Source organism: Trichoplusia ni, chromosome 3 (assembly GCF_003590095.1).
Source record: "Trichoplusia ni isolate ovarian cell line Hi5 chromosome 3, tn1, whole genome shotgun sequence".
NCBI lineage: Eukaryota > Metazoa > Arthropoda > Insecta > Lepidoptera > Noctuidae > Trichoplusia > Trichoplusia ni.
In genome coordinates, this window is record NC_039480.1 from 13,188,199 (window position 1) to 13,467,282 (window position 279,084).

At 34.3% G+C, this 279,084-nt stretch overlaps 11 protein-coding genes and 1 long non-coding RNA gene across 21 annotated transcripts; 6 read left to right on the plus strand and 6 right to left on the minus strand.

Annotated features, from left to right (window-relative positions):
- Positions 1 to 12,256: 12,256 nt before the first annotated feature.
- Positions 12,257 to 17,005, minus strand: LOC113491995. 2 transcript variants are annotated; one of them, XM_026869249.1, is made up of 5 exons: positions 16,901 to 17,005; positions 16,225 to 16,775; positions 15,621 to 16,116; positions 15,456 to 15,540; positions 12,257 to 13,175 (listed from the first exon to the last, which is right to left on the minus strand). In XM_026869249.1, the coding sequence occupies exons 2-5, from the start codon at positions 16,747 to 16,749 to the stop codon at positions 12,599 to 12,601; spliced, it is 1,683 nt and encodes a 560-aa protein (XP_026725050.1). In that variant the 5' UTR covers positions 16,750 to 16,775; positions 16,901 to 17,005; the 3' UTR covers positions 12,257 to 12,598. The 2 variants fall into 2 exon arrangements, with proteins under 2 accessions (XP_026725050.1, XP_026725049.1); XM_026869248.1 differs by having other exon boundaries at positions 12,257 to 15,540.
- Positions 17,006 to 22,670: 5,665 nt separating this feature from the next.
- LOC113491997 (voltage-dependent calcium channel gamma-4 subunit) lies at positions 22,671 to 90,926 on the plus strand. 2 transcript variants are annotated; one of them, XM_026869250.1, is made up of 6 exons: positions 22,671 to 23,148; positions 87,582 to 87,705; positions 88,069 to 88,307; positions 89,103 to 89,195; positions 89,533 to 89,673; positions 89,922 to 90,926. In XM_026869250.1, the coding sequence occupies exons 1-6, from the start codon at positions 23,070 to 23,072 to the stop codon at positions 90,704 to 90,706; spliced, it is 1,461 nt and encodes a 486-aa protein (XP_026725051.1). In that variant the 5' UTR covers positions 22,671 to 23,069; the 3' UTR covers positions 90,707 to 90,926. The 2 variants fall into 2 exon arrangements, with proteins under 2 accessions (XP_026725051.1, XP_026725052.1); XM_026869251.1 differs by lacking the exon at positions 22,671 to 23,148 and adding an exon at positions 57,786 to 58,148.
- Positions 50,749 to 52,280, plus strand: LOC113491999. The gene is made up of 3 exons (XR_003400470.1): positions 50,749 to 50,762; positions 51,118 to 51,259; positions 51,707 to 52,280. It is a non-coding gene; the product is annotated as an uncharacterized LOC113491999 (long non-coding RNA).
- Positions 53,565 to 55,913, minus strand: LOC113491998. 3 transcript variants are annotated; one of them, XM_026869254.1, is made up of 4 exons: positions 55,537 to 55,913; positions 55,288 to 55,420; positions 55,031 to 55,213; positions 53,565 to 53,779 (listed from the first exon to the last, which is right to left on the minus strand). In XM_026869254.1, exons 1-4 carry the CDS (start codon positions 55,737 to 55,739, stop codon positions 53,678 to 53,680), a joined length of 621 nt encoding a protein of 206 aa, XP_026725055.1. In that variant the 5' UTR covers positions 55,740 to 55,913; the 3' UTR covers positions 53,565 to 53,677. The 3 variants fall into 3 exon arrangements, with proteins under 3 accessions (XP_026725055.1, XP_026725056.1, XP_026725053.1); XM_026869255.1 differs by lacking the exon at positions 53,565 to 53,779 and having other exon boundaries at positions 54,467 to 55,213; positions 55,537 to 55,618; positions 55,817 to 55,913; XM_026869252.1 differs by lacking the exon at positions 53,565 to 53,779 and having other exon boundaries at positions 54,467 to 55,213.
- Positions 90,927 to 91,200: 274 nt separating the features above from the next.
- LOC113492000 (protein I'm not dead yet-like) lies at positions 91,201 to 100,695 on the plus strand. 3 transcript variants are annotated; one of them, XM_026869256.1, is made up of 16 exons: positions 91,201 to 91,681; positions 92,143 to 92,169; positions 92,521 to 92,665; positions 93,310 to 93,462; positions 94,130 to 94,254; positions 94,758 to 94,869; positions 95,252 to 95,372; positions 95,665 to 95,725; positions 96,049 to 96,174; positions 96,332 to 96,434; positions 97,558 to 97,670; positions 98,256 to 98,347; positions 98,472 to 98,567; positions 98,867 to 99,063; positions 99,536 to 99,685; positions 100,060 to 100,695. In XM_026869256.1, the coding sequence occupies exons 1-16, from the start codon at positions 91,674 to 91,676 to the stop codon at positions 100,231 to 100,233; spliced, it is 1,803 nt and encodes a 600-aa protein (XP_026725057.1). In that variant the 5' UTR covers positions 91,201 to 91,673; the 3' UTR covers positions 100,234 to 100,695. The 3 variants fall into 3 exon arrangements, 2 of the variants coding, with proteins under 2 accessions (XP_026725057.1, XP_026725058.1); XR_003400471.1 differs by lacking the exon at positions 100,060 to 100,695 and having other exon boundaries at positions 98,472 to 98,523; positions 99,536 to 99,589; XM_026869257.1 differs by lacking the exons at positions 99,536 to 99,685; positions 100,060 to 100,695 and having other exon boundaries at positions 98,472 to 98,523; positions 98,867 to 99,082.
- Positions 100,696 to 101,060: 365 nt separating this feature from the next.
- LOC113492001 (protein I'm not dead yet-like) lies at positions 101,061 to 110,371 on the minus strand. Its single transcript, XM_026869258.1, has 15 exons — positions 110,236 to 110,371; positions 109,603 to 109,732; positions 109,129 to 109,281; positions 108,668 to 108,783; positions 108,170 to 108,284; positions 107,648 to 107,750; positions 107,048 to 107,108; positions 106,847 to 106,972; positions 106,317 to 106,431; positions 105,214 to 105,329; positions 103,161 to 103,252; positions 102,819 to 102,908; positions 102,215 to 102,414; positions 101,688 to 101,825; positions 101,061 to 101,343 (listed from the first exon to the last, which is right to left on the minus strand). The coding sequence occupies exons 1-15, from the start codon at positions 110,280 to 110,282 to the stop codon at positions 101,224 to 101,226; spliced, it is 1,722 nt and encodes a 573-aa protein (XP_026725059.1). The 5' UTR covers positions 110,283 to 110,371; the 3' UTR covers positions 101,061 to 101,223.
- A 2,466-nt stretch (positions 110,372 to 112,837) lies between these two features.
- On the minus strand, positions 112,838 to 141,784 carry LOC113492002 (protein I'm not dead yet-like). 2 transcript variants are annotated; one of them, XM_026869259.1, is made up of 15 exons: positions 123,280 to 124,023; positions 121,915 to 122,047; positions 120,824 to 120,976; positions 120,162 to 120,277; positions 119,625 to 119,739; positions 117,833 to 117,935; positions 117,460 to 117,520; positions 116,972 to 117,097; positions 116,508 to 116,622; positions 116,000 to 116,115; positions 115,365 to 115,456; positions 114,985 to 115,077; positions 113,993 to 114,186; positions 113,777 to 113,914; positions 112,838 to 113,287 (listed from the first exon to the last, which is right to left on the minus strand). In XM_026869259.1, the coding sequence occupies exons 1-15, from the start codon at positions 123,285 to 123,287 to the stop codon at positions 113,171 to 113,173; spliced, it is 1,680 nt and encodes a 559-aa protein (XP_026725060.1). In that variant the 5' UTR covers positions 123,288 to 124,023; the 3' UTR covers positions 112,838 to 113,170. The 2 variants fall into 2 exon arrangements, 1 of the variants encoding a protein (XP_026725060.1); XR_003400472.1 differs by lacking the exons at positions 112,838 to 113,287; positions 113,777 to 113,914; positions 113,993 to 114,186; ... (9 more) ...; positions 120,824 to 120,976; positions 123,280 to 124,023 and adding an exon at positions 134,400 to 141,784 and having other exon boundaries at positions 121,960 to 122,047.
- On the plus strand, positions 124,264 to 170,424 carry LOC113492005. Of its 2 annotated transcripts, none has more exons than XM_026869264.1 (7): positions 124,264 to 124,803; positions 144,284 to 144,478; positions 151,903 to 152,049; positions 166,059 to 166,136; positions 167,602 to 167,739; positions 168,231 to 168,327; positions 169,010 to 170,424. In XM_026869264.1, exons 2-7 carry the CDS (start codon positions 144,292 to 144,294, stop codon positions 169,161 to 169,163), a joined length of 801 nt encoding a protein of 266 aa, XP_026725065.1. In that variant the 5' UTR covers positions 124,264 to 124,803; positions 144,284 to 144,291; the 3' UTR covers positions 169,164 to 170,424. The 2 variants fall into 2 exon arrangements, with proteins under 2 accessions (XP_026725065.1, XP_026725066.1); XM_026869265.1 differs by lacking the exon at positions 124,264 to 124,803 and adding an exon at positions 142,184 to 142,510.
- A 1,246-nt stretch (positions 170,425 to 171,670) lies between these two features.
- LOC113492004 (coiled-coil domain-containing protein 96) lies at positions 171,671 to 179,466 on the plus strand. The gene is made up of 9 exons (XM_026869263.1): positions 171,671 to 171,905; positions 173,320 to 173,551; positions 174,012 to 174,189; positions 176,061 to 176,184; positions 176,747 to 176,893; positions 177,374 to 177,575; positions 177,893 to 178,068; positions 178,351 to 178,455; positions 178,664 to 179,466. Exons 1-9 carry the CDS (start codon positions 171,891 to 171,893, stop codon positions 178,838 to 178,840), a joined length of 1,356 nt encoding a protein of 451 aa, XP_026725064.1. The 5' UTR covers positions 171,671 to 171,890; the 3' UTR covers positions 178,841 to 179,466.
- A 906-nt stretch (positions 179,467 to 180,372) lies between these two features.
- LOC113492003 (putative inorganic phosphate cotransporter) lies at positions 180,373 to 208,223 on the minus strand. Of its 2 annotated transcripts, none has more exons than XM_026869262.1 (10): positions 207,981 to 208,223; positions 207,047 to 207,167; positions 198,702 to 198,904; positions 192,231 to 192,467; positions 190,373 to 190,582; positions 188,582 to 188,749; positions 183,855 to 184,071; positions 183,187 to 183,308; positions 182,477 to 182,593; positions 180,373 to 181,030 (listed from the first exon to the last, which is right to left on the minus strand). In XM_026869262.1, exons 2-10 carry the CDS (start codon positions 207,147 to 207,149, stop codon positions 180,809 to 180,811), a joined length of 1,599 nt encoding a protein of 532 aa, XP_026725063.1. In that variant the 5' UTR covers positions 207,150 to 207,167; positions 207,981 to 208,223; the 3' UTR covers positions 180,373 to 180,808. The 2 variants fall into 2 exon arrangements, with proteins under 2 accessions (XP_026725063.1, XP_026725062.1); XM_026869261.1 differs by having other exon boundaries at positions 207,047 to 207,189.
- A 12,981-nt stretch (positions 208,224 to 221,204) lies between these two features.
- Positions 221,205 to 263,418, minus strand: LOC113492006 (putative inorganic phosphate cotransporter). The gene is made up of 10 exons (XM_026869266.1): positions 263,256 to 263,418; positions 235,823 to 235,892; positions 234,559 to 234,758; positions 231,752 to 231,988; positions 229,925 to 230,134; positions 229,012 to 229,179; positions 228,052 to 228,268; positions 226,730 to 226,851; positions 224,689 to 224,805; positions 221,205 to 223,129 (listed from the first exon to the last, which is right to left on the minus strand). The coding sequence occupies exons 2-10, from the start codon at positions 235,857 to 235,859 to the stop codon at positions 222,911 to 222,913; spliced, it is 1,527 nt and encodes a 508-aa protein (XP_026725067.1). The 5' UTR covers positions 235,860 to 235,892; positions 263,256 to 263,418; the 3' UTR covers positions 221,205 to 222,910.
- Positions 263,419 to 270,915: 7,497 nt separating this feature from the next.
- Positions 270,916 to 277,328, plus strand: LOC113492007 (putative inorganic phosphate cotransporter). Its single transcript, XM_026869267.1, has 8 exons — positions 270,916 to 271,042; positions 273,415 to 273,626; positions 273,985 to 274,224; positions 274,467 to 274,676; positions 275,047 to 275,214; positions 275,783 to 275,999; positions 276,294 to 276,532; positions 277,056 to 277,328. The coding sequence occupies exons 1-8, from the start codon at positions 271,006 to 271,008 to the stop codon at positions 277,290 to 277,292; spliced, it is 1,560 nt and encodes a 519-aa protein (XP_026725068.1). The 5' UTR covers positions 270,916 to 271,005; the 3' UTR covers positions 277,293 to 277,328.
- The last annotated feature ends 1,756 nt before the right edge of the window (positions 277,329 to 279,084 follow it).

The window sequence follows — 279,084 nt, forward strand, 5'->3', positions numbered from 1 at the left end:
TTTATTACTAGTGACAATACTCCATTTCATTTTCGACTCCGATTTTAAAAGAGTACCTAAAAATCCATTTGCATCAGATGTCGAAAAGCTAGATGGATTCGTTGAGCAATACAATCTAATAGTCAAAGCTGCACTACTGAAAGCAAACACCAAATTGCTCGCTAACTTGAGATTACATGCCGTGTCGCCCCCCCTCTAGTAACCCCCACCCCTTCCCCTCCCAAACCATTCTCGTGTTACTAAAGCTACGGAAAAACTAACGACACTTCCCCGATTCGGGTGTTCTTTGCTTGTAATGTTGATCTTTTAAGATAGTTTTTTGTTGCGGTATACATTTATACGCCCATCGGAATGAGATTTGTAAGATATAAGATGTTTTGTTTAAGGGATTGATTTGATGCCTCAAGGCTGAAAAGAAAACCTGAGTACTGAAGACATCGCTGTCTGTCCCTTTGTCCGTCCATCACCTGGATGTAGCTCACGAACCGTGGTAGTTAGGCAGTTGTAATAAGCCGCAAAATCAAAGATGTTCTTGTATATAACGAGGTGCAGCCTAGGTAGGTGTTTTGTTAAAGATTGATTTCTTTGGGTTTTGGAAGCTAACATTGTCCTGTGTGCGAAAAGACTTACACTAAAGTATAGTAAATTACGTTTTGCTTACTTAATACTTTGGCACCAAAGACTCCAAATGTCACAAAGCAGTTTCGCCAGATGATTAAAAATAATTGAGAAAATTATAGCCTGAAATTTGCTGAAAAAAAGATTTAATTTAAATTGATACGCAATTAAACGGTTAATAAAAATTTGTACCAATCAAATTCAGTGAATTTAATAAATATCTCGCTTTAGATGCTACGGCGGATGAATATAAGTGGAGCATTTCGTTCCCGGACGATGCACTCTAAGAATTTTTCGAGTAATTTGGATTCTATTCACAACAGGCAGCGTCGAAAGGCAAGGCGCGCCAAATGAACCGACCTGCATTACGGCAGAATGTCTTATTGAAATTTTAGATGGCTGATCTTGAACTTTTGCAATTTAGTTAGACGAAATCATTTCAAACATTTTTGAAATACATTGTATATTGTCAAACATGCTAAGCACCCGTTTCGACAGGCTAGTACAATCTTCTGCCAAATCTATACAATTTTGTTTTTCACAAACATTCAATTAACTTGTACCAGAAACGTACACTCAGAACAAACTGGTACTCAGTCTGAAACTTCCAATAAAATTAGTCTTTTAGTTTTAAAACTATCGATCACTTGCTACTCTGTCACAGGTGTTCAGGTAGCAGCACAACAGAAAACTTGGAGGCTTAAATAGTTTTTTTTACTTTTCCTGAACTAAGGAGTACCATCCATGTATCGCTGGGAGTTTTACACATATTCAAACTCAGAAAAATCATTAGTGCATCACACAATATCTTTCTAGGCGAGGATCGAAACCGTGACACGTCGCGTTCTGTGGGTTTGGTGTGGTGAACTATACTCTCTAGCATTAATAGCAATACGGATAATTGCTATTAAACTGATTATAGCAATTTGGTCTAATCAGGTTTCGGGCTAGACGGATCTTATATGAAAACCATCCTCTGCTGATAAATGTATTAAAATTGTTATCTTGAGTGGTTTTGGAGCATTTTGTTAATAAGTATGAAAACAGTAGTTTGTTTGGACTTAAAAAAGCGATGACATGTAATTTTGCCTCGACTTTTCTTCTTAGGGTTGCCAAATGATCAACGACTAATCTAGCAAAAAAAAAACGTGTAAATGTAATAACATACATTCAATTTGAGGAATAAACTATTTTTCGTGTCACAAAACCCTCTCTTTTTAAAACACCAAGGTCCGTAATTAGCAGTAAATACAACAACCCTTATCTCACATTCCAGTGGCGTTAACTATCAAGGTTAATTAACTACAAATTGGTAGTAATAAAGTGTAACGAGACCCTTAATTAATGTCCGATAGCAATAACTGTTGCTCATTGGAGTATTGTTCGTATCGTAACAATTTGGAAAAAGGAAGATCATCGGCTTAGCTATATTTTGATAGTCTTTTTGCATTAATTAAGTGTTATGTTTGTTTGATTAACATTAATGGTGGTATAATTATAGCGGTCGTAATTATAATCGTGAGTAAATAACCGCCTTGTTAGGAGTGATAGTCTAGTGGTAAGGTCTTTGTATTGTTTAGTCAAAGACTGTAGGTTTGAATCCACGCCCTTTTCAATATATTTTAGAATTCTTGTGTATGTGTAATTAAGTGATGATTGCTTGCCTAAAGAAAACGGTGAAGAAACACATCATGAGGAAACCGCATCGTCTAAGATTGTTCAAGTTTGTGAGAATTTGGGTCCAGATTTAAGTTTTTGAAGTGATGTTCGGATAATTTAAATAATAATTTAATACATGTATCTGCATTTTTTACCTTCACATAAATACTACGTCCTATTCGTAGTTAAGTTAAAGTTTTTATTAACACTTTCAGCGTAGTCTATAAAATACTTAAGCTTTTAAACGTCGTTTAAGTAGTGTAAAAGTGAAATTTCTTTGCATAGTAGTCTGATGTCTCTTCAATCGATAAATACCTTCTATTGATTCAATATTGAGTCTCATGTGAAAGTATTCTTAAGATTCATCGCATTGTTCAATAAATGCCGTGCGTTCCTTGCCCTGAGGGTCCTTCATATAGCTGCGACGACGTACCAATTACGGTATTTGTTCAAAGAGTTTCAAACAGTATCTTACAATAACCTAGACATTATTTCATACATTCGTTTGTTCTGTAAGTAGAACGCGCAGTCAGAACATAATCAAGAACCGGCATTGTCCTATAAAACCACAGAGGTCGTTAAGTATACCGATATTAACAAAAATATAGCACGATTCTTTCGGGAGATAGTGGCAAAAGTCCTCGTGAAAATAGTATTAGTCACAACCAATAAATGAAGTAATAAAACCGTGTCGTAACAACGTATACGAAAAAAACATTACAGCGCCATTATAACTTGTGCCAAGCGATTATAAAAACAAACAAAGCGGTTACCCGGCTGTTATAAACAAATACTAAACGTAAAAGCAAGAAATAATTGTTAACAAAGCGGCGACAAAATGCAAAAATCCCCAGCAGTATTGCTTGGATAAATGTAAACAATCTGTATGCAAATCACGCGGGAATGTCGCGTGCGCACGATAATGTCACGTCGCCGCGTCGCGCGTTTCGGCGGTTTGCTACCTCCTTTTTTGCTGCTAGCGATTTCGGATTCTTTTGTTTATCGTTAAACGTTTCTGTACGAACATTAAATTTGACCTTTCTCAAGTTCGTGTTTCGCGGCGTTCGGTAGCGGAATTTTATTTCTGTGAGCCGTGTTTCTGCAAATTCTTCGGTCGTTCCGAGATAAGGGTGGCTTTCGGAATGTTTCTCCGTTTCAAGGACACTGTAGCCTTTTGTGAATCTAGGTTTTTGGAGTATTTTATGAGCGAATGAAATTGTGGCCAAACGGTAAATGAACACTCTTTGTGTTCTTTGTCGCTATTCTCATATTTTATCCTAAAAAATAAGATTTTCTCCATTAAAACGATCGTTCGAAAAACCGATACTACTCTGATGAACAAAAAAGGAACCTACACGGAATTTATTTGTCAAGTAATATTTCTTTGTAGGAAAAACCCGGATAATCGTTAATGCTCCGCCTCGAGCGAAATCCCTTGTATAGATTGCGGTATCACCATAAATAACTGCCTAACTGTTTTTATGGAGGAGAAAATTACTCTTTTCACTCACTGCCTTTATGTACAGTGAATTTTTGTTTACGACCCCCAAGTATTATGGATTGACGTGTAGTAAATCTCGTATGGAAGATAAAGATAGTTGTATGTGAGTGGTTGTGTTTGATAAGTTGCGGCAAAGAGATCACGGTGACTGACTTTTACGGCGTGTTTTGGTGAATATTTAAGTCTTCGTTTCAAATTTTTATTTTGAAAAATAAAGATTATCGTGAAATTAGTTCGAAATGTAACCCTCGTCAAACATTTGATGAACAAAACTTTTTTAGGTTATCAAGGCAGCTTTATTTTATGGAAATTGTTTAAAAATATAATTGTAGATACGATTTCTCGCCTTGACAGATTCTATAGAGATTTCTCACGCACTATAACGAAATCAAATCGTAATATCCTACAAAAACATTCCTGAAAAAATCGTTTCTGTTCCACACTTTTCTATAGAGGACAAAATACTCAGAAAGCTTTATTTAATAACGTTACTGGTACACCAATGTCAGTCGATATCTACAATCCCCACCTTTTCCGGCTCAAAATTGTCAGTCCGTCTTAAGCCTCTTTTGTGGACAATGTCTTAACAAGTGACGTCATTCGTGACCTTCTATTTCATCCCTTATTTTGTGCGAAAAGTTCAAATAGAAATCAATGTTTTGACCCGCAGAGATTTTGATAATTGTCCCTCAAATTTTATTATGATTGCGATGTAATTGATACGTTTGTAGATACTTCAAAGAGACTGCTCTGGGTGCTTAGAAACGAGTATATTAGTGCCTTTGGAGAAGCGGGATGGCATGATATCTAATGAATAGCTGTGTCTCACTATCGCAATGACAACAGTTCTGCTTTAAAAGCTCGTAGCAAACGCGTTGTAGAGCCTGTTTACGGATTCAGGGCTAAGAATATCATATCGACTTATACGTCGTTATGAAAGTATTGTTTTTGAATTTTATATTATAATGTTACTTGAATTTGATCAAAAAATTTCCTCCCCAATTGCCTCTCACTTTTACTTCAGAGGTCATCGCTTACTCTAGAAGTAATAATAATTAGGACAACGCCAATGCCTCTATATTTATATATGTAACGCATACAGCATGCGGTCTTTCTAAATCGATCGATATTTGTACCGTACCAAGTTACTAGAGAAGTTTGGTGATCTGTGGAACTAGAAGTAACTAATATTTATCCTATGGTACCCAATCAAGATCAATAACTATCTCGTGTGTGTAATTTTCTCGATCGTGCTACAGATAACGTGGAGTTACTCCGATTGCTACGGTTTGGAGTTTCGATTTGCATGCTACAGTTTAAACGGGATTTTGGTTCCGAAGCGAATTATTTCATGTTTGGCTGTGAGTGTATTTGTTTTGACTCTTTGGAAAGGTCTCTTAGGTTAGAAAGCTTAGAGGTTTCTCAATGAAAAATGTCACAGTTATATTTTTTCTAATAACTTTTGGGAAGACTTCGAATTTCATGATTACTAGAGCATAACACTCTATTTAATTTAAAATATCATTTTTAAGGTCAAAATTGTAACAAGTTTTTTTAATAAATGGCAAAACACTCAAAATGTATAATAAAAATACTTGTAGTATTAAGGTCAGCTTGCAGCAAGCAAATTTGAAACTAAAAAGTTCAGTGATTCGAGAGTTTCTCAAGAAACAAACAAGAATCACAACAGTGTTTACATTCCTAGTTCGGTACTTAGTTCTGGATTCATGCGTTAGGATTATACGCTGAGTGGCCGGGTCTATAGACGGGATTAGACCGGACTGATAGACATGCGGGCTATCCGAACTCTATTACGTATAGAGTCTGATAGTTCAGTTCCTGTACTATGAAGTGTAGACGTAAAACTTCTACTGTTGTGCAAGGGAGATGCCACTACGTGCAGAGCGCGTCGTCTCGTTCCCAGAGTTGCAGTTTTCTATTTTAAGAGTTCGTGGTAAGCTCTCAGTTTGAAATTCCCGATAGTTTGAATGTGTGGCGAAGCTTTGATAGTCAATTTAGATGGTACAATTAAAATTAGATTGTCCGCATACATTGAATATTTGACTTTAAATATACGGAAGATTTTCTTTGTACACCCACGGGTACAGATATTTTCCCTTTTGCTTCGAAGTGTATATTATTTTCTTGTTTACTCGTTTTGGCGTCTACAATTGATTTGATATTAGTCTGACTTTATTAATAGATGTGTTTCAATCGATTTCTGCCTTAATAAGAGCTTTACAATTTGATATTTTGTATAAAATAAACCAAAGGTTGGCTCATCTCATTCTATGTTATTACATTTATTAGCTTTTTGTTCATCAAATTGTTTAATGTTATTTATCATGGCATAACCGAAAACAGGAAACGAATAAAATGAGGAAATTGTAACTCTATACTCTACCTGCCATAATGTATTTACATATTTGAGCTTTAACCAAATTTTGTGAAAAGTTAAATGTGTTCTGTTTTATTTATATTTTATGCCTACTTTGTTTTTTATTTTAAGCATTTTGCTAAGAAGAGAAACCGGTCAAGTTTAAAAAATAATACTATCTAACTACCATCATCATATGGTTTAGTGCGTTCAGTAGTACCCTTTGGGTACGAAATCCTAAAAACAAAGAAGAATTGCCTTCTTCGTCTCAGGGCTAAGGGCTTCATCAAGAGTTGATGCCTCATTTCATGATTAAGGATGGACCCAAAGAGACTCGCCTGAAAAATGTCGGTCTATCCCGATGAAAGCCGTTAAATAAATAATTATCATGGTGCTATCTCGATCTTAAAATATGGTTTCCAATTATACGAACCAATAGGATCTAAAAATATATAACATTAATGAACTCGTTTGTTCATAAGAATATAATTTGAATGAAATGGAGCAAGATTGGCTGAATATTATGGTATGCGGAAACGTTGGTTACCGCGATAAATATTGGTCCAAGTTGAAATATGAACGATTTATTATGTCGAGCCAGTGTTCTTAGCAGCATCCAAGTATAATGTGTATTTTTAAAGTATATTTTTAAGAAGATGTCGAAAACGAGTGTTTACTTGGTATATTCTTAGTAGAACGTTGTGAATGGATTTTAAATAAGGGCGTTTTATCAATGTTATTGTAAATATAGTGGCTGTTTTTTCACTTTACTTCTTATTTTTCTTCTTTGATGATTTAATCTACAACAATACAAGAAAATAGTGTCTTAAAGGATACAAATATATTATCGATTCTAAAAAGATTGGTTATATATTCATTCTAATTAGTAAGCAAAGAAGCTATAACCGCATAAGTGATTCGATCACAGGTTACGCTATGCTTGACGCGGTTGGTCCGTAGATGGGTGACCATCTTTGTCATAGCGAGTTCCTCCGTGTTCCGGAAGGCTCGTTAAATTGTGGGTTCCGGCTGTTATTCCTACATCTTTGACAGTCGTTACAGAAGCTTGTAAAAGTCTGACAGCCAGTCTAACTGGGTTGAGGAGGTCAGATAGGCAGTCGCTCCTTGTAAAACACTGGTACTCAGCTGAAACCGGTTGGACTGGTAGCCGACCCCAACATAGTTGGGAAAAGGCTTTGCCGATGATAGTAAGCAAAGAAAATAATGAGGTTGGGAGTTATTCAGCAAAAATCTGACTCTCTGCCACTCAAGCCAAAGAGGAAGCAATCATTTGATAATTTTCTTTCCGGAAATAAGGTACCTATGTTTATTTATTTTCATAATTAATATCAGTAGTGGAGTATGACTGTTTTAGCTACTCAATCCAAGGCAAAAACATATTTTTAAAAGGTTAAAAAAATCTATCGACAACTTCAAAATTAGGCAGACAAAAAAAGCTTTCCTTGTTCAAGACTAATTTTTCAATAGCTATCAGTAACTGTGCACATTTCTATCTGTAATCGGGCCATTACAATGCATTTGGCTCTTCTAAGCATATTTGTGGCCCCATTATCCGTTAGCGACCACAAATTGAATCTGTTAACGTTTGAAGTTTAAGTACATACAGTAAACCAAACGTTACTGGAAACCAAAGTTCAATTCTCAACTTTATCGTCTTTAAAATAAAGTTCATGTTTGACTTTAAGTATCAGTAATGATACGCGGATTCCTGTACCCCGAAATGTCTTTTATAATAGCGGAATGTACGGTATAATTTCTAAGTACATCGTATTATTTAATTGTAATAGGCTAACAGGCATTTGGGTTTGCAGTTTTAGGTACAAGTTTTCATTTTTACTTTGTAGGGTAATTTTAAAGCGTGATAAAAACTACAAAACGATTTTATTTAACTTGAAATGAAATTTTAGATTATTTTTGTGACCTCTATGATTTACAATTAGTACAAAAACATAATTATATTACATGCTTAGCTTGACTTTCCAAAAGAAGGACAGCTTGGTGGTTGGTTTGATTTTTTTGTCAATATGTTTTACGGCTTAATAATAATATGTTACTTCACGATAGTAGTGGACCTAAAAAATATTCACACCCTTAAACCTTATAAGTACAGCCTTTCATAGAATTAGAAGGCTCAATAAAACAGACAATGAGAGAGAAGAATTGATTCCGGGAGTTCGTTAGCTCGATTTGAATGACCCGCTTTGGTCAGAACACAATATCATACTAATTCCCTTTGATTCATTAGTGTAAACGATCGTTCGATATCCATTCATGTTCATAATGGTGTGCCCTGAAAATGTTTACTTGACGTATTTGTATTTATACATCGAGCTTCGGTGAAGGCGGGTAAACATATTCTATTTGCATGGATATAAACAACTTTCTTTAGGTATCAATTGTTTTTGCCGAATAAAGCATCATACGGTGGCATGGATGAGTAGGTATAAGGTAGCTGGTCGGCTTGGTCTTAGTAGTTGATACTTAAATTTTATAGTGGTTAACATCGTCTTCGAATATTTGTCTAGCACGGCATATCTTTACACTAATATTGCTATTTTAAATTGTAAACAGACAGGATGACAGCGTGCTGCTGGGGAGTTTGTTGCACCGTTTCTTTATTCACAGCGTTTAGGAAACAGTAAAGGTTGGACGAAACTGGATGCTGTCCAATATATTATTTTGTCCCCAAAAAAAAGTGTTAAAGGTATTTAGGAAGACCAGATAAAAATAATCTACATTTTCTGTTAACTTGACCTTTTAAAAATAACTGACCTGAACAAATATCGGAAAAGTATTCTCTTTTATCAGTATTAGTAAATGAAAAGGTAGATTAAATAAACCAAAGCCAATTCCTATCCGGTCACGTTCAGACTTTGTCCATCTGTGTACCTTTAGTGACATAGGAGATTCGTAAAACACATAAATGGTACCAAGAAATAAACCTGGGATCTATACGTAAAAAAACAGATTGTATAGGTAGTTCTTTATCATAGTTCAGATAATTTACATAATTATGCTAACAAGAACAAATCTAAAAGATACCTACCAGAACACTATTTAAGCGACTCTCACTATGGCACTAAGGATTTGGATTCTTGCTTTTCCAGACACCTGGACTCATGACGAGCAGCCGCAGGTCACATAAAAGTTGATTCTACGCAGAGATCAAACCCGCGACACGTCGCGTTCATTGGGTTTGACGTAGTCACCTTAGCTACGTAACCTGTCTGTCCAGTCAATTGAACAGAGAGTTCAAAGAAACTCTGGTGATATTTTAAATATTGAGCTATGCTTGAAGACTCCCACAATATTTCTTATAAGGGATCAGTTTGGCTATTTAAGCTGTATCTGAAGATGAAGTATTTTTGTTGTCATTTTTACAAAAAATCAAAATCAAAGTGTATTCAACTGTTGTTTAGTTTGTAGCCCATTTATACGAAACCAGTTTTATCAAATTTTGGCTCTACAACCAAAGTCACATCCAAGGTGTGTTTACTTTACAGCTGATATCAACTTATGACTGTTTTAGTAAACGTCAAATGTTTGATGGATCGAGATCGATCGTTTCTCAAGTAGTCTGGGGAGCTGACTAACACATTTGCTGCTAATTTCGTTAGGTGAGATAAATGAATCGATTTTTGTCTTCACTCTAGGGGCCTCCTACGACGGGTCAAATACCTGCCCTAGGAGGCCGCACTAAAATAATTTTCTACTTTCCTTTTATCATATTTCAAAAATTACCCATGCATTTTTGTTAACAAGTAATTGTAGAGCCATTACGGGCGCTATAGTGATTTTTTTACAACTGCTAAAAACAGTGGAAAAGACAGTCTACTTTTACCAAAGTATTCACGGTTGGAACCAAAACTGGATATCAAGATCAATTCTCCACGCATGTAATCTGTGTTATAGTCCATTCGGCTTGTTTCCATCCATTAAATACTTGTAAAATGAACACAACCTTTATAACGCGCCATGAAATTAGCATGTCAATATAGTTAGGTCGCATAACGGTTTATTATTTTAGTTCATGTGCTAATCTAAAAATAGGAGCCATTAGCATCGCGGTTAATGTTCCCGTTTGAATATTATGTGTGCTTCTTTCACGGTAATTTTGGGAGTAGAGTTCTTGGAATGGTTTTCCAAATTTCCTGATAGAATCGGAGATTTTTGTTCTATAAAAGATTATTATTAGAACTTTTGTGAAGCGGATTGAATTTTATTAAACTAAAATTACACGTATTTGGGATAGCCAGAATAGTTTCATAGTTTCATGAACTGACTAAAAGTTGAAAATTTTGTAAAAGTAATTTTTGCACAAGTATGTTGTTGGAGGGAAAATATTTATTGATTCAGTATTTTTTTCCTTTTGGTTAATTCGTTCCCACCTAGTCCCTGTTACGGCTAAAGAAGAAGCACTTAAATTATTTAAGCTAGTTATAATGCAGGACAAAGTCATCGCCTGTTGCTAGAACAGATGAAGTTTTATTCAGGCCAAAAAAGGCCATGAATAATTATGTAATATATAATATTCCTACATATTGCTAAGGGTACACATTAACAACCTTCGTCCTAAACTTATCCCACGCGTTAACACAGGGCCACAGCCTCAACCTGGTTATTCTATCGTAAACGGTACTATTTAAAACTCAGTGCTATCTATAAATAGTCACAAAGGAGACAACGGTCTGCCGTTAATGAAGCTCGATGCCCATCCAGGACATGTTAGGACGAACACCTCTGCGCTTAATGAAATGAAAAATGATGATCGTCCGAGTGTGTTGACCTCTTTCGCACCCCTACCTCTGCTCATCCACTATAAATAACCGCTAGTACTTATCTCCATAATGTACGAACGCATTTTTTCGACATTTGACAGGTTTTATGAGCTATATTTTTTATTGCGAGCCAAAATTACTCGAGTGCAGTGTTATGAGCTAGCGATGTCGTAAGTCAAAGGCATCGGTTGAGAAATTGTTTTTGCTTATGTTCGAGAAGACACATTGTTTTCAGATCTCATGAATATTTTACTAACCAATACTTAGGTAATGTATTTTTGTCGTTTTTTCCCCAATTTACAAGCTATATAGGAAAAAAACGGAATGAGAAGCTCGTTGCGTCTGAAATTTCGTCGCGATACATACGAAATTAGGAGTTCTTTAAGTCTGACTTTGGCTCAAATCCAACAATAACTATCTAGCGTTACGGCATCAGGACAGACAGACTGACATCCAGATCCGATAAGGGTTTTATTCAATTTGTAAAACGAAAAGGGGTTTCCTCGGATATGTTTTGTAAATAATATTTCTTTGAGGAAAAAGGATGAAGAGATTATTCATGTACCGTTTTGTATTTATTCAAGCACACCAAAGAATAATAGCTATCATATATATATCAAAACTTTTAGTTCAGGATGTTTACAATCTTAGGATCAAAATCCATTCTCTTAATCTTTTCCCAAAGATTTAGACAAATACCTTGAAACATGCACTTAATTCACGCTATTTTAACCCTTATCTCATCAATATTTACTTACAAAGAACACATCAATTTCCCTCAAAACTAGAGGTAAACCTATAGGGTAGTAAATTCTAAAGCAAAGATTATAGAAATCAGTTTAGTACAGAAGTATGGGTGCATCTGTTGGTGTTTGGAAACAGATCCGGTCTAAGTTCCAGGTGCACAAGTTTGTATCATTTGCATTTAGCGAGGTCTCGCGATGCGGGACCTGCATGCACCAAATTGGCTTAAACACTAGAGATAATAAGCACGCTGCTTGGAAACTTTCGGGTTTTGGGTTGTAGTTACTTTAACTTTGGTTTGAAATGCAAAATATGTTTCAATTTTAGGTTTTAAGATTGAAATTTAAAATGACATATGAGTTTTTACATGAAAAAGGACGATTTGAATTTAGTTGTAAATTCCGAAACGTCAATGACGTTATTTATATAAAGAACTAGCGGCCCGGTACGTGCTTCGCTACGTATAAAGTGAAATAAAATAAACAAATCGGAACATCAAATTCATTTATTTAATCAAAAAAATATTTTATTTAAAATCGAAATCAATTGCTAGCTATTTACAACACACTTAATCCAAAACATTTGGATAAACAATATTTTTTGTTTTTCCATTTTGAGCATAAATAAACAAACGGCTGGGGGTACCGACTCTGGAACAGGCAACATATAACTGGCCATGTGAAAAACAATGTTCCTCCAAATTCACACCACAAACGTGAAGTGTTTGACCTTGGGCCTTGTTGATGGACATCGCAAATGATAAACGCACAGGATATTGTAAACGTTTGAACTCAAAAGGCATATCAGTTGGAATCATAGGTATACGCGGTATCAAAACAACTTCTCCTTTTGATTTACCAGTTAAGATCGTAGCTTCAATCAAATTTGGCAATAACTTTTTCACTGCCAATCTGGTTCCGTTACACAGTTTTGGTGGATTAATATTTCCGGCTCCAATGAATTTAAAAATTCAATTGGATAATTCATTGCCTCATCTTGATTCATAACACTGTCAATTGATTTATATTTCGTGACTACGCCTGGCAGTTTCGCTTGAATTTGAAAATTAATTGCATTGACATGAATGTTTTTCGGTGCTAAAATGGCGCGTTCTGTCAACCAATCATGATTTCTGTAATTCTGAACAATATTCGGAAAAACACATTCAATCAATTCATCTATCGATTGCGCAATTGTACAAAAATTGTTCGGTACAGCGATCAATCCGTTGGTTCTGTCGATTTGTATTTTGCCGTCACCAATTTCTAACAATTGTTTTGAGAACTCATGGGCAGCTGGATCATTTTGTAGGTGAACACGCATATTAATGTTTAGTGTCAATTTTTGTAGATATCTCCAAAGAACTGTTGACTTCAAGCAGGCATTTATTTCATCAGCAGGAGTTGATCGAGGAATGACAGGCAATGTTTGACGAAAATCCCCTGAAAGTAATATCAAAGCACCACCAAAAAGCTGTTGATTACCACGTAAATCTTGCATTGTTCGATTGAATGCTTCTAGTGATTTTTTATTCGCCATTGTACACTCATCCCATAAAATAATTGACGTTAATCGCAGAACTTTTGCCATAGCAGAATTTCTCGATATATTGCGAGTTGGAGTTTCAATCACCTGTACATTCAATGGCAATTTTAATGCAGAGTGTGCGGTCCGACCACCTTCTAATAATGTAGCAGCAATTCCCGAAGATGCAAGTGCTAGTGCAATTTTCTGATCTGATCGAATAGTCGCTAAAATCAATGATATAACGAACGTTTTACCTGTGCCACCAGGTGCATCCAAAAAATATAATCCACCTGCATTATTGGAAACGGCTTGCATGATTGTATCATATACATGTTTTTGCTGAATATTTAATTTGGTTATATTCGATTGTACAAATAAACGCAAATCATTACAGTTGAATTCCTGCTCACGTTGCAATTCACGATCAAACAAATCATGCATGGGACGATTTGGTGCGGTCATACCCAATTGTACTAATGCTTTATTTGCAATCGTTAGACATATATCTTCAATTATTATCAAAGCTTCGTTGCACATTTCCAAGGTAATCAACAAATCAGGATTTCTTGCATGATGACGCATACGAATTAAAATATCTTCTGCCATATAATTTTTATATTTGTTCCATAATTCAAGTGGATTTGATGGCATACATGTCGATAATATAATGGCAAATAGCATTCGTATTTGTTGTGGATGAGCTGACGTAGATGCATCATTAAGTGTTGAATCCCAATGTGCATCATCCTCCAACAAATGCAAGAGTTGACATGCTTCACGATATGTTTGACACAAATGACCGTCGACTGTTCTTAATTCTTGAAATGATTTTGGGCCATTGACGTTAACTAATAGCAATCGCAAATAAAAACACTCAGCATTGTTTGGATGTACTGTATACATTCTCCCAATTGCATCTGTTTTGAAAATGCCTGAATGCCCATCGACTGCTGTTCCTTGTTTACGTCTTTGAAAATGTTTTGAAGACACATTCCATGTATAGTACTGAGGCACTTCGGAATATAACAAATTTCTAGCAAATGTATCAGTTTCGCATAATTTGAAAAAAGCTGTCAACGTAGTCGCTGGTGGGTGTGCTGCTCTTTCCAATGCATTTGCTTCATTAAAATAAATACGTTGGCCATTCTCAAGATGCACAGCTAAGTGAACAACCACAGGATGTCTTTCGTGCATTGGAAACGACAGAATCCTCCAGACAGCTTCATTACTACTAATATAGCGCCCCAGTTGATACTGAGTAATTTCATCATTTCTATTATCACCAGCTACACCGAAAACAGCCATATCGCTCCCTTTATTTACATACTTGCAAATATATTTAATGGATTTGACTGAATTACAATACTCCACATTTATATGAGCCTTGAATATTTTCGATAATAATGGACAATACGGAACCACCCAACGATTATCAACTTCAACGTCCTGGTTACGCATTCTAATGTTTGCCGTTTTGCCATTATCATTAGGTGATCTACGTCTATACAACGGATATCCGTCATTGCCCGTTATTGTGTCTGAAGTCAATTGTCTTGGGTATCGTTTCGAACACTTTCCATCAATCATACATGGCGAATTCATATTTAGTTCACCGCACGGACCATGTATCATGTTTTTAACGACAACATCAAATAACTCAGGATCAACAGTTTGATCAGGAATTTCACCTGATATAACGTTATCGATTTGATCCGGAGTTATTTTATTTACCAGCCAAATTAATATATGTGCGTGCGGCAATCCCCTTTTTTGCCATTCGATTGAGTACATATGGCAACGCACCTCTCCAAATACACTTAATTTCACAATTAAATCCATAAGTGCTGTCAATTTTCGCCGAAAAACACGTGCTGTAATGTCATGACGATCAGTTGTCGACTGGCCTTCAAATAAATTGTTCTTGATGTCATCCCACTGCGGATTACATGTAAATGTAATGAACAGATCCGGTCGACCGTATTTTCGTACATAAGACATTGCGTCTTGTGCATATTCGTTCATATGCCGTGGGCTACCAATATACGAAGATGGCAATATAGTTAAACGTCCGATGTCATTAACATTAGCATCATTCGCTATCGCATCTTGCAAATGAATATATTCTTCGGATCTTAATTTTGCTTGGTTGAAACGAATAAAATTAAGACGTTCAGTCTCTATTTTGGCATACATATCAACGATGTACTGATGATATAGTTTACCACATTTTAAGATATAATTTTGTTCTTGTGGACGAATCATCAATCGATACGAATAAAAATTCATGGCACTAACTTTTTTCTGTATATGTAGACCTGATAATAATTACAAAATGTGACTTTAGAAAGTTGTAGAAATGAAATGTCAACACACTAAAAATAGGTCATTTATTTACCTGTTCGTGGATCAATCATTGGTATATTGATATGGTAACCATCGTCACCTTTCCAATGCAATATTGGGTACTGTAATGCATCGTAACTACGATGAAGTTCCGAAACACGTTGCAATTGCTCATTTCTACGATGAAGTACAATATCACGGGATTGAAACTGATCACCAAGAATTACAATTGCAACCTCATCAATTGTTGGTGCATTAAATCGCCTTGCATGCTCTCCAAAAGGTGTTCTATCAGCTCTTATTACGATTTTGTGATTATCAGTTGGCATACGATCGAGAGCAATTTTAAACAATTGAACTAATGCGTTATGCTGATGGAAAAACCTTTGTAGCTCACGAATAATTTCTCGTCTTGTATTCGAAACAATTGCACAACGTTGATCCAATTCACGATTTTCATCACCAATAAAATAAATTTGCAAAAATTGATGATCAGCGTCGGGGTATGGCAATAACGAACCAGCTTGATGATAAATCTGGCCCTGAATCTGTAACATGTATACAAGTTTAGGTAAATCTTATATCAGTTTTTTTTTTAAATATACTTTATGCTTCAGATTGATACAAACATGGAATAATCCTGTTGAAGTATTTACCTTAAACGTCGGCATAAAATTATCTCTAATAATTTTAGTTGCACCAAAAGAAGTCATTTGAAATGCCGAATTGTATTGTTGAATATGACTCAGAAAGTGCTTCGACGCTTGCGATGTCCCAAAAATAAATGAATACAATGGTTCGGGTGGAGTTTCTAATGCTGGCAATCTCACTTTGCCATTAGCACAACACATGCCGGGTGTTTCACCTCGAAAGTTAGCCGCATCACAATGTGGACATATTGCGTCCATCATTCCAATGTATCCATACATACTATAATCAATCTGACTGTTGTAATTAAAAGCAGCACGCATCATTTCAGCCAAAACAGCACGACGTATTCGTGATGGCCGTGCAAGATTCAGTACAGGTACTGGGTTAACAAATCTATTGCGTGCATTACGTTCACGCTGCGATGCATTAGCTTGTGCGCGTTCATCTGCAGTCTGTGATCGTCTTAGTAATGCCACATCATTTGCATTACGCGTTCGCCGACCTATATTTGCTCGTCTGGCTGGTGGCATTTTTCCCGTATGCACATATGTTTTCGCTTAAAAATCGAAAAAAAAAATTAGAACAAAAAAAAAAAACAAATTCCCAAGAAGCTGTCGCATATGATGCCATGTGAAATCATATACGGCAACTTAGAAAAGTATACATAAATTCAGGACTCACCGTTTGTATGAATGCACTGCAAATGCAATTATGTGAAAAGAAATTTATCGCTGATAATATGATTTAATCAAACCACGTCCAAAATGAATTGACGGCATGAATGACATAACAACGTGCTTGTCCTGTCAACAAAACTTCAAAAAAGTTTCTGTGAAAAAAGTTTCTATTGAATTCATTTATTACAAAAAATGTGACAAATGAGGAACCGCTCGACCGATTTTGAGCAAACTTCACATAAACCATCTACTAAATATGCCGACCAAATCCTAAGCATTTGGTTTGGATAGGTGAGCCCGTTCTTGAGTTATGGAATTACAACGAAAAGTGGCATTGATTTTTATATATATAGATAGATAAAAACTAGAATCTTTACAGTGTATGGAGTTTCTTCTTCGTAATTTCTTTCCAAAAATATAGAAATGGAATGAACGAAAGGATCTTCAGAAATACAAAATTTATGAACATGCTTAATCAATATTTACCCTTTTTTACAACAGTAAGTCATGTGACTAATACTCTAGTGGTGCATGTAATAGCTTTGTTTCGCTCATTGCCTCTGTCAAAGAAGTCTCTGGAGGGTACACCCGGGCTGCAGTGTGAGCCAACAAATATTGTAACTGGATCGATTCGGTTATGACGCGATTTGAAATGTTATGTTGTATTGTCTGTTTTTGCGACTTGATAATATTTTCTGCCATATAGCAAATCAAGCTCTGAGGATGTAGTTAATGCTACACCGCGGCACCGTAGTCATATTTATATGTAGAAAATTTTGAAAAAGTAACTTAGCTAGTGACCTTGGCAGTCAAAGGATCATACACATTGATAATTAATCAAGTAGACAAAGAGGTAGAGAGATACGCTTAACATCAACATGATAAGAGTATCCCAAATAAATGTACTTCTCACTTTTTATAATTTTAAACAAAATCTGACGTACCATGTGTTCTTACTGAATGCCGAATTTCGAACTTCCTCCTCTGCAATCCAAAGATCATATCACTAGGCTTTCACTGTTGTTGGCAAAATATAGCTGTTTAAATGGTCACTCAGTCAATAACTAGTCATTATACCAAAAAGCCGATACATTCTTACGATAATGGCAGGCGTTAATTGTAATCTAGATTAATATTTAACACTGGTTCACCAAATGGTCGCCGTTGGCCACACATGGCGTTTATAGCGGCTCTTAATGAGACGAGGATGAGGCGATCTGGGGCTAAGCCAAGCAACTGCTGAAAATGTGTTAATATACTCGATAATACACTTGCTATATGAAGGTTGAATTACGAACAAAATGTTATTGTGAGTGTTATTTAGAAAAATAGAAAAAATATTAAGTTCTTAGTTTTGATAGCTGATAATTATGCTAGGCATGATTTTGAACTTTCTTCTGAGTCTAGAAATAATTTTACTTTTCAAATGTTGCTGGTCCCCCTGCCTTCAATTTTAGTTAGCAAATCTGTCAGACATCAGTTTATTTACAAAACTTTATAAAAACAATAAAAAGGTACGAAACGGGACTGATTATTACCGTCAAAAGTCTAAAATAACATGTCATCATTATAGCTACTGGATGGATAATAAAAGTCCACAGTCACATAAACCTGCTTCAAGTACTAACAAAAGGTATGGAATATCCATCAAAACAAAACACGACCGGAGCTAAAACCAAGCAAGTAATATACATTACAAGCGGCTAACAATCAATATGCAGCAAGTACCAATATGTATCGGTTAGACACGAACTTCACACATGGAGTTCATTAATGTCCTTACAGTATGCCAAAGCAAATTTACTACTCCGACGGTATAACTAAACTATCAGCATTTTGCAAAGTTCCCCCTTGCTCATTCAAGAATTGATGCTCGTAATTTTATTAGCTTTGGAACAGGTATAAGCGAGAATAGTTTTCATGTTCGTATTGTGAATGTGCATTGTTATTGGGAGTATTTAGATCGTGACTTCGTATGTATGTGTGAGTTACTTCTGCTTGTTGCTGCAGTGCTACTTCTGTTTTTAATTTTGTCTGAAAATAATAATACCAGCTTATATACGTCCCACACCTAGTGTATTGCGGGTTGGTGATATCGGATTATTTTCTTGAAATCTTAGCTTCCTTCATTTGTTTTGTTACTTAAGAAAATATATTATAATATATTTAACTTTAAAAAGTCACAGTGATACTTTGCCTGCGTAAGGATCGAACCAGAGCCTCGTGCGTACCTATCCATCTTTATCTGCTTAAAAAGTTCATAGTACAGGTAGAGCTATTGTGTCTAAAAATATACATTCTGTTAAACCAGACTTAATAAATTAGTCGTGAGAATTTTGAGCTCAAAGAAATAATTGATGGAGAACCTCATAAGAAACTTGATGAATGAAAAATTCCTTCAACTCAACAATTTAATTCACAAACACCTATAATAAGCTTTCTCATTTAAATCGAAGTTATTTTCGTTTAGACCAAATATAATCTCAAGCTTTGCGTTAAGAATTTGTTGTATTTAGAAATTATTGGAAAGCATACAATGAATACATTCTAAATTTACTCCTTACAAAATATTTACCAAAGATCTTAGTTTCAATGAACTGTACATTTATTTAATTAATGTAAATAATTTTCGTTTTGCATGTATTTTCTTAGAATCTCTCACTTTCTACGTTTCAATGTGATGAGAACACTCGGGTTGGCTGTTTATTAATATCTCAGCGTTGTACTAAGAAATTCTTGTTAAATTAAGCTGAATAAATTAAATTAAAGCAAATTATTATTCATTATTAATTTGTTTGATGATATACCTATTTACACGTGCAACAAGAAGACGCAATTTTCTTGTTATGAATAATATAGCATTCTTTACTTGGGTGGTCGTCTGGCCATGATGGGAACTTCAAAGCGTTTTTGAGCAACGAATGAAAACTAATTCGATCTTGCCTCACGATTTTTTGTCTCTCTTACCCTTAGTTGCAATTGTTAATACTTCACAAAATGTTATTCTTGCCGTTTCTGTCGCACTGCAGAAGAAAAACCTCACTAATCTACCAGCCCTTTCTATCCAAGGCCAACATCTTTTAATTTTGTTAAAGAAGTAAATTGACTTCAGTTCTTGAAAAATGAGCATTAAGCACTTGTGTTAAGGATGAATTTACTGTATCATCCTTAAACGCTTCAATACAAATTGACCTGTTTACACATTTATTAATATGATAATAATGCATTAGTAAACTAATATGAGCGGCACCAACAGTTGGCTTTGATCTCAGTAATACGGATATTGAGTGTTCATCCATAATTGTAATTAATTTCAAATTAGTTTCGTGTCTGGTATCATTCTAAAGTACATGAATTGAATTATTGGGGACTATTGCTCATTGTATTGTTATAAATGAAAACAGTTATTAGGCAATCATTTTGTTTTTATCTAGTTTCATATTACATAGTGATATTTTATATGACTGTGTTCTAATCTAATTTCCATCTCTGATGACTTTTAGTTTAAGATTGCTTTTTCAGAAAGCCGTTTGCCGTTTATTTATTCATTTAATAACATTTTTTAAGAAGTTTTTATAATACTATATATTTTATGATTCAGTTTAACCACAGTAACACAAAAAATAAATAATTATAATGCCACAAACCCTGTAACGAAAATAAACTAGCAAAAAATGAAATATAAAATAAAATTCTCGGAATAATCTCATATCTGTACCTTCCAATTGTTTTCAGAACTTTGTTTGTTTAATAACCTTTTTTCTCCGTACTCACGTTTTGGCGATACAAAAACACATGCGGTTTGATTATCACATTGTTTGGAATGTAAGCATTCGAGCGAATAAGATTGATGATGTGTACAAGTAGGAAAAATACTTTTTGAAACACACTGATCGATATTCTACGATAGAGAAAATCTCGTAAACAAGGTGTAATCAGGGAATTGGTATTAAATCCCTTGAGAATTAGCAAAGATCCGATAACTATAGATTGACATTCGCACTTGAGATGCGGATTTGCTTTTTCCATTTTTCCACCACCAATTTCATAATCAAACTTAGCTAGGAACGCTTTTGAAAGTCATTAAGATCAATTTCGGTGCGCTTTCATTCGCATTAGATCTCAAGTATATTTACAGACACAAGAGGCAGAAAACTTGTATGTAATTCACCTTTAATTCTTGCGGGAGCTATGATGCCTCCGACCGACAGACAGACAGACCCGACAATCTATAACACCCCTCTTTTTGCGTCAGGGGTTGAAAACATTTTTGTTGCGAATCATGGGAGTGAGTTCAAAATTCTATCACTACAACATTCCTACTTTGAAAGGTGATGGTACGGCACTAGGTTATCGAAACTATAGCTTTTTACTCTTTTCGATATTCGTTTGGCTTTTATAGGCTCGTAAATATTAATAGCCTAAAACTGACACACATAATACTAAAAACCGTTTCGTGTTTGGAAAACTTTTGTCCGTAGTGTCCGTTCTAACAACATACTTGCTTTTTAACACAATTTAAATAACATTAAAGTATACGAACAAAATTCTTACAATAATCATTTTTATTGGAAGGTACAGTAATTAACTTTCATAAGATTTCTTTTAGGTACAACATTATTTTGTTAAATAAGTACCTAGTTCTCGAAATATCTAAGACAAAGAATCTGAATACCTATAGTAATATGAAAAACAAGAAATAATTTCACTCCTACATATTAAACATGAAATGAACATCATTATGCCAAACGAAAGCTCGCAGCCAGTTTTATGAAGAGGTAAAAAACGAAAAAATTTATACATTCCGAATTCACATACGGACGGGAGAAAACAAATTTTGATAAAACATAATTCAAGAGAATCACGAATGTCTAACTAGACAATTACAGCCCATTCTTTGTATAAGAAATGAAGCTTATTGTTTTACACTGTCTTTTATGTTGAAATTTCATTTATGTTCAACATATAAAAATATATATTTACGAATAGATTCACTTAGATTGGTACCTACATATTTTTTAAGAAACAGTTAAGAATATTTATTTCTGACCTCCTTCGCGAAATGTTAAAACGAAACACTCGGAGTGTAACAAAGTAAGTACAAAATTAACTGTATATATTTTTGTTCTATCAACAATTAATAATATTCAATGTAAAAATATATATCTTGTTATAATAACACACGAGGCGGAGGCGGATTTATAACTATTATTTACTTTGACGTTTCACACGCGAAAAAACTAAGAAGAACAGATGGAAAAAAAAAGTTGTCTACTCTTCATTTTTTACCACAAAGTTTTTAGTGTAGTTGACACTAGCAAGTCTAGATGTTCAATGTACGATAGGCGAGTTCGACTAGGTAAAACATCACAATTTAATTCCCACCGGATTTCGTGACCCACGACCGATGTTTGACGTTAGCGTACCAACCGACATGTTTGAAAGGTTTTGGTTGCTCTCCCATTTGGGAAACTAGCTGTGTACTACGGTAGGTATAGTCGATACGACCTAAGCTCAACTCGTACTAGAATATTTGTATTCTAAAGTCAAATTCAGACTGTTTGTCTAGTACAGGTTGTAGCTGACCTGTTACAAGATTAAATTGAACGTGCATTCGTTCCCAAAATTGTTTTAGGCATAAACACAACACATTTGTACCTAAACATGTATACACGACTTTTAAATAAGCGAATCCAGTAGTCAAAAGCATTTAAAAAATATTATCACGAACCGTTAGATAGACTTATGGTTTTATTGTAAATTATTGACACAACCGTGTGTACATTTTGCCAAAGCCAACTCTTACGTGGGCAGCAAGATAAACACCTGTTACATTTTATATACGCTTCATCTTCAAATCAGTTCAGCGGTGTAGCTTATGTTGCACGCCCACCCATTGCAAATGTACTCGAGTAATCATGTTAGAAAATATTTTTATTGAAATTAAATAAACAGAGCGCGAATGCTATTATAGAAACAAAAATAACGCGCTACTATCGAAGCGCCGCCAAATTCAGTTTCGGAACATACGTTTCGCGCGAACGCTGTCATCATATTAAAACTATTCGCGGGTAAAAAATATCAAACGAGTTTCCGTTGACGCGTTTAAAAGGATTTTTCACGCGCAAAATATCGAGTGAATATTTTCCCCCTGTGGAGTTTATGTGCTCAAAATGTTTAACAATACGACCAGTTACAAATCCAACTCCGGAACCAGTTATTTAAAGAAATCGGAAACAAAAATACCAAAAGGTAATGGAAATGTTGTTTTCTTAATATTCGAATTGGACTTGATATTCTGCGTGAAATTACACGGGCCAGTGAACGTCTACCCGCAGTAACCGCAATTCAATTGACTACTTTTACAATCAATTTGCTGGCTTGGAATTTTTGGGAACAAATAATTTGTTGGGAATATTGTCACTCGTTTACAAACCGGCTATTTCATTATAGAATATTTTTGTTAGGTATTCCAATTAAAATAAATGTAATATTGCCTTCTTTAAGGTAAATATTTGTGTGAAAATCTAATTTAAGAAGACGTAATTTCATGTTTAGAATTCTGAATTATTTAAAATCCCGATTCCATTTTGTTATTTTGAAACTGAGTTCTTGTAAAAGAGTAAATATACCCTACTATCTACTCATAATAGGTTATATACCTACTTAATTTAATAATACCCAAAATATTGTGATATTAAAAACATAATAACAGCAAGCTCCAGAACTTTGATCTGTCTATAAAATCAAACCAAAACGAATCCCCGGGATTGGTAAAACTTTAACAGAAAACAAGTTGAGTCGGATCAGCGGAATCGTTACGTCCTTTGAGAGATCGCCCTTACCATTATGGATCTAATTTGCTTGATCATTCCTATCTGAGTAAATGGAACTATGCGCGTTTAATTAAAACCGGATTAGTAATTTAGCTTCACTGACTATTATATTTGGCGCAAGATTATAAACGTCAGATAGGCATTCACGAATGAAGGTCCGTGCTTGTCGACAGAAGTTTGACGCTTCCTCACAGACTAGTTTACTATGTTAAGTTCCTGTTTCATTTTGTTGACAATTTTAACTCCTGCTTATATTCAAACACGTGACACTACTTTACACACCCTGATAAAAAAATTGTACGCCATAATTGTCACAATAGACACATTAGAATGAAAATAGTTCCCGAAAGTTAAAATTTGAAACTTCTATCAAATATCTTTACAATTACCTGTACCAGACAATACATGCTTCGCAATAGAACAAAAGATTTCATTTACCGGCAGTTACAATGCAGCAAATAGTTTGGATATTTGCTCAGTGCATGCATAGACGTAAACGAATTGTTGTTATTCTCAATCGAGAGGAATGTTAGGTGTTCTAAAAATCAAGTGTGTTTACTTTAGTCCGTGCAACGTGAATTGATTTGACTACTGAATTGATGGTAAACGATTCTCTGAAATTGCACACAAATGATTCAAGTATATGTGTCAGACGAAACACTATAAGTGCTACATCGGAAGACTTAAAAGTGTGCCATTAAAGAGCAATCAGCTTCGCTTTTCGACTGGCCAAATGTAATGAAAACAATCAACATAAAAAGGCAAAAAAGAAAACTGTAAGTGGAACAAATAGTTACAATTTGGACATTAACTGTTCCTCATTTATTTACCCAATCCAAGAGTTCAGCAGATTGACTATCGAATACACAATAAGGCATGATCAATAACTGTTATACCGATTTATACGATAGGGATCGGAATTCTGCTTACTAAGTAGTCCAATGTTTAGGGTTTCGGCCACAAACGAATGATGCCGTTAAAACACTGTTTCGTATATGGGTGAGCATTAACTTTGCGTTTACCCGTCCTTTACTGTTATTACACCAATTCCAATCTTCATAACAACTGAACCACTCTGATTTAGTGTATGGTGTTCTTCGGAAATTTCGGAACTTCCCCTTTTTGGATGAAATTGTGGAATCGTTTTGTGTTTTTGTGTGAAACCCGGTGAAGATGCTTTATTTATAGTGTTGAGCTCGAATAGCGAATCGAGTGTTTGAGGTGTTGGATTATACATTTACAGCTCCGTAAAATTAAAAGCGTCAGTGTGATTTATGAGTTCCGATGACGTCTGGTAAATATTATGCCAAAGGTGGCTTGAAGTGGATCAACATTATATTTAATGTATTCGATTTTCTATTCGATCTTTCCGAGCTGATTGCAGACACGTAGAAACTTACGAGTGTGTATCTTTTGAATGAAGTCTGGAAATTGAATACCTGAACACCTGCCTTTTAGCTATCGTATTTACTTGCTTATAAAGGAAAAAGTGTCAGAAGTAGTACATTCAGTTTTACAGATCCGTATCCTAAGGATAAAAACGAGCCCTATTACAAAAACGCCGTTGTCTGTCAATCCGTATGCCAAAAGGCTGCATGCTTAGAATTAATATTTCACATATTACTATAACAACAAATAAAAATTGCAATACCTTCAGTACTGCGCGTCTGTTCAAAACTTGACCGATTTTTTTTAATCTGCCCAATATGGATTCCAATCTGACCTTGAATGCAAACAAAAATACAAGGTCCCATGTTTTTAAAAACCTTCAGGGCGTAATTAGTACTGGGCAATATATTTGAAGACAGACAAACACAGAATAAATTATAGAAAAGAACATGTTCTCTTCGCATGTTAGGATAATCATGCCAATTATAGGATAATGTATCTTTTCAGCTGAAACATCAAAGCGAGCGTTTTATTTTGAGGGAGATTCATGGCGAACACACGTTTACGTACCGTTCCGGAGTATTAGGGTATAAAAATAATACTTTATGACTCACTTCAAAGTACTTTCGGTAGATATGAAGATTTTTAATTACAGTGTATAAAAGTGTTTTGAATAAAAATACCGTCAACGCAATATGTTTCTGGTATATGGCATATCCGTCAGTAAAGCGTTCAGAGTCAAACTGTTGTACCGGTACACATGGAATTTGGCATGGAAACCCATTATAAGAATGGGTCTGCACTTAAAGGTGGGTGATTCTGACCTAGGCATAATTTTGGTGAAGCTTAGATTCCAAAATAAGAATAGAAGGTCAATCTTATGGCAATAAAAACACAAAATTTATGACTTTATGGTTAAACATTCTTTTTTTTCTTTTTTAATATAATTTTATGTATATTTTTTTTTATAAGATTTATGCGAACAAATGAAATTAATCATTATACATAATCTTTTTGCGTATATTTGACACTAGTTCACAGATTAGGTTGTTCAACAATAATAGTGAAATTTAAAATTAACTAAATATAGTGAATTTAAATATTGTTATAGCAAGTAACCTGCCTTACTTGCTATATCAGTAGTTTTTGATATACCAACCTAGTTACAACAATAATATAGAATTAACTATTTGAAATGTACGATACAATGTTCTTGTATTTGTTGTTCGTTCAAATAACAGTGTAGTTCCCAGCAAAACGCAGACGCTATAAAATATTAAGGCGGGCTGTGTACATCGTCTGCATTTAAATAATATCGTCGAATGAACTTTTGCCCAGATTTTCTCCATGGTTTCCAACGCCAGAATTATCAGCGAAGCGAGAAATTAAAGTAACCGTGAACAGCATAAAATTAACTAAGTCTGTGAATTTTAAGAGTATGAATATGAGGAACTATGGATACATTCACGTACTATAAACTATTAATCCTCCACTGTGCAGTAGTGCGAGCAGGATGGCGCATTACGCCTTTTTGAGCGGTGTCTCGCTTCCACACTGAATGAACTCTTGCTATGAGTGATAATAGTACAGACACTGCAGCAACAGTATGAATAGATTCAAACTGTGACAAACTAATTAGTCGATGTAATCACGACATGAGCCGCAAATTTTGTTTTCCACTGTTCCTTTGAGGTTTATTCACGGAACTAAATCCTATGAATAAACATTCAATTTACCTACACATGAGTAAGAATGAAATATAATTTGTTAAATATAAATCGATGAAAAAGTCGATTAAGCAGTATTATTTTTTTAAATCGATTGTAATAATCAAATCGATTCACTAAGGATTTTGGTACTCATAAAATATGTACACATAGTTCTGATATTATAGTTACTCGTTTCCTCAATCATGGAAGAACTACTGGTTCATATAGTTTGGTATACATTTCCTAACTCTATGTATAAAACTATATTCACTTGAATATATTTCAGCTGTTTTTATTTTTACTCTGCGCTCGTGTAAGCTCACTGTTAAGGTTTAAGGTGCCGGCAGATTTTCGCAGCATTAAGACTCGCTACCATTCCGTACCATGCACTCGGATTTGAACACTTAATTAAATCAAAAGTTTATTAATTTAGCTCTTATAATTTGTAGGCTACTGGCTGCAAAGTTTGAGTTTTAATAACCTACTTTCAGTTGAATTAAGATGCAATAAAGAAGACACTATTTATTATTAATATACGTATTCAATTTTTAAAATGGCCGCGGGCTATGCATTTAACATTGCCGTTTATCAATCATGTTTGATCATTCGAATACCGTATACACATATTTGATTTGAAGCCACATTTTGAGCCATATAAATTCTTCACCTTCTATAAATAAAATACACACATAAAAATAGAACAGTAGGTACCTCCTGTTTGATATTCGCTAATCTGATAAATCCACAAAGATCTTATTTGAAATCGAATATCCGAACTATCTGTTAACGCGACCTTATTGAAATTCCTTACCGAGTTTCCGTACTAGGGGTAAGTTCATCGAATACTATTTTATAAGACGTTCCTTTACAAAACACGCACGAGCTTGTGTTGGCCGTTGCCCTTATAAATCTCCGCCGGTCCCAAATTATAACATGCATAACTCCTTAAGGCTACGTTGGTTTCTGATGTGCAAGGACGTCTAGCTAGGGATGTGTTTGTTAAGAGAAAGTTCAGAGTCGCATTTTGTTCATACAAAGCAATTAACAGATGATTTGAGGGTGGCCTGCAAATGGATGATCGTTAAAGATGTTAATGAGAAATTGCTGCCTTTCATAAGACGGTATTTCTCACACTACCGTCGCACCGCTCAGCTTACGAACACAGCCCTTTTGGAAAAACTGACAGTTTTACTCACTTACTGTTCAGCTGCGTCGCTCAGCTCGGATGGAAACGCAGCCTTATAGGAACTCGTGCGGGGATGTTTTCGTAATCCGCTTCCCGTTGGCTAAGCGGTCTCTTTGGTTAAAAACCCGCGTCCTCGGCCGAGTGACAGTTGGCTGTGCCTATAGATTGGGACCAACTTGCGCGGAACGACGAGATGGGCATACGACAAATGGGATGTCTATTCGTTCCATGTCAATTTGGATGGAAACCCTCTGTTTATCTTTTCTCCTTATTAAAAAGACACGGCAATCATGTTGCTATAAAAATACACGACGTGGATGTTAAAAAATACAAAAAAAGTTATCAATATTTTCTTCGTTTTTATATCGAAAAAGGGAGCTAGAAAGCGATGGGACATGATACATGTCTCCCGTTATATTGTTTCAAATATTCATAAAAGTATTTTAATGGATCATCATCATCATCATCATCTCAGCCTATAGCAGTCCACTGCTGGATATTTAAACGTATTCTGATATTCAAACCATTAGAGATATTTAGTATAAATAAACATGTCGGCAGTATTCAAATACCCAATTATGTGCATTTTACGGTAAAAATAAATCGTCGGTAATCCAGTTTCAGCGCCAATATTAACTGAATAACAACCCCAATAACTTTTAGGTAAACTGTTCATCCAAAAATATGTTGAAATAATATTGATTTACTGTTTGTAAATGAGAGGATTCCGGAATATTTATTCAGATGAGGATCGACGCGATGATTAAACAATGTTCGTACCGCGAGACGAAAATGTTTAAAAATGATACGCAAAATTATGAAATTTTGGAAAATGAAAAAATACGTCCTATAAACGTTCTGTAACCACAATCGATGAAAATACAGTTATAAAAATTGCATTGACGTGTTCAAAGCGAATTTAAATAGCCCACCAGTTTTCATTGGTAAACTATGGTAGCTAAGTATAACAAGTACAACTAAGTATGGTAGGTGTTGGCCGAATGGTGGCCTGTTCTGCTTTATTTATGTGATGAGCACAATCGTTTGTTCTTTGTCTAATACAAGCTGAGCATAATTTTGAAGCTAAATGATGTTGTGTGAAAGCTCCGGAATATTAATTTACATTTTTTCTTTCATCTCTAGCTGAATGGGGTTTAAAGACCAGTATAAGTGACATTATACTTTTGAGCGTTCAATCTTACATACTTATATGTTTCCTGCTGTCCGACATAGGCCTCTTATCGCTTAGACCCAGAGGAAGGATGAGCGTTTTTCACAGCGCTTTATTGCGACTCAGTTTTTAAATCATTTACTTTCGTTTGTTTTTCCTTATTGATAATATACGTATTTGAGAGTAAGATACTTATTTTAGTTTCCTATTTTTTTTTTCAGATTATTTTTGGCCTGTACTGTACTTATCCAAGAATTCTATACTAAGTGACTACTTTTAAAACGATTACAAAAAATCGAATGCGTGTTTTCTATAGAACCTAAAGCTTTAACTTACACAAGATTGTAGATCTATACAAAAGACGAAAAAAATACGTTCTCAAAAATTCAATTCCTTTGTCGCATAAATTCGCCTCATATAGCATTCTAAGCTATACAGCTGGCCTATTTTTAACAGAAGACGACTCGGTAAGCTACGAACCATGGTACAATATACGACGTACGTATAAAATAAGCTTCGGTTGGTGAAGCTAAATTCACTGGCTTGCCAACTTACATTATTATATTCTATAGCCGCTGTTTTCCTACATCCCTTACTTACGTAGACACTGAGATATGGCCGTGCATACCGAGCTGAAACTTCACGTATGATAAACTAGGGTGTGTTATGATTTTATATGGGAGTTTTTAGTAACCAGACAAGCTTTTAAATTTTGTTTTGTTAATGTGTTGGAGTTTTGTTTTACTGTTTTCCTTTTTTATTATGCTTTTAATTTGTAAAACCGGTCAAGTGCCGGAGTTGCGACCCTGAAGGTCCAAATAAAGGGTAAAGAAACACAAATAATATATGTTGATCCCCACTGGGTGACTCCCAAATTTGTTTCTTTACCCTTATTTGGGCACAAAAATCAACAAATTTATGACCGCAACAACTGTTGCTTAACCTCGACTTGTTATTAGAATTTTTTATTACAGCTGCAGAAAAATACATCACCCTCAGTTACTGGATTCCGTTTTTATCCTTTGGGTATATATCCTAAAAAGGCAGCCGAACTGCAGATTTTATAATAACCGGATATTTTTTACGTCTGTTACGGCTTACACCAAAATTTTGTTTGAAGCTTGCAGAGACTAATAACGATTTCCCGGAAACCAAAAGATCACATCAGGCCTAAGATGTCCAAATAACACAAAAGTATCAAAATCGAGATTAATAAGACTGAAATCAGGGATCCAAAACACAACCCTTATCAAGGAAGACAGTTGTTCCCAAATGTTGCAGAAAACAACAAAAAATACTGCTTTTATACAACTTCACCCCTGGAAGTAACTTAGAACTCATTTAAGATATACCTATTGTCTTTTTTTCAAGCGTATTATCTCGAGCAATTTGATGACGTGGTTCGTTCAGACAATATTGCCGTCTGTTGAAAGCGGTGTCTTAAAACAGCCGTCGTGGCAAGAACAAAATCTTATCTTGTAGCCACCCTTTCACTCAATGCTTCTTATTGCGACGAACCCCGAACACTTTGTATAAGATTGCAATTGTCTTTAAACCTGGAGTTTAGGCGTAAGTTATGGGAAGTTGGGTTGGCTTACAAGCTTGATGAAGTGGAAACTTTTCCCGTTTAAAAAGTAAATGAAGCTCATTCCTTTTTGGAACGACACACTTTTTTCTCCCTTTCCTTAAAATAGGTCTCAATTAGCAAGAAAACAGATTGGTTGCGATCACAAAAAAGCTTGTGATTCTAAACAGTTATTCAACTGTTTATCTAGGTGAATTCCAGGGAATTTAAATGGTTACTCATCGTTGTCCGTTTGGCTCATCAACGATCTGATTAGATGAGGTTTACCTGAATTTTGCAGTTCACTGACCCAATAGTTTCTGTTGGTTTAGGATCGTTCAACGTTTACATTCCGAATTAACTATCGTCTAATTTAAATGTACAAATAAGCCGCAGAAATCATTGAACGGAAGTTTTAATGACGAACTGTTGGTTCACGTTTACAGTGATTAGATAGACGACATATTTTAATGACGCAATCATGCGTGTTTTGTGTAAAGATAGGGTGGATTTTTGACCGTTTGGCTTTACTTCTTAATTTCTGTTTCAGATGTATTAGAAATGAAAATTTTCAGAGTTGCTATTATACTCTTGATTTTCTCGATTACAAGTCATGAAAACCATAAATTTATTTGAACCAAAAATTTGGCAATCTGTGATGTAGCTTAATTTCACTTTACTGTGTATTTCATGATAGTTATTTTACGATAGTAATTGATAAAGTATATTGCTTGCACCCCACCCTAAGGATTTATCACAGGCGTGCTAAGGTGTGCTTGTTATTACAGTTTGTTTGGCAGATAGGACTGCAATCGTTACTCGGCTTGAGAAGAGATTCTTCAAAGCCGTTTTGTCTATAACACTTATTGTGAAGCACTTTTTAGCTAGCAAATTAATCATGATAGGAAATATTTGTTTTATACCACTTTAAGTATTTTTTTGATATCTTTTAAGGTAATAATGTATTAGCTGCAGGTAGAAAATTATATTTTTAGGAGTTTTACTGACATGGGTCGATTCAAACTGTTTTCAATAAATCTGTGATTCTTTCTAGTAAAACACTAGAAACCAGGAACAAACCGATAAACATTTTTAATTTATTCAGGGTATTTCGTTTTATTTTTTAAGTGATTGTTCTTTTATTTTGGTATCCATTAAAAATAGAGAAAAAATAGCATTAAGAATATATCTACATCAAGAAAAAAATCATGTGAACATAAATGAATTTATCTTGAAATTTGTGCGATTTGATGAGTGAGTGTAAAAACGTCACTCACTACGCGAGCTTGTCCGAAGTTTTTAATCACCTCTGATTGATATCTTAAAAGGACTGGATTAATTGGTTTAAAACCTATATTTCTACCTCACATAAGATAATTACTTTTGACCATAGAGTGAAGTACTGAAATATGGAAATTTGTAACCAACATACACCTACATATTTATAAAACTCATTAAGGCTCGACTCAAATGTAATAAAATCCCGTTTTTCAATTAATTAACGCTCATAATTATATTGTATTTTTAAGGTAAAATATGTTGAAACGTCTTAGCTACAGGTTTAGGGTTCAGTTGAGGAACGTAAAACGTTTTAATGTTTTTAATTAGAGGTCAATTTTTTGTATAAAATTTCTTCAGCAGTCTTACATATTATTTCGCAACAGAAAACATCATTCAAAACAATTCATTTCGAATATAATAGAAAACATCACGATTTTTTCCCGTTAAAAGATAGTGTCACCTATTTAAGAAATTGCTGGATCTTTCTTTAATACTTGTTTTGAATTTATTAATTTTACGTTAATTGGAACGCTAGGTTATGTTTTCGTAATTTTCAACCTCAGCGAGTTTTAATTAACGACAACTAAATCAAAACTATTATGTTGACGGAATTAAAATTAGTTTTCATAAAATCAGTTCGTGCTTGCCCAGTTCTTCTTCAACAAGCTTCTTTGTTCGCTCATTACTAACGACATTTTGTTTCGCCCGCGGTTATCTGAAACTTTTTTGACATCATTATTGGGGCCGCACGTTTTCCCCAGAGGTTAAAGTGTTTAAGGTAGGTGCTTACAATTTTTTATTAGAATAAGTTTGGTGTTATAAAATGTTAAGATGTTACGCATTGTGTTATAAAACTGTTGTAAATAATTTTTCTTTTTTTTTCTTGGTTTGGTTTGATCTTTTCGGTCAGGATTTTGCTATTGGTTTGAAAAGTGGGATGTTATAAGTTTGACTGCCATCTGTTTGTGGGTAACACCGTAGAGACGAAGCAACTACATCCATTTTGGTGCGCTTTTTTTCTTTTAAAAACTTGTTTATTCGAGATGGATCATTGATGTGTTTCACGGATCACATATTTAAAAGATATAAAATGGGTTTAACGAACACTAGTCAGCCAGCACTTTAGCACACAGATTCGCACACGCTCCAGAATCTACTTGGTTACAATAAAGCTTCATTTCAATGAGCCCAACACGAATGTACTCATGTTTCTTGCGCCATTTCATGTCATATAGCATCTATAACAATGTTATACGAACATCAAGATCATAATTTATCTTAAGCACCAACCAGCAAATTTCGTGTCAGAAAAATACAATTGAGCGAGAATTGGTTCAACAATAAGGTTTGTAAAGCGTTATTAAACGGGGGATTTTATTACTGGAATTATTTTTAGAACCATTATCAAGGATTCCATTTCATCCACTGTTTATTCGATATGGTAATAATTGAATAATGTGTTTGAATGACCTTGCTTCTTGCTCTGTAGCTCGTACTGAGATGTTTTTGATGGTTTTCATTAATTTTCAGTCCTATTTCTAACTAAGAAAATTTATACCTGCTACAGATTCTACCAATACGGCAACAAGATTGTGATCCGATGTTTACGACAGGTATTGCATCTAATGTAACTTTGAGGTTACATCCTACCCTCCTTCAAAACTTGGTATAAAGGTTATCATTACCAGCGAAACAGAGATTCTTTAAATCATTGTTCAGAAAAGTCATGAAATTTCAATTCATTAATTAAACCTTTTATCGCGATATTTCTTATTCAAACCAATGTTATTTTAATTATTATTTCATTGGTTTTGAGTGAAATGACAGGCTGAGCGAACAAAACATGAACAGCTAATAGTTTGATGGAAACCTGCCAGACACGCTGTTCCTATAAATATATCGAAACGCAGAATGAATAGTATTCTCATAACTGCAGAAATATTTTTGTTTTTAGTAAAATTAATATGAAAATACTGGTCAAGTGCGAGCCAGACAAGCAATCTGAAGGTTTTCGTACATATACGACAAAGAAAAACTATTAAGGACATTGGTCATCCATCGAATGTGATCTTTTGGAAACTTTGGAAGAAAATGTAATCGGCCAATAAACATTATATGTCATTTATTTTCAGAACTATTATTAACTTTGATTAATCTTGTTATTTCCATTCACTACTAAACGCAGACTTCACTAAACTCTGTCGAAAAATGTAAACATTTATATAAGGCAAGGGCCCGATCCTTGTAATAAATAATGCACCCCGAAGCAATCTAAGACCTACTTATTATTGAATAATGTGAGAAAAAACGCAACCACTTACTTGAAGGTTAAAGAAGTAAACGTTCTCTCAAGATTTATTCCCAACATCTTTGTATGGAACATTTTGTGACGCACAATCAATTCACGCAAACATTTCACAGCCCCTACATACATTATTCGCGTCGTTTTAATAAAACGATATTGCATCATCACTGCGACAATCGATCCATCATTCATTTTCTTGATACCGATATATTTTATGTAATACGTCTTATTTTCAAGAAACGAGGAAATTATTTGTGACGCCTATAAATTATGAGCACTTCCTTAGTTCAAAATATTTTGGAGTCCTCTAATAATACTGTTATTTGTATAATTTAACAAGAGTATTGTCTGTATTGAACTACATTGTATTTTAATTAATTTAAAATGACGAAACAGTTTAATTTGCTGTTGCACCTGCGAGTCGAAAATGGGAATATGAAATTATATAAATCCTGGTAATAAACTATCTTTGAACCATTTTTCGTCAAAATTCGTTGAGTGGTTTTTGCGTGAAAGAGGAACAAACCCCCATACATACAAACTTACACGCTTATAATATTAGAAGGATGATTTATAATGTCGAAATTGTGTTGCGTGTTGTGTAGCGCGAAAATGCACTCACAAATTTAAAAATAACATATATTTTTTTTTCAAACTAGTACTGGGTGCCATGCTATTCATATGAGACATTTCCAGTTTATGAATAGATTACACCACACATCTGATTCATCTGATTGGCCACTCGAGTGGTTATAAAATATCAGTAGTTCGTGAATATTGGTAAACAACATTAATAATAGCTGAATGTGGATGTTTTATGATGTGGATTGATAGATAATACATATACCGTATGAACAGTTTCAATAAGACTTATTTTTGTAGCAGTAAAACGGCATAGCACATTACGCATAACGGTCTCCCACAACGCTAAAATTGCTAAGGATATTATTTGATTCCTAAAAGGTCTTCAACCCTCGGAAAAACCAGAAAAATCCTGGTAATTTCATTATTATTTCAAAGGCCTCCTACTAAACTAATATTACGCCTCAGTTGTTATTCGGTCCAACCGTTTCAAATACTAAAGGGATGTTAAAATTTATTAATACGTTTCAACCATAATTAGAAACGCTAGAAGCTGAAATGGGGACTCATAACACGATTTAAACACGGCATTAATTCGGACATTTAATTTAGCTATTCATTGCGAGATTCTGACAAATTTTAATCTATAAATTGTATGTAAGTGCGGCAATGGACTGTAAAGTGTCCGAAACTTCTGTACGTTTTGAACTTCAGTAGTGTAGCACCTGTTTCCTAATTAGACATTCCACAGTTAGTGGAGTTATTTGAGCGGGACGTTGAATAATACTAGTGCTGGTGTATTGTTATATGTCGGCTTTAGGATCGTAAAAAGTAATTTATTTGGTCAATGCGTCTTGGACAGAGCCGAGCAAACAATTATATTTATGTTGTAAACTTAATTAATATTAGTATGGATTCTGCACTGGTTTGTGAATTGCCCTTGAAATGGTCCCAAAAATAGGTAGTTATTTAAGTTTTGGGACAAACATGTTTGTTCGTCTAGTAGCCCCTTTACAGAGCTAATAAATTCTAAAATATAATTTAGCCATTATTTGTTTAATTTCCTGCCAACCGCTATCAAAAGCCCGGTCATTTTCAGCTATTTCAAAGGCTGTCATTCGCAATATTTCGTATTTCTTGTCGAATCAAAAAAACATTGAATATAAATTTATCATTCAACTAATGTATAATTTAAATTCCAATATACGACGGGTATGAATATTGTGATATTTATTGAGTCTGTCAATATTAAAGCATATCTTTGTTATATGCCAACCTTGGCTGAGCATGAATGTGAAGAACTTTATAAAATAAATCGAAGGTAAATTTTAAAAAGTCACATAATACAAATTTTGATTTTCGCATTTTGTTTTTCAAATTTAGTGATTTCAGTGGATGTTTATGCAAGGAAGAGAGATGAAAAAATATATAACCGGAGTTTCCTTAAACTAATCGCATGTGTTAAGTATATCCTTAGGAACCGCATCACTCATACAAAAGGTTATGACCTAGATACCTTCATCACAAGCACGCCAAAATTCAAATAAACTCGTGTCCGTACATTGGACAGAACATTAAAAGGCCATTTGAGACTTCAAATAAAGATTTAGATGCATAAAGATCTATCGAACGATCAATGCGAGTATGAGAGGCACATAAAATAAAATTGGATGTAATAAAACGGGTTATACCTGGTGGCACAGCCGCGGCATAGCGTATTCTTAGCTGTATCGGTGAGGCCATGAAACTAGAGGTATTGGGTTTTAGGTTGGCTTACAAAATTCTTCTTCTCAACGAAATTTCCATGTAGGTAGCTAATATAACCCCGATATAATTACAAAATTGGAAGTCTCAGATTGAGTTTGAATAAGGCTATATACGACCATACAAAATGGCACGAAAAATGGGAATCATATGCCAAGCCGTGGAAAGACAAAAGCTGTTGATGCTGCTGGTGAAAATTATGTTTCACTAAAAATAAAATGGTTTTTACTTGGAGTTAAGAAATAAAATCAATATGCCTCTCTTTTTTTCAACGAATGAAACGGTATGCCTATTCTTACTGTTTTTTTTCCAGCAGTGAGCTATTTATAATATTATATTATCATTTATTGGCGTACCCGATGAGTAAATCAGTACTGTTTTTGTTAAATTTTGCGTGTTCAATTCCAAAATCAAGTGAATTCTAAGTACCGTGAGCAAAATTCATAAATATCATTCATGATTTCGCATGTCTGCCCAATTTAAGACAAAGAGACTCAGAGAGACTTTACACGTGTAGCCAATTTGGAATGTTGTATTAAAATTTGTATTTCCTCATTCCTCGTATAATCTTAATTCCAAATCATATTTCCATCAAGCATTTTAAGTATTGGTACAAAGGCTTAATCGCCATCAAAAATCTTAATTACTTGAGTTTCTTAATGGGGGGAAATAGTGACAGTTTCACTGCCAATGTCATTATCGCGTTAATTAGTTCCAGATTGGTGCGATATTTCAAGCCCACCCCAACGTTTTCATTGACTTTGTTGGGACGCTTATAATTGATTAGAATCGGGGTGTTACGCAATCTTGATTTGGCATCGCTCACTCTCACGTCCTGTTCTCAATCAGGAAAGAGGAAAATGGTATGTTCAAATGTGACTCTACAAGATGTATGGAGATTTTCCGAAATTTAGTTTTACCATCCCTAGTTTTCGCATGCACGGCAAAGGAGCAATTCATAGGTACTTAACTTATTGCAACGCTATCTTTTTTTAAGATTTACTTAATTCTTTTAAAGAGTTTGCCATTATGGAGGTTTAATTATAAGATTTACAATTAAAAAAATGCATATTTGATCGTTAGCAGCAGGGATTGTCAGAAAGGGTTGCCGTGGCCCCAGTACAGAAAGAGCAAAGAAAGATGGGTGAGTTTTAGTCAGTAGAAGTCTGACACTAAATTCCGCTTAACCTTGATGATTTCTAGTCAGAAAAAAAGATCTTTAGCATCCGCTCTTTCCCTAGCCACATACAGTCAGTTAGATGTGCAGAAACGATGCCGACTATAACCATGGTCCCAGTTCCCAGGTTTATGCCGTTAGGTGCGCTCCAGAGTATCATGACCAATCCAAAACGAATCGTTTTATTATATGTATGCTCCCTTTTTTCTCCCAAAGTACTTTAAATATGCAAAACTCCCATGTTAACAGTAAAAAGTAGATTACAATAGACAGATTGTGTTTGTTTTTATATCTATTGATGGTGGTTTATTTAAGTGTTGGTTTAATTTTAGTTTCATTTTTATGGCGTCTGGCGGTTGTGTCTGCCTTAGTCTCTTCCCGTGAGAATATAATGTAGCTTATGCCTAATAAAAATCTAGAATATATTATAATATAACTAGTTGATGTACTTAATATTGACGTCTATCAATATACTTAAAAAAATGGTTTTAAACCATTGAGTTTTCTCTGAAAGCAAGACGTCTTGAAACCATAATTATAAAGTTAGATATTTAATAAAAAAAACAAGGCACAAAACAGATTTGACGTTACGGTTTATAAAAAAAGACATGTAACCCTATAAAAAATATATTATCCTTTTAAAAATATAATTTATGAACTGGCGGTAATTTTGCAATAGCAGTAAAATTCCAAATTAAATTACCTTACAGGTCGGCTCGTCGAAATTAAACCTATGAACTTTATTACACGTATTCATGGGGAAACCGTTAAAACGGGAAGTAATCATGATCCGGTTCCACATGACTACATGGCGAGTTCTATAATTAAGTGGAGGATCAAGGTTGTATCTACTTCAACTGACTATTGCTCCATTAATGTATTGGAAGCATTTTTGTAATGTTAAAAAAGTACAAGGGCTACCTAATACGTGTGTGTGATGATGATAATGATATAGTTTGTCAGGATTTTCACAATAGTCCACAAATGTATGGAAGTGATCCAACCAACTCAAGTTTTAAGTCAGGTACTCAAAGTAATTGTTATTTCCTCTTCTTTGGCTTTGTCTGCAACCAGCATTTTTCATGTTTTCTAAATCAACAAAGATGAACTAGTTACCCCACGATGTATTCCTTTGCCGTTTATACAAGGGGTAGTTTAGAAGCAACAAGTATTTAGTAATACGCACATGAAAAAATAAACACTGGAGCGTGCTATGATTTAGGACCTAAAATACTCTAGAAAAACGATTTGGCTAAAAAGGCTGCATTGAAAACTACCTATATTTCTCAATACAAAATACGCCAGCAAAGCCGAGATATATTATTAGGGCTGGTATAAAATCTTGTTTGTTTGACAACCTTAATGGCGAAGCTATCGAACGTCCGGGGGTAGAGTTTCCGCGGAGAAACAAACATTTTTGTAAGATAGAGATGTTTATTTAGTTCTAATATTAATATTGAAGCTTACATGAACTTATTGCAGAGGATAGAGGAGCTCGTGGCTAAGCTATAACCGCATAAGTTATTCGATCACAGGTTAAGCTATGCTTGACACGGTTGGTCCGTGGATGGGTGACCGTCTTTGTCATAACGAGTTCCTCCGTGTTTCGGAAGGCACGTTAAATTGTGGGTCCCGGCTGTTATTCCTACATCTTTGACAGTCGTTACAGATAGTCAGAAGCTGAAAAAGTCTGACAGCCAGTCTAACCAAGGGGTATCGTGTTGCCCAGGTAACTGGGTTGAGGAGGTCAGATAGGCAGTCGCTCCTTGTAAAACACTGGTACTTAGCTGAAATCGGTTGGACTGGTAGCCGACCCCAACATAGTTGGGAAAAGGCTAGGCAGATGATGACATGAACTTATTGCAAGTATATTTACATACTCTTAAGTCTTCTGCTAGATTTCTTAGGGATAAAAAAGTTTGCATATGATTCTCATCCGTGTAAGGGTAAAAAATTGGCCAATAGAGTTATTAAGTAACTACTCGTACGCGGTTAGTATATCGTGTACGGGAATTTCAGTATCGCGAGTGTGCACTTGACCGTTTTTTATTTAATTTGAAGCCTTCTGTCAACTGATTATAAATAAGAAACACTTTTTTGCAAGCTTTGCTGGATTTCCAATAAATCCAGCAAAGTTTTTTATCTGGTACATCCTATATAGGTATAGCTGCACACAGAGTCATAAAAAAATAATCGAAATTTACCCAAAATTAAAAAACCTACTAACACTCCGATAGCAATAGAAAAGCCTTTTACAATAAATATAAAAAACCTTTTCGTTTTCGGCGTAAATCCAATTACGAGAACATTTTTCAATTCACAGCAATATTTTCGGACATTACGACCAATCTATTGAAGACATTAATGTTGATTACGCTCGATAACTTCGAGGCCGTCTGGATTGAAGGACTGGAGGATTACCATCACGTCTTAAAGTAATATTATTGCAGTTGTGAAAGCGTGATAGAGCTATATACGGCATAGAGCGGCATCTCTCTTCCACAACTTTAATAATGTTACTTTATTAAAGTGATTGTAGGCACTTTATACACGGTGATTTTTTAGTCGTCTTACAAAAGTAGCCGAGTTCATGTATCTGACGTAAAATACCCTTAAGCGCGATTATTATTTTTTATCATCAAATAAGATAATAAGTACGAAGAAAAATTAAACAAGAGAAATCTGAAATATACTTCTTAAAAATGATAAAAACGCCGCCGCCCGCGCCCCTCACCATTGTTACAAGGTACGGACCGCGCTCGCAACAGAGCTATGTTACTTAAAAAGTACGTATTGCGTCATAATATTGAATAAAAAATTCATTTTAAATTTATTCAAATCTCGTAAATATCTATTTTTTATCATGAACGTGTTCTTAGTCATTGGATATATGAACAGGGCTGCTTTTGTAAGACGAATAAAAAATCACGGTGTATACTTGGATAGGTTTAGTCAGCAAGAGTCTGTCACTATCCATTCCTCTTCCCCGAGGAAGCGGTTGCTATAAGGAATCCCCAAAAACAAAACAAGGAAGGTATCTTATATATTTATTTTAATTTAATTTAAGTTTGAATTTTCGAGTTAAATATTGTGTACATTAAGGTATATTAGCTTTCGTTGTTTCTTCATATCGTATAATTGTAATATGAATGTAACTATAGGAGTCAGCGTTACCAAGGAAGGCAGGAACTTTGGCACTGGCAGGGTGTAATATTTGACCCTTCTTAGTGTTCTATATAAATTTGATAGGACACCTTTTTTTTAGGGTTCCATCAAACATAAAACGGCGACGAGGACGGCCTCGAATGATATGGCGCGACGAACTGGATGCGTACCACAAACAGTGGATGGCAAAAGCAATAGACCGGACAGAGTGGAAGAATCTAAGGGAGGCCTTTGCCCTGCAGTGGGAAAGTAACGGCTGAAAAACAAAATACCTTTTTTTAACCTTCAGTGTCGCTGACTCGCACTTGATCGGTTTTTTTATAGCTATGTAATCCTAAGCACTTATCGACTTAGCAACTTCCAAATTCTTCTATATACAAGGTTAGACTTTTGACTTCTTTGTATGATTCTAATCCTGATAGAATTATTTTATGTATGTATTTTATTTGATCTAATCCTCTTCTTCCTCGCTTTCTTCTCTCCAAAAGTATTCCTCTTATAATATGTTGTTGACTCTTCTAAGGATTAAAATTGTATCAAGTGCCGCATTGGGAGTTGCCAAATTGACTTCTACTCACCCATAGCTCATATTTACTATGTATACCGATATACCGTTCATAACAACGATTGATTGTGACCTTCTCTTTCTACATACTTGCACTTCCCTCCCTGTGTTCTGCTTCTATCACACCGCATTCAGGTAAAGATCGTTAAGACCGCGATAAACTATCCAACCGGCTACTACCAGATAATTAAAACAACGATCATAAAAACATAACCACACACTGCGTATCACTCTCATACATTATTAATACATGAACATTAAACCCAATTCCTAGTCCCAAACATAACCGAGATTACGAGCTACTAAAATATAATTGCATAAAACTATTCAAGCTGAAAATATAGAATAAAACGTACATACACGCGGCGAGAGGTTAAATGTCGCGCAAAACCATTCCACAGACCATTCTGCCTGGTCATAGCCATAGCCATTAGTGGACACTAACTAATGAACACAAACGAGCCGAATTTGTCGTTAAAGATGGCATAATATATCTACATGCATTATGGTAGGTCTCATTGATATTGTACACTTCCGAGCAAGAAAATTGGGGCAGCTTATAAATTTGTATGGTTGCAAAGAATTGTTTTTTTTTTTACTATTTAGGTTATGATACCTTAACTTTTGTCTTGAACACATCTGTAAAAGAAGTTTTGTACTGTACTGTACAGTTTTTTAATTCAAGTTCGATATTGGTTTTAGCTTAAATAGCGATATGTCAATTTAATTTATCGAACATGCACCACCTGTATTTACATATTTTTATAAGTCATCTGTGAAAATTTCATTAGATACAGTCCAGTGACAGACGGGCGGACGAGCGGATTGAAGGCGGTGCTTTAGAAATAGGGTTCCATTTTGAATCTACGTAACCCTCACATATTAAGTAAGTATTTTATGAAAAGTTAAAACGGATATATTCTATAATGGTGTGTCGCCTTTACTGTGTCCAGGTGTATATTCCATTATTCTATTGTTTTAAACACTTGGTGTGCCGCATACCGCATCGATTTAATGGATGCCATAACGCGCCGATAGATATTATGCCGAACATTGTGGTTGTGGGATGTTAGAAAAAGCATGGAACGAATATCTTTAATAACAAGTTTTCTCGATTGAAAAGAAGCATGAAATAATAATAAGTTTATTAAAATAAAAAATATTAAGATGCAGCTAACGAGATTGACAACACGTGGGAGGTAGAGTCGACAATACTTGCCCTGATAGTTGTGATTGCTAATGGCTTAATAGCCAAGAGCCTCGACCAACACCTGAGAATGCTCTCGTTTTGTCAAAGGCTTGGTTCAAAAAGCGGTCCTTCTTGAAACGTCGCGAATCATGAGGAGGTAATTCTCTCTGGACTCTTAACTTCTTTCATACCCCTGTTCTCGATGTCGGTTGGGCTGGTTTTTATATTTATATTTTTATTAAAGGGAAATATGATTAAATCAGATTATTACTAAAATCCTGATGCAAACTTCATACTTTTGTACTTTTTTTGTTTTTGTCTCACTATAGCAAAAACCCACACTTTAATACTATATTACCATTATAATGAGCTTTATAAACAGTCAATGTGAATCTCAATGCGGCAAAGTCAAAAAACTAAGTTTGGTAGCTAAAGAAAATTTAGTAATTCTAAATTAAGAAGTCTGGGACACTAAGTTTCTCAATATAATACATAAGTAATTGAATAAGCACGGTATAATTTTAAAAACTTTCGTCTGTTTTTAGGGCTTCATACTCGGAGGGTGAAAACGAAACCCAGTCACTGAGACACCTTTGTTTGTCACCAGACTTTATCTCATAAATGGTGATTACCGCTACAACAAAATCTAATAAAAGTAAAGATAGCAACGTTGGTACGATCATTTTGTTGGGTAATAAATAAAGTAAGTATTTCTAAATTTATTCGAAACGGAACCTATTGGTTTTTCTTTAGCCCATTTGAACGGATCCCTCAGTCGCGCGAGTTCAGCTCGTCTTAAACTTAGGATAAACTATGAATTTTTTTAGTACATCCTTCTAATCTTGATCTACGGCATACAACATTTCGTATCGAGAGATAAATCAGATTATTACTAAAATCCTGATGCAAACTTCATACTTTTGTACTTTTTTTGTTTTTGTCTCACTATAGCAAAAACCCACACTTTAATACTATATTACCATTATAATGAGCTTTATAAACAGTCAATGTGAATCTCAATGCGGCAAAGTCAAAAAACTAAGTTTGGTAGCTAAAGAAAATTTAGTAATTCTAAATTAAGAAGTCTGGGACACTAAGTTTCTCAATATAATACATAAGTAATTGAATAAGCACGGTATAATTTTAAAAACTTTCGTCTGTTTTTAGGGCTTCATACTCGGAGGGTGAAAACGAAACCCAGTCACTGAGACACCTTTGTTTGTCACCAGACTTTATCTCATAAATGGTGATTACCGCTACAACAAAATCTAATAAAAGTAAAGATAGCAACGTTGGTACGATCATTTTGTTGGGTAATAAATAAAGTAAGTATTTCTAAATTTATTCGAAACGGAACCTATTGGTTTTTCTTTAGCCCATTTGAACGGATCCCTCAGTCGCGCGAGTTCAGCTCGTCTTAAACTTAGGATAAACTATGAATTTTTTTATAGTACATCCTTCTAATTCTTGATCTACGGCATACAACATTTCGTATCGAGAGATAAATTTTTGATCATTAGATAAAAAACCAGACAGATGAAATGCTTACTTACAATATACTGTGCCGTACCTAAAAATGTTTGGCTGCTCCAAATTACTCAAAAAAGTAAAATAAAAGCAGAACAAGCACCGACCTACACACAAGCATTGTTATTAAGTAATCAGTCAGCTATTTCTTTCACTCACAAAATTCGCAATTAAAACAAAATGTTTGTGTTCAATTACTCGAAATTGAGGTCGAAAAACCTTCATTAAACAAGAGAAAATAAATACAGTACTTCGTGAAGTGTGTTAGTGTGTATAGTATGGTATAGTTGTGTAGTAATATCGTTAGGTGTCAATAAGTTTGTTCAAGGCGTCTGCGTCAATAGTTCGTAGTCGCCTCGGGCCACGAAGATGGAATTCTTGAAATTCCTTGCTACCTAAGTGGGATGGGATTGTCTTCGAAGGTTTAATCACTAAACCCTTCTAAGTGGATTCCATAATGATAATAAATTCAATATCCGCAAATCATGAGCTTGGGTTAACGCAATTTGCCGTTATTTACAAGCACTCCTTATGGGTTGTCGTTGAAATAATTTTCGTATATTGATGTAAGGATAAGATGGAGGGTTCAATGTTGTAAATTATGCTTATTTCAATATTCATAGCTAGCACCACAACAAACCGTTGTTGCATTTGGCAAGCTGTGTTTTAATATCGCGGAAAATGACTTTAGTACTCGTTTAAGTTGGAATGTTTAGTTTAATGTCAGAAATAATTAAAATAATAAAGTAGAGTTTATAAAACCTAGTCCCTTGGAGTTCTAACTTTGTCTTACCTATCAACTAGTCAAGGTTTATAATTTGATAATATTATTTAAAAACTAGTGAAAAATATGTACTGCGATACCTTATTTAATCTTGGACGCCTTTTCATCAAACATGGATTAGAAAGAACTCTTCTCTAATTTATTTACACAAAATTAAAATCGGTTTTCTGTTGCAACTTGAAAATCTCATGGTATTTGAATCAAACGGTTTGTTTGTCTCCAGGGCTCTGTAACATATCTTGTTATGTTTATGATATATCATCAACAATGACTATTTGATTTTTACATATCCCAACCTTTTATTTACGCCAAAAAACTATCTCTAAAACAATGTATCTACTCTCTACTTATTCCTCTAACCAATTTCGCAAGCACTTATCCTTACTCATTCCAAGCATTTGTTTTCAAATAAAACCTTATTTTATTTCCCACTTTGTCAGTAGTTTCTCCGTAAGTAGGTCCGTTTGGTACAAAGCGACATTCGTTCGCCGTCCGGATACTAATTACTTGCTGATACAAAAGCCATGCTGTGTACGCTACGTACGAAATAGGAATCGATTTGTAGTCGCAATGCGTACTAGAAGTGTCTTAGAAAATGAAACTATTCTAAAAGTAGTTTTAATAGAAAAAGTCAAGAGTTTTGTGCATTAAACACGTTGTTGACACATAACAGACACATTGTGTAGGATAGAGAGCCGTTAAAAAAAGGACTCACCCACTTAAAGATATAATATAATATTTGTGTTGCAGGGGTTTCACGATCATTCAAGTCAAATCCACAAAGATACCCAGACTCAGAACTGTCTAAGGCGGCCTGTACCCAGTAAGTTCAAAAGAGGCTTAAAGTAAGAAGAATGCTGCAATAATTAAACAATAAGATTTCTTAGGTTTACGCGAATGTTAGACATTGAAATGAAACTACCTTTACGGATTTTATCGCGGTTTAATTTTTGATTTTGAACCGCGGTCTTGCGTTTGATGGTCACGGTCAGACCATGATACCTGAGGGCCTAGCCAACAGACCCGTAGCGATCGCAAACGCCAAGAGAAACGTTACTAATTGTATGGAGACGAACGCTAAGTCACGTGGTCAAATCAATAGAATAGAAAAGTCGTAGCCAACAATACTACTTATCAAATCGTTCGAAACGATAGAATAGAAACTTAAGAGTTTGACAGATCCGATCGCTAAATCCCATACAAATTACACAAAACGGTAGCCAACCTGCAATTTGACAAGCGCTTACGAAACGTTAGGAATTGTATGGAGATAACAAAATCCGAACGCTAAGTCACGTGGTTAAATCAAACGAATAGAAAAGTCGTAGCCAAGTATGCTACTTGTCAACGCGTTTTGAAGGATAGAATAGAAACTTAAGCGTTTGACAGTTCCGATCGTTACATCCTGTACAAAACGGTAGCCAAATTACAATTTTGACAAGCGTTTACGAAACGGAATCGTAGCGTTCGATAGAAAACTAAACGATCGCCGAGACCCTAACGTTTACGACAGAAAATGGCGTCATTATACAATCAGCTGTTCGGCTGTTTTTTAGTGACCTGTTTTGTTTTGTAATATTCAGTTTTAATTGAACTATGCATTTATTTTATACGTTGTGGGGCGCTCAAAATGAAGAAAGGTGACTTAGACGGTGGTCAAGAGACCTTAATCGTCAGTGCATGCGAACGATTCAAGATATACTAGTATGCCAGACTGTATTTGTCAAACATTTTAGATTGAATAAGATTATGATTACAGAAGACCCTTTGGCTGAACTTTGGATTTAAAACATTACACGATACGTTACGACATTAACTTTGGAGATTCCGGATTTACTAAAAGAGGCGAGGTGTCTTTGTAGGTGTTGTGCTCTTAGCTACAGGATTCAAACATTACACTAGGTTTAATTAAACTTAATTAAATATAAGCATAATGTGTGTGATTGGGTGCCATAGTTTATTGATATTATAAAACCTAATGTTGAAGAACATCATATAATAGGAAAGGATATCAATATAAAATATTGTAATGGCAGATGCAACTAATCTTTATTTAAACTGTATACATTAAATTTTAATTATTCATAGTAATTAGTTCTTATTTATAATTATCAGATTTGTGATAGTAACCATACAATAATCAATATAAATGAGAGGTTTGGTGAACCCATGCAGAACTCACATACGGTCATTTAGTAAAGTTGGGCCGTACTTATATGACGATATACTCATAACCACATCATTCTTTCATTATTATCTCTACACACTTCTACCAATAAACAAGTGTGGTTATTAGGCATGTTTTACAATAGGAAACAAAAAGATCACCATATACACTATAAATATGCATAAAATATATTGTTTCTTTTTAGTAAACACAATTTACTTCTTTTGATTCTGGCTGTCCGCTACGTCCCCGGCTTATGCCCTGTATCCTCGTGCCCATGCTGGGCAAGGTTTAAGGGAAGAAAATTATACCCAAAGGCATGTGCAAGCCAGGAACTGTATTTAGTGTACCCACATGTAACAAGTAACACAACCAAGGCTTGTTGTGTGGTACACAATGTAGCACTGAAAGCTGGACTAGCTATCCATTTACCACTAGACCTTGCAGTGCATGATGATGACAATAACACTTTACCATCAGACCCTGCATCTACTTCTACTGTTGGCAACCAAACTGAATTACTGCAAGGAGGGGAGTCATGCTCAAATGATTGTTAAAAAGTATATAAGACTTCTTCAAGTGTACATTTGTATTTATGAAATATTTATTTTAAATTTTGGACATTAAAAAAAACTTGTTACCTAATCTAATTAAATAATTAAAATAATCTAAATAACAAAAACTGTATTTTATTGGTGTTACCTTTCTTTATCTTTTTAACAACTCATAACTTATATTTTCGACAAGTCTTATTGGGTAGCGATCTGGTAAACAAAAAAGATTTTTGTAATACAAGTAATGTATTATTTAAACAATAAAAAAGCATTGCTTAATGATAACACCCATATAAAGATACATCTTTATTTGTAAGATATGCTGATCTTCCTTTACTGGTGAATAAATATATGAGGCTATATCTAAAAGCTAAAAACTATAACAAAACAACAACAAATGAAAGTAAACATAAGAGACACACTAATAGATTTCCCATTTCAAAAATCAGTCATTGACTATAAAGAACTGAAATTGTTTAATTTAAAGAAAGTAATTAAAAAAAATACTTTGTATCAATGAAAGATTAATTATTATTTTGAAAATACTCTAATGAAACCTTATTCAATTACGAATCTGTCAATCTGACGTTCTTTTGACGTTCTTGAGAACGCTCACCATAGACAAAAGCGTATGTTTTTTCTACAGTTACTATAGAATAAGCGATTCTCTTCGTCGTGTAAAGATGGCTAGCTACTTATTCTATTCTACAGTTTCAAACGCTGTGGCGTAAACTTTTGTAGAAAGAAACTCTATACTAAACGTTGGTACTTTGTACTTAGCTAGTGTTAACAAAAGTAAATGGCGTCATTCTTCAATCAGCTGTGAGGATTCTGTTACCTGTTTTGCTTTATTTTGTATATTTTTTTATTATTTAGTTTCATTTTAATAATGCATTCCCTCAACATGTTGTGGTGCGCTCAAAACGAAGAAAGGTGGCTTAAAAAGCAGGAAAGAGATTTTAATCGTCAGTGCGTCGGCACGATCGAAGTTATGCCGGATAGTGAATTTGTGCAACACTTCAGGTTAAATAAATCTACGTTTTGGTCCTTTGTCAAGAACTAAGAGTAAAAACTTCCTTGAGGGGTTCTCAGGAAATTTCTCTAATAGTTAAGGTAATTCATAAAAAATTTTTGCAACGAATAAACTTACAAACTTAGCCGGTATGAACCTAATTTATTCAATATAACGGTTGTGTCTTTGTAGGTGTTGTGCGCTCTTAGCTTTTTGGCGACAGGCTCCTATCAAAGGATTGTTGGTGTTACCCAGCATGTTGCCCAACGAACAGTTAGCCGATGCATCAGACAAGTCGTCGATGCGTTAAACCACCCTGCTATCATGGCGAGATGGATAGTATTTCCGAAAACTCAGCAAGAAAGAGGTTTAATTAAACAAGAGTAAGTATGGAACAAAATGTTTTCACTCATTTAAGTGTTCCTATTCTTATGATAAGAATATATTTTTGTTCTTTCAGGTTTCAAAGAAGGTTGGCTTGCCTGGAGTAATTGGGTGCATAGATTGCACTCACATTGCTATAGTGAAACCCAATCAGGAAGAACATCTCTTTTATAACAGGAAGGGATATCATTCCTTAAATGTTCAAATGGTAGAATATATAAACTTATAAACTTTTTTTAAACTGTATTGAATTGTAATAATTGAGTATTTGAATCTCTTTTTCTCTTTGAAAATTGGAACAATCATGTAGGTAGGTTAAGTTTTATGAAAAACATATTTTTTTTTCGCAATATTTGAAAAGTTGTATCAAAATAAAAAACAACTTTTGAATCCACTACCGAAGACGCGCTGACAACTCCCGAACAAATCCGAGCGAGTGTGACCGGTGACGTCACACTGTAATTCGATGGCAGCAAAGTAGAAACGGACATCTACATTTTTATGAAAATGCTTTTTTTACAAAAATTAGCTTATATTAATCCTACCTACAAGTCAGTATTAATTTTTTTTCAAAATTCATTATAATAAAGAAAATTTGACACGTAAATGAAGACATCTACACTGGATTTTTAAAAAAACATCGCAGTAGAAAACGGACATTTGAATTTGTCCGCCTTTACTTCGGAGCTTTGACAGATGAATGAAACGTCAACAATGACATCAGTCAGTTGTCACATTCTAGCGCGTACCGGGTATGTTTTCGTGCGTTTTCGTGCGTACCTAATCGTTAACGTTTGATCTCGTTTTTCCTCCTATAAGTAAAAATAAGAACAGTAGTGTTTATGTTGCTAAATTTAAAATATTGTTCTGTGTTTCTTTTTTATTTTATTTCAGTTTGATATTTGCCTATCTGCCAATGATACCTTTGATAATAAATAAATCATAGTATTATATTGCGTTTTTATTTACAATAATATATTTTACGTGATTTGGTAACTAAATAAATGAGTTCAACTGATAGTAATAGATGGAGATAAGTTGTAGTTAACTCATTTATTGATAATGTATAAACTGTTAAATGCAAAGTAAATAAAGACATCTACAAAATTTGGTCAAAAAAAGGAGAATACTGTTTGCATGTTGCTTAGAAGATGTTCTATAAATATCCTTAAATGTATTACAGAAGATTATTATTTACTTTATTAGATATTTTAAATATTTTTCACACGTATAAACGGTTATCAGGCAGATGTCTTCTTCTACGTCAATGTTTTTTCAGAGTAAAAAAGACATCTACATTATTCAGTAAAACAACGATGTAGCGATAAAACCTATTACACAATTCATAAAGAAGGTTATTTAAAGCATCATAGAAAATTTCAGGTTAATCGGTTCATAAATCGCAAAATAACCACGCTTTTAAACTAAATCTGCTCTCCTGTAAAGTTGCGATTTTGTAGATGTCCGTTTCTACTTTGCTGCCATCGAATTGTCAAGCTACATCTAATTACTATAATATATCTCTATGTTACTATAGCATAATATATTTTAACATGTAGGTATAATTTTAAATTTTTGTATAGATATTATTGTTTCATCATGTTACTTTTACTGTCGCCTTTGATACTTACCGGTAAAGATAGTTTTAAGTTAGTGAAGTAAATAAATAAAAAAATAAAATAAACATTAAGACGTCACAAGTATGGTGGCCACTCGTGGTGCGTTCGCAGTCACCTGATGTATCATATAATTTTATAAATTTTTAATCGCTCGTAATTCAGTAAAAAACATTCTTACGTTTTTTCACGTTACACAATTATTAATAAATTTAATTCAGTTTAAAAAATGTGTATTTTTTTTTCCACAACCCCAATTATTATAGTAATTATTCGTTTTTTCGTGTTCTTCAGATATGTGATAGTAATCTCACAATAACTAATGTGAATGCAAAATTTGGTGGATCCACGCATGACTCACATATATGGTCATCCAGTATTGTTGAGTCATATATGCGTGAACTTCATGAAAATAATGAACAAGCATGGTTATTAGGTATGTTTTACAAAAGTATATAATAATATAATAATATAATAATAATAAAAATGTTTATTTTCTCATCATCACACAATGTTACAATACTTATTTTTGTACTAAAATGGAGACTGGTGTCTGAGATAGGTAAGACCTGTGTTACAGATCACCAGGCTACCCTCCGAGGAGACAATATCGTTTATATCAGTATGTATTATATTACATCTTATTTATAACAAAATGTGAAGTAGCTTAATTTATAACTTATAGTATTATGAGATCAAAATTTTAAAAATACAATAAAGTTATATTTTAAAACAATAGTAGAATTATAATAAAATATAAATCTAAAAGTAATTTACATTGGACTAAGTTACAATAGGTTTGTGTGTTGTTGTGATTGTCTGTGTGTGTATCACCGTTAACTATACATTTTATCCTTTTTAGTCAACACAATGTATTTCTCAGGTGATTCTGGCTATCCTCTACGTCCATGGCTAATGACTCCTATCCTCAATGCGGCCCAAGGTTCAAGAGAAGAAAATTATACCCAAAGACATGTGCAAGCCAGAAACTGTATAGAGCGGTGTTTCGGATTATTGAAAGCCCGCTGGCGATACCTTCTTAAGGACAGGGTTTTACATTATGACCCATTTGTGGCAAGCAAAATAACCATGGCTTGTTGTGTATTACACAATTTAATCTTAAAGGCTGGAATTCCTCAAGACCTCTCTGCAGTACATGATGATGGGGATCATTTTTCGCCACTAGATCCAGCATCTACTGCTTCTGTAGGCAGCCAAAGCCATAATGAGTTACTGCAAGGGAGAGCTGTACTCAATTGTTTGTTAAGCAGGATTTGATAATTTTTGACAATTTTTCTCATTATTTTTAGTAAATTATATAAATAACAAAACCTGTATTTTATTGCTGTCTTCTTTATTTATTTTTTACAACTTACAGCTGTGTGAGACATATTAGGCAGTAGTACGGTAAAGATAAAGAAAAAAAAAATTGTACAAGTAATGTAATATTTAGGCTATAAACTATTAAAAAACAACAAATTATACATATCAAAAATATAAAACTTAAAATCTCCAGTCTGGTTTCTCATTTAAAAAAACACTTATTACTACACTTATATTATGACTAGCTGTTACCCGCGACTTCGTCCGCGTGATTAGGAAATAAGATATTTTCTCGTAATAAAGCGTAGCCTATGTGTTAATCCAGGGTGTCAGCTAACTCTATACCAAAATTCATTCAAATCCATTCAGTAGTTTTTACGTGAAAGAGTAAGAAACATCCATACATCCATACTTACAAAGTTTCGTCTTTATAATAGTAGTAGGATAGAACTGAGATTGATGATGGATGATGATGAAATAGTATAAGAGATAGAATATTTCCTAGATGGCGGGCGTGGAACAAGGGTGGCAGCCCTACAAAATTGGTTTTAGCATTAAACTGACACCACTACACATAAAAATATATTTAAAAATATAATATTTCAATGGACTAAATGCCACTATTAAACATCAGAAATAATTTCAGTAGAAGGTAGTGACGACGATTAAAACAGACAAAAAAAAAATCTTAAAAAACAGTGAAAAAGAGTAAGCATCCAGTAGCTGGATCCAGTATTACAAATCCATCGTTCGTAATAGAGTAGCCCATACATGATACTACAGTTCTCTTATAATAGTAGAAAAATGATGATGGATGATGATGAAATAGATAAGAGATAGAATATTTCCTAGATGGCGGCTGGAACAAGGTGGCAGCCCTACAAAATTGGTTTAGCATTAAATGACACCACTACACATAAAAAATATTTAAAAATATAATATTCAATGGACTAAATGCCACTATTAAACATCAGAAATAATTTCAGTAGAAGGTAGTGACGACGACCTAGTAAGAAGTGGCAGTACATGGTTAAATGGTCACACTACTCGACAACTGCTTAAATATTGATCATGCTTTCCTGTATATCCAACCTCCTTGATTCCAACCGCAGCCTTTCCATCTCCCTGTGGTGATGCTTCTCCTCACGGGACTCTTCCAGTTGTAGCCGACGTTGTTCAATAGCCACAAACTCGCTTGTGGCTCGTTCGAACGGCGTTTGAATCCGGCGAGTGCGCGCCCGAAATACTCCACGGCGATGAGGAGTGGATGTTGCGAGAGATGATGCGGGAGAATGGCCGGCTGGACGTCTTCGACGCCGCGGGGCTCCACGGACGCAGTCACAGGAGGCGAAGTCGTAGGCGGTATAGAAGGCGCTGGTTCAGCCCGGGCTCCACTACCATTGGGTACTTGTGTTGGACCAAAGATAAATTCAAATGAGGGCTGAGGTAGCGACAAAGGGGCTACAGATGGAGATGAATCTGTAATTCATTATTTTTTTTATAATAAAGGTATTTAGGTATTTACCCTATCTTATATAAATATCTGATCAAAATAACCTGCACCTTGAGTGGACATATTATTTTGCACTGCTTCTCCAGTTGCTGGCATTAGAGTGTCAGTAGATGGTGGGGCCTAGAAAATATATAAAAATAATGAAAAGGATATAAGCAGTAGTACAGTCAGCAACAGATGTTCATGAATATAATTTGTTTCCATTAGTTCCTAATCATTAGAATAATAATAAATTTATTTGTCAGAATATTGTTAAAATTGGTTTTATATTGCTAAAACGTCCAAATATTCTGTCGTATCCGGCATGTTAATAGTTTCATATAACATAAATTAAGTTAAGGCATGCACCATTGAATATAATATACGCAGAAACAATGTCAAATCTATTTTAATTATATGACAGTTATAAAAAAAATTCAATCATAAATTCAATAAAATATTGCAACCATAAAATTAAATCACATCAAATTATTATTTACCATAAATTAATAATCAAAGTGAACTACAAAAATAACTTGTTATAACAGAACTACAGAAGTCAGTGAAAAGAGTTAAATCATTAACTGTTAAACATTAATATCATTGCTGAACATATTATAATCTTAATTATTAAATGTTGTGAATTGTAGAACAGTAAAAAACAAAATAAAATATTATTTTATTAATAATAATATTATACATACATACATATTGAAAATAAATAATTAATATTTTAAAATAAGTACCTAATATAATATTCATGATTTCTGAACGATTTATTTTTAAGTGATTAGTGGAAAATAAATAATTGATGGTAGAAGAAAAATAATGTTTCACAATCATTTATTATTTGTTTTATTTGTCATTTTATATAACTGATGATGAACATCACAAAGGTTTTGCATTATTTTGTTAACATGTTGTATAATTTAAGAAAAGTTATTTTTTTATCAAAAAGATATTTCAACCATGAGTTAGTTTAGTAGTAGCTAGGTTATAACTTGTAGTTCAAGTTGATATTAATTGTATGTGACAAGTAATTGTATGTGACAAAATAAAAAAAAAACCAAAATCAAAGTATACATATACTTCCCACAAAACTTTTTTGACTAATTTTCATAAGTTTATATGATTAACACACTCAACATTCAAAGTACATTTTTACTCAGTAACTTTAACAGTTATTAATGTTAAGGAATTATTGAAATAGCTATATTCGGCGACTTTTGTAAATGTCTCATGTCACACTTATTTTGTACTGTAGTCTTGACAGCTACTTATGGCAGATTTTGGTGTATTGTTAATTTGAATAATTTTGTTCAAGGACTTTTGTTGCAAATTACATTTAAAAATTAAGTTTTGAAATAAGCAAAGACCAAAGACTGAACTTACGTCAAATCCTCTCTCATCTATTCCTGGTTGACCAACAACAGCAGTTAACCCCATTATCCCTAGCACCCTATCCTCTAAAGGGGTAAGGGTTAGCCGGCTGCTGGGACCACCACCAGTACCAGAAGCCTCGCGTCTCATAGTCAACGCCTTTTTCTTAGTTTTGGTTTTCCAGTCCGCCCATACCTGCGTTGTATTTTTTAGTGAATTTTACTATTGTGTTTATTATATTCGATTTGAGTAAACTGGTTGTGTCTTACTTTTTTCCATTTGTCCAATGGCTTAACTACTCCTCCACCCATGGAGTTTAACGACTGAACAAGTTCATGCCACAAGCGGTCTGCCTTTATTCGGCCTTGAGGACCCTGTTGGGGCCATGATATGTCACCGTGGCTAGAATGGTTATTAAGAAATTAAGAGAAATAAGGGATCTTTTGATAGGTAAAAGGTCAAATTAAAGCAACAAATGAATATATATAACTACCTACATTTTTATAAAAAAAACGTACCTTTCCATAAATTCCAGGATCGCTGAAAACTGTTCAGGGCTTGCTCGAGCTCTGGACTCCATGTTACTGTTACGATAATAAACTAAAAGGAAAAACTCAAATAAAAATAATGTCTGTTCATAAAATACCCACGTATTACTATACTTTTTAAACCAATCGTGTCCTATAAGCATATTTTTCGTAAACATATTCTTCACTTTCATATTATAATAGTAAAATGAACTTGTAGCATACTTTTTTACCGAGTATAAAACTCAAACTGCAATATTCTTATACTTACATTCAAATAAGTTTCACCCGCTAAAAATTTTATTACGAACTAACGTCACGAACCTGCCTGACGTTCATTTGACGTTTTTGAAAACGCTGACCATAGACAAAAATTAAGTTTTTTCTACATTGATTATAGAATGAGCGATCGTCTTCGCCAATGTAATTTGGCTAGCTACTTATTCTATCTATCGTTTCAAACGCCGTGGCGTTAACGTTTGTAGAAATCTATTCTATACGAAAGGCATGTATGTTGGCTAGGCCCCTGCAAAGGTGTCGAAACGTCGGGAACTAAAATCAAAAATTAAATCCGTAAAGTAGTTTCATTTCAACAATAAGATTATTTTGATTGATAACCAACGGAACAGCAATTGATAAACAATCATTTTTGCAAGAATTAATTTCGTATTGGTATAAAATACTGGCACATACTTACTACCCTTATTGAACAATGCTTTTAGTGAGTACTGTTGTTATGGCTTCTAAGGATTATTTAAATTTGACTTGATTTTAAAAAAGACTGTTAACTCAACATTTTACTATGCGCCTGCTATGCGTCGTTCTTGCGGCTGTTAATTTATTTTATAAGCCTATATACATCGTCTTGTACGTACTTCTTTCAATCGACGTAATGGTTTACTTGTGTTCTAAATTCCATCTTAATCCGTTCAGCCACTAAAGCGTGATTGATTGACATACATTCAAGTTAAATTGCTTGTATTTTTTGTACAACACGCACTTAGGTGAATAGGAAGTGGTAGCCTTTCGCTGTTGTGGAAAAATATGTTTTGTTTTTTTCTGCTTCTTTGATTTCTAGGATTCTGTGGTAAAAGCAGAATCCTGAGGCACCGCTGTCTGTCTGTCCCTCTGTCAACAGGCTGCATCTCATGAACGGTGAAAACTAGATAGTTGGAGATTAATGTCCAAGTTAAGCAAGGGGTGTTATGATATTAAATTAGTTGAATGATAAATAAGTTAACGTCTGAGATATTGTCACAGCTGGTATTTAAATGAAGTAATTTGTAAACCAACTGATCTGCTTTTTTAAACCCTGTCTGACACCTTTAGTGACGCGAGTCCGACTCGCACTTGACCGGTTCAACACTTAATTCAATTACCAGCTTAGTCAACATCTCATGATGTAATTACAACAATAATAATTCTAGGAAATTACCACAAACTTTGAAATGAATCTGAAATCGTCGTATCATTGCCATCAAAATCGCATTACAATCAAACGAATGAGTCTGTAGTTACTGACTCATCAAGCGATATGAACACACGAACATTGTGTGTACAATCTGTAGCTTTTGAGTATATTAAGTAATATTTTTGTTAATTTAAAAAAAACGTTGAAATAGGCCCCATTCATTTTTTTCATATCTGTTCCAAGCACTCAAAAAGAAGTACCTACGCAGATTTGCATGGTCCGATAAAAATAAATTGCCTTTTACACAATCTTATTGCCTGATAGTAATTTTGTGGTTAGACCATTACTGTTTAGAACGTTTTTTCAAGAAAGTAGTTTTTATTTAAACGCGGAAGGTAATAAAAATCAAGCAAAGCTGTCTGTATGTCTCCAAGTTGGTCAAATAGCTCTTTTTCAAAGAGGAATCAAAAGCTATATATTATTAATAATAAATCATCATTAACCAAACAGCAATCAAATCTTAGTGATAATCCGGAATCACATGTGAATCTAATTACTTAACATGTTACAGAGATAATAATTAATCAAACCAAATTAATGTTAACCCCCTCTGAACATTTTTTAACGACCACTCTACAACACATATTTACAACAATATAAACAGATGAAAATATCGATTTTAAGTTTATGTGGAAATGAATTTATCACCTAAGTTATTTATTTTAAGTTAAATACTATATTTAATAATCATCTTTGTCGAGCACAAAAAAATATCATCGTAGTATAATAATATGAGGTAGTAGTGTCACCGCACGCCCGTAGGAGAAAGTGAAATCTTTAAAAACAAAGAGCCTCTCCAGAACTACTCATTCTTCACATTTCATTTGATATCAATCACGGCTTACAAAGTGTCGGTAACGCTCGGCGATACTCGGCAAACTTCGGAACTGTAGTTCGTAGCCACTGTACTCCAGTTTATCTACTCGGCTACGGGGATCGCACGTGTCGGCGTAGAGCGTCTCGTAGCGGCGTAGCGGAAGGTTTGAGCGTACTACGAATATTGAGGTTACATTGTGAAGTGACTTTAACTTTTGTGGTGAACACTTCAAGTGATAATTATGTACGTGAATTTGTGAATTAGTTTAAGGATTAACGCTAAGTTAATTTGGTTTACATCTGTGATTGTTACATGGTAAGTATAGTTTTTTTAACATTTTAAGCGCTTACCGGTCATTAATTAAAATTAATGGAATGGATTTTTTTTATGTTTTCCGATATAGTAAAATGCAAATATTGGATTATGTTTTATTTTACGACTACAGGAAGTCGTAATGAAAATATGTTTATGCTGATTTAAACAGTGCATTATACTTCGGTAGAAAACTACTCAAAACATTATTTTTTTGTAAATTTTCGGTTTAGTTTTCTGCCTTTCAACGTGTACCTTTAATTATATCAAAAATGAGAACGATTTTAAAGAAATTAGCGTAAATTTCGCATTTTTACTAGGTATCCTTAAACAATTTAAAATTGTCTTTAAAATAATATACGTATTTTCGTAATTTTTATGTTTTTTTAAGAAGTTTTTTCTTAACTTAGGGTTATGAAATAATACTACTTTTATATATATTACATAGCAATTACAATAAGGTATTCCTTTTTAATAAACAAAAACAATTTAAATATTTAATTTAAAAAACCAATTCAACTCTACAAAAAGAATGACTGTCTTTCACAATTTAGGTTGTTTTATCAAAGGCTTTAAACATGTAATGAATATTTGTCAGCAGGTAGGTTCTCTTGTTCTTGTTTTGAAGGTCTCTATCTTTCCCCTTGAGATAAGTAATTCGTTTGTTACGTCAGTGTTTGTTAACTTCAGCGCGACATTTGATGATATTTCGTGTCATTTTACTCTTTTGAGGTATTGGCTTTAGAAGTGCGTCAGTTGTTTGGTCCTCTATATTTTTTTACTCGTGAACTATCATATAAGTATATACGTCTAGTAATTATTCGCTTGAGTAGAGACTCTCTTTTAAGGGTTTCTTTGATCTTGTACCTGTCTCTAATATCATTATGGTCTAAAATTCAATCTTCTGGTCATCCCAATCCTGGACTTGACCTCTCTTGTTGTCTATTTGGTTTTATATTATTTTTGTACAGTTTTTTTATTTAGCTCACCAATTAAGAGATAGTCTGGATGAGTAATGGGTGACTAAAATCGTCAGGTTTTAGATAATTATGTTTCCTTATGTGTATGTTTATTCCTTTTGTTTATATCATATCTTAAGTAAGCATAGGAAAGGTCGAAAAAGGCCCTTTTTTCGACTCCATTAGTTTTTTTCGCTTCGTTTGTTTTAAGTGTGTGGTTTACTGATTATAGCCCAGTCAATTACATGCACTCAAACCTTCGGGCACTTTAGGAATGTTGAATGAGAGACATCTCACAATAACAATATCTTATGACAAAAATACTTTGTCTTTCATTTATTTCGGTTCATATCATCATATTATCGGCTTACACTATCTTTCAACAACATTTTCTCTAATAAATAGTATTAAGTACTTAATAACTAAGTTAATAACTAAGTTAAGATGTAATTTTCAGATCCGGATCAAAAATAACAATGTTTTTTTTTTAATATTACCAACCGTGTTTTACGAAAGGTTGATACAATGCTGAGTTTTCTAGAAGTATACTGTACCTACTGTAAATCTATTATACAAAACAATTATAAAATGTATGTTTTGTTAAAACTACTCATTACTTGCACTCCCGCTAGGAACAGATTTTTTTTTATAACTTACACAGATAGTTACAAGAAACATCATTTAACCATTACTATCTTAGAATTCCTATATCTTGGTAAAATGGTTCACGTTTCGCTACACCCCGATCAGTACTACTTACAATGTAATCAGAGATAATTAACTGACCTATCTGTGCCACATAAATCTTTAGCCGGCTTTATCTTAATTATCTTGCGTATGCGTTTTCCAGCAAGATTTAAGATAGAATGGGGAAAGTGTGACAATTTTCGGTGTACCAGCTTTCTGTTGGTAGAAAAAATTGGATGATACTTTTTTGTTACCTTGCATTTCTTGTACATATAGTTTTTAGTTTTGATAAAAAAAGAACAGAAGTTAATGACGTATTTTTAGAGTTAGTAGTTAAGGCAAACCGCACTCAATGGATAAATTAGTTGGACAGTTGAAATATTTATAGACGATGTTTTTGTTGCTAATTAGTATTAAAATTTTTGTTAAATATGGTTTGACCTTACCTAAAATTTGTTCGGAACTCTGATTGTTGGGAGTCGACTAGCACAAGGTCGGTTTTGTTCTTTTATTAAGGTTGACTAATACGCTACGCTACTTAGAAAAAATCAGCAATGTTGTACGAATTTGAACTCTTTCATAACGTGGGTACTAAATTGAATATAGATGGCCCATATTCCAAAAAAATACTTTAATTACAAATACACACTTAGCAAGTAGGTTATTTTTGAACATCAAGATCCTCAAAGCACTTGTCAGATTTCGACTCTACGTTTGCCTACGTAAATATAGAGTTGAAATCTTGCAAAGCTATGTAAAGTAAAAGGTAGCGGTGGTAAAGTTTGCGGTACATTTAAAAAGGGAATATCTAATAAGGCCACATGCACGTAAACCAGGTTAGTAGTTCGCACCACTGGCTCCCGGAAACCGATTTCCTCTGCCGACTGAAACATATGATGATAAGGAGTGCTAGACTAGGTTTTCAGCAGTTAGGTTTTAACAGTTTAGAAATTGAAGCGGTTTGTTATAGGTTTTTGACGGTTTTTTTTGTTTTTTGAGGTTTTGTTTAAGTTTAATTTTGTTTTCGGTACTCTACATTGATTGTCTTTGAACTTCACAATTACGAAGTACATACATGTATATTTTACACTGCCTTATTACAAACCGATAAATTTTAATTGACATTTTTGATGGTTGCATTTATTTTCCTAATACTTTTCATTTAGAATCAGTATGAAAAAAGTTTTTTTATTTAAGAAAGGTTAATGACCAACCATGCACCAGTAATCAACCAGCATAGCAACAATATAATAACATACCTGTATTAAAATTGATAAACTTATATAACTTCAGATAAACCTTTTAACTATATTACATCGGGAGACACGACAGCACATAATTCATTTTACTAACACCCTCTAGCTTCCCGATAAAACCAATATGTTACAAGACACATAACCTCCGTGCTCCGAAAACGTCAAACCTTACACCTTGTATGATAGGATGCTGATACGTACTATTTATCTTTACCACAGCTGCCTTTACCTCTCCTTACCTTTCTATTCCTTTTATCATTTCCTTGCGATCCTCCGAAGAGTGAAATAGTGTGCAAACTTGAGTTTACTAGACTCTATATGCGTCAACATTCTGAGTCACTTGCAGATGTCTTAGAAACACATTTTGTTTGAATAAACTTTGCACCTTTTAGAATGAATGTTGTGCCGGTTCTATATGCCAGGTACCTATTTTGAATTAAGTGCAGTTTATTCAGAATGCGGAAACTTTTGTTTCGTGTATCCGAAACTTTCATTAGTGGGATTTTAATAAATGTTTGTCTAAATAAATTTCTGAAACTACGATGACATTAACGTACGTAACGTTAACGTTTAAAATAAATTACTGACACAAAAACGTTTATTTATAATGCTATGAAGACGGGCATATACGTGTACCACTCCACAATTTCACTATGTGTTATATTAATTAAATTGCAATTTATTCTTTTCCAACACATTCTGGGGTTGGCAGATAGAGTCACTTGTATTTTAAAAACTAATATAAAATTCCAGCCTTTGCCCAAAAACTGTCACTAGATCAAAAAAAAACCGTCTAAAAAATTACTAACGTTTTAAGTTGGCTGCTTTCAACACATCCATGTTTATCTTACATCTCGCGTCATAATCTAAAGTGACACGACTAGCGCCATCTATTACGTTGAGTGGGAAACGTATAAACGCTGAACGCGAGTCCAAACATTTTGTAAATTGATTAAACTCGGATCTCTGTTTACACTGCAAGACATAGGATAATATAATAAACGCTTTGCAGCTACTCTCTCGAATTTTATGAAATGCAATTTGTGAGTTTTATATTAAATTGTAGAGTCGCCTTAAAGCAGTTTTTAATCATGGAACATTTAGTAACAAACTTTGATTATATTTTTTAAAGTAGTTTTTGAACATGGTTATTAAAACTCTTTATTTCTTAGACCTTTGCCTAACTTTGGGAGATTTACAAGCTAGTTTTGTTATTATTAAAAATATATATATTATCTTATTAAATACTTGCAGAAGCGACAGCCAATAAAATCGTTTCATTGATAGACATACGTATAAAGCCATGAAGGATACTTACTTATGAAAAAAATTGCCTGAGTCGTTACCGTTACAGGTAATAATTGAAAGAAAAACAACAGAACATCGTTGAACAATTTTATATAAAAAATACTTTCCTTTTATTGAACGCAAAGCCAGGTAATTCGAGTTCCATCACAAAGGTATTTTCAAGTTAAGGGGTCTTACATTGCTCCTTTAGTACAGAGAGGCACCTTTGCCTTACTGCCGTACAATGCCGTGTATGTTGAGCAATTCACTTGTTTTGTTTGACATGCACATAAAGGCTCTTCTATCTGATGTGATGGAAACGGCTGAGTCTGTGTGCGTTTTCTGTGTTCATTAGTTTCTGTTAGAAGGTCTTTGTTAGGATACTATTGTTTGTGCCATAGTAGCGAGTTATATCGGTATGTAATATGAAAAAGATATTATTGTGTTTCAAGAAAACTTAAAAAGTAAAAATGTTCAAAAGCATATTGTTTTTCACACTAATTTTTATTAACATCAAGTTACTCTACCTAGATCAAATATTCCGAAAAAAAAATGTAATAAAAATAGTAAAATATGTTGTGATGTTAAATAAAATAATCGTCACGTTAGTTGCATAAGTAAAAATATCAGTACGATATTTGCTACGTTCTGGTCTATAGAAAACCGCCCTCGGGCGTGTAATATCCATGAAATATGCGTTTGTCCGAGCACAAAGCAACAAGGCTGCTGGGGATCGCATTCACAGAGAAATTTCAAATATTTCAATAACATACAAGTAAACTGTGAAATTTTATTAAAACAGTACCCGCGTTACTGCATAATATTTTTAAAGCCGGAGAATTTTCTCATACACATTCGGCGTCAAAACTTGTAAAAAAAAACAATTTAAAAAGTTTTGAACGAAATTTGAGAAAATCGGTTATTTACAATAAAATTGTTATAAACTTGCTTTACGTAGGTATACGTTCTACTATCATAACAAGACAAACAAATTCTAAATTATTTAACCAAAATTCATTTGCTTATTGTCAGAATTTGTTCGTTGAGAGAGGTATAGACATTAGTTTTCATTTAACCAGTATGATTTAAAAAATACTTTAAATCCCAATTTAGATTAGGCAGTTGTTTTCGATAGCATCTTAACTCCGTAAAGATATTCTTCTAATCAATAAAAAAAGAATGACACATTAGTTTACGGACAGGTAATGAACTCATTAATATAAATACTTAATTATATACCAACATACTTCTACTCAACGTGTGTGTGTGTGTCGCCGAACTCCGCTTTAAAGAGATTTAAAGAGTGTTTCTTTTTTGTATTCTGTCTACTGACACCCTGGATAGTTCCGATTCACCCATCCGATGCATCCATCAGTTCGCTGGATCAGATTGTTTATTACAAAATTAAAGACTCCATAAAATGTGACAAAAACTTATAAAACACGGATAATTTCGCGGCACCGCTATCACAAATAATATGGGAATCGTTCACCGTGGCCCTCCAAAACTTTTCTCGCGATAACGGTCTCAATAACCTTTAAGAAACTTGAAATAAACAACATCTTACAATCTTGTAATGGGACTTTAAATTAGTATTGTTACTTTGAACTTCATGCGATTGTATCATGCGTAAGTTTTTAAGCGTCTATAGATACTTACGTTAAAGTTGTAACATTGCAATCTTGCTGCAGATTTGACTGTTATTCAATAATGTATCTTAAGGTTTTACACTATCAGTACAAATTTGAAAGGCATGTATGCATAATCTGGAATATGGTATATACGGTAAGCTTCTGTACGTAGGTCTTTGTCTGTAGCGTATAAACGGAACTCCATTACTACTACCGTCTTCCTGTCTATCTGGCGGTCTGTACCAGCCTGTATTTCAAGCACTGAATCTCAGGACATTTGAAATTTTTAACGCCGATGTATTGCAAACAATAAAAGCTAAAAAATAAAGGTAGATCTTCATCAAAGTGTTTACGGCCATAACTTTATTGGTGATGACAAACAAGTTTGACACTCAAATTTATTTGCTACTCATCGTTTTGCCTATCCGGAATCCTGAGTCATCGACTCCCACTTCACCAGTTTTTTTTTTATTTTTGGAGAGACTAATCAGGAAGTCCCAATCAAGTAATTGTCACCTCTTTAAGGAATATTTTTGCATGTTTGTAAGAGAGACGCCCCTTTACACCGTGTAGTGGACTTATCACGCATACTCGTACATAACTGCAATAATGTTACTAGCACAGTCGGGAGGTTTAATGAAGGGACAAATATTTATGTACGCCATAAATGTTCGTAAAAAATAACATTTAACAAAACGTGACTGCGTTATATCTCGTACATGCCCAGCATTATACAAGGATGCGGAAAAGGCTGGTAGATGCAAATTACCCTCATCAGGGGAGTAGGAAACAGGTGTCGGCTAAACGGTGCTATATTATAAGATTTTTATTTTATTTTGTTATTTTTTGCTATTATTGAAATCATTTAACTCCAATAATACTATTATCACAGAAACGGATTTTACCTCTGTTAGGGAAGGTTTCGTAGTTTCTGGTACAATCATACACAAAGCCGACGGCCATTGTGTTTTCTCTGAAAGAAAAAAAATATTTCCTACAAGAACTTTTTGTAAGAATTTTCTCCATTTAAACTGGAAATAAAGCCTTTTGCTTCCAAAACTTACATTTTAATGATTTCTACACTGTAATTCACTATTTCTGTCACGAAAAGCGCCTTCAAGATTTTCTCTAATCGTCGGAAGAGCGCCATCTCATTTCCTTTTTCCGGTACAAGCAGAAGCGTTTCACCCTGTCTTGGACTAAAGGCACCCTTCACACTGTCCCCTGTACCCTGTGTTACGTGCCAGAGTAATATGAGTAATGTGTCGGACGGCGCGCGATATTTACGATCAATAACTTTTGTGATGCTGTTAGCAGATTTTTAGATAGTATCAGGGTACAGGGGAGGAAGTGTTCTTAAAAAAACAACAGAGGGTGTTTGTTAGAAATATCATTGTGATGTATTTTTTATGTTCTGCTATGTCACCGGCATAAATAGTTCTCGATTAAAGTTTTAATATAGCAAAATTTTCTCATTTCAGAAAATGATGAATTTGCCCAAGAGAGTCAGATAAAAAAACACTATAATATAAACAAAATTAAAAATACAGTACTTGTTGTAACGTTAAAGTCATGAGTCTTAGGTAGGTCCGGTGTAACTATCAAAGCCTGTGTAAATTTTTACTACAGAGACCAAATCAGGAATAAAAAACTGGTCAAATAAAAACTTGCAGTACAGGGAGTTCCGTACAAGTAGGCTAAAGATAAATAAATCGGTGTCGTGACAGATAAATTTGTGGGTTAACATTCTCAAATTTATTGTACCACAGCTTCACCGTAAATCCATTTTAATCTTATGCGAATAGAATTCTTAAAATCACCACAAATATTTCACTGAAAGTATTTTTTAGTTATCCACTCCCTATTTAAAATTACACAAATACCTACGTATGTACTTACTTAAACATTACCGAGTTACAAAATTACCTAAGTCCTTAAAACCACGTTTAGAATTTATGTGCCCCGTAAAGATTATAACATTGTATAAATTGTTAGGAGCTTACAAGTAACATTTAGTAATACATTACCGCCGATTAATTGTCAGGGACCTTAAATACCTGACGCATGGAATAGTGATACATGTTTATGCAAATAAACGTGAATCTTTGGGAACTTACCGACCGGAACACACCTGTTTTTCATAGATAGTCGATGAGGAATTATGTGGGCAATTATTGATGCGCGGGTTGAAGTGTAATCGGCCAATATTTAAAATTTTGTTAAAAGTTCTGTCATAGGACGATAGACATATTTTTCATGAAATTTTGTAATTAAATTTTTTATCCTTTATTCTTTTCAAGTAGTGCTCACGAGGCTTATTAACTCTTAAATTTAAATAACTGCAGATTTCAAGGCGAACTGCCACTTTCCGATTTTATAAAGTTGTTTTTTTTTATAACTACAATCAATTTATTTAAAAACATCGTAGTAGACCCCTGGATTGACACGATCAAAGAAACATAATTTTTCGCTAACTAGGATAAAAAAAAATAGCATATAAGCATAACATATTATGGAAGTAAAACTAAAAATAGTTGAATCGCTATAGTCTAATACTTAAAATCATCACCTATACTTACTTATTTCATCCAATATTTCACGGAATAAAGGGCGCGAATACTGTCAGGTACTTGATTGCTTTGAACATGAATCTACCTGACGCCTGTACGACCTGCCTGTACTCCAGAGCTTGTTTGTGAGTGTAATATATTATCGCACATCTGAATAACCTTCCATGCACATAGCACACAGTCATCCTGTTAATATATTATATTTATCTACATAAGAACTGGTTGTACTATTAAATTGCAAGTGCTTTTTCCATCTATACGAGACTAAGGTAAAAGTCTTGTAAATCACGCATATTTTTGGAATTGAATTAAAATAAATAATGAGAAATCTGAAAAACTCTCAAAAATGATAAAAACGCCGCCGCCCGCGCCCCTCACCATTGTTACAAGGCTCGGACCGCGCTCGCAACAGTGCTGTGTTTCTAAAAAACTACGAATTGCATCATAATATTTATTCAAATCTCATAAATACTACCTATTTTTTTATCATGAACGTGTTCTAGTCATTAGATACATGAACTGGGCTGCTTTTGTAAGACGACAGGTACTCTTTGCTTGGTTTGAGGGTAAATGGCGTTGTCTGAAAGTTGTGGAATATTACCTACATTATTATTTTTACTTTATTATTACATTAACTTGCTCAAAATTCGAACCACATTCTTAATCACAATTTTAAATCAAGCCAAGATGATAAAATTTTATTTCGACGAAGCCTTCCCCTTATTAAAATATGAGCAGAAATGTTCATGTACTGAGATAATAAATTTCAATGATCGTGTGTAGACGTGGTTGTATTAACCACTACATGCTTTCACTCTCTATATCAGGGATATTCGCTTTTGCAAAATAATAAAAATGCTTGTTAAGTAAATTCATGATTCTTTTGATTAAAATTTGAGAAGTAGTGTTTTATACGTGAATGGTGTAGTTTTGCAGTAGTTTTTTTGCGTTAAAATATAATATGTATAGACGAACTTGAAATTAATTTGGCTGTTGCCACTAAAAAAAACAAATATTTTCAAAAAATCTAACGAAATAAAGTTAATGGCCACCCATAAAAGTTTAGAGTGTACCAGAAGCTTAATCTCGATTAACATTTTTTTTGTTGTTAGAGCAGCCACAGATATAAAAAAAAATAAAGTTATAACTCCAGCTATAACGGTTCCTGAGATTAGCCTAGTGAAAAAAGATCTAGACAGACAGACAACGGACCCTCAGAAATATGTCGCCGCAGGTACTATATTTCTGGTACATAATATTATCTTATTATAGTTGTACCTAAATGAAATAAGATTTTATAATCAAAAGTCCAATAAATCAGAGGGGTCTGGTCTGGTACGATTTCAATTTATAAATGAATGATGTTTTGAAATTTTGAAACATTTTAAAATTATGTCATTCCATATTTGTTCGGCCTATTGGAGCACCAATCGTTACGTCGTTAGTGTCATTTTTCAACGTTAAAAATGATAGAACTTTTTAGGGCATTTTCCATCGGCGTCTGAATTTTGATGGATGCGCGTGTAGGTCAAATGTGAAAATATTTTGCAATTTGTCGCGATCCTGACCATATTGAAAATGTTTCTTTGATTGATATTATTTGAATCTTTTGTAATGAATTATTAAAATTATCGAAATGAAGAACATGGTCGTATATTTAATGTTTCAAGGAATTTACACTTCCGAAACGGCTTGACTTATTTTTATGAAATTTTATGCACATTTAGTAGGTTTCAAAAGTGGCTGCTTATGTGAAGTAATTGGGTTATGGGGAAAGAATAAGGTTTTCCTACCCTACATATTTTTTCTGTTTTTTTTTGTTTTTTTTTTCTACACTAGGAATTCCCTAGCATTTGACTATTAAAGTCAGCGGTAAATGTGAAAATAAAATCGAATTTTTTTTTACATCGTTTCTAAGACCTAAGTCATTGGTACCAGATGATGTCTTAAAATTAACACAATATCAATTTTATCGCATTCAAAAAGAGTAAAAATTTCAAAGTTAAAATACTGCATCCCCTGCCTTTACCATTTTCAGCATACTGCGTTGGGATTCAAATGTCCTCACTATATATTCAGATATGTCATTCATAGTTATGAGTATAGCTCCACATAAAGAATACAAGGCTCTATAAAGTCCCCCTACTTGTAATCATATAGCGAGCAAATAACACCGGATGTATTTTTTATAGAACTTTTCTTGATGTTACATGTATATAGTATTGTAAGTTAAAATGGCATGTAGGCTGCTCCTATCTAACATGTTTTGTAAAATGATATATTTTGCACAAATAGTTTTTTTTTTTCTATACGGAAATCATTCAATCGATTACTTCAGAATACCAACTATCACCAATTGCGGCCCAGTACCCAGTCCTCTGCCTTCTGCATACAGTTCGAATCAGCTTTTAAGTATCGTTTTTTAGCAAATTTTGCAATACTGCACTGTACTACTGAGACATACTCCACAAAATAACTTAATTTTTAAGCTTTTTAAACAAAACCTTTTTTAAATCGCCTTGCCATCATTTTCCCTTACATTTTCTATATTCCCCGTTTTCAAGCACATTTGCTGATACAAACATACTGGCAGTACATTCTGGTGTGCTCGTAATACCTGCATCGGCTTATCAAACATGTCAGGCAGATGGGAGCATGTTACTGACTACGCTACAAACTGGCTTGTTACTTGAATATCAACGCTGACGTATTTGCTACACAATTACGTCAACCCACTCTGGAACTTTGTAAAATTTTGTTTGTATCAAATTCAAAAGTTGCTTTTTTATCTGTCAGTTGGATCCATTAAAAAAACATCAGTTTGGGTTAGTGGTTCTCGGTGGTATGTTTTCGTTGTTAAAATGATATTATCTTTCATGACATAAACTTGATAGAATATAGCATATCCTTCCGACACGGGATACAAGTTCCCTGCCTCGATTTTGGTTTCCCTTGATTTTTCATAGGGAAAACTCAAGTAACTCTCTCACAATAGCATAAAATAGAGCTGTATACGTTTAATAAATATCAAATCTTATGGCTGTCATGAGCAAAAGGATATTAAAAGAGATTGTCTTGTTCAGATTATTGCATCGCATTTGCCCGCAATATGCTGCTGTACGTAAACAGCGCAGAAATTTAATTTTGTTTAAATTTGGTAGTGATAAAGTGGGGTTATTGGATTTTTAGTATGAGTTAAATCATTATTTATAATGAGTCATATACACATACATATATACATCATATACATTAATAAGAAAAAAAACATTGAACTGTGTGCCGGATTAACAAAGTTCAGGGTCGCAAGGCAAAAAAAACTGCCTGGTGACATTATAGAAACAGAAACTTTGAACTGGTGAAATGTTGAAACAGAAAACTTTGTATCTCTGTTTGTTGCCCTTTTCACAGCTGAACCATCGGACAGATCTTGATGAAAACGTGATTTTATTAAATAATGAAATTCTTAAGGAATAAGTAATCTTGGATTAAAAACGGGCCTTGGTCACCATTTTAAAACCAATTTTCTCGCAGGGCTGCGAGCAAAAATAGTGCAAAAATAGCTATAGTGAGCGGTACTTAGCAAGGATACTTTTGTTTCAATCAAATTTTATTTATATCTTTATTTTGGCAAAAAACTTTGACCTTATCACGATGGCTACGAAAGGGCTTCGGTTTCCAATTGCGTCTATTTTTGATTTAAAGTCAATAAATGTCATGTTTGTTCGACGTCCCTTCATAAGTCGGAAAAGGGCAAAGTGCCTTTTGACAGATAATAACCAAGATATTAGTTATTCGTATATAAGGCCACTGGATAATAATTTATTACGTTTTAGCGGTCAATGGCAAACACTAGTTGAATCACATGGTTTCACCCGAGTTTTTCGTACTCTTTTTGGTCGTTGGTCATGTGTTATAGGCTGAAGCCATCATAAAGAAATAGACATTACATCATTTAATAATTTCCAGTATATAATATTTACGGATAAGCGTGTAGGTCACTCCAAACCCACTGCGTGGCATGAGCGGGTAGATCCCCAATTTTCTGAGAAGCATTTTGCGAATGCATCTGAGTGTGTTCAGTATCTGAGTATGCTTGCGCATGTGAGTTGAATATGACATGTGTAAAAATTCCCACGATACAAGAGTAAAATTCCTAAGGACGGAAGTTGTTGAAACAAAGAAAAAATGAGGTAGGTTAGTGTCTTGATTTGAATACTGCCATACGAGACGATAGTTAGAGACACTTAACAAGTTTAAATAATGGTTTAACAGGCATCAAGTGGCAAGTAACACCTTCTGACCGGGTCAACTGACCAACGCGTTGGGTTTAAACTTTGATAGTGTGAAGTTGTGACACTTTCCTAATCTCTTTCACGAAAGGGTCTCTAAAGGTACGTGGACCTTCGTCACTTCAAGTTTTGGTAGTAGTTATTATTATTAAACGAGTACTAAAAATATTTGAAAATTTTGGTACTTCAGTTTTGCAAGCAGCTTGGTCAAATCTTGGGGCAAATCTTTTAACATTACTTATCTATCCACTGAATATTTTTCCAACGACCAATGTCCTTGTAACATTCACATTCTTCTTTCTATTTCGCAAGTAATTTTTCACACTTCTAAACTTAATTTAATATCACAAAATCCATCCAAGAAATTTTCCAACACTTTTAATAAAGAACTATTCAAGCGTACAGCGTTTATCCTTGAGATAAAAATCAAGAAGCAGATCTCCTCGACTCTATAATCACACAATGAATAAATAAACGTGTTTATATTCCACACTGAAAGAACAATTTTAAAGAACGTGTTACGTCCTGAAATTCCCAAGGCACACATTCACTCTTGTATGAAACAAAAGAAACAAGGGGTAAACTCGAATGTTGTCACGCTTTATAAACAACATGCTGTATATATTTGTGTATTGTGCCTCGTTGAAGGTACGACTCATTGTCAACGAGTATACAAGTTGTATTTAGTGTTTCATTTATGCGAAATGTGACGTGCGGAAAATTTTGAAATTTACTGTAAAAATATGTTTTTAACGCCATCAGTTGGGCATCATCATCATTGGCCAAGCCTTTTCCCAACTGCGTTGGGGTCGGTATAATAATAATTATTATTTTTTGACAAAAAGTACAGATAAAAATATGAAAGATTTCTATAACTCCTGCACTAGTAAAAACTGTGTCTTGTGAAAAGTTTGACTATAATATATCCGGTTTGAAATCTGTGTTATTTGTGAAATACATATCAATATCATTGTTTGGGCCAAACATCCAAAACACACATCCATACAAAAATGTTTTAAAATAACTATTGCACTTGTGGAATTGAGACGAAGTAGTCGCCCTACACGCATACAAAACTACAACGGAATTCGTTTAAGACGTGGTGATATGCCTCTAGAGATAATGCTTCTTGGTCGTCGTAAGCATTATTTTACACAGCTTTAAAATTACTTGACCTTAGGACATTAAAAAGTTAAATTGTTCAAAAAATTATAAGAAACGTAGCAGTGATCTCGAATAAAAAATACTATGTGAGGTATAATAGTCATAATTAAGTCCATCAAAAGAAAAACAAAAATATTCCAATAAGAAAATTATCTGTGACGCTTTCACGAGCCTAACAAACGGACTACTTATTCATCTTCTATAAGACAATAAAACTTCAAGAAACAAATACTTTTTAAATTAAGATAACGTTCACACGAGCGGAGCCGCAGGCAGAAGCTTGTGATTATCTTCTAAAATAAAAACTGGGCAAAAAGAGACAAAGCGTGTGGAAATAACATTATGTCTCGAATTTTCACCCTCTCGCGCATAATTTACACATTAGCTGTGTGTGATTGAGGCGTTTTGAGACTTGCGAGTGTGCGACATTACTTTACTTGGTAGTAGGTAGCTCGTATATATTTCAAAGGTATTATAATAAAACGTCGTATTTATTACACGACCGCGTGCTGTTAAAAAAACCGGTCAAGTGCGAGTCGGAAAAACAAATTTGTTTCTATCAAATTGATGATCGCACCAGCTGTTGTTTTGCTATGTTTTTTTGTCTTATTTGACGACAAGAGAGATATTGTGTCTGTGTGTTTTTTAATAGACATGGTATATTAGTTCTTCATACTTATTTTTCACTTTCCACTTTCAGAATCCACTGCCATGTAAAGTAACTTTCTAAAATCTTGCAAAATATAACGAAAAATAATAATGTAAAAACAGAATTATTGTCAATGAAATGTATTTGAAAATGCTTAGCACACGAGATTAAATCGAAACGCCTAATTTAATTTATTGAGCAAATTAACCTTCCGTTCCGTGTGATCCTATTACGTCATTACATTCCCTGAATCTGAGTTTAATCACCTTGTCATTAATGGGTGAAACTAAATGGAATAGTAGTCGATAATGACTGGTATTTGTTGATTTTCACTCGACTGGGGCTCGAGCGTTGCTTTCAGGGTTTCAGCCCTGAGGGTATAAATTGAACATTGTGTGTCCGTTTGTCCATCTGTCTGCATCTTAGGATCCAGTATAGCTAGACTATTGAGAGATGTTGTATTTATATTGCCGATATAACATCAAATAATATTAAAGAGAAAATATAATACTTCACCCTATTTGAATAGAACCCGAAGTCGAAGATGCTGAATTCTTTATTTCAATGAAAGCGTGTATGAGTTTGTTTCATTGACTCGCTCTGTAGCTTAGACTGCTTGAAGGTTTTAGCTTGGAAAATGCAGATTTGTTTTGCCTGGGAAAGTGATCAGGTATGCAGGAAAATATAATATTTTATTCTTCAATTTTTTTATTGTTTACCGATACAAGTTTCAAGTGTAGACAAGTGTAGACGGTAAATATATTTTTATTTACGGTACCGAGGCCAGTTCCCAACTTACCTCGGGCTAAATTTATCAGGCTAAATGGTTAGAACTAAAGAAGAGTTAATAAACGCACTTTTTAAATGTTTGTATCTTCTTCGTCAATACGGACAAAAAAAAAAGATTTGTCTTTACCCCCTGTATTTTACTAATAGCCTGACTTCCACATCCTAAGGAGCTTTGTATCCCATAAGCGTGGTAATCCGGACTACCAAAGATCTTCGTATAAAAATATTAATAATAATGACTTGAATGACTATTTCTTTGGAATTTTCCTAAATGCCTACTATAACACGCTGTTGAGTTATGAATAAGATAAATTACAGACCACGACGGTAATATTTCTCTCGTGTATGTGTTGAATTTCTTTACAGTCCCACAGACGAAACGCGTGTACGCCCTTTATAACATTGTTAACTAAATTAAAATATCCCTGTATAATGTATGTAAATTCAGAACATAAAAACGACGGAACAAGGGTTCCATGTTTATACAGATTTGTGTACCTACCAATGTTTTTGATTTAAGAAATACCGTCTTTATTACATAATTTTGCATTGGGAGAGTAAAATAAAACCGGTCCTGAATAATGTTGTATTTCGTATGGATTATTTTATTTTTATTTTATATATTAAAAATGTGATGATCTTCATTTTCTTGTAAAGGTAAATTATAAACTCATCACATTACAATTTATCGTACTCAAAAATCTAGTCCTGTTTTATATTAATCAACATAAAATAAACCCTATCCAATTTTCATATTGTAACAAAATATTTTGATACTTTTAGAGTTTCATACCAAAAGGTAATGAAAGCAGTTACTGTTAAAAGTTCAAAGACCAAGCGACAGGTACCTAATATAAAATAAAAATGGTTTCATAATTACTTCGAAAATTCGTGCTGTGTTGATAAATTATAAGTAATTCGGAGCTAAGAAGGGTGGACCGGAAAAATCTTGTCACATCAATCATTTTTCTTTTGCTGTTTAAGCGTTTTTCGTTCTCAATAAGGTAGGCAAAATGCTTGCTCGTGTATTAAAAATTGACAGGCGATTTAAAATAATGAATACAGAATGAATACATTTTAAATAAGTAAATAAATATATAAATTTACTGTAGGTAAGGAGATGGGTGCAAGATGGTTAATTGTGACGAAATTTATGATAAAATTGGATAAGGGCAGGCACTATGCTGTAAATCGAATATTTCTGCAGCCGTTGTTCCCAGATATATCTACCTATATAGGTCACTGAACAAGTTTTAATATTTAATTAAATCATTTCCTTGACTTACCATTTACTCATAACCAACAAACCTAATCTTTTCGGGACTGCCTGATATTTTGTCGCATACTTATATAACCCGCATCCCATGTGTTGCGACAACAAAGAGAAATCTAATACAAAGAAGATTCTAACAAACTAAAGCCGTTCCTACGGACCTAATTAAGTAGTGTAAGTGCAGCGGTGTTTTGTTTTCTCATTTCTGTTAAGAGTGAGGAGTAGTTGGGCACTTTTCGCTGCGTCGCCGTCCAAATTGCCACTTGTGGGACGTCGCAAACTAACTGCGGGCTCCCAGGAACTCGAAATGTACCGTCTCAGTTAATTTTGTGCTAGATATGTTCGAGAAAATATTCTAGAAGCTGCCCAAGTTTCCTAACTTTTATGCTTTAGGTAGTTGCGGTTGAGCAAACATTCTATTTTACATTCCTATTTTCCTACTGTTTTGAATTTTAGGTTAGTGTTATTGAAAAGATATCTTTCGAGTCGTAAGTCCAAAAAGTTTTGCACTTTCCGTAGCTCACGAGCAAGTAAATGTTGTCATTTTAGTCAAATGTGGAACTTTAAATCCACTTTGCGGTTGCCAAGTTGATAAATTAACCTCAAGAATAAATTCAGAGATATAAAACAGGCCCGGTAAAGAGTTGTTCCGACGTTACGCATCACAGCAGAATAGGTATCCATTCTCACGTCGATTTCAACAATGTATGATAATGTGATGGAGACATATCGTATTCTCGCTTCACTATTACGACACTGAGTGCTCCATACTCCGTTTTGTATTCGCTCTGTTACTTATTCGATGCTTTTTGTGGAAGAAAACAATGGTCTCCATTTGGAACATTTCACATTAAGAAGATTCAGAGAGTAGTTCGAGAATCCAGTTAGGTTTGGTACTTGATACGAGTTACTTGGTGTATATGAAATGTATATTGTATATGGCATAAAAGTGTGTGGTATTATTTTAACGGATCTTATTTGGAACCAACGTTATACGTTACGTCCTCAGTTTTATGATGTCGCCAAGTTATTAACTTTTTTAGAAGCCCTACGCTGCGCTGTTAGCAGAAAAGTTTATGACTTTCTCCTTAAGGTGTAATCAAATATTATAGTATATTGTAAATAATACTTGCCGTCATCGGGGTGTAATAGGTACTTTGAAAAGATGTGCTCATACATTGCGGGTTCTAATATCAGAAGCTATGTTTTTTGTATAGTAAAGTATCCCTTCGTTTGTTTAAATTATTTGTATTATGAAAAATGATATTTATTCGTTCTTGTTAGCTTCTCCAAAAATTTCTATGCTTTTGTTCGTTTACTAAGGTCAAAGCAACATATCTATACTAATATATAAAGCTGAAGAGTTTGTTTGAACGTTCTAATCTCAGGAACTACTGGTTCAAATTGAAAAAATATTTTTGTGTTGAATAGACCATTAATCGAGGAAGGTTTTAAGCTATATATCATCACGCTGCAACTAATACGAGTGAAGATACAATGGAAAATGTGGATAAAAACAGAATTCTATACACTTAAATTTGTAGTTCAAAGCAGTTTTATTACCAAACAACATGACATTTCTGCAACCCTGTTCCGTTCTCAGTGGTAGATATTCAAGAAAAACTTTGAAAGCTGGAAACAAGGGTAGAGTTGAAAAGATTCCACAGATCCAAGAGGCATAAAGAAGCCAGAAAGTAGATATTATTTTCAGCCGAGACAAATAATTAACAGACCACAAAAACTCCAGTGATAACAAGCAACTTGAGTATTGCTAACATACCTTGCGTTCAAAATTCACCGAGAATAGTCCATATTTCATTTCCGTAAGCGGCTCGAATACACAATGAGTAAGGCCCCATGAATACTAACTAGACAACAGTTTATTTCGTTAATCGTGCAAACAAGAACTTTCGGTTTGTATTGCTTAATCTAACAAATTATTCGATTTGACTCCCTTATTTATCATTCGTCAACCTGATAACTTAGAGTAAATTACTAAGTATTTGAGTGCTGAGAAGATTAGAAATATAATGAATTGACTGCTAAAATCAAAAGGTTTTGTATAACAGTTTATAGTTAAGCACGCAGGAAGTCAAGTAGATGGCTTTTTTTTAGATATTAAAACAAAATATCACAATTTCGATTTCATACTAAAGCTAGCTAGCATTGCAATAACTTGACATTCAAAAAGTTTCGCGTTGTATGCGTTCCAGCCCACCATCATGAAAACACGTAGAGTGTTTTTGGGATTTTTACAAAGATTACAAGAAAGAAAACAAGGACTCTTAACTTCTTTACATATCTGAAGTCAAATCGAAAGAATTTCATAAGCCTTTTATCAAAACAAATCTTCAATAACAGTTAAAAGTTTTATGAGTGAGTACCGAACGTCGAAGAGGAATAAACTTTGCGTAATGTGCCAACCGATTTCGTGGTTTCTTTTTTGTTTTGTACTCTTGTTGTTTGGCGTGAAGACTCCAAATCTTCCCTCAGGGAGTGTCCTCAAGATATCAAAGTTATGCCAAACTCGTTGTACCGCTGATGATAGACTACGTAACGAGTGTGAAGAGTTTTGTCGGAGATGAAAGATTTGCGTGAAAATCGTCAGTTGGTAACTTAGAGCTGGAAAAAATTAGCAAGTCGACTGCGTAGCCTACAATTCATAAATAGATGTTTTATTCCGCTTTAAAATTGTAAGAATAATTTTTAGAGAAACAGAACAATTAAAAATATATCTTGTGCAGCAATGTCGTTGAAAAACTAGTCGAGGCAAGTCAGTGATAGTCTCGTACAAATTTGCAAAAAAATAACGATCACCATTAGCTCTGTTAGTATTCTTAAATTAATATGAATATCTTAATTAAAATATTTGCTGTATCTTCCAACAGAAAAATACATACACTAAAATCTTAGTAATGATGCAAAAAAAAGGCTTGTGGAAGCTGGGAAGTTCTGGCCAAACAATCAATGAGAAAGTTCCGCCTACAAAGCACTTATGTAAGTGGAGAACCAATTCGAAACTACATCAGTTCTTATCGTGCGTGACGTTGATCACGTTGCGAATGTGAACCAAATACTTCGGGAATACATTTGGGGTTTGACGTCTCGATACAGCTCTAGGTGTATTTGAACCTTTAGCTGTACCTAAGGTTGTGTAAGTTTTATAGAGTAATATTTGTTTGAAAGTTTTCCGATACCTGTAACAAATGTGTCTGGAACTACAGTTACTGAGTGTTAGCAGTAAGCTGATCTTCATTCTTTAATTCTTGACTGCTACGATTTTTTTTTGTTTTTATAATGGTTTATGTACATACATACAGAACAGTAAAGTAACAAAGCAATGAAGAAAACATGAACAATGGTGGTGTTGATTTCATGAAAAATTTCTACCAGCAAATTCGAATTTAAATTTAAGATAAAAAAGAAGATTTATTTAAACTTTCTAGGCAAAGAATAAATTTCAATCAAAAATATTTACAACATCATCTAGGTTTTTAATAAATTTACTTAGATACCCTTTTTTTACTATATTTTGATGTTAACATAATTTTAAAGTTTCTAAACGATTTAATTTATATTTTCATCAAAATTTTTAGACCGTGTAAGAGTCGAACGCGTCAGATGCTTACCTTGTTATTTATTTGATCAAACTTTATTAAAAACATTTTTTACAAGCGTTCAAAATTTTTCTAACGACCCACACCATCTAGGGACATTTGGCGGGATTAACTTTGTGAGGGGAACTTCGGGCCAAGTGGGTTGTAAGCTTCTTTTGTTTTGGGCACCACGTCATCTATGTATATACACCTACCCTGAAAAAGTGACTTAATTAAACTTCTGACGGGTTAAGACTAAGCAGGCATTTTGAGGTTAAAAAAAAAGGTTTACTTATACTTTTAAGTAGATATAAAAGAAAAATTATGAGATGAAGAGCATGCCTCAAAACCCCAAAAATGTCAGCCATTTTACGTATGTTTTTCATTAAACTCAAAAATATGCCAGACATACGTAGAAAGTGAATTCAATTTACCCTTCGTGATTACATCCTCATTTAAAACTAAAAAAAAAGTGTAATTAATTAACAATTCGTGGTTACAAATTCAGAGTAGGTAGCTAATTATAGGGTAGGTAACCCTATAATTAGTTCGTTTCTTTGGCCTTCCATACTAAGATACTGTATCAGGCCTATTTGTCCCTAATTGAATTTTAATTGTAGCTGCAGTTAGCATGATATGAATCGCATAAACTACTTTTTTTTCAAAGAAAACTCTTATATCCTTATCGGCTTCTGTTGTGGGCTCTTTGCCAAGAACAACTTTTAGGTTTTTGGATGAACTATCTGCTATGCCTTTGGAGACAACTCGTTAATGCGCTCTTGGAATTTTCGATGGCAGGAATCGCTTAAGTAGACCTGGATTTTAATGAATAGATGATGTATGTGATATAAAAACAACTCTATTTGTCATTTAAATTGATAAACACGAAGTTCTGGACAAAAATAATAAACATACATGTACAAGGTGCAATTGTGAAATAAAATTCTAGCTTACCAAAGGGCGCATATAGCGCAATAGCGCATTGGCAAAATCTCATACACGTGATATAACAATGGTATTCCAAAGAAGTAGTTTTGGAATCTCTCTATTCTCCTTTGCTAAATGTTTTTGTAATCATTCCACATTTCAGCCATTTGCTTGCATTTTGATGGGGATTACAGTCACTATAGCCCCGGCAGTTAAATCAAGCCGAGAAATCACAAGTCACGTTTTCTGAAGCTTTTAAGCTTAGATTAATCCAATTTGAGATAGCAGTTTAAGGTCTGAAATTTGATGATAAATTGAGTTGATTACAGATTCTGCCTGTTGTACTACCAACATAGGAAATTCTACTTGTTCCTACTACTGCATCACAAAATTCAGGTCCTTTAAGAAATATGAAAACAGGATTCACATTTCGATTGTTTCTTGTCTTTCTTTTTTCAAGATTGATTTAAGATACTACGTATTTGCGTAAGTAATCTAGCAAATTTTGGTTAAAGTCATCATTTTTGTGTATAAACTTAAGTGTTGTGCCCCACACTGGGGCAATGTTAAAAACTCTGGTTAGAATTCCAAAATACTCAAGCTGTTACTAGGAAACCATCTATACCTATCGTGTACTCATTTTTATACAATCTTTAGACGAAAATGGCGGGTATAAAAAGAAATCCGCAATACATCGTACAATTTCGGTGGACAGTAAAACCTACGTATAATCTGGGAGCTTCAACAGTTTACGTCTATTTATAATAAATCTATATAATTTATTGCGCAGTTTTTACGGCACGTGCTTCGTATCTTTTTTTCCTAACAGTCACTGTACATTGTCTGTCTTAAGTCTTCTATACGAGGTAATGCATGCGCCATGCATGTGGTTCGTACATAGGCAGTCGCTGTTGGAGTCTAAGGGTGTAATATATATATGAGCTAGTTTGCAAGTAAAACAATGTCAATAAGTATTTATTGTTAAAATGGTAATTTAATTGGTTAAGTTCAGTATCTGAATTTATCAATATAGTCATTCGACATTATTTGGGTTATAAATTTCTCATCCACAAGTCCTTTTTCAATCGTTTTTATGACAGTACGTTCACATAGACATAATATTTATTGTCATACTATCAATGGTTATAAAATGTACGATAATTATGACCTTTTTGCGTTTTATTGACCAAACTTCAAAGCAATTTTCTACACAATGAGCTTTTAAATAATGTGAAGCCATTAGCCTTAATTGTCACGGACTCCTATTTTTATAGTAAAAGCCTTATATTTTATTAGGGCGTCTTTTAGTTATCGCTGTCCGTGGGACGTTTTTTCAAGTCTAATTTAAGGAACTTTTAAATAAATAAAGTGTATTGAGAAGACTTTTTTTAAGTGACGCAGAATTTTTGATACATTAAGTGTCTGTTTTGGATTCTTTTTTTTATTTTTTAAAACGACTCTCTCTTTAAGGAATTTAATATTTAATTCGTATATCGCGGGGTTATACATCCATTTAAGTTACATGCACAAGGGCGCCCAGACTGTGGGCAAGCATTCGGAGATCACACAAATGTTTGTCCTGCGTGGGAAACGAAGCGTGATAAAGAATCGAAAGCATTTTTATCTATAAATATCAATTAACATTAAATTATATATTTTCTTCGACCGTATCAAGATATAAAAATAGTAGATTTTATACGGTTAGAATAACTTCGCCTACGCAAAATCTAAGCATTGAATAATTATGTAAGCACGCGTGTCATTCGGTGTCGATATCGGTAACGCATTAAATCTACATTTATTCCTCGCCGTCGTTCACTTTCGAGAAAATTTCTTGGTGAGTATGCTCGTCATTGTTATTGCTCGAGTTTGAACCGAGAGGTTGATTGATGACGCGCTCTACGGCGCCGTCGTCAATGGTGACGTAAAAATCGCTGTAATCCGAGCCCAATTGCTTGATTATAGCTGTTAATCTCGCACCAAGTCGGCAACTAACGTTCCCTTTTTACGACTCACTTTTATTTTGTACACAAAATTGTGGACATTCGCGACTACTTAGTAAATTGAAACGGTATTGTAAATTTACGTAATACGTCTTTGTTTCTTACTTTAACAGTCCGTTTTAATGACCCAGTGCTGGGAAGAGGCCTTTTCTTAAGCAGACATTTAAGTTGTAAAATACTTTCCTCCATTTGAAGGTAGGATCTTGGGAGAGATCTTTTCTCCTGAATGTTTTGCAGTTAGTATAATAAGATGACTTTGGATTTCAAATTCCAAGGTCTTAGGGATTTACTTTAACACACAAAGTGACAATAAGTGGGTTTATGATGTAACAAAGCTTTTTGGATAAATTTTCCAGCTGAAAATTGTATATTTTGTGGTTTCATTTACAAAAGCATTATATGCTGAACTATGATTATACGTATCGTTAATAGTTTATCCGGAATAGGAAAAACAGTCGGCACAGCAGAAAATATCATAATTAAATCGGTATGGCCCAATATGGTATTAAGTTACGAGGTCCGATGACGATTATGGCAAAGCACACACATTATACGAACAACGTCTTACCCAGCAATATAAAAGGGCCAATAACAGTTACTGCGATATCCTAAAAGGGTAGTATCGTTTGCTTAGGCCAGCATAGGTATATAACATCCATCAAACTTAATGTTTAATCGCCTTTTGGATATCCTGATAAGTTCATAACAGGATAGACCATTTTCCCCATCCATAGTCGTTTAATAACAAGGGATTATTGATTTTCAGCTAACTACCAAATGAATTTGTACTTACATTAAAATAATAATAACTCACTTAGTGTATCCTGATCTTTTAACAACTGTTCCCTGTTTAATAGAGGACATATCAGTTTATACTGTTAACATGCTGTAGGCCAACCCCTTTTAAAAATAAATTTATTGCATTTATGGAAGTAACCGCGGCTCTATGCTATTTAATGCCGCGTTTAATAATACAATAATTGCAACTGTCTTATTTGAGTTACTTCCCACTAGAAAATATCCCAAATACTTGGCTAAACAAAAGTCGAGAACGAGAAGATAAATGAAGCTACGTAAAAAAAACAGCAAGTATTTTTATTAAATATTCGGTGAAAGAGAGTTCAATTTTGAAATATTTAGACCTCAAAACACTCTCAGGTAGATATATTTTGGTAGATAAGATGTTTTTCGAACAAGATAACGTAATTTATGTCTCAACAAACAAACTTCGAAGTGCCGACCCTTCTTTTGAGCGGAATAATACGCCAAAACGGTGTTCATAACGAAACGTAAATACGAGTCGCGAATTTTAATATCAATCAATTAGCACTTTCTGTAAATCTTCATCATTCGTACCTTAAAAGTTTCGGAATAATTTAATATAAAGAAGCCAAGTTTATCTAACGGGAAAGTTATCGAGAAGTTAATCTTTGTGGCTATTACCTACCGAGAGTGTACCTTTACCCCGATTCGTGGGAAAGTAGAAGGGCAATGAATACCTCCCGGCTATTGTTTTGTTTGGTTCTTACGGTTCATATTGAGGTTGCTAGGCAAAGAGTCCTTTCATTTTGATCAATGTTCTTTAATTTTTTTGCATGCGGATGGCCCTTCGTACCTTGGAACGTTTACAGCTAGTTATGTACTGAAATGTTGTCTTGTAAGAAGATGAAGGAAGATGTTTGAAACGAAAATCAGCTCTCGAATATTGCTAACGAATATGATTGTTACATAATTAGATATACATAGATAGGTGAAATTCTTTGCTATACATCCTGTTCAAACAATGAAGAAATGATGAATGATCGTTGCAATATCTCCTACAGTTTCCCATTTTCTTTCATGCCTCAGAATGTTGACGTAGAAATGTGTAGTGCTCAATCTAAGCGTTCTCATTAGTCGTGCATAACAGGGGCGAGAGAGCTCGCTTGATTGATTGCTGTTCACCCGGACGACTCTCATCCATTTTTATACAAATCCTGAGATAATGGATATCATTTGTATCCAATTGCATTGTGAGGAAAAAGACGGGTTTTCCGAATTGTTTTTTCCTTTTTAGCGAAAATAAAAACGAAAATCGTGTTTCGGTGTTCTAAAGAAAATAGGTATGTACCATCACTTAGTGATTGTTAGATTGAAGAACATAAGTAAAAACGGTGAAATAGGATTATCGACCTTTTTCCATACAAAATACTCGAGAATACTGGTTTAAAAATAAAAAAGTGGAAGATACTTACGAACCTTTGAGGAGCTCGTGGCTGTGCTATAACCGCATAAGTGATTCGATCACAGGTTAAGCTATGCTTGACGCGGTTGGTCCGTAGATGGGTGACCATCTTTGTCATAGCGAGTTCCTCCGAGTTTCGGAAGGCACGTTAAATTGTGGGTCCCGGCTGTTATTCCTACATCTTTGACAGTCGTTCAAGGTAGTCAGAAGCTTGAAAAAGTCTGACAGCCAGTCTAACCAAGGGGTGTCGTGTTGCCTAGGTAACTGGGTTGAGGAGGTCAGATAGGCAGTCGCTCCTTGTAAAACACAGGTACTCAGCTGAAACCGGTTGGACTGGTAGCCGACCCCAAGATAGTTGGGAAAAGGCTAGGCCGATGATGATACTTACGAACCTTTGCTTAACCTTGAATAACATACACAACAGAAATAAATTATGTATAAAAAATCAAAAATTAAACTATTACGATTGGTCTGGTGACGAAAAGATCTATACGGAAAACTAAGAAACCCGACTGGCAATATGTTAGTATTTGCCAATTACAAACAAACCAAATTGAAGCTTATGATAACAATACAAACTAACAAAACACTTCCGCTCCTCTTACGTAGATTGACATTAACAAGATGAGCATTGTTCTCCAAGTACTGTTAACACAGGGAAGTATTAGACAACATCAAGAATCTTTATTTAATATTCGCTTTACCTGAAGGGGATGGGGTAACGCTCGATCAATCTCGTATTATAACGAGCCAACATAATCTTGGATTAAATATTGCAAAGTACGAAAGGGAAAATGTTATACCGAAGCTGCCTGAGGGTGTATGCGATAGAGTTTGAGTGATGATATCTTGAATGGGAGCTATTTGTTCTCTGACTAGTGATGTTATGTAGGTATCTGTATAAGGCTGTGTGTTCATGGAAAGCTTGATTTGATGGCCAATGGACAATATTCAGAAGCGTCGCAAGCCTATTTAGTAATGCAAGGAGACTTTAGCGTTTACATAATATAGTGTTTACATACAGATCCATAAGTCGCTTTCACTGTCGCTCGAATTGCTAGGAGCATTTAACCAAACAAAACAGCAAGGAAATTCCGTGGAATAACACCACAATAGTGTTGAAGCAATTAAACTGCTCTAAGTAGTCTCTAAAGTAAAAGTTTTTAGGTTATCACGTAATCGTAGCTTGAAACAGTAAATACTGACCGCTTCCATCGTGAAGAGTGTGTATTGTCGGCCTAATGTAACTTGCGAGTCAGTCAGTCGGCTACAAGTAATGTTTAATCATAACTTTTGGTCATTTTTCCCTACGACAGAATAACGTGGTTGGTTTAACCCACCTTCAGAAAATTAAAATCTGGATAAAGTATTTTATTCAGAAATTGGAATACGGATAATGTAAAAGCAAATTTATTACTATTTTACCTGTAAACCGCTGAACAGATTTTGATAAAACATAGTAGTGGTATAGATCTAGTACGAATCTGAAACAGGTCTCTGGGCCCCAATCTGCTATTTACTACGGCCGATGAATGTCAATGGCCGAAAAATTGTCATTTTAAGCGAAATTTCATTAAATTTCGCTTAAAATGACAATTTTCGTATTCTCTTAAACATTTTTCTACACAATAATTGGAAATTCAGTGCAGGACAGGTATATTCGAGGTCAATACAATTAACTTCCAATTATTGTATTGGCAAAATACCTAAGAGAATAGGAATAATTTCAAATTTAATACAATTGCCATTCATTCATCCTCCATTGTAAAATAGAAGAAACGGGGCCCAGGTATGTTTTGCCACTTTAACAGATACTCACGCTTCAAATACTCAGCTTCGGTAAAAGCTAGGTTATTATACTTAGTTGCTAAATACTTATGTTACTTCTTACTTGTATCGCATTGTGACCATAAACATTTAAGTACCACTTAAACTCTGCTTGTGTTAATGTAACGTCGTAAATTGCTTGGAACTATTAAATAACCTGCTGTCTATTGATGCCTGTACTAATACCATTACTATGGAAACGTAAATGGATTCCATGTTCTATGCCTATATGTGAAGAGTTACCAAAATGTATTACACTGATGGGGCGAATATTAGAAGTAAGTTTTGAGTTAGGAGTTGAGAGTGTCTGAGCAGATTGACTGAATTGGGTTCGGTATTAACTTTACTTATTATAGGTAGATAGCTGATCAGGCAAACGTTGTTTTGGTATATAAATTATTTTTAGGGGATATCTGATGCAGAAAACACATAAAATAGGAAAATAAATTGTTTGGAGTAGACAACACTTATCACTTACTAATAATGCATTTTATAAATGCGGTCGGGCCGTTTCGGAGCAGTATGGTAACTAACATCGTGACACGAGAATTTTATAGTGAAGAGCCTTTCGAGATGAGAGCGAACTTAAACTAAACACAAAATAACGAAACTTTACATTGCAAGATCACATAAATTTGGTCGGCATTCTCAAATACTCTTAAAGAAATAGCAATAGAGTAATGTAATAAAGCTCTTCATAAAAGCTGTTAAGCATCAGGCACTTAATAAAAGATCTCTCTCGGGACGAAGCAAACGGCTCAATAAGATAGACGGTATCATCATCTGCGAGTAAAAAAAATGTCGTAAAATGAAGGAGGGGCTACATTATATAAATTGCAGGCGCCTACCTCCCGCGGTGACATCTGTGTCAAGTCGCTAAACGCTAATGGTCTAAGATATAAGGAAGAACTTTTAATATTTTCCTGATGAATGCTTGTAATTAGGAGAAAAAATCGTGTCGATGTTATACATTTGGGTGTTTAATAATTTAGGATTTTTTATAGATATGAATACAGGATTTAAACAAAATGTTTTTTTTTTTTCAATTATATGACTCTTTAAGAAACTCATAAAAGGCTTTTTGGACAGGCTATTTGTTTGACAATAATTACTTTCTTTTAAACTACCTATTTGCTTTACTCTCAATATCAGTTCGTCTCGTGTTTGATCGTGTTCTTATTTAACAATTTAATTACATAATGAAAACCAACTTAACATCTCATCTTTAGTATTAATACGAGTAATCTTCTGCAACAAGTCTGCCCAAGAAAAACATAACGTGTTCCATAAGGCTTGTTGCTATTGACGTTTTAAGTATCGGAGGGGATCACCTCGGACGTGGCGGTTGTGCGTAATGAGACCGCACGTGGCAAAGGCACTTTAATTACTGTAAGTGCTTCTCATAACCTTTTCTCAGATTAAAAGAACTTTGCCATACATTTTTGACTGCCGAGTGTACTACACAGTAAATTCGCTAGGATATAAGTGAATTAGAGTACAATGAATGGAATATCTTGTTGCGACGAAGATGATCAAATCTGTTTTTTTTAAATCGTAACGTGTCGATTTTGGACCGTTTGACGGTCCTCGAAACCGAATTGTCCAGAATGCGATATGAAAAAATACGAAGATATACAATTGCGGAATCGTCAAACTTCACGAATACGTAATTAGTTATTGGAGTACACAATTAGCAAATAGAACGTCGTCTATCGTTGTAGAAATGAGAACGCACTATACCCACGTAAAGCTCTGTGCCTTTTCAACAACTGCAACAGTCTTTAAGAGCTGTTAGTATGCTTCCAAGATCACCAGTCGACCCGAGTCCGAAACGAGTTTCAAATAACTTTAGTAGGTTACCTCTTTCATAGGACTTTTGATTGCCTCTGATGAGGACATCGCACCCAAGGTAATTATATTAATGAAACCGTTCATTGCGGATGTTACTGAAAACTTTGTACTTTAGGTATAATTAAGAAACGTATAAATTTATTGCATGTTTAAAGGAATTTGAGAGGTACTGTTGGCTTTTAATATAATTATCATGTGCTCCAGGAAATGAATTAACTGCCTTGTTGATTTTGATCAACTATTAAGTGTTATATGTAAATACTTTATCAAACTTCTAAAAGAGCCTAATGAAGAAGAATAATATGTAGCTTCTTATATTTCTCATCAGTATGAAGAGTGTGAATATATTTAGCTCTTATCTCATTCGGTGTCAACCTTGACGCCGCTTTGTGTTAGACAGAACCCTGTAATCATTGAAATCATCATTAAAATGTTATGTATTTGTATATTTCAGTAAAGCGGAAGCAAGGAATGTGGGGCGGCGGTGCGCAGTGCGTGCACGCTTCGCTGCCGCGTGGCTCGCGCGCGCAGCCTGCGCCCACGCTCAGCGGGGCCATCGCCAGCCGCCGCCCGCCCAGGTACATAAATAATTTTTTTAAGTCCCCAAGATGAAAAGGAAAGTTGAAATTTTACTTGTCCGTAATCTGTAATAATCAAGTTTTTAACTCGACTAATAATAACCCTATTTGACACATGTATTATTAAGCCTGGTAGATCCTAAAAGTTGATGCTTTGGGACTATAGTGTAATATATGCGGCATCGTGTCAAGCAGCAGCGAGTGTGATATTATATTACACGAACCATTTGGATTATTAATCAGAATTTAACCTTGCAAAACCTTAAATCATGCACAACTTGACGGGTTTACACAACAACAAATATACGCAGCACCAAAATTCAAGTTTAAGTTAGTTAACATTTTCCATAAAAATGTTTTCAGGCCGTCACCACCATCTCCAACCCTAGTGGCCCAAATTGACTCTTCAGTTGCGTGCCTGTGGCTGCTGACGCCGCTGTCGGCCGGCACCGCAGTAGTAGCTGTCCTCGTCGCTGTATCCACAAACAACTGGCTCCACACACAGGAAAACATGCTGAACCCTTCGTATAATGGCACCGGGAAGCACGACCTCGTTGCCAAACAAACCGTGTCTGGGTTATGGAGAATTTGTCATACGGATCGTAAGTGTTTTTTGTTATGTGTATTTGTGCCATAAGATGAGGGATTTGAAAAGGGGAAGCATAAATGCTGTTATAAAAATTTTTTCGCCCTAGCTGACAATACAATACATAAAATTCGATTGACTGAGAGTGCTAACTTTTAAAAATATATTAACTACGTTTTACTGTTTAAAAGACCTAAAAAAAAATCACGCAAGAATAATTAAGACTTATATCGCAATGCCCTGGCGTCATAATTAGAATCTGCAAACGATAACTTGCCACAATGGCGTTAAAAGGCGAAAGGCGAGGCGGCAAGAATTCAATTTCTTGAATTCCCAATAAAGGCTTAGATGTAAACACAGATTTTTTCCGCTCAACTTATTCATTCCTAAACAACAGGTGTATAGTTAACGCCAACAGGCTTCTTCTAAATTTTCACTCATACATATATTATTGAATGTAAAAATATGCACACAGTATCGGCCTGGAATACAAAGCCTGGTACTTTTTAGCACAATAGGATACGTAACTTCCGCGTGTGTCGCCGGCCTACAATGCGTTCCGCTCGTTTCCGGCATGCGGAAAATGCATTGTCCTACCGTCCAAGCTGACCCACTTTCGTTCCTTTCAAAGTCTACTGATGCTTCTATAACTCTACCGCCATTTATGACTAATCCATTTCGTCCATTAAATAGGGGAATATATTCTGTTTACAAGCCTTTGACGTTTAAAGCCTTTGTCATGTTTATGTGTTGAAGTTTTTAGTTATTTTAGCAGAACTTGTTCTAATAATGTATGTTTACGGTGTTTCAGCTGGGAGCACGGTGTTTCGATGTTTGGATATACCGTATTTTCCACTATCGCAGTATCAGCCTGATCCAAGCGACTCCACAAATGCAATACCATGTAAGTTTTCTTAAATAATTCTAAGAAATAGAACCATTACATTGCACGTGCTGAAGTCACAACTAATCCCTTTGGCTCAAATACTGAATATCATCAAAAACGACAACACACTTCTGAATATACGTTAAAGATAAATTACATCTCATCACTAAACAAATAGTGCTCATCGTATAAACTTTGTCCGTTTTAAGAATCCAAAAATAGACATAATAGGACTATTATTTTAATGAACTTTTACTCCTTTTTATAAAACTATACTTCAATCATCGTCAAAAATGTCTGCGAAGTTATAATGGTCATTGGTCAGCTAATATGTGAACTTCTTTAACAATTTCAGATGTGGTGACGCGGTCTGCAGCCCCTTTGTTGCTTGCTGTGTTTACTCAGGCGGTCGGAGCACTTTGCTGCGTCCTAGGACACTGCGTAAAAGGACGGCGGCTGTGCACATTTATTGCTGGTGTTCTGTTCATTGTTTCTGGTAAGTTATACAAAAAAACTGTTTACCCAACTTTTATTGCTCTTTAATGCTGTATTTCGATGAATAAAGTTGGTTGCGTTTCTCTGAAAGTTTTTGACAATCTATTCAGAGATCCAGCATACATAATAACACACTTAAAATCAACAATCCAATTTTAACACAGACAACACTTTGTCTGCTGATTCTAACTTTCATATTTATTTATTTTTGTGTTAAAGAAGACTAATATATTTGTATTTTCGTTTCAGGACTTATAATGCTTACTGGGATCGTCATGTACATATCGGTATTTAAATCACAAGTTGGCCACAAGCTGCGGTATATGACCTTTTGGGATACTCCTAGAATGTCATACAGCTACGGATACTCTTTTGGGCTATACATTAGTGGGTTTGTCGCCGCTGAACTAGCAGGCACCTCAGCCATTTTTCTATTTCTACAATGGTACCAAAAAGACTGGATAACCGAGTTAACGGAAAAAGCCAAAGCTGATTGCCGTGCGTGGGATCGAGAATATGCCTTCACGGAATTCAGAGAAAGAGATTCTACATTACTGGAAAGAAGGATGATGAAAAGAGACACGTATCCTCCAACAGGGTCATCAGCAGCAACGCCTAGAGAACGAAGACGTTTCGTTTTCGACGGTGATGAAATGCCACACTGCTCAATACACAATAAAAATAGAAGAATAAATTTAAGTTCAGCTTCATTAAAGGATTTGTCTTCGTCAACCCTTTACGGGTTCCCAGCGGCGCCGCGGCCAACCGCCTGCGACAACTACTTTGAAGAATTCAAAGAGGTTCCTCAAAGTGCAAATACTTTAAGTGGTTTAAGAAGTGCGTCGATATTCCAGTCGCAGGCGTCCGTTGCAAGCGGTCGGTTCCTGGATACTTCGGCGGTAGAACCTCCGCCTTCGAGAGAAGAAGAAATGGTGACGTTTGGTGCCGGCGCGAGGGTTGTCGAGGATCAACATCCAGCGCGACACGATCGTGCTGTGGGCACTGATCCATACCGGAGAACAACACCAGTCTGATCCATGAACTTGGGTTTCCGACCCCGAATATAAAGCATATCGAGAAGTGATAAGTGACAATGCTAGTTAACGTACTATTTGTATAGTTAATGTTCGTACTTAGCCGGATACAGACAAGAAGTGTCTTTCGAATTTATGAACGTACATAGGTGCATACGTGACATGTGTTATAAAATTTTTAATTGTTAAAATTCCTTAAATAAACACTGCCATTTGTCTATTAAATCATTTTTATTTATCAACCAGTATATTTATAACTAGCTGTTGCCCGCGACTTCGTCCCCGTGGGTAGAAGATATAAGTTACCATTTAGACTTGCCCTGTTTTTTTCACATTTTCCATTGTATCTTCGCTCCTATTTGTCGCAGCGTGATGGTTTATAGCCTAAAGCCTTCCTCAGTGAATGGTCTATTCAACACAAAAAGATTTTTTCAATTTGGACCAGTAGTTCCTGAGATTAGCGCGTTCAAACAAACAAACAAACTCTTCAGCTTTATATATTAGTATAGAGTATAGATATTAAAAATGAACAAAACCTAAATTTATTTGTGCCAGGATAGCAAGTTTTTTTGAAGTAAGCATTTTTCTCAAAAAAGCTTGCGGGTTGTTGATCAGAAGTGTCATGTCCAAAATAGAATCTTTTAGAAGATATTTTGGTGTTTACATTTTTCTAATTGCTATGGTTGATGACTTTATGAGCTTGCTTTGCAAAACAGACTTCCGTAGTCCTTGAAGAATTCTGAACACCCAGAACGCAAACAAACAGTTCTTGAACAACGAGGCTTTAACTCTTTCAATTGAATCTTATCTTCTCGCTTTTTTAATATTCAATTTATTTTTTTATATTGATGATTTGACAGATTACTGTCAAGGTTGTAAGATTTTTCATGTTCCAGTTTGAAGTTTTTGAGATTTTGTTATAAATAATTGTAATTATTTTCTATGAAAGTAATTTAAAATCATCACAATGTTTGAGTAAGTTTTTATAATGCAAACTTTTATTCTCCAATTTCTTGTGTCTTATCAAATCTTTCAAGTAAATTGGATGATTCGATTGTGCTTAAATCTTGCAAGCAAATGCAATTTTATGAAGACATGGAGCTGTTTCCTTGCTGGAGCTGAGAGATGATTATTGATGCTCTGCAATTAGTCAACAGACCCAGCAAGTTCATTCACATCAGTTTCGTCTGGGCCAGCACGTTGATTCCAAAGTTTTCTTCCTCTGGAACCCTTAAATGCAGTTCTAATAAGTTTATTTTAACTCTTGCTATGAAAAATGATACAAAGTTTTATAACATTTTATCGACCGTGTAGGTCCTAGTGCCAATCGAGTTTTACTCACAACGAAGGGTCTCCTAAAAGTGGACAAAGAGTTACATTTTCTTTGCAACCACTTTTGTAACACAAATCAATTATATTTCTAAATCTATTTTCAGATATTTGAAGAATCTAGCTGATAGGTTGTAAGTTCAATTTAAAGTTTGTTTTTATAGCATTGTAACCTATTTTTAAATAATTTTCAATTTTCTCTTTATTATTTAGTGAAAAGTTTCCCGTATCATGTCATCTCCTTCTTTATCTTTAACATTAAAGCTTCCATTATCATCCCTCTTTTTCTTATGTATAAAAGTTGAAAGCACCGGCTAACCGATCTAAGGCTTGAACAAAGATTGTGTTTACTTTCCCATTTCACATCACTAGATGATAGTATTAATCACAACAATATAACAAAGAGGGAAATTTGTGGGTAAATACCCAGATCAGTTGGTCCTTAATGATAATATGTATATTAAAATCGAAAATGTTTTGTGCAGTATACTGGGTCGACCACCTAAAGAAAAACCACGTCCTCCAACTATGGCTCGGAGAATAACAAACTTGATGAGAAACAACTTCAAAGGATTAATAGGGACAATAGTACCTATTATAGTTTTGCCATGGGAATTTAAGCGCTATAGCGTAAGTTTTATAATACCTATTTTCGTGTGGATGGTACATGCTTAATGATACAACAGTTTGACAACGTCTTCTGAGTTATACGTTGCATCAATTTCTTTCGTAATTCAAAACCCTGTCTTAATATTTTTTTATCCTTGTGCCCCGGTGTCATTACAGTCGATAAAGTATATAAAGAAGACATCCCGAATCAGTTCATGTGTTCATTAATATTGGTGATTTCCCTTAGTTTTATTTGTAACTGGGACTTAGCTGTTTCATTTCCAATTAATTGAGAGCTATTACAACGGCAGATACATTCCTGTTAAACATTAAAATTAGTATCCAAGTGGTCATCACACCAAATCCACTATTCTCGACGTAGCATATGAGACGTAGTGATGTATTCGTTGTAGGAAAAGCATTTTTGTGACCCACAAATGTTAGTTCTGAGTTCAGATGTCTTTATGTCAGTGAAACCCTCGTGACACAAGGATTTTTTCAAGTGTGGGAGTGTTCTTTTTAAGAACGCTTGCAAGAAAAATGGGCTGCGGAGCTTTTATAATATGTCTTCCGTGGGTTTATTTGAAAGCGCCTATAGACTATGTAGATTGTTTACATTTTAATATTTATTTTATTGTACCTTATAAAGAACTTTATATTTACAGACGAGTGCAAAGACGGGGGTCATGTGGAAATTGATGTTTTGGTTTCTTTTAGTCCAACCTGTTAATATTCCTGTCTCTTCATTAATACCAATATTTTTCTTACCACTGATGGGCATAATGTCAAGCACGAAGACATGTCAATGCTATATGAATGTGAGTTTCAATTTAACTTAATAAATGAATTGTAGAAGAAAGGGCTTGCGGTTCTCATGTTCAGATTTTTGTGCACAAGGCAGGCAGGTATGATCCCGCGACGGGGGGTCGCATTTCGGTGTGACGGGTGCGACCCCAGTATGAGGCGAGGAGGCCGACGCTCTTTACACGTCGGTCTCCACAAACAACGCGAAAGCGAGCCGCCGGCCCTACTCAACGGCCGGCGGATCCCCGCGGCCGGCACTGTGTTGAAATGCTATGCAGCTCCACGTGCCGGCACAAAACGCGGCTGACGTCACCCGGCGGTTAGGTTTAGTCAGTAAGAGTCTGACACTACCCGTCCTCCCCCCCGGGGGGGCGGGTGTCCATGAGGATTCCCCCGCCTAAAAAAAAAAAAAAAAAAAAAAAAAAAGGCAGGTATGATCCCAATGCGCGCAAGTACCAATGTTTTGAAGTTATATGCACTTTCTAAATTACTTTAAAACGTCATTGATAATTATAATCGGTGAAGAAAAATACATTTAAGAATAAAATCCAACGTGGCTAACCTGCCAGCTAAATAGCGATGCAGATAACATTTTTAATTTTCCCTTAAATGTATTATAATTGCCTATATAAGTTTGTCAATATTAGACCTACAATTTTATAATACAATTTTTTTTTTCAGGAAAACATACTGCTGTATCTGCTATCGGGGATGCTGCTACTGTTGCTGTCCAACGCTGGATTTGATCGTCGTTTAGCTTTGTGGTTTTTAGCCTCAGGACGTGCTCGTCAATATTCCCCAAGAATGTATAAGACTTTTAAAAATATAACGAATGTATTATTACTACTTTAAATTTTAATATTTTACAAATAGGTAATATAAGTGTCATTAGCACCTGCTAGTAAGTTAGTGCTTCGAAATTCCTTTTTGGCTTTGTAAAGGTAACAAGTATTTAAAAAAAAAATGAATCTTTTTACAGACGCTGTTTTGGTTTTATAAAATTAACAAGTGTTCGCAAAAAAATATTAATCTTTTTACAGACTTCGATTACGATTAGGTATTTAACAAAAAACACCAAGAAAAAACATTGTTTCGAAATTTAAAACTGTTTATCCCATTTTGAACAGTTTCTTATTGGTTGTCGTGGTTGCTAAAATGGCTACATAAATACATTAAGGAGCGACATGATATGACATAAATATAATATTTTCTTTTTTTTAAGGTTGTGCAATTTTCGCCACATATACCCTTTTTACCAACCTAAAATGTATTGTTACTAATAAATTTTACTTTTCCTTATTTATTGCAGGCTGCTTTTTAAAGTATGTATGGCTGCTTTCATCATGTCAATGTTTTGTAACAGATTGTTAGTGACATCTATCCTCACTCAACATGTAAATTCAGCGATGGCGCATATGCAAGTGAGTGACTGATTATCTGCTATTACACAATTAAATCGGAGTTTAAAGGTGAATTGCTAGATATCGACTCAATTTTCAACGCGATGCGAAGTGCGATGCGAAGTCTGTGTGGATCTGACACTTAACGCTTTCTATGAAAACTAAACATGAAAACATGGAACATCGGTCCAAGAATCAGTTACAAAGTGTTTCGGATGTTTCCCAAATTTTTATTTATTCGTGTCTTAAAAATAAAGGGTGTTGCTGTTACAAAATTAAAATTAATGGTTCATTATCAAAAATATGTAGTCCTAACACATTTCGTTTGTCATCGTAGATTTCTCTTCCTTCGCTTCTTAGTCCTATTAATTAAACACTAATTACATACTTATTCTTATTTCAGCTCTACCTCAAAGTCAAACCTACACCCAAAACCAAACCCAAAGTCAAAGAGGTAATCCATGTCAATTTTGAAGAGTTACGTTACATACTTAACTGTGCAATTCAAACTTCAGCAGGAATTGGTACGCAATAAAACAATATTTTACTAGTTTTGATATACAATAAGACTAATGAAAAAGCCGGTTAAGTGCGCGTCAGACTAAGAAATCAACTGGGAGGCAAATTAAATAAATTTGCAACTCTTTTTAAGCGATCCCCAAACTAAGGAACTTAAATTGTCGAAGAGGGTTCCGCAAACATTCAAGTTTCATAAACAAACTTACCCAGATTTTGGGCTTATATTCGTAGATCAAATCTTCGTTCTTTGGGGATGGAACCCATAAATCATTTGTTAAATCATTGATATTGTTACAGGCAGTATAGCAATTATGCACTGCACATACACAACAGTGTATTTCCGTGCCATTTTTGCAGAGTGAGTATTAAATATTTTGAAAAAAAAAAACTAAACTTGAACGAAGACTTGGCTCAGCTGACTGTTAAATTTAAATAAAAGAATGTGTTGAGTGTTTTTGAATCACGACCTGCTCGGATTCAATTTTGTATGCGATTAGAGTTGTAACCAAATGTCGGTCGATGCTTTTACGTACCCCAAGTGGTAATGTTTTACAAAAAACAGAACCGATTCTTTTTTCGGCCTCAGTGTGTAGCTGGAACTATACCCACTGCGCCAAGTTTGCGTTCATCATAAACGCTGCTTGTACTCTTGTAAATAATATTTTTTTTATTTCATCGCAGGTCTTCAAGTAAATTTGAGGAATATCCCGATATTTTTAATTACCTACAATACTCGGCATTCGCCTACCCCGTGGCCTGCACAGCGATTGTTTTAAATTTAGCATATTTCATGGCGATATTGACAGTGTAAGTATCATCTAAAAATCAAGTGTACACAATTCTTGTTAGTAATGTAATGTAATAGTAATGTAATGATTATTTTAATAAAATAAAATACATTTTTATTCATTGTTTGAAATAGTGCGATTATTTTATGTTTGTTTTTCGATTTTTATTCTTACAGCGTGATAAAACCACAATTACCGCATCGGTTTTTAGAGGAATTGAGGAAAACATTTGAAAAATACAGATCGAAGATACCAAGGATATGCTCTAAGCATGAAAGGGTTAGCATTATATTGTAGTATCCTAGTCACCAGGAATACTAGGGTAGTGACATTGATCTATACAACCTAAGCTATGTTAGCTCTTATAGTCTGTTTGCTGTAGCATGGTGCGGGTGACAGTTGTCAGTCATGTTACGTTTCACTCTTGAAAATTCCCGCTATTTACAATTATGACTTTAGTATTTCAGGTGCACCATATTTGTAATTTATTAAATCATTAATCATTGTTATAAATTAAATTAAACCAACCAGAATGTTCTACTTTATAAATACAATTATATTTGAATTAAAAATAAACAAAGTGTTATGCGTATAACGTAACGCCGAAGACGTCTTTAGTGATGGGATGAACTGCTACGATGAAAAGTCAATATTTTTATTACATAAATTTTATTCATCTTAACTCATATCAAAGTCAGAAACATCCGAATTGTCACTCAATTCATCATCTGAATCTGTGACTGACATTATTACTGATGACTCATTTAAATTATCAATAGGGATAGCATGATCCCAATCACACATAATGTCTCTTTTTGTCTTATTCAGGAACTTCGATTTGATTTTAATATTACAATTATTTTTGTAACAATAAGGAAGGGAATGTGATTTCAGCTGTGAAAAACTTTATCGATAAAAATGACTTGCATAACGTTACATCCTTACGTCCTTACATCCTTACATCGTTACATCCTTACATCCTTACGTGATGCTGATAGATTTCAACGTCATATAGACAACTGTCATCCGCACCATGCTACAGCGAACAGACTATAGTTAAGGTGTCAATCTGAGATGTCACAACAACTTCACCCGTTTTAACAATAATTTAAAGGCATTTTTTGAAATGAAATATTTAAAAGAAATAACTTTTTTTTTCTCCGAAGCACAAAGCTCGTAAAAAGTTGCATTCGTTTATGATATGTTCTTATTTAAATTGTTTTTGAAAGCATTTATTGGGATTGCGCTACTGTGTCAATTCGTTCTTTAACATTTATTACGCCTCACGAAGTGTATAGCTTTTATATACTTACCATTGTGTAAATAGAAAAATGGGTTAATGCTTTCAATTCAATTTTATCATTCCTTTAACAATACTTACTGTTTTTTTTTTTCTTTTCAGCTTGCGATACTCTTCACAATGATATATCTCATATGTTTCTTCTGTCGATTTAGTTTTTTTCATACTGGATGGGCGGATTATAGAATGGATGAGTTTTCTCCAACTATAGCCAGGTGATTTAAAGTGAAAGTATTATTTGTATATCTTTTCTACGCGGGGTTATTTCAAGAGCCGTATGAAAGGTGTAAACGGGAACATAGGTCCGCTATGGTGCTTTATTGAGAATTTGAATGTAAAATGTGATGGAGTATCTACACAGGGTCATCCTTCTTCCATTCAAGAACAGACATGGACGGCCAAAGACAGCAACAAATGTGCTGTGTGTAACGCAACGGTTTACTCACACGTATTTATCGGGATTTCCCGACTAGTTTTGGACCCAGTCAAACACAATAAATACGTTTTATAATATCAGTAATAACAATATTCCACAACTGCCGCACAACGCCATCTAGTCCTAAACTATGCATAGCTTGTATTATGAGACCTAGACAACTGATACACATAATATATATATTCCTAAATATAAACATAATATAGATAGACAGAAAAAACGATCGTGCACATCACACAAACATTTGTTCTGGGTGGGAATCGGAGCCACGACCTCCGGTATCATTTTAACCACTCTATCAGATTATAGTAGTATGAATAAAACTAAACACAACAATTATTAATATGTAGTGTTTTTGTTACAGGATCAAAGATGCCACAACTGCTGCAATTTTCGTACTTTTATTACATACTATACCTAGGTCTTATGGATTTCTAACGTATATAGATGCTGATAGTAAGTTTTTTCCACCCAAGGATATTTTCCTCCGTATAAAATAATATCGAATAAAGTTAACGTCGCTAAATTCATAAAAAGATAATGGTCACGGCTACCATCAGTAAAGTGATACTCTTTTCAGGAAAAAGTGAATTGCCTCCTTGTAAACCAGAATCAGCTATTTTGTTTTGGAGGTATGTCGATACTAACACCAACTACGGCTACATGTTTCTATTCGGTTCGTATTAGTCTTTCCATTTAATTTTAATATTTCTTTTGAAAAAACCACTCTTTGTGTTTCTTAGCATTTTTATTGCCAACAAGTTTGGAATCGTCAAAAATTTTAGTTATGTAGCTAAATCACGCCGAGCACCTAACGCCATCTGTTGCTTATATAGGACTTTTATAAAAGACATTCGCTGTGTCATGCTTCCACAAGTTAAGCAGGCATAATTTGAAAGATGGCGGTACGCCACTGACACTGTAGAATTATAAGAACGATTTAAGATTGTGAATAAAATAATAATAAATCCACAGGTTCTGGAATTGCGCTACAGCATGCCATACGTGTAAGTGGGCTTCAAAGGGAATTGGGAGAAAATTTAGGCGCACTGATCACAAACCGACCGTGGTTTATAGGACTACTTATCGTTTGTGTGATATCAGGAGTACTATGTAATATAATGCCCGGAGTAGCAGCATGCACGTTGTTCTGTCCCTTCGTTCTTAATATGGTAATATTCTATTTCAATTTATAATATACTTACTTGAGCTGGACTTCCAGTTTTTCCTCAGATTATTTTTGCTGTAATGCTAAATCTTATATTTAAAATATTTAACAATAATAATTAATTACCGTCAATAGAAAATGTGTACGTGTGAAAAGTACGTGTATTTTAGAAACAATTGTCATACCCATTCATTTTAGCGTTATTGACTTGGCTCTGATGTCAAGTACAAGCAGGTAATGAATGCGTTGGGTATAGTCTGTGCTGGACGTACTAAATGTGTGTAAAGAAAGAAACGAGGTAGTGAGGAAAGGAACTTAGGTACTCGTACTATTGTTATTATAGATTAACTAGTATTGGACTCATACAGATTCCTTAACCTCCATCTGTGTTATTAAATATGCCTCACAAAATCTACTTTAATTTCAATACAGCGAGATAACTTGATACCTTTGTATATCCATAATCATTTTTGCAGAGCGTTGACGCCGTTCTTCCTTGGCCGATAAAGTCATACGTTGCAGCATTAGGTGTTGGGATCGGAACTGCTTTTGGGTTCTGCTTCCCATTTCGATACACCCCAGCTTACTTTTGTCACTATACTGGAAGAGTTCCAGTTCTCAAAATGGTTAGTAAGACGTTTATAGTTCAGGTGGTTTTTAGTGAGATTTAAGTTTTTTACAAGCTTTTATTCAGTCTCTTCTTGCAAGTAAAATTGATCCACTTTCCGGTTCCCGATTGAGCTGACAGTGCAATAGCTTGATAACGTAATACTCTGAACTTAACAAGCTCATCTGACGCTGTAGCTGGAAGTTGGTCACAGTAGCCCACCTTAAAACCACCATCGAGTTCAGATTCGTCTGAATTATCCTCTCGAGTACTTTCGAGATTTCAAAGCAAACTTTAATCAAATTATTAAAGAACTCTTTTGACAACACTACAGAATCTTGTTGTTTCACAATGGCGTGCCAGCTCTATAATTAATTCTATTTTAATTTTCAGTTCATTTATTCCTTTCCTAGTGTCTGGATATGTATCTTAACTCTATGGGCATATTTAGTTATATATGCTCCAGTTATATTCGATCCCGAACAGGAAGGTATTTTGCCAGCAAATGCCCCGTTGGACAGTGGTGGAACGACACCAAAGCCAGAGGAGCTAATGTTTCAAATGTAGAATTTTAATCAAGGATCAAGCATTAAGTGTATATAATATATTAGTGGTGATAAATTTTCTGTAGATATGTATTTAATTTTGACCTATTACACAAATAAAAAGTCCAAGGTATCTAAGTTTGGGCTGGTTAAGTCACTTATTAGAAAGGTGAACTGATAAGTGAGGATGGTCAAAGTCGTGATAAATGATAGAAACTGCCAAGCGTGACATATTTCACCCAGCATCGATAATGTTGATACGCTTTTGCTTCAATTTTCCTTTATTGAACTTAGCCTGTTCAATGTACATATGCCTATGCATTATTTTGATGCATACAAGAAAATAATAAAAATAATAAATCCCTGAAAGATTGATCTTTCGTCGGTTTCCTTTTCATTCGGCAATCCTAGTATCCCGTATCGCCTAGTTTGTCTTTGTATGTTATTCTTGTAGGTAGGTGTATTTTATAGATATTATTATTATATTTCTATTATTGCTATTACTACGACTATATTATAAATAAATGTTTAATTTAGGTAACATGAATATTGATTTTTCTTTAACTTAAATTAGGTTTCACCCTAGACACATCCTACTAAGACAGATGCACATCTTCTACTGTGCCACAGTCAGGACAGTTGGGCGACAAGACATTTTCCGTAAGATTTTCAAACGTTTCTCGATGGAACATGTCCATCATATAATTCGGAAGGGTGTAGACACACGATGTCTTTAATCTACAATTTAAAATACACTTACAATAATACGAATACTATATATCGATATATATACGAATATATAGAATCTAAATTGAATACTACACTTAATGAAAAAAAGAATAAAACAACATTTTTGATTGCATATACATTTATAAGGAAACTATTCAAGATACAATCAAATAACATATATCTCTAAACCTTAATTAAAACAACATTTTTGTTTGCATGTAAAATTATTACGGAAAAATCCAAGATAAATTATAATCAACATTGATCAGGATTGAAATTTATTTCAATGTATCCATTCATGGTCGGCAGAATGCAAATCAGGCCAAACGACAGGTGCCCAATAGTAGGTACATAGCCATGTTAATAGTACTGTGGTAATCGATGGAACAATGCCTGCTTTTATCTGAAAAGTTAAACCTTTTTAGTTTTTGGCCTCAAAGGATAGGACTAGGACTCACAGAAAAATCCTCTGAACCTTCATTGACCTTGGACTGATTACACAAATCAAGAATATTCAAGGTTACGTGGGTAAAAATGATTTGTTGTCTTTTAAGCCGTATGCCATAAGTAGCCTTCGACTCTCGTGAGGATTTGTAAGCCTCACCGCATTTTGGTGGCACCACCATTTTTGGTTGCATAGAAGGAAGGAAAAATCCGTTTACCGAAATGGAATGAAGCTATTAACATTTATCAGTTTTTTATAATTTTCGCTACCGCCTCTCAGTTTAGAATACGTCTGTAACTAACCATTTTTACTGTTGGAATACTAGCGGCGCTTTGTACAACTAAGTTTCCAGGCGTCCCCACTGGTAAACAGAAACAATATGAAGCAGCGAAACCAGCGGCAATATTGAACCACAGAGGGTGGAACTTTATTTCTTTAGCCTGGAAAAAATATATATAGGTATATTAAAATAAAATACAAATGGTAATACCTCAGACAGGACCTCGAGTGAGTCCTGCGCATTAAGTTGTAAAACTAAAAATATTATTTTGGAAGAAACTGTTACATCTTGTTAAGCTGGTAGCCAGTATTAAAAAGGCCACTGAAGTAGATTTTAAACATCATAAAAAACTCAAGTGTGCGTGTTTCCTCACGATGTGATTTTTCACATTTTTAAATTTTTAATTTAGGGACTGCATGAGTAGTAAACTAATTAAGGTCATCACGCCAAAACCATTGTGTTGGCCTTAAATAAATACCTCTAGGCCATTAAAGTTAAACTAATCTAAACAAAGTGACTCAAACCTATTCATAGTAAACAGATTCTTACTAATTGCATCGCTATCGGCGCAACAACATTGCAGACCGCCACATTAGAAGCAAAATTTGTCACAAATACTGTAAAAATTATGATAAGCAGTAAGATAAAAGCTACGGGCAATCCGTTGAGGTTTCGCAATATTTTTCCAATTTCGCCATTTAAGTCAGAATATTCTTTCTTAGCTGCCTCGGATAGAGCAATCCCACCTCCTGAAAGCATTACAAGAAACTTGTTTTTTGCCAATGTTACAAACATTTTCGTACCAAAAATGTATCTTTGTATTGCTAGTCCAAACTAAAGAATATAATAACACTTGTTCTATACAGGACGATTTTTGTTAATCTTTGAGAGTTATCTGCGCTATATAAGACGCTATTGAACATCTTAGGTGTTTCGAGAGTCGGATTTCCCTCTTTGCCTCATCTGATACTGATTAAGAACACATTATTTGCAGTATGCAGAATACTAATACTTAAACAGAATATTGTGTCATATAGAAGTTCACTTATGGAAATGCTTAGGCCGTCAAAGAAAGGATGGAAGCGATAAAAAGCTACCAAGTGTAAATTGTTTCTAATTACATATTTGAAATACGTTTAAATCCATACATTACCTAGGAGGAACATAAAGCTGTAAGGCATTTGTTCGTTCATCAAAGACCAGTTTAGAACAGATCGCACTGGCCTGTTGGGGAGTTCGTCAACTGAAAAAAAAATAGTAAATTATTTGTCAACAGAAAACAGAAGAATTACAAAATTGAAATATTTGGGATTTTCTTCCCTAATTTGAATTTGAGACAAAAAACGAGCCAAACTCGATGGTTTAGTGTTCTTCGTTAAATCTATGCCACAAATTGGTGTATCACCTATTTCCGATTTAAACCTCAAATTATTGACAAATATAGGAAACTGGGAGATTTCAATGTTGTTTAAGAAAATTTTGAGTGCATACACACCTTTGGCAGTGCAATTTTTGAAAATTTCCAAAGTGGATGGAAGGAGCATCATTAAAAATCCCACCAGCATGGCAGCCGCCGAGTCTCTTGCGCTAAAAAAATTAAACGAGATATTTAAAAAGTTGCTTAATTATATGAAGCTTAGTCAAAAACCAAACTTAAACGAAAGGTAATTCATCTGAGGGCACGGCAGTGCCCCTGCCAAGTCTCGAGCAAAACGGGCACGGCCGTACCATCTTTTCTCGAAGCGATTCGCGGCTGTTTCGCCCCCCCTGTATCTTCGACGTGGACAAAGCTAGGAGTTTAGCTTTTCGGGGAATAATAGTAGGCATTAGAACAAGCTTAAGTTCGAAATTACATGCCAATTGAATTAATGGTTTAGGAGTTACGGTCGATCAAAGTTACACCATTTTGTCACTCACTGACTCACTGACAGATCATCAAAAATCTAAGGTACTTCTAGCAGACTTAGAAACTTCAAATTTTGCACCAAGATAGGTCCTTAGCCACATATAAAGGAAAAATTATAAAAACATTAAAAAATAATATGCCATAGAAAACAATTTTATATTTGCGGTTTGGCAAGAACATTATGTATGGATTTTGACTGCATTGTTAACTTTGTTCGTTGTTTAAGTACCTATTCAATTGGATGAATACATACATAGAATAGAAAAGAATAATATAAATGTAATACACAGACTATCATTAATACAAATTAATACATAAAATTCATAATTCATTAAATTAATAAAGCTAAAACTCCATTGTATTGCGATAAATATTGTATGCGCGCTCGATAGATGGCGTTGTACGTGTCTGAATCGCGCTATGGTTTCGTTACAAAGCGCAGTCTAAGTAGTACTTCAGAATAATTCGATAATTTTCATTTGATAGCGCCACCTGTCTATGAAAAACCATTTCGAAACTAAAAAATATTGTAGTGATAATTGATATTCGGAGAACTTTACGTGTTATTTAGTTTAGTTTGGCTATAGTTTGTAAGTTAGTAGATATATATATGCATATATATATAAGTTTAAGCTTGTTTACATTAGAAGTAACGAAGTCTCAGAGAAGAAACAAAAGAGATAGAGATAGAGAATGGGTTCTAAGCAAAGCAGTAGCTGAAGTCCTAGAAATTATGACACCTAAAAAAAAAGAAAGAAATACACTTACAAAAAATAAATGAGATCCCACCAAAAACATTAAATGTAAAAAAATGCCAAGTCTCTCGATGCAGTCTTTCCATCGTAAAAAGTTTTGAGATCTCATAGAAGCCAAGTCCTATTCAAAATATTTTGTAGTTATAAATCAACATTTAGTAATTGTATCAATAGTTTTCTTTATATTATAATTATAGTGACTTGGCAATGAGCACAAATTAAAAGCTGCTTGATGCCTGGAATTATGTGCAAATGTTACTGACGAGACCAGTGATCAGATTATTTGTTATGTGTGAATCATGATGGTCACCACCGACTACATGCTCCAATACAATAATTAAGAATACCTTACAGGCCATCGCTTTATGAAAGTAAATGAATCGAGAGTACACTAAGACTGACTGCCGTTGCCGAAATTCGGTTGGGACGACACGGATAAACCAAAAGAAAATTAATTTTGTGATATTAATGTTTACGCATGCGGTGTGTGTAACTTTCAACTCCTACAAATATGCCGTTTTATTTGTTTCTTCTTGTGCTCATTGCCAAGTCACTATAATTATAATATAAAGAAAACTATTGATACAATTACTAAATGTTGATTTATAACTACAAAATATTTTGAATAGGACTTGGCTTCTATGAGATCTCAAAACTTTTTACGATGGAAAGACTGCATCGAGAGACTTGGCATTTTTTTACATTTAATGTTTTTGGTGGGATGTTATTTTCTTCAATGCTTAACATTAAAACTAATTAATATTTTTGCTTTTTACTTCAATAATTAAATTAAAATAATATTTCTTTTGTGTTTTCATGTACAGAATATTTAAAAAACAATGTTCAAAAAAATTACGATTTACAATAACATAATTTGTTAAACGTACTATCTATTATTGTGCAGTTCAAAATAATCTGAGATAATGTCACCCCATCCCACAAAAATTTGAGGAGAACGGCAGAAGAACATAACCATTGCACCACCGAACAATATTACAACCATCTGAAACATAATCAAAATACTTATACACCGTGATTTTTTAGTCGTTTTACAAAAGCAGCCCAGTTCATGTATCCAATGACTACAACACGTTCATGATAAAAAATAGGTTTTTATGAGATTTGAAAAAAAAATGCAATGTTTATTCAATATCATGATGCAATTCGTAGTTTTTTAGAAACACAGCTCTGTTGCGAGCGCGTCCGAGCCCTGTAACAATGGTGAAGGGCGCGGGCGGCGCCGTTTTTATCATTTTTAAGAGTATATTTCCGATTTTTCATCTTTAACTTCGTACTTATTATTTTAGTTGATGATAAAAAAATAATAATCGCGCCTAGGGGTATTTTACGTCGGATACATGAACTGGGCTACTTTTGTAAGACGACTAAAAAATCACCGTGTGGAAACGAGACGAAGCACTACACTGCGTATAACAGTGTATTCACAATACATTATAACAACAGTGTTTAGCGTAAACCACCATCATCAGCCAATATTCGTCCTCATAATACAAGCACTGCTTAGTTTGAGACTAGATGGTGCTGTGTGAAAGTTACAAGTATTATATTATAACTAGCTGACCCAGCAAACTTTGTTTTGCCGATTTTTTTCTAGTTGTACCTATTTTTTAATGCCACATTATAAAATAATAAAAACAAAAAATTTCGTCCAAAAAATAAATAAATAAATTTTAGTGTGAGCAACCCACTTTGGGGTATGAAAAATAGATGTTGTTCTATTCTCAAAGCTACCCAATATGCATACAAAATTTCATAAAAATCGCTCGAACCGTTTCGTAATAGTACGGTAACTAACATCGTGACACGGGAATTTTATATATTAGAAGATTAAATAATTTTATATTTATTAAAAAAAGCCATAAGGAATACAACAGTATAATATGTAAGAATTTTAACTAAACGCAGCTTTAAAACAGATATCCTCCACTCTAAAATTCAATCTGGCTACATTTAATAAACATTTCCTTACGATTTCCCAGAAGGTTATTCTGCCCAGGTTTCGCCAGTTTTCGTGAACAGCATTCTTTGCTGCCAACTTTCCAGACTCTGATATATTTGCCAGGATAGCATCTTTGCTTTTAGGTCTACAATAAAGTTCAGTTACATTTCATTATTATAAAAATCAGTTCCTTATAAATCATATCAAAAATTCAACTACAGTTAAGACTCGACAAGAAGTAACAAAAAAATCAGTCAAGTGGGAATTGGAATGCGACGCTGACCGTTCCGTACAAATAGGTAATAAAAAAAATATAATCACCCGTCATTGTACCGACCGTAACATATCTTCGTTTTATTTTGTTATTACCGCGAAAGGAATTAGAAATACAACATCTGTAAAAAAAATAACAGTCTATCTATAACAGTTAATGAAGGACTGATGGAGTAATAGGAACACATTTTGACACTTTAGCTACGTAACCCTAAACACGCCTCTAGAGTTTGTCATTTCTGTTTTTGGAGGTTCATTTCATATTTTTTATAAAATAAATACAATACCTTAAAAATCCCAAATATCCGATTACCAAGGCCAAATACAAGCATATTTCCATAGCAAACATATAAGGTATTGAAAATGCAGACAATTTGGGAAACGATAAATATTCTGGCGCGGCAGGAAAAGCTCTGAAATAATGGGAATTAATTGTATGGGGTTACTCGAAGTGTAAAAAGAAATAGAAAGATGGTTTCATATTATACTTTTGAAATAGTCCTTTAAATACCAAATTCGTTGCCGTTCCCACCAAAGTACCGATGCCACCTGTGAAAATACAATTTTTCCATGCTTAAAAACTTTTTGGTTAAACAAAGAGAATAAATTGATTATCTGTATCAGTATTGAAAGTGTTTTGTATTTTTTTTTGTTTTCTGACTTTTGACTCTCTGTCAGTTTGTTTCAGCAAATCTCTGAAATGGCTGAGCCAATTTTGCAGAAATAATGTAGCAGAAATAAAAAAAGAAGTAAACGAACCAACTTTTTTGGATGCTGCGAACGTAGTAATCGCGGGCTCAGGTAATAATAAAAATAAAATACGCATCATGTATAACCCCAAACCACTAAACCAATTGTAATAAAATTTTCATGTTTTATCCAACTTGAAAGATACATAACTTACATCTCAATTCACAGTTATTTCAATAAAATATGTTCCCTAATAATACTATCTTTATAGCAACGCGGATGGAGTCGCGAGCATCAGCTAGTAATTATTTAAAATTAAATGGGCTGGAAGTATACAACCAGTCTCTTGCAAAAATTGTGTTCCGTCAAGAGGCCTCTCACGTAGGCTTGGTACCAACCAATAGTGGCAGAAAAACTGACTGCACAAAAATAACATGTCGTTATATCCGAAGCAACCTGTTCACCAGTGTCATCTAGCTCGTAGATTTCAAGAAGGTTTTGCTGAAATAAAAATATATATCACATAAGGATAAATATAAAATAATTTATTTGCAAATTATACAACAATGAATTGAATGTTTGTGAAATCCCCGGCGCACAAGAATTAAATTCCTTACTGGGAGATAAGTTCTTTTTTTAATTGTAAGAAAAACTGCTTTATTAATCAGCCATATTTTGCCATGAAGCCATAATTTTTTTAAGGAACTAGGTATACAGAAATTTATTGAAAGCATTAAAATTATAATTTCATAAACTTTTCAGTATTATTGTCATCAAGCCTAATAAAACTACCGTTTCACGTTTTACTTTACAATACGTAAGGTGTCTTAAGATACGAATCGAAGCAAACATATTAAGTGGTTCAGGTTCGGACTGTGTGAAATAAAAATAAATATTTATTTCAGCCATGGATTACTTACTTCCTCAAAAACACTGAGCAAGGCGAAATTAATAGGAACCATCATGGTCGTCGCCGCGGTGTTGGTGATCCACATTGAGACAAACATAGTCGTAAACGACATCGCGAATAATAATCTGTATGATTTTGAAACTCATTAATAACATGAAAGCCAATAAATGGTGTCTTTGCCTATGTGTATGGATTTGTATGCAGTAGTTGCCGGTTCGATCCTCACACAGGCAACGTACTAATGCATAATAATACTTTTGAAAATTCGTGTATTTTTTTTTGATGATTCGCAGCTTCCAGTGACAAACAGTTTAGGAAAAAACGTCGTGTGAAAACCTGGACTCCAAATATTGGAATGTGAAGCTAATTGACAGTAAGTCAACGTGGTGATCATTTCTCGAACCTACCACAAATGGAAATTGGTCAGTGCCTCCTTGTGTGAGGTTTATAGGCTGATATGATGTATTCATATGTTATGTATCCAACATGAATCAGATATGTTACTTACCTGTAGTGAGAATATCCAATAAGTCTTATAGTGAATAGAGCTAATCTCTTATGCAGGCCAGACTGTTCGACGGCACATGCAAGAACCATACTTCCAAAAAACATGAAGACAGTGTCCTGTCAAGGATTTAAGAATTTTACGTGATTTTCTTTACTTAAAAACCTAGTGATAGCAGGCGCAATTGAAAACATAACATATTGCAGCTGCTACGCATGTGTTTGTTTTTTTTTTTGCCAAATATTATCCTACTACTGGCCTAAGGTCTCTCCATTGACTTTTAAATCTCACTCTATCGTTATATATACCCTGACCGACTAATTCACTAGGCCATAAATAAAGATAATTGAAATCGGTTCATCCAATGACAGAAAAACGCACAGACGTTACAAGCAGATACGTTAAGCTAATGATTACTAACAGCCCGACGTTTTTGCATCGGAGTTGAAAAAAGAGAAGCTCACATTGATATAGCATCTGCAGCAATGCCGGGTATCCATAACTCCAGCCATAGGAAAAACTATGACTGGAATAAATGAGGTAACGGGCAAAGGTATACATTCTGTTACCCAAAATATTGCCATCACTAACAGAGTATAGGCACACCACTGACTTTTCTGAAAGCAAAAACAAGTGCATATAAATATTTTCTTGTAAGGAATGTGGCTTAATCTGGGCTCAAATTTTAAAACCGTAGGCCGTACGTAACCTTAGGCCGTATCTTTGACGTAGCTTCAGAGGCCTACCGTACGCCTACAAACTTGTAGAGATTTCTTTGCTGTTTTAGCATGTGATAATTAATTTTCAATTCGCCCTTGAATTCAATGCCAGGCTTCGAGCCTGAGCTAAGAACTTTAAAATATGGACATAAGTACTCATAAGCTTATTATTGTAACTCTACAAAATTGATACTTATCAGTGATAATACCCTTGCGTACCTCAGGAGGAAAAGGCGATAGAACGGGTAACAATATTAGTGGACTAATTAGACATACTAAACCGCGCCAATGAATGCGTAGGAACAGTGTAAGTTTTCTTGTCCTTGTCACCTTTGGATCCTCGTCATTTCTAAAGAACAAAGGGGTTATGAGTAGAAGTATGTAAAGAATACCTTTGCAGCAGAGCTAGAGTAAGGACTTTAATATTATTGCACTTACTTGTACCCTGTGCTTGTAACCACCTCACAATTTCAAAAGCAGATACATGCAATAATGCCCCGATTCTGCTATTTACAAGTACCGATGAATGAATGGCAATTGGATTAAATTTGAAACTATTCCTCCTAACAAAAATTGTAAATTAAGTACTGGACGGATCACTCACGGTCAATAAAATGAATCCAACTGTTTGCTGAAAAATGCTTATATTTTGTGATTTGTGGCATTGTTCAAAACTTATGAATATTAGTGATTTACCTAATTAGGTCATATCCCAAATCACAGGTCTAATATTGTAAATCAGTGTTAACCCGAAAAGAAAAATACGAATAGTGCCAATCTAATCCAAATTAAATTAAATTCTTTACATATTGTCGCTATAGGTTTTAATAGTAGTCTAAGCATTAAATTTACCTATCTTCAAGATTTTCCTCTTTTTCATGTTCTTGCTCTTCTTCCATAATTTTAATTTCTTCGCGTAATTTCGCTAATATACTCCTAGTGCAGGTGCAATTTTGGTTTTGTTATGTTATTACCAAGCAACTGTATCAAGATGGTTATGATTAACTAAAGCAGGGGTCTACAATCCTTTTTGAAGTGAAACTTCTTTAGGTGCATGAGGGTAATTTCTTTACAGATGCAGCGTCATGCCGGTGTGCAATGGAAGTGTCAAAAAAGAGAGAGAGAGCGAGCGAGACCGATTTTGATTTGAGAAAGACAGGACGAACGAGCAAGTGAAAAAGATTGAGAGAAAAAGTGAGTCAGAGCGAACGTCGTATCACGCCCGGTGCTATGGATTGAGAGGTGGGAGAAAGCTATAGTGAGAAAGATTGAACGAGAAAGAGAATACGGGATATCGAGAAATAATACACGCCATTTTGGTTGCGTATTTGTTTACTATCGGCCGCTTTCTATATTCGATCTCAATCCCTAATTTACGGATCGAGATTGCATTTGAATCCATTTCCAACTTTTAGTGTTTCTATAACCGATCCATGGATCGTTTTCTCGATCTTTTTCTTCAATCTATCTTTGGGAGGGCGGATCGAGATTTTAGATAGGTATTTGTATGAAAGTGACGGTTATGCGTTTTCTATAACCGATCTTTGGTTTTGACAAATCGATTTTTGACGTTTTTGATCTATAATCGCGATCCCCAATTTTTTACGGATTGTACTGAGAAATCTGTGAAAATGGAAATATTTTCAAGTGATAGTGATAGCGATCTTGAAGTATTAGCTCAGCTATCGAACTAGGATAGTAGTGACAGCGAAGAAGAACTCTGTCCTCAAAATTTGTAATTGTGACTGTGGTGTATCGAGTGGTTGTTTTTTTTTCTGTACTTGTAAACGGGGGTCAAGGATTTAAGCTGAAGACCAGCGCTCAGTAATTCTTTTGGATTGCTAAGCATAAGCTGATGCTTAAATTTTTTGGCTTTCGGTATTATAGTTTTTGTGTACTAAGTATACTTTTACCAATATCTGTAATACTGGAATCAATAGATAACGATTATAATATCGCTGTAGGTGCGGGCTTCGCCGCCGCCACACGAAGGGGTCCGGTACACACGCTCAAGCGCTGCAATACTTCCGGGTGATTCTCCACTCCACGAATCACCTTCACCAAGTAGACGACCAGTGCAAACTCCCGTCTCATATACAGTTGATCATTGCCAACCATGCTCAGAACAAACAGAGTGGGATCCATGAGTAGGTAGAACGGATACACCCCATACAGTTTCTTGGACAGATGGCGCGTGAACTTATTCTGAACGCGCTCGAATATTGCCGCTGTATTCTATTCTATAATTGAGACATCGGAAACACAAACAACAAATAAACTTGGGATTTTAAAATATATTATGTTAATGTCAAACTGACTGACAACTTTTCGATTGACTGGCGTTCCGTTACTGATCAATAAACGTTTATTGTCGTTTATGCTTTTTCTAATCTTGAGGTAGAATTACAGAATTTTACCGCTACGACTTCCCAATCATTTATTTTTGTATTTTGTGCACTTTCTAGCGATTATACATAAAATAGATAAGCTTTAAGAAAAAAGTCACCATTTTACTCATTAATAATCGCTGAAGTACTTTTTCTGCACATGCGTAAAACAAAACGTTTAGCAGGGCGATCTATCCGTTTTTTTTCGATGGATTTCGAGACGAGATCGATTAATGAAATGCAGATTCAAGCTTAATCGAGGGATTGAGTAAAATCTGGATTGATCGGAATCTTAGATTCGGGATCGAATATAGAAAGTGGCCGTATATAAATTCCTAACCTATCTTCCTTTTCCCCTTCGTCTGTGTCGGAAATCTTAAGTTTGAGATTTGTATAAATATAAACAAGATTTATTCGCTTGTGGCGAGCTGACCACTCTCAGACTCCCAGCTCTTTGGTTACAGGGGTAGCTAGTGTGCTGTCTCAAGAGGTGAAATTGTCAGAACGACGACATCGCTCCGGATATGTGACCTACCATGGTTGATTGTAATGTGCGTGTGAACCGAGGGACCACACTGGAAATTCGCAAAATAAGAATCCTAGGATATAGACACTATTAGTTGTCACCTCTCTACACTTCTAGCCGATTCCATCTTTTTTCAGAAATATTTTTTTCAAAAGGTATCCGCATTTTAGTGGTCTTAACAGACGGACCGCATTTCAACTGTAATCAACTGCAAATTTGCAGTTCGGATGCAGTTTGAATGCAGTTGACACGACTGCAAACCAACCGTGCAGGCCAATTGCAGTCGGCATGCAGTCGTGTCAACTGCATTAAACTGCACCCGAAGTGCAAATTTACGGTTAAAATGCGGTCCGTCTGTTTAGACCTGGGTCTCCATGCTCAAATTTAAAAGGAACGGATCTCCAGTTTTAACGTTCTACCGTAACTGCATAGTGACAAAACAATTTGGAATAAAAATACCTAAAAGTGTAATACGTGGTTGCCGCTAGCGGCACATTTTTTGCAGGATTTTCTGGCAGTTAAGGGTTAAATAAAACAATAATTATAGGCATTTATTTTATTTAAAAAAGGCTACATTAGACTAATTACATTTTAATTGCCTACTTCTTTTGAAACATGATAGTCTAACACAAAACAAACAAAAACTCACCTTTTTATTGCAGTGCAATACAATCGGCTAACAAATTGCAGAATTCGTATGACTTTATGTAGTCATAATTAAAGTAAACATTTAAGGAGAAAACCAACTTTCTTTTCTCATAATTCTTATTGTTAATAATTAAAATGTTTGAACAATATTCAATATTAAAAAATGTATAAAATTATCCCACCAAAGTAAATGAGCAACATTGGCGAGTTCAACGATGGATCAAGTTTACTTAATCCACTCTGGCAGTATTTTTAGGTCTGGCCAAATTACGGGGGCCCAATAGTATATCATTAACCATGTTACTACAATACAGGAACATGTTGGACCGAAACCGGCCACAATCTGCGAAAACAATACGTAGTTTTAATTAGTACCTATGGACATCTCCCAACTAAAACGTGCTTTCACAAAGATATGCCAGCCAACGCATCGATAGTCAATAACACAAGTCAGTTCTTTCACCTTGAGGCAATTTGACATATCACTATGATTGTTTATTTATTAACGGAATTATTTAAAGCTAAGTATCATCATGTTTACTCTCATTTGTGACTCATCACGACCATCCGTGATACGATCATGACTATCGACATCGCAGGTGAAGATAAAGTATCATGCATGGTAAATTAAGTCAGTTGCAAATTGGATAAAAAATAGGATGGGTGGATAAAGGGCTTTTTTTTCCGCATAAGCTTACTTGTCTATTTAAGCACAGCGCGGCTTCAGAGTGCAGAAACGAGGGAAGACTTATCCCGTTTCATTTTGTGAACTCGCTCGCCTATTATGAACTGGCAACCTTAGATTATTGAGTAAACATGTAAATAATCATACCATTTTTGACGTCGGTACAGACGCAGCGCTCTGTACTATAAGGTTCCCAGGCGTACCGACGGGTATAAGGAAACAAAACGATGCAGCTATTCCTGAAGCTATACAGTACCATAGAGGATTTTGTCCGATTTCTCTTGCCTGAAAATACAGGAGTATTAAAAAATGGTACGCTAAACAAAAACCTATAACCAACGCAAATAATTTCGTAGGACTCACCAATTGCATAGCTATTGGCGTAAATACATTGCAGACAGCTACATTAGAAGCAAAGTTTGTGACTAAGACAACAACAAATACAACGATTAGCAAAACCAGCATATTTGGCAACCCTGCTAAGCTTTGCATTGACTCGCCAAGCTTTGCATTTAAGCCAGAACTTTTTGCAGCACCGGATAACGAAAACCCGCCGCCTGTCAAAAACAAAAAGAAAAAATTAGATTAACGAGACATTGCATTAACAATCGCTCGGGCTCCATACAATTTGTGGTTAAATCCATTTTTAAGTGTCATCAAAAACAAAATTACCGACAGAATCGGGAAATGACAAATTTGAAAATATTATCAGAAACGGATAAAAACGTGTTTTCAGTGTAAAACCAATTTTAGAAAAACCAGATATTTCTTTCGCTGGTTTTACATCTAAAAACATTGTTTTTTTGCATCTCCTGCAGTAGGGGATTTAATTTTAAAACCAGTCTCAATCAAGTCATGCACACAAAATCAGGAGAAGTATGAACGGATAGCACAAAGGCTTGTTCTACGCGAAGTTCGATGTCGCGACACGTCGCGTCATCCAATATATAAAACCAAACCCCAAAAGCAGGGATCGAACCTGTAGCTCCTGATTCAACGCTCCAGTTGTTGCATCTACTAAGCTAACAATGTCACTTTCTTTTTTAAATCATTATTCAAAGCTATATAATTTTACATTGTATCTACAAGTTTACTCGCCAAGCTATGTCGCTTGTTGCGAGATGCGCTCTGTAACAATATGCTTATTATTATTTTAACACTTATAACTATTATTTAAGATATATTTATAGTATAATAATATTATATCTATATATATATTACTTCATCTCACTATTACTAGAGTCAGCTTCGCTAAGCAAAAAACCCTTCAGCTTAACTTTCAACTTATATTTACTTATCTTAGGTTCAGTCCTTAGTAGTATTTTTGGTTTTATTAGTATTTCTTAAATACGTACCTAAAAGAAAACTGAATGCAAATGGCATCTGAGAATTCAGTAATCTCCAGTCCAGAAGACTTTTTTGCGATGAACGTGGAAGTTCTCTTTCGTCTGAAAAATAAGAACAATAAAAAAGAACTTGAACCGTATTCATTTTAAAAGATATATTTTTCAATTTCTAAAACAATTTCTATAGAAAAAAATAAAATAATAAGACTTAGGTTAACTCTGCCAAAAAATAACCTTTCTTGTTAAAAATTGTTGAAACTTTAGCAATCGGTAATAATTAGTATGAACGTGTGACGCTATCCTTTTTAAGGGCTATGTCTGCTGTTGCTGCACAATACTTATTCTTGATTATTAAACATTTTTAAAATATATATCATAAATATTGATACCTTTGGCTGTAAAGTTCTTAAACAATTCTAAGCTGCGTGGCAGGAGGAACATTAAAAAGCCTACACACATAGCTAAGGCTGAATCTCGAACACTGAAAACAAACATATATTGTAAGTATTGATGATTTATCATTTCAACCTAATTATTTTTATTGCTCAATACAATTCGACACCATTAACGTTCCTTCTCAGTAGGTATTGCAGCATTGTAGTTACAGAACAAGTCCAGATCCACCTCATTCAAACTACGAGCATACTACATTTTTTTTAAGGCTTTGATCTCACTTCCCTGTTGGCCACGTCTGATAAAAAAGTCAATATTTTTGTCAGGACAACCTTGACGACGATGTCGTTGACCGGAGTCAATCTTTTCTCATCGGTCAGGTTGCATTCGCATAAAGTAATCAGCCCACTGTCTGCCCGTTACGAAACGTTACGTGTTAGTACGCCCACTCTCGATTAAAATTACTCGAGGTGCTTTCTTAGGGAGAACAGAGTTCGACCGACATTTGTGAGTCATAGCTGAGAACACTTCCGATTAATTTTAATCGGGAGTTTTAACAAACGGTACAAAGAAAAAAAGAGCTACAATAATACAGACAAGGCAAATAAGAGATTGAAAAAAAAATACTTACAATTTTGTATCTTTTATGTCAAAGAATGCATGAATCGCGTCTCCCCAACCGAAGAACAGTTGTGGAGAGCGGCAGAAAAATAGGACCATGGCACCACCAAACAACAGGCACACCCACTGTAATTAAAATCAAGTACTTCATAATAAGAATCCAGAATAGTTTTGAGAAAACGCAACCCGTAAATTGATATTCCAAGTACGTCATTAAATATCTCTATTCTGAGAACTGAAAATACAATTACCTGAAAATCAGTATAAAATTTGATTTTAATATTGTTTTAAGCACCCTTTTCAAATATACCCCCATTTTTTTTACATTGTTCTAGTTAGTATGTCCAACAACAATGTTAATAAGATAAAGATGTACTTTCTAATCATATAAGAGGACAAATAGGGAAACCGAACTACGTTACCAAGATTTTCGTGGTACAAGGTGACTACAGATTCTGTACGATCTCTCATAGTCAACAGATGTGAAGGTCTAACCGTAAACATGCGGGTTACGTTACCGTTTCCCAAAATGAAATGGCGCCCCGTTTCTTGACATCAGCAGCAATTGCTGCTTTTGCCGCTAACTGTGCAGCTTCAGGCATTTTTGATTTCCTAGCAGCATCACTGCCGGGTCTGAAATAAAAATATGTATATTTAAAATCTATTTCTTTAAAAATAGTTACATTATAATATGGTGAGGTTAAAATCATAAAGTAAACTATGATTGTTTATTTTCATTGTTTACAGCTTGGTCTTTCTTAAAGGCTTCAAACCATATATAGCATCCCAGGCTACAGATTGGAATTATTTTTTTTTTTGCTTACAATAATACCAGTAAAGTCCTTTGAGCATGGGCAAAGGTAATGTATATTTTTGACATGAATTAAACGTTATGCTACTTCAAAAATGATTTGGAGAGGTAGTAAGATTTATCTACCCAGATGCTACTTTCGCATGTATAATATTAGTATGGATTATTTACCTTAGGAATCCAAAGTAGAGGACAACCATGTACATATAGACGCATAATTCCAAGAGAATCATCAAAGGTACTGTACAGGCCGAAAACTTTGGGAAAGACAAATATTCTGGAGCCTCATGGTATGACCTGTAATTAATGAGCGTGTGTTTTTATCAAACACTGTTAAAGTGCAAAATACATTTTCAACATACTCTGCAGCGTATCACGCGAAAACTGGCTAACCAGCGCCGAGTATAATATTACGAACCACTTGGTGCCCTTCCATAACTCAAAACCTCTTTAACGCAAACACATAAAACTTTTTGTGTTTAATATAACTTTTTGAATGTCTTGCCTTTTTATGCGTATAAAGCTGTAGCATTTTTTTATTACAATCGTATCATATAAAGTCCGATTGTAATCAGCAAAAAACACTATACTAGTTTCATTAACAGTTGCTTCTTTTATAATATAATGGAATCTCTATTAACCATCAAAATATAACTTACGACATAAAGAGTCCTTTGAATACCAGGTTCGTACCCGTGCCCACCAGCGTACCTATCCCTCCTGTTTAAATAAAAATCATTATTCAGTAAATTTGTATAAGGAGATTATTATTCCTTACTTTTAAACAGACAGCTGGTTTCACCCTGGTTTTACGTGTGCAAAACCGCACATAGGACCCAACCGCTCATAAGACCCTGGTATTCCCCTTTGAAGAGATCTCAGGCAGATTCGAGACCTTGATCAAAAAGGCCTTGGACTAGACTAGTACGTAATATAAATATTACTTAACTACGGATGGCAAAAATAGCCAAAAGATTTTTTTTTACACTTACAACGGGAAAAACAAAGCTTGTAAATTAATACGATACCTACCTACAGTTGCAGAGAACGTAGCAGCGCAGAAGTAACACACTGTAGTATCACTTGCAACCTTGTCACCGTCAGGAGTCTGCTCATAAACGACAATTACTTTTTGCTGAAAATAAATAAACTGCATTATAGAGATTTTTGCCTCTTGGAGTCATTTTTTTTTGGTAGTTTCGCAGAATAAACGCTTTTTGGTGTTGTATGAATGTAGTGTGATTTGATTATTATTTAATGTTCTTTTTAGCTACTAAAAAATTAAATTAAGTAAAGTAGTTGTCGAAGCCTTGTGGTTTTTTATTATGTTCGATTCCAACGCGGGCAAAGTACGAATGTGACATTTTGTGTGCTAACGTGGTCATCAATAATCCAAACCTTAATACGGAAATACGCCTGTTTTCTGCAGTGGGTTTTATATAGGCTGGTGTTATTATGTTGGCCAATATATTTAACTAGCTGTTACCCGCGGCTTCACCCGATACGAATAGAAAATTATCCATAAATTCAGAATAAAAACCTTCCTATGTAAGTTATTGCTATTTATTGAGTTATAGAGTATGTGTGTACCAAGTTTCGTCTAAATATTTTCAGTAGTTTTTTAGTGGAACAACATCCATACATTGATTACATCGATAAAATCATTGAGGTGACATATTCTCGACTTATAGAAAAACTATGAAAATTCAATAGAAGATAGATATTCAAAAAACAAGTTTCAATGAATATAAAAAATATTCACTCAATCAAAATCAAATTAGAATTTGTATAAAAGGCTTATTTAAGCGTAGCACTGTTGAACGTCGTGAGAAAAAAAACAAACATAGTCCGCACCCCTTATTGCCGACCAACAAACTCTAAAGGCCGCTCTACACTTAGCCCGCGGATCATGCATGTTCGCGTCGCGTTCCCGCTTCGCAATTTCTTTGACGCGGAACAATAAACTGACAAAATTTGGGGAACAAAGCGCGAAACCGCGAAGAATATGCGAAACTACTACACACTCTGCGGGCTAAGTGTAGAGCGGGCATAAAGCGTAGCATGCTGTCAACTACCCTGTACCCCGTAGCGTGTCGCTGTACGAAATCTCATGGTACACAGTTAGACTTAGACATGAATAGCAGCTTTATTTTATAAGCGGTAAGGTCGATTTTGAAATGGTAGTGATGTCATTTGAGTGTAATGGTCGATAAATTGAAAACTCCGCTCACAGGTCTCGTTAGCTCAGAGGGCGAGAGCGCCGATATCCAGGTTTAAACACCTGAGCATCGGAGGTCGGAGGTTCAAATCCTTCACGAGCCTAATTTGGACAGCCTTACATTTTGAAGTTTTTCTGTATGAAATATGACACGAGACAAAAATTTTGCTTTATTGAAATATCTTGCTGTTGCCCGCGACTCCGCCCGCATGGTCTTCTTTGCAGCGTTCGGTCATTTTATCACACACATTTTATCTCGGCGTTTCCATGGGAACGCCGAGATAAAATGTAGCCTTGACCCCCCTAACTATCCAAAAACCTTTCTGCACATATTTCATTACTTTTTAATGTTTTGTTATTCATATAAAGTTTCGATCGAGTCTACCGTAGCCCTGCACTAAAGAATTTAATCCTTGTATCGCGGGGGGTTTACAAACCTACAACTCACATGCACAAAGACACCCAACCAACCAAATTATTAATATGCCATTATTTGAGCGGGCGGCAAATTAAGTTCCAAGGTACGTGATGTGACGAAAGACTCAAAGGTAGCTATCGTATGAAGGATAGGTATTATATATGGGTTAATTTAACCAAAACACTCACATCTTCGAATACTCTGAGTAGAGCAAAGTTGATAGGGACCATCATCGTAGTAGCAGCAGTGTTCGTGATCCACATAGAGGCAAACGTTGTGACGCAACACATAGCCATCAAAAGTCTGAAAAATAAAGAGAAATTGTAAATCAACATAATAATAAACTAACAAAATCAACAACTTAACTAATAACATAGAAAGAAATATACATAGAAGATCGGGAATTTATTCATTACCCTTAGTTCATACGATATTATTATTATTTAGTAAATCTAAATTCGAATGTAGATTAAATACACAATAATTATTATGTTCAGGTTCGATCCTGAAGTAAAGAATTACTTACCTGCAAACATGAAAAAAAACCTAGCCATAGAACAGTAATTAAATAGGCATGGCAGTCTAGATGAGATAATATAGATGATGGTAATAAAAAACAAAGGTTTTCTTGGCGTTCAAACAATTTCAGGCACCAAATATTATTAAAATCGATCATTTTTATTAATCGTAACGGACAAAATTTATTTAAAAAAAACAATTCTTACTTTAAATGCGAATAGCCAATCAATCTTATAGAAAAATAGGCTAAGCGTTTATGAAGGCCAGACTGTTCAACAGAATATGCAAGAATTAAACTTCCATTAAACATCATAATTGAATCCTGTAACAATAAAATTAGAGTTTAATTTGCCATGACGTCATGTCTGTGCTGGTAAAGCTTTAAGCTGGTTGTAAGTAAAATCTTATGCGCGGCCCAACTGCGTGCCACCATGTCTTGGGACACACAGACAAAAAATCCTTGCTGTGGCATTCTTCGAAGAAACAAGTACCTGGGTGATTCTCCGGAGAAAAGTAACACAAATTAAAAACATCATTATCCTCACCACATTTTTCATACTGCAGATTGCTTGATTTAATATTATTTTTACCTAAGCTTGTAAAGTACTACGGCTATTATTAGATGAAGTAAGAATTAAAACATATAGGGCATCATAGTGAAGTGAACCAGTTGGTGAGAATAATGATATGACCCTAACTAGTGTATTTTTCCGAAGAATCACCCACCTACCTGAGGTACATTGCTTAAGCCAGTGGGCTCGAAGAACAGAGCGTTTTGAGAAAAGACTTAGAATGGCGCTTAAGCTTTGCTTGGTTACCTTAACTGTAACATGTTAGTGCCACTATTCCAATACATACTAATACTCACATTCATGTAGGACCTGCAACAGCCCCGAGTATCCGCAACGTCGGTTAATGGAAATATGATGACTGGTACAAATGACGTCACCGCCAAGGGAATACACTCAGATACCCAATAAATGGCCATTAATAGAAGGGTGTAGGCTGTCCATTGATGTTTCTAGAACAAAACAATTGTACAGCACCTTATAGATACCGTAATAACCAAATACTAGTATAACGCTGGCTGGCAATGGTATAAGCCAGGCAACAAAAAACTGTCTGAATACACCTAGTCGACTTAACCTAACACCGCTATTATGTAATAAAATTAATTTTTTTAAAAACAGGATGGTGACCGAAAATATTGAAATTCAAAATACTCTTTGTGCCTAAATTCTAAAATACAAACAAAGACATTGACATATGATAGTTACATTTTTCAATTAATTTCGAACGTGCTTAAGCGATATTAGTGCAAAAATACGAACAGGTCAAACTGCGGCGGAGCGGCCACACCAAGCAAATATTCCAAAAGGAAAACATGACGCATAATCTTGGTATTTAATAATTATAATAAAAGGTGAGCTCAAATCAATCAGAAATAAATATGTGGCATCATGTTGTCACGTATTTTTTTTTGTTATGGTTTGAATGTCACAAGTGCTTGACTTATAAATATACAGTGGCGATGTATGAGCCATCAAAGTCTAATATATAAAATTCCCGTGTCACGATGTTAGTTACCGTACTCCTCCGAAACGGCTTAACCGATTTTTACCAAATTTTATATGCGTATTCTGTAGGTCTGAGAATAGAACAACATCTATTTTTCATACCCCCAAGTGATAAGGGTTGCTCACACTAAAAAAAAATATTTTATTTCTTGGACGAAATTGTTTGATTTCATTTTTATTATAATGTGGCACTAAAAATACATACAACTAGAAAAAAAATCGGCAAAACAACGTTTGCTGGGTCAGCTAGTATAACATAAAAATTAGTTTTCAGACAAAGAGAACAACTTTTAAAATCATTCAAACTCATTTTAAAGGACAAACCAGACTAAGATCCCTTACAATTTGTTTATAAAAGAACTACTTCAAATGCGTTCTATACCTGAGGTGGAAATGGTGTCAGCATTAAAATCAGTATAATGGGTGCGAAAAGAGCTATCACACCCCGCCAATGTCCAACGAAAAATAGTTTTGCTTTCTCCGAACTGGTTAGATAAGGGTCTTCTGGCGGTTTTCTGTAAAAAAAAAAACGGAAGTTGAAGTCATAAATCTGAATGCACGAGTTACAAGTCTTGGTGCAATTGTATTCTTGGTGCAAGTTGACTCAGGAGAGCTGTTTCTTGATGATTATCAAAGAGGTGTGCCATGCCGCTAGCCATAAAACAATGAGCCAACGATCCCGGTTGGTACGTGTCCGACGTTGTCCTTACGGTGGAGTCATCGGATTTTGCCCAGAACAACAAAAAAATATTTACTATCACACTTCTGATAGTCACAACGACAAAAAATAATTAAAATATAGTAATATCCCCTTCTATTCACTATTATTACTGTAGAATGTGAGATAAGAAAACACAAAAAGGTGCCTTCCTTACAAAAAAGGATACAAATTCTATTGCAGCATATAAAAAAAATCATCTTTTAAAAAATATCTACTATATTATCTTATGCTACATATGAGTTTAAAAATATATAAGTACTAGCTGTGACCCTGCGGTGTTACCCGCGTTTAAACTTGATACTTTTATAATCAATGACCATGAATAATCTACTACCCAAATAATTTGTGTCGTAACTTCAAAATGGAATGACAATAACGGCATTCTGACAGTTACTATGGTTACAATTTTGTTTATTTCTTGTTGAAATCATGATGCCTGTAAGCCTGCCCGCTACATATCGAAACATTACCCCTTACAACCCTTTTCGGTTAAAAAGTAGCCTATATGCTTCTTCAGGCTCTAGACAAACATCTATGTACCAAATTTCATTGCAATCGGTTCAGTAGTTTTCGCATGAAAGCGAGACATACTTTCAATATTAGTATGGATGTTCACCAGTTGTTAGTACTCAACACAAAATTTGCTTGGTTTGAGACTAGATAGCGTAAAAGTTGTTTGGTATATTATTTTGTATTTCTTTTATTACAATAAGGAGCTAGTGGGTCTGCTATAACTTCACACATTGGCCGATCATGGTCGGTCCATGGATGGGTGATTGGGGTGGATGGTGAGGTCAACACGCCAAACCTACTTTTTAGCGCGACGTGCGTGCCTCAGGAGGCCCCCTTATGATACTGCCATGATAGGCAGCAGGTGGGCAACATCAATGCGACTGAGGGTTTCGCGAGGTGCGAAACCGATTTCCGAACAAAGAGCAGATTTCTTCGTTATTACGCCGTGAGACAACTCCAACCCGATTTTCCGAAAAAAAAATCGATTTTATAAATATTCCAATTAAAACTTACTTCATCATCTTGCTAACTGTTTCCTTTAACTTTTAAATAGAAAAAAGCAGCTTTTAAAAGCTTTTTTCAATACGCGAAAAAACAGTCTTCTTTATTTTGCTGTTTGTCTTCTACTGGTATTTCATTGTTGACAAACCGTCATTCGAAAATTAAAATTTAATTTCTGAAAGCTGAGATCCTGGTTGGTAATAATAATTACTAACCATGGTTTTGGCCTCTTATAGGTAGATACTTCTTTGTATGGATGTCCAGTTACGTAAAAAAATAATTATTTATTTATTTATGCAATATTTTATGTACACACCAAATAGTAGGCAAGAGACACATGACGAAGTATGACATACAAGGGTGCTGTTTATTTCTAAAGGACTCTCTACCAGCAGACCCGGAGTAGGAGAAATTATTGATATAGAATTATACATATTAATTCTCACAAAAAAGGATCTGAAAAAAACATCAGGAGGTCGATGAAAAGAAAAGCAGTAGAAGGAGCCTGGGGTGTTTTTAATCTGTGTAAATCCGACATATTCCCCGCCGTGCCCTCGACGTAGGTGAAGTCATTAGAGTTTCAACCCGGAAAAAAGCTATGAAGGATAAGATGGATTGTAAAGCACTTTTTAGAGGAGACATAAAATAGTGTGTAAGTGACGATCGTGGTCATACTTACGTGGGACAGTTACGAAGCGAATGCACAAGTTTTGTATTTATTATTTTTATGCAATTTTATGAAAAATATGTTACAAAATTGGTGAATGAAAATAAAAAAACATGTTACTTTAAAAATCTCCAAATATTTTTGAATATCAGATGTTAGCAGGATAGTGGATACGGAAATAGTATAAAAAAGAACTATGAATCGTGATTTTACTATTGTGAAGTCACTATATTCTGTGAACAAATCTCAATATCATTCATAAAGATAGGTTTTACTAGAAAACCTTCAGATTTTCGCAGTATGAGCTTTTTCAGAAAGCTTGAAACATACTCAGCTTTTTTGAAATACGGAAATCCCTTATTGAAATGCCGGTTTAAGAAAAGTAAGCAAGAGATTTAAAACGATAATTATCGATTAATAAGTGCTTTCTCCTCACTCAGTATCATCTTTATCAAATATTTCGAATAGATAAAAAATACATAGGCGACAAGTGTTCGGTTGGCGGCAAGCTGTTATTGGAGAATAGAAGTTCGGTACCCCGGCAACAAGCGGGCCGGCGCAGCTCACTCCACGGCCTCAGTACACATTTCGCCGCCCGCGTGCGAACACTTTTCCCAAACCCAGTTCCCGCCCGCACTTTGGCCGGCACGTACGAAACGAGTGTTTTAAATCCAACGTGATATAAAAAAAAACCTTATAAACATATTGTGTGGTCGTTTGTGACAATAATTGCGGAAATGTAATTTGATGTTACGTTCTATTGTTAAATGGGTAACATAATCACCGTGAAAGATGACCGGAGTCATTAAATATTCATGATTTCTCGTCAGTACTAGAGATCTGGCAACGTTACTTGTCTACATCAACAGGTTAGTTTTTATTCAAATACATTTGGTTATAGCGTTTCTGCCTTGTTCTATTTTTTTTTCTTTCTAGAAATACTTTGGAATGTGGGCACGTGTTTACAGTTGAAAATTGATTGTTACTTTGTATTTTTTAATTGGCTGTTTTTATTTAAACATTATTTATTCAAATTAGAAATCTATTATTTTTGGGTTGTGTACCCAAAGGGAAAAAACAGAACGTGTAATAACTTCTGTTTTTTCCCTTTGGGTCCGTTGTCTGTCTGTATGCTGTCACCAGGCTGTACTTCCTGAAATTGGAAGCTTGAATTTTTTTCAGGGCATGTTATTCTTTTGGCCATAACAACAAATTTAATGTTAAAAATAATCATTGAGCTTAAGCAACGCCTAGGGCAGTTATAAATTGGATGCATGAATATTTAATTTCGCAAATTTGTTGTTCTAAAGCTTGTTTGTACGGAAACTCGTCTTTAGGCGCTCAACTCACATGTCACGGTTTTTTTTTATACTAGTAGAAAAAAAAAATGTTATCAACTAACGTTCATTGAAAAGCCTTTCTGAACAAGTTAGATAATGATTTTGTCACAGTTTGGGCAAGTTCCATACATATTTTTCAATAGTGACTGACAGTTGTCGAAAATCTAAGATGGTTTAATATAAAGTCCTATAATAGGGCTTTTCGAAGAAACGTGAAAGAATCAATTACAAAACATTAAATCATATTAAGATGTCTGAACAAGTTTTCTTGAATAACTTAGCTTAGTTAATTACTCAAAAAAGGATAAAATTAAAACTTACAGAATATTTGCTACAGATAAACGCTTATAGTGTTATTGCTTTGTTTTTGAATACAGAGGGTAAAAAACAAATTTAACGATTGTAATTGTTACAAAGAAAACATTTCTAATATAATGGAAATGAACGTCATTAAATAAAAACTGAAATTCCTACTGCTTTTTTATATTGTGTTATCTTTGCTCTTTTGTTTAAAATCCTTTTTTTTAAGAGTGGATTAGATTTTAAACGCTAGAATAATATTTTTTTTGAGATAATCGAATAAAAACGAATAACTGAACTGCGAATTACACCAGGCAACATAAAATTTAACATTATTTATTTTCGTCTGAAATTGACAGCAGTCACTAAGTAAAAAGCTAGTCAAGAACGAGTTAAGGGCTAGAGAAAAACAAATTTGCAAAAAAAAATGGTCTGATAAAATACTTAATCCGTAAAAAATTTAACTGCCTTGCTATCATGGTTCATGAGATACAGTCTGGTATTAGACGGATACGTAGACGTGCAGAAAACAGAGGTTTACCTCTAAGGTTTCGTTTTTATCTCTTCATAAGAAAATGCTAAAAATTGCCACATGTATTTCAAATACCACTTTATTTAAATTTTAATTTCGGAATATTTAATGGTACCTTTTTCTTTGTAACTATTTGTTACTTTGTAACAAGGCGTAAAGCAGTGTCATGAATAAGATGTTTATGTGTATGTTTCAATTTTGTTACAATCACCAACTTTCAATTAGTCGAAGAAATAAATACTGCGGCCACTGAAACACGAAATAATTCGTTACAGTATCATGTGCCAAGTATTTAACTCGATGACTAACACAATTGCACATGTCATTCTAATTAAATACATCATTTGCCTTCGAACGGAGTTCGACTAGTCGTCTTTGTTCGACGACAAACGCCTACGGATAAACTTTCTCACTTATCTCAAATCGAAGAAGTACAAAGTTTTGTACAGGAACTGTGAACAACGAATATAAAAAAAGTTAAGAAAGACGACGTTAGTATTCTCAAAATAGGTATGTTGCTTAAATCCTTTATGGTAGCCATTACTGATTTGCGAAAAAAAACACACTGAAAAATAAATGTGTCATTGCATATTGACATTTGTATAATTATATTATTTTTATTTAAATTATTGTCAAATTTCTTGTTCTTTGTAGCTAGCTTTGTTACTTACTATGGAGGTCGGCTTATACTTTTACCAAATTCAGCCTAAGCCGATTTTTAATTCTACAAAATAAAGTCGTAGCGAGAAAAAAATACACGTGTTATGTTTTCTTACCGTACAAAACAAAGTATTTATTTTTGTAATTAACTAATAAATGCTTTTTTTTAATTTATTGAAAAATAAAACACAAAATATATAATGTAGGTGAAAAGAAAAACTAATTTTGAATTGATAGTACATTGTTTTATCTCTATTAAACCTTCTACCGACCGTCCTCACGGTATCACAAATTGACACAAGGGATGGAAATGGGCCGCTCCTGGCATTTAAACTATATTTATTCAGGGACCAATGTTTGCATCGGGCATGTGCTCTTCAAAGACTTCGATACCCGCTTAATTCGCTATTAGCATAAAGTCTACGTTTATAGTAGTCGTGCCTTTTGAAGTAAATATATTTGATATGAGGTAAAGTAGAGTAAAATAGTTATGCCGATAACAACCAAAAATCTTTAAATAGGTAGAGGAGGTTCTCAATCACTTGATGTTTTTTTTATTTTAATGTATTAATTTACTATTATTATTAGATATTTTTTGATAGCAATTCCAGTCACAAGATTGATGCAACCTTTAGATTGTCCTGGGTGTCAAACTGGTATATTTCAATTGCCAGTTTACCTGCAAATGCTTCTTATACCCAGAAAATGTAACTGTTTTATACATAAACTTTTAAAGTACAGTGAGCAATGGAATTCTATTATCAAAATCAGACATACAACGTAAAATTATAAACATGACAAAATGTATCAAAAATAGACAATTTGAGATAGAGAACTAAATAATCTCAATAGCGGTAAATTTTATGAATAAAAAGTACAAAAATAAATAAACGGTCCTGATTTTTCGTACATTTTCCTCTTTATTTTGGTCCCGGCTATCTAAAGGAAAGTATTTTCATTATCACCGATAACGCTCGTGACATTCTGATTAGTTATTAATTAGGTTTTGTTAGAACTTTTATACTACATATTTTTATCGGATAACACATATTATTGACACTAAACCTAAATTCTTTGTTACTTTTTCAATACTTATAAGAAGGACTACAACTTTAGGCGTAGTGCTGTCACACATCCACAAATGTCATAATATAACTTTGAAACGTCACGATAGACCCCAGAGATAATAATATATGTACATTTAAGTTAGCCTAAAAACGAATATAAAACAATATACCTATATACTTTTAATTACATATCTCTACATACATTTTATTTGGGCTACACATCAGCTACTATAAATACAACTGGGTATTCACGTACGCAAAAAAAATCCTAATAAGTAGGTATAAATGCTGGACTAAATAAAATCTACAAGTGAGGAGCCGCGATACATAATATATTTTTTCCTTTGATAGCGACTATTCTAAACGAGAACAAGACGTATATTTATACATGCGAAACTTTAACGAATTGTAAAAATATATTGAACTAACAAGTCAACGTCACGTCACTTGTCAAAAAAGTATTTCATTCCCATACATTCAACGTTTCCTATTAGTTTTCAATCAAAGGCGTAGTAACATTGCCCTCTTAATATACCACGAAATAACAAATATAACAGAAAAAACATCAGTTATATTAAAACCAGTGCACCTTTTCACAATGACGAGTGGATTGCCGATAGCTGGTATCTGATGTACTCGACGCGTATCGGGCGACAGCTGATCCTATTGATTGTGACAACTGATTTAAATGTATAAACGGGTATATTGTTATTTGGCTAGTAGACGATAAAGAAATCTAAAATCAAATTTTTCTTGCCTCGAATGGCCAATTAGCTCACGGCTCAGCGACAACTTGCACAAGTCTATCGATCACAGGTTAAGCTACGCTTGATACAATATGTTCGTATTAAGGAACACACGTTAAATTGTGGGTCCCGGCTGATATATATACTCGTACATCTTCAACAGTCGTCACGGATAGTCAGAAACTATATTGTGGATCGTGTTGACCTGATATCGTGGCGTAGAGGTCAGGGTTGCATAGTTTTTGTTTTAGTCGAATAAAACAAGAATATCAAACTTGAAAATTTACATACTCCTGGTGATAGGATCAAAGCTCCCCAATTAATTGGTACCTGATGAATACTAACTCGTGTTACTCACACAGTAGTTTGCGTGGCACCGGCTGAAATGTCAAGCCAGTAAACTGTGTGACTAATGTTGGATGCGGTATCACACATGCCTGTGTTGGCTAGACTCCATAACGGCTTGAAGATGGAGTATAATGAACTGGGTTATTTTCATAGCTGTGTGTATGTACGTGATTGAAAAGCATTCTGTTATCTACTGAAGCCTCAAGTACGGATGAGGAATCATCGTGATGCGGATTCACAATTATTTGATGTAACGGTTGAATTCAGTTTGTTGGACTAGTCGAACGATCTGAATAGACGGATTTTTTGATAGACCGTTTGGGTCGGAAACTCACGAGCAAATTAGAACATCGATTTCAAAATTATAGGATTAAGTTTTGAAGTTGCCGCCTTTGTAAAAAAAAATGTATCAAACATGGGACCTGCGTGTGGTTTTCCAAATAAATACACAAAAAAAACACTGCCAATAGTATCAGACTTCTAATAGGAATACAATTGACTAACGCTTACAATTTTGTGGCGCTAAAAGAGGAAAAAGAAATCTAAACAATAGCCCGAAGACATTTAAAGTTTTTCTTTGTTGAACAAATAGAAATACACCTTAAATACGGCCTCAATATATTTTATTTAAATGGTCCACTTCTTTGGCACATAAACAAATGATCTTGTCTCGCTAATTACGCGTTAAAAGAAATGTGTGAAGAACGCTTTAGCGTGAAATTTTAATAATTCTCGAGATTAAATATTACTGAGAATGAAACATTTCTGAAAACAGTATTATAACTTGTAAATGCGAACACCGTACATTGAACATCAAAAGTGAAAGATCAAACAGAGGTACAACAAGAGTTCTCAAGTTGTTCTTTGTTTCTTTTGTGAAGATATTTTTAAGAAATACAGGAGTGATACAATGTGATACTTAATTATTATGTGGTCTACAAATGTAGAAGCAATTTAGCATATTCAATAATCATATCCGTTTCTATAAAGGCTACAATGTTGAATATCAAAATTCAAAACGGTATTCTTTAAATACACATAAAAAAAAACAAAAGATATTCTTAATATCTGTCGATCTACTATATTAAGTTCCGCAAAGATTCACTGATCACTCACACAACTAACCAAGCCAATTATACTCTGCATGAAACATAAACTAACATGCACAAAAGTATAGTCGACCACTCCACCTTACAGTGAAGTTACCTGAGTTATTAGTCGCTGCAAACGTCATTAACTGGGCCACCAACAGCCTACGTTAACGTAAATTAAGCTCTAACGTAATTCTATGTTTACCAAGTATTACATTTTACATAATATCATGTTGCAGAAATGCCAGTGTTGGTACAAAAATGAATAAGTTTTTTTTAAGGTAATACAGACAGGATCGTTGCCTAATTTTTGACATGACTTGAATGTTTGGAATGGTCAAATTAAGTATGTTGAGATAATTTATTTTGAAAGAAAAAGTGGAATAAGGAAACAGACAAGAAAGCCTTTAATGAAAAATTGAAGTGATCACTTTTTATTCATTTTATATAGGTACTTTAATTCGTTTAAGACTACAGTCCGGGCCAGTACTCAAAATACGAGATAACATTTTCGTAACACGTGGTCACATAATGAAGGACAGTATAGTTTCTACGCCCACATACCATCCAATCTATTGTGAAGCGTCTAATATTACTCCGTTAATGGATGTTTACCCAACCTATTATGCTAAGAAATGCACGTCTTAGAGATACGTTACTAAGTAAACCTCGCCCTTAGGTGCAGATATCAGTTTATGGGCTTGTGACGTCAGCAAACGTTTTGCGGAGTCTGTAATGTACGACGCCGGACATCCCGACGCCTGTAGGCAAAGGCGATTAATTAAATCCTTCCTTTTAACGTTCAACACAAAACGGATTAAACCGTTTTGATCTGAACTCTTTTATCTCTCACGCGTTTCGTAAAGTTGGTTTGTAGCTTGTTAATAAAACTGGTCGAGTTGGAGTTAGATTTTCGTCGATTTTTATTTTTGATTTCGAATTTTTTGTCACTGTCGAACTGTTTCGATTGTGTAAATACTTTATTTTGAAATAACACAGTGGAGAAAATTAACCCATAAAAAGACTCACAGCTGCTAGTCCTGGCTAAACGCGCTTGCTAGTCGTATATTAAAAAATAATATAGATTTTTGCATTTGCATTGATAGGGTATTGTTATATTGCTTGAAGGTAAAATCCAATTTATAACAAAAAGCAAGTGGTATTAGTTACAGCAAAATAAAGAGATCAATCAAAGCGAATTCAAACTCTTTAATCCCTGAAAATATAGGTTAAGTACCTACTCAATGAATCACATAACAAGATAAAACGAAGCACGAATGTTTTCGTTCATCCTTACCTTGACATTCAGGGCAAACAAAGGCTTCAAGTTATTTCAAAACAGTTGGCCACGGTTCAACAAGCAAAGCCAGAATCTTTAAGCCAAGAAAATAAAATATTCTTTCCATTAAGCTACTTCACATGGAACGCAACTGGAAGTTTTAACTAATCTGAAGTTAATACCAACTTTTATAATATAGTATAGAATAGTTTATCGAGAGTAGTTTAATATCATCTCTTCTAAAATGAACAATATATCAAATTCATAAAAAATAAACTTTGAATATCCTATATATTTTGTTTTAAAAGAAATCTCCCGCACCAAGGCGGTTCACAAACATTTAAATTATATGTGCATAGTCACCCAGGATTAGAAAAACTTTTGTGATTAGATCACACAAGGCGTGTACTACGCGAGGATGAAAAATGCTATACATCGCGCGTCGGTTCTCCGTGCAGTCAAGTTCAAATGATGTGTCTTGCGTTGTATCCTACTAATGTTCTAATACATCAATTGTAAACTAAATAAATAGACCAAGAAAACAGCCAGAAAAATAAAAACAAAAAGTATGATTTGTTAAGTTAGAGTTTCGAACTCCTTACAAGATGTAATTTGTACTACGCATAAAGATTGCACATGAACTGCAAGTTCTTGGCAAGATGATCAAGGTCCCGTTTGTTTGATTGACCCAGTTATATCACACGCTTATTATTGGAAATTATTTGTAAATATTGATGCTGCACATGCTAATTGCTGATTACAGAGAATTCACGGTATTTATATGGCATTATCTGAGACCTACCACAATTTCTTGACAAGGCAAGATTGTTGCAGTCGTAAAAGAGACACGCAGCATTATGCCGTGCGGTTCATCGCTTTGCTTTCACAACTGTTTTAAATATGAAGTGGTAGCTAAACCACTTAATGCCTAGAGTGCTAAAAATACTGACGTAAATCTTATACCTTATGGTTAGAACCTAAACAAAAATAGATACAAAGTCAGAAAATTAAATTTAATTAAAAAATCCTACAATGTTGTCAAAAATAATAAAAGAATATTGCGATAAAAGAAATATCGTTACCAAATTATCACCAAACCAAAGAGAACCAAAAATATAAGACTAATAACTCATATTAATTACAAATTTCAAACGGTATAGAATAAAGTTAAGGAAACTCATCGCGTTAATCATTGATTAATGGTTTTAGGGGCTGATAGCAGCCACCTGTCGTAATAGCCAACATTTGCGAAGCTATCTAGTCTGTGCCAAGTATTATATTGATTAAATTAAATGGTTTGAGCCGTGAAAATTGATAGTTCAAAGTTATAGTCGGCGTAGCGTGACCGACATACGGATAGTTATAATGATGTAATTGTAATACTAGTTAACTGAAAAACACAATAAAAAACCCTATATTATAGTCGACTCCATAATTTTAATCTTTAGAAACACTTTAAAGGGTGTGTGTAGTTTTTTTTTATACATAGAAAAAAATATTCTATTCGATTCGGCGTACTTCTTTCAGCTGGACGGCAAAATGCAGACATAAAAAATAAATGCAAATCGATCCAGTTGTTTAAATGGGGTTTAGTGACATACACATGTACAATAAAATTAAAATCCCATATAAAAAGATGTTCCATTTTGAAATAGAAGGAAGGAAGACTTTGGCATAAAGATAACTAATTTCAATTATATTCGTTTGAGGCATGAGTTCTATCATTTTCCAAACCAAACAAAGTTTAACAATAGATTAGTTATTATTTATTGTTTTGGGTCGTCCAGCTGTATTTTGTTCGAAATAGAATAACATCTGATAATATGTAGTTATCGTACCTACACAAATAGGAACCTACCTACTAGGTTTTCGTATAAAATAATATTTCAGTTTTCAAATAAACGCTCGTCAATTTAGAATGTTTTTAAGGGGCAGGGGCATATATAAAATATGCAACGGGATTGCTTGACTAGTTTCAGGCTCAAGCAGTGGCCTCAATCATGAGCTGACGAATGAGTAAAACGTTCCATCATTTAAATAGTCTTCGTTGATATTGACAATAACTTTCTCGTATGTTTTAATTATTATGTTGCCGGAGCTCCATAAACATTCAAATCACTGAAAAAAAAACGGACTTAGAGCAAGCTTATGTGCATCGATCTAATGGTTGTTCTACTTGAAGATCGGACATTGTGACATTTATTCCGCTCGCTTATCTGAACAACGAGATAAGATAGATGAATGTATGTAGATTATGACGTTATATAAACAAAACATAAACTTTCATTGACTGACATCGAGAAAAGGAAATATTAAACACAACCAATTACATTTAGCTGCAATAGCTGCAATGTTGGCAATAAATCACTGGCACCGCTTTCATTTACAACAAAAACAACACATTTCTTCAAAAAGTGTAATTACGTAGTACGGAAACATGTATCCCGGGTTTGTCGAACTCTTATTTATATTTATCAACAAAACTTAGAATTATATACCGGGATGCCTTTGAAACGCCTACCATTAGTAACAAAATTGTTATAATAAAGGAAACGTACTCGTTCATAATAGAAGTTATTTTTGACATCTGTGTCAGTTTAGGAGTGGAAAGAAAGTTTTATACGATTGTTATTATGCACAACATTTTAATACGTATAGATATCTCCGATTTAATAAAATGCGGAGTCTTTTGTATTTATTAACGCAATAACTGCTGAACCAATTATGATCAGATCGTTACTGATAGACTAGAATTGCATTATTTAATAACTATTTACTTGCCAACTTTGCCCAACTTGCCTTCTCAGTTTCTGATTAAGGATTTTGTTTAGGTCACGATAAACACGTATGAACGTATGAAAAGGTTTTTAAATATTATAAATCAGCTTCTCATAAACACACAACGTAAGTTGCCGCATACAAGTTATAAGTTCTACTCCTGTATATTATGTGTAGCAACTCGCACCAGCCGAAATGAAATTGTGATGCGGATGCCACTCTGGGGAGACCAGAGGGTGGTCTTACGATAAAAAATACGTTAATTATTTGTTGTTCTGCGAGATCCTAGACAGGCTACAGTAAAGATACAATGCACGCACGTACCTCGTGAATCCTGGGCTGCGACCTGCACTAGTCGTTGAGCTTCCACTCCGTTGGTGATCCTGAGATGATGAAGGCTACTGGCTGCTGATTTCACACGGTTTTAATAGGAGGTGTAATCGGTTTTCGGTTTTAGTTGAGCCGCGATATCGTACCGTGCCGCGCGCGCGCTTCCTTTTTTGAAAACTGACGCTAGGAGGCGTTGGCGACTCTAACGAACTTCGCGCGAGTCATGCCGTCGAATTTGATTGGTTTGGTGCGTACATGAACAACCAACAGATTGGCGTTTCGATACTGCTGCCGCAGGATAGCAGAACAACGATAAAAAAAGAAACTAAATTGGTCTGATTAAATTACGTTTTGTTTTTTTTCTTTTATGGAAACGAAACATCCCGCCCACCAAAATGCCTATGGTATTTTCTGGTTAAAAGACAAAAAATTAGTTGACGAAAGGTTGAATACTAAAACTAAAGAGAATTAAATAAACAATTAAATAAAATTTTGGATAAGGGTTGAAAGTTCGGTTAATATGATTAGAACAGCTAAGCAGAGTCCTCTATAGGCAAGGGACACAGTTTAACTAAAGGTCGATTTATAATTTGTTTGTCAGCATTTTGAACCAATGCACTCCGAGCTATCCCATCAGCACCCACCTGGAGGTTTACAACTCGTGCAAGTGTCCAATGCAATGGTGCACGATTATCGTCCTTAATGATTACCATAGAACCTATCTGTAACGGTTTAGAGTGTTTCGTCCATTTGGCTCGTTGCGTTAAAGAATTTAAGTATTCTGATTTCCATCTGGACCAAAAACTCTGTTGAAAAGATTGGAGCAGCTGCCATCGGTGAAGCCGATTTAGGTTTACGTTAGAAAGATCTTCATCGGGAACGGCTGTCAAAGGTTCTAAAGTAAGAAAATGACCCGGAGTGAGACACGTCAGGTCGTTTGGATCGGAACTAATAGGGCAAAGTGGCCTTGAGTTTAAGATGGCTTCTATTTGAACAAAAAGAGTGGTTAGTTCCTCAAAAGTCAAAACCTGATCACCCACAACCCGAAGCAAATGAGATTTTGCGGCTTTAATCTGAATCTCCCAGACGCCGCCAAAGTGCGGTGCGCCGGGAGGGTTGAACTTAAATTCGATTTTTTCTGTATTCGTTGCCTGTTCCATTAAAATTGAGAGCTGGTTTTTTGCACCAACAAAATTAGTGCCACAATCCGCGTGAATTACGTTGCACCGACCGCGTCTTCCTACAAATCGGCGCAAAGCAGCAATAAACCCTTCAGTTGTTAACGTCGATACGACTTCTAAATGCACCGCCTTGGTCGCCAGGCAAACAAACAAGCACAAATACGCCTTATCCATTTTCGCGCCTCTATGTGAACCGAGTTTAATACGGAACGGCCCGCCTAGATCGACACCGACCACGGAAAATGGTTTAACTTGATTGACGCGATAAGAGGGAAGATCGCTCATAAAAGGTTGTAATGGCTGAGGATTTGTTCGAAAACATTGAATACACTTGGACAAGTGGCGACGAATAACGCGTTTTGCAGCTATGATCCAGAATTGTTGAAGTAGTAGAAAATGTGTAGTGTTAATACCTGGGTGTAAATAACTGCGATGAATAAAGTCGATGACCAAGTAAGTAAAAGGATGGTTAGAAGGTAAGAAGGCGGGGTGCTTTTGCTCATATTCGAGACCTGATCGCGAAATCCTACCGCCCACCCTGAGTACTCCCTGATCATCAAGGAACGGATTTAACTTGCGAAAAGGTTTTGATAAGGGTTTTTTTGATTGCAGATGAAAGATTTCTTCGAGAAAAGTGGTGTGTTGTACATGTTTGACTATTTTTATAAGAGTGTGATGACGTTCAACGTTATTAAGAAATCGTTTTCGATTCACCTGATTGGGATGTCGAGTATTATCGATAAAGCGATATACGTACGTGAGAACATTTACCAACTTAGACAATGAAGAGAAACGATTCAATAACATCTCGATGATGGATCCGTCAGGTAAGGTTTTATCAAGTTGATCGGTTAATAAGACTACACACTTGCGTTCTTCGGATTTAACGAGTACTTCATCCTCGTGAGAGGCAGTATCAGGGATAGAAGGCCAGCAACAGTGATCCCTACGTAGCCAATCAGGGCCCGTCCACCATAAGGAGTTGTTTACGATCTCACTGGGTAATTGACCACGAGAGCAAACGTCCGCAGGGTTATCTCCTGAAGGTACATGGCGCCAGCAAGCAGTTGCAGTAAGATCTTGGATTTGACTGACTCTGTTGGCGACGAATGTTACCCAGCGGGAAGAATGGGCTCGCAACCATGAAAGAACTACCGTCGAGTCTGACCACAGATAGACATCGTTAATCGTAATGCGATCAAGGTAAGTGTCACGAACAAATTTATAAAGTTCTGATAGAAGAACTGCGGCGCAGAGCTCCAGACGAGGCAATGAAATTCGTTTAAGAGGTGTTACACGAGCCTTAGAACAGACCAGATACGTTGTGACCTTGCCGCTGCCGTTAGTAACCCGAAAATATATTACCGCACCATACGCTACCTCGGAACTGTCACAAAACCCGTGAAGCTCGAACGATTTGACATCAGAACAAATTAACCTGCGAGGAATTCGAACTTGAGATAACTGTGATAATTGAACCTTGTAAGTATTCCACATACCAATGACCTCATCAGGCGGTGTTTGATCCCATCCGATACCAAGGATCCAAAGTTTCTGGATATAGGTTTTGATTTGAATTGTAATGGGAGACAAAAATCCTAGAGGGTCGAACACTCTAGCTAGTTCGCTGAGAATCGATCGTTTGGTACAAGGCCGGTCGAGAGGTTGGATTTCGAAAAGAAATGCATCTGTGTGAGGATCCCATTTTAGGCCGAGAATTTTTAAAATTTGAGTTTCATAGTTATCGAGAGAGACAGAACCAGTGAGACGATCTTGAATAGGGAGGTCAAGCAGAAGTTGCGCATTGTTAGACACCCACTTCCTAAGATGGAAGCCACCTAATTTGAACAAGGCGATTAGTTGGTCCTTTGCCTGTTGGGCATGTTCTAGCGTGTCGGAACCACTGGCCACGTCGTCGATATATACGTCAGACAGAATGATTCCCTTTGCTATGGGATACTGATTGCCCTCGTCCTCGGCAAGCTGTCGCAGAGTACGACACGCAAGAAAGGGTGAAGATGAAACGCCATATGTTACAGTATTCAAACGGTATTCTTGAAGACATTCTGTAGGAGTGGTTCTCCAAAAAATGCGCTGGTAGTCACGATCGGCTTGGGAAATAAGAATTTGACGGTACATTTGTCGAACGTCAGCCATAAAAACAATATTATGTACCCTAAATCGCAATAGAATTTCTAGAATGTTCGGTTGTAACTTGGGACCGATTAGTTGAGTGTCGTTTAAAGACCGAGAGTGGGCATCCTTGGCCGACGCGTCAAAGACAACGCGGAGACGGGTGGTAGCAGAGTCAGGACGCAAAACGCAATGATGTGGAATATAATATTTCCCCTGACTGAGTTCATTTCCGGGAACCAAAGACATATGACCGGCGTCCAAGTAATCTGTCATAAAATTCGCGTATTCCTTTTGTAAGTCAGGGTCACGAGACAGCCTACGTTCTATTGCATGAAATCGTCTAAGTGCAACGTCACGAGAACCTTCAAACTTCGGTTCGCTATCATCTTTGAATGGTAAGCGTACTGTGTATCGTCCAAACGTATCGCGGCAATGGTCGGATAAAAACTTTTGTTCGCAAAACACCTCCTCTGGAGTAAGAAGAGACGCCTTGGGTACGCAGTCTAACTCCCAGAAACGTTGAACTAACGAATTCAAGTCGATGTCGTTTTTTCCCGATGCGTGCACTAAGGTGTTTGAAGCTAGACGAGTTTTGCCCAAAAGAAGCCAACCGAAAACAGAGTTAAGAGCTATCGGTTGATTTGCATTGCCTTTGATATGTTGATTTAGAAGCGAGTCAGCAAACACCTCCGCGCCGAGCAATATGTCGATAGGTCCCGGGAGATCAAAACCAGGATCTGCTAAGGGTTTCGATTCAATGTGGGTCCACCCAGATGTATTAAGTTTTGCTATCGGTTGATCGCCACATATTGTTGATATGACGTGCAAGTTCAATTTAAATAAGATTTTATCCTTTGTGCCTATCAAACACGTGATGTCACCAAGAATCGGCGCTGAAGCATCTCCGATACCGCTGACGTTGTCGTTAGTTGGACTAAGTGGTAAGCTTAGACGTTTCACTGCCTTTTCCGTGATAAAATTGCTTTGACTTCCAGTATCAAAAAGAGCTCGGAACGATTGCATTGAGCCAAAGGCATCACGGACCTGAATCATTGCTGTGGCCAGTAGAACAGTGGTGTGTGTTAACGACCTTGACACTAATGTCGATGAAGACTGATTTGACTCACTAGACTTATCGCGATGGAGTGAGGTGTGGTGGTTTCTCTTGCATATGCGACACGAAAATATAGATTTACAATCTTTTAACTGATGAGATGGATTCAAACAGTTAAAGCACCAGTGTTTCTCAGTAGCGATCTGCAAACGTTCATCAAACGATTTTTTAAGAAACTCGGGACATGCGGCAATGGAATGGAAATCTGAACAAAACGTGCATTTTTTTGTGTATGGGACATTCGTTGGTACCCCTTCATTCAGTTGTTGTGTAGTAGCGGACTTAGCGGCAACGAGTGTGTGTGACGCAGAACTGCGCGGTTGGGGCTGCGGGTGAGCAGATTTAGACCTCGGTTGAGGTTTGTCCGATTCAACGAAATGTGTGTCTCGCAATAAAGCCTCACACTTGGATTGCAGGAAATTTCGCAATTGGTTATAAGTAGGAAGTTCTACATCGGAATGTTTTTCCTCAAAATCCCGACGAAGCCTCTGGTCGACCTTCGATAAGATATGATACACTAAAATGAAATCCCAATGGTTAACCGGCAAATTAATAGTCCTTAAAATGCTTAAGTTTTCATCGAATAAATCGAGTGACCTTCGAAATGCGTGCGCGTCAGAAACCTTAAATTCAATTTTCAAAATATCCCGCCAACACGTAAACGCAAGATCCCGCTTATTCTTATAGCGCGCGGTGAGTGCTTCGTATGCGTCGCGGTAGTGTTCGTGTGTCAGAGGGAAAGGCTTGATAACAAGCAGCGCATCGCCGCTCAGAGACGATACGAGATAATGAAGCTTCTCAGTGTCGGTTAACGATGTTGAGTTATGTATTAAGGTGTTAAACGTATCATAATACTCAGGCCATTTTTTAATGTCGCCGCTAAAGTTAGGAAGCACGATTTTCGGTAATCGAATATTCGACGAAACAGTGTCGCAAGACCGAGTTGATTCAGTTTTAGATAACGTTCGATGGATTGACAACAATCTGTAATACATTGCATCAAACCTTTCTTGAAGGTCATTGTCCTCATTTTCAGGGTCATCGAGAATCTCCTGGATCGTAAAATGCGCATCCTCAAAACTAGCGGCATGTTGCTTAATGTCTTGAAAATATGACAAAAACAAATTTAGTTGAGAAGAATCGTTTTCGGCTAAAATACCTATCTCCAGCGCTTTATTTAAACGGTTATAAGAAATGGTTCGTTTCCTACGCAAAGACGGTAAATCTTGAGTCGAATATTCTACTTCATTACATTTTGATTTCTTTAATGTACCCCTGCGGGTAGGTTTTCCGAGAAGCGGCATTTAAAAAAAGTTTATTAAGCAGGTACAAAACAAAGCTATGAGATATTATTTCTTGTAATGTGCGAAGAATTTCGATACAGAGTTAAGCTTACGGATTATAATTAAGCACTAAATAAATGTACCTACTTATGTGCAAGTATCATCCGCAATAAGTAGGTAGTGGTCGCTAAGACAGTGTATCCTACCCAAACGCGCCCCGAACTTCGGCGCGTATAATAGGTACGTTACAAGACGCGTGTACGGTGTAGGTATCCCTATTGTTACCAACTAGCAAATCTAGCTACTCGGATATTATATTATAAGCATACACAGATAATATGACAGGGTCGATTGATGACTGTCTAGAACTATAGACACAATGTACTGCAACAGCTGATTACCTCTGTGTTCAATTCGTGAAAATAAACGGTAAATTTAATCACCGACTCGTCGAGAAGTTTTATTTGTAGGTACCTAGGTAACTGATACGTTATTTTGATAGAACGGTTTACGATATTTCAATCTACCTACCTACAGTGAATAATAATACTCGTAGGTACGTTTAAACGACGTACGTTTTTTACGAATGAAAGTATTTAATGAACAAAATGTTACTACGAAAACCACTTTAATAAAAAACGGATAATCCACTTAGTATTACGTTATTTGTTTTGGTAGGTCACTTGCATTTTAATGAGCCGATGAGTTACTTATTGCGGGTTGTTAAAGTGTGCACCGATAAATTGATAAAAGTGATTGCACAATTTGACTTCACCACAATAATTGTTAAGTAACAAGCGAGAATACCCATGCAGGACGGTATTTGTAGTTAGATCGGCATAGGTACCCTCACAAGCTAATCGGAAGTTTTATTGTTATAGTTTTTTGTTCGATGGCGAATTTAGGATAAGTACCTACTTAGCTCGTTTACGTGACGTGTTTAGTTATGAATAATTACGAAATTATGGAATGGTTTGATAGTTCCGATGGGACAACTTAAAATGCGATATGGTTAAAACAATAGATCGATTGAGATTATTTTAAGTTACCTTTAACCAGAAAACCAATATGGCGATTCGATAAGAATTAAATGGAAGCTCCCGGGTTTCGGCACCAAAAAGATGTAGCAACTCGCACCAGCCGAAATGAAATTGTGATGCGGATGCCACTCTGGGGAGACCAGAGGGTGGTCTTACGATAAAAAATACGTTAATTATTTGTTGTTCTGCGAGATCCTAGACAGGCTACAGTAAAGATACAATGCACGCACGTACCTCGTGAATCCTGGGCTGCGACCTGCACTAGTCGTTGAGCTTCCACTCCGTTGGTGATCCTGAGATGATGAAGGCTACTGGCTGCTGATTTCACACGGTTTTAATAGGAGGTGTAATCGGTTTTCGGTTTTAGTTGAGCCGCGATATCGTACCGTGCCGCGCGCGCGCTTCCTTTTTTGAAAACTGACGCTAGGAGGCGTTGGCGACTCTAACGAACTTCGCGCGAGTCATGCCGTCGAATTTGATTGGTTTGGTGCGTACATGAACAACCAACAGATTGGCGTTTCGATACTGCTGCCGCAGGATAGCAGAACAACGATAAAAAAAGAAACTAAATTGGTCTGATTAAATTACGTTTTGTTTTTTTTCTTTTATGGAAACGAAACATTATGTTTACTTTCCAAGCTTTGTTAATAGGTAAGTACTGTATAGAGCAATAAACATGAAAAAAAGCAAGCATTAAGTTATTAAACAAAGACAATGTAATAGTCATTAAAGCGTCCACGCCCTGCTACTATAGTACTTAGTGGCTCATATACAAATATACCCTCTGACGTCACTGTCCAGTAACAAAAGAACTACCAACATAATTGACCGACTTTGTGTACTTTCATACCAAGTAGGGTGACCAATCATTACACTATAAAGGTAAACCTTGCTGGACCTAGTGGAATAATTTCTACCTAGTAGGTAGGTAAAGCAATTCAAAAGAAGCTACCATGGAAAACTAAAATATATCTGAAAAAATATTTGTGTGAGTAGTAGGTACTCGTAGTTTTTATTTTGATTCTGTACCTTAAAGGGCTTTTATACAGTATGCCTTTGCACAAGCTATAATATTTGTGTTTGTTAGGTTTTTTAAAAACAGTTCACAAAATATTGTCTTTAATCTTTATGTCGCGGTCGGGTTTTATAAACCTGGACGCCTAGAATCAACACAAGCATTCACGGATTCACGGAGGAATCCACAAATGATTGTAATAAGGGATCAAAACTGTGACAAGTCACGTATAGTGTGGTTTTGTGTGGTGACCTTAAAATTCGGCTATCCGTGCAACCAAGTTAGTGATCAACAGTAGTGACCAATGAAAATGAATGCATCGTGACGTGACGTAAGGTGATAAACAGGCATACCCATTCTCCATTTCTCACCTCCTTTTCATTGAAGTTAGGTTTTGAATTCTGTAGGTTACCTACACGTATTTGAACAAGTTTTATGATAGTGATGTTTAGCGGAGCCGGATGGCCTCCCGGCATGAGTATCAGATCATGCCATGCTATATTGCATTGTCACGTAATCGACAAAACCGTAAAAAAAATCATCTCAATCGGAAATTGGAAGAGGATCAAATTCAATTTGCAAGATTTAATTAGATACCATCAGACGAACAGACAATGGGACATGTGAAACTCAATAAAAGCTGATAATTACAATTTTGAAAAGGAATGTGCATACCACACATTTGAAATTTTTACATTCATAACTGAACCGCAGTGCTAATGCGATCATTGTCCAGACACTCAAAATTCCCTTCACCATTTATCTAAAAATTTGGCTACAAAATATGTAGAATACCAACAATTGTGCAATAAATATCTAACTCTTCTAGCCGCCAGACGACCATGACATTGAAAAGATTAAAATAGTTCAGAAGCGTTCGGCTAAAAAGCACAAAAAAAAATGTTTTCGCACTCAATAAATTAGTATCGCGCTGTCATTTTGTTCCTATTTTTGTTTAATTTATCCTACGTAATTAGCCTTTGATAAAACAATATTTGACTATTCAAAGTTCTGCTTTGTGTTAAAGAGGATACAACTAAAACATTGTCACATTATTGATGGCTGTTTTTTTTATAAAATTGCCAGTTATTAATCGGTATATTTGCACGTTTATTATTGCCACATTCTTTGCGTACATTTTCGAGTATAATGGGTGTCTAAAGATACTTTTTCTATAGTTTAAACTTTTGAAATAGCCGTTGTGGGAGCAAGATAGCGCTCTACACGCATACACGCTATTGTGCATCATGCTCACTCGTCACAATGCAGGACGCATTAAAAGCTTATAAGCGCGCCAATCTCGAAATACTTGTTACCTTCTTCAACAAAATAATGTTTTAAGAACTTTTTAGATATTTATCATGATCCCATTCACCGATAAAAATACTCTTTCGTTGACATGGACATATTATAAGCTGAGTGCGATTAAGATAGGGCACGGTTGTTGTTACATGAGGAGTACGATCGATAGACAGTAAACAGCCTTAATGCCCTTTGAAGATGAATCGTATTAATCTAAGTAGACCCTTTTGCTATTTGCAGAAACGAACTTACTTATATGTATTTATTTGTTTGAACACGGATTAGGAAAAGGTTCTATGGTACATTAATTATGTATAGGTTGAGAGTCCTAGCGAGCTTCATAAAGTTCTTATCGCAAAAATAAATATTTTGGTATTCTTTTTAAATTATATCATTTTTTTTTTGCCCTTTGTTTTCCAGGATGGGTCGTTACTTCAGTACCTACATAAGTAGATAAATCGGACTTCCAGGGACTAAAGCTCCCCAGACCCCTTTTACTGCCTAAGCCAGAGTTATGGGATCTCTTGCGCATGCTCTGCTTCACTCTGGCAGACATTAAAAACAGTATGGGTTATTGGTAACCCATGCTGTTTTTAATGGGTTACGGATGGGACTACGGGTTAATCGCGGCAGTCGCCAATTGACAATGAGTTTGGATTTGTGCATTTTTTTGCGACGCGTCTTCGAGCGGACGTTAAATTTCCTACAGAAGGAGGATTTCTAATTCATCAGTCACTTTCACAAGTTTCATAGTTTATTATAGCACAAATCTAGAACCATTTTTTTATCAGAAGTTTTTTGTTGCAGCTCTCAAAATGATGGAAACAGACAAGATGTCGACGGCGTCGTCCGTCGGGACCGCTGAACGCCGCCCCCTCCTCCAGGCTCTGGTCATTGAGAGGCGGATCCTCTTCGGCTGCACGTGTTTCGTGGGCCTCTGCACTTTCCTCTGGATCGCTGCCGTTTGCACCGAGAAATGGGTGCATATTGAAGGTGGAAGTGGTAAGCTATTATTTTGTTGATTTTATTTTAGTGTAAATTTCCAATACTGCATTTTTTGTTATTAATAAATAATTATATTCAAACTCTTATCGTATAATGTATGAGAGACCTCTCGAAACAAGATTCTTGTCTTTGTCGACGTGAAGCGTCACTACGCGCATTGCATGGTTCGTTACATTGCTGCTTTGGCGTCTAAGGGCCTGCACTTCCCTTTAAATTGAATAATATTGCCGTTGTAGACATAATCACCGTTCAACAATAGTCTTAGTTAGAATGCGTTAAACGATGGGTAGGCTCATAAAGCTGGCACAGTTTACTACGAATAGTTTTGCTCCCATGATTTTTGGCTTAAAAGCAAATTTCGCGGCTTGCCCTGGGCGAATCTGTCGAATTTCATAATTATAACATATCGAGTTCAGATAATAATATTACGCGGATTATTCCAGAGCCAAAACAGAATATTTACCGACTAATTGAATTCACATGGTGGAAAATAAAGACAGACAACAAGTAGCGACAGTCGTAATAGTTTTAACAACTGAAACAAGTTATTTTAGTTGTCCGTAACATGTGTTCGTGTAGACAATATATTATAGTTGGGAAGACAAAAATAAATGACACGTTTACACTTTTTTTCTTTTTTTACTGTAGAACAAGCTTCTCCTGAAGTAAATTTTGTGTGAGTATAGAGGGGTTGAAAAGCAATAATTATACAATTTCGCATAAAAGTTAAAGGAATCTTACAAATACTTTTCATCTTGAACAGGAATTTCGTAATGCGATATTTGGCTACAAAATCTGATTAATCCTTTTGTACAAAATATTGCATACGCAGTGAATTAACTGATTTAATTACGTTCAACACTGTTTTCAAGAATATCAATGACATACATATTCTTATTACCCTTTATATCAACCTCAGAACAAAATAAATCATCAAAATGGAGTACCATTCAGAAAATCAAAATCATCGCACAATGACGCAGACTATATATCGAATACATTAACGCTATGATTGATGAGATTGTATATTACGAGGGGTCTATTATTGCCTCTTAAGGTAGTAATACTCTGTTTCAATTTCGTGGGAGCAAGATGGCGTTCTACTGCGTGTAGCGCGGCATCTCTTTTCTACATCTTAAATTAGCTTACTTTAGCAATCTTGGTAGGAAGCTGGGGGAGCTTCATACATTGTTGCCTCTCGTTAGCTGGACTAATATAACTGTAGCAAGTTAATAAAGCAAAGTTACACTCGACTGGAATGTTCTATTCATATTAACAGGACTAAAATAGGTCACTGTCCCATTTTAAATCTACTTACATAAATGTATAATTTGCAAGTTTGTATTTAAGAATTAAAGGAATTATTGAAACTACGGCATCAATAAAAAAAAACTGTGATGTGCTTGTTGGCCTTCCGTACTAATGTTGATCACCCAGTTGGTTTATGACCGCACCAAGCATTGCTTAACCTTGATGTTAATTTTGTAAACTTGTTGTTATAATGGCAAATTACATTATATGTGAAGATTCTTACAGTTTTGCTCATAAGAAGGGCCCGTTGCTAGACGGACGGACAGGCTGACGAACAGATAGCTTAGCGTGAATCACTTGGTTCCGATTTTACCGTTTGGGTGCTGAAATTCTTTCTTTGTCTGAAGCCTTGTGTATTTTTGGATATTAAAAAAAAATACTTGGAAGCTCTTGCAAAAATTAGAAAAAAATCCGTTCTGATATAATTTCTTGATTGACAGAATCGGATAGTACGCTGTTGATTCCGTAGTATTTGCTAAGGATTAAATACGTCCATCATATATTTTTACGAAATAAATTACTGATACCATTGGTAAATTATACAACGCAGTTAAAACCATGGGGCGTTATGAGTACTTTTGTAATGTGGCACTTAGTTCTAAATAATTGGCAATCAACACTGAAAATGATTCATTGCAATTCTTGAAATGTTACATGGTACACTAACTGTTCACGATAAAATGTTTTCAAGTCCAATTGTCTGTTTTATGTCTTGGCTTACAGTGATGCACTATTGTTATGAACTAGCTCTTACTCCCGACATTACGCGCTTTTAAGGTGATCAATCCAGCACAACAAACTATGTACCTACATACACGTGAATGTATATTTTAGTTAACAATTATTTTGTTTTCAATCTATACTTTACAAAAAACCATAGATGCAGACGGATCCATCCCAACAACAGACCATCTGTCACAACATAGCTACTAAACGGCTTAACCGAATTCGGAAGCGTTTTTGTTTTTTTCTGGCGCCTAAATTGATATCAGCTGTAGAAGCTTAAAGTAGACAGATCTATTGGAATACCTACAAACTATATACCGACAGTTATAAAGACAATATATTCATAAACTGAATTTATGATTAATTGCATTTTTTTCCTTTCAATAATAGCCTAAGTCCAAGGCCATCGAAAATTATTGTATATCCGCATCTGTTTTGTTTCTATCTTAATGACGTACAGAGAATTCTCCGTTAGTACCTACAACAAGACATCAATCAATTAATGTTAAAAAAAAGCTAACAAATATGAGAACGGAGTAGATATCTCATTTTAATAGATATAGCGACTTTAAAACTACATCTCCGTTAAAAAGTTACAAGAAATATAACTCAACCACACGATTCTGTCGCCGTTTCGACTAGGCAATGACATTTTATTTCGTAGCCAAATAAAATAGGCAAACGGTGTCAGATGCACTACACAGGCGAACACAATAAATTATTATAAATATATTTCAAGTATCAGATCCAATATTTATTAAATTATTAGAAAACCAAAGACTACAACGCCAGCACTTGAAAAGAAAGAGATACTTTGATACAAAGAGAAAGGCGCTTATTGCATTTGCTGAAAAATACAAGAGAGATTGAAAAAGTCCAGTCGAAGGTATTTTGCTATGTATCACCAGATAAATTATAATGTATAAGAACAAAAGACAAATCAGTGACGTCATGAACGAAATCTTTCTGTCCGAATGGTTAATGTACGATCTGGTGTCAGAGTTTGATCTGCCCTTTATAAACTAACCTTTGAAAATCCACTAAGCGGACTGATTTCGTTACGATGTTTTATAATACACACATGAATTCGTATAGACATTGGTTCGTCAAAAAACATAGGATCTAAGGAAAATGACTTGGCAATCCAAGGGTAATAACCACTAGGCTGTGTCTTCTGCTACGTTTCAAATAAAAAAGGTGGAATAAAATAAAAGTGAACTTTACCATTTACCATAAATTCACGATTGTTTGGTTCCTCTCAACATTTGAGATTTTTTTTTAACTTCAACATTTAGTTTGATACAAAGAAGAATTTTATTTTTATTTATTTTGGATACTGAAATATTGTCTTTCTCCTCTTTTTCATACCTGTTTAACATTCTTGGCGCGAATGTATTGTTTAAGTGTGGAAACTGTTTTGGATTATGTGTAGTTTATTATGGTTGTAATTGTTTATATATAATACTAGCTTTTGCCCGCGACTTCGTTCGCGTGGAACAGTGACTTCCTGCAGATTTTTGGTTTTACTCACATAGTTCCCGATCTCGCGGGATTTTTGAGAAGTTCCCGCTCCCGCAGGATTTTTGGGATAAAAACTATCCTATGTCCAACCAAATGCGTGTAACGAAACCATAGCGCGATCTATTTCGATCCCAACGCCATCTATCGACCATAGTGACAACTCGGATTATTTATCTATACTCCGTTCGGGCATTTTCTTTGTACTAAAAGTAGTATTATATTTTTTATATGTTATTTTATTATTTTTTTCATACCTTTTTACTATTTATTTACTTTTTTCCGATGAATTAAAACAACATGAACCGAACTCGTGTAACGATCGACACCATTGCGCGTAGTACTAATAGAATTATCTATACTCCGTTAGAGCATTTTCTTTGTAGTAAAACTTTTATTATATTAATATTATTTTTTTACACCTTTTTACTGTTTATTTACATTTTTCTGATGGATTTTCCGATGAATTAAAACAATAACATGAACCGAACACGTGTAATGACACCATTGCGCGATTAACGCCATCTATCTACGGAGCATAGGAACAGCTCGACATTTGACCAATAGATGGCACTATTATATAGTATGTCCGTAATAAATTTTATTTTTTATTTTTATTTTTTGTAATAAAAACTATCCTATGTCCTTTCTTAAGTTTCAAACTATGTCTGTACCAAATTTCACACAAATCGGTTCAGTAGTTTAGGCGTGAAGAAAAGACAGACAGACAGACAGAAAGACAGACAGACAGACAGAGTTACTTTCGCATTTATAATATTAGTTTGGATGTGTTTGTTTCCCTAATAAAAAAATAAAAAAAAACATAATTAGTGATATTATCTATACACTACAACGGTAGCTCCATAAGCTAAAAGTGAATAATATATCTATACGTAGCTATATAAAGCTACTCTTAAACTATTAGGGTAACCATATACCATGCATCGAAACGTTTATTATTAATTACAAACGTATGGCGTCGGGGTCGATAGCCTTTCATCTATTTCTGTTCTCTGCGCACAACTTATAGAATATCGGATTGTTTTACTATTTGCAATTTCTGTTATAATACCATAACATTTCTCGTGGATATTGGCGAACGATTTTGGAGAGAATCTGTTGTAAAGAAAAGTTGGTTTCGTCATAAAAAACAATTTTATGTAGTTTAATTAATTCATGTATAAAAACTCAAGTTAGAGGTAATTGTTTATGCTTAAAATTTAATCAACATAAAATAATCCAATCATTTTAACATTATTCTTTTTTTTTTCAAAATAAATAGATAAGAATCCGGAATTGTTATAAAAAAACCTTTTAAAGCAAGCAAGAAATAAAACTCTATAAATTAGTAGAGATTAAGTTAAAAAAAGTTATTTTCTCTTTTAGAACTTTGAAAACCTAGTAACATAGTTTAGCAAAGTAGAGTTTGCCTTAATCTGAGGGCACGGCAGTGCCCCTGCCAAGTCTCGAGCAAAACGGGCACGGCCGTACCATCTTTTCTCGAAGCGATTCGCGGCTGTTTCGCCCCCCCTGTATCTTCGACGTGGACAAAGCTAGGAGTTTAGCTTTTCGGGGAATAATAGTAGGCATTAGAACAAGCTTAAGTTCGAAATTACATGCCAATTGAATTAATGGTTTAGGAGTTACGGTCGATCAAAGTTACACCATTTTGTCACTCACTGACTCACTGACTCACTGACTCACTGACAGATCATCAAAAATCTAAGGTACTTCTAGCAGACTTAGAAACTTCAAATTTTGCACCAAGATAGGTCCTTAGCCACATATAAAGGAAAAATTATAAAAACATTAAAAAATAATATGCCATAGAAAACAATTTTATATTTGCGGTTTGGCAAGAACATTATGTATGGATTTTGACTGCATTGTTAACTTTGTTCGTTGTTTAAGTACCTATTCAATTGGATGAATACATACATAGAATAGAAAAGAATAATATAAATGTAATACACAGACTATCATTAATACAAATTAATACATAAAATTCATAATTCATTAAATTAATAAAGCTAAAACTCCATTGTATTGCGATAAATATTGTATGCGCGCTCGATAGATGGCGTTGTACGTGTCTGAATCGCGCTATGGTTTCGTTACAAAGCGCAGTCTAAGTAGTACTTCAGAATAATTCGATAATTTTCATTTGATAGCGCCACCTGTCTATGAAAAACCATTTCGAAACTAAAAAATATTGTAGTGATAATTGATATTCGGAGAACTTTACGTGTTATTTAGTTTAGTTTAGCTATAGTTTGTAAGTTAGTAGATATATATATGCATATATATATAAGTTTAAGCTTGTTTACATTAGAAGTAACGAAGTCTCAGAGAAGAAACAAAAGAGATAGAGATAGAGAATGGGTTCTAAGCAAAGCAGTAGCTGAAGTCCTAGAAATTATGACACCTAAAAAAAAAGAAAGAAATACACTTACAAAAAATAAATGAGATCCCACCAAAAACATTAAATGTAAAAAAATGCCAAGTCTCTCGATGCAGTCTTTCCATCGTAAAAAGTTTTGAGATCTCATAGAAGCCAAGTCCTATTCAAAATATTTTGTAGTTATAAATCAACATTTAGTAATTGTATCAATAGTTTTCTTTATATTATAATTATAGTGACTTGGCAATGAGCACAAATTAAAAGCTGCTTGATGCCTGGAATTATGTGCAAATGTTACTGACGAGACCAGTGATCAGATTATTTGTTATGTGTGAGTCATGATGGTCACTACATGCTCCAATACAATAATTAAGAATACCTTACGGGCCATCGCTTTATGAAAGTAAATGAATCGAGAGTACACTAAGACTGACTGCCGTTGCCGAAATTCGGTTGGGACGACACGGATAAACCAAAAGAAAATTAATTTTGTGATATTAATGTTTACGCATGCGGTGTGTGTAACTTTCAACTCCTACAAATATGCCGTTTTATTTGTTTCTTCTTGTGCTCATTGCCAAGTCACTATAATTATAATATAAAGAAAACTATTGATACAATTACTAAATGTTGATTTATAACTACAAAATATTTTGAATAGGACTTGGCTTCTATGAGATCTCAAAACTTTTTACGATGGAAAGACTGCATCGAGAGACTTGGCATTTTTTTACATTTAATGTTTTTGGTGGGATCGGAAATTACCTGACGTTTCTAATGAAAGCCGTAATAACTGAAAAAAGTAACAGTAAAAAGTTTCAAATAAAAATAAAATGAGCTTCGTGCAGGAAAACCCTTGCATTCTGGTAGTAAGAACATTATGAGCATTTGGCTCGCACAGAATTGTGGGAATCTTAAACTTATCTCAGCCTTCAAAACACTGATATCGTCATATTTTTAAAGGTATCATAAGAGAAAAGATTGACTATCCAATATATTTTTTCATTAAATGTAGGTATTCATAACGTTAGCGCCGTAACGTGCAACAACCTACCAATATTAAAAAAGTTTGTAAAGTTTGTAAGTATGAACGGATGTTTATTACTATTTCACGCAAAAACCTCTATACAGATTTGGAAGAAATTTAGTACACAGATAGTTTATAACCTAAAGTGATACATATAAATTATTAACTGTTTATCCTGATTTTCCCGTCGGCTAATTTTCAATTTACAGTGGACGGAGCAATGCGTTAATATAAACAAAATAATGCATCACAAATCAATTATCCAACTCCAACAATCTTAAAAACCACTTAACAAATCGTCGCAGAACATTTTGGCAACTGCAAACATGAAATCATAGTTTTGATCCATATTAATTACGTTGGCTAACTGCTTGGATGTTTGCCAAACGATCGTGAGAGTCATTAACACTATATTGTTCCTCAATTTGTTTGCTACAGGTATTTACCTGCACACTGGCCGGTACTTCATGTGGAGCGATACTGGGGTGTGGGAGATGTGCCGGTACGTGTTCCAACCAAACAAGACCATGACCATTAAGGATGCTCCTCAGAACACGACGGGATTGACTGGACAGATTGTCACAAGTAAGTGGAAATATTTGCTTGAGTCTTTTTTCAGAGTATCGTTGACAAAGTTGTAGAAAATACCCATATTGTCCAGACTGACAACAGGCTGGATCTTAAGAACCGTAATAATTAGCGAATTAATGATATACAAATCGTGTATTTTTGTTGCCGACAAAAATTGTTTAAAGTGGACAGTTTATGGGATTTTTGGCAATTGCCACATCCGTAGTTTGGCTGTTTTCTTGCTCGCCTAGAAAATAGAATAGAAAACTTACTTTGGTTATCCAGGATAATTTCATTGTTTGGTAAATTATTGTAAGATCAGAAGACGATTTCAAGGTGTCTTTTTCCCTAGTGGTTTTTATTAGTAAAACAAAGATATGTACATCATAGAGATAATTACATTATCCTACAGCAACAAAGGCCTCTGCTCCTGTTCTATACCAAAGCATTAACGTAGTACACATGACAAAGAAGACCGGAACCAACCGCAACAGTTTAACATAGTTCAAATTCTCGTACAACTTTAACAAAGTTTCGGCCCAAACATGAAAAGCGGGCCATTCCCAAACAATAGCAGTCGGGACGTCGAAAACTCGAAAAAAAAACATTATAATCTGCGGTTGGCACACCGAATACATAAAAAATGTAGAATGTTCTAAAATCTCACGTGAGTTTTTCGCCGCTGAAAAGCAAAGGCGTGTTTATTTTTTTTCCGCCACCTTCTGTTTCACCTCACTCGGTTTGTCCATTAGCTGGTCCGTTTACCTTAGTATAACGTTGTTATTTCTGTCTTAGCTAAATACCACAAAACATTTAATCTCCAATTAATAGTGGTTGTCTGTCAGCGGGTGGAAGGTTAAGAAACTACATTGGGTAGGCTGCAATGATCAAGAATAGTTTTACGACGAATATTTACAAATAGTTTAAAAGTGGAGGGAATTAGTGTTCTAAAAATACAGAAGTTTAAACATCTAGACGTCACTATTTAGCTCTCACGATTCGGAGTACTTTTTCATGTAAATTTTTTCGTCTATGAAAAAAAATATTATGTTACAATGACGGACCAACATTTACTACATGATGGAGTTTCCGTTTAAAAAGCTGAAGTATTTTTATTAGCGCCACAAACACTGTCCCTAATGACTTTAAAATAATTTCTTCGTTTGCTAAATAAATAAAACAAAAGAAATGTGCCGTGTCTACAGTAGCTTTAAATACAATGAGACAGTCGTGAATGAAGAAGCTGGTAAATGAATAAGCATCTTCTTGCTACGCAACAGGGTTTATTTTTTTTAACTAAATTCTTGTACATATTACGTTTTAACTGCAGAATAGAAAATAAGCTGTCTGTTTTTATTTTAAACTAGCTGCACTAGGTTTGCTTGGCATTGCGAGATTGGAACGAGAATATTTGTTTTTTTTTCAATAGTTCTTTGTAGTTAGAGCTTTCATGGGACTTTTTGGAAAACTTTGATTTTCTAGCCTGATAAACAAAACTGTAGCTACATTTGTAAATTCATGGAGGTGAAGGTACCCTGGGGTGCTAGCTTACATTCAATGAACCATATTGTGTGCTTAAATATTTCTTAGCCGCTAACTATTTTTTGCTTCTGACCTAGCAAGGAGTGGTATCAGAGTCCTACGTTACGTTACGTTACGACTAATGTCGCGAAAAGTCGTTCTATAAAAGAGACGCCGCTAGACGCATTGCCTAGCTATCACGCTTCCATGACTATTAAAAGACTTCTAGAGAAAGCAGTGAGCAGTTTTTTTTTTAATGAACTTGTTACTTTATTTCGGTTTTTACGACTTCTTGCCGAATTTCTTTATACTATCTTGACATGACTGCTAAATGTATCTTACTTTTCCAAACCTTTTTTCTATCCTTCCTAAATTTCCCATTTTCTTGATACAGGTAGTTAACACACACATACAAAAGACAACATCCGTAATTTGCAGTCACCATGTGTTCAGCTAATATTATTACGCCACGCTATCAAACGTTGAATGGTGTGCAAAACTGTACGTCTAGCTAAAATGACGTCCGTGTACCATCGTAAATTCAACGCGTTGGCCCAGACGCAAGCAGTTAATCGCTCACAATGTGTTTACCTATTATTAACACCTACAAATCTGTCGTTATATCCACGGTTTCGCTTTACTGTTTATGTTGGATCAATCTCCTTGTTTAACTGACATTACCATAACTCTTAGATCGATTGCATCTGCAAACGTTTATAAAATGGAGCTCTTAAAAAACCAATTAGTTGCATCATTCATTTCTGGAAATTGGATGTCTAGGTTTAAAGAAAAACATTTCCTTCTTAGAAGCGACTATCCTTATCGGCTTTAGATGTTATTTTGCTTTGATACAAATTCAGTTGAGATGTAACAGGATCAATAAATTGAAATTATGTTTTGGTTAGGATCTTTGGATACATCTGTCCTTTATTACATGATATTAATATTAGGTACCTACTCATGTCATCACGTGATGACTCCCGACCTTTGGCACTTATTTGAGATAGGTAACTCACCTCCCGAACGGACCCAAGCAAGTGCCGGATTGAGCGTTCATGTAATACGCGCGCCACAAAGAGGTGTCAGCAAGCTCTGTGGAGCCCATTAAGGCCTGCCAAGCCAGCGGGACTGCCCGAAAGGGCTACCGCAACCCCAATTGCACAAAGAGCAAAGGGAGGTACAGGGTGTATGTAGTCAGTAAATGCCTGTCACTCCCTTCCGTTCAATCCAAAGCGGGAGAAACATTTAATGACAATTTAAGACACTTAAACGTTTTGCCATCCAGAAAAAAGGTATCCACGACATACGACGTAATAAACTATAAAGAGGAAATTTTTGCAACGATAAAACAATTACAATAAATAGAGAACAACGTAGTTGAGTACCGGAAACTTACATAACATCCTGTTCAAGGGGCTTTCAAGAACTTGCATTAAATATTGAACGTTTTTCTCAAGCACTTAAGCTGACCATTCACGGTCTGCTGCAAGCGGGCAACTGTAATACTATTGCACGGTGCACTCGTAGTAGAGATGATGACCAACTTTTGAACATTTCTTTTCGTATTTTAATAACGACAAAAGCCGGTAAAATTCTATTCGGACCCGCAGTGTTGAGGGTTTTGTATAGATAGAAGACTATTGAGACAATTTGGAAAGAAATTTGATGGTGACCAATAAAATTTATGATCGACTTATCGTAATTTTATTCATATTTTAGCTACCTTAGTCCATGGCATAAGCCTGGTGACTAATAGATAGATAGACAGACTAAGCAACATAAGTAAAAGTGTTCCGTTTTTAAACTGACAAGAATGAGGCAAAGACGAAGTATTAATAAGTTTGGTGCCGCTGGTTGCAATATTACGACAATGTAGGGAATTATCCCTGCTTCAGTTTTATATTAGGCCGACAAACTGGAACGGAACCACAAGCAAATATTGTAATTATTATATTTGTCATGCGCGTCACGTGAACGATATATTTCATACATATTCTGACCTCATTCAAAGGCATTATTATATCACTATTGAGTGAACGATCTCCATCTACGAAGAAATTATGATACAGGACAATATAGACCATAGGAATTTAATATCTCGTACTTGCATTCTTGGATATTCCGGAACATAAATATTGTTTTTTTTGCAGTAAATTAAACTTGTTGGAAGTGGAAAGTTTTTGCACGGTTTTCAGCTGTTGGTTTTTCTAAGCTGTCTGTATTTTTTTTTCTATTACAATTCTTATTAACAGTTAGGTAGAATATCTATAAAGTCTTGAAATACAATTTAAGAAGTGGTATAAAGCATCATGATGAACTATTATCGCAGATCAATTTCTGCTTGATAATTATCTAAATACTGATTAATTAGGTGTATTTATCGAGATCGCATTACTAGTTGCGGACCAACTCTCAGTAAATTCGTTATAAAGCTTTTGCTTGTCGCTTTTTTATATAAATTCTAGCTTATTTTGAAAACCCCAAATATCACAAAACCTTATCTGCTTAAACAAGGCACAAAAATCTGCATCTGTCACTAACAGGCCTAAAAAGCCCACAACAAAACCAATCCTCTTTGTTTTTAGATTAAAAAAGGAATCAATATTTGCTCTATGAATAACAATCGTTCAATTTTATTTAGTGGAAAAATCAAATACTTCGATCGTGTACGTGACTGCTACCACGATACGCAGCTTTCAAATAAAAAGTTTTGTTTGAAATAGTGCTATTAAAAACTTTCTGGTGATTTACTAACTGTTTTCAGACGTGTGTTATCTTGTGTAGTGAATAAACTCAGATTGATTTAGTATTAAACGCGAGAATCGAAGATTTTGAAAAGAATTGAAAACTGGTGGGAATGTGAAGGACTTTTAGTTTACAATTTGTATTGTTATAAATGTACAATATTTATCTTAATCATATGTCACTTTCGATTCTCAAACAATGTATTATATTTATGAGATTTGCAGTGGTCTGATGATGAAGTCAGAAGATGGTCTCATGAGACCCTAGTAATATGACCCACAAATATATTTTGATAATGACCTCACTCTAAATAGAACTTTATCCATAATTTAAAATTAATTTTACTTTCATAACTTTTAATATGGTTTAAGTCTTTATGAAGTCATTAAAATAATAAGAAACGCTCATTATTCGCGAATTGATTATCACAATCGATTTCATTACGGCACTTATGTAGAGTTTAGAATTTAGTCGGTACCATTTCAAAAATAGTCCCCTAACCCTCTACCCACGTCAATTTGAACGGATTAAAAAGCAACAGAAGCATTCATGTAACGAATTCCGTTTATTATTACATCCCTACTGCAGTTATATCATCCGGTATACAAAAATAACTTTTTTATTTTAGTATCTTTGATGTTTGTTATTTACGGCCTGTTATTTTTAGAATTTATTTCATGCACGTGCGTTGTACAATCATGTCTATTCACTTTCTAATATTATGAAGTATTCGTAATCGGAATTCCGTTGTCGAGAAGAAAAATATTCGTTTTCGGGCTGATTTATGCAAATGCCTGTACCTTGAGCTTCTAATACAGGATTGCTGTCATTGTGCAAGCAAGATAACGTTATACGCAGTTTAGTGTGGCGTCACGCTTCCACAATAGCAATCGTCCTGTTCAGAAGAACTTTCAAGGTTTCATGGTAAGGAGGCAAGCATGTAACAGGTGCTAGTAACGACGGGACTAGACTTACCTTAAAAATATTCAGCCAGGAATATTTATTGATATCGTGTTACAAATGCAGGAAGATCTGTTTGCTGAGCTCGTATCTTATGATCTGATCTTTAAAATTGCTTTCAGTAGCAAAATGTGAGTTTTTGTTAGGTTTTCATACTACTTAGTTCTGTAATTTAATGATTTTAATGCGCCGCGCCTGTTTTAGGCCTACTGTCAGTAAAAGCATTTCGATTTCGATTTTAAGGGGTCCGTTGTCTGTCCATGTGTCACCAGCCGTCTTCCAAAACCTGTTTTCTGGTCTAATCTAACAACTCACAAATAAATATTTCGCACGCTCTTTATATTTAAAGTCTACTTTTTTGTATTAATTACATAATGAACTTAACACATGGCACACAACAAAATCTTATTCAGTGGTTTTACAGGGTTCCATCACCATTTAATATTATTAAGGATTTAAAAAAGCTCGAGTTGTTTTGAGAGCTTAACACAATGAGTCAGTTTCGCAGCGGGGATGGCATCACGTCGCGCGGACATTGTAACTCTCATTATCGTCCATGTCGCTCTTATTACATTACCAAGTACACTGAGATTTTCATAAAATCTAATGGAAATAGAATTACTTTGTTTATTCTACTTTTTTTTGTTATTTCAAAAAAACCCGACATTGGACTTGATGATGACATATCAGGTACATTTTACACTCACTGTGATACAAGAGATAAATTAGTTGTACAAACACTAGGTTGGTAGTGCTACTCATTAAATGTCATATGTAACGTGAACAAATTCAGTAAGACTGGAGCTGTCTAAAATATCGCTAGGGAAATCGCTCTACAGAAAATTACTGTTTTATTATTATCAGCAATAACAAAACGGCATGGTTCGTTGTATTAATACATGTGGTCAAAGAATTAATACGCCTAATGTATTCCATCTGAATATTTGAAGATAATCTCTTTTTTATAATAAAGAAAAATCTCAACAACTTAAATACGTCAGCCATCATTCAATTACCAACACACCTGCGTAGCTAACGCGTTATTTCAGGAACGTTTTTGCATAACTCATTTGTTAGAGACTCTAAATTATCTACAACACCCAAACTCACCGAAACTGTTTATTTTTCCAGACCGGTATATTTTCTATAAAATATAGACGTTAACAGCCAAGTAACATGTGGCTATTAAATCATTAACCAGGTGCGCATGATAACGATCGATATTTTTACTAAGAAGCGCGCGGATGCCGATCTACGGAAACCGTCTAAATTTTCACGAAGAATAAACACTGGTTCTGTCTGCCCACACAATAAGATTTATAGTCACCGATAAAAATACCACATAGGTTCTTTCAAGTCGCCAACGGACCAAATCCTCGGTATCAACGCTACTGGTCATGTAAATAAATAAACAATGGTTGAGTTAACGTAAGTAAAGCTAATGTATTGCGGGAATAGGAGCGGTATGAAACTGAATCGTTGAAATTGTTGAAAACGACGCACTGCGCATCACAGAGATAGAACAAGCGAGCAATTGCGTAGTGAGGTACATAATTATCTTTCTTTACGAGACTGCCCGAGTTCCACTGGTCGTTAAACTGTGTATTTGTGTGCATCTCTTGCTAGTAGACAGACCAGGTACTTTTCATGAACAATATAAAGAGTTTCTTTGTTTTGAACACCGTTCGCTGTTCGAATAGTTTGTTTGGTTAGGCTTCGTAAAGTTCCTTGACAACTGTAATACGACTGATGAGATGAAAGAGAAATTTGTTAATCTATCATTATCAAAGTGATCAAAATGTGTGCTAAATGGCTAAAGTACTTGATAATGGAACCTCAAAGAATATCAAACGAAAATCCTCGTTTAAAATCAACATATTGGCATCTACTTACAGTCACTGATGAGTAAATACTATAGCGATGTGTCACAGCATTTTAATACTTGTATTGCACAAGCGAACTTTGGCATGAAGCCCTTTCATTTGTAATTCAACACATTGTTTACAAAAGCGTTACCTACATAGCCAAGAAATAAAATTTACGTAGGTACGTATGTTTGTAAATGCCAACATGACACTGGTACAATTTTCCGTTGTTTTAAAACGCGTTTCAGATTAGAATAATAAGGAAGCGATATGAATTTATTGTTTGAATTGACAACAGTCACCTTACCGTTTAAAATGATAATGATAACGAGTACGAAGGAATACTATCGACATTGTTAAAGCAGGATGGCAGATACTCTACCTACGCAGCGTTGTCTTACTTTTGCAATGACTATAATAACGTTTTTACAGGCCTTAGTAAGCGTCACTCCTATAAATAATTACAATTACCCATCAAATAATAATAAACTGAAGCATTTAATATAATATAAAAATCAAATTTAAAATAAATATTATACAGTACAGTACAGAAAATGTAACATTTTCGGAACTCATATGTCGCGTATGAAATGTTTTGTAAACATTTTATCAAAATAACATATGTTAGTGGCTCGAATGTTTATATTCCGTAATATTATAACAGCAACATGCCCAGACAAGTTTCTATTTAGATAGTGAGACTTCATACAGGTAGGTGAAGCTTTGAATATATCATGTCAGTGGTGTCTAGACTGGGAATAGACGGACTAGTTCATAGTCCGATATAGCTTTCTAAAAGATCATTTGTTATAGTTTTTTGGGGTTCCGTAACTAAAGAGTAAAATTGGAAACCTGTTACTGAAGCAATAAAGTCTGTCCGTTTAACAGTTTGTCTCCAAAAATTGTGAAAGTTTCGCAGATAATGTATTTAAAATTTTAGCCTAAAAACTAAAAATAAAGATGGAGGTTAAGCAACTGTTGCTAGCGTCACATGTTTTTACTCCTATTTACTCTTAGATTTTTCCTGTACCTGTTTGTAAGGAACCGTCGATATGGTAAGTCCGTATTGCACTAGCAGACACCAGTTGATTTAAAAAAAGCTGTCGTGAAGTCTACTGTACATTATTTAAAGCGTGGCAAAAAATTGTCTAGCTTTAAAAAACTTTCGTCATAATAATTTGGGTAATATAATTCTTAAAGACTTATTTCAATTAGGTATTGATTTCGTTATTGTTTACCACAGCATAATATGACTCATATTGTTTCTTAGCTCCATTCAACTTGTTCCATTTTTTACCCGGGAAGGCGAATACACAAATAAAAGTGTACCGTTCAAAGTAAAAACTGGTTAAGTGCGAGTCGGACGAGTACAACTCACGGTCCCGTATAAATAAACTATAGATAAACAAATCGCTGGATAAAGTTACAACCATTGTTTAAAATTTCTCTTCATTTTGAAATATTTCATCTGAGATTTTTTTAGCGTCTAGCTGTCACGGTTCATGAGATACAACCTGATGACGGACATACAGACAGACTGAGAGCTAGAGGAGCCTCAATAATAGAGGTTCTTTTTCAGCATTCAGGTACGGAACTCTTAAAAAACACAGTGACCAGACAATCTCAACGTAGAGGCACCTACAATACTCCTGTAAAACGGATATTAAACTTCTCTACAGTTTTCTTCGTTCGCCAATGAAATAACGAGACGATTTTCTAACAAAAATAGCGATGACGATAACTAATCTATGTGTAGTTACGTGAGTCATTAGAGTATTGTTTATGCTACTCATTCTACTGTATAACACTTTAAATGTGAGTTTGAGTTAGGGTTAAAATAGAGTAATTTGATAAGAAGTGTTTAATTAATGATATTTTTTATTGTTATTGTGCTGAATATTATTATTATAGTTCCTAAAAGTACCTTACCCAAATCTGCGATAGTAAATTATCTGTATAATGTCTTCATAATTTATTGAGTCTTAAAATACTTATTTTACTCGATCATATAACATTAATTTCAAATTTAAAATGCAATAAACGTCTTAATTGTGGCTCTTAACACGTTAATTAATATCTTGACAGAAATGACAAGAGCGTATAAATCTCACGAGCTTTGGATACAGTCACAGATTCATTTTTTAAAACAGTGATATAATAATCTTTTGACATTAGAATTTATGGCTGTATTAGCTTTTCGCCCGCGGCTTCGCCCGCGTCGATTTCGGTTATATCGCGTTTCCAAGAGAACTCCTCAAAAGTACGGGATGAAAACGATCCTATGATCTTTCTCAAGGTCAACTCTAACTCTGGACCAAATTTCATTAAAATCAGTTTAGTGGTTTTGACGTGAAAGCGTAACAGACAGACAGAGTTACTTTCGCACTTATAATATTAGTAGGGATGTCTTGTAATACGAGATAAGAATCGGAAACATGTAGTGAGCGTTTTGTTAAATGCAAATTACACTGAATCGATGGGTTTGGATGCCAATACGTGAGATATTTATACCAATCTATTTTCGTAGCATAATTATCTGGGGCTATAGCGTTAGTGGCTTAACGAGTGTAGCGAGAAACATAATAAAACTCTTTCGAGTTGGAAGTGTTGAAATCAAATATTTAAGACTGGTCTGAAATAACGTGAAATTGGCTGTAAAAATATACTTGTTATAGCCATTTCATTTGAAAGAAGAAGTTTTGGATCTGCAAGATACAGTACTAGAAAATGGAATGAGTATAATAGAATAATGTGTGTGTTAAATTATTTCCCCATTCTTCCTATTTTTATTTGCATGAAACTATAGGTACGTAGAGAATGCTTCAAGAATTGAGACAGTCATTATACATAGTAATTATAGCTGTAGTCATCACCAGCCAAGCGGTTGCCATCTGTGTTGGGGTGGGCTTCCAGTCTAACCGGGTATAGTAGATTTTTATAAGGAGCGACTGCCTATGTGACCTCCTCAACACAGTTACCAGGGCAACATGATACCCTTAGTCGGACGTTTTTATCAGACTTTCAAGCTTCTGTGTACTGTAACATGGAGGAACTCTATATGACATAGGTCACCTATCCACGAACCGACAGTTAACCTGTGATCGATCAACTCGTAAAGTTGCAACTTAATCATGATTATTGATTATGTATAGTGTGAATTAGTAATATCTAAGCACTTCATGTAATACGGATGTATATCATACTGAAATCTCTCTTTCAGATCATTTGTTATCTTTCAGCCGTACAAATCTTTTCACCTACTTGCGAGAGAACTTCTAAGTAACCGAGCCCATTGATCCCGTGTAAGAATCTATTATTACTTCTTGAACTTTGATTAGGATTGGGCGATACAAACTTTGAACATGGACTTAAGCTTCAATAAGTCCCGACTCGTCTCTAGGCTGAGAGTACACTAGGATTTTTTGAATTGGCAAATCTTTTACGAAGCGGTGTGATTTTGAAATGAATTATGGCGTTTTAAAATCATTTTTCATAATTACACAGTTCAACCGCTTTAATATGAAACTGGCCTACCTATTATGTAGAGCAGTTAAAAAAAATATATTTTATGAGTGGGACCTACATACCGCCATTATAATTGTATGACGTCACTAGCTAGCAAAATTCTTTCATTAAACATTACAGTACGATATTGAGGAGCGTGTGTTATCAGTGTTCGGTAGTGTGCAACCAGCCTTACTTTTCCTACGAAATCCAGATCACCGAAGTATCCTCAGTTGTATTTTATTGCTAAATGTATAGTTAACTCCTTTAGATTAGGACTGTATATGTCCCTTGGGTACGAACGAGGAATTTAAACTATCTCCGCATCGGATTAACTAGAATAGATAGTGGTGTTCTTGTAAAAACTTTACAGCAGCAGAAATACTGGTGCATTTAATATATAAGTTCCTATTTCGAAAATTATTTTCTGGACGAAGGTATAAACTGCGTCATAAATTCTGGTTTTACTGGGTTTTTATAGTTCTTAAGAAGATTAGGTTTTAAACAGAATGCACTGAAATATAAGGTCCATTTAGTTCATTTGTAGCACAGAACAATTTTCAGAGATCTCGGAATTACATATGTCACATCGTATTTGAATAGAAAACTTCAAATTTAGTACAACATTGCATTAATTACATAAATTTTCTACAAGAGACGTGTATAAAGAGGTATATTAATAGATGTAAATAAATAAAATACTTGTGAAGAATTCTACATGTCATATTGCTTTACAACGTGGCACTAGGACCCAGATTCCATTTGCCACCATGGATTATAAAAATGTTCCTTAAACAAAGGAACAATGTTCATTACATGTAAAAGATTCGTCAGCTTGTAAAAATGTAACCTACCATGCCTACAAGCCTAGTTCCTTAATTGATGTTTCAAAAATATTGTAAAGTTAGCATATAAATCATACATTGAAGTTATTTTTCCATATGCAGAAGCACTCATTATATACACACGGCGCCATCTGTTTAAAATTTTAAACGTTTAAATTATCTCTGTAACGATGATTCAGGCAATGCAGTGTGTTAGAAATTACTAGATATAATATTTAATTTAAGATCTATTTACATAATGTTAGCCTAATATTCAGAATTGCGAGTAAATACATGTACATTCTGGCTGTGTTTAATATACGAGCTAATAAAATATTATTATTTACAGCAGATTATTTTAGGTTATGTTGTATGAAGCTGTATAATATTGTGACAGTTGAACTCGTTAGTATATGGAATCGTGAGATAGAATTTATATTTATCTGACTTAGTTAGTTGCTTAGTTACATTATATTATTACTAAAATAATTCATGTGGTTTTCACCATTTTAGAATTAAATATATTTTATAACAGCTCAGACGCTAAAGAATTTAATCCATATGCGTGTACATTTGGAAAACTATAAAAAAATTGACCAAGTGCTATCAAAATGAAGGCGACAGGGCTCCGTATAAATAGTGGAACCTTAGCAATAGAGTTTATACTATTTCCTAAACAACTGGAGCACTAAAACCCGCACAAAAAAGAAAGAGATTTTACTAAAAGCGCAAAAATGAAAAATACATTTTCTCTCTTTATTTTCGCAGAAACATACCTATTTCTGCTATAAGACACAACTTTACCGTAGATACTAGCTTATCCGGTAACGCAGCATAACCCGGTGGCGATAAGCGACGAACGTCCGGTGGCCGACGTAAAACACCGAGTTCCGCACTAAAGGTTAACGACCTTGGATATTAAATAGCGCTACGGCGGTGTTTATGAACTATACAGGGTGTAATGAAAATGCACGGACGATTGGTCGTATTTCGAATAATAGTTCCGCCAAAAAAATGGGTAACTATCTCTGGAACAATGTTATGGAAATCCCGAAATAAAATGACCTACCGTCTGTACAAATTTTGTGCGATACAGACAATTTTCTTTTAGCAAGAGTTTCCTCTATTCATATTTCAGGTGCACGCATTTTACTGGACATTGATCACCGACGACATCGTAAAAGTTCTACCAGTAATTGTTATTGACTCTAAGAACATTGCCTTAGCTTCTAAAAAGAGTATTTTCCCATTAAATACATTGAACTCGTATTTTTTTTCTGGTCATTTTCCTCAAGAGAAACTTTAATGTTCAAATAGATCGCGATGTTATTTTTGGATTCGCAAGAGAACACATAATTAGAGGCGAATTTACCCTTTGTTTTCACCGATTTATCGTTTAGCTTAACCATTTGGATATAGCGGATATAGCCTTTTTCTAATTTGTAGCTTAGCACTTGATCCTTTTTTTTATAAGTCCAACAAAAAATCCAAAAATATCATGTAACAACGTCGAGTGTTCTTGACTCTTTAACAATAAATAAGGCAAGCTTTTAACCTCTTAAAACAAAAGATCTCCTGTTGTTGTCATTACAAAAGTGGATGCTGGCACGAAATTAAATTGTACACAAAAACGGCAACGACTCTCGTAATATTTTATAAACAAACGAATTTTAAAAGTAATGAAAAAGAACCGAAAATTGTCCAAATGGCGTAACAGATTCCCAAGTTCTTTTACAAATGAAGAATTTCATAAATCTTCAGGAACGTCTGGCTTGATATATTTTTGTTTTTGTTTTGTGTACGATCGACCGCAGTCGAATTAAAAATGGGAATAACGAAAACCAACCTTATTTTTATAAAAATAAAGTTGCTACGTGAAAAATGTGCGCTTGTACGATTCAAAATTATGCGTAAACATTAATTCATTTCATGGAACCCTCTCATATTAAGCGCTGTTTCACCATTGAGTTTAATCATAAAATCTTTAACAACTTTCAGCCATATTAAAATTTCCATTTTAAGAGTCCAGTTGTTCTTATAGTTTAATTTTAACTGCAACATTAAAAAAATAACAATGCTTGCCAAGTCTTAAGGAAAACTCTTGATATACCATTAAGAGTCTTCATAGCCCTTTTTACGAATCTTGAAATTATTTAATAATGGTCTGAATTGCTCTCCGTCTTACAAAGAAACGTACTTAAGGGCGCATAATGTCAACTACTAAATCTTGAGTCGTATAATGGGCTTTTAGGATGTTACGTTTTTGTTTTATATATCTACAATCAGAGCCCTGTACATTCTCTTAATGTTATTATTCCGAAATAATTTCTGACGCGGAAGCCAAAAAGAAGCTAGACGGTTTTTGATGCCATGGTTATTTCAGTTACTCGAAGAGTATTATAGAAAAAATCAGGTTTACGGTTGATTTCACATTTAAACTATTCAATATGATTCCTCATGTTCTACATAAATACCTATATTAATATTTCACTCTCTTACCTTCGATTTCTCGACTGTTTTTATTCATCACAGTCTCCAATTTAGAAGATTTTTATCTTTGACTGATTTTTACATTCTAAATAATTTTGTCTCTCTTTTGTTTCAGGATGTACAAATTACTTAGCCCAGCCGCCTATGGACAACGGGCGCCCAATAGACCCAGCTTACGATGTAAATATAGCGAGTAAGTCGATTCAAGTATTACAGTTTGACGTAGTCAATGGGCCGATTAAACATCATTTAATTTAAAATAGCCATTAAGTCCCATCTTCCAAAAGCCAAAACTCCCAATAAACACATTCGACTATCAATGAGATTTAAAGGCCAGACTTTGTAAACGCCATCTGATGGTCACTACTTTGAGAGAAAAATGTTGTCCATATTGTCCAAAAAAAAATCCGTCAAATGCCTCTTTTGGAACATCTGATTGGAAATGAGCACATTTCCAATAATAAATCTTTTAACCTCCTACACAACAAGAAGGATGTGATAAGTTTTACCGCTATGTATGACCGTGTCTGTGGCAGCGTAACTTCTAAACGGTGAATCGATTAGGATGCGGGTTTCTTTTTTGTAAAGCAAATAACATCAACACGAGACCGTATCAAAGTATGTTTGAAATTTACAAGCCTTAATAAAATAAAATCAAATCGGATCGGATATTCACAAAGTTTATGAATATGTTCATATACATAGTTTCAATTCGCTTCGCAAAGTAACAAACTAGTAAACAATGAAAATATTTGTATAACCCGACGTACGGGGAAATGGTTAATTAAGTGAATGAGCAAATAAATACCTGTTGAGTTCCGCACAAACAACGGCCTAATTGCTTTTGTTAAAAAGTAAACACCATTGCATGAAGAGTAAAACAAATGTAAGAATCTCTTTTGTTATTTGTGTAAAACAACCCTTGTCTACCATAACTTCTTAAAATAGGTTTATTGCAAGTGTGGAAGGGAGATGCCGCTCTACATTGTTTATTTCCGTCTCGCTTCCCCAACTGCAACAGCGTTACTTTAATACGTAGTTGGAGGCTGTGCTTCGAATCCGATATCACCTAACAAAGGCAATGCGAGGCACTAAGAAAAGGCTTTGTAACTGGAGATTATACGTACATGTTCCGCTTTTCTTACCGAGCACCGTACAAAGCATAGTTCTTTTCTGAGCCGACTACAGGCTCATGAAACGATCAATAGCTCATGTAATAGTGGCTTTATATTGTAGGTATTATGTGCAATGAATTAAAGTCTACTGCCGCAATTAGGTACGGCGTATTTACTTTAACTGTTTCCTATTTTTGTAAGTTATTGAACTTTTTTTAACTAATAATCAGCTCTGAGTTTTGCAGGGGAGATTTTTCATATAATTATGAATATTAAATAATATGCATAAAGGGTATTTCTTTCTCTAAAATTACGGATGCCCAGAAATGTTAGTTACTAATGTTACCAATGTATGATTGCTTAAAAATTTAGCTCGCTTATGCCGTTAGCTAAACGTCCAAAAGTCTTTATCCAAGACACGGTTTGAGCCAATATCCAGAATTACAGTCAATCAAAACCTGACTCAACTGAACCTACAACCAAAAAAGCAATGATTGCTTTTTACAACTACAAGTGTGTGAAATATATGTTTTCTTTGCACAGACTACGTGCGAACCATGATATCATTCGGTATCATCAGCCTGTTTGTGATGGCGATGGGGTGTGGGTTCTCGGCGTACACCTTCCACAACCCTCGGTACATGTTCAAGCGTCTCGCCGCAGGCATACACTTTATTAGCAGTGAGTATTTTCATAATACAGTGTAATTGGGGTAAAATTATAATTGATTTATTTTAGTTTACATTGGATCACAAAATAACATTAAATTAATAATTATAACGATTCGATTCGAACGCAAATTGTAAGCTATTCTGAAGCTTCACGTTATGGGATGAACTCATTTGATATTTATCGCTAGCTGTTGCCCGCGACTTCGTCCGCGTGGTTAGAAGATATAAGTTATGATTTATATCTGCCCTGTTTTTTCCACATTTTCCATTGTATCTTCGCTCCTATTAGTCGCAGCGTAATGGTATATAGCCTAAAACCTTCCTCGATGAATGGTCTATTTAATACAAAAAGAATTTCAATTTGAACCAGTAGTTCCTGAGATTAGCGCGTTCAAACAAACTCTTCAGCTTTATATATTAGTATAGATTACTTCAATAGTTATGAATATAATTAAATCAACAAAAGGTATAAACATAATTAAATTATTTATTTTTTTACAGCTTCGTGCACATTTGTAGTGGTGCAAGTAATGATGTCTTCGGTGGATCATATGAAAAAAAATGTACGATTCATCTATCCTGAACGTGCCTATCATTAGTAAGTATTCACTTTATAAAACTAAAAACAAAATTGTTTCCAGTTCTCTCTTCTGACCCCTTCTATGAAGTTTTCTAAAAGTGGTCAAAAGGGTATAGGACTGAATGTCATAAAGACACAATGTTATCGTTTGTCTATGAGAGGAGCACCCCACCAATGTACGTAATTTGCAAATGACATGTTTTTAAGAAACCCTGGAATTCTCAACACTGATCGAAATTGAATAAACCCTGTTTACTTTAAACTCTTTAAAATATACTTTCTTAACAATGAAAATTTTCTAAATAAACTATTAGTTTTGTGGGCAATAGAACTGCGATATAAAAGTCACTTTTATTTCACACCTCTCTTTACGATCGTTGCCAATCACACGTGCGTTTTAAGCTTCATTAAAATTTTGTGATGATATTATATTTTTTACAATCAATTCGTAAATACTAAATGCAATTTATTGACACATAAAACTCCACGATAGTTGCCACAATTAAAAAATAAATAAATCTTTTCTGTACCTCGCATCTGTGTTTCGCACACTTTTTGGCGAACCACATATTTACGGATAACGATTTATTTCAATTATAATTTAATTTTGTTCACTTCAAAATATCTGAAATGAGAGAGAGAAAGGTTCGAGTTAATTTGTCTTTCATTTAAGCAATTTAATATTTCTCTTTTGTTACAGTTATAACATCAGTTTCTTCCTAGCCTGGTTCGTAGTACTTGTCAACCTCTTTGCCGCAGCCTCCTTCCTCTGGTACTCACGTAAGAGGAAAGGTGACAAAGCGGCGACGGACGAGCTGGCGATGGCCGACGAACCCACAATCATCGGCCGATGACGCTTCCACCTCCACACTGTCACACGGCATCTCCAGTCGTGGGAAAGCTTCCTCAAATCTATACTGAACAGTGCTCAAATGACCAATAGCTGTAACTATGTTCAAGTCTTCCATGTAATGTATTCTACGAAAATAAGACTTAGTGATGCGGCCCAAATGACGTTTTGTCATTCGATATTGTTTGCGTAGTTGCGATCTATCGTGTCGGGTTCAGTTAAAATTTTATTTCGGTAGAAGAAACTGTTGAGCAAATGTTAAGCTCCCAATTTGAAAACTTTAAAACCATCTTCAGTTTCAATACAAAGTGAGATAAATCGTCAACGTGATCGAGTTGGGTTTGAAATGTCATTGATATTGGACGGAGTCAGCTCTTTCACTCGATTGGTTTCGAGCACGATCGCATTCGTAGCCAAAGAAATCGCATTCGATCAAACGCTGCAACGAACTTATCCAAATAACTCAAGCGGAAACTTCGCTAGAGTCGCATCACTAACATAATTACGCATCGTCAGTTTCAGCTTTTAGACAATTCTTGACTGATTCTGTTACCTTGAATGTAATTACTCCCTGAATGTAAATCGTGACGTTTATATCATAACGCCTTGTTAATCTTATAAGCGACGGAAAAAATAATCTTTATTGCGACATTTTTTATTACCGGCTTGCAATATTTTTATGTGAAACATGTATTTAAACTGTATGTATACGCCTCAGACTTATAGGATTAACGAAGTTTACGTGCATCAGTGTTTTAAATAGCGGTTTTTTTATTATAAAAATCTGCGTAATCTTTTGTGTTATTGTGTAAATATTTTGTACTGTTACTATGCTGCCATGAGACTACGTGTAACTTGATTCTAGTCATACTTATATTTATAATGCATATTATTTGTAAGAAGACTTCCGTAAATTGTTTTCTGAGTAGAGTTTGATATTGATTACACAAAATCAAAAAAATAACATTAAAAATAGTTTGTTTTAGAGGAATTCGTTGTCCATATAAGATCAGATCAAGTCGGGACCAACGAGACATAAAATGTATTATAGTCTAAACATCGGGGACTTATTTTTAGAAGTTGTGGGGCGAGGAACGCAGGAAACGGTATCTCAGGAACGAAGAGTGTGAGTTAAAACAGTTACGGAATGCATTCTGAAGAGTGGTATTGTTTATTCCATTGTACTTGCATTATCGTGTGTTATGTATGTTATGTACGTTCTTCTTGTATAATTCTTTTTTATTGAATAAAATCTTTAAACTAAACGTGTCAGAATTATTTGCTACAACCCAAAAGCAATTTGCCTGAAGAGATTTAACGCATGACACGCTGCTTTCAGACTTAATTAAATGTGTTTACGATAATTTGACAAAGTGTAATGGATGAAGCTGAAATGATTTTCATACGTTTTTGTGGATGTTTTAGCGACATCCCGGGCTGATGTAATGCAGTCTCAGTCTTTAACATTTTACAACAGAAAAAATGTCGTTTATACTTTTCGACGGCGGTTATTTTGGGATGAGCATTGTCGAATGTCTGGCAGCGGCCCAGGGTTGAGCGGTGACACTGCCAACGTCAACAGAGGTCAGTGTCCTAAAAAAAAGGCGCGAAGCAAAAGACCAGTTGTTCTGCTGGGCACAGAAGGGCCGTCTGCCGTCTTTTGTTTTCCTTGTTCGTGTCACAATGATGAATAACACGGTAGTGCCGCATGATCGTACAACATTTGTCGATGACAAGGCCCGACTTCATCACAAAAGTTGCGAGAAAACATCACTTGTTTATACCGTTTCAAATTAGATCGCTGTTTTGGCCTTGAAGGTTTTGGTTTAATTTTGTAGCTAGGTGAAGAATTTCTTTTTTTTTTTCGGAGTTTTGAATTGTAATAATAGGAATTTTCAGTAATGTGCTTTTCTGAGTTTTTAAGGAACAACTAAGTAGCGAGAGAAATTCTGATTTTCATACTTCAAAACGTATTAGGGAACATCTGTTACTTAAAAGGTTGGTTTGTTTACATTATTCAATATAATGTAAAACTATGAGCAAGGGAAGATCCAAATAAATATATATTGAATATGGAGGTAAATTAATGATAAGGTAAGAAAAACAGAGGAGGAAAGAAAAATTGTATGTGGTTCCCACATAAGCACACAACTTGTGTATTTGGCGCCTCATTTTCTTTGCCTGTTGTCTAGCGCGCATAGCGTGAAGGCAAAAAAACAAAACATGAACAATTAGACCATCATCCAGCTATTTAATTGAAATAATAAAAAAAAACAGATACTAAAATGTAAGGGTTCATGGCAATATAGCCTTGCAACAATTAACGATGCTTCCATAATTAATTTAAATTTCGTTCTATTTCATGCTTTACAAATTTGTAAAAAAGACTAAATTAATACCGACAGACATACATATTATTAATATCAAATTCATTTTGAGAGAGTATAAAAACTATTTATTAGAGTATTAAAATCTACTAAATGGCCAACAAAATCTAACGAAAGAGTTTTTACTCAAAAATGTTGTGAAAAATAAAACCTCGTTTTCCATCAACGTTAACAACTGCAACTGGCATTGAAGAACCGAAAACCGTTCGATACTCGTGTCCGCGTAACCATGGCAACCAATCAACAGTCTTTGCATGTTGTGCTGAGAAGAGAATGAAGTAAAATAATTTCGGGTTGTAACCTTAAACAGATCAATAAGTCGGGTAATTCAAACGGATCACGCGATGCCTCATACTCAGGTAATGCTGCTATGCTTTTGTCCCTTTTCCATTTAATTAAATTCGTTTGCGTGGCATGCAATCGAGTGGTTACGTCAACGTCTGCCTTTGGAGAAGTTTGCACGAAGGCAGCTCCCGAAGTCTTCATTATTAGCATTTATAATGTTCTTTGGCTTAGCCCGAACTACTTTTCCTGTGACGTTCTTTGCATATTTCATTTTACGACTTCGCTCAAAAATGACTTTCATTACGAAAGTATATAACCCGTGAGTGATCTCATTTTATGTTTTCATCGCCTTGTAATGTTTGGTTTGTGGAACGGTATTTTAGAGTCACGCCTTGATTTATTTTATTGTTAATTAACGTTTTATAAACATGATAATCCTATATCACTTTTGTAATTGTATTTAAGTGTTTAATAATGAATCAAAACTAGACAATTTTATATTCTTCATTTCTGTAATTGCTTTTATCCATTACATTATGTATATCTTATACTTTTGTTTATTTTTTTGGCTTTTGTTGTCTTGTGGGTTGCTTACCAGTTATTATTTTGAATTTCGGTATCACCAATATATGTTATTTTGCACTTTGGTTGTCAGTGACTTTGGTCATGATTTTAAAGTAATAGGAAAGATAAAGATAGATAATATTTAAAAAAAAACTCTTTGCTACTGGATTACTTTGAACAAAACTTCAACCATATGAAAATCTGTTCATAAAACCCCACACATTAGCCCATCACTAGACAAATATCATGCCACCCTTATATTCGCACAACATGAATGTGAACTATTTGCTTTTAACCCTGTGAAAACATTACCGTCCTTAAGTTCGTAACTGGGCTAATTGCTCAGGTGCTATGCGTCTCACAGGAAAGCTTATGCCATGAACCAAATGCAATCACTGAGCTTTTGTATTAAGATATGAAACAGTTCAAACACTATTGTCTTTTTATGTGTATTGATTTCTATAGGTACTGTCTTAATAGCGATCATATATTATTATATATAGGTAAATGTAGATGTATCCATTATAGATACATCGAGCAACAAACTTTGACGAACATACACACGAAATATAGGGAACACACGAAATAAGTTGATTTTTTAGAGTCAGTCAGGGCTAGAGTCCTGCTGTGAAATTTTTCAGCTGAGCCTAAAATTAAGCATTCGAAAGACTCGAGTTCTTAACATCTCTAGGCAACCAGGATTTAATAAAACTCCATAAGTTGACGCTGCATTAGAGCTAACACTCTCAGTGAAAATCAACTTTTAGAATATTATAGATATATCGTCTTGATGTATAGTAAACCTGTTTTGTAACTTTACTTTGTTGCGGACTTACACTTAGTACCGAAACGATTTTCAATGTTAACCCTGCATAAACAAACTAGTTTTTACAAAAAATATTTTTAATGGAAATATTTATACAGGAGCAATCCCAAGGGGATACGGCAAAGCATGATAGCACAGCTTCGAAGCCGGATTCGGAGAAAAAAGACAGTACTGCAACAGCAGCAGATGCAAAACCTGATGCACCAAAACCCAAGATTATCAAAACTACTAAAATAATAAAGAGGGTACTGAAGAAAAAGCTTAAAAGCAAACGGAAGTCGTCTGATGACAAGTCGGGTTCAGGCACTTCAAGTGTCACCTCAAGAAGTGGTAAGCAGACATATTAAATTTAAAACTAATTCAGTGTATGTACATCACTTTTGATAAGAAAAAGTAAATGACTGGTCTACGTCAGATGTCTTATCGAAAAGAAATATCATTTCCATGCTGTAAATAAAGGAAACTGATATCGGATTAAGGAATTTAAACCTTTGTTGCGGGAGGTTGCACACAAAATAATTAACATGCATAATGACACCCAGACTCTCAGATCTCACAAATACTTGTCCTACGCTGGCATCGAATCCGCGACACGTAGAGATTTGTGGGTTTAGCGTGGTGACCCATACATTTTGAGCTTTATTTATGGACGTTAACGATTGTAGAAATCACTTGGATAGTGGCGCAGTTTTTTTACATTCCAACATGCATCTTTATGCGTAATCCTGAAAAATATCATAAAAAACACGTTACTTTACAAAAATAATATACTTAAAATCATTTTGTATAGAAAGTGTCCACGGCGATGAAGACAATGAATCTGAAGGACTTGGAGGAGAGGTGGCGGCGACAGTACTGCATATAGACCGAGATGAGTTCTTACAGGCACATAGAGACTTAACCACCGAGAGGCATCACGCACAAATCCTAAATAATCTACTACATCGAAGGCTGGGTGAATATTACAAGTAAGTTTATCAAGAATATTATGTCTCCGGCTTTGCTTGTCGTTGCTTGGCCACACTCCCAACCGGTAGTAATGGAGATGATTTTTTATAAGTATAAATTATAATTAAACTAGTTTTGTAAAACATTTGAAATTAGATTCGGTTCGGTATTATTGGAAACCAAGAAGATTGGAAGTTCAAGTGTACCTATCTTCTTCGCTTAATAAAAATTAATATTATTGGTGATATGGAAAAGAGATGTCTTTTTACAACTTGAAGTGATTATTAGATACAATTTTGTTATATGTTTTTAGGACCAATAAACGATTTTATTATTATTATACTTGACCATGGTTTCGTAGCTATAGTCTGTGAGGTTTATGATTGAGTTTCATTGTATTTTTTGCTTCCATAATTTAACATAAAAAAAGGAAATCGATGAAAAGAGTAAGTTGTCAAAATAACTTCATCTTATAATCTCTAAAAAAATATAGCTGTTGGGTCATAGTTATAATTGCAATTTTCAATCACTAGACGTGTGACAAGACGAGCAATGAACTGTAGACGTGAAAAATGCGTAAAACAATATCAAATTTCTACCTCATGATTTCCGCAATTTTATTAATAGTTCGTGTTACGTATAAATACAGGTCAATTTAGATCAAATATTTAAAAAAAATTGTCAGGTGCGAGACGGACTGAAGTTTCTATAGAAATGTTATATGAAAGATGTTGAAAAAAATGTCATACCCAGATTAAAGTTCGTACAATCTCTATTTAACCTCGATTCTATTTAAGAATATGGAATAAGTACATACGAGTGTTTTTATTTCTGTGTGCATAAAAATATAATATTTCATCATCTTTGACATTTAACTGTCTAGATATCACATTTTCTGAGATACAACCTAGCGACAGACAGATGGATCAGCAATATTATTTCGCTTTTAACATTTTAGTACAGAACCCTAAAACATTGCAAAAACACCAACAAAATGGCGACACGTTAAACTAAAACTACTCGACCGTTAAACAACTGACTGACACTTTATTTATTTTTCTATTCATCGTCGCGAGTTGGCGCAAACATCAGAATTGCTCATTTGTATTGAAAGAAAATAAACTCGTTGAAATAATAAATAATAACGAGAAGCTTTAGAACTTTGGCTGGTGGTTGTATACTGTCATAAAGTTTATTTTACGACGTACACATTGTATCAATGAGTTTGAAAACAAGAAATATTTTGTTGAAAAAAATAATTCTATAATAAATTTGAATCTATTTAAGTTTTGACTACTTTTAGTAGTCAAAGATTTTTAGTGAAATTATTGGGAAATAAGAAATCATGTTATTTTTTAGCGTGCCATACCAAAATAGGTAAAAATGGGACCTTTTTACTAAGACCGCTATCAGTCCGTTGGTCCATCCGTCGGCTGCTGCATGAGCAGTGATAGCTAGACAGTTTAAATTTTTACAGATAATTTTATTTACTTCTGTTGCTACTAACAACAAATACCTACCAAAAATAGGGATCGAGGTTGACCAGCGGTTGTCATCACTATCATAAAATTTGTTGGTCACGCATCGTCGAATTTATTTCTCAACCAATCAATTTGTTTTTCTTCAGCCTTTTTTTTATGGAACCCTCAGTTTTTACAATAAACCATTGTTTTTACTAATATATTATGTAATGAATCTCCGTATTTCCGGCCAAGTCTTTGAGGAGTTCCTAGTATTTAAATACATTTTGAAAAGAGAAAAGAAACAAATCCCTCTCAAAACATTTTTGTGTTACCAACCATTCTAACGCCTTCAAGTTTTCAATTAGCAATAACGCATTTGAGATACAGATTGCTGAGGTTGCTTTTACAATTTAAACTTTTATTTTTAGGAAACGTAAGTGCGAGCATGTTCTTAAGCCTTACGAGGGAGCTGTGGACTTGGAAGAGAAATATAGACAGAAGCTACTGGTTTACAATGATATGAAGATGAAAGCAGAAAGGGAGTTAGCAGAAGTAAGTACTTAGTCCCTTATTGTTACGTCGATTCTGACTGGTCGTGAAAAGGAAAAATCTAAAACGAACACGACTGCGGTACCGCTGTCTGCCCGCTTGTCATCAGGCTGTATATTCACATCATTACCCGATGGCAAGTCCGTTAAAATTGTCACAGATTTTGTATTCCTGTTGCTGCTCTCAAAACAGATACTAAAATGAAGATCGAGGTTAAGAGACTGTTTTAAAGGTATGTATGTGATGTTGTCCGCATTTATTTATATATTTATTGCTTTATGTATTTGTTCGGAAACCGTAGTGTCGCAAGTATGACTTGCTCGTTAACAGACTTTTTCATTCCCGTGGGATCTCAGTGCCGAGCAAATGCCTCCTCCTATTTTGCGACTTCGATTTGATTTAACTAGATCATCACACCATCTTCACCGCGGAGAACTTGTGCTACAATAACCATCTGATGTCCCGTGGGTGACCAATATAATCCTAAGCTATTAAAATAAGAAGAAACCTAGGATTACCAATACTTACGAACGTACTCAGATGAAAACCAATTACAATTTAACAGATCAAATCAAGAGTCTCAGAAGTCGAAGAAAAGTATGTCGCAAGACTAGACAATGCTAATTCAAAATTTGATGAACTGCAACAACTGGAGAGGCAGACCGGATCTGGACTTATTTATTCTAGGAAAGGAAAACCGATGACTGATAAGGCGAGTATTATACTTACCCTTATATTACTCCAACATATAATAAAATTTGTTGGAAAAATTGAGTCGATAGATGTTCTTCTGCACTTTCGTAAAGCAACAACAAATTTAAGACTTAACTACCAATGTTTTATTTGATGTCGAATAAAGGTAGGTAAAGTATACATAACTTACCTAGGTAAAGCATAAAAGTCATTTACTTTACTACATAGATCAATAGCTGTTGTGAAACGGGGGTTGTGCACTACGTTGCATGTCATGGCATCTCATTTTTATCACTTTCAAGCCAAAAAAACCTTCTTTTATGGGAAATTGGTAATTTTGAGACTTCCAACATAAGGGGAGCGACCATAAAAAGTAGTCTTTATAATTTTGTTCCTGTATCACGAGATCATATATATTATCTTATTCAGCTATCAATATCAAACTTATCTAATTTATATATGGTTATATTTGAAATTTATTGTTTATTATTTTTAACAGACTGTAGAACGCTTTCTCACATTACAAAGACGTAAAGCTGAGCAAGCAAACGCACTCTGCCTGCGACACATTAGGGCAAGGAATGCTGTGTCCGAACTCGAAGCAATCGTAAAAAACCTGGAGACCTTAGGACCAGGCCTCTATGTGTACCAATATGAACAACTTAATATTGATAACCAGAATTACAATACTAAAATCGAAGGTAAGACTAATCTTAGTCGATAAGATTAATCTTGAGTAAACAATGACTTGTTTTTTAAATTAATCTTACAATATAATTAGAACCGTCAGGGGTTTGAGAGCAACAGGGACTTCTCTTTGCTTTAAAAGCCCTTTCGAAGTCCTTACGGACCTACTCAGACAAGACAAGGGTTTTTTTTATTACCAATGAGCATTCAAACGCTTCCAAATAGGAAATGAGGCATCCAATGTCGTGCCGTGGATTTTTCTTTATCAGTGAAGATATAAAATACATCCGTTATGTTTTGTTTTAATTCTAAACACTTATTTTTTTTATAGAACGTGAAGATGAGCTTATAAAACATCGTGCAAAATGCACAGAACATAACCAGATCTTAGCTCACATTCGAGAGAAGATGCATCACACTGATGAAGTGATTGACTTTGCTGAGTGCGATCTCGGAGATGCCGAAATGGATTTCTTTGCAGCGAGAGAAGAACTGAGCAGCGTAAAGGTACTTTACGAATATAATACTCTTTTTGTAAGCATAGGCATGTATTTAGGGGGGAGGGTTCATTGGGGCCAATGCCTGCTGGAACACTGAGATTGTCCGATAGGATAACTGTGGCCTCGATGAACTAAAGGCAAAGGAAGAGACTTGGCCGAATTTAGTCAGTAAAAGTCTGGCACTCTCAATTGCTCACCCAAAATTGGGAGAAATATTTTTTTATTTCTATCCGGAAAATATAAAGCTAGTGTGAACAACTAACTCAAAATTGGTATTATGACATTGTAGAGTCGGCGCAACAGACTGCGTTGGTCGCTTGAAGATGAAAGATTAAAAGCAGGACTTTTAACAAGAAAAGATTTACTGCGAGACTTCCAAGCTTCAGTGGATGAGGTAAACTTTACACAAGTAGCTTTAACAAGTAGGTTACATGCTTTTAAGGTCCTAGACTTTAAGATATTTTTAACGCTTTCATTGTGCGTAATTAAAACCTAAAATAATTATAATATTTTATAATTACTTACCTAGGGCTTCATTAATTGAATGTACTATTTTATAACCTAAAAAACAAATTGATTGCAGAAAAATTGTCTTTTTCTAGGTACTTAAATTGGAAAAGAAGAAGAAATTTCTCGAATCGCAAGTCGGCAAAACTGCAAGAAATATTCGAGAAGCTCGCAAGAGCTTCCAAGTCCATACCCACCCCAATGCGCAAAAGGACTCCACAAAATCTGAGTCTGTTCAAAAGCTCAATCAGATGCCTTCGACTAGTAAATGAGATTTTTATTTTTCGTCCAGCGATTGAGGCTTGATTTCTCCTGCTTTATGGGCTTTACCAATATCGATTTGTTCAGTTTTGTACTTGCTTCTAGTAACTTATATTCAAAGGTCTATAGCTAAAAATGGCTTAAACTCTGAGATCAGAAAGCACACTAAATAGAATAGCCTGCACAGATAGCCGAGTCAAAACGCAATTTTTACTGTACACGACTAGCAGCGGGTTCGAGTCCTGCTTTAGACAATCCACGCGTGGTTGAACGCTGGATTTTTGTTGTTCTTGGGAAATCTCTGTTTTGAAACCCCCTACGAAACAATAATTCAATTCCTTAGTTACTTGAAAAGTTAATATTAGAGGAGTAAGGAATTCGAAAATGTGCTTCAGATCTACTAATGTCCTATTTGTTATATATGGGTAGCTATCATCAAAACCATCAACTTTCTACGGCCTTACCTACTTTTTCTAAAAATGCTTTTGAACAACTTCAAAGAAGAGGAGGTATTCAATTCGGTCGGGATATTTCAAAAGCACCCTTTTTCCTTAAAACGTCACTTAATGACATTGTTAATCGTGTTTCATTCTTATTTGACTGTATTTTTTAAATAAATAATTTATTTTTATTCCAATCGTATTTTTATTAGTCCAACCTTGTCTGTAACCAAATCTTGCAAGTTAAATTCCACTCACTCCCCGGTATCCCACGCTTGTCCTACAAACATTGTGTGATCCACGACCGCTTGGTTCAAGTCTAGGCGTTTGTGTGACTGAAATGTTTGTAGAACTTAGCAGCACAAGGATAAAATTCTCTAGTAGAAGAATAAGACTAATAAACTGTAGCTTTTTAATAATACAGTGGGTTGGATGGAGTTCAGTTATGAATCGAGTACTAAATGTGAATAGACTAACGATATACATATTACGAGGAGACCGATCGTAAAGTTAGACAATAAAAATCAGCACTGAATCTGAATAGTGTGTGATAATGCAGTTTTATGGTGACTTGGAACTGGTCTGATGCTGGAGCTGAAAGGGGGTTACGCTTTATAAGCAAGAACGGATTTTTTGAAACTGTGATTCATATTGACACTAATTTAGACTTTTGTTTGTTACCCTAAACATTGTCTTTATCTGTAAGAGTAAAATGTTTTCAAAGTATATTTAGAATCTCGAACAAAATATTGTACTAGCTACTTGAAATCTGTCGGAGCTTTCCTGAAAAGCCTTATCGCTTGTTTAGTATCGTGAAATGAAACATTAATTTCCACCTCTCAATCAAGAGTTTTCTTGTCAGCCGGCGTGACCATTGGCATTCTATTTTCAACCTTATTGTTATTAAATTATAGGCTAATAGTATTTTTTTCATCAGTTAATTTTATTATCAATTTTCAAAATTGTCTGGAAGTCGTCACTCGTCTTGTAATAGGGAATCTGTTGCGATAAACAATATTTACAGCTTCAGAAATCAAATTCTGTAAACTGACTTCTATTTCTTACCAAAAGTGTAAACAAAAAATGAACAAAAAAAAACAAAATGTTATAAAAGGAGATTTAATCATAAGAAATAATTGATTATAGATCATGTATGAGTATACTATTAACTACTATTATGTCCTTGAGAACTTAATAATATAAGGCACTTGTACTAAAATGTTCTTCATTCTGACTAGTTGCACTGGTTGCATTATTTGTCTTGGCTCCGAAGCGAAATACCAAATTCACAAGTCCCGGTATACATACAAATACTTATGTTACAAAACAAATATTTCTGAGTTTTATTACGTACTGCCAAAAACGCGATTTTTTCTCTTATGACAAAGGGATGTTTCGCAACGTTTTGCCGACGAAACATGTGTTCGACTATTTAGTTACTTTCAAAAGTTTCTGCTATTTTGCATAACTGGAATATAGCACAACCGGTGTTTCGCGAGTCTGGTATCAAACTTTGGATCCTCTGTCTTTTGTTTTTGATCATGACGATGATGATTTGTGGTCGGACAATCTGACTGCTTCTGGTTGCTCCACCGTGTCTCTTGTCAAGGAGCCATGCGTCCAACCTTCGGGGTATCCGAACTGCCGCACATCGTCCCACCATTGTTGCTTGCCGTCGGCCCAGATGCAGTAGATCACGTTGGTGCCAACCAACACGGCGAAGCACACCCAGAACGCGACGCGCCATTGGGCTAATGTTGACTGGAATAGTGAGGGAATTTGTTAGAAAGTTTTCACGTATTGTCACTCACAGAAGCGGGGAGATTGCTAAATTTTTTTTTTGGCCGGAACGATAAACAAACGTGGCTAAATAAGAGCAGGTGACAATTCAGATATTGTGCAAAATAAACGTCCAATTTTCACGATACAATTTTGAGATATCTCTAAGACGGTTAACTGATGTCAACGGTCATTAACCTTTTTTCTTGTAACAAATCTTCAATCTATTAATTAGCTAATGATAATTATGCTATCCTAATAGAAACACTGATAACATGATTTATAAAATCTCAAGATACAGTACTAATAAGCAACAAGAGCAATAAAATAGCAATTTCATTCCAACACAACAATTCGATTCGGAAAATAGCTCAAGATTAATTGGTTTCGGTGACAGGTTTCGGTAAAATATGAATGTGACCAAAATTTGTTGGTCTTTGTTTTCTTAGCACCAAGTAATGATTTATGTGCTGAAATAATCCTTTAAGCAACATTTTTAATGCGAAAAAAATCTTGAAGTGCAGGTCAAATTATTTGTGGCTTATTTTTATTTATTGAAAAAGTCTAGAATTTTTGTCGATGAATTTTATATTATTAAAACAAAATCAATTCAATAGATATTTCAATGTATAAAGCAAAATACTAGCATTTACACGAAACTTCGAAATTTATTCAAAAATATTTAAGTATTTGGTCCTTTTTTCTCGATGTTTACTAATCAAAGAATGAAACCGGTTTTTTCTATATTTATTTGGTATCCCATTATATCTGATGTCTATCAATGTCTAGACAGATCGGAGCATTAGATTTGAGTTCAATGAATCCTAATGATAACATACGAATTATCTTGTATCAGATACTCCTATCTACTCTCTGTTTATTTATTTTTAGAACATTTTCGTTCACACAACATCGAATCAAATATTGTCAAATGATTTGACGGAAAATTAATCTTTTATTTTTCTTATTTGTTCAGTAAAACGCATGAATAAAACTAGTGTTAGTTTTCGCAAAGAAGCTATTTCAGCTTCGAGGTTAGATAGCGCATTGATTGTACATAACTAAATTTTTAGTTCAAATCTAGATTCGCACCCGATCTTGTTCTTGTTTTGCTATTGACCTATTACTGTCCTTCAGGAATTCTAACTTTACCATATTCAGGGTCAATTCACAATTTGAATCTTATGTACGAAAGAAAAGAGTTTACAGTCATTTGAGCAGCGGCGCTGAACTAGGTTTCTAGCGACTCATGACGCCCTGCTCAATATCTGCTCTTACGGCTGTTGCACGTACCTGCTTTTAAGAGAATGACCCTAAGGATAAAGGCAGACTAAGACATGCGGCATACCTACGTCATATCCTTGGGATCAGTTTGTCTCCTCTTTGATACATTTTAACATTAAAATTTTAACTTAATTGGCTACTTACATCTGGTGTCAATAACCCTATGAGGTAGGGTGTGATAATTCCTGCGAATGTGGAGGTTGTGTTGACCAGAGATGTCAGTGTTCCCGCGTAGTTAGGAGCCAAGTCCAGGGCATTTACCTGCAAAGGCACATTCTCATAAAACGGGATTAAGTTTATTTTGAAGTTTAAATGGATAAACGAGCGATGAAGATTTAATCCACGTATGGATTAAATAAAGTATTGTTATTTTTCCTATCCAAATATTTCTAAAAAGCCTTCTAGAAAAGCATTACTTATCTAAAAAATTACAAGAGATCGAAGTTAAGAAGGTATGAATTATGTTTTCGGTTAAAACCAAGATCTACCAAAAACTCTTTATCAGATTACTCGGTACTCTCAAAATATCTTTCCATAAATAATGATGGAAGAATAACGAAAAATTATAGCTACATTTAGAATGGACTATCCAAAAGATCCCGAGGATTGCACTTATACGGGTCTACGTAAAACATTTTCAGGGGCCTAAGTATCATAGCTTTTGATAAGATACCCTCGAGAATAAAATAATACAAGGCTTTTTGTGAGACTAAGAAAATAAGATTTTTTATCTTTTTTTATACCCGGTTTCTTCTAAGATTACATTAGGTGTTATGTTTCAGTTTTGTATTGCTGTTATTCTATGATCAAAAAAAAATCTGTATCGTTTGTGAGTGTACGTGAAGTGACTTTACCTTCATTCCACTGTAAAATCCTCCCATGAGAGCCATGGAAAGCACGAAGTAAGCCATCGCAGCGGTTCTGTCGCAGCCGGCGTACGAAGCTAATATGATACATATAGCGGGACCAGTGGCAGCTGAAAAAGATACAATTATAAAGTGATTGAATGTTACATTCAATAGTAATTTATACATGTTCAGATATCAAGTGACACTTATTGAATGTAGAGCTCTCATGAAACTAAAATACACCAAAAGCCGGCAAACCTTCACCGCGTTTAAAGTGCTCTCGGGGTATCCAGCTTCTACTTCAATACATATATTTTTTTCAATTTTCCATGACTGAACTTAGACAACTCTACACTTGACGTAGCGAAGTCTCCGTTTTACTGCAATTCTGTTTAAAGGCCTCATCAGAAGCTTGCATTTTTTTTCAGCTGTTCCATTGCACAACTAATGCCAATTTTTTTTGCCAAAGCCGTGATTACTCTTGTACACCCACTCCCTCAGGGGAGAAAATGGGTACTGTGCTAAACCTGAACCGCCATGCTACGTCATCCGCGTTTTATGTCGGTGTATGGAAATGCGTTGCAATCCTTCATTCACAACTAAGACCCCTGCGCTCCCTTTTTATTTGTCTCATTGTGGTATTTGCAATAACTTAAACTTAAAAAAATCCTTACCGATGGTCGTATGAATAATCCTTCCAGTCTTGATGGTATGCCATCCTTTCTTAATGCAGACATCGCAAACGAGACCGAAGAGGAACGAGCTCACCCACATCGCTATGTAGGGTAAGGCAGTTAGCGTACCAGTTGTCGCTATATTAAACTTCAAGACATCGTGCGAGTATTTCGGAAGATCCGTCACCATTGTGTAGTAGCCCCAGTCGTGGCCGACCTAGAAGGAAAGAGGTTAGGTGTTATTTCTTATTAATGATTAACAAAAAAAGATAAAAAGCCTCTATCATACTTTTTTTTTGGTTCAAGACTGGAGGTAAAACATTTCACGAAAAAGTATGTAGTAACTTCAGAATTGGATGTTGTTATTCCCATTGATATAATTTTGGTATCTGGGAATAAATCATTTTAACCAGAAATACTAGTACCCACCCATTCAAAACAATAAAGGATTCTGATATAAACGTTTCTAAACGTTAAATTCTGACCTATCTACATTCTGTACATCTACACACTCGATAGCATCCAAACAATAAATTGACAGCGCAAAACACTTAAGAACGTAACACATCATCTGAATATTCTATCAGATTAGCGCCCTCATTACAAATTCATTCGATTTTCTTAAATGTTCCTCAACTGTCAGACAACGCGTAACGTGTTTCTCGATGCGTGGTTTATTCAAATTGTATAAACCTAATTCAAAATACTCAAATGTATGCGAATGATCGAGATAAATTGTTGTGGAATCGATTGAAGGGGAAATCGATTTGAAGTTACGAGAGAATCGGTTACCCATTTCAGCCGATTTGCAAGTTGTTGCTAGTTTGAACATTTTGGAAATGCTGGCGAGTTCCTACGTCGATTATGTTTGCTTATTCAGACCGGTAAGTGATTAGGTGGTACACGTGTTTAGCTGGCGTTGATAGGTAATTTCAGAATATGCGGTGGTATACAACGCTCAATACAGATGGCCTGAAGCAATTTACATTTTCTCAATTGGACGACGAAATTGCCCTAATAATGAAAACTGGATTTATTGCACTTGCATGCTTTAACTAAAGTTTATCAGCGTTTATGATTTTATGAATTTCGCATGCCTATGCAATTCCTGCGTAGCAGTTAGCAGAGTTAATTAGGAACATAGTAGCTTGACGTCATTTTGGAAATATAGTTTTATAAAGTAGAGAACAAGACTAAGTAAACTGGTATAGTTTCTGTACACATAATAAAAGCTAGTACTTCGCCTATTATTTCTATACTCAGATATATTGTAGTGTACGTGATTATCAGTAAAAATATACGAGACTCTTTCAACTCAAAGTAGCTTATGTTTTTTTTGCTTAAGAGCTTAGCCAACTTCCTTTCAGCTATTGGATCATTAATCCCTCCCATTGCAGAACGCTTCCGTATCTTCAAAATAACATTTCATTTATCCCTCTAAGGCTACATACAAACTCCTTTTTGTATTTATTTTGCATACCAAGTCACTTATATTGGATCCATTCACATTGCCAAACAGTCGAAGCTATTTACATTTACTGCTGTTTAGAAATTCGTATCGAACGATTCTCAATATTAGCCTCACGACATTTTAGATCCAATAACTGTCGGGGAAAGAAAATAATTTAACAGATACCCGTAGCTTTGAATGCTGAAAAATGTTTTTGATCGAGAATTCTCAAGTTGTTTCTGGGATGTTCAAACGTTATACAACATTGTTAAAGATTTAAATACTTTGGTCCACTTAATAAGATCACACAGAGAAACAAACAGTTACGTATTGCATTAAAATTTTGAACGTATACTTCGCAAAACTTATGAAAACTTTTTAGTCGACACTTTTCAAAAACGACAAATGTTTCAAAACTTTCAGACGATAAATTTAAAAGGTGTGATAATTCCTTGGACCAGACTTCGGTCAGCCAATTTTTTAAGATTCATCAGAATGACAAAAATAAAGAGACCAAGACCACCTTGAAAGGAGGGTAATTCTATCCCGGAAACAACCGTTGCTTATCCCCGATCGCCATCATCTATTTCGACTGCTTAACTATCACAGTTCATGACATCTGGTGGGATAGTAAAAGGTTCCCTTTTGAACTTCTCGGATATGAGAACCCAAAAACCTCACCTTCAAAATTACTTTTACGAACCATTTAATGCCTTTTGCATTTAAAACTAATTGATCAACTTCGTAACTCATATATGCGTTGTAGCTAACTCTTTCCATTGAATCCTTCACATCTGTGGTATAGTTAGCAAAACCACGACTGAGTCGAGGTATTAAAGGTCAGCTAATACGTATAGCCTTGTGGTTACGAACCGGAGAACATTACATATACTGCTTTTGTTCGTATGTTTTGTGTGTCAGTATTATGTCATTATTGCTTTTATGAGGTATCGGTATGGTCATGTGCTCTAGATATTTTTAAAGTATTGTGGGTGATTCATGGGTCACATTAATGAAACTGTGATTGTAGCCACTTACGAGTATGTAAAAAGAGTTAAAAAACGAAATCGGCGGGTTTTAAACCTTTCTCTCTTTTATTATACTAATTAAAGGCATGTTTCAAAAACAAATGTTACATTGAAACTGGAATGAAGAGACTCTTCTCATGAAGAGTCCATACTTCTAAAATATAACAATGAAACTGATTTGGACTTCTAAAACGTCTAGCAGCATCAAGTAATTTGATTCTAAAGACCATTACTTTTTCTCCTTGTTAATGTTTTCTTTTTTTAAATAACTCGTTTCAAACCCATAGTTTTTGCCTTATACGTCTTTTGTCCAACACATAAAAATCAATAAAACAAAATATGACTATGACTTTGAACAAAACACATACAACATATTATCAGAGTTCTAATCCAACATTCAACCAGTACTGAGATCAATTAACATTATTTGTAAACACACAAATATGGACTCTATTAGCCTCGGGCAATAACTGCGTTAAGTAGAGAAGTACAGAAGGTTCACAAAATATGAAGATTATTATTTTACTGTAGTTTTTAATGTGCAATAAGGTATCTATTATAAAAACCAAGACACGGGTTCCGTACAAATAAGCTAAAGGACAATGAACTTGCAAAAAAATTGGTCATCCAACATTATTAGTGGTACCAAACAAAAATACACAAATATGTGAAAATTACCACGATTTACGCCTGATGACAGATGGACAATCAGTTAGAGCCTTAATCATAGTGTTCGGTTTTGTTCTTTGGCTGACGTTTCAGACATTGTATTAATATTTATCAGAAAATATCACATCTTGGTTCCAAAAATTAGAGAACCTTTAAAAAGTTTGATCAAAGTAAACCTTTTGTTATTTTTTTTCATTATTTACTAGTATGTTTCTGTTTTACTACTCAGTCAAGGTTTTCGTGACGAAACGATTAAACAATATCTCATTACGTAATCGTATGAGTATTTGTATTACATTATTATCAAGTAAAATTAAACTTGTAGAAGCAAAATACTTTGTTGCGTGAAAAGTTTTTTAAAACTTGATCTGTACTAAGAAAAGTCAAATAGAAAAAAGATTATAGATATTTAAAGATGTATGAAATTAAAACATTAAAAATAACATAGGCAGGGAAAAATGTTCAAGTTTATTGAGAATATTCAGCTCCCTCTCATTGCTTTGCACGGATAGCCAAGCGGTAAACGCCACCACGCCGTATCAACTGAGCGCGAATTGCCGCGATTTCAATCCTCACACCTGACAAGCACTTTTGTGATCTACAGATAGTTGTTCTGAGTCTGCCGGAGTCATTTTTAAAAACAACACTGCTCTTAGTTTTACCTTCAAGTACACTTCGGTTTTCAATCTTTATTTAACGCTGCAATTATATCTAGTTAATACTTTATCATAAGCAATGAAATTACTTATTTATTTAAATTCGTAAATCACGTCACATGCTTTGCAATATGATAAACCGCGTTAAACTTCAGTCTTAGAAGGACAGGATAATCTTTTTTGTTTTATTTTTATATACTTAGGTACTTGTCATACTTTAACACGTTCTATTTAGGTACAACAAAGTATTGACGAACAATTTGCGGTTACTTATCGCTCCATGTACGTATGCACATATTTTTGTATTTTTCATACATTCATTTACCATGCAGTCGCCTGTAATATTGTTACCAATATTTGATAGGTTTTTAAAAGTATTGTAATTTATTTTGCAAAACTACCAGAAGGAAAATACGTTTGGCCTTTATTTTAATGATTGGAGAATCCTCACTAATGTGTCAAGTGCTGCATGACTAGAAATGGGTAAAAAAATTACACCCAAACAATTGTACATGTGCTGCTATTGAAATACATCCGACTATGCACGGCCTGCTTAGGCAACTTACTATTAACAACACAACAAACAAACGATGTCGACAAAACTAAAAGAGAGCGGGCGCAATTCACTCGTGACGCGTGACAACTCGAGGGACACATGTATACCGTATACCATATACCTATGTACTTTAATACTAAATCAGTCCATGTATGTCGAACCTAAGGATCCAAACCAAGGCTGCCCAACTCCAGATACAAGGCCAGAATATTGTTCGCCAACTCTTATGAGTTGCCCGACAAGAATGTCTTCTACCATTACTTAAGGAACTAAATATACCTATGTTTGGCTAATGAAAGATATGTTTGGCTACTCAATGGTCTTGCATGAATGTATGCATAATTTGGGTAAAGCAAAAAGAGACTTACTGCTGCCCACACTAGAGCCCAAACTGGCGCTGATCGTAGCAAAGCCTTCCAGGGCACGGGATCCTTGGCGTTTGTGGTTTCTGCTGTCGTCACATTGTTGTTTAGATACGTCAATTCCTTCTTAGATATGTATGGGTGGCTGTTTGGTGTGCTGTAGCAAAGTGCACTCTGTAAGAAAAGTACATTTTATTAGTATCTATTGAAGTCTCCTAGAGGCTAATAATAGCTGCAAAATATGCGGAAATAATTCATTTTGTGTGACGTAAATTTTTACTTTATTTTTTGAGCGAGTTCCCAATTCATCAGATTTACTAAAATCATTTATCTTTTATCTTAAAAAACAAACTCAGAATAAGCACGTAAAAGCTTTCGTCATGACATGTTAAATAGCAAAATATAGTGATTCACACACTTTGAACTGCTATCAATTAATCTTATAAAATTCCAATCCTTATAATACATTGATGTAAATCACTCTAGACTATTTCGCCCATTAGAGGTATAAGTGCCTCTAAAACATCTCTGAACCAGTCTTTCAATTTACTCCAATATAAAAGAACACAGCAATTTGCCGTGATCGGCAATCATTACGTGCTTTGTAATTTTATTCACAGCTTTTAAAGTATTAAGAAGTTCATTTTATTTGAGGTTATTGCCTTTTTAATATAATTAAATAGGTATTTAGAGTATCATAACTGGGTATTTGACTTTACTTTTCATTTATGTTTTATTTGTGTAGTACGTAAAACCACTTACACTAATAAAGAACTAAGTTTAAAGGTTAAAATGCAATAACATTTATATGCAAAAAATTAACTTAAATAATATATACTAATATATAAAGCTGAAGTGTTTGTTTGTTTGTTTGAACGCGCTAATCTCAGGAACTACTGGTCCAAATTGAAAAATATTTTTGTGTTGAATAGACCAATCATCGAGGAAGGCTTTAGGCTATATACCATCACGCTGCGACTAATAGGAGCGGAGATACAATGGAAAATGTAAAAAAAAACAGGGCAGGTATAAATCATAACTTATATCTACTACCCACGGGGACGAAGTCGCGGGCAACAGCTAGTAAAACATATAACATGTTACTCAATTATGAACTCAACTCGCTGTACACGATATAGTTTTTTTTTTGCTATCAATAGTGGACTGACCAAGATCACCATCATCGCTCCACAAGTGTACATGGACTTCTGTATGTTTCATAGCTCGTTACTGACTTTGCGTACATCTACTACGGCTGCTAGGTATACTGAGTACCTACCAAATAAACTTCAAGTCATAAATTTTACATAGGAATCTAGTTGTAAGTTTCTAATTGCACCGTTTAGCAAGCCAACGTAAGTTAAATTGTTTCCGGGGTATAAATAAACTGGATATCTAGTGGCAGCTATTAAATAAAATACAATGTTTAGTGAGAACTTCTACAAAGTTCTAAGCAGACAGTTTATCCGTTAAATATGCTATGGATATCCTTTGCTTTTCTATTTTCAGCGACAAATGCAAATTTTGCTTTCATTTAATCTGGGCTTTGATGCAGACCGTTTCGCTATCGTTTGATACTTATTTATCAGCAAATATTTCCTTTCCAGTTTAAAATTACGTACAAAATTTGTGCTCCTGTTTAATTGTCAATATTTTTTTCAGAAAGTTTACCCATACTTTATTTGGAGTGCTTAACGCTCCTTTAGCAGACGGTACAAAGACCCTGCTAAAAGGCTAAAACTTACGTTTATCATAACTTAGTATATGCCAGCATATGCAAATGTTCAAACAACTCACCCACAACAAGAACCAGAGAATTCCAAATCCTCCAAAGAAGTAGAACACATACGACCAGTCTCTTCCTTCAGACAGCAGTATACCAGACATGAAGGATCCGAATATATTCCCGATTTGTGCTCCGCCGAAGACTAGCGCTCCCTGGAACCCACGCTCATGCGGAGGCACCCATCGCGCCAACATAATCATCAGAGCTGGCATCGTGGGACCCTGGAATTAAATAGATGCTTCAAATATCTGAGAATTTACTTTTACCTTATGGATTTGATCACTCTAGGGGTCAAATAAGACCCTCTGAAACTGCAAAATAATTGTATAAGGAGATCGAAGTAGATTCTTTTGTTTCATAAACTTTAAAAGTTAGTAAGTAATGATTTATCACTAGAAAGCGGTAAAACTGTAATGAATTTAATGAATAAGTCCAAAAATATTTCGAAGTCCCCAGAATTTCTCCCGACCTATTTTATTGCATGCATCAAGCGGAATCTCTTTATGAATAGCCTCTGGACCAGCTTCGTTTATAAATGCTTTTAAAATGCAATTTATGCCATGAAAGTCAAAGAAGGGAAGACAAGCAAAAATGTTTAATCGTGGCGGGAAAAGTCTACTAGAGCTAAACACACAGCCTACAGTGGGTTATTGCATTCAGTGTTAATGAAATTCTTTATTCGTTTACCGCAAGAGCCTTTGTAGAAGTATTTACCTGGCTCTAAAGCTGATTAAATTATTTATTTTATTACACCTATGCTCTAAAAATTTTCTCGCTCTATTTGCCTACGGTATTTTATCCGCATCGGCAATTAGCTAGATACTACGTAATGCAAATTTATCATATTCGAAAAGAGGTTTCATATTAATAATAAGCTCCAATATTGTGAACTTCCAACCGCTGATTTACAATGTGGTATATACAACCACAGATAACGCTATATGGACCCACTTGACAGTCGACACTCGAGTCAAGTGTTGTTACGACATTTGCGAATGTGTGTGTTTACGTCCTTACTTTGTGTAGTAAGTGGATGGTACGTAAAGTGCCATTCACTGGTAAATGTGTTTATTACATTTAATTTTTGTTTTGTGAAATTTTTCTTTTCTAGCTTTAGTTCCAGTTTTTATGAGTGGAATCTCTTCTTAGTATTGGTCGAAATTGAGCTTCATTTTCAGACTTTACAACTTTTTAACCCTACAGACAGATTATTTATAGATGCCTTAGGTTTTTGTTTTTATACAGACTATATATTTTATAAGCATGGGTAATGACTAAAAATGAAATTAATCTATTCAAAGTACTGTCTATAGTTTTAGAAAAAAGATTGATGTATCAAAGTAAATGGAATTAAATTTAGACAGCTATGTAGCGTTCTAGTAGTAAGGACATGAATGTAACTAGATTTTTCTGCAAGAATTTTGCATCAAAGCAATTTGCCGGTAAATCATTATATTTTTTCGAAGTGACTATTTATTCCGATAAATATTCCTGTGATAAATTGTTGTGAACCAAAATAAAGTTGATAACAACTGACCCTGACCTAATAATTCAACGGGAGAGGAAAAAAACTGTGATATATTTACATTATAACAATCAGTTAATGTCATTTTACCTTTTTAATTTTAGCCATGACTGTTGCTTTTGCTGAGCGCAAAATCAGATTTTTTTAACAATTTTTATTTCGTGGCTCTTCTTTTTTAAAGAACCGATTGAAATATTGGATTCGTATTTAAATCGAAGACTTAAATACTAATTTATTTTATTTTCTAAATTGAAAATTGAATTACCTAGGTTCACAGTGTTATACCCAGACAGTAACTTAAATACTAAAAGATTTGCGCTCCAAGAATTACAATAAATACTCACCTCTCCCATTCCTTGTAAGATTCGCAGTATGAAAAGCCACGTAGCCCCACCCGCTCTAATAACGACTGGTGTAAGGAAAGTGAAGACGGCTGTGCTGAGCAGACCCACGCCAAGGGTCCATTTTCCTCCAAACTTTTCTGCTAAGTAGCCCCCAGGCACTTGTGTTGCCGCATAACCGTAGTAGAAACCGCTGAGAATTAGCCCTTGTGTTTTCTGGTCCCAATCGAAGGTTGCGTACTGGAAAAAAAGTAAAAAGAAGTTATACGCGTTGAAAGTTTTAAAAGTGCTTTTATAATATTTTGAATCTGAAGAAACTGGGAAGGACAAATTTTTACAAAAACGTAACGGATGTAGATGCTTTATAAAGATAGTCTTATGAATCTGGAGCGATTGAAAACAGATTGACTTTGACTTTAGAAAAAATTAAATAGGAAAACAATACGATAGCTAGAATATTTTTATTTTTTGATAATAATAATACAGCGTTTATGGAAAGGATGTAGCTTAAATAAATAGTGCGGTTGAGTGATCGCTCTTCCGTTCCAATTACATAATTAAGTAAACATTAATAAACTCCCTATATACCTGTTTATTTAATAACCAAGTATTCATAACATTTGCAAATAAATAATATTAAATTAAATCAAGAGCAAAGTTCAACTTGTTGCGATGACGAAGGCTGTAGACGTTTTATGACCCTGTTTTACATTTTATGTTTTTATGTTAAACCTATTTTAATGTATTCGAAAAACACGTGTACGTGTGGGTTCGGACTGGTTTGCTGAGAGGTTTTTAGTATAGCGCGTGTAGGCGCTCTTCAATTTAAAGGGAGTTGGGAAGATAATAAAATGCTATAAAAAAAACGCTACGGCTCATTCGAAAAATCGCAATGTTTGATAGTTTTATTTGATCTGATATTAAATTATCAAAATTACACACTTACTTAATGTAGTTTTCGTGACGACAGCTAAATTCATTAACCATGAAATTCATTTCAGTCTCATCATCGACAGTGTGACAGCCCTACAGAAGCTAGAAACCAGTTTCATTAACTATTATTTACCACAACCTATTACGCATGTTATTACGAGATATTTATAGCAAGCGATACAATGTACGTGGGCCTAGATACATTACAATAAATCAATACAATTTGCATAATCATTGTCCCACAATTGATAATCACCTTGAGTACCTTAAACGATACCGACACAGCTTAGCGACCTTAAATTATGCTAAAACAGCGGAAATGATTACGTACTAAACGTGCATTAAACATAGACACAATAGATTAAATTTGCGTCGGAAGACACTTAGTGAAATATCATGATGGGACTATTGGAAACGCCTCGTGGCTAAACATCTACTGCACAAGTTGATCGATCCCACGTTACTGATACGGTCGGTCCATGGATGGGTGACCATCAGTCAGAAGCTAGAAAGTCTGACAGCTAGTCTCACTAATTGGTATCGTTCTGCCCTGGTAACTGGTTTGAGGAGATCAGATAATCAGCCACTCTTTTTTAAAACACTGACACGTGAATGAATCGCATCATAATCATGGAAAGGAAAGGGCTAGGATGATGAATCAGAAGAGCTACCACAAGTATTTCATGTAAGACTGGAATAGTTGTGTCTGTGCAGCATAGATCGCCGTCTCGCGTCTATAAATTCAACTGCTGTTTTAAGTAGGCAGTAATCACATAGCAATTCCAAAATGTATTAGGCATAGCAAACATATATTATTGACAAACTGATATGTCAATATTTTGATTGCTGGTAAATATGTATTTGAACTGGTTTGATTATATTCTAAAATGGCCGTATTGCTGTGCTTCGCTGTAAGGAATAGACGTTTTACAATCGAGTAACGAGTACAACAAAGGTGTGACGAATTCGCTTCAAGTGCCCGGTAATTAGATAAACGTATTAGACACGTATTTTATTACAATCGCCTTTTTAGATATAGTGAATGAAAAGAGGTGTAGAGGAAAAGGTTTTTAGGGTCCTTTACCCAAAGTGTAGAAATTTAATAATATTACGAGTACTAAGTTACAGCTGCCTATCCGTCTAGACATTTAATTAGCTACAAATGATGTATTATTTTATATTACTTCTTTAACAACTAATACTTAAATGACAGTAAAAATAGTCCATTATTATGGCCATTTATTTTTTGGATGTCATCTTTTAATATAACTCTCGTTGTCACCTAACCGATTTGTTGTTTTAGCACATTTTAAGGAAACCTTCAGTGTTGCGCGTCCAGCTCGCACTTAACCGGATTACTTTTTATGCTCTTGGCGCCTACCTCAACCTCTAAAAGATACAGCAGTTGTAAAAGGAGAGACCCCGCTCTATGTCGAATAGTACACCGTCCCTCTTCCACAACTACTAGATAATTCTTTAGAATATTACTTAAAGCGGTGACCCCATTGCGCTTACCTAAATATGTTTGATTTTGTAAATCCAATCACCATACATTTAAGAGCTAAACATAACAAGCTTTATAGCAACTTCACATAAGATTCGAGATTCACTTTGCAAAACATGCAGGAATAATGAGTATCGGAGTTCCGTGCCAAAAGTTAAATGCTTTAAGAATGTAAATTCACGATATAAAGTCTCCTTACACGGTACTACGCGATTACTATGTTCTCCAACATATAGACTCTTGTTGGTGTGGAAGTGGGACACCGCTATAGGCAATGTAGAGTGCTATCTCACTTGTACATTGTTCTGTTCTGTTTTAAGAGCTCATAATAGTTATCAAAGGACATTGTAATAAGGATGAACATGAGATCATACAACGTTTGTATTGGAATTGTAAATCACAAGTGATACATGAATTTTGACGGTGCATGTGACATTTGAACATCTGCATTCAAATTATTTATATAATAACTTATCTTAAGTCTGGATGACATATCGAAGTCATGTCCATATGATGTTTTACACAATGTATTACAGGGAATACAAAGGAATAAATTTGAGGATGCTTTTAAAATTGTAAAGGGTGATGTGATAAATCCAGAAATCTTAGTATCATCATTGCTAACGTGTTCCAAAAAATCTTTCGTGGAACATATTCGTATCTTACACTTATCCAATTCCTAAAAAAATAAAGCAGTTCTCAATTTTGATAATTTACGATGTTTAAAGTATTAATTATAGGCTGAGAAGTCATGAGTAATATTTCCGAGTAACATAAAAAAATAACATTATATATGTCTAGGCCAAACACATCAGACAACATAATTACGACCGCCTCAGACGTGGCTATAAAACGTCTAGCTAATTAGCCAACAGCCACAATAAAAGCTTTGTTCATATTTTACAACTCAATAACCAATCAAACAAAGGAAATACTTTTTTTAACCCGTATACTTATGAACTTTCTGCCACGTCTTAAAGTTACATATTAACTAGTAGAGCGGCATCTCTCTTCCACGCCATGAATTTCTTTAAGACGTACAGGTAGGGACCCTGAACTATAGTGGGGTCTAATTTCAGTTTCTTGTGGAAAGGATAAACAAGGGTGACGTGTCTTCATCATCATCAACATCATTAGCTCATATTCTTCTACTACTGGACATACTAATTAGGTCGACGGTTCATTCTTTAGAAATTTTTGCCTGCACACCCGAATATGGTCAGTCATATTACTGAATTTAGTTTAATAGTTTCTCAAACTGGCGATTTGAGTGAGATTATTTTTTTTTTCCCTTGCTCAGATCGATCTGGTACTTTCTTCAAAAAGCCAGTCCAAAAAATACCGTGCATTGGTTTATACATATCTATTCGCATTGAAATTGTCTGGACTTTAAAAGAGACTGTGACCCCTTGAGTTTGTTTCGACATTTCTTTTCAGGGTAGTCAGATAGGAAATGTCGACTCCAGCGTTCTCAAAAAAATAAAAAGACATGTAAAAGTGATGATATATCCTACTTACAGAATAAATGATTTCATTTCATTTAATTTCATAATGTATTACATTACATTTACATGAAGCACTCGTTTTTATAATCCTAGTGGTCTAAATTGCGATGACTTAACAACCCGAACCATTAAAATAATTTTTAATTACTCCAAGATCAATTCGTAGGTTAAATGGCGAACATATTAAACACTTATGACAATTGTTAAGTGGTGCTCAACAATAAACATCCTGTGTAACAATTGTGCAAACTTCTGGCTAAAACAACCCAACGAAGACTGACATTTTCATTGACCCTTCAAAACTTCCCATGGGACCTAATTATTCGGGAAATATTGGGTCATGGCTGTTGATCTATGGCGGAGATAAAGGAAGGGTTTTGTCATGATCGTAAATTGTAAACAATCTTGTTATCATGCAGTCTTCATCTATATTCAAAAATTAAAGTGGTATGAATGAGAACTGACGATTTTTAAGGTCTCACAATTATTTGATTGAAACTTTTTCTTAAAATAGGTTATGTTAGACTGTCTATTTGTATCTCATATTTTTTTGAAGGAATAACTGAGGCATGAATTTAAAAGAATTGCATGATTGGACTAAAAAATTGTTACTCTTATCTTTAATTTTTTTTATTGCATCGTCCCTTTTAAGAAGCATTAAAATACAGAGCGCTGTGAGGCAAGAAAAGGGCGAGCTTGTCAAACGATGAAAGACTCCCTGTTTCGTTAAGAATGGATTATAATTTTACAATAATTAAGGAAAGAGCTCCTTTTCAAGCGTTGAGCTTAGAAATTGTCCCCTTTGTTACCAAGAAAGGAGAACTAACATCCATTTGCGTAGAAATGTCGTAATTACTTAACATTTTATACTTTTGTGAGATAAAGTCGTTGGACGTCTGCAATAGCTTTCATTTTCTTAATAAGAAAAATATTTCGGAATGTTTATGAATAAAAATATTATTGAAAAAAATCAACTGACAGAAGAAATATGTAAAAGGTTAATATGTATAAGGAACCTATATAAGTAAATTTGAAGACTAAAAATTAACTTTATAATTTTCGGCAAACATTTCAATTTTAGTAACAGCAAAATATGTTCTTGTAAACGTTTGCCTTCCTGTCAAAAGCACGCAAAACTTTTAAGAACGTCTAACAAGTTAAACACATGAGTATAAACAACCAAGAAACGGGTATGAAGCTTAAGAACTTCGTATTAAAATGGCGCTAAATCAACCACATGCAAGTTTATTACCTTTATACAAAGGATCGTCATTACAATTTTGAATTTACTATAATACATTTATTGAATACTTAATGCCACATTTCGTATAATTTGGGAATGCTGAATTTATTTTGTCTATTATGAGGATAATAAAGAGGTCAGGAGGCATAGCTTTAATCGTAAATTCGTTTTAATATCAGTTTGCTTCTTCTATTAGTTTGATTTTTTAACGGATTCGTATTTTCCAAACTAGCGTAGGTGACTGACTACCTGACTGAAGTAATTTTTTTAAAGTTATATAAAACATTCCTTAAACATTTTAAGACACTGCTGCCGCACCGTGAGGTAAAGGTTGTAAGGATTTAAAATACTTTGAACATTTTGACCTCAAACCAAATGAGCAAGCGTGGTGATCTTTTCAATCGTTATTGCAGCAGTGAGACAATTCGATGTGTGTGTTTATATCTTTGTATCTGCGGTGCATTCAACTGATTTGACATCAATTGTTTCAGTAGTTGACCACCAATCACCTCATTTTACTTTGCAGTAATGGGTACTTGAGACTTGACGAATTTGCGATGCGTTTTCCGTGATTCACTGCCAATAACAAGGCACTAATCTAATCAGATTAATATGAAGTAAATATTTGTGTGTCACAAAAATAAATATTTATATGTTTACGAAAATACAAATATTTGTTTCGATATACCTTGTTTGCTTTCCATGCTTTTCAGTAAACTGTGACCTTGAGAATGTGTTTGTTTGGGTATTATTGTTTATTTGGGTTAAGTAGGAAAACAAAGATAGACTGTTTAATTAGCGTCAGATCGTCCACATGGGAATACCATTAGTAATAATGTTGGTAATATTGTCCATAATTATTTGAGTTCAACTGTCTGATGTGACAATTATGTTTTTGTTTTGTAGTAATGGGCCAAGTTCAATGTCATCATGCCATGAGAAACTAATCTCCGAATAAATGACTTACTATATTATGAAAAAGAATGGGCTGTGCTGTACTCTCATTAAAATGTAACTATGTTGCTTCTTTTTAGAAGGATGTCTTGAATCAGAATGCATAATCAATTAAAAAGTTTATAGTAAAATATTTATTGAACACTTTAACTTGTTGTGGTAATAATAAATAAACCATACACTATATGCCACCTACTACAAGTATACGAAATGGATCGCAAAATACTTAATTAAGATTCCATACCGAAAGGGTAAAAACGGCACTATTTTACTAAGGGTTCAATTGTCCATCTGTGGTGACAATTGTATTTAAGGGGAATTTCATTCATACTTACAGGACTATGAAAAACTGGCGCGCTGCTGTTGGTAACTTCATCACTGGGACATGCGTTTGGGTCTTCATAGTGAGATCCTTCAGCTTTGGTGGTATTGACCATCTGTGTGATGGCGAGGTTCAGGCAGACACGCATCGTGTACGCGTTGCACACGCCAAGCAGGCCCATCACACCGAGAATGTACCGTTGGGGGATCACGCAACCTGGGGTAAAGAAAAAAAATAATGTTTGAAAAAAAAACAGATTTTGTTTTAACGTTCTTAAACTTTAGTCATTTAAGGGGGAAATTGATGAAGTTACGCATTTGTGAAAGAAAAATAAAAATGTTGTAGCTCCTTTAAACTGCTATCTACTCTTACAGATTTTGAAAAGACTGCATATTAATTGCTTTTTTTATGACTTAAGAATTATAATACTTAGTTATTAATTTTAAGTTTATGAACGACCAAGACGGTAAAAGCAGCAGCATTTCATAAAAAAATCGAACTTTTGTTTAAAACTTTTTATGAGAAGTTTTGTACTGGATAGTACCATTCTATTTCATGTTATATGCAATGATAATAACCGGAAAAACGGAGAATGCATTTGTTTTAAAAACGTCCGCTTAGATAAATAGTATAATTATTTTGATACTATATAGTATGTAGATGTTATATATTAAATAGATAAACTTAATTGCTGATTTGGTCGTGTCAAAATTTAATTGCACTGTTAAGTTAATTTTCTACTGTTAAGTTAAGTAAAGTTTCCTAATAAGTTAATGATAATAAACCATTTTTTATATATTATGGATATATTTAGGTATATATAAACAAGCTTTGCGTGGAACTTGAACTTCAAACTTTTTTTGAACATAGAAAAAACCGGTCTAAGATCCTCCTTGCAAAAAGGGACACAAGATAAAAAAAACGACAGGGTGTCAAATTTTGGCTAAAACTACCATTGCTTTCCATCGATCTTATTTTATTTATCTATTGTTATAACAGAGTTAGAAACACAACATCAGTGTCAATTTGAATCTGTGTACATTTCTATCACAGTTCATGAGACATAGCCTGGCAGCGGACGGACTGTCGAATAGACGAACGTAAAAGCAGCGTAGCTTCGATTGTGCTTTTACGCTTCAGTTACGGAACCCCAAAATCAGTCATGTGAATACATAGTTCATTAAAATTATCTCAGAATTTAAGAACTTGCGAGATATTATTACTTTTTATGCGACTTCACGGCACGTTAGAGCAGGGAAAGTTTTCAGAAGAAACTTCACTTGGTAGTTTCATTATAAAGTTGATGTAATGGCTACATCCTAGGATATTAATATTTTAGCACAGTTAGGCTACTCGTTAACCCACTTATACAAGACTGAAAAACTTATAATACAAATATTACCTATAAAAATCGAAATTATTAACTTTGAGAATATGAAACCATATTGCCATGTTCATAATTTTAAAATAAGTAAAATTTTGATCATGAAAAAACACTCCCTCAGTAACTATTTTCGTATGGACAGAGCATTCAAAAACATTCAAGACACCTGGAAAAAGACACTCAGACTCAAGAAACTATTCGCAAATCAGACAAAAGCTTGTCCTACGTGGCTATCGGCCGCGGCACGTAACACCCGAAAAGTTTAACGTGATGATCTATTACACTTGGCCATCCGTTTAATCAGAATATTAGGAAGACTCACTGGTACATGATATCCAAGCTTAGACAGACATTCAAAAAAAAACCTTCCATAAAACTTACTTTGCGAACTTACTAAGATTGATAAGTATACCAGTACTACAATTACGTCACTATTCAAGTATCCCTTTATTTCCTGTTTATACGTTTTTCTCCGCATGGGAAGTGCGTACAGCGTACAGTTCTCATTTTCCGTGCGTGATTGGACGTGATTGAGGGAAATGGGTTAATCCGGTGCTTACTAAACGTTCGGCTTAGTAAGCAATATGACACTGGAGTAGTGGACGACGGCAGTGTTGACCCGTTTTGTTTTATCCTTGTATTGAATCTAGATTCCTAAGGGTTTCAGTCATGTTGAGTATTAAAGGATGTTTTCGAGCTAGCCTTTTTTTGGTAAAAATTCCTTTAATAAGTATAAATACCAGGTCATCATTAAAAAAATAACGAACAAAAATCATGATGACATTATTCGCTTTCGAGAAAATAGGTTCAAATTTTTAAGTTCTAAGTTTGATATTTTAAAGTTTAAGTTTCATACTCGGGTTTTTGTTTTTTTTTCAATAATTATAATATTTACTTGCATAATTTTTAGTTTTTTATATTGACTACTTTAATATCTATAATTATGTATGAGAAATTTAGCATAACACTGTGTAGTGTCTCCTCGCTTCCACCACGATCGTAACCCCGCTATAAAAGCTTGTTGCGAACCAGGCCGATTTATTTGCCTGACATTTAGCCCGAAGCGGTTATTACACGGGTCTGTTGCCATTCATAATAATCAAAACTCAAGATCGATTCTCAGAAATATTCAGACTTGATTATACATCTCTTCATGCAGATTTAATAATCGTTACGTAGGTCTTGTAAAAAGAGTTTGTATTTTTTTATCTCAAAGCACGAAATGACATCTGTACGTAAAAACGCATAGCAAATGTTGCCCTTTACGGTCGTACTGTCTTTCTCATAGTGAATTGGACACAAAAAGTGATTTTTTTAACACATTTTTAACTTAACTTCGTTCTCTCTGTAATACAGTGGCTTTGTTTAGGTTTCAGTACCCAAAAGTTAAAAACGGAACAATACTATTGAGGGTCCTGGGTATTGTCTATCCGACTGTCCGTCCATCCGTCACCAACCTGTATCTTATGAACGGTGATAGATATATGGTTGATTTTTTTACAGATGTGTCTTCCAACCGATTTTAAATTTGTACGAATCCCCTTAGTGCCGCGAGCTCGACTAGCACTTGGTCAGTTACTCCCTTTTCTATGTATTTTTTTTCACGATTTCCCAAAACTGTTACTGTAAATGTGAGTACCATAGGATACCTACAAGAACAAAGGGCTTGCAATACAACTTTCATTGTTTGTAACCCAATCGGATTGTTGTTTTTATAACCAACACGAGTACTATAAAGGCTGCACGCGTTCCTGAAAAAGAACCTGTAACGGTGTACAGAGGTCGTATAGTAAACAACTCCTTTTATTTGATCCGAGTTTTCCTCGCTTCAATAAAATTGTTACAATAGAAAAATAAAATAGAATAGGTTTCGAGAATTTTTCGAAATAAAATCAAAATGTGAATGTGGAACTGTTTTCTTTTGTTTCGCTTTTTTTTTTCTTTTGTCTGCTCCGTATGACAAACTGTTTAGTTGTGTAACTTTGTAATTTTAAGTGCAAACATTTAATTAGTGCGAACTTTTAATTAATGCAGTTGCAACACGAAATTTGATTCTTTGCTCTGAAATAATGAGGTTTTTAACTTTATGTGAAACAAAAACAAACACGATTGTAATGTTGTTTCTTGTTATTAAAATGAGCACATTATTCTTCTTTAAATCATTGTTACAAAACAAAAAAAAATCCATAAGTCATCGCTGCCGGCTGTTGTTCGAAACCATAAGCCATCAACAAAACGCAACATAATTATAAAATCGTGCTAACCTACGTAAGCAAGGACAGTGAACTCATTAGGCCCGGTTGCCCAACATAACGCCCACCGCTGGACTAAAACCCTTTCTAATGTACGACCCTACAATGTGAGTTCAATGTTCGCTTGCTATTGAATGACAATTAACTGTTGCAAAACTATCCGGTTTAATGTAAGCCGAGGTTGTATGTATAGAAATGTATGATTTCAAGTAATCATACTCACACAAACGAATGTTAATTCATGTCGACAGTATTTACGTTGGTTATCATAAATTGCATAATATGATGTTTTGGTATAGTTTCAATATCTAGATATTGTACAGACAGAGTAAAAAACGCAACTTTTAAATACAGACGAGACAGTTTTTTATATTAAAAAATACGGCTCAAAATCAAATCATGGTCAAAAATTAAGCTATCTTAAATGTTAATCCTGGTTCTATTTTAAACTGTCTGTGTAACAAGTTTTATCTAAATCATTCAGTGGTCTTTTCTTAAAAGATGATCAAACATATATTATATTCATACATTTATATACATTTCAATACACGTTTCGCGTTTCCATCAAAAAGGGCATCCTAACATTAAAATAAAAATCTTAAATCTTAAACTTGAGTTTGTAACCCGAATGTTTAAGCATACGTAATTGAAATTTCAACAAGATGTTGATTAATAATGTAAGTTTACCCCAATTAGTTGCTTGGAAGTGTAAACTGAACATGCGTTAGAGGAAGTTTCAAGCACATCAGGATATTGAAATCCCGAATGAAATAACTTAAGTATATTAGCGATAGATAAATCTCTATCTAGCCTTTCCTATTACTTTCGACGTGACTCCGATCACATAAATGTTAGATTTTGTAGAGCGAACAAATGTCTTTTATTTATTGTCTTAGTTAACTTGAGCGTGTTTTCTTTTACACATCACAATATTTATTAAGGATTTTAATCCTGTATATCAAGTTCCACAATATTGAAATTCCATACATATAGGATATGTTAGACTTTGACCTAGATCTAAGTGTACAATGTTACTTGCAATGCCTTATTCATTTTCTAAGAAGGGTTTATCTTGACTCCTGTGCATCACTCAAATACTGATCCTATGAGGAAATCAAAACTACACCATAAGCTTACGGACCTATCTATCGGCTATCTCAGGAACATCCTATAGATAAATTCTTATTAAAAGTCCGCAAGACATTTTCATAAAACATGAATGCAACGTTCACATCTGAACCGAAAGGAACTTGCTAACTTTCAAATTACTCGTAACATCAAAAGGAAAGTCTTATAAGGTCTTGTACGACCTAGACCTGAGAAAACTACATAGTAACAATTTTCCGTGAGAAAGTTGGCATGGGAAGTATTAGGTACGTAGTACAATGAAGCTTGAGTAAAATGGAAGATGGAGGCATGTTATTATGAATGTGACGAAGTATTAAAATAGCAGAAAAGTATTCATGTATGTATAGTAAAACACACACAACTGAATTTCTAAGGTTATTAGAAATCTACAATTTAAAAAGTTGTGCTGCATTGATTTCTCATGAAGTTTTCTTTTTCAGCGCCTGTATTGCAATGTATTGAATACTAATGGATTCTTATTTTTTATTTTGTCCCAGTAACATAAATTGTTCAAATGATAATGAATGAAAGATACGGGTGACGTCATGTCTGTGTATACATTTTCCGAAGATGTTACGTCACAATCCCCCCTCCCCTAAATTCCAAACAGTTCGTCTCTTACTACTCGTTTTGTTAAGATAAAGGAAAAAAAAAGTTTTATCATATACTTTTAATTAACTATCTAAATTACTAGAATCAGAGTTTTACTTTTTATAGCTTTTGAATAAAATAATGTAAAATACAATCAACAGCTTCCCGACTCTTAAAATTGATTCTAGAAGAAAACACTATTTCATCTAAATCTACAAAAACATAAAACCGACACCACACGTTGTCTAATTCATACTCTATAGAAAACAATTGTAAGCAGGTAACATGTGCTGGCAGCAGCATAATGAGTAAACGATTTCGCGACGTGATTGTTAAAGCAGTACAGAACGGTTATCGCATTTGCCAATTACAGCACAGGTTATTCAACTTTGACCCCGTCCTTTATTTATCAAGTGCTATGGCAAATATAATTATTTGCACATTTTAACGTAAATATAGTTATCGTAAGAGTTGTTTAAAATGTTGATACAAAGGAAATGTCTTTGATTGTAACTTGCTTTTGCACGCGGCTCTATCCACAAGGTGGGTGTTATGGCTGCAAAATCTTGTTCTGATTTTTCAACGACTACTATTTGGCGACTGTATTTCGTATTCGTATTCCGTACTAGGTAATGTCTAAATCAATTTAACGGTTACGGTCTTCAATCGTAACACATACAGATGAAATACACCTTTTTATTTTTAGCATTGGTGATAATGTGACTGTACCAAAAGCCAAGTGATATAGGCCAACACACCAAACCGACTGAGAGCAAAGTGCCTTGGGTTCGATCACCGCATAAGACAAGCATTTGTTTAATCCACGAATGCTTGTTCTGAGACTGGGTATGTGTGCATCTGAATTGACAAGCCCGCAATACAAGAATTAAACTTTTTCGAATTTTCGTCCTAGAACCCTTTTTTTAAATATATGTACACTTATTTCCTCTTACAAACGACACTCTTTGATTCTATTCCGTATCATAATGATTTAATCGCCGTCATACGTATTTCTTTCGCTATGTTTATCGATAAGATAAGGTTCTGAACTCAATGCCCGGATTATTGCAAAACGCACGTGAGAAACTTGTCTAGCGGGTCAGGCCAACACATGTAATAGTTTAATGACCTCTGTGATGGAATGCAAATTTTATAAATTGTCTTTGTAAGTATAGATTTGATATTTTAAAAATACATTGAAAATCTAGTACAATTTTCCCCGTAAGCAAATACAGATATATTTTTAAACAGGACTTCTTTTGAGTCGCTTTATTTTTTTTGTTAAATACGCTTAAACTGTGTTTTATAGGTAGTAAGTCTATTTATACATATGTCTTTAGCAGGCGCAACAGCCTAAGTTTTGCTTGAATCTACAACTAATATATTTATAATGAACCAAAATACATAGGAAATAAGATTTAATTATTTTTAACTTCTTTTTACAACGAATACAAGAAAAAACTTAAAATTTGCCTTCTAAATCGGTAAATCCTAGTTTTATATAGGTGTAGGTAGAATACAACCAACGATTGATGTTATTCATTTATTATTAGGTCACAACCCACATATTTCATATGTATTCATGATCCCATAATATATATTTATGAGTTGTCTCAATAAGTTTTGATGTCAACATTACCTATTTGATATAAAGTAGGTTTCTCTTAATATTTATAACATTTGTAATGGTATCTAAAATGCGTTGACCGTGAAGTTTTCTATAGAAGAGGTTTTTGAAAGCCGTTCACGATCTCCATAATTATGTGTGGCTAGGCATTCTAAATTGTGAATACGCAGGTACAGTATCTGTGAAAAAGACCTGTCCAATCTTGTTAAAATGTAATTGACTTGCCAGCCGTGCTAAAAAATATTTAAAAATTTGGATATTAGACAAAAATTACCTGGATTTAAAATTAATTAATTTAATTGGTCGGGAAAAAATCTCAGTTGGTACCTTAACCTTTGATGCTCCTCTACATTCCTTAATTGATCAGAAAGCTATTTTTAATACGTGTTGTATTAGTTATATAAAATAATAATAAATTTGCTTTATAAGCTCAAACGCTTTTAAAACATTGCACAAGCAAACTTCACTTTGAAACGTATGCAATTATGTAGATTGCTAGCATTTTCCTTATCCCTAGATAAAACCTCAATACATTTGAACCGACTACAAAATAGGTACTAAAAATGTCTCGCTATCGTAAACCACATGAATAACTTCACAAAAGAGGTGCCAGCTTATCTTGACCCCTATGACGTAATGAAATAAGGAAAATAGCTACAATAGTTGATGTTTCAAACCTATATTGTTAATTGCATTATTTTGATCTACTTATAATCTGATGACCGGCTATGGGGCTTCCAGGGGGCCTACCACAATACCATAAAACATTATTATTATTGTGAGAAAGAGATGCCGCTCTACGCCATGTAGTGCAGTTCTGCTCCCACAACTGCAATATTGTACTATAAAAAGAGGCGGTAGATCCCCCTGATTATATTTACGCGATGCATTAGACACCTATTGATTGAGTTACGCACACATGCGTGTTATCTATGTATTGTTTTAAAAGGTTGAGTGGAATCAGGGACGATAAGTTAAAAGTATCTATTAACGTCACTGTAGAGATAGGTTCTAGTAAAAGTATATTTATACACAAATACCTACCTACTAAACTACATATGTATTCTGTAAGGTCAGATTACGATGACTGGGTTTCTTTTGGTATGAGTAGCAGGTAGTAAGTGGAATGAGATAACTCTTCCATTTCTGGAATCACATTCAAAGGACCCACATAAAAATAGGAATAGAGTGTTAATTTTTTTGAGTAAGTAAGAAGTACAAATAGTTGTCAAGCAAAATCATCAATCGAAAACTGTGGTAGGAAGAAATCGTGTTGTCTCTTCCTTACGTGACAAAATCTTTCTTCATAGCCAAGTCTTTGCCTGGCATGTTAAAAATTCTTATAATAAATAAAATAACTTTATCATAATACTTACATGATCTCAAAGCTCTTGTAAGTCCGTTGTCCGGCGGTCTGGGAGCTCGCGTCTTCTGTCCAAGCAGCTTATGAGCTTGTACTTGAGCTTCACCGTCGTCCATTTTATATAGAGCTCTGCTCTATATCAAATTAAAAGAAATCCTAAAAGAAATAACATTAAAAAACTTAAATTTTTAGTTAAGCTTAATCTTTTTTAATCAAAACTACCAATTAGAGTTTCAAAATTATCTAAATGCCTTGTTTTATTTTTACGAAAACGAACAAAATGAAAACATGTATTTTTCATCCTTTACTGTACATATTATCAAAGTGAATTTTAGCTATTACGAACATATTTACGTAAATTTAACAAAAAATCACACAATTTGATTGTGAATCAGAGTAACCTAGACCTCTGGTGTCAAGAGTCGAGGTTACGTTACTTATCAATGTAAGACGTTACAATAATTACTACGATTACTGTAACTAAGACTCTATTGTATTTTTTGTTACATTTCAAGATACAATTCAACCAGCTGATAAATTAAAGGCAGTTAAAATAATATAAAAATAAATTAATTGATCTTTACTACCAGATGTTTTATTAAAACAAATGAATGTGCTTATAATTTATTCAAATTGAATAAAAATGATATTTTATTCCATAATGTAAAATAAATGAATGCCAATTACATCAACGTCAGTTAAACAAGAAACAATTGATAATAAGTGATGAATTTGATTTTAATGTATGTTTGCAATGTAAGTAATATTGTAAAAACTGAACATCGGAAACTCTTGGTTTTTTCCGACTGCTTATGAATGCAAATAAATGAGAAACGTTATAAAAATAAATGAATATTGACACAAAATTATTTTTGCAAATAAAAATGCAAAAAATTCTTTAATTATTTAAAAAAAAAACATTTTTACAGTTATAAAAATACACTTACTCGATAATCTCAAACAATTCCAAAAAAAATCACACTTATTCACTATCAAAAACACAAATTACATATTATTTAATTGTTCATAAAAATCACAAACACACGCGAACTGTAGCGCAAACGATCGTACAATGACACGAATTAGCGATCTTTATCATATATATTGTATTTATCAATTGTGCGCAAGATTAAAGGCTGCGTTAGAAGCCGCGTGGTCGGCGCCCGCGCATGGCGAATATTGTCAACTGTAGTGTGGAGCCGCGCAACCAACATGAGGTTGACGGCCTTGAATGGTATAAACAATTTTATACGATACCTGTTGCGGGTGTAAACATGGAAGAAACGAGTAGAGGGAAGTGACACTATTGTAGTACTGTTCCATCTAACCTAGTGACATTTCGATAATCATTAGTGTGGATAGAAAACTCTCGAATGTTTGCAGATGAGTCAGGTTCACCATATCATTTTCGATTGTTTTCCGCCGATACCGACGATTTTAAATCACTTTGCTAGAAATACTGTGTTCAATTTCATTCCATGTCTGACTCTCGACTCTTATTCCTCACTTGTCAAATATGAAAATAACGACCGGAAGAACAACGAGAAAAATAAATATTGGGGTTGGTCATAAAAACTTATTTCAAATCTATAATTATTAAGGTACGCCAAGTTTGATCGCCACCTCCTAATAGTGACACATTTCGTAGTTTATGTGCCACTTCTTTATCCTCTACTATGTTCTGTGGTGTAAACGTCTCTCATCCAATCTGTCCGGATTGTTAGTTTGAATTGCGAATCGATCCGTTACTATTTAAATTCTTTCTAACGTTCAAGGTGGATTTGTGTTCACAATAAGTATATATTTTGCTTGCTTTGTGATGCGTGGATGAATAAGGATGTTAACTATTGCGTTAATCTTAAAAAATGGTGTTTAATAGAATTTTGAATAAAATAATTTTGGACGTATTTCGTTTGTTCTGGCTTATGTAGTGATGATATTAGGTAAAGTATGCAAAAAGGTGACTTTCTGTTAAAGTTTATCTAACTACTTTTACGAAATCAAAAATTTATTGTGATATTTCATTCACTTTTACAAAATTATGTAGTTTTTCACGGTAATAGTGTACCTATTCAAAAATTTAAAAGGTTTTATCGCGTTTCATTTATCGCCACATTAAATTAATTCAATAAAGTTGCAGATTATAGCGGTATAAGTTTTAATTATACTGTAATGGGTATTCTAATGTTAACTATGGTTGCCATTACTTTACAAAGATCTTTGGTTAGTTTTTATTTAGATAAGAAGAGGCTTTTTTGGTTCCAGCGATGGGTCGTCAAATATTGCATGAAAGTTGACTCAATTCCTTTTGCTGATGACATTCCTCACCTTTTGCTGATTTTATTAAATGACTTGAAAATTGAAGGCTAACTTTAATTTTCCTGTTTTATTTATTACGAATTCATATTTATTTATGTTGTTTCCTAGTTGGTGAGTGTAGTAATAAGTTCATGGTATTGCAGCTATTGTTATTAGATTAATTAAATGTATTTATTATGATACGAATCGTGTTAGCAGCTATCGCTTTTTTATAATTTTGTAGGTAAATAAAAATACTTAATTAGTACAAAATTTAAACCATTTGACTAACTGTGATTTGTAAACGGAAAAGGTAATTTCCATTTCAATCATGTTTTATACCGTCACATTTAATTGCCTCATTAATAAAGAAAGAAATCAGGCAATAAAATAGTACCTTACTATCTACCGCTCTACATTCTGACAAAGACAAAACATTAATTTATCACTTACAAACACCGTGTTAGTTTAAATAAAGTTTATTTAAAGATATCGTAGTGTAGATAAATGTTTGTATCGGATTGGACTTGACATCAGCAAAAGTAGGTATTATCTTAGGGCTTCTTCACACGAAGAATACGAGCCAGTTTTTTTTTTATATATACTTATAGGTACACCAAACCTAATAGGTGAGACGTGTCGTGGAAGCGATCTTCGCGTAAAGAAACTATTTTTGTGATCCTCTTAAGCCCTGGTCTTTTACGAACACTGGGGACCATAAAGTGTCACGTCACTATGGTTACTAAGGAAATGTAATGTGGTTTATGGTGTACTGCTAGTCTCTATGACTCACCTATGCGGCGGACCGCTGCCTTTTATCAGACACCAGACTTTTTACCTACGAGAAATTGTCACGAAACTATTAAAACAATTCCATTATTGTTGACTTCACGGCGATAGTGTCAGAACGTGTGAATAGGCCCTAAGCTGTTACAAAATAGTGTTCTTGTTCCTTTTAAAGCGATACGACCACGTCAATACAAAGCAATAAATTATTTTTGTTAATGTGATTGAAAATGTAGACTGTTTTATTGGAAATGTTGAATTAATTTTAATAGCTGTTTCGCAGCCGGTTGCCGACTGAGTCACTGCTAAATGTAGGCCTAATTGAGGCTTTATATCTTAGTTAAAACACGTTTTGGTTAGTTTTACAACATTTTGGGAAACTGGTATTTGTTGGTCTAAGTCTTCATTTCTTTCAGTCATTTTGTTTTAAAATTTAAAAAAGTTTCAACGTTTTTTCTTCAAATGTACCTCTGTGCCTTTATCTGATGAATATCGGAGCAGAAAACGGAAATCCTGTGAGCATGTATCTGTCCTTGTTTAAGTTGAAATTACATTTTCATGGCAAGCTATTTCTAAAACGTTTCGTAGTTACCATAAATAACAAAGTATAACACTTTTTTTTTAATTAAAACCTGTTTGCTAAACTAAATATAACCAAAGCCGTCTCGTTATTCAAACAAAAAATGTTGACTCAGCCGAAGGTCATTATTTTCTCATGAATATTTAAAATCTTTATCTCTATTGTTTAAACAATTTGATTTGACAGAGGTTAGAAGGATAAAAATACATTGTGACATTCGTTTTTTATAACAAAATGCATTTTAATTTTCTGTTAATTTGTCTCGAAAGATAAATTTATTTACGTATCTAAAATGTCACAAATTTATTTAAAGCCTGTGGTTTGGAAATGCACATAAATTTCAAGACAGTCAAGCACAGATTTTTGTATTACTTCATTATGTCTAAGATTTTTGGCTACCCAATAAAAAAAACTTGCGACGTCCTAAAACTAAAATTTCCCTCATAATAACGTATATTGTGTCTCCAACATAGCATCGCGTTCACTCTACTCGATACCGATGTTACAATGTAGGTTAACATGCAACTACATTAACCTTATTTTGTATCAGTTAATTGGAATGAAGTTGAATGAATCAAACGTTAAACTGGCTTCGAAACGAGTTATCATTCAACTTGTTGAATTTAAATTTGACTGTGACCTTGAATACTACGTAGCGTACGTGTGAGTTTATTCTAAACAGTGTAAGGTAAAGGGTACTATTATCTCCGTGTTTTTTTTTGGTTATTCTTGAAAAATCTACTTTTACTCACTGAATCAGAAGATTTTTAGAGGTGCAAAATTGAGACCGTATAAAAATAGCCACATCCTAGTACTAATTTAATCTTTACTATAAATAAAATACTATCTTTTAAATAAAACAGATGTTCGAGCAGTTCTTCATTAAGGGTCTATTTTGAGATGCTTGTTATTTCCAACTCATCTCGCCAATAACTTCATTAAAATCTATATTAATGGGTGAGTTAGTCCAAACTTCGGGTAAACGAACCTAAATCTAATTTCTAGCCTTGACGTAGGAGTATTGCATTGTTTGATTAAAATATTTGATCATATTGTTTTTAGTAGTTGGGTACTATAATTAATGGACAAATAACAAAATAATGTCATGATATATTTAATTAAATGAAAATTAGGTTTTAAATATAAGAATTTTATAGTTTTGATTTCATTACGAATTGGGTAGCCTTTGTGAAAATTTAGTTGTAAAATTTAACGTAAAGTGAGATTAAGTGAATATAACGTTCCTAAATCTGAGTTCAAAAAAAAATTGTTAACCTCAAGCTACAATTTACCGACACTTATTTTTTTATGGTTTGTGTTTTGTTTATATACCAAACAATAGGGCAGTTTACCATAATGGACTTAACCGCAAAAAATGTTCGCCGATAAAGTATAACTAACTGAGATTTCGTGTTAGTTGTTGAGTCATAAGATGTAGGTAGTTACCTACATAATAATATGTTAAATTCCTTTTTATCCATTGTAGCATCAAATTCCTTTATGTGTATGTGCCGTTCCGAAATGTTTATTGGCACTACATTCCACTTGATTATGATAAAAGTGGCAGGACAGCTTAAATTGTAATTTCTTCTATGTATATCTGCTTTTTTATATATCTGCAGTTTTTATTCTACTGTAGACCGCTTCAGAAACTCATAAGTTCCTGAATAGAGACACGTTTTGGGACTGAAATCGACGAGAATCCGAGACTTACGTCACGTAAATTGTTAATAAAATTAGATCTATTATAATATCAAATAGATAAGTCTAGGATTAGAATTCGTAAATAACGATAATAAGTGTCTAGCGTAATCGTGTTTCTATGGCAGCTGGCTTCTTTAGACAATCTTGACATCTAGCAATAATGGGACTTTACATAATATATTGTGTACTTTAAAGAACCTAACATTGTTTACGACAAGATTATGACTAACGTCACTTGTCTAGGATGCTTTTTACTAATAAAACTAGAAACATGTGTTCAAAAATTGTAAATTACTCAAAGAATATATTAAAAAACAACCTTTAATAACGCTATAGAAATTATTAGACAAAAAACTATTTGGAAAAAAATTATCAATTGTATGAGCTTTCGAGGAGACTGCGACCCCTTGAGTTCACTTTGCCATTGCTTCTCAAAGTAGTCAAAGAAGTTAGAGTAGATACTTGATATTTAGGACCAACTCTACAAAGTATTTACACTAATTAATACCATTATAATTTATTCCCACTCTCGAATCATCCAAAACCTCTAACCTTGCTCTGAACTGATAAGCACTTGATCGCGGCAATACAATATTATCAATCACGCTTATCAGCTCACTACTATGATTGATTGTAAAAATGTTTGTCGGTTTATCCACAGACAGATTTCCGTATTATTATGTCTGGTAAACTTATTTTCGTGTTGACTGTTAAACTGTTTTAGGTTTTGACTGATAAGGAATTTGATCTATAAATAATAATACATAGTTCTAACTAATTAATGATCTATTATAATCTAACTACGAATACGAAAGTTAGGATCTTTTTTAATTGCTACTTTTAGAGTGTCCGCAACCTTCCCCAGATTTTGTCATATATTCATTACTGCTCTACTTTTTTCACTGTAGCGTGTCAGTATGTATCTTTAAGGCAATACACAATTTTTCAAATCGGACTAGAGTTTTCCGAAATTGGGACATACAACCAAACCAATAAAATGTGCTGCTTTGTAATAGTATCTAATTTATTATGTATAGATATAGTTAACATGGTAAAAACTAATTGCATTAAAACCGAATAAAAAAGGTATACAAAACGCGGTTAATTTGTACAAGCATTCAGACAAGATCACATCACATCACAGTGTCATCACTATATGGTCCAGGATAGTATTTAATGCGGAAAGCGCAATACGCTATTCTAACTTTAATTGAAAAACTAGACTTGATGAGCATTTCGGCCATAATCACCATCCAGAGAAGTTAGATCAGATATCTCTTTTTAGTATCACGACGTATTTCTATGAACTCCTACCACATTTTTAACTTCGCTTCCCTTTCAAAACACACAATTACTTATTTGTATCGTGTGGTTGATGTACAACCTGGTGTCAAAATTCAAACTGCATTTAATCATTTGTGATTTCGGCTTTATTGCCGACATTTTTCATGCATTTGTAAGTATGCAACTATGTTACCGAGTTAACCGCGTAATCCTGTGAGCGGGCCAATTACTCTGTACGCCCCGATTTACATAAGTTAACGAACCTGCTATTTTTACCTTCCCGTATACAAAGGGTACAACGGGACTCAAACAGACTACCCTATCTATCCGTCTTTCACCAGCCTGGTATTTTCCCACGTTTTTATATACTCACTTTCTTGTTTAATTGTTGTTCCAGTTGGATTTTTGCTACTCAATTTTGTGACCCTTCCCGATAAGCGAGTAGGCTGAAATTTTCAGGGTAGCTTCAAACCCGATGAAAGTGCAATTTACAATGATAAGAATGGCTGGACAGATTTGGATATAATTTGAATGAAGTGGCATTTTAAAACGTGGGATTTTCGATATGTTTAATAAATTAAAATGATAAATTATTATGTTAATTAATTTAATAAGTCTCACATAAACTAATATATGGTGAGTGTCAGGATTAGAACCTACTTACTACCTCTGACTTGGCAGTCATCATAAGTGAACCGTTTATATCTAAGTTCAACGTACTCACAATAAGGTAACCTTATTGAAGCCTCTTAACCTTGGAACAGGAAATAAGGGTATTACGAGGTATTTACAAATGGTTTAAAACTCTGCCCCTCAATTACTTTGTTATACATGCTTGGAACTGAATATGTTACTCAAAAATGATTAGAAGCTGATTTATTATAAATATGTGTAGCGCTTGTAATTAACTCTCATATTCGAGTTTATGGTTATGTTACTATCCTATCCAAATTTAATTTTTTAGAATCTCGAGTGTTGATAGAACTACGTGGAGATGACAGACCAAAACTATTAATGGAAACGAAATGTAATACAATTTAAGTTTTAGATTTTCCAAACAAAAGATACAGAAACCGATTATTATACTGTCTGTCCATGCATCGATTCACCTATCAACAGGCTGTATCACATCCCTTGATAGAGACACTTGAAATTTTTACCCTCCCCTTACAATGGCGAGTCTAGCTCGCACTTGAACGGTTTTATTATACTATACTGCAGTATATTAATGACTATAGAAATGTTAAAAAACTGAAACAAATCCTAATTACATGCAGAGTCAAATAAAATATACACAATAGTCACAACGTATTCCGGAAAAGCCCAAAAATTCATTTAGAATTCTGTGCATGGTAATGAAAAACATTTTTCAAGGAAGCGATAGTCTATTCACAAAGAGAAGTGGAATTCGTCAGCTGTAAACTATTCCATACATTGACTGGTTTTTTGAATATCGGACTTTTCTGAAACATAAAATATGTAGGCACATTCAAAAGTCAGTAACAAAATCGGATATATCGAGTTGAGTATTTTTCAGTGTCATGTGAAATTTATGTAAGACTTAGCTATATATTTGTACTAACAAACAAAACGAAACGATTGCATTGGGAATTCAATCTTTGTGTCGCAAAGAGTTTCACAAAAATTTAATTCACACTCACGAAGACACCCAGACTCATAACAAGAAATCCACGATAAATCGCGAAATGTGGATTTGGTTTTGCGGTAACCTATACCAGTCGGCTACCAGAGTAACATATTAATTATTTATCAGTAAATTTGAGACCAGTTCAAAGTTTATTGACACTGGCGAATATAATCCGTTAATATGTAGGTAGGTAGGTCGGTACTTGGTGGCTACGTGAAATATTTCTGAATGAATATATTTATGAATAGATTATATTTCTTCGTTGTAAATACTGTTGGTTTGTATAATGGTGAAACGTGCCTGTATTTACAATTGATTCGAATTTTAAATTGGTTTTTCAGGTGCTCAAAAGGAACTCTACAAAAGGAGAGCTGAACTAATATTGCTGATCCCAAACATTCGTGTGACTATTACAAAAGCAATTATAATTATCACTCACGGAGAAAGAAAATGATGTTGAGGATTATTTAAGCCACGAAAGAGGCCTACAGCAGGTTAAAAAATGACTTTAATCGAACTTAATGAAAATAATAAAAATTGCTGCAGTTAAATGTGAAACATAATTATTATTTCCTTTAAAAATGTTGTTTTTACTTTCCTTTCATAATACTCTATGATGGGGACTCCTTTTCTCAGTAAACGTTAATGAGGCCTGCAATAAATCCTTCGTAAATTAAGAGGCAAAATATCAAATAATGGTGAAAGCATCCTTTCGTCTGCGCGTCATGTTTCAAATGAGATGAAAATTTATGCTGACTAATGTTTTTATATGAATACTTTATTCAGAACATTATAGTTTGCCCTGTGATGGATGTGGACTTAAAAATATAGGGAGGGCAAAAGGTCTTGGAACAACTTATTTTCAAGAAGAACAAGAATCATCTAAACGACCCTATATTGTGTAGTAATACTTTGCTTAATGTTCATTTGCTTAGTGGTTCTCGAGGTTTAAGGAAGTTTACTAACAACAATACTAGCCAAATTGGCCCGCTGCTTAGCACAGGCCTCTTCCCAAATACGGAAGTTTTAAGTGATCACCATGCCAGCTTACTTCGGATTGGTGATGCAGACTCAAGTATAATAAAAAGTCAAATATAATTAACTTATTAGAGGTGTGTTGGAATCATTTCAGGAGTAAATATGGTATTAATATAAGCATTTTGCATTTAAGTTATTTATTATACCTATATTTATATTAGGTACTTTACATTCCAAAATAGTTTATTACCACACTTACAGTATTTATTTTTCAGCATTTGAAGTAGTTATCAACATAAATATTATTGCAATTGTCTACACAAACATAATTTAAGTTTTTATCTAGTATTGATCAAAGAGATAGTGTCACAACGAAAAGTAAACATAAGTTCGGTTTTATCTTGATCTAAAAATAGCGTTGTCAACAAATATTATGATGCTTTGTTGGTAAACCGCTTCATTAGCACATAAAGAGGCATCGGGTTTAACGAAATATTCGAGAATTTTCGATGTCTAAGAGAGCTGATTAGAGGCAAATACACGTATAATACAGATAGTTAATTAAAGTATTTTAAGGGGTTCAAGGGGCAATCAAGAAAAAACAAATGTTATTTTTATAATACTTCTTCTTAATGTAAATTTATAATATAATCGTTCATGTACAAGCATTTCTAATGTCACTATCGGTCAGCCATGGTTTCGGTTTTGCGGTTATGCCCACAGCGTTACACAAGCCTTATCGGTATATCCTTACTGATCGGTAATCATGTTTACGATACCCGTTAGATTATTGCCCGTAGTAAAATTTCGTCACAGAGGTAATGAGCACAGTATGTACTTACTTGTAGTTAATTCACTGGCGCAAAATACATTGCTTGTTGACTAAGTAACTTCGGACTAGCTTGCCACGCGCGGCCATCATTGCAACTCTCATAAGTCAGGATCTACAATTAGAGCGCCAAAAATATCACAAATATTAGTTGACTTGGTATGTGTCGATTGGCCTAATGTGATCAGGGTTCTTTTAATATAATTTACTTACACTCGTATTTGATGCTGGCTAGAAACATTGTATCTTAGTAAATTACATTATTCTTTTCCATGGCAGCGTCCATCCCTAAAATTTAACAAATCTTATTCCCGAAATAGACCACCCTTTCCTTCCTAAATACACCACAGTCTAAGAGTCATATTAAATTTACCACGTCTTTTTTGGCTCACCACTATTTTGTATTATAATATTTGCTGTTCAATCCATGACATTATAATAATATATCATGATCAAATCCAACTTTGAAATACTTTTTTGCTTCAATTCATTTACTTATTTATTTTAAAGTTTCAAATCACTATTTGCTTCATTAACACTTTATTGAGTAAATCTTTGTTTAATAAATTGCTGACCATATACGTCTTGTTTGGTATTCAGTTACACAACACGTTAAGGTTTGCGCTGACTGGCAACAGATAGTGTTCAACAAGTTATTGCAGCGTCGAACTATATCAATTCATTTGAAATACAAGAGATGACTAGGAATTTGATAGGATTTTTATTATTTCTGGTGTATGAGTACACTCTGATGCCTTTCATATTATAGGATTTACCTTAAGAATATGACAAAGATTTTACAATACATGATTTATCGCATCTCATAAAATTATTACATTAATTGTCTCTAATTTAAAATATTATTCTAAATGTCATAACGAAAAATCTGTGTCTATGAGTACTTACCCTAACACTGTTTGTCCTCACTAGTGTTTTATTGTATGATGTCAGTAGCTGGTATGCTAGTGTCTATAATTAATGCCTCCTGAGACTATTAATATCCACTCGTATTGTGTGGCAACAGGTCACAGTTGATATCTTACGTATTTGTTAGGTGTTCGGTTAAATTCCTTGTTACTAGTTCATGGTTGAAGTTTAATGCTTATTTCGAGTGATGTTATGTGGTATATAACTAATTTTAATATCGTGCATAAAATTTCACATTTTTGATTTATTTATTTATTTAATACAGCATGGAAGGCTTATAGCTAAATACAATTCTAATAAAAAACAGTTTGTGCAACAGTGAGCCAATGACGACCTCCGTGGTCGAGTGGCGCACGCATCGGTTTCAAGGTGTCGCTAGCTTTGAGGTCCCGGGTTCGATCCCCGGTCGGGTCAATGTAAAAATTCACATTTCTACATTGTCTCGGGTCTGGGTGTTTGTGGTACCTTCGTTGTATCTGAATTCCATAACACGAGTGCTTTAGCAACTTACTTTGGGTTCGGAACAATGTATGTGATGTTGTCCGCATTTATTATTATAATTACAAGCCTTCGCCAAATAGGTAGAAGAAAAATAATAAAAGTAAAAAGGATTTTGTTTCGGGAATAGAACATAAGTTTGATATCCCAATGTCGCTAATCCGACATCGGTAGACGACACTGAAGCTAACTGCATAGTTTATGAACTGAAACCTTTTTAGCTCGTACTGATTTCCCATTCGAAAAGAAAGGAAAATAGCTTGGAATCGGAATTTTGAATAAGATATAAACTATCGGGGGACCCCCTCCCCCCGGGTTATAATTAATATCTTATTTAACACAATCTTAAAGTAAATTTCTACCAATGAACCCTACTTTTCATATAGATTCAAATATTTTCAGTAAAAATAAAAGAAAACTAATACAATCACAAGCTTTCACAGCTATCACATAGAGTACTTTTCGCTCTACCAATCTGACTTGCGACAAGGGAACAGTTAGCTTTACATAATTCACGCCCTCACAAGTGCATTCTCCATCTCGTCTTGTACCTACACGCTGGGATCGTGACTTGAGATCCAATGTACCTTATGCATTTCTAAAACTGAGTTAAGTCGTCTACCATGCCTTTATGGTTTGTGAATATTTTAAAGAGGAACTCTAGATAGTCCTTGTAGAGAACTGTTATTTTAACAAATGGTAATGTAAGGGAAATTCCTGAAATGGTATTTTTCTCTGATAAATCTCCTTATTTTTTTTACAAATGGTTTAACCATTCGACGAATATAACATTCACTATACTTGGGAGGCTCCCTGAGATCCCTCACTTATAAATTTGTTGAAGCTTATTGCTCGAAGTCAAAATATTTGGTGAGTGATATAATGATAATATGTCAGTGTAAATGTCACCACCTTGCAAAAAGTACTTTATTTAAAAATGAATGATTTTCTGCATACGTTTATTTACCTAATTCAAATAAATTCTAAAAATATCTTCATCTTCCGTATACTCATGTCGTTTAAGCCAGCCACAAAAATGTAGAAAAACTTCAACATAATTACAATTCTGATTTATTAAATCGTTCGTCAATGTATATTTGCATAATACACTGATGACAAGGCTAAGTGATTATTTACTATTCTGCACACATAGCCTAGTCTTAACACTACTTGTGGAATACATAATTTGACATTTAAATACAGTATTAGATAACTTGTTGCTAAAATACTATGTAGAGTAAGAAGGTGGTCACAAAGCGAGACAGTGCTCTACAAGTTGTAGAGCGGCATCTCTATTCCACAACTCCAAATCTAATTTTGACAGATAGTGGTACGCTTACAAATCATATTTTTTGTTCGACATGCATGCCATGTATAAGTCGTAAAATTTTATAATAATGTATGCTTGTAGGTGTAATTTGTTAAAGGAAACACAAGGCATTAATAGGGTAACCGTTATGAGTATGTACAAATTGTATTCAATTGAAATGTTTGCACTTTGCAATGGGCTGAAAAAAACTCCCGTTTTCAATGTCCTGTTAACTTCTAAATGTTTTTTATACCTACATCGCGATTCTCCTAATCGTGTACCCATAATTTGATGATATCGAAACCTTATAAATACATCGATTTTAACCAAGATATGGGAAAATCAGTTATTCAGTGATTTTGGTTCGATCTATACGTTCGGTTAATTTCTATTCAAAATAAAATTACTTAATTTAATCCAAAGTGGCATTGGAGACGGGTTTGTCAATCACACACCCAGCGATTGTTCCAATTTTATGCTTTTATATTAAGTTAAATACATACAATTAGACCAAAAACTAAATACTCCGGCCGTAGCCTTATTTTGTGTAATTAGACAACCACTTTGAATTTGAATGAAAGTAAATAAACTTTTAGACTATTTAGTGTGGCATAAAATAGAAAATCTAAACAAATTAATGTCAGCCCAAAATAACTGTTTTAATTATTTGTAGAGCACACCCGTCTCAAAGTTCTTTTTTGCACTTCAGAGTACTTTTACGTAAATACTTAGTTAAAATGTGGTTGAAGTACTATTTTCAGGCGATTTGCATGTTTTGGAGATACAAAAGTCTTAAAAAGTCCATTAATGTAATTACGCTGCAGTAAAAGTCTTCTGAACATTTTTGATATGATAATATGATGAGCCACTTAACTTTTTTATTTAAACAGAATAAGTAACAGTTCAAGAGTGTAAAAACAAAAATAAAAAAAAAGCTTTTTAGCGTGCTTTGTATCTTCGGGTACAAAGAACTCGTTGAGACGTTTCAAATATATCCGAACCCAATGGGATAATTTCATTTTACTGTAGAGCCCCTAGCCCCTTAACATGTTGCATTGTCAAGCCATATGGATATATGCATGGAAAATTTCAGCTCAATCGGAAATTGTAGTGGGTAAAATGTATGATACAAGATTTGATAACAGACTAATGGCCCATTTAGACGATGCGAGAAATATCGTGCAAGTTCTAATACTTTGTGTAGCCGCGGAGCGCGGGTATCTAAGGTGACATATAATCGCCAGCAATGTATTACCACTTGCAAGATAATTCTTACACAGTCTAAATGGGCCTTAAGGGACGGGTGACACTATGATTAAAAAAACACATACTTATATTATTATAACACTTTATTTAAAATAATTTAAAGGTAAAGTTTATTCGATTTTGTTGAAACTCTTTAGTTATTTCAACAGTTATCACAATTTCTCCAATTCACTGTATTAAAATTATTTAGATGGTAACTGGTTCACATGTCTATTGGCTATATAAAACATTTTTTAAATGCGACTTAATTTAAATTTATTAATGTAGTATTTAGGACTTCATGGAAACACTCTCATATACTTTATTGTGGTTTTCCCTAATCCTAACGCCTACTGTATTTTAATAGCAACGAGGAAAGACAAACGTTTATATTGTTTGAATATCGTAAGGCATATTATAACAATAACATGGCATAATTTAAGAAAACAATTTTAAATTTAAATCGTTCCGCACTTGAAGTTAATTGAAAACAAATTAATTATACCATATTATTTCATTTAAATAAGTACAGACACGCTGATGGCACGTTGATATTCACATACAGCAAACAATCAATCATTCAAAAATTAAATTAAGCTCAATCATTTTGTTCGGAACAAATGAACGGGAATTTTAGGATAAAATAATATTAATAATACGTTCTGTTTTTAATTCTCTCATTGTAACCCTTCTTGGTCTAGATTAAAGTGGATATTGGCGAGTTATTGAATAAAAAGGTTTTACTAGGAATTAAGATGATTTTTTTTTCTAACACCTGCCGATACCTTACGGTAACCGTAAACGCGAACTTCTTAATACTTTTAAACAACTACATTTACTGCCTATTTCATGCAAAATTTTCTTACAGTCCAAATACCAAAGCGTCAAAAGCATTTAAAGCTCTATTTCAAGCCATAAACCGTTACACAAAGAAATCCAGAAATGCGCTCTAATTAAACGAATCGGCATTTCAATTAACTGGGACTTGTTGAGTAATTAAAAATGTAGGCCAAGTCCTCTTAGTGCGTTTGTAGTAACGCGTTCTACGTTCCACCACGACCTCTTAAAGTAAAGTTTTAGTTTTGGAAGCGAGACGTTGCTCTATATATTGTGTAGAGCGCCCTCTCTTTCCCACATCTGATAAAATATTACTCCAAGAGTAAGTGGTAACAAGCAATGGCATAGTTCCAGAACTTTTGCCCTGGGCTTCGTAAAGGCTTCCAAGGAATCGACTCGCATTTCTCGCTTTAATTAATATCACCTGCATTGAACAGTACTAAACTAATCACATTAGTTACTTAATTATAATTTATTTTTATTTAAATTTATAATACTAGTTGCTTTATAACTATACATTTTTAAGTGCCGCAGATTAAGCGCTTTCAAGCTTAGCTGAATAAAAATATATTTTCTAATACATATTCGCTATAAGTTACGTCGGTAGGGAATATATAAATTACGTTTTGTATCAACAATTTTAGTGGCGAATCGGACAATACTTCCTTAAAACCTTCCGTACCAGCCATTACGCAATTTTTATAACGATATTATGTTTATGTATGTAGGTAATTATTTTCTGGCAAAGCGCTATACGGATACAGGGAGCATACCATCAAACTGAAAGCAAGATTTTGTGGAAGCAAAACAGCGCACAATACCGTGTGAGCTCTATCTCTCTTACACAGTTGAAGTCTTACTTCATGGTAGTAGGTCCTTAGAAATCAAATGTTCGTATCTTAAAAGCAATCTGCGGCTTCAAAACGTTCTAATCACAACACTTTGAATACAACCTTATTTCTTAGAGTTATTCGCTTCAATTTCTTTATTTTTCTCTTTATCTTGGTTGGCCATTTTGAGGGGACCATGCTTCCATTCCTCCGGGTACCCGTATTGCCGAACGTCGTCCCACCATTGCTGTTTCCCGTCTGCCCATATAATGTAGACCACGTTTGTGCCTACTAAGACAGCGAAACAGACCCAGAAAGCCACACGCCATTGAACTAGGGTTGACTGAAAAGAAAATTAAAATATTTTAAGTTGTTTTTAGCTATGTACGTAGAAATCTCGAACGATAAGAGGTTTGACGACACATAGTGAGGCTTTTTCCCAGCACTGGACTTAACGTAGGGTTTGAAAAAAAAAGTTTATCTATTACTGCCTAAGTGAAAACGAGACGACGCTATGTGCACCATAGCCCCGTCTCGCTTCCACAACAGCAATAATCCTGTTTCAATATTACGCGGTACATATTATAAAGTACACTTTCTGCAAGATTAGGCTAACTTTAAACACGTTAAGTTCGCTTTCAAACCGCAAACTCGAACTTGTCGAAACTTGTCTGAGATGAAAATGTTTTATCAATAAAAGCCTATTATTACGAAGAAACTTTGACCCGGCGGAGTTCCTTTGAGATGCTTGCAAGTTATTCTGTTTGAACAACGTTACAGTTCATCATGAATTTATAATTATGTACATCAAAGTTTAAATAAAAATGTTCACAAATTGTTGTTTAATAGATTTGACGGTGTCGCTGTTGCTACAGATTTCGTAAGAAATAAGCAGCACATCTTTTTGAAATTTAACTAATGTTTTTTTTACTTGTAGGCGTACGTTACTTGTGAAATTAATTTATTAATTATTAAGATTATTTTATGCGAAAAAACGTAGATACATGTATGTTTGTTACTCTTTTACACAAAAACTGCTATAATTATTTTAAATGAAATTTGGTTCGGTTATTTTGATGAGTTATTTAGCTGGAAACCTGGATGAAAACAAATGCTACTTATCTCTTTTTTTACTAAAAATGCTTCAAAAAACGCCAAACATAAACAATCGTTGTTCAAATCCTGTTCCTTAAAAACGATTGCATACAATAGGAGAAGAAACCTTTAACTAATTCAATCAATGTTCCCATTGTATGTATAACAAAATAACATTGCGTGTTAAGGTATAAAAGGATTTATCAGGGATATACGATATAAAAGCCCGAATGGAGGCTCTATAACTAAATTCAAAGGGTCTAACCCCAATAACTTCATCATGAATGTTCCCGGGTAATAGAAGTGGTCTCACAAAAGATTTTTGCGGTGAATGAAGTATAACAATGTATACCTTATCCATATTAAGGCTTTCCTTTCCAGCGTGGATGCGGAGCGCGTTTTGTGTTTGTAATAGAAAAACAATCGTTATACCAAAGCGCTTACTTTTTATAGGCAATGTAGCTTTTTTAAACTTAATATGAAGCTCAATAAATAAAGCGGGTCTATTTATAGTTAGGTTGTTTTAAACATTTTCTCCTTGATGTATTTCTGTTTGGAGAGTTAGGTCAAAAATATCACAGCAGACATGTTTTGTTTGGAAGGCTAGGTCAACTAATGAGAAACATTTTTTGGATATGAAAACTAGTATGTATGTCCAATTAGGCTGCCAGCCATCTTCATAACAAAATTTCGTACAATTTGATCGTTTCATAACGAAGACAGTCATTACAAATATATACACATACTTGCAATCAATTGACTTTATAATACGAGTGTGATATATGGTAAACAATACATGATACTTACATCAGGTGTCAATAGCCCAATCAAATAAGGTGTGATAATTCCAGACAGTGTGGAAGTACCGTTGATCATCGCCGTCAGGGAGCCCGCGTAGTTCGGCGCCAAATCCAACGCGTTTACCTGCAGACATAAAATATTATGTCGGACTGAGTCTTGCCAAATTTATGTCATATAAAAGTTAATGTATGTGGGTAAAATAAAATTCACAAAGATCCATTGGGTACAATACATTGATATGTATGTTGAAAAAGCTTTTAATGTTTCAGAATTAAACACGACTAATCTTCCTCGTTAAGACATTCTAATTAAACAGTTGCGGTGAATAAAAATTCAGAACTAATGAATTTAAATTAGCTGTCAGTACCCTAATTCACCCACCATTCACCGATTCCAAAGCTGTAAAAAAGAAACAAACTCCACTAGACCTTCAGCATAAATGACCTCACTTATATGTGTAGTACTTGTTTTTAAATAATACCTAAGCATACTCTCTCTATCACGTATACAATGTACATTGTCACCTATAATTATGAACCGTGTAGGCAAACCTTGCATTAGGAATTCCCAACTTCAGGAGTCAAAATCGATATAACTTGCCGGGAAAATACGCGTTTGGCTAAAGACCGCGCAAAACGACCGTCTGACTCAAACAAGTAGTTTTTATTTCACTCAAATTTGTACATCATTTCCACAATTGATTGGGCACCATATACTTGCTTAGTTTTTTTTTGGTGTGGTACATTTTTCCCTTGACTGAATATGCCAGTTTGCTTTATATTATCTTTAAACAGTTCCAGCAAACACGTAAAACTTGTTTGATCATTCTCATAGCCTTTGCTACACTTTATCGCCAATGTTCATTGATAACAGCCCACTGCACTTCGGAGGCTTGGTTATCCCGCAAACGATATCCACGTCATTCAGTATTCTCATTGAGAGCTTCACGAATTGGTGCATTTTATACGCAATGGCGACTGGTAAAGGCTTATTGCTCTAATGGACATCAAAGTGACTTTGAGCAGATTTAGACGCTGTTAGTACGTTGCGAATCAATTTAGATTTTAGAGTAGGTAGAATTTTATAGCAAAGTTTAGTTTTGATTTGTTAATTCCGTTCTGTTAGTATTCAAACAGTTCCTTCTGATGAAATACTTCGAAAATACTTCATTATGCAAAAAAAACTTTTAGATAAAAACAAAAACATCTCTAGTAGTCGCTTTAAATTAAATATTTTTAGGCAAGCATTTTGATAACAGAAAATATCAAAATTACTTTGTACGTGACTGTATGAAACAAAGGTTGATTTATATTCAGCTCACAGTTATGCTTCTAAGGTAATATATTAGTACAGTCAGAAGCAGAAGTTTGATAAGTAAATCCAAATTAAAAAAATGCCACTTCTTTTGGATGGATGATTTTTATTGTACTTGGTGCACGAAAGTAACGCGTTGATTTTAATTGTTTGTATTAAATTGGACAATCTGAGTTGTTAACCGATATCTGTTGCAGTCTGTACCGCCAACAAACTTGTCCGTATACAAATTCACTAAAATTGTGGAGAAAATAATGTTATTTCATAACAAAAAAAAATCTGATAAAAACACGAAATTCATATGTTGTGTACATATGAATTTCGTGTTTATTATGGTTTATGGTGCAATCAGTTTTTAGTAGCAGCTACAATTGAGCATAAAGCTGAAAGTGGAGTACCTGTGCCTACACACAGAATAAAAAAAAAAAATCATTGCAACTTCACGTTCGTATCTAATTTAAAATCTTATTTTTTTTTTGTAAAACAATGAATTTAAATTTGTTAAATTTAAAAAATACGAAACAAAAAGAATTGTTTCACACTTGCGTGATAATATATATTGTGCATGTCATATACTTGCAATCATGATTATACTATACATCTCTATTAAATCCTTTAATTACATGGGAGGCAATGAAGAATATTCTATCTATATATCTATACGTTTTATGCTCTACCCACGCCATCCAACTACAATAAATATGAATTAACTAAAAGCATAAAATTAAATTACCTTCATTCCGCTGTAAAAGCCTCCCATGAGAGCCATGGAGGCTATGAAATAAGCGACTGCGGCCATCCTATCGCAACCCGCGTATGAGGCCAATATGATACATATTGCGGGCCCGGTGGCAGCTGCAACAAATGTACAGAATATATGAAACTGTAAGAAGTTGAGGAAGAACAAGAAATACGTTAGGGTGAGTTTCCAATGTCTTCACGATGAATTTGTCTTTGAAAGAATGTCGTATGTAACTGTTTTCATTAAAGAGTATGATCTTCGGGTCAATAATAATTGTATTTGGTTTCGCAATGTTTAAACTACTACTACTAATTTGAAGTTAACGTCCCGGAGAAAAAAATGTAATAGTTAAAAAAATAAAATTGTTTTGTTTTCAGGTGCAACAAAAAACATGTAATAGACAATTTCATCCATGTTACGTTTTGCTGCATCCTTTCCTCATTCAAAGTCTGAAGATAGGAATGGATGTTTAATAATTGTCTTTAGCAAAATGAGCGCTCATGATATTACTTAATTTTATCTTAGCAATATGTTAAAAATTTAAAAAAGACACTATGCTGAACCATATTTCATAAAATGTCCTCGCATTTACGTGGACACCTCTATTTAAATACGTGGGAAGTTAAAAAAAAACACAGCCATATAGTGGGAGCGCACCCTAAAGGATATTTTTATTTTGCATTATTTGCTGGAGAAAGTTTTATTGGGTTTGGAAAGTGATGGGAGGTTTTATTGTAGGGACACGTAATGAGAAAACATGTTTGGTGAGCCACCGTATTTGTTTTCGAAAGATGTGATGTAGATAAGTAGTATAATCAACAATATAATAATTGGCTGAACAGTAACGAATAAATGATATGTAATAATCAAGAACGAGCGCTATTTACAAACAAAAAGACAGACTTGGAAATGTAATTATTCTAATTTAGATTCAATCTTCAGGAACCAATCAGCTAAGCAGATTAAATATAAAGCAAGTTACATCTCTACCATCTTACTTTGATTTGTCTACTTCTAATGTAGTTTGTAATGTAGTTGGTGATTACCACTACAAACTTCAAAAACACTACGACATTTTAGACTTAAATAAACGCGTACATACATTATTATATGAATAAAACTGTTGGCGCACTTAGACAAGGGGTGAAATAATTTGCTAATTGCGATACATTGCTAGAGATGATAATATCACTTTTGATACAAGAGCTTAGCGTCTCCGCAATGTATTAAAACTCAAGCGATATTTTCGCTTATCTACGTAAGACTTAGAGTACAAAAACAAAAAAAAAAACAATCTCAAAACAACTTCTCACCTATAGTCGTGTGAATAATTCTTCCAGTCTTGATGGTATGCCAGTTGCACTTAATGCACACGTCACAAACCCAGCCGAATATAAAGGAGCTAATCCACATGGCGAGGTACGGAATGGCCGTAAGCGTGCCGGTTGCGGCGATGTTGAACTTCAGGACGTCTGTCATGTATTTGGGGAGATCTGTCACCATTGTGTAGTAACCCCAGTCGTGGCCAACCTGAAGAAGCGGGACAAATTATCGTCAGTACTTTTAACACAAAGGGTTATTAATTATTTTTTGTGTACGATATTTTTGGGAATAATAAGGCCATTATAAGTGAAGACTGTATGTCTTCACTTAAAATATTTTTTCTCCAAATCATGCTAAAAGTTTTGTAATGGCACAGTTTATAATTAGTACAAAATTTATACGTAGAGGTAAATTTTTGAAATCACAAGTTACGCACAAATCTGTTTCTCCATGAAATATAAATCATAATAAAATTGTTTAATCCAAAACAATCCAATTAATAATAACAGAATGGAGAACCTTTCCTTACGTAAACATTTGTTATTATCCAATTAGTGAACATGAAAATGCTTTGTCTAAATGCCCTTGTGCACGAGGTCGGACCATATAAACTCTCCTTTACAAACAATGGTATTCAGGAGATAGATTGTAGTCAGTTACGTCACGAAAATCACGATGACGTAGATGCTCTACCATTGCGATTACGGGACTAAGTTAAAAAAAATTGTTAAATTAATATTAAGGTAAATAAGTTCTATGAAATAATTCAGAAGCTTCCTAATCTTAACTCTTAAAATATGGAAATGACATTTCGTTTTTGCATACATTCATGTGTTTTCTACTAGAGATCACGTTTGTAAAAAAAAATCACATAACTGTTGTTTGCATTGGCCACTATCTTCCCAGTCTAAACGTGACAAAGGCAGGTATTATGTGTATTTTTTACTTACAGCAGCAAACACCAGCGCCCACACCGGCACAGATCTGACAATCGCCTTCCATGGTACGGGGTCCCTGACGCTGTTGTTATCAGCACTTGTCACCGTCTCATTTAGGTACTTCAGTTCTTCATCAGATATGTAAGGGTGTGTGTTCGGTGTGCTGTAGCACAGGATACTCTGAAATTTGAATAACGTAGGGAATGTTATTTTTTGTGATTTTGACATCAGGGATTTTTTTGATATTTCAAAATCAGCTTTAACATAAAGTCGGATTAGATGTAATGAATCTAATTTTGGATATAAAACCTTTTTCTATAGGTTTGCCTAGGCCCAAAGCTAAAAATAGAAGTATTAAAATAGTTAATCTGAAAAGATCTTGGCATTATAAATTTTATTAGGTTTATTTATTTAGGACTTGGAATTACCTTTTCCTGTAATTTGAGGACACTTGCTTGCCTCAACAGCTAACATTGTACTCATTTTAGAACACGTTTGAGCAATTCAAATATAATAGAATTTCGTTTTAATAAAATTCTTAATTGGTCGTTAAACCCATCACTTGCAATTAAATGTAAATAAAATTTTATTAGACGTTTTTAATTGGAAGCTTAGTTGTACGAACATTATGGGATGACCTATTGGTTCATTACTTAAGAGTTAAGCAATAGCCAATCGGATAAAAGCCAAGGTTTCCGTTCTTTGCGAGTTCTAAGCGTCCTTGTACCGTGATGTCATCAAGTAAGACTGTGTTTTTTGGAAATGATACAGTCCATTGCACACCGCGTATTATTTGTTTTCCAAATTACTGTTTAGTACCAGATCAGGAGAAAGAGCATTTATCATAAGCAGCAAACAATTTTAATTAAAATATGAACAACAGCAACAATAAACTTCATAAATAAATTCGAAGACTCCAACTTACCCAAGCAACAAACCACAGAATTCCAAAGCACCCGAAGAAGTAGAACACGTTAACCCAGTCTCCATCACCAGCCATCAGGAACCCAGACATGAAGGAGCCAAAGATGTTACCGATCTGAGCTCCTCCGAAGACAAGGGCGCCTTGACGAGATCGCTCATGTGGTGGAACCCATCTGGCTAACACTATCATCAAAGCAGGCATTGTAGGTCCCTGGAATTAGAAGAAAATAAATTGTAGGTATATGATTTATTTATTTATGGTTCACTAACAGTCACTTCGTTGATTAGGCAATGTGGATTTATTCTACTTTGAAAATTAGTGAAAGTTTGAAAAATAAGTCAGCTAAAGTTTTGGGTTATTCACTAATGCTGGTCTCTCAATGATCGTTCCTTCTTGTTGTGAAAAAGAAGTTTGGCTCCGCATGACAAATATGTATCATAATGTTCTTTGCTTATTTGCATCCGTCTAGTTATTATTTTGTTTGCGATTATTATGTACTCAATGGCAATTAATCCATTTAGCAACCGTGATCAACCTGCGCATGTGACCTGCACACAAGAAGAGGCTTAGTTGGAAACCCTAAAAATATGGTGACAACCTTGAGAATAGGTATTTGTGAGAGGTCTAAATGCAGGTCAATTACAAGGCCGCGGTTGCATTTGCACGACCTGACCGTCAATCAGACACTAGTAATTGGATTAAAATTATTATAATTTACGAAACCAACGCTAGCCTCAGAATATGACCACAATATTATTTCTTTTGAAATGAAACTACTTTTACGGATTTTATCGCGGTTTAATTTTAGATTTTAGTTTTAGATAATTAAAATATGAAGGTAGAACGAGCAACATCTTCTGTCAAGACGAACGCCATCTTAGTCTGCCCGTGACCATGATACCTGCAAAGGTTTCGAAACGTCGGGAACTAAAATCTAAAATTAAACCGCGATAAAATCCGTAAAAGTAGTTTCATTTCAATGTCTAACATTCGCGTAAACCTAAGAAACCATTATTTCTTTTGTTATAATTTGAGGCTATTTAAAAAATATCAGGTTTAAAACATTCAAATTCTTTCATTTTCGCTGTTATAATTTTGTTTCCAATTTCAAACTACCTACAAATATGTTTAAAAACCTACCAAAACAGGACTGTAAATAACATGTTTTAAAAACTACCAATAATACGCTTGAATGCTTCTACAGATGTTCTAACATCGCCATTTAGTTACGCTGATTATAAAATATTTTTCCTTAACTTACAATGTACAACTAGAAAATGTTCGTTTTCTTTTTCCACATCATTAGATCTGTATTCATTTGCAAACAATAAAATTACTACTGCTTCTGTTGCTTGTATTTAATTTAAAGTTTTAAAAGACGTCGTATTCTATGGAAGTAGGTATTATGTGTCACTGGACAGACAACATGTTAACACCATTGTTGTTTTGCTTTTGTTAAACCATTGTATTCACATAATTTTAGAACACGTGATTATTCAGATTTGCATTTAGGTACAGGGTACTGTTTCTTGGTACAGGGGTTACCTAAATTCTAGTAAGTAAAAATTTCTATACTTCGATACTGTTAGGAAACCTCGTGGACACACAATTTTTCGGGAGGGGGTTTCAAACTAAACTGAACTGACTGAAACCCGCCTAAACTGTCTACGCCTCAATAATGGAACAGCCATATGTAAAAATGACACAGCGAAACGTCCACCGACCCCTTGTTATTTTAAAATTAAATGTGATAAATAGACAATTTAGAACGTCACTCTCAAGTACAATATTCTTACAAGCGACTATTACATTAAAAATAAAACAGACCTCGCCCATTCCTTGTAGTACTCGCAGAATAAACAGCCAGGTGGCGCCACCAGCCTTCACTACCACCGGTGTCAGTAGCGTGAAGATCGCCGTGCTGAGTAGACCTATACCCAGTGTCCATTTTCCTCCGTACCTCTCCGCTAAGTATCCTCCAGGGACGTGGGTTATCGCGTACCCATAGTAAAAGGCACTGAGAATCAGGCCTTGAGTTGATTCTGACCAGTCGAAAATTGCGTACTGAAACAAAAACGATAGAATCGATAGATCGAATAGACTTAAGGTATTTTATGACTATTGAAAATTAGGGTAACAATATGGTAAAAACGGGAATACGTAGAAAACGCACAACGGGAAGAAGTATATCCCGAATTCATTTTCTGAAGAATTCAAAGAACTTTTAAGCACTTTTTAAACACTTTTAGTTATATTTTATAAAAACTATACAAAATGAAGTCCTTCATTTCCTATTTAATCATTTCCCTAATTTTTTATATTGATTTCAGGGTTAAATTTATGACTATAGGTATTTGTATTTTATTATCAATTGAACAATAAGGCTGCAACTCAATTATTTGTCCTGGCAATCGTATCTAGGTGATCGGCTGATAGCTGACCACTTAGAAAACAGATGCAGTTGTGAAAGATGTTAAAACTATGTATGTTAACTGATGGTATTTGTTGATACAACAAATTTCAAATCAAAAAGTTTTATTTCCTGACCCTTTAGAAAATTTACCGACTAAAGGGTATCGTTTAAAAATGGCATTTCTATAGAGGAGAACCGTATTGAATGTTTTTCTTTCAAATTATTATAAAATATTTGACTGAGCAAAGGCGAGGATTTGCTGCGCCAAATACTTTAAGTTTATACAATGAGTCAATTAGAGTTATGAGTCCTCACTGACTTTAATTTTCTTTATCCAAATAAGTTTTTATTATGTATCGTGTAGGTAATTAGTAAATAAATTGAGATTTTTCAAACAGAATTTCTAATCTAGGTTACGATTTTGATTAATAATCGTGTTAACCGAGCGTCGATTGTTAATTAGGTACTAAATGTGGGACTGTTTGTCCTTCAAATAACTGTGTTAATAAGCTATATAATGGTCGTTCAAGTGTTTATTTAACACCTAGATCATTCAACTGGCTCCTGATATCATGTGGGTATCTAAAGTGGATATCTCGTGCAAGCTCTGAGATTTGTAATTATCGAGTTTTAGATAATTAGATTGCAAAGTAATTTTGCAACGGCGATGCATCTTGTTACGTATTATCGTTGTACGAGTATTTTATTGTATTCTGTATACTTCCGAACTATATTATGTATTCCGAACTAAAAAGTGCCATAATAATAGTATATTTTGAAGTTATATACTTTTTTCATTAGCTATAAAATTTTCGATAACTGAAATAATATATGTTGAACCTGGCCACATGATAGGCCACATTTTTTCGTAAATGTATAAAAAGGCTTTTATTTATATCTACTTTTACATAGTTTTATATGAATAAATAAATAAAAATACGTAATTTTAGTTGGTGGAGGAGATGGCGAAACATGCTTTTATTTTATTTTAAGTAGCACTAGCTTTACTGGCATTGATCTTGGCTTAAAGTAAAACATATTTTTAATCTTTGTGTATACAGCTGGTTAGCACAATAATCTTTGTCAAAAATATCGTGACATAAAAACGTTTCAGTTGCCGCGACCGGTGTTAATTATTCGAAGAACTTCATTATGTTTCAATAAATATTTATCTTTCAAATTCTAAAAGCGTCATTGACGTCCTAATAATTAACTAAGCCAATAGAACACGATATTTATAGTATAATATGTGACCAAACTGAAAACTTGTGATGGATGATTCTTGCGCCACGACTTATGGACCTCAGTCCGTTAATCTAAAACCACTCGGTTGCTTGGTGGTGCACCAGCCGAGTGGTTTGGGTCAACACGATACGGATCCCCGTGTGATCGACGAATGCTTGTCTTCAGTCTGGCATGTGATTTGAACTTTTATGAAAACACCGCGACGCAAGGAACTGTTCAGAGGAGTCGTTTTTTTCAGGCCTCTCTGTTAGTTATCTGACAATACAGTTTTTTTGGTCTAGTTTATATCTCTTTAGCGTAAATGAACTGAATAAACATTGAAGAAATAAAAACCCCGCATTGTTATTATACCGTAAAAAATACATTATCTTGTATTGTAACAAAGTATGTATTTTATGAGCAACACGTGATTTTAACAGCTCACGGTTCTTTGTTTATAAAATTAAGTCGCGTGAATACATTTAAAAATAAAACACGTGTGCTGTAAAAAATAAGTTTAGCATAGTAAATTATGATCATCAGGGGGCCACCACATCTTACAGTGATATTAGAAAATTCGAAAAGAGATAGCGCTCTACGCCATTGTAGCGTGTTGTCTCGCTTGCACAGCAATAATACGCTTTAAGAGTCCATAGTAGACCCCCCGAATACCAAAACTGTTTCAGTGTTCTATGATTTACTAGTGAAGTTCTACAACTCGCCACTGATTAATATACCAACAAGTTTTGATATATCGTTACATGTGTTTCAATTAAAATGGCGTATTCAATAGTTCAATTGATTTAGTATTCGTTAAGCAAAAAGTTTTGGATACAGTAGTCAGTAGTAGCTACAAAAATGCAATATGAAAATAATGGATAATAATATAAGTCATAAAATAAGATAGGTATTTATACCAGACTTGCGTTTTTAGTAGAAATTCTACTACGTCAAATACTGTCTATCTGCAAAAGTAGGACAAAAAACAAATACTTACAGGTCTCAAAGGAGAAGTACCATTCGCAATCAACACATCATCATCAGGACACGCGTCGGGATCAAAATGCAATTCTTCATTCTTCGTATTGTTGACCATCTGTGTAACGGCGAGGTTGAGGCAGACCCGCATCGTGTATGCGTTGCATACCGCCAGTAGACCCATGATGCCCAGGACGTACCGCTGGGGAATTAGGAACACTGAGCGGACAAAACGATCTTATGTAGTAATATTTGCGGTATACATTTTATTGGTGGATTTATTTTAAGATGTGTGAAGTAAGGAGGACAAATAGTTTATTAGGCAAATTGACTGGTGACTTGAAGTAGAAGTTTTTAGCTTTGTCAGGAGATGAAATTTGAACTATTGCACGATGACTTTGATAGTATAGTAGGTAACTCGACTGGTGGCTAGAATTAGATTCAGTCTGAGTTTTACTTACTCAATGTTTGTATTTAAATATGATATTTTTAATTGATGGTTGATTTGTGATTTCAGACAGGAAAATAATATGTAATAATTTTATTTGACTTTAAAGTTTTTCGGTTATTAAGTAGTATATTTGTTCTTGAGTTAAAATATGTATATTCATTGTTACTTTGAGCTTTTTCCACTTCTTATTCATATGTAGAGTATATTTAAACAAATGGAAAATTAAAATAGAGTTGAAAATGAAGTCTTTATGCGCGATGTGCATACATTTTACACTTAGTTACTCGTTGAATTAAAATTGTTCTTTTTGGTTTCCTGCAACTTTGTTGAAACTAAAATTTGAAATTATAAATTTAAAATTGTGCTATTGTGTGATATGTCGACCAGTTACAATAAACTCATTTCGTTGTTATTCTTGGAAGGTAATATTTCAAATAAAAAAGACGAATAATTTAGTTAATCATGTAAGTATTCACATCCACTCAATTCATTCATTTATTGTGTATGCATGCATGCATTTTAAAAATAAATCAGACGCGAATTGCATTTGCAAAAAAAACAAGTTTCATTGCATTATTGATTACAAAATAAATGTCATGGCAATAGGTACTAATAAAATTATATAATTAAACTTTATAACTAACAATTCATCAAAAAATTTGACATTTTTATTTCTGTAAGAAATTCACTAAAATTATATAAACAAACATATATTTGGTTTATTGGAAGCAAATATGCATTGTTATAGATATGTTAACAGTGCATCATATATTTTGTTTTTGGAGTCGGTTAAAATATTTATAAAAGAGTAGGTATATTTCGTCAAACTTACGTCTCGAAATCGTATGCCGCCATCTTGGTGGTAACATTGCTCTCCTTTTTCACGAATGCTATTTTATTCCCTGAAATTAAAATAGAAACTATAAACAGAACGTATTTTTTTTAATATTTATGTATGTCTTTTTGCTGTATTTGTGACTCTCATCTAAAATGTAGAGACAAGGTGCTTTCTATAGATTGGCTTACGTATGTGTCTCGCAGAAAAGGCTCTACCACACGAAACCACATGCTTGTTATGTTCATAAGCTAAAGAAAGCACAACGAAACAAAATTGTCGTCAAGCATTCACGTGCAAAACAAACATTTAAAAACGTCATTTAGCATATTGTTGTTCTTAACGTGGCTGTTATAAACATACTATAAAGATAACAGCTCTCAAAGATTATTTACTATCTAGTTAGATTCTAGATACACAGATATATCTGAATAGTGGGATTATTTATGAAGATTAGTTTTACAAGTGTGATGGTGGTGAGTATTGTTTGTTTAGTTTTCCTGCTTCTTTATCAGCAGGAAAATTTCTTTTATTGTATTTTAATTCCTCGCTTTCGAATGTAGAGAACTAGGAGCCTACCAACACATCTTAAACTAATATTATTGTGGGAAGGAGAGATACTACGCCGTGTCCGGTATTGACTCGCTTTCATGATAATATTACTTGAAGACTTGGTAGAGCCTCATCAGATTTTCACGAGGTGTTAAAATGGAACAGTTGCAGGTGTCGAAACAAGAAAAGGTATAGGTTAAGCGGATTTATGCTTAAAGCATTAAAGGTGGTGTGAAAATAATGTTATTTATAACAGCTAATGAAATGAATCATAAATTGTATATTTTTGTCAATACCTAATTATACACTTAGCGCTTTTAGACTTTAAGCCTCTACCACCCACATTTCGCAAACAATTTTTGACCGCACGTGTTTGTCGGAGATTAAAGTAGTCGCGTTTCAAACGATTCCAACGTGTATCCGGCCTAACCTTAAGATACTTCAGATTACCTAAGTATCTTATCTATGACAGGACCATGAATATTATTTGTTTAAGTAACTCTCCTTTTTTTTGTTATCTTGTGTAGAATTATGACTCAATCGTTATCGTCTAAAATCATTGCATCACCAGGTATCACGATTCGATGGATATTCAGGTCAACTCTTTTAAACTTTAATGAATCTTATAGAATACTGTTAACAAATACACAATTGAATTTGTACCAACAAAAATCTTTATACTCAATACCTACAACACTATATGATCATAATTATGCTCCACTTTTTCTATGGTTATACATATCGTGTTTAGGGTTCCGTGCTCATGAATAGATGTTAAAATCCTGACACTTTGTTTTTAAAATGAAAATTATTTATTTAATAACATTTTTGTGGTAAGAATTTATCGGGAATGTCCGACTAGTAGTAACTCCACCGACTTATAATTGCGGACTCCGTTTTAATCTGAAACTAGTCGGGTGATCCCGATAAATCCTCGTGAGTAAACTGTTACCAAATGATGAGGGATCAGCAAACAAGTTATTAAAATAGTTTTTAATATTATCTTAGTACATATTTTTCATGACTGTAATGAATAGCTTCATTATAATAGGTTTATACTATCTTACATACTACTAAGTGTCGTTATTTAGAATTCTACAGATATCTTTATGATGGTCTCGTTTATATAATGAGAGGAATATGTAAACTAATTCGTGTTATAAGTGACTCTTATTTCACTAATAGTGTAATTTTTCTAAAGACACTTTTTGTATTTTTTTTGCATCATTAGTTCTTGACAAATTGTTTGTTTTTTCTTAAGCTTTTAAGATTAGGTTTTAAATGCCGTAGAGTATTATCAGTCTAGGTTCTGGATCGACTCAAAACTCAAAGCCAGACTCCGATTAATTTCGAAACTAGTCGGGCTACCCCGACAAAAACGCGGGAGTGAAATTTAGAGAAATTTTTAAATTTAGGGAATATTGATTAAACAAGTTTAACCTTACCCAATCTCTGTTTTTACAATTAAAGGAAACTGTTATCGTGACAGCGTAGTTCCTAAACATTACGTAGCCGAGTTAATGAACCACGCCGCGAGAAGTTTAACTGAGCCGCCTTCGAGTTAAGACTAATTTGAACGTGTCAGTAACAGTGATATGCAAAAATAAACCTTCTTACAATAAGCTAAGGTCTAGAATATGATAAGTGATGTTATCAGAGTGAACGACTGAATCGATGGTTGCAATTTTGTGCGATATTATAAAATTGACAATAAACGCGTTTTATGTTAACAAGGCATGCGATTGGTTAGGGTTGTCAATTTTGACGAATATAAAGATATACGTTCACATTTTAGTTGGTTTATTACTAAGGCATCGTAGTCTTTCCGTCAATCTATCTGTATCCAGGCTGAACCGAGTTGAAATTTTGACACATGACTATTTTAATAAGTTATAACAACAAATAAAAATAAAAAATGATGTTGAGCAGTATTTAGTAATTAGTTAATTGATCAATTTTTGCTCCAAAAATGTTTTTGCTAAGTCTATTTTCGGAACCCTCAGCGTAGCGGGTCCGATTCAAACCTGACTCAATTTTATTTTATACCTTCGCGTCTTATAGATAGCAGTAATAACCCTAGCTTGTGTCAAGTACTTTAATGACCAGTTCCGAATTTGATGAGACAATAAATTTCTTTTTAGGTCAAAGGACGGCGGCCGCCTGAGTACACAAAAAATAAGTATAGACAATAAAACAAAAATGGATTTCGGGCCAAGTAACCCGGAAAATATGAATCTGATCCTGAATGTATTGACTTATTTCAGTCTGTTTTATATCCGTTAACCGGCTAAGAAAAAGGGAGGGTTCAGTGTTTCTGTGTTTTGTGCTGGTTCAATTATTGACCGGTAACAAAAGTGTGATAAAACAGACCGATCGCGAATTACCTGTGTAGCTCCATCATAATAATATATCTTGATTAAGTCAACCTACTCTGCAACTCAAAAGTTTTCGGACTAACTTCATAATTTTTTTTTGGTCGCAGGTTCTCTATATAGGTCAAATATGCATAATATTTTTTAATAACCTTTATCTAAAATTTAATTGAAAATTTACTTAGAATTATCAACCGCAGGTGTGACAAGGTGAGGTAAGTACAACTGACAAGGATGGCCCAAGGTATGTATTTATCTTGCTTAAAGTACTTATTGATTGGGAGGTCCTGTACTTTATAACCCATAACCTTGTAAAGTAATGCAGTTTATGTCTTGCCTTACATCGTTAACTTATGAATGCTAACCAGTCCTCGATATTGTGATGAATCGGGACTGGACTCATTGGCCATGAGCTCTTTTCAGAATTAAAAATGCAATTGAATTTTTAACCGGTTCTGCATTCCAAAATGTTTTTAAGGTTATATAGTTTATGGCAAATTGTAAAATTTAGAGGGTACAGACTTCTAAATGAAGATATTCACTCAAATCCATATCAAAAAAATCTAGACTATTGTTACACGATTAGGTACAGGACTCTGATACCTAATGTCAAAAGGTATACGTAGCAACGGATTAGTTTTTTAATGAATTGAATTTTATCAAATACCGTTTTTATACAGACCGCAGTGCCAATGTTTTGGTACTATAACTGTATTTTGTTTTAGCTACATTCAATGGTAGACCAAAATGATTTGAAGCCATATCCAAGTGAAAATACATTACAAGTCCATTAAAAATCAAAATTCTGAATATTCAAACACAAAAATATTTAAATAAACACTACGCTAATATTTCACAACACTTCAAACAGTAACAAGACAATATTTAAATCACCTTGAACATGAAAAATATTGAAAATAATTTAAGTATAAAATATCGTTCTTAACGAAACATTACAATAGAAGCCTCATCCATCAATATGTTTTGACGTAGACGGACAATTTATCTTTAACATGACAATACCCGCATAAGTCTGTATGTAATTATTTTAGGTACATGTTCCATCGCTCGTACTAATTTTCCATATCAAGAGGATCATTTCCACTCATACTTTATACTTAATATTTTTTTACACAGTTGTGTATATTTTGTGTGACTGTGTTTTTTATTTAACTGTTAACTGTCACATTTTATATCAAAGCTGATTTGCTTTAACAGCTGCTGACCTTTGTCTCCGCAGTTCATAATTATAAATTCATAAAAAATTATATACCTATACATTTGATATATACTAGTAGATATTAAGTGCAGTCTTAGGGACTGCACTACTTTTTGTTTTTTGTAAGTAGGTATTAAGTACCAATTGAAGGCTATAAAATTGTTTCGTATCACAAAAACAATTTGAACTAGAAGGCTATCATTCAAGCAAATCATAAATCTAAAGACCACATATTTTAGGAGCAAAAAATAACCTCCTAAAATCACCTGTTTATAATTATAGCTAATCTTGTATTCTTGACAAGTGTTGCAATTCACTAAGCGACAGTACATTCATTCTATAATTCCGTAAGGTCGACCACTTTCTGCCAATATCTCGCATTTTGATACCGTGTACTTAACAACAAGTCTTAAAGTATAATCGCAACTGTGTAAAAGAGACGGCACTATACGCCATCTAGCGCTCTGTCACGCTTCCACAACTGAAATAACATTACTTGAAAACATAGAAGTAGGTCCCTAGAATACAAAGCACGTAAACTTTAAGAGACTTCCACTCTATTTAATAGATTATCGAGGTAACCAATAACTTTGTTGAATAACAAATTTTGTTTTTGTTTTTGCATTTGAATGTTTCAAGATCAAAAATAAATTTGTGAAACTGAAGTAAGTCGCTGTGTTGTTTTTAACTAGAAAAGAGGCATATGGCGATTTGTTATGCAACAGATTAAGTACTTACGTCTACAAGTGCCAATCAATTTTATAAAGATTGTCGATAAGAGACGCTATGCTATGACGTATAGAGCAGTGTCTTCGTATAATACAGTATTGCCACAGAATTGCAGAATTGCCACTTGCATTAATTAATCTCGATGGCGTGCAATTGAGGAGACCTAGGTCCAGCAGTAGTACGAATATGAGCTGATGATGATGATGATAATGATTAGTGATTCAAAAAGCCTTATAGCAAACGTGCTTGTATAATCCAATAGAATGGTTGAAAGGAATCCTGTAGATATTCAGTAAAGATTTCGAAGTTCATGGCTACCTTTGTAATTTAAATTATAATCAGAATATGAAGTAAGAAGAATTATAATCAGAATAAGAAGTTTTAAGGTTCTGTAAATACAAGTACAATTATCCAGATTGCAAATTCCGTATTCCAATTGCGTCAATGGATTTAGTTTGACGTAATATAAATGATATTACTTTTTAGGGTTCCGTATTCAAACAATAGATGGTCATGGTATAAAAGGTCCAATTACTATAGCTCTACAGTCTATCTGTCTGCCATGAAGCTCAAGAACTATAATAGTTAAAAAAAAATATAAAAACAGAGGAAGTAGGCACTCCAATAGAACGATCATATTTATATACAAATTTGTACGGAACCCTTTTCTTACTATTCTCGTACCAATTGGCCGGTCTTTAACAAATTTGCTTTCCTTTGTGCCCTGATTTGCTACAAAAAAAAAACCATTGTTTGCGTGTTCCAAGTCACGTTTTTGTCACGCACTAGGCGATAATTATGGGCAACGTGTAACAACTATTTACCAGATAATAACTCATAACAAGACGAGTTTACAAAAATCAATTTAAAAAAGAAAACAGGAAAGGAGATTGCCAAGGATTATTGCTTAAAAAAAATATTTACCATAAAAAAAAGAAAACTCGATAAGAGAGTAAGATTTCTATGCCTATACTTGATATACCGTATAATGAGATGAGTGTCAGTTCTCCTATTTATTGTTCCGCCTATTTCTCCTATTTCTTACAACTAAATAAAAAGTAGCAAATTAAATAAATTATTTTCAACGACAAAAAAATCCATACTTATAAATGAAACAGAGTCGCATCAACTATAGCAGGCTACTAATCCATCAATCCATCCAGCCTGTCGCAGTCTACTGCAGGCCATAGGCCTCTAGCACAAAATCCTCCATCTTCCCCATTCAATCTAAGCCAGGGCTCTTTTTGAAGTCAACAGCCCATAGTACACTACAATAATATTAATTTACTACTAAAACAATATTTCAACCAGTTGTTAGTAAGTTAGGCATATAATCCTTAAACCATCCTTTGATGTTTTGCTTTCTTGAGGTACCTAAATTGCAAAACACATGGAACACTGAGAATATAATTCAGATACTTACACATAGACACAAAAGCAATTATTCTTAAAGGATGTCTGCAGGGAAATACCCTTCTTTTTATTATAAGGTATTGCGTTTTCCCTATCATTTATATATCTAACGCACATTATGGTAAATATTAAATTTTCCTTATTGTAAATATAGAAGGTTTTCTTATGCATTTTTATAACTAATTTGCATGTATTAGTTTTGGAGCGGAAGCCTTGCTGTTGTGGAAGCAAGACATATCGTCCAGTGAAGTGCGAAGCTCGCGTCCACAATAGCAAGAGCTTATTGTACAGCCACAATCTATATTTCAAAATACTAATAAATAAATGAATAAAAGAAAATTATTTTTCTGCATTTATATATTACTCTTTGGCTGAGAAAAAATTGCAGACAATCACTGATTCATTATATCGTAAATGTCAATAAAACGTAAAAGAACTTATCAACGACTATTATTTACGAAAGGATCATGAAAATATAAATTTTAAAAATTTTATTGCTGAATTTTAATAAAAAAATATAAAAAGTTTAATTTTCATTTGAATGATATTAATAAAACGAGGTGATATTCGCCACGAAGGCTTATTAACGTTGACTCTACTTAATATAATGGTAATGAAACATTACAGTGAGTGCGAAGAAAACAAAACAACAACATATTCAAATATTACAAGTGCATGCTCTCTTTTTGTAAATATTTCGTCAATAAGCGCGAGCATTCGTACAAACGTTGCGTTGCAAAAGCGTAAAGGAATGCTCGTGATAATACATAAATATATCACCACCATTAGACGAAAACGTGTAATACATTTGAAATAAGTTCCGCATACCTAATTATGTACGATCGTTTGCTTCGGTAGTGTGATCAAAATTATATGTTTCCGAGTAGAGCTGTTGTAATGACTTCATTGTTGCTACACGTAAACAGATAGACAGAGAACCATGATTTGCAAAATCTACCTTAAGTAGTGAGGTACGTTTCGTTAACACAATTAGGTTTTTGAAACATATATAGACAAAAACCAAAAATTTTGACGTCATTTAGTTTTTCTAATAAAAAAAAAAGATTTTCAAACAACGCAATCCAGTCTCAATATTATGAGGACTAGACAAATGAATTTCAAAATATGTACACGAAAGAGATAAATTACACCCGAACACAGAAAAAAATCATCATGCGTATCATATAAATATTTGTCATGGGTAGAAATCGAACCCGAACAGTGAAATATACTAACCACTCTTCCAACATTCCAATACTAGCACATCGTGTGACTGACTTTTGTTGGTGTCTGTAACTTTTGTGTACCACTGTACGCAGCCTGTAGAGTATTAAATCTTCGTATAGGATAAGCACAAATATGTGATCTACTAATTAAATGTTTGAACTAAGTCTGGTGCCGGAAAAGATCGGTAAACATTCTTCTCAAAAAAAAAAATCTTTACTATTTTTCATAAATCACCTGATTGATCAAATTGCATGTCATAAATTATTTATCTTATAAATTTAAAAAAACCTTCCTTTAACCTTTAGTGTTTATTAACAATGTAAACATAATCTTATGTACTTAAGAATGGCTTGTATGTACTTACGACGCTACAAGTAAAACTAGATTCATAATTCGCTCTACCTTTTCATATTATGTAAATTTTACATCATCATTATTAGCATAATTTTCAGAACTATAACGACTATTCGGTGAACCACAAATACTTTATTATTATTACCTATTGTTTCAGCAACGTTCACAATATAAATATTATCTTCTTAGTCTGTCCTTTGCGTCTTTAACCAATGATTTATTCAGTATTGTGCTTTATACCTTTAATTTTGATATTCATCCCGTAAGGACAGTCTGGCCTTTGCTTACAGATATAAATTTAGTATATATTATGTAATCTGTGAAAAATGTAGTTGGCAGTGTATTTATTAAGTCTTTTTTCTAAGACAACAGTAGCGAATTAGCAAGATACATTATTAATGTATCTTGCTAATTCGCTACTGTTTATTTTTCCTTAATCAATAAATTGCGAGAAAGGTTTAACAAACTCCGAACACACGTTTGAAATGCATTATGATAACAGGGTCCTACAGCCACGTCTAAATATAATAAAAGCAGTGTATAAGGGAGATGCTGCTCTACGGCATTTAGTGAGATTTAAAATACTTTAATGGTAATCCAAACTTGACGGAGTCCTTTATAAAATGAATAGTCTTAAATGAAAGTTTCATATATTTGAAGAATATTTTATAAGGATTCATTTATTAAATATTATGTAGATTTAGCTCCCGACCTTACGACACTTTTGCCTTTACAAGGTGACTTGTAAAAAACAGTCTGCTTGTTTTGACACTGCCATAGAAAACGTTGACATTTTTTTTTGTATGTGAGTTAAATATCTCAAAAAAAAATGATTGGAAAAAAGCAATAAATATTTTTACTAATACTAATAAAAATACTTTTAATTTAAAATTCGATGGACCTTCACCCATTTTCAATGGTTTATAGAGCGAAACTATCGCGTACCGCGTAATATCGCGTCTAATTTAACAGAATTGCATTGTATGGAAATGTCAAGCGTCAAAAATCAAAGCTGGCGACATCAAACCACGTTACGCCATGTCACTGTCAACACTAGTCTGACCGTTCACATGATAATATACTACATCCGTTTTATGAAGAACCTTTAGACAGATTCTCTTTGAAAAATTTGCAGTCGGTCCAAAGTTTCATTTTATTTTTAACTATCTTTGCCTTAATAGTGCTCCAATTTTTTTATGAAATGAAACTAAGTTGATGACAAGTTTCACATATCAGTTCAAAAAAAATGTCTCAACAATTGTTTTAAAAACATTTATTTCACACGAGGTTCATATGAGTGCTATTTCCTTTCACATTTCTGTTTCCTGATTTTGTCATATTGGTTTTGTTCAGAATCATAATTTTTTGATTAAGAAGAATGAAGTAATCTTCTTAGCTCCAGTTTTCTTAGAGATCCCTAATGATTTACAATTGCCTTTTACCACTCAAACTATACTTGCAAACTACTCCTACATTCCTGAGTCATATTTCCTGCCTAAAACGTAAATAAACAAGTAAATTCGGCTTCCGAATAAATTCTCAGGGAACCCGTTATGATAATTGAATATTACATAAACGATTGTCCTCGCTTATATTCTTCAAACCGCTTCGAACCGGTTACATTCAGTTCGTTTTTGTAACTTTACTTTCCATTTTAAGATACATTCGCAGGCCTGCATGTCGCAAAGATTGAGACCTTTACGTTTAATATAGGTTTACGAGTTCACTTTAAAATTGAAGTTGGTTCAATATGTCAATCCGGCAATAAACCTACTTACAGATGCTGTTTCAGTCAAAAATGTACTTAAATTGTGTGATTACGAAATTCCATTCCATTTCTGTGTTTTTATACAGGCACATTAACTTATCTACGTATAATAAACAGAGAACCACCTCTTACAGAAATGCTTTGGTAGTTTTAGCGTATAAAGTAAAAAAAAATCACAAGCTTACATATTTATGATAAAAAAGAATGTGGATTGATTTCATCAAGTAGAGAGACAGTCGCATTAGAGAATGATACATTGCCAAATAAACTTTTTTAAATGAATATTTATTTCCATTCTCCACTTGACCGTGACAAAGACAGCGTGACACTTAAAAGAGACATTTACTGGCGTTTTCGATTTCTGCCGTACATTAGTCCATGGAGGTTTTATTCCACCATCGACTCTAAAACAACTTGTATCACAAATTGTACTGTTTGTCTAGCAAGGAGTTTACTGTTAACACTTAACAAATACTACTTTGTTATCAGTAGATTTAGTTTAAAATTATCTGCTGTCAAGGTCACCCTCCTTCATGAATCCGTTATACACAGTATAGTGCGCCGTCTCGCTGTTATGAATATTTTTATGAAACTTTAGTAGAGTTTCAGCAATATCCTTGAGGATTTGGGATCCTAAAACTCATAATGCAAGTATAAGCTTTCATGAGAGATAATATAACGCATATCGGTTTTCACTAGTTTGCTTTAGTTTTAATTAAAAGCCAAAAGGAACAATTGTTATAATTTGTTAGCTGCGCCGTTTATTGCACTCATCTTGGTAACAACCGATACGATTTAGGAAAAATCATTAAAAAGGTATAATCAAAGAGTGCTATATAACATATCGCTGCGATCAATCGAAGCGGGAAGAAACACGGACAAAACCACAAGGCCAAACTAATTAAGAAAAAATTACAACCAGTAGGTACGACCGATAAATGCAAGTTGCTTTTCTACGATCGCTTCCATCCAACGTACAAAAATGAGTAGTTAATTAATTTATGCATACAAATTGCCGCGTTGCGACTGCATTTAAGGTCGTGGCCTAAATGCACCTTAATTATTTTTTAACATGTCTAAGCCATACTGACGTCGACGTGTTAGTGACTGTCCTTGTAACTATTAGCTTAGAGATATAGAGGAAATAGTACTAAAAAGGCGTTATGCCTAGATCGGGTTTGAATCGATTAAAGGCGATAGTTGAAGCTATTAGTATATCAACAGTATAGATATTGTATGTGGCCAGTTTATAAGAGAAGTAACAAAAAAGTTCTATTATAAAGTTACACTTTTATGACACACTTTCATTAAGAGATTTTATATTATTATAGTTTAAAACTGAGTGATAGTCTCGCTCAGTAAACCGTTCTATTACCAAGTATTAGGATTAGGAATAAATTTAATTCTTATTATTTTAAATGACGGGGAATTTTAAAATATACCGATAGTTTAAATTATGTACCCGATAAGCCATTCAGCTATAATGTAAGATACCTAAATTAGAATGAAACTGTAAAATAATAATGTATTGACTATAGGTAAGTCAAATAGCTGTGTGAAATTCGCAAGTACCTGCAAAATGTTTGAGTTGTGAAGAATTATATATTTACGACCCTCATTATTCTTACTATTAAAATATAGTGCTCTACAAATAATTTTAACGAGATATTTAATATCTAAGTCATACTTTTGTTAATGAACCAAGCAATTAAATTTAAGTACGGTGAATAAGAAATAATTATCTATGAATGAGGCCAGATTAGGAAGCACTATCGATATCTTTAAAGTATTGAAAGAATAGCAATACAGACGCGATAACGATAATTGAACAGCACTAACACCCTTCAATCAATCTCCTCAGTCAATCAATCACAGCAAACAATCCAATCGCACGAATCTAATGCTTAATTGTTCATTAATAGCTCTTCGACAAGGTTACAACTTTGCATAGTATTTTGAGCCGAAAATTATAAGTTGACTACGATAGAGAGTTATCAACTATACCATTGAGGGTCAGGACAAGGCCGAATGTTTGCTCAATCAAAGCGATCATGCTCCAATACTCAAATACAATTATGAGAGTTTTTAGTTCAAATAAAATATGCTTTGGGTTCACTAGTGAAATGGCAAAAGATATCGTTGGCTTAAGAGAAGTTACCAAGATGAATTTGACCTCCACAAAAGAACCTGGATACAGGGAAATAAAAGGAAGCTCACCGCCCGATCAGGAGCAGATCAATAAATACGTATGCATCAATAAGACCCTAGCACTGAGGAGCCCATTAGGGCTGACGCCTGGTGAGACAGCAGGATAGACTGAAAGGGTTACCGTGAGTACCGTGACCTTGGTACACAAACGGCAAGGAAAGGAACATGGCTGATTTTTAGTCAGAGGAGCCCGAAAAAAAAACGGAAATGAAAGGAGAGTACAGACGATGTTGCTATGTAATGAAAAAAAATTGTTTGCATATTGATTTTTTAAGAATATTCAATTGTCTACACGTGTATGTTACTGAAAGGGACAGTTACAAAATCACGGTGCGTTATATTAGCAATCTATTAGCATCCGACTGCCCTTGCGCGGGACACGTTGTGCAAACGCATAGATCTATTGTTAAGATACATTTCATTGGAGAGAATGTTGAGAGAAAAGGAAAAAAGTCGTGATTAAAGGATTATCGATACGACGATTTGGTCTGTAATCCTGCAAAAGATTATTGAGGGCAACAACTTTTTGATCAGGATTGACCTAATATTTGTGTGACTTACAAATGCTTGTCTAAACCTAGGTGTCAGTGTCTATGATTACTTTTATATATTCATCCCTTTCAGAATCTTCCAGCAATGGTTGGAGATGTTCCGTGTTTCGTTGCTTATTACTACAAATAAATTCATGAAAAAGACAACATGATATGAAAAAAAAACGACATTAAAAATCATAATTGAAATGTGAAACAGGTTTCATAATTAATACCACATTGACCTGGAGTTCCAATTCCAACTTCTTGCTATCATAGCCTCTGCAAACTAATATACCTATACACCGTATGTATATTCACCTAGGTACAGTCAGCAACTAAAATCGGTTAACTCAAGCAAAGTATCAGTACTTTACGTGGCGTCTATATTTAAGATGTGTTAACTATACTTGGTGTCAAGTTGATTTTGTTACCACATATCAAAACAGCAAGTCACTGAATTAAATGTGTACACTTGATTTTCAAAAATCGTTTGTGTTCACTTCTGTTGCTGTCCGTACGTACATGAGGTTATTTCCAAACCATGCGGGCGCGGCTTATGGCTCCGCAACCCAATTACAGAGAGATACCGATTATCGGTTAGATCGGCCTGGCACTCGGCACGTAAGGGTTATTTATTAAAGGCTTCAGTAAAATCAACTGATAGCTACACTAAAATGCACCTTATTGACAGGATATAAGAGCGTTATTCATTTTAAATAATGACTATAGATTTGTGGCCGACGTTTTGGCTATCGGGGAGTTAGCTAATCTTATGACATCGTTATGCTGGCGATGATAAAGAGGGAAGATTTGATAGGCTTTTGTCTAACCAGAAGTAGACCTTATAGATAGCCTACGTTGAAGAAAATGGAAAATGGACTAGGAATAACAATGATTGACCTTCAAACCAGTAGCCTGCCTCTTGACAGGATCCAATTTGGATGGAATGAGATGGATAAATTTAACAGTACTATTTCAGAAATGCATCAAACACAAAAATGGAATCATACCAGTTTTGTAAATGAGCCTGCAACTCCGTAAATGACTGGACACGTTTTTATTAACATGTTTAAACATCTTCAGAAACTTTACTATTGATATTACCAGACTGATACTTTTTGATGGTTCCAAAAGCTAACAGAAAAATGAAAACCATACTAAGGCTCCGCTGTCTGTCCGTTACTAAGCTGTATCTCACGAAACTTGATAATTAACAGTTGAAATGTCCACAGATGATGTATTTCTTTTGTCACTTTACCAACTAATACTGATGATGAAGACTTAGCAACGGTTTTTTTTGGCTATCTAGCGAAACCCTCAGTGTCACAATTTCGACTTGCACTTTACCGGTACGGGTTTTTATGCTTTCATACCCAAAAGGCTAAACCAAACGTTCGGAACCCCTATTGCTGAAGCTTCGCTGTTCGTCTTTCGGTCCGTCTGTCGCCATGTCGTCAAATTCGCCAAAACACCGACCGTCAAAGCGGTTTCATAACTATACTCTTCACGTGATAAATAAATTATGTAAGTACCTACTTACTAGTAATTATTCGAATGTCAATGAATATGCCATGCGGTAAATATGCCGATTGATTGTCAAGAGTGATCACCATACAAGAAATTGCAACACATGGCACTGCTTAACCTTGCAGGACAAGGTACTGTTTAAATAAATTTATTAGTAGTAGTAAGCAAAAACTTTACCGTGGTTTTGTCGAAAATTTCTATATCACGCAAAAATATATTTTTTGGCTATTGCTTTAGGTGCGAGAAGAAGAAATTTGTTTCAGAAATGAATAACTGGCCTCTCTTTGTATCATACGGAAAAACAAATGTAGCGCTAGATCATGCAAATTTGAAAAAAACGCAATTAACATTTACACGATGAAAAAACACCGATAAAGACTAATATTAAGTTCCTTACAAACAAAAATAACAACAACAATATACCCAGTCTTATTTATATATTACATACATTCCAAATCTCATGGTAGCGAAATGTTAAAAATAATTGAGTGGTATTGACATTGGCCGACACTCATGTACGGCCATGACACTATTTCAAGTTTGTGTATATTTTAATTACTCTTAGATTTATACGAACGTACTTGAATGTAAATAATTAGCATAGTTTTGTATTAAATGTGCTGCACATTCCAATGTGTAACAATTATGCTGATTTAGATTGTACTGTTTGAAAAATAAACGGAAATACGGTTTCTTGCTAATTTAAAATACTATAGGAGCTTGTGGCTAAGCTATCACTGCAAAAGTCGATCGATCACAGGTTAAGCTCACGTGAAATGATCGATTCGTGACCGTCAATGTCATAACGAGTTCATCCATGTTTCTTTAGGCACATTGACATTGTGGGTCCCGGCTATGAGTGAAACATTGGGATCTGCATTTGGTTAGACTGGTTGATCTAAACATAGTTGGAAAAAGGCTAGGACGATAATGATGATGACAATACCTTAAAATAAACTCTACAATCCCAAGAATAAGAGGTATCCATTTTGACTACTTAAGCAAATATCGCAAGTAATTATCTAAGTACTTAACATCTTTCCACGCATGCGAACTTAGCATATAATGGTGCTATTAAACAACTGTTTTTATTCATGTGTGTCTCACGACTCGTAAATTAAGGTGGCCACGTTTATGCAGATACATTGCGTTTTATTTATTCTAATAGTAATTGCTTTTATGTACATTACTTGAGAATATATATTATATCAGAACAATTTCTATGGTAATTATAACGTTTTGTATAATTTGGTAATAATTTAAATATAATAGATTACTTTAATTGCTAATATGATATTAAGAGTGGAAGATTGTGTATTAATATTGTTCGTCACGTTTCAATAAATGTGTTAGTTTAGAAATAAATTAGTAAGTGATAAAATATTCGATCAAAATGCAGTCAAATGCAAGTCGGAACCGCCATACAGAGGGTTCCATATAAACAGGCTTAAGTTAAACAAATCGGTTAAATGACAAATAGGGTTTCTCACCAACCATATTATGGGCGTAATATCGAGACAGCTGAATTAATAACTTGTGGAAAGTTTAAATATCTATCACCATGACAGTCGAATGATGGAGATGGATGGATGGATGAACGGGTGGATTAGGATTCTGTTTTTATACCTTTGGCTACGGAACCCTTGAAGCAACTGCATCTTTTCCTTGAAATACTCGATATGACGAACCAAAGGCCAAAAAGATTGTATAATATCGCGCATAATATCATTTCTCCATTAAAATCGCAAAGAAAAGTTAAAAGTAATTACAAAGCTAATTTATTAAACAGGCAATCCTATAAACTAACAAACATTTACGATTAGATGATTATAATTACGCGACTATTATTATTACTGTGGCAAAGTACTGTTATACTGTACATAATAATGGTTTTGTGTAAAAGATTGCCGTTTATAATTAGATTACGTCATCGTCACGTCATTTTCCCTTCACGCGAATGCCTTTATAAAACTGCATTAATAACCTTGTGATATGAAAATGATGAAATATAAATACGGTTTTAAATGTTTCCGGAAGTAATGTTTAGAATAAAGGCCCTTTTATTAGTTCATGAATAATGCTTGCCAATAATAATATCGTTAAACTAGCTGTTGCCCGCGACTTCGTCCCCGTGGGTAGAAGATTGTAAGTTATGATTTATACCTGCCCTGTTTTTTTCACATTTTTCCACTGTATCTTCGCTCCTATTAGTCGCAGCGTAATGGTTTATAGCCTAAAGCCTTCCTCAATGAATGGTCTATTCAACACAAAAAGATTTTTTCAATTTGGACCAGTACTTCCTGAGATTAGCGCGTTCAAACAAACAAACAAACAAACTCTTCAGCTTTATATATTAGTATATATATATATAGATATATAGATTGGGTAATTTTAGTTTAAACACCTTTATAGAGATCACCACGCCGAACTCATTGTGCGCGATGAGTTGCTGATTTGATTTCTCCATAGAAGAAATATTTGTGAGATCCAATGCTTGTTCTAGTCTGGATGCCGTTGTACATGTGACTTGAATGTTTGTGAAACTCTTCCTGGTCCTTGTCTATCCTGTTCTCTTTGACAGTGATACCTTGTGTCGCGAGGGTAAGGATTGAATTCCTCAGATGATTTTTTCGAGATTGAATTTAAGGATCTACTTTAAAACTATCTCTATGATTGAAACACATTATTACAATTTCATTATTTTCTGATGTGCCGAAAATTAATAATTTGTTGGAACTCACTATTATAGGATCGATCAATGACCAAACTTGATCCCGTTCCTCATTAGCGAAGTGATAAACACATTCTCCAACTTACCAATGTCGTATTTTAGAAGAAAAAAATAACCCTCCTCCTGGCACAGTAACTCCAACAAATTAAAGAAACTCTTCCAAAAACACAAATAAATACAGCTTATAACACGGCGTGGTCTTCATTTATATGTATATCTTATCCTTTATATTTCCCTTCTCATTTTCCTCTGGTTTATACAAAGGCCGATACCGTCATTACCAGATCGTAATGCTTCCTTATGCAGATGGCATATTAATAAGACTGGAGAGTTTTTTGGAGTTCCGTTTTAAACCTGAATGGTGCATTAGAACCCTATATGACTGCCATGTATGTCTATCTGTCACTGAAATAATTGCGCTTTTTAGATTTTTCTTTGTCTTTGAATTAGTTAAAGAATTGGATTGGTTTGGGTGCAAGTAGTTAAGCTGATTATGATTAAAATTGTAGCCATATAAATTCAAAAACAATTACACATACTTATAAGATGATAATTCTGGGAAAATAATGCATTATGTAGAGTATTTTACATCATATAGAGCTATCAAAAGCTGATAGGTTTAAAATAAAACGAAGACGAATAAAAAAATGATACAAAAATGGCCGTTACGGAAACTTCTTATATAGAACCTTTGGCCGAAGATCCAACTCGGAATTAAACTGTTTTTTTTCCTGCAAACAGGTAGGTACTTCCCAAAATACGCGGTAAAAAGGGAATCTCGGGGAAATACAGAACGAAGTCTCGTGGGTACAGTAAAAGTATATTACTAGATGTAAAGGCCTGTTGTTCGCACAATAATATCTTGCGGTTGCTTTATATATGGTAATGTTTGCCAATAACGACCGAAATATGTTTCCGAAGATTTTTCCCGAATATTTTTTGCCAACCTTGGCAAAGCGGAGGGAACTAATATGTTTTCTTGTGCTCTTCTTGCAATGCACTTTTTAATAGCTATCCAATGTCGACTATAAAACAAAGGTTAAATACAAGTTTTACAATGAATTACTATCCTATGATTTATTGATTGGACTTTTTTGCTGTTATACAATTTTTCCGGTATGATTACTTTGATTTTGTTTTTCTACTTAATAATGGCTTCCGAGTTCCGAGATATCATCCTCTTATCACGTGATGGATATTCAAATGGAACCACATAAAACCTTAAAACAGACAGATGTAAATCTAACAGAATCGCAGCACCTCGTGTGAATTGTTTATTGGCATGGTTAACTATCAGTCGATAATCAATTACGTTATTATTTGACGCTTTCAAGATTACATATTTATATTTCCCTTTTCATTTTCAAGTGAGCTGATAGGGAATGATTCAATACAGGAAATTTATCAATATAATGTAACTATTTTCTCTATTTTAAATTCAAACTAACAGCTACTCTGCTGTATCGTGTGCATTTTTTTATTTCATGTACACTTCTATTTATAGAGTTATATATTAAGAGTTTCTTGCCGGCTAGCAGATTTTCTCAATTAGAATGATATTTTTGTTTTGGATCCACGCACTAAGCTTCACTAGTTCTTAAGTGCTTGTTTTAGGCATACTAGACATAAACACATTTTTTTTGGTTTAAATTTTGATTACTTTTTTTCGTCACAAAACTTTAATTATGTGCCTTTGCAACATCTGTACCAGTTCAACGTTCTTGAGCTATTTGACCGAAAGCGCTAGGACTGTTACTGTGCCTCCAAAAACTGAAACTTTTTGGTTCTACAACATGAAAAAAAAAACACAGTCTTTGAAAGTGCCGAGAACTAGATAAGAGTATCTAATGATGCATAGTAACATTGAAAACTATCAGCATCAATCAATCAAGCAGATTATATTCTCTGAAGAAATCAGATTACATGTACAACTATTGCTGTAATGTATTGACAGGTATTAAGATAATGACAATTTTCCGATACATATACAAACAAGTGTTTTGTAATGACATTCACTTAGTCATACGTCAATTGCAGGTGTTATTGTTGCGATAATCTCTCTTAGGAACTTTTCCAGGTTGCAATTGTTATTCGGGATGGTGAGGAAAACTCTATGTAAAGGGTGTTCTTTTTTTATTAATAATTTTTGTGACTTGCGTGTAAGCCTTAGTTCATTAAAAAGTGGTGAAGTGTGAGTCAGACACATGACACTATGGCTTGCGTTGCATGCAAATGGTTGAAGAACAAAAAATGCTTCAGTTAAACATTAATGGGATTAATATCAACTGTGATTTTCTTATTGTTTTTAGATATACCTAGCGGAGAAGATAATACTTGATTCTAAAATTTCAATAAATTTTAATTCTGAGGTTAATTTGTTGCGTTTCTTAAAAAAAGTAAACCTATACACAAATAACTGTCGTCAGCTGATCAAAATTAATTGAATACACGTTTCGGAAAACCTTTGTAAAACATATGTCCTGACTTTTTACAAAATGCCCGCTTTTATTTGAATGTCAATCGCGAGGCCTTTTTAATTCTATTCACGCTTACAAAAACGCCTTTATAAGTCTTTGTAACATTACTCCACAAACAAATAACAATTTGTATAATAATAAATTGAGGTATTCAATCAGTACGTTGAACTTACAATTGTGCAAATAAAAGACCTAAATCTATTGACGCATTGAACAATAAAAGCGTTTCACATAACCAAACAAATTCTAAATAAGATCTGTTGACATTGGCACTTTGTTATAAAAAAAAAACTTTGAAATTTTGAAATGCGAATGGATAGCTTTATGCAAGAACGATACCTTATAGATGGTTAAATGTGTAGACGTGTCTACATTCTATTTCACAATGGAAGGGTGCTAATATAGAGTTTCAAGCCTTTTGTTTTTTTATACGTTTGTATCTGCAGTTTACCTGAGCGCAGGCTTAATTACTCGCACACGACTGTAAGATGCTGACGGCTGATGAGTTCTAGAAATGGAGAGTTGAGAATCAATCGAAATAATTAATGATGAGGAATCTAAGATAGGTAATCAGTGATACTAAGCATATTCTAGGGGTCGGCTAAAGGTTCAATGGCCGTCGTCATTTGCATAAAGTCGAAACTCGTTATTGTTTGTTTATGTGACCTTTTAATGTCACTAACTCAGCTATGCACGAAATTGTTTGTTGCACCGAATCCTTTGAATATGTAAACCGACTTATACATGATTTTTTTATTAAGAAATAGCAGTAAATAGCGATGGGTCTCAAAAAAGTTTAATCAAAACAAGAGGATAAAAATACACCTAAAGAAACAAAATATTTTTAATAGACTTTTAAAATTAGCCTTTTCTTTGAACTTGTATTTTTTTTATTCCGTATTATTATTTTTAATAAATTCTATATTAAAAAAAAACTTGTTTCACCATAAAAATCTAGTTGACTCATCAAAAAAACATAACATCGGATTCATTAAAAAGTGGAATGTATATTTTGGCAAAAACCAGACCGCAAGTATTGCACACAAGTGGATGAACTTGACCTAATGCAAGTGGTGATTTAAAATTTCGGGCTGCATCAATAAAATTTTACTACATTTTTATGACAATTTATTTAAATACTTCTTGGATTGGAAAAGTAGAGCTGAAGAGCAAACTCAGTGGAGTGCCATGATAGAGGAATATGTCTAGCAGTGAATTGAGACGGCAGATGATGACACAATACATATCGAGCATATAAAGTTTGACTGCACGGATAACCGAGTGGTTGAGGTCTTCACTCCATACCCGTCCAGATTCGATCCCCGCGTAGGACAAGGTTTTGTGTGATCCACGAATGCTTGTTCTGAGACTGGATATCTTTGTGCATGTGAATTGTATGATTATTGGTTTAACAAACATACAATTCATATGCACTGCGGCTGCTTCCCCGCGACAGAAGGATTAAAAAAAATGTCAAAAAAATAAACCTCCTTTAAAAAAAAAAACATCAAAAAACTTCATACGTAACAGCTTGAAAAAAAAGTACACACAGTTCCGTACAATTACTAAAATAAAAAATAAGAAAATCACGTCATGTTTCGACGTAAAGGCGTGAACATGGGGTACGTGATTGTTATTATTAAATGTTACACTGAATAATGAGAATTGCAAGCATTACGAATCAAGTACCATTATTATATAAGTCACTATTACAAACTGCGTAGCACCTGTTCAACATTCTACAACACATTACATTGTTGGTAAAGCGAAAAAAAAACATTACTTATATACTTTACTAGCTGTTGCCCGCGACTTCGTCCGTGTGGTTAGAAGATATAAGTTATAATTTATACCTGCCTTCTACCTATCTTGTAGGATTCAGTCAGCGTTTGCAATGTAAGCGCAAAAAAATGTGTTTTTTTACGACCTCACATTAGAAACCTCAAAAATTGTAGCCTATGTGTTATTCTGATGTATAAGCTATATTGTGGTAAAGTTTCATTCGAATCCATTCAGGAGTTTTTACGTGAAAGAGTAACAAACATCCATACATCCATACATCCATACTTACAAACTTTCGCCTTTATAATAGTAGTAGGACTATACAAAATTAAATTTGATGGAGTTTATTGTACTGCTTTTAAACGAAGTTTTTTTTGCTGTGAATATTTTGTGTAAATTTACAAGTAGATATTAAAATTTGTATATAAGGTGGGTTCATAATTGTTGAAGAACGGTTTACTCACGCACATTTACCGGGATCGCCAGACTAGTTTCAGATCCAAACCGAATCTTTAATCATGAGCCTAAACCAAAACTTTGTACCGTACAGTACTTAAATAGATTCTACGCTTACATGTATTTTGAATTGCAAAAAGTAATATTATACACGGTGATTTTTAAGTCGTCTTACAGAAGCAGCCCAGTTCATGTATCCGACGTAAAATATCCCTAGGCGCGATTTTTTTTTTTAATCATCATCTAAGATAATAAGTACGAAGAAAATTAAACAAGAGAAATCTGAATATACTCTTAAAAATGATAAAATTGCCGCCGCCCGCGCCCCTCACCATTGTTATAAGGCTCGGACCGCACTCGCAATAGAGCTGTGTTTCTAAAAAACTACGAATTGCATCATAATATTGAATAAAAATTGCATTTAATTTGTTTTCAAATCTCATAAATACCTATTTTTTTATCATGAACGTGTTTTAGTCATTGGGTACATGAACTGGGCTGCTTTTGTAAGACGACTAAAAAATCACGGTGTATATGTCAAAAATTACACAACGTATTTCCTTATCGCACATTATTGTATCCTGGCTTTTATGAAATAAACCTATCTATACACCTGTACAAACCACTCAACAATAGCGTCAATCAAATTAAAATAAATTGACTTCTAGAAGATAAGACTCCTTTAATACCTACTTTTCTAGCTCCAACAATGATTGCAATTGTGTGAATAACATTCATCGTATTTTACATATTACACGTGTACTATATTTATAGTAACGAGCACGTGGTATTACTTATACAATTTAACATAATTATTAAAATAATAAAACCTTTCGTTTTTCAAAACGTATGATAAGAATAGTCATATCAAAAACGCTTCGACCCATTGGGAAAACAATTTTCTTTTAAAACCTATTTCTTGCTTTAGGTTAGGTTACTAAAGTCATGATGATGATGTATTTTTATCAAACAATTGCTAAAAGATTTCATTTTATTACCTAGTAGGATCAACTCTACAGTCGCTCTACCAAGCCTTGTAAAGATAAGTAAAGTACGAATAAACAATGCTACTCTATAAAAACGTAATTGACACTGAACTGATTTTTTGCTTCATTGGTTTTGTCGCTGTCATGTAATAATCCCTCTCTTTCTCTTTTTTGAGGTCCTGACTTACAACAACTATTCGTAAAAATCGTTAAAATAAGTACGATTAGGGCGCTAAACAATAACTCTTCTCGATAGTGTTTTGTTTATTTGTTGCCAAAACGTCTCGCAATCTTTCCGATTGAATCGTTTGACTTAAATACGCATAATTTGATTTGAAGTTAACACGTTGATAGTTTTCATTATTTGATTTGCCAAAATGTAGTAAAGTACAACTTATATCTATGTATTTGAGTAAATTAGTTGGATTTTCTTTGGCCTTCATGTTCCACCACTAAAGATAGAGTATCACAAACTGGGCTAAGACTGCCATTTGTCAGAATGACGAACCCTGTTTTAGTGAAATTAACTGAACCGTGCCTAATATGTTTGGTGGTACTTTTGGGGTAATCAGTAATCTATACTGCTGTAAATAAAGTATCTTTCTTTCAGGGAAATAATTAGTAGTTCCACACTTTACCACTTTATAATATTACAATCAAAGGAAAGGTCATGTACGAATTGTACGAATCAGATAATTTTTAGGCAGATGAAAAGAAAAACTATTTAATAACATTATGTCTAAAGAGTTGTTGTTCTGATAAATCAAACTTGCTACAATATTAGCCAGACAGCCTCGACCGAAATAGAACTAATTAATTTGAGCATTTGATTCTCCATTAAATTAGTAATTAATAACTATCCATAAATGTTGATTTGATATATCTTCAAGAGTTAACTGTTAAATCGTAAACAATCTATTAATAATTGATCTCATAATAAATAATTTGGGATTTTCTGGCTTGATAGGTAAACTATTGACTTTCATCATCATCATCATTCATCCACTGTTGGACATAGGCCTCCCCAATTACACGCCATCGAAATCTATCTTCGGCTGCGTAATTACCTCAGGATTTGCTAAGTTGTGAAATGTTCATAATCTTCTGGCTATGCATGTTCCTACTTAGGTATTAAAAAGAAGTGCATGATGAAGTCTTTCATAATAAAAACTCTTTAGTTTTTCGTCAACATTTTTTTTCGGTTCTCTTTAAAAAAAAATACCTGTCAATTTAAAGTATTGGCCTTTCAAAGAGCATTTCAGAAGTCTCTAGAAGGCATAGTTTAATAGAATTCTATATTCCCATTTAAATCGCAAAACAAACATTTACAGCTAAGATACTAAATTGTACTATAAACATTGCTCGGGTACTTGACATTAATCTGTGTACTCGGTTTCCACTTTGATTAACGCTACTGATTAGCGAAAATGAACACATTGCGTATACAAATAAAGTCAATAATGGATTACGCACGTTAGGGTTGAAACTTGAAAAATATTTGAACGTTCAACCTAACATCCGTTTCAGTGTTAGCTTAGCTATTTAGCTATTTTAATCAAATTTAAACGATTCAGTTCACGATCTAGGTGACAAATGTAAAACTTCTGTAAAGTATACATCTTTGACAAATAAATTACTGGAAAATTGGTGACTGCTTAAAAGTGTTTAATTTTTGGACTGTCAATATATGCATTGGACTGTCAATATATGCATGAAGTAAAACTGTGAAAAGAAACAAACTAAATATTATTTACAGACGAATGAAACTTAACACAACATTTTAAAACTTTAATTTTATTATTTTGGGGCATAAAATCAGTCCAAACATCTTATGCTATATTATATCTATACAGGATAAAGTACACATTTTCCATATGAAGTCGATTACCGATTTTTTGAAGGAGCTTTTCTTGATTTTAATCCTATGCATGTTTACTAAACAAACTTCAAATTACACTGTTTAGTTCTCTACGCCAAATCACTCTATAGACGTGTAGGTACGTTTGTTCCGTATTTTCATTTAAGACCGTTGATCTCGGCTTACACAAGTCACAGTTGAAGGCAAGATAACCCTTTCAGCCCTTTCAATCTAATCCCAGTATAGGCTTAACAACTCAAGTTCGAATTAAAACTGACAGGTTAGATCCTTGTCTAATTTTGAGACTCAGGCCTCTTCTACGTAAATAATGAAACATCTACCTAATTATTATGCCGCAGTGTCTACTGTGAAACTAAGTGATATTATAAGTTTGAATGGAAGTCAGATAAAAAAAATATTTTGCCCAATATAAAATATATTTTTTTTAAGTACTAATTTAACAAAATGGATCCTTATTCGAATACCAAGGCATACTAAAAAAAGAAACACGGTAATAAACGTATAATTTTCGAAACATTTAAAATGAACCTCATTGACGTATAAACGAAATAATTTACGTTAAGAAAGCATTAAGACTATAAAGAACTCAAACACTCTATCGCTATCTAAAGTAGTTTTAATCTCAACATAATATCTCCAAGTAAATAGAACAAGGATGGCAAAGATTGACATTATAAAATGTTAAACTGTCCATAATATAAATATATTTTTCACATTCAGGTATTGTACAGACAACAGACACATATAATGTAACTGAGCAAATAATGAATAAGGATTATTTTCATAAGCAAAGAGGTTATGATTAGTTACCAGATTTACACTATAACACACCCCAAACCTGTATTTTCAAATCGCAAATCTTAGATCGATTTTTTTTAATAAACAAACGTTTCCAAAAATAGGTATTGAATTAAAGTATCTCTAATATAAGGTTCTCGTAAGGCTCTTAATACTAAGGTAAATGATATACAAACATATTTTCCATCTCTGCGTTGCTCTTTTTTAAACCGACCCAAGTAATAAGGTATTTAATCCTTTATGTCGCGGGGGTAGCAAATATACACAGAGACAAAGTAATCGCGGATGAAACCAACGCTTGTCCAACGTGGGAATCGAACCAGCGACATGTCGCTCCCAGTGGGTTAGTGGTGAACTCAACCGCTTAGCTATCCATGCAGTCAGATAATTATACTCTTGAAAGTGAAAGAAATAACATGACAGCTATAGTTGAACCTATGCAACGCGTCGTATACATACGGATGTTAAAATATCTAAAAATTAAGATGTGAACATTATTTTTGGTAATTAATATGTCCCATGAGCAACTGTAACTGAATTATACAATTTACTAGTTGCTTTCTTATGCGAATATAAATTAACAATTAACGTTAAGCATTTAAAGGCTATGAATTATTTATTAAAACTATTTGAAGCAAGTTACTTTTTCCTAATTTGTGTTGTTTTAATTTCGCTTATTTATTAAATTTATTTGCATCGCCCGCTTAGGTGTTTTCTATCGTAATATTTTTTTTTATGCGTTATGTTTCTTCCCTCTTAACTGTTTATATTGAAATGTAATTTTGTTTAATTTAATATGTTTTAGTAATTTATAGGTGCATAAATAACATTTCAATTATAAATGTATATTTTTTGGTATCATAAACCAACTGGTTTAAACCAACTAGAGTGTGAGCCGGTTGCAAACAAAATTTACTTAAAATAGGTGACTTATGTCGCCTTGTGTATGAAGGGTCTTAGGTACACAAGGGCTCGTTCTGTAAAAAAGAATATTACCTATAAATATCCAATAATGAATTTCCGACTTGGTTATTAATAGTTTATAATTATGTGTTATTTATACTAACAATATCATTAACGAGGCACTCGGCAAGGTCGCATTTGTTTTCATTCGCAATAACACCTTTCTTCACATTCCTATGTTGCACTAACCTTAAAGAATACTTAATTCAAACTGAAAACAATAAAAGATAATATCAAAATAATATTGTGTTTAGCCGTTTTTATGTTTATAATGCAAATAAATAGTAAGGCAAACTTTGATAATGTTCGGTTTAGAGATAGTTGATACAGTGACTATATTGGCAAGAAACAGTTTATCTTAAAAGATGTGGGAAAACCCACGATGTACATATAACTTGATAATAATAAAATTAAAATCACAAAAGCAGACGACGAAAAATAAATCGTTAGACTCAAAATAACATTTCTAAGGCTGATAGAGAAAAAACGTACAAAAAATGCTTTCATTATCAAATTTAATTAACTCTTTTTTTCCAAGCTATAATGGGCGGTTTTCAGTCTTGCCGCATTCAACAGAATATCAAATTTTACAAGGTTTTTTTAAGAGGAGAAACCATCTTTTACCTCACACCCACTTCACTGGTTACCTCATTAATTAAATTAATTAAGCACTGTTAAAACGTGAACAGTTTTACAACGTCACGTATACTGAAAACAATAAAACCTTTTTGTTTGTATTGGTCGACCTTAATTTTGAAATAACATATTATGTACATTCAAATTATTGGTAGTGTCATTCGGAATGTATTACTTCGGTAAATACAATTTGGTATCAATAAAATGAATTTAAAGTAAAATACTTAATTTTTGATTAAATAATATTCAAAAACTTTTATGAACGCCATCTAGTCTCAAACTAAGCAACGCTTTAATGATAAGTAGGAACTCAATAACTGATAAGCATAGTTATATGTTTTTAATACATAAATCTACAGGCTCAGGATCAGGATCTTACAAATATTTGTCCGGGGTGGGAATCAAACCCGACGATCTCCGGCATAGCAAGCACTAGAGCAAGAGGCAATTCGAGTCATATGAGGTGCATTATCATAATCTTTCAACAATGAAATGTAAAAGGACTTTATTACGGTTCATTTAGAAAAAATCGAAATGGTACCATTGAAATATGTAATGAGTAATTAAGTAACTTTTTCATCGTAGTGTAGCATTTTGTTTATCCTTTATATATTGCAACTGTACTAATTAAATTATACTTTAATCATTGAAGTTAATAGAAAGAAGACTAAATTAAGTGTGACTGTATTTTTCTAGAAATCACACCTAAAATACTCGACAATTAAAATAATATTTACTTATTATATTCCAAATTAAATATCACACATTATCATTTTTTAAATACACCTTTTAATACATAACAGAATAAAAAAAAACTTACGGTGATTAGATCAACAATCCAGTAACTCGAAATTCTTTTGTTTATTTTGTTTCCCATTCAACCTTTCTATTTATGTTTATATATTTTCACGTAAACGTAAACTTGGCGAGCAAGTGACAAGTAAGCGGCTGTGCGGCGATCACTCGACTAGCGAGAGTTTCTGCGCGTACGCAGCCTCAGAGCGCCGCGTCATAGATCATGACGTGTGTACAGACATTCACTTGCACTTTTGTTTGACAGTGATTAAACAAAAACAAACGGTTAGGACTACGGAGAGTGTGTATGCTTAATGCATAATTAAGAATTATGGTTGAAAAATTTATGCACTTTTTTTATTTATTTTTTTGTTTTTTTGGCAAAGGAATTGAAACCAAACTCCTTTTTAACATGAGTCGAAGTTTTAAATTACTTTACTCACTTATTTTATATTTCAAAATTTTCTAGTTTATTGGACCCCTCATTTTAAGTAGAAGATATTTTTTTTTCAACTAAATGTATTCTGTTCAGGTACTTTTTACATTAAAATAATAAATTTTAAGTAACACTTATAACTTCCCTAACATAAATCTGTATCTGTATATAATTGCGATAAAGAAATTGTGTTACCTACCTACTGTTGGTGAATTTTTGCACATGTAAAACTCATACGCTGTCATCCTTTTCAGAATAATCCGATTGAGTACGATGTTTTCCGAGCTACATACAACTTCAAGTTCCATATGCACTACAGAGTATGCGACAGAAATACAAACACTCAAACCTCAATCTGCCGTGAGGTAAATAAAGCCATCATCAAATTAGGTCAGCTGTTCCCAATACTACTTCGTCAGTACGATCACCAATCAGTCTGTCAATCGCGGTAATTACAGCAATTTCCTCCCACAGATGCGATGCTTGCATCCGACGACCAACGTTCTATCTCGATAGCATTCGATTTGAATTTACGCTAGTAAACTGAACGTCGATCAGCTGATTTAGGTTTCATTGTCAGTGCATGGCTTTTTGTGTCAGTGATTGTGAATTGTAACTCGTAATTGAAAAATTGAAAACTCGTAATTTATTTATTTTATAACTCGTTGTTACTTGTATTGTTTCATAATGATGATCTGTTTTTTTTTTCTGAATATAAAAGAAAGAATTCGTGTGTTCTTTTTTGATTATTTAGTACGTATGTACTATAACCGCGTAAGTGATTCGATCACAGGTTAAGCTATGCTTGACGCGGTTGGTCCGTAGATGGGTGACCATCTTTGTCATAACGAGTTCCTCCGGGTTTCGGAAGGCACGTTAAATTGTGAGTCCCGGCTGTTATTCCTACATCTTTGACAGTCGTTACAGGTAGTCAGAAGCTTGAAAAAGTCTGACAGCCAGTCTAACCAAAGGGTATCGTGTTGCCCAGGTAACTGGGTTGAGGAGGTCAGATAGGCAGTCGCTCTTTGTAAAAACACTGGTACTTAGCTGAAACCGGTTGGACTGGTAGCCGACCCCAACATAGTTGAGAAAAGGCTAGGCCAATGATGATTATCATAATTACAACCACTAATAATTATTTATTTTGACCAAAAGATGTGATAACTTTTTTACTAATTAAAATAACTTACCCATGACCATAACATAATAATTATGTAAAAACGATACTTAGCGAAAATATGACTTGATTATATTTTCGTTCCTACATCCCACTTGATAATTACAAAGCCAGCGTTACAGCTAAGTGCTACATTGCGCTAAGCGCCTACTATGCCACGTTCTGGTAAATGTTGCCTACTCGTCGTATCTGCGACTTAATCTTTGCCGTATAAAATGTCATCGTTACAACTATAATTACTGGTGCACGAGCTCTTGCATTTTAATACGGTCGCAATAAGATAGGTCTCGAGTATTTTACTTTGTCAATACTTTCAATAATGAACTTCCTTATGTTACACGGTAATTGATAGTTTATTTCTACTAAGATATTATTGTTTAACCATTTTTTTATTTGTGTCTGTTTAGTAGCAATTACCAATAACAAAAAAAAATGTTTCGCTTCACAAATGCTAGTTAATAAGTAAAAAAAATACTTAAATAATAAATTTATTTTTTTGTTGTTCGATTAGAAAATCGTGGAAGGATTTCACGTTTTTTTGTAGTAAAGCTTTAGCCAGTTGGGGAACACAGAAAGCCAATTTTTATAAAAAGTGTGTTTTTTCTTTTATTATGTTTTCTTGATCCGAGTAATTAAAAATTAAGTTTAATTATTACATACTTGATGAAAAGGCTTAGGCTTCATTATAAGTTAAATTATAACTATTTAAACTCTACCATCTATTAAATACGAATATACTGTAAAAATATAAATACCTTTTTCAAAATTCTTCTTATTCTATTACAAAGTATCGTAAAGGAAACCAATCTTGATATTGGTGCGGAAACGTGTGCTATCGAAGTGGGTTTAAAATATTGCTATTTGTGAGAGTACGTGAGTGTCGACTCGATATGACTTCGATACCCTGAGGGTTTCAGACATTATATTGAAATTTGAACGAAGTACTACACTATGCTACCTTATGCGATAAAGAGAATTGGATATTTTCTAGAAAGATTTTTTAGTTTTTCGTGTTCCGTAGCGAAGGGGTACAAAGGAACCTTATTATGGAGGCACCGCTGTCTGTAGTAACGTCTATCACCAGGCTAAAACCAGGCACCAGTTTATTTTTTTACCGATGATTTATTTTGTTGAGAATATTAAAAAAATAAAAATAAGCAATCATTATTAATTTTAATAATGTAATAATTTTTATTTTTTGTCACGATCATAAATTTGTAGATTCCTCCACTACTTTATTACTGATATTTTAAACATTTTACAAAGTTCTATAACATGAGTTGGGATGAATTTGGAGTTAAAAACAAAATATATGCAACAGCAAAATGAAAAACTCAGGCAGAAGTCGAACCTTACTAGCACGGCTTTACGAACTAGCTTCACCAGCTAAGCTGCCTGCTTCAACTCTACTACACCACATGCTCAAGTGCTAGTCACCGCTCTAAGTGTGTAAGGGTCAATACACACAGCGGTTGGCAAGGTCTTTATGATAACTATTATAATCCTGAATAAATTTTCAGCAGTAGCTAATCAATCATATACATTTAACAGCCTCACAACTTTGTACTACTAGTGAAGTTGATCGCACGCGTGTTGTCTGAGCTACCACGCGAAGAACCACTGCGGCGTCTCGTTGCCGTTTTTAGAGGGATCGTGCAATCCTCACGGCTACATGATACTCGAGGCACTGCACTGCGTCTTATGATCGAGTCATTTGTTTTTATGGCTGCTGCGCGCTACTCTATCAGTGTAGATGGACCCTTAGCAACAAGACGGGGAGGGCGCAAATCATTCGACATCGCAGATTGTCTTTTGTCTTTTTGACTAGCACTTGCGTGTATATTGTAAGTAGATAGAGATACGCTATATCGTCTTAATAAAAGTCACACTTATTACCGCTGTCACAATCTATATAACCAATGGTATAGCTATATACGCTCTCAGATTTTTATGCCCGTACCTTACACAAGTTATATCCCCAAAATAACTTATCATGATCATCACCCCGTTAACGTCTCTCCTGAAGCGGTAATCTCCAGAGTCTAGTATGCCCTTTTTAAACATCGTTGCCGATAGTTTTAAACAAGCGTGTAATGTCGGGCGATAAACGTAGGATATAATGTGTCAAAATATCTCTTAACAGAATACGGACGCTCGGGAATTTGTTCACGGATACCTTTCACAGCTATTCAAAATATTTTGCGTACTTTATCGCGGGGTTGAAAGTTTGTTTGACATATTTATTGTACCGTCCTTTTCAGCAATTTTGCCTACAATTTTCAACTCGCAAAATGTTCTGTATTATTTTAAGGAAAAGCTTGAAAGAACCCTGTGTTACATTTACATATTTTGTCTCAGTTTGATTTTGTGTATTTTTTTTTATCTAATATGTGTTTTAAGCGCTGAAGATTTTAAGGGTTATTAATTATTCAACATTGGCATAAGATTTAAAATTCTTGCTATTTCTATAAATTAATTACCATTGCATTTCGTTAAAAAAGGTCTGACTTTCTTTTTACCAGTAGATATAATTTGCAGAAAGCACTATTAAATTTTAACGGATGTTTAAATTGCTATGGTGAAGAGACTTTTAACAAGCTTTTTTCGCAAGCATTTATTTTGGTTTAGAAATTGACAATTATGACTCTAACAGTTTCTATGTATTTTTTTTTTCAGATATAACGGTACAATTACCGATGTTTTCCAACCTATCGCAATGTATATTAAGTATTATTGTTATCAGTCCTGCACCTATGTGGTGTGCAATAAAGAAACTTATATTTTTCTATTCTAGCTGGATTTGTCAACAATTTCACTTTAGCTGTAGTAAACAAAAAAAAAAGTATTAGAAAAAATACCCAACAAATATTTTAAAACTACTGAAAATTGAACTATTACAGTACACGAGATACCCGACTGTGGTGACTAACGACCGTAAGATTGAATAGACGAACATTATAGCAAAGTCTTAGGTATTAGGGTTACGGTTTTACCTTTTGAGTAAGAAACCCTAATAAAATCATTTCAAAACCAACTTGGTGCTAGAAAAATGTTAGCGGTGGCGGTCACATGAAAACTCTGTACTACTTTGCCAGCTATCGCACTAAATAGTTCGCGCACGTGCAAAGAGATGGCGCTGTTTTAAATCTGATAAGGCCAGGTTTAATAATGATTTGCATTTAACTTGACAACTTAATTATGATTCGATCTCATCTAACACTTGATTTAATTTAAGAAAAAGTTTACAATCTAAATTACAATAACTGCGGAATATCTTTACTGGATTTTTTCTCAATATTTTTTGTATTTTAATTAAAAGACTGATTTGACTATCTTCCTATTTCAATACAGCTAATGGCATAATATAATACGATTACACAGCGTCTAATGCTGTAGACTGCATTAGTTTAATTAGTAGTGACAAACAATATATATTATCGTCTAGTGTGGATGAACGTCTGTGCACTCTATTAGCTGTAACGAGTGTTGGGAATTGTGCTACCTATTCTAGGAATAAACAGTTACTAGTTGTCCTAGCAAACGTTGTTTTGCTATTAACAATAGATATAGGGAATAATAAATAGGGCTACGAAAAATAGATGTTGTCCTATTCTCAGTCCCACTCAATATGCACACAAACTTTCATAAGTATTTTTCGAGCTATTTCGGCGGAGTTCGATTTAGTTAATAACACCGTGACACGACACGACACGAGATAGAAGAAGATTAAAAACAGAACTAAAATTGTCGGACTAGATAGATACAAAATAAAAGCACAAAGAGCCTAAATGATGAATCGTTTTCGATGTCTTGAAGAGGTTTTGAAGAATGGTGCTGGTATACGCGTCTAGCGTGCTGTCACGCTTCTACGGACACAAACAATGGAGGCGGTGGTATTCCCTCGAAGCGTTCCTCAATCAGGATATTTTGCTAATGAAACAAAAAACAACAAAAAAGTTATGAAAAAGTTTTCTTATCGAAGGGTCATAACTGTTATGGTAGGCAGTTATTTAAACGACGCGCGACTTATGTATTTTAATCCCTGTGTCGAGAATGGTTTAATAAACATGCAATTCACATGCACAAAGCCACCTAGACTCAGGACAAGCTTTCGAGGATTATACAAATGAATGATTGTCCTACGCAGGGTCAAACCCGCGATACGTCGCACTCAGTGGGTTTTGCGTGGTGCCTAAGTCAAAGTTCTAAATTGAAGCTTCATTCTAAATAAATATTCTGTCGTCAGTACGTAACAATTATACCGAGAACAATTGTACCTGTAAACCTCCAATGGGCAACCAAATACATCAATCAACATCTTTGGCCTGGAAATACGTTACCACATACGCTGCCGCTGGATAGAGGCACACTTCCTTCTCCAAATCTGTATTTTCTGATTCTATCCACGTGCGTACCGCTTATCTGACGATACCATCATATCATTTCTAAAAAATCAGTTCAGTGTCAATTACGTTTTTATAGAGTAGCATTGTTTATACGTACTTTACTTATCTTTACAAGGCTCGGTAGTTGATCCCACTAGGTAATAAAAAGAACTTTTCCACCTAAATCTTAATGAAATATTAACATACACGTTTCAAATGAACCTAAAGTAGTGACACGCAGAATTATTTCTTACCTATATAATACCAACTGATACAAGCCATATTCAGGGGGTAGTTAAAAAAGAAGAAACCAGCATAAGAAGTTGTCTTTTAAATGATTGAGTCAATAACCAAAAAATATGAATCTTGGCACTTCTGTCTTTTAGTAACAAGAGCCTTGTTGATTTATACTCCACCTAAAAATAGAGTTACTTTCAGATTGATCAAATCACTGTATGTATCTATATCGTTCACATTGAACGATGATTCAACGTTAATCACGTGCAAGTTGGAGATAAAACTATTTATATTTACCTATATATCTGCAAAAAAAATCCCTAAATGAAAATGTACATTGCGTAAATCTAACTAGAGAATCTTGACCACAATCTAAGTTAGATATCAGATATGAAGATTTCTTAATAATACTTTTCACTGATGATTCATAGACTTCAGATTTTCCTACGAGGCAACCTACAATAGTTGTTTGTTGCGGCGGTTAGTTAAAATTATGATATCTCGCAAGGTATGAAGTTCAATAAAATGAATTACAACTTTGGGACAGTAGGCATCAGACATTAGAAACCTCTAATGTTGTCTGTTTCTCTACTATATTGTACATGAAAAAGCTTCCTCTTGGAACAATATCTATCGAAAAAATAGCATCAGAATCTGTTGCGGAGTTTAAAAGATTACAGCATATATAGGGACAGACAGACAGCGCAGACATTTTATAATATGTAGTGATTCCAGTTCCCCAACCTTAGATTTCCTTCATATTTTCTCCCTTTGTTTATAATCAAATTTCGCAAGTTAAATTTGATCTGCTTTAAGGTTTATTAGACTGGAATTTTCTATTCATTCGGATTTCGCGTGACAATGTAATATTAAGATAACACGGAGCTGGAAGAAGGCCATACTCCACTTAAGAAGTTTCTTGTCGGGTTTTCTCTGTATTAAATAAATTTCCCCAAAATCAAAAATGTTTTTTTTTTTTAATTTTAGTTTATACCATTACCATATGAAAGTGAAATGTATTTTTTTTTACTTTACCGTGGCAGCGAGGAGAATAGAGAAGGACATCATGAAGGTACTCGATTTTCAGATATATGAATGAATAGATCAAATGATAATGATACGAATTTTACGTCAAGTTAGTCACATATTCAGGCATTGTTATTTCATGAAAAGCAATCTATTTAATTGTTATTGTTCTCGTAGCCTTGGCTATTTTCACTTGTGAAAAACAATTAAAAGCGTATCAATCAAAAATCCAGTCAAACTATATATTTTTGAACTTATATTACAAGATCTTCTTACGTATTTGAAACAAAACACTGACAAACAAATTCTTGATAATTATCTCATATGACAGCTCCTTAAGATTTTTATTTATCTTAAATATGGCTAGCATGAACTTGTTATCAGATGCTCTGTCATACATAGAGATAACACCTGGATAGGAGGTTGTATTGACGATTGTATCATGTGAAATAGTATATCGTAGTATTTATTGTCTTTTTAGTATACAGTTGTGTTTGGTTCGTGGAGCACCAACATGACTCTTACGGGATGGAGGCGTGTTATGAACAAAGGTATGTTGTAGTTTTATAAATTATAATTGTATTATATAACTTTTAAAGACGTTTTATTTTAATAAACATTACAATAATAATACAGTGGACCAAAACAAAATTATTCGTAGCATCAGGTGATGACAATTTCTATGAAAGACGGACACTTTTTTTTTTAATATAGACTGTTAGTTTTTGAGAAACGTTGTTCTTTTTTTTTTTGCTTTTTTTGATATTTTTTAAGGCCAGTGTGACCCGTTTTCCGGTTTCCTATTGAGATGAAATCTACTGCGTATACGTATTATGAAAAATAATATAGAGCTCAACTTATCCTGAATCTTGAAGATGAAAGTAGGTTTGCCTTAATAATAGGACAACCCCGTCGAGTTTGGGTTCCCTTGATTTGTCTTGAGTAGTCTGGTTGACCAGTTTTTTTATTAATGTCGATTTTTTTTATAATATGCGAGTTTTAGAAACTAGAGAGCTACAGCATTTTTGCAGGTAGAAAAAGCGCAAAATTTGCAATTAACCTTCCATATAATCTGTGTGACGTAACTGCGGTACTAATAATAATTATCTTCCGAATAGCATTATTTGTTTGTTTAGCTAAATACGTAACATTACTTCGGGTTGACTTTTATAATACCAGCCTATAAACCTAACTGCTGGTTGAAGATTTTAGATTCTCTTATTTGGTCTAGGTTCATTTAGATGATGCAAAGAGCCTTGCGACCCAGCTGTGGTGGTAGAAGCAATAGTGCTGACGCGTGACAATTCAATGGGATTGTTCGAAAGGTTCACCGTGGCCCCGGTCAAAGGAAGGAACATGGATGAGTTTTAGTCAGTAGAAGTCTGGCACTCAATTTCGCTCAAAGAAAAGCGGGTCATTTGATGATTTGACATGCGAACAAAAATAAGGTTCCCTTGCGAAAGTTTTCTTCACTTCAGTGGTGTCTTTGAAAAAAAAAACCTCATGCATTCAAATCCATATAAAAAACCATGCAAGGTTGACTTTTTGATATTGACTATTCCACTTTAAGACGTTATTATTAACAGTCAGTAAGTAAGACCTTCTCTAAATTTGCGCGTGACTAAGCTTGTCAATTATAAATTGAATCATTTTTCAAAATACGTCAATTCTGCATTATCAGCGATGTTGACAATAATAGTATTGTCAAACAAGCAGGAAAACAACATGAAAAAATAATAATCTTCTTCTCGCCTTGTACAAGGCATAGGATAGACACCAGCTGTTTACGTAATACTCTGGTTTCATACTGTTCAGAATAATCTTTTTAATAACTATTATGTGACGAAATGCTAATAATTTAATACTAGTCCGACTCGCGTCCACTTCGCTCTATGGAGAAGAAGAAGTCCGGCTGTGTATGTTATACGAAATAATAAGTCCCAGTATATGTTTAGACCATGTGCCATAATGTGTTGCGTTAGTAAACCGTGCCGACGTACATTATGCACACTTTTGCATAGCAAACTTTACCATAAAACGAGTATCGAGCATAAAGAATGTGTCTCAGGTGACACTTTTGACTACAACATTATCGCCACTAGTGCACAGTGCCGTTGCACAGTGATTTGGCTTGAAGACATAATGGCCAATCGGCTATCCTGGCTTACATCCTGCATCGACAGACTTTGGCTCTAAATGCAATATAAGTGTCAAAGTTCTAGGAAAAATCTTGTATTCTATCCAAAATGAAAAACAAAAAAGTTTGTTTGTTCTTAAACGTCACTGTTGCTATCGTAAGCTCACAGATCAGTAATATCATCGAAAACCTTTTAAAAAAATTGATAAGTTGAAATTATCTTAAAGTTATCAATATTATTGTTGACGTAATACAAAATGACTCCCGCAAATAATAAAGGCTTTAAATCCATCGCAGATAAAAATATCTTCCAAATACTTGATTGATAAAACAAAAGAAAACATCACACATCCTCCTTCGGCTCTATTTTCGAAAGTAAAAGGCGTATCGAAGTTGCAAAAGTCTTTTAAATAACTTCTCACATTAGTCAAATATTTCGGTTATTTACTTTTGTATAAAAAAACACCTGAAATATTTACAAACCTAACCCTTTTTGCCATTCAATATGGCAATGCTGCAAACCTTTTGGGTATCTTTCCTCCTAGCCGGAGATGTGGAGGTTTTATTTTTATTTACTTACAAAATTGTCGAATTATTTCAATGCATCCTCGGTGTTAAAACTAGTTGACTTCAAAAGTAAATTACATTTGCAGTTCCTAATCAAGTCGTCCTGACAAACACAATAAAACTATACCTGTAACGTTTTGGTTCACTAGCTTGTCACGTTTTAAAACAAACGAGTATCGTTCGTATCTCTAGTAATCTAAGCTACATTTTTCTTTGCAGTACTCTTTATACCCCAGCGTTATGTGCTGGGGGTAATGGGTCTCTTCGCGTTGGCCAACGCGTTCACGATGCGGGTTTGTCTCAGCATGACGATTGTACAAATGGTGCTCCATGTGGCTCCGTCTGAGCATATTGTTGGAAGTACCTGCCCGGATAGCAGCGCCTCTTCATCAAACACGTCTCCTGTGAGCAATGTGTCCGTGGTGTTTGAGGTATGACTATTGAGAATTATATGGTTTTATCCAGTTACTAGGTCGTCTTTTCCTGCAATTTCCCAATTTACATTCTTCCTGATGGGTAAAAGTGGTGTCAGATAACTCATCATCAAAATTGGTTTGGCCTGTCTATATTTCTTCACGAACATTCTTATTTTTAATTATGTCACGATTTGCTTGAAATGTTATTATTAAAAAAATTAGAAATTCCTAAAGTGAAATTAAATTTGCCATCAAAAAAATGATATATGAATTTACTAATAAAAATATTAGCAAAGATCTATTTCTTTCTAAGAAATAAAATACCTGTTAAATAGTACAAAAATAGAAAATAGTTTATATTTCAATTTTACAGGGTCGAGAGCGTTATGATTGGGACGAAGCTACACAAGGCTTGCTTCTCAGCGCGTTCTATTACGGCTATGTCATCACACATTTGCCAGGGGGATTAATGGCTGAAAAATTCGGCGGGAAATGGACCTTGGGCTTCGGGCTCTTGATGACGTCAGTGACCACAGCTATTACCCCTTGGGCAGTAACTATTGGTGGAGCAACTGGTCTATTCATTATTAGAGTTATTCAAGGCATGGGTGAGGTAAGTTTGGACGTCGTTAAGCTAGCTGTATCACGAGTTGCAGTATCTTTACTGTATCGATAAGGAAATCATCTATTGACAAATTGTCATTTGTTGTGAGCAAATGCGTCATCGTGCTTAGACATAAGTTGAGTCTTTTATGAGCTTCTTATGTAATAGTTATATAATATGTTCTAGCTTTTTACTGACTACCTTTTTCCGGATAGGAGCTGAAATTCATATTTTTATTGAATTTTTAACAGGGACCAGTGACACCGGCTTTTGTTCTGCTACTTGCACGATGGGCTCCTCCCGCAGAAAGGTCTCGTTTCGGTGCTATGATATTCGGAGGCGCTCAAATCGGAAACGTCTTCGGGCCATACGTTTCTGGAATACTCCTTGCCGATGGTGGTGATTGGGCTAACGTTTTTTACGTATTTGGTGGACTTGGAATCATATGGTTCGTGTTTTGGGTAAGGATCGTCTGATTTTATTGTTATAATAATATAATATATTTTCTAAAAGATAGATATACATAAAATCGATTTAATAAGATCATACTGAAAATATTTGCAATAGGGTTGATGTAAATGCAAATATAAATCGATTGAATAACAGGAAATGTAACTTACGCTTGACGTCACTCCTGTGCATAAACTCTGAGAAGTTGTTACGTAACAATAGTTTGTCTTTGTCAATTTTTATTGTTCAGATAAGGGCGAAACACGTGTCTAATATCTATTTAAATATCTGTATCACGAACAGTTGTCATCCTTCCAATCCTATGTCAAGTTAAGCTACATATATTCCTCAAGTAAAAAGGGTTCTTTTTAATAATTTCAGGCATTCTTATGTTACAACACTCCAAATACTCATCCATTTATATCAGACGAGGAACGAGAATATTTAAACAAGAATATAATAGCCTCCGGTTTACACAAGAAATTGGACCCCGTACCATTCAAGGCGCTGTTACGATCCGCTCCTTTGTGGGTCCTCATAATGGCAGCAGTAAGTGTCTTTACTACAGTTAAGCAATTTTCTTTAAGTGATCTCGGAAAGCAATACAACAACAAAGTTAGGGTCGTTTTCCTTGTGATTGTCAGTATTGGAAATACGTTACTTTGAAATACTCTTTAGTTAGCAATAGGGTTGATGAAGTCGGATTAAGTAGACTGAGGCAGAATTGTAAATACTTTTTGTTCATCCGCATTTTTTTAAGAAGTAATGATCAACTTTTTGATTTACTTATACAAAAAGAGACTCCGCACAAAGGAATTATATCAGAATATTCTAAACACATGTTGAAGACATCCAGACTCAGAACAAGCGTTTGTGACATGGATCCCTATAACCTATATTACTCCGCTATCTGTGCAGTAGTTTTTGTTGTTGTCATCAATAAGTATTGTAAATAATTTGTAAATTAGTACAAAAAATAATTGATACATAACTTGTTTTGTTTTTACTTTCAGTCTACAATTATATTTATTCATCATTTGCGACCACCCATTTATTGACAGTATAAATGCCACACCAATGTCGTTGTTTGTGTTATAATTTTATGTTTTAATTTTAGATTGGCCACGACTGGGGATATTTCTCAATGATAACTGATCTTCCAAAGTATTTCTCCGATGTCTTAAGGTTCAATATCAAAGAAACAGGATTGATGTCAGCTCTGCCATACATTGCGATGTACGTCTGTTCGTTCATCTTCGCCAGCTTCTGCGATCTATGCGTAAGGAAAAAATGGCATAGCATTGGAACTGGAAGGAAAATCTATACAACTGTCTGTGAGTGCAATACTTAATCGGTATCAATAAATCTGTTGCCACTAATTAAAAACCAACACTAATTGTCAATTAATCCGTGATAAAGGAGTATTTCACAAGAGTTTTGGTGCCATTCGATTGTGTTATTTACAGCTCTTTAAAACACGCTCAATAACAACAGTCATTTTATTACCTATCTTAATTTATCCAATTAGATACATTAGTATTTCTGCTAATGGCCTATTTACAGTTCTATTTTTTATCTACTTATTTTTTTGTTATGTTCATATTTCACAATCGAGGTTATTATTTCAGCGTCTACAATACCAGCTATTTTCATTATCCTGGCTTCGTATTCCGGTTGCAATCGCACTGCGGCTGTCGGTCTCTTCATCGCTTCGATGGCCTTCATGGGCGGCTTCTACAGCAGTGTCAAGATCAATGCCATGGACATAGCTCCGAACTACGCTGGAACTTGTTCAGCCTTTGTTAATGGGATTGCCGCAATTTCTGGTATTATTACGCCGTATCTGATCGGGTTATTGACTCCTGATGTAAGTATTATTGTAATAAATATTGGTAAATGTTTGAGGGGAAAAATATTGATATGTTAGGGCTAAACTTTGTCTAAACTCCGTCTGTTATAATTTTATGAGTCTGATGGTAATATTTAATTCATTATAAATAAGAATTCAGCAACGTCAACACGTCGCATCACGGAAATTAAGTTGCATTTTCTTGACTATAAATTGCTGAGAAATAAAGAAAGCCAGTCTTTACAAAAAAGTGGAGTAACTAATTGGTTAAAGTTAAAAAATATTCAGGAAGGCTTGAACAGAATGAAAAAAATGTTCTTCGGATGAGTTAATTCGATCTGACATTTGCAAGATTAGTCAAGCGTAATGCCCTTCTTTAATTCTAATTAAGCTTAAAACATTACTTGCAGTTTAATATTTTCGATAATAGTCGAATTCTGGATAATAGTATTATTATAACTGACTACCGGGATGAATAAATATTAAAATAAGAATATTAATCGTAGATATCAGTGAAGTAATATTCTATTTGTTTTTCCAGCAAACAATCCAACAATGGCGGATAGCATTCTGGACCATATTCGCAGTATTAATAGGGACGAATTTGGTGTACGTCATCTGGGGATCTGGTGAGCAGCAATGGTGGGATGACGTCGATAAATACGGATACCCTCCGGGCTGGAAGCACGGGCCTCTGAAGAAACGAGACATCCCTCCCGATGGAGAAAAGAAAGTTGTTTATCCAAAACATGACCATTCACCTGTATCAAATGACTGATTTACTATAAAATAAAAAGGTTTAATGTTCCTTTAGTCTGTTGTTTGTGTATTTATTTATTTCAAATCCAAACTTTCTAACCTTAAAAGACTATAAATTTTTGCATTTTCTTGTACGTTGAGATGAGACTTGATGAATTTAAAAGAATGAAACATTTATAATTCATTAAGAACATTTGTCTTGTTAACTTTTTCGTCGATTATGCACATAGTAGTTTTGTTAAATAATTCTACTTGTATACGAGTGTCTGTTTTATGGTTGTGAACTCCCTCTAAAGGGTAGCACCGATTCCTATAATATAAGTATGCTTGTGGATAGCACTTTGGATGATTTAGATTCACTAATCAATCCGGCAAAATAAAGTTCTCCCGATCAGCCAACAAAATACTATTCACATCTTAAATACCATTCAAATTCTATACAGGAGTTTTTAAACTATGTTACACACACGTTTAACACGGTCGATCCACTGTCGCGTGACCATCTAATAAATGTCATAGCGAGTTCCTCCGTGTTTCGAAAGGCACATTAAACTGTGGGACCCAGCTGTCATTCATACATCTTTGACAGTGGTTATAGGTAGTCAAAAGCTAGAAAGTCTGACAACCAGTCACACTTAGGGATGTTGCCTAGGTAACTGGGTTGAAGAGGTCAGATAAGTAGTGGCTCCTTGCAAAATATTTACTAATACTTAGCTGCATTCGGTAAGACTGGAAGCCGACCGCAGTATTGTTGGGAAAATTATATTGGCTTGGATGATGATGATTATTCAAGTTCTATTAGAATAACATAAGGAAAACAATATCTAAGCCTCGTGCATTTAGAAAAACGTCACAGCTGTCATCCTAATCTTGAGATGCGACACAGATCTGCGTAAACCTTTTAAACTACTGATAAATGTAATTTATCTCAATCATGTCAAAACTATTGACGACGCGAGTAATGCTGAGCGAGTGTGTCGCAAATAAATTCGTATGAGAGGTCTTAGAAGTTCTTTTACTGTTGACAATTTAATTTTATTATTTTTATTTTCTTTTAAGAATGCCATGCAACATGAATATCCATGCAGATAAGCACTGTAATCACCAGCATATGGAATGGCGTGTATTAGGAATTTAAAGCTAATACTTCGATTTGTATGTATGTTTGTATAACCAAAAGTGATACAGTGATTCCATTACAACGCTGTTATAATTATCGCTGAATACTTCATAGTGAAACAATCTAGTGCTCCACTGTCATCCAATTTTATTTGTATTTTAAAAAAGAAAGCGCAAAAGAATATCCAGTACCTTTAAGGCATAAGAAATTACTAATTACGTATTCAAATATAGTTTTAAAAATCTCTCTACCAATAAAACATACCTTATGAATTTTTTTTGTATTAATTATTAAACATCAATAGGGGCAAAATTTACTACTATACAAGGACAAGACCGTACACATGACAAATACAATTTAATTACTTTGTATTTTCATCTAAAAATAATTATATTGCCTCTTATCTCAATTGAAGGGAATTTTTATTTTTATTTTTTTACAACTTCCTTAGTTATATTGTAGCACTCAACGCTTTATTTTGTCCAAGGTTGTAATAAACAATAATAGCAGGAAAATGGACCAACGGGCTTCAATCAGAATCGTTCATGTTCTCAAAGAAATCAGAATATAATTAAATTTATTAGGCCTATTCAAATATAATTGGTTTTTAGAAGACTGTGTGAATTGTCCCTGTGGTCTAAATGTTCCTGCCTGCAAAACCCCGTCAAGGTTTCAATAAGGCTTAATTTGA

Excerpts from the sequence above, each read along its gene's own strand:
- LOC113492006 (XM_026869266.1), bottom strand. The coding sequence starts at position 235,859 with ATGTTACCACCAAGATGGCGGCATACGATTTCGAGAC. Across the intron at positions 228,269-229,011 it reads GGGCGCTGGTGTTTGCTGCT|GTTGGCCACGACTGGGGTTA; the intron begins GTAAGTAAAAAA and ends CCGCTTCTTCAG. Across the intron at positions 224,806-226,729 it reads GCTTTTACAGCGGAATGAAG|GTAAACGCGTTGGATTTGGC; the intron begins GTAATTTAATTT and ends TTATGTCTGCAG.
- LOC113492007 (XM_026869267.1), top strand. The coding sequence starts at position 271,006 with ATGACTCTTACGGGATGGAGGCGTGTTATGAACAAAG. Across the intron at positions 271,043-273,414 it reads GAGGCGTGTTATGAACAAAG|TACTCTTTATACCCCAGCGT; the intron begins GTATGTTGTAGT and ends TTTTCTTTGCAG. Across the intron at positions 273,627-273,984 it reads ATGTGTCCGTGGTGTTTGAG|GGTCGAGAGCGTTATGATTG; the intron begins GTATGACTATTG and ends TCAATTTTACAG.
- LOC113492002 (XM_026869259.1), bottom strand. Across the intron at positions 120,278-120,823 it reads GTTGCAGGTCCTACATGAAT|GATTCAATTATGATGTTTAA; the intron begins GTGAGTATTAGT and ends TTATTGTTACAG. Across the intron at positions 116,116-116,507 it reads CCATTTCATTTTGGGAAACG|TGGGTGTGCCTGTTGTTTGG; the intron begins GTAACGTAACCC and ends TTTTAATTACAG.
- LOC113491995 (XM_026869248.1), bottom strand. The coding sequence starts at position 16,749 with ATGCCACCAGCCAGACGAGCAAATATAGGTCGGCGAACGCGTAATGCA. Across the intron at positions 16,117-16,224 it reads ATTTTATGCCGACGTTTAAG|ATTCAGGGCCAGATTTATCA; the intron begins GTAAATACTTCA and ends TACATGTTACAG. Across the intron at positions 15,541-15,620 it reads AATGATTGATCCACGAACAG|GTCTACATATACAGAAAAAA; the intron begins GTAAATAAATGA and ends AATTATTATCAG.
- LOC113492003 (XM_026869262.1), bottom strand. The coding sequence starts at position 207,149 with ATGGACGACGGTGAAGCTCAAGTACAAGCTCATAAGCTGCTTGGACAG. Across the intron at positions 190,583-192,230 it reads TCTTACAAGGAATGGGAGAG|GGTCCCACGATGCCAGCTCT; the intron begins GTGAGTATTTAT and ends ATTTAATTCCAG. Across the intron at positions 181,031-182,476 it reads TAGGGTTATTGACACCAGAT|TCAACATTAGCCCAATGGCG; the intron begins GTAAGTAGCCAA and ends TCACTATTCCAG.
- LOC113491997 (XM_026869250.1), top strand. The coding sequence starts at position 23,070 with ATGTTTAACAATACGACCAGTTACAAATCCAACTCCGGAACCAGTTAT. Across the intron at positions 23,149-87,581 it reads GGAAACAAAAATACCAAAAG|TAAAGCGGAAGCAAGGAATG; the intron begins GTAATGGAAATG and ends TGTATATTTCAG. Across the intron at positions 89,196-89,532 it reads CTCCACAAATGCAATACCAT|ATGTGGTGACGCGGTCTGCA; the intron begins GTAAGTTTTCTT and ends TAACAATTTCAG.
- LOC113492004 (XM_026869263.1), top strand. Across the intron at positions 173,552-174,011 it reads AAGTGTCACCTCAAGAAGTG|AAAGTGTCCACGGCGATGAA; the intron begins GTAAGCAGACAT and ends CATTTTGTATAG. Across the intron at positions 174,190-176,060 it reads AGGCTGGGTGAATATTACAA|GAAACGTAAGTGCGAGCATG; the intron begins GTAAGTTTATCA and ends TTTTATTTTTAG.
- LOC113491998 (XM_026869252.1), bottom strand. The coding sequence starts at position 55,739 with ATGAAAGTGAAGAATATGTTTACGAAAAATATGCTTATAGGACACGAT. Across the intron at positions 55,421-55,536 it reads ATCCTGGAATTTATGGAAAG|CCACGGTGACATATCATGGC; the intron begins GTACGTTTTTTT and ends TAACCATTCTAG. Across the intron at positions 55,214-55,287 it reads CATTGGACAAATGGAAAAAA|GTATGGGCGGACTGGAAAAC; the intron begins GTAAGACACAAC and ends AATACAACGCAG.
- LOC113492005 (XM_026869264.1), top strand. The coding sequence starts at position 144,292 with ATGATGGAAACAGACAAGATGTCGACGGCGTCGTCCGTCGGGACCGCT. Across the intron at positions 152,050-166,058 it reads GACTGGACAGATTGTCACAA|GATGTACAAATTACTTAGCC; the intron begins GTAAGTGGAAAT and ends CTTTTGTTTCAG. Across the intron at positions 167,740-168,230 it reads AGGCATACACTTTATTAGCA|CTTCGTGCACATTTGTAGTG; the intron begins GTGAGTATTTTC and ends ATTTTTTTACAG.
- LOC113492000 (XM_026869256.1), top strand. Across the intron at positions 95,726-96,048 it reads TTCCGTGCCATTTTTGCAGA|GTCTTCAAGTAAATTTGAGG; the intron begins GTGAGTATTAAA and ends ATTTCATCGCAG. Across the intron at positions 96,435-97,557 it reads TATGCTCTAAGCATGAAAGG|CTTGCGATACTCTTCACAAT; the intron begins GTTAGCATTATA and ends TTTTCTTTTCAG.
- LOC113492001 (XM_026869258.1), bottom strand. The coding sequence starts at position 110,282 with ATGGAAGAAGAGCAAGAACATGAAAAAGAGGAAAATCTTGAAGATAG. Across the intron at positions 105,330-106,316 it reads GAATAACCTTCTGGGAAATC|ATGGTTGTAATATTGTTCGG; the intron begins GTAAGGAAATGT and ends ATTATGTTTCAG. Across the intron at positions 101,344-101,687 it reads GTATTCCAACAGTAAAAATG|ATAAAAGCAGGCATTGTTCC; the intron begins GTTAGTTACAGA and ends TTAACTTTTCAG.